The 288358-nt window shown below is 42.7% G+C and overlaps 2 protein-coding genes, 1 long non-coding RNA gene and 1 other non-coding gene across 9 annotated transcripts; 1 reads left to right on the top strand and 3 right to left on the bottom strand.

The window, feature by feature from the left end:
• The first annotated feature begins 37541 nt into the window (after nt 1–37541).
• LOC139275759 (uncharacterized) lies at nt 37542–41577 on the top strand. Its single transcript, XR_011595751.1, has 2 exons — nt 37542–37720; nt 41381–41577. It is a non-coding gene; the product is annotated as an uncharacterized lncRNA (long non-coding RNA).
• Nucleotides 41578–57270: 15693 nt separating this feature from the next.
• Nucleotides 57271–151464, bottom strand: tbx15 (T-box transcription factor 15). The gene is made up of 8 exons (XM_070892956.1): nt 151007–151464; nt 110457–110682; nt 106195–106296; nt 102644–102815; nt 97812–97979; nt 94643–94707; nt 65280–65377; nt 57271–59300 (listed from the first exon to the last, which is right to left on the bottom strand). The coding sequence occupies exons 1-8, from the start codon at nt 151206–151208 to the stop codon at nt 58522–58524; spliced, it is 1812 nt and encodes a 603-aa protein (XP_070749057.1). The 5' UTR covers nt 151209–151464; the 3' UTR covers nt 57271–58521.
• Nucleotides 151465–171337: 19873 nt separating this feature from the next.
• wars2 (tryptophanyl tRNA synthetase 2, mitochondrial) lies at nt 171338–245517 on the bottom strand. Of its 6 annotated transcripts, none has more exons than XM_070893519.1 (8): nt 245424–245439; nt 235908–235928; nt 207630–207679; nt 192917–193168; nt 190670–190750; nt 182200–182285; nt 179663–179781; nt 171338–175016 (listed from the first exon to the last, which is right to left on the bottom strand). In XM_070893519.1, exons 3-8 carry the CDS (start codon nt 207633–207635, stop codon nt 174568–174570), a joined length of 993 nt encoding a protein of 330 aa, XP_070749620.1. In that variant the 5' UTR covers nt 207636–207679; nt 235908–235928; nt 245424–245439; the 3' UTR covers nt 171338–174567. The 6 variants fall into 6 exon arrangements, with proteins under 6 accessions (XP_070749620.1, XP_070749619.1, XP_070749616.1 ...); XM_070893518.1 differs by lacking the exon at nt 245424–245439 and adding an exon at nt 239975–240349; XM_070893515.1 differs by lacking the exon at nt 207630–207679 and having other exon boundaries at nt 245424–245517.
• Nucleotides 224006–224197, bottom strand: LOC139276528 (U2 spliceosomal RNA). Its single transcript, XR_011595944.1, has one exon. It is a non-coding gene; the product is annotated as a U2 spliceosomal RNA (small nuclear RNA).
• Nucleotides 245518–288358: the final 42841 nt, after the last annotated feature.

Raw genomic sequence — 288358 nt, 5'->3', positions numbered from 1 at the left:
GTGAGCTTTTAAATAAGTAGAATGATTGAGGAAGAGATTCAGATGGATAGTTGATAACTATTGTAAATAATCACACAAGAAAAGAATCTCCAAAAAGAAGTTTTTCAAGAGGATCACATCCGGCATTGGCTGTTAAAGCTAGAGTATCATTGGTTTGAAACTGTTGGCAAAGCTTCTCTGAACAGAAGCATAGCTGAAATATCCATGGCCTGATTTTAACTTCAGTATGACAAAGGAGCAATCTGACCTCCAGTTATATCAAAATAATGACTTCACTCTAATCTATACCAGTGGTTTTCAAAATTAGTTGTGTGGGTATCCACTATAAATAATGACACACTCCTGGGTACCCATGTTCTAACTTTGGAAAGGCAGTGTCAGCTACCCAAAGGAAAACAGTTCAATCATTGCAAAGCATGTTTCTATTCGTACAGCAACAGAAATAAAGTGCTAGTATGTCATCACTACTGAAAAGTACAGAATGCATTATTCTACAGACATTGGGGTACATTTGCACCATCACTGCCTGGGCGGTAATCTGGGAAATCAGATCGCTATCCTTGGTAGAATCCTCCTGTTTTTCAACCCATTGTAATCAATGGAATGGAAATTGGGTGAGTTTTACAATGGGCAGGTGATCCATCCCAACAGAGTATCGCCCATGTGATGAAGGCTGCAGTGAAAAACGTTTTTTTTTTGTGGCTCGGTGTGAAATTTTTGTCTGATTGCGCTCCTATATTGATATGTATTTTCTATGTTAAAGGAGCTATATAAATGTAAGCTGTAGTTATAGAGCTCTGCTATCAATTACATTAGGCTTAGCTGCCCTTTGAAATATAAAACTCCCCTCTTGCTTTCTCAGCAACACCAGAAACAAACCAGTGTTCCTGATGCCTGAATTTGCTGTGTTGTTACTGATATGAAGTGTGAATACTTTTCCGTAACTGCTATATCATTTGAGTACATCTGACAAAATCCCTCCACCATTTTCCACTCCCAACAGCCCGGCTACAGCCCAGATTTAGGCAGTAGCAGCATGAAAAATCCTTCTCATAAGCTTAACATTTCTGCTCTGGGGAAATCCTGAGCAGAAGTTAGCTTCATTTAAATAATCAAGACAAGCTCCACTCTCAGGATTACCACTAATTGGAAGCTCGCCAGTTAAGGAGGGGAGTGGGAAGTGCTAACTGCTGAAGGATTTAGTGGCCTGCAGCAACTTAAAGGGACTATCACTCAACTAGGGAACACATCACCAAAATTACTGGCAAAATGATGTCTGATAGGTCTGCAAGAGAGCAGAGAGCCCCTGGGTTCTCAGATGGAGCTGTCAAAATTCTGCTGGATGAAATCAGGTAGAGGAGGGAGATCCTGTTTGGCATAGGGCGACACAGACTCTCAAGTAAAGCTGCTTAAGGGCAGTGGAAGATGGTAATGAAAATAGTCGCTGCCAAAGCCAACACCCCATGCATGGTAACTCAGTGCCAGAAAAAGTTTAACAACTTTATCAAGTCATTCAAGCAAAGAGAAGCCAGCCAAGAATACATTTTTTCTGAGCCGATCTTCCACTTCAAATGACTTCCCCTCACATTATTTTAAAGTGCCTGAATTGCTGAGATCTGCGTTTTATTGTATGTCATGGTAACCAAAGGTGATTCTCCTCTCTTGCATCCACAACACTAGTTACTTTCCTGCAAGGACGTTGATCCCCTCATTGTTCAGGTGAAACCCGTCCATTCTGTACAGGCCACCCTTGCCCCCAACTGGTTCCAATGTTCCAGAAATCCGAACTCTTTCCTCTAAAACCATCTCTGCAGCACTTACCCTTATATTTCTACAGCTATACTGACAAGCAAATCATACGATTACAAACCTTGAGTTCCTGCTTTTTAATCTATACCTTTATTTCTAAAACTCCCTTTTCAGGATCTCAGTTTTATGCCTTTCAATGCCATTGGATCAAATAAGAACCACAATGTTTAGCTATGCCCCTCTCTCTCCAACATCTTTTTCACTTATTAACCCTAAGTTAAAATCACCCCCAATTCGTCTACAAGTAGGAAAGCATTTGAGGAGGCAAGCTTTTGAGATGGATTGAAAATTGGTTAAACCAAAATTAGTCATGCTATAGTTGTGAAGGGAAATGCATTGGCATGGCAAGATGTCCCGAGCAGAGTGGCACAGGATCCAGAGATGGGAATATTGCTGTTTATAGTATAGATAATTTGGAGCTGAGGTCAGAAGCAAACTTATCAACATTTGGTGCAGATTGGGAAGAGGGTTTCAAACAATTGGGAACAGACAAACAAAATACAAAAAAAGTGAGATAGATTGGCAAACTGGGTTGCTGAGTGGCAAATGATATTATGGAAGGGAAATGAAAAATGGGAATATAAAGTAAATGGCTCTAGGCTACAAGATACAATGTAAAAAAGGTATATGGCTGATAACACACCAAAACCAATAGAACATATGTGACAGCAGAAAGAAAGATCGAACCAGATATTGGGACGTATAGCCAAAGGGATAGAGCATTAATCCCAGGAAGCAGCATTGCTTGACATTATCCACTGCAGGTGAATATTTTCTAACCTCCTCTTTAATTCTATTTGTAATTATCTTACCTTTTTGACCTCTTGTTGCCATTCTGCTGACCAGTGGAAGCCATCTATCGCAATCTACCTAATCATAACCCTTCATAATCTTGAAGACGTTTATCAGCCTACCCCTTCCTATTGAAATCAATGGAAATAACAATCGGGGGAGATATAAAACGGGCTGCCAATTAGCTATCATCGTTTTACACTATCGTTCAGTCAAGATGACATCCATAAGGTTATAAGAACATTACAAACAGGCTGTGCACTAACAGTTGCCCTAAATGTAATTATTTTTGCTCAAAACAAAACCACAATTGACATATATTGAAATAACAACAGTGGTATTGAATAAATATCTTGTTTAATGTTAGCTGCCAAATGTCTGACTCTTTGACTTGGGTGAATGTCAGCACACACTACCTAAAGACTCATGTACCAGATATTAATCCTCAGTTGAACTATAAATACACCATGCATCCATTGAATAAGGCATAAATATCTGCTGTCAGTTTCTACTTTAATATTTTCAAAGACAGCCTATCTGGCTTGTTGTGTTGAGGTGGTGTATTTTTGTTTCTGGTAGGACTGTGACCTTGGTGTTGTTGGAGAGAGCTGTAGAGTGTCAGCGGATGCCTGCGATGTTAAGTCCTTTCACCCTGTGTCGTTTATGTGAGTCCATGCATAAGAACAGCTGAGCACAGTTAGGGTACATTGCACAGCTGCTCAACAATTACTGGAATCACAATTTCTTGCTGGGATTTTAAAAAGTTAAGTCTCAAGACTTATCAGAGGTCGAAAAGGTTAAAGCACATTTCACAAATGTTAAGCTTCCTTGGAAAAAAAGCTTAGGCGTTTTTGTATATTTTGTCTTTTCCCACATCAAATTCTTATGCAGCATCTGTGTACATATGGTAGCAATATTAGATTTTGCAGCTTACATATAATGATATACTCATGTATATCTTTCATTCCTGCCTTGCTGTTTCCTTTCTTCCACCTGCTTCATAATTTACATCTCCAAAGCTTCACAGCCACACAAGAGTGGTGTAAAATGTAAGAACAGTACTTTAAGCTCTTACATTTATTGGAACCCTGATTTTGGTTATTTAACAGAAAATAATGTGTATGTAGAAACAGGTTAAGATTGGAATGAGGCATATGTAGGAAAGAGTTACATATAGAATAATGGGGAGGTAATAGAGGGCTTTATGTGAAATAATAGGTGGAAGAATGTTGCATCTAAGTAATAAATAGGCAGGAGTCAATTGCAGAATAATGAATACATAATCAGGAATTACACATATTCATAGATTAATACGTAGATTCATAGATTAATACTGAAGTCCATTCTCAGAGCAGGGTAAATGAAGCTTTATTTTGCATGATATATCTCACTTAAGGTGCTTAATGCCTAGTGAAAAAGTAATAAAAAGTGCCCAATTCCCCAGCAGCGATTTACAAAAAAATATGAACATTATGGCATCTTGCATGTGACTCCCTTTCCAGACATCACCTTATGAAGTAATATCAATTTAGCTTTTAAAACTTGAAATGTGAAGAATTAGTACTGTGCAACAATAGGAGTGCCTCACTGCAGTGAGATATTTAAAAATATTACATCTGTATGGAATTGTGTGAATAAAAGAACCCTGAAGCAGGTTCAGGCCAATAGATGGTTCAAATAAACCAATGTGAGCTTTAAATATCTGAGTGCATTTGCCGGAATCTGATACCACATTTTTACAATAATATGTCATTATACTTTGAGGGCTGAGGGGCACATGAAGCAATTGTTCCCCTTTCACCCTTAAAATTAGGGTTCACAATCAAAACAAAGAGCTAGAAATTGGCCCACTTACCACCACGAGTCACTGCAGCAAGAAAATGGCGGCCGCCACTCTAGCGCCCTTCTGTGGCATGGTACTCTGCAGCCACCATTTGGATGAAGGCCTTAATGCTGGCCCAGGAAATGTAAATTAACCGAGGGTGATGTCACGCCGACTTAACATCACCTCAGTGAACTTGGACTATTAGCGCTGAGCACTGAGGCCGAAGCTCACCACGAAAACCCAGCATTCAGCAGACTGACAGAGGCACTGTCACCACCTCTTAAAGGGATAAATACATCTTCCAGGTACATTTGAGTTTAAGCTTTTGGACTGGATTTTAAAAAAAAATTATTCAAGTAGTGACTTGGTGCAATATATTAAAAGTTTTTTAAGTATGCAGAGAGTGCTGTTGGACGTTTGTAATGCCTCGGATGGAAAAGGAAGGCCTCTGAGAAGACAGAAAATGCTCAAAATACTCAGCAGATTAGGCAGTATCCGTAGAGAGAGAAACAGAGTTCATGTCTCAGGTCAAGATGCTGCCCGACCTGCTGAGTATTTCCAGCATTTTATGATTTTATTTCAGATCTACAGCGTCCGCTCACAGAGGGAAGACGCAGAAGAGGAGGAAGCAGAAGGAAGTATAAGGTTGCAACCCAGACAGCCCTTTCTAGCCAGGATATCTGGGATGGAATTATCTGCTTGTGGACCCAGTGACCCACAACCCCAACTCCCTTTTCAACATTAGCCCAACGCCTTACCTTGCCTCTGTTACTGACCATCACAGTGTCCTCTTGTATGTGCCTTTACCTATCCTACTGATGTCACACAGTGCTTCCCCAGGCTGCAGCATGGCTGCTGGAAGACTGCTGACTTTCAGTGGGGGTCACTGAAAATGGCCTTGCTGGTCGAGTGACAGTTTCCCTCAGCCATGCCCCTGGCACGAATGGCCAACAGCATCTCCTCCAAGGGGCTGAGGTGAAGCGAGAATCATAGAATGGTTACAGCACAGAAGGAGGCCATTTGGCCTGTGCCAGCTCTCTGCAAGAGCACTTCAGCTAGTCCCACTCCTCCACCCTTTTCCCGTGGTCCTACAAATTGTTTTCCTTCGGGTACTTATCCAATTCCCTTTTGAAAGCCATAGTTGAATCTGCCTTCACCACCCTCTCAGGTAGTGAATTCCAGATGCTAACCCATCATCATCATCATAGGCACTCGGCGTTGAGACTCGAGGTGCTCAGCGCCCTCTCGGATGCACTTCCTCCACTTAGGGCGGTCTTGGGCCAGGGACTCCCAGGTGTCAGTGGGGATGTCGCACTTTATCAGGGAAGCTTTGAGGGTGTCCTTGTAGCGCTTCTGCTGCCCACCTTTGGCTCGTTTGCCATGAAGGAGCTCCAGGTAGAGCACTTGCTTTGGGTGCCTCATGTCTGGCATGCGAACTATGTGGCCTTCCCAGCGGAGCTGATTGAGTGTGGTCAGTGCTTCAATGTTAGGGATGTTAGCATGGCTGAGGACGCTGATGTTGGTGCACCTATCTTCCCAGGGAATTTGTAGGATCTTGCGGAGACATCGTTGGTGATATTTCTCCAGCAACTTGAGGTGACTGCTGTACATGGTCCATGTCTCTGAGCCATACGGGAGGGCAGGTATTACTACAGCCCTGTTCTCAATCTTTCTCGCCGCCATGCTGCACTTCACAGTCAACAAGCTCCCTGCTGGAGTGGAACTAAACTACAGATGCTAACCAGTCGCTGCATAAAAAAGGTTTTTCCTCATGCCACTTTTGTTTCTTCTGCCATTCACCTTAAATCTGTGTCCTCTGGTTCTGGACCCTTCTGCCAATAGGAACAGTTTCTCCATATCTACGCTGTTTACATCCCTCATAATTTTGAACACCTCTATCAAATCTCCTCTCAACCTTTTCTGCTCAAAGGAGAACAACACCAGCTTCTCTAGTCTCTCCACATAACTGAAGTCCCTCATCCCTGGAACCATTCTTGTAAATCTTTCCTGCACCCTCTGTAAAGACTTCACATCCTTCCTAAAGTGCAGTGCCCAGAATTGGACACAATACTCCAGTTGAGGCTGAACCAGTGTTTTATAAAGATTTATCATGAAGGTATGAGGGCAGAGTTGGCTAAAGTGGACTGGGAAGATAGATTAAAGTGTAGGATGGTTGATGAACAATGGTGTACATTTAAGGAGATGTTTCACAACTCTCAAGAAAAATATGTTCCAGTGAGGAGGAAAGGATGTAAGAGAAAAGATAGCCATCCGTGGCTAACTAAAGAAATAAAGAACGTTATCCAATTAAAAACAAGGGCATACAAAGTGGCCAAAACTAGTGGGAGGACAGAAGATTGGGAAGCTTTTAAAAGCCAGCAAAGAATGACTAAAAAAAATGATTAAGAAAGGAAAGATAGACTATGAAAGTAAACTAGCACGAAATATTAAAACAGGTAGCAAGAGTTTCTATAGGTATATAAAAAGGAAAAGAGTGGCTAAAGTAAATATTGGTCCCTTAAAGGACGAGACCAGGGAATTAGTAATAGGGAACATGGAGATGGCAGAAACTCTGAACAAATATTTTGTATCAGTCTTTACGGTAGAGAATACTAACAATATCCCAACAGTGGATATTCAAGGGGCTATGGTGGGGAGGAACTTAACACAATCACAATCACTAAGGAGGTGGTACTCAGTAAGATAATGCGATTAAAGGCAGATCAAACCCCTGGACCTGATGGCTTGCATCCTAGGGTCTTAAGAGAAGTAACAGCAGGCATTGTGGATGCACCAGTTGTAATTTACCAAAATTCCCTGGATTATGGGGAGGTCCCAGCAGATTTCAAAACTGCAAATGTAACGCCCTTTTTAAAAAAGGAGGCAGACAAAAAGCAGGAAACTATAGACCAGTTAGCCTAACATCTGTGGTTGGGAAAATGTTGGAGTCCATTATTAAAGAAGTAGTAGCAGGACATTTGGAAAAGCAAAATTCGGTCAGGCAGAGTCAGCATGGATTTATGAAGGGGAAGTCATGTTTGACAACTTTGCTGGAATTCTTTGAGAATGTCATGAACAGGGTGGATAAAGGGGAACCAGTGGATGTGGTGTATTTGGACTTCCAGAAGGCATTTGACAAGGTGCCACATAAAAGGTTACTGCACAAGATAAAGGTTCATGGGGTTGAGGGTAATATATTAGCATGGATAGAGGATTGGTTAATGAACAGAAAACAGAGAGTCGGGATAAATGGTTCATTCTCTGGTTGGCAATCAGTAACTAGTGTGGTGCCGCAGGGATCAGTGCTGGGACCCCAACTATTTACAATCTATATTAATGACTTGGAAGAAGGGACTGAGTGTGAAGTAGCCAAGTTTGCTGATGATACAAAGATGGAAGGTAAAGCAATGTGTGAGGAGGACACAAAAAAATTGCAGAAGAACATAGACAGGCTAAGTGAGTGGGCAAAAATTTGGCAGATGGAGTATAATGTTGGAAAGTGTGAGGTCATGCACTGAGAAAAAAATCAAAGAGCAGGTTATTATTTAAATGGAGAAAGATTGCAAAGTGCTGCAATACAGCGGGACCTGGGGGTACTTGTGTACGAAACACAAAAGGTTAGTATGCTGCTACAGCAAGTGATCAGGAAGGCCAATGGAATCTTGGCCTTTATTGCAAAGGGGATGGAGTATAAAAGCAGGTAAGTCTTGCTACAGTTATACAGGGTATTGGTGAGGCCACATCTGGAAAACTGCGTGCAGTTTTGGTTTCCATATTTACAAAAGGATATACTTGCTTTGGAGGCAGTTCAGAGAAGGTTCACTCGGTTCATTCCGGAGATGAGGGGGTTGACCTACGAGGAAAGGTTGAGTAGGTTGGGCCTCTACTCATTGGAATTCAGAAGATTGAGAGGTGATCTTATCGAAATGTATAAAATTATGAGGGAGCTTGAGAAGGTGGATGCAGACAGAATGTTTCCACTAATGGGGGAGACTAGAACTAGGGGGAATCTTAGAATAAGGGCCACCCATTTAAAACTGAGATGCGGAGAAATTTATTTTCTAAGAGGGTTGTAAATCTGTGGAATTCACTGCCTTAGGGAGCTGTGGAAGCTGGGACATTAAATAAATTTATGATAGAGATAGAGATTGTCATGTATTCTACTGTCATTGTAATCCATGTATAAACTGACCTAAGTTGTACACCGTGAGAACACTAACCACTAGGTGGTGAACTTGTGGGAGACACTCCTAACCTGGACTTTCAGGTATAAAAGGGGAAGCTCCACCCATCTTAGAAACATAGACATAGAAAATAGGTGCAGGAGTAGGTCATTCGGCCCTTCGAGCCTGCACCGCCATTCAATGAGTTCATGGCTGAACATGCAACTTCAGTACCCCATTTCTGCTTTCTCGGCATACCTCTTGAGCCCCCTAGTAGTAAGGACTACACCTAACTCCTTTTTGAATATATCTAATGAATTGGCCTCAACAACTTCCTGTGGTAGAGAATTCCACAGGTTCACCACTCTCTGGGTGAAGAAGTTTCTCCTCATCTCGGTCCTAAATGGCTTACCCCTTATCCTTAGACTGTGACCTTCTTCAGAATCTGAGAGATGGTCCAGAATGGCGGCAATGCCATCAGGTGAACCAGGAAGACTGGGACAAGGAACTTCTCTGACACAATCGGAGGGCTATTGCTGGCAGTACCTGAGCCAGTTGACCTGGGAGCAGGTCCTTGACAAGGACCCAGGGATTGGCAAGGTCAGAGGGCACTAGTAACTGCTGGGACAAGAGTTTCCCATCGAGTCCTTGTCCCACAGATTGTCCCAGTTGATCAGAACAACGAGCGAGTACGGATCTGGTTTCAGTTTCCAGGGTTTGAGTATTGATGTCTGTATAGTCACTGCAGTCGATTATACTGTTACACACTCTGACTTTCACATGGAATTGCACAAGCTGGAATAAACCATCTTCTCCACTTCAGTGCTGGCTAATAAAGGTTACTGGCCACAGAGTGACCTTCTCTCAAGTATGGGCCTCGTGTGCATTTATACTGTATAGTAGGGACATATTATTGGCGATGAGAAACTGGGACTTAAACAGCGCAAGCATGGCCACTAGCATCACAGATGAGAGGTACTGTGTTGGTGATGATTGGGACGATTTTATTGAGAGACTACAGCAAAGTTTTGTCACCAAGGAATGATTGGGACAGGATTCGGCCGACAAACGCAGGGCTCATCTCCTGACGGTTTGTGGATCCAGGACGTACTCCCTGATGAAGCACCAGAGAAGCCGGCGGACAAGACTTTTGAAGAGCTCAGTAAGTTGATCGGGGAACATTTTAAACCGGCGAGTAGCATGCACATGGCGAGACACCGGTTTTACACACACCGGCAGTGAGAAGGGCAAAGCGTTCCAGACTTCGTGGCAGACCTCCGGAGATTGGAGAGCCAATGTATGTTCTCAGCTGCATGCAGAGCGGAGTTGCTGTGAGACTTTTTTATTGAGGGCATCGGGCAAACTGGGGTTTTCAGGAAACTGATTGAGACCAAAGACGTGACCCTGGAAATGGCGGCTTTGATGGCCCAGACATTTATCTCAGTAAAGAAAGAGACCAGAATGATGTTTGATAAAAATCTTGGTTTAAATGCAGCAAATGGACAGGGAGTCAACATTGTTAACGCGGCACACAGTTCTCCAGGCAGACAGGGGCAACCTGACATGCCCGAGTATGTAGTCGAACCCAAAGGGAGAATTCAACAGAGACAATGGCTAGCTGAACGGTGATTCATGCCATCGCAAGGGACAATGCAGCCAGTAATGGGGCCATCAACACCTGTCAATGGTGCGTTTAAGGACAGTTACAGAGACAGTCAGAGACGATCGACTGGTAATGGACCTTTTGTTTCCAACAACGGCTCATGTTGGAGGTGTGGAGGCAAACACACAGCCAGAGCTTGCAGATATCAGCAATATACCTGCAGAAATTGCAACGTCAGCGGTCACTTGGTGCATATGTGCAGGAAGCCTGCAGCCAGGTTGATATACGAGGAGGACGGGCCCGATGTAAGCCCTATGAGGCCAAATGAGCACTGGGGGAAATTGTTGGAAGCTGAAGTTCAGCGAGTTCATGTGGAGCACATATACAGTTCATACACCAGGACGCCACTGATAATGATGAAAGTGCTCCTCAATGGCACCCCAGTATCAATGGAGCTAGACACAGGGGCCAGCCAATCCCTGATGAGTATCAAAGAGTTCGAAAGGTTGTGGGCGTCCAAGGCCAGGAGGCCAAAATTATTGCCGATTGACGCACAGCTACGGACATATACAAAGGAGATCATTCCGGTGCAAGGCAGCACTATGGTAGTCACGACCCACAAAGGTTCGGAGAACAGGTTGCCACTCTGGATTGTCCCGGGGAATGGTCCCGCACTGCTGGGGAGGTGTTGGCTTGCTGTCATGAACTGGAAATGGGGCGATGTCAATGCAATTTCTTCTGTGGATCAAATATCATGCTCACAGGTCCTGGACAAATTTGACTCACTATTTCACCCCGGCATTGGCACTTTCATGGGGACTGATTCCCGGGATGGGGGGACTGACATATCAAGAAAGACTGGACCAACTGGGCTTGTATTCACTGGAGTTCAGAAGAATGAGAGGGGATCTCATAGAAACGTTTAAAATTCTGACGGGTTTAGACAGGTTAGATGCAGGAAGAATGTTCCCAATGTTGGGGAAGTCCAGAACCAGGGGTCACAGTCTGATAAGGGGAAAGCCATTTAGGACCGAGATGAGGAGAAACTTCTTCACCCAGAGAGTGGTGAACCTATGGAATTCTCTACCACAGAAAATTGTTGAGGCCAATTCACTAAATATATTCAAAAAGGAGTTAGATGTAGTCCTTACTACTCGGGGGATAAAGGGGTATGGCGAGAAAGCAGGAATGGGGTACTGAAGTTGCATGTTCAGCCATGAACTCATTGAATGGCGGTGCAGGCGCGAAGGGCCGAATGGCCTACTCCTGCACCTATTTTCTATGTTTCTATGGGCCCAAGTTTCCACACGATAAAAAGCGGGCGCCCCTCCGAGCTGGGCGCCCGTTTTTCGCGCCTAAAACGGCGGCGGAAAAAAAACTCGCGATTCTGGAGAGCCCTGCAGCTCCTTGTCTGTTTGGCGCGGCGCCCAGGGGGGCGGAGCCTACACTCGCGCCAATTTTGTAAGTGGGAGGGGGCGGGTACTATTTAAATTAGTTTTTTTCCTGCCGGCAACGCTGCGCGTGCGCGTTGGAACGTTCCAACGCGCACGCGGCGTGTGAAGGAAACATTGGCACTCGGCCATTTTAGTAGTTCTTTGTAGCTGTTTAATTTTTGAACATTTTTTAATAAAACTACATTGCCATCAGCACTGAGGCTTCCTGCTTACTGCCCCTCCCTCCCTCCCGTTCGCACATCCTCTGCCACGGTAGAAAGTCTACGGGCAATGTTCGCCACCCATGGTCTACCGGACGTCTTGGTCAGCGACAATGGCCCGTGCTTTACAAGCATTGAATTCCAGGCCTTCATGGCAGGAAATGGTATCAACCATGTCAGAACGACACTGTTCAAGCCGGCCTCAAACGGCAAGGCGGAACGAGCAGTGCAGATAATCAAACAGGGGATGCTCAGAATCCAAGGGGGTTCCCTACAAAGCCGCTTATCACGCCTCCTGTTGGCCAATAGATCCCGACCACACTTGCTCACAGGGGTTCCACCCGCAGAGCTGCTAATGAAAAGGACGCTCAAAACCAGGTTATCCCTTATACACCCCACCATGAAAGAAATTGTTGAGAGCAGGCGCCAGTCACAATGTGACTACCATGACGGAAATGCAAGGGCGCGATGTATTGATGTCAATGATCTTGTCTTTGTCCTCAACTACGCTGCAGGGCCCAAATGGCTCACACGCACTGTGATTGCCAAAGAGGGGAATAGGATTCTGGTAGTTAAACTTACCAATGGACAAATCTGCCGCAAACACATGAATCAAACAAAAAGGAGGTTCAGCAACCCCATAGAAGAAGCAGAGGAAGAACACGATGTAGAGTTCACTCCACCACAGGTGACCGAACACCGGAACCAAGTGGAGGAGAGCCCAGTCACTGTGGGCAGTCCGGACAGGCCTAAGGCACTGCAAACAGCAGACACTCAGGCCAGCGCCCAACAACCGGAGCCCCAACTCAGGCACTCTACAAGGGAGCGTAAACCACCGGAGAGACTTAACCTGTGATCCCTATAAGACTCTGGAGGGGAGGTGATGTCATGTATTCTACTGTCATTGTAACCCATGTATAAACTGACCTAAATTGTACACAGTGAGAACACTGACCACTAGGTGGTGAACTTGTGGGAGAAACTCCTAACCTGGACTTTCAGGTATAAAAGGGGAAGCTCCACCCATCTTCTCCACTTCAGTGCTGGCTAATAAAGGTTACTGGTCACAGAGTGACCTTCTCTCAAGTATGGGCCTCGTGTGCATTTATACTGCATAGTAAGGACATATTAGACAGTTTTTTAACCAATAAGGGAATAAGGGGTTATGGGGAGCGGGCAGGGAAGTGGAGCTGAGTTCATGATCGGATCAGCCAAATTTGTGTTGGATGGCGGAGCAGGCCCGAGGGGTCGTATGGCGTACTCCTGCTCCTATTTCTTATGATCTTTATCATAAGTTCCTTGCTTTTGTACTCTCTGCCTCTATTTATGAAGCCCAGGATCCTGTATGCTTTTTAACAGCTTTCACAACCTGCCCTGCTACCTTCAACAATTTGTGCACATATACTCCCAGGTCTCTCTGTTCCTGCACCCTTTTTAGAATTGTACCAGTTAGTTCATATTGCCTCTCTTTCCGACCAAAATAAATCACTTTGCACATTTCTGCATTAAATATCATCTGCCCCATTTCACCAGCCTGTCTATGTTTTCTTGAAGTCTATCACTATCCTCCTCACTGTTCACTATACTTCCAAGTTTTATGTCATCTGCAAATTTTGAAATTGTGCCCTGTACACCCAGGTCGATGGGGCTAGATTTTCCACTTTTGTTGCATGCTTAACGGCCACTTAACGTCCATTTTACCGCTGAAATGGTATACCATATAACGCTCATATATCGCCCATTTAGCCACAAAATGGAAACTGACGGGCATTTTTCAGAAACTTATTGGCGAGCGTTACTTTCCCCATATATGTAATGGCGGGAAAAAATAATACCGCCCTCCCACTTTTTTGGGGCGGAATAATCAGAATGGGCAAAATCAACTCCCATAATATCGCCCAGCGTTAATTTCCGCACGGAATTAACGTCGAGATTCAATAATACCGACCGCCCACTTTTTTTGTCGTAAAGATCACATTTGCCGAAACTAACGGCCGGGAGATCGCCCAGCGTCACTTTCACCACCTCACGCACACATCGCCCACAATATCGCTCGCCCAAAAAAACGCCTGGAAAAAGTGGAATTAACCGGAACTAATCGCAGCGTTATGGACGCCATGTTCTACATCACATGTTGCATCATTTAAAAGGCTGCTCTGCTTCAACCTCGGGTGAGTTCAGATGTACTCTGGAGGTCTTTGGAGGTGATGTGAACATCTGTACAATCATCTTTATCATACTGTGAACGATTGGAATTTAATAGGTGTCTTTGTCGGGACATTCATTCTTTGTAACCAATCGGTGGAAAACAGAGAGCTACTGCAATGGGGCCTGTCCTTTCTCACCCTCTCTTGATGACCAATTACATGCTGCAGACTCAAGATGGACGAAGTTACGCTCCACAGCATTATGTGCCCAATGTAAGACGTGCGAGACTAATGAGGAGGACATTACATCCTCCGCAAGTATAGGGACAAGCGGTCCTACTTCGGAGACTGCGCTTCCACAAAGAGGTTATCACTGAGGTATGGCAGCTCATAAGGGGAGATCTGCAGCCTGCCAGCACCATCAGTACTGCACTGTCCATCGAGGTCAAAGTTACCGCGGCAATGTCGTTCTACACGCCGGGTTCTTTTCAGGCCTCAGCTGGTGACATTTGCAGTCTGTCTCAGCATGCCACACATTGTTGCATTAGGCAGGTCACTGAAGCCGTGTATGCACGCAGGATGGACTTGATCAGTTTCCCTATGACCAGGGAGGCACAGACTGAGAGGGCTCTAGGATTCTCCAGAATTGCAAACATCCCCAAGGTGCAGGGAATCAGACTGACTGTATGCACATCGCGATGCGGGCACCTTTTCAGGATGCAGAGGTTTTCAGGAACCGCAAGGGATTCCACTCCCTGAATGTCCAACTCGTTGTCGACCACCAGCAAATTATAATGGCAGTGAATGCTAAATTTCTAGATAACATCCATGTTGCTCACGTCCTGTGTGAGAACACTGTGTCTGACTTAGAAACATAGATAATTGGTGCAGGAGTAGGCCATTCAGGCCTTCGAGCCTGCACCGCCATTCAATGAGTTCATGGCTGAACATGCAACTTCAGTACCCATTCCTGCTTTCTCGCCATACCCCTTGATCCCCCTAGTAGTAAGGACTTCATCTAACTCCCTCTTGAATATATTTAGTGAATTGGCCTCAACAACTTTCTGTGGTAGAGAATTCCACAGGTTCACCACTCTCTGGGTGAAGAAGTTTCTCCTCATCTCGGTCCTAAATGGCTTATCCTTAGACTGTGACCCCTGGTTCTGGACTTCCCCAACATTGGGAACATTCTTCCTGCATCTAACCTGTCTAAACCCGTCAGAATTTTAAACGTTTCTATGAGGTCCCCTCTCATTCTTCTGAACTCCACTGAATACAAGCCCAGTTGATCCAGTCTTTCTTGATAGGTCAGTCCCACCATCCCGGGAATCAGTCTGGTGAACCTTCGCTGCACTCCCTCAATAGCAAGAATGTCCTTCCTCAAATTAGAAGACAAAAACTGTACACAATACTCCAGGTGTGGCCTCACCAAGGCCCTGTACAACTGTAGTAACACCTCCCTGCTCCTGTACTCAAATCCCCTCGCTATGAAGGCCAACATGCCATTTTCTTTCTTCACTGCCTGCTGTACCTGCATGCCAACCTTCAATGGCTGATGTAACATGACACCCAGGTCACGTTGCACCTCCCCTTTTCCTAATCTATCACCATTCAGATAATAGTCTGTCTCTCTGTTTTTACCACCAAAGTGGATAACCTCACATTTATCCACATTATACTTCATCTGCCATGCATTTGCCCACTCACCTAACCTATCCAAGTCACTCTGCAGCCTTATAGCATCCTCCTCGCAGCTCACACTGCCACCCAACTTAGTGTCATCCGCAAATTTGGAGATACTACATTTAATCCCCTCGTCTAAATCATTAATGTACAATGTAAACAGCTGGGGCCCCAGCACAGAACCTTGCGGTACCCCACTAGTCACTGCCTGCCATTCTGAAAAGTACCCATTTACTCCTACTCTTTGCTTCCTGTCTGCCAACCAGTTCTCAATCCACGTCAGCACACTACCCCCAATCCCATGTGCTTTAACTTTGCACATTAATCTCTTGTGTGGGACCTTGTCGAAAGCCTTCTGAAAGTCCAAATACACCACATCAACTGGTTCTCCCTTGTCCATTCTACTGGAAACATCCTCAAAGAATTCCAGAAGATTTGTCAAGCACGATTTCCCTTTCACAAATCCATGCTGACTTGGACCTATCATGTCACCTCTTTCTAAATGCTATGACATCCTTAATAATTGATTCCATCATTTTACCCACTACCAATGTCAGGCTGGCTGGTCTATAATTGCCTGTTTTCTCTCTCCCTCCTTTTTTAAAAAGTGGGGTTTAAATTGGCTACCCTCCACTCCATAGGAACTGATCCAGAGTCGATGGAATGTTGGAAAATGACTGTCAATGCATCCGCTATTTCCAAGGCCACCTCCTTAAGTACTCTGGGATGCAGACCATCAGGCCCTGGGGATTTATCTGCCTTCAATCCCATCAATTTCCCGAATACAATTTCCCGACTAATAAGAACATAAGAACATAAGAATTAGGAACAGGAGTAGGCCATCTAGCCACTCGAGCCTGCTCTGCCATTCAATAAGATCATGGCTGATCTGGCCGTGGACTCAGCTCCACTTACACGCCCTCTCCCCGTAACCCTTAATTCCCTTATTGGTAAAAAATCTATCCATCTGTGACTTGAATACATTCAATGAGCTAGCCTCAACTGCTTCCTTGGGCAGATAATTCCACAGATTCACAACCCTCTGGGAGAAGAAATTCCTTCTCAACTCGGTTTTAAATTGGCTCCCCCCGTATTTTGAGGCTGTGCCCCCTAGTTCTAGTCTCCCCGACCAGTGGAAACAACCTCTCTGCCTCTATCTTGTCAATCCCTTTCATGATTTTAAATGTTTCTATAAGATCATCCCTCATCCTTCTGAACTCCAACGAGTAAAGACCCAGTCTACTCAATCTATCATCAAAAGATAACCCCCTCATCTCCGGAATCAGCCTAGTGAATCGTCTCTGTACCCCCTCCAAAGCCAGTATATCCTTCCTTAAGTAAGGTGACCAAAACTGCACGCAGTACTCCAGGTGCAGCCTCACCAATACCCTATACAGTTGCAGAAGGACCTCCCTGCTTTTGTACTCCATCCCTCCCGCAATGAAGGCCAACATTCCATTTGCCTTCCTGATTACCTGCTGCACCTGCAAACTAACTTTTTGGGATTCATGCACAAGGACCCCCAGGTCCCTCTGCACCTCAGCATGTTGTAATTTCTCCCCATTCAAATAATATTCCCTTTAACTGTTTTTTTTCCAAGGTGGATGACCTCACACTTTCCGACATTGTATTCCATCTGCCAAACCTTAGCCAATTCGCTTAACCTATCTAAACCTCTTTGCAGCCTTTCTCTGTCCTCGACACAACCCGCTTTCCCACTAATCTTTGTGTCATCTGCAAATTTTGTGACACTACACTCTGTTCCCTCTTCCAGATCATCTATGTATATTGTAAACAGTTGTGGTCCCAGCACAGATCCCTGTGGCGCACCACTAACCACCGATTTCCAACCCGAAAAGGACCCATTTATCCTGACTCTCTGCTTTCTGTTCGCCAGCCAATTCTCTATGCATGCTAATACATTTCCTCTGACTCCGCGTACCCTTATCTTCTGCAGTAACCTTTTGTGTGGCACCTTATCGAATGCCTTTTGAAAATCTAGATACACCACATCCATCGGTACACCTCTATCCACCATGCTCGTTATATCCTCAAAGAATTCCAGTAAATTAGTTAAACATGATTTCCCCTTCATGAATCAATGTTGCGTCTGCTTAAATGCACTATTCCTATCTCGATGTCCCGCTATTTCTTCCTTAATGATAGCTTCAAGCATTTTCCCCACTACAGATCTTAAACTAACCGGCCTTTAGTTACCTGCCTTTTGTCTGCCCCTTTTTTTAAACACAGTCGTTACATTAGCTGTTTTCCAATCCGCTGGTACCTCCCCAGAGTCCAGAGAATTTTGGTAGATTATAACGAATGCATCTGCTATAACTTCCGCCATCTCTTTTAATACCCTGGGATGCATTTCATCAGGACTAGGGGACTTGTCTACCTTGAGTCCCATTAGCCTGTCCAGCACTACCCCCCTAGTGATAGTGATTGTCCCAAGGTCCTCCCTTCCCACATTCCTGTGACCAGCAATTTTTGGCATGGTTTTTGTGTCTTCCACTGTGAAGACCGAAGCAAAATAATTGTTTAAGGTCTCAGCCATTTCCACATTTCCCATTATTAAATCCCCCTTCTCATCTTCTAAGGGACCAACATTTACTTTAGTCACTCTTTTCCGTTTTATATATCTGTAAAAGCTTTTACTATCCGTTTTTATGTTTTGCACAAGTTTACCTTCGTAATCTATCTTTCCTTTCTTTATTGCTTTCTTAGTCATTCTTTGCTGTCGTTTAAAATTTTCCCAATCTTCTAGTTTACCACTAACCTTAGCCACCTTATACGCATTGGTTTTTAATTTGATACTCTCCTTTATTTCCTTGGTTATCCACGGCTGGTTATCCCTTCTCTTACCGCCCTTTTTTTTCACTGGAATATATTTTTGTTGAGCACTATGAACTAGCTCCTTAAAAGTCCTCCACTGTTCCTCAATTGTGCCACCATTTAGTCTGTGTTTCCAGTCTACTTTAGCCAACTCTGCCCTCATCCCACTGTAGTCCTCTTTGTTTAAGCATAGTACGCTCGATTGAGACACTACTTCCTCATCCTCAATCTGTATTACAAATTCAACCATACTGTGATCACTCATTCTGAGAGGATCTTTTACTCGGAGATTGTTTATTATTCCTGCCTCATTACACAGGACCAGATCTAAGATAGCTTGCTCCCTTGTAGGTTCTGTAACATACTGTTCTAAGAAACAATTCCGTATGCATTCTATGAATTCCTCCTCCAGGCTACCCCGTGCGACTTGATTTGACCAATCGATATGTAGGTTAAAATCCCCCATGATTACTGCCATTTCTTTTTCACGTGCCTCCATTATTCCTTTGATTATTGCCCTCCCAACCGTGAAGTTATTATTTGGGGGCCTATAAATTACATCCACCAGTGACTTTTTCCCCTTACTATCTCTAATCTCCATCCACAATGATTCAACATTTTGTTCATTAGAGCCAATATAGTCTCTCACAATTGCCCTGATATCATCCTTTATTAACAGAGCTACCCCACCTCCTTTCCCTTCTTGTCTATCTTTCCGAATTGTCAGATACCCCTGTATGTTTAATTCCCAGTCTTGGACACCCTGCAACCACGTTTCTGTAATGGCCACCAAATCATACCCATTTGTAATGATTTGTGCCGTCAACTCATTAACATAGAAACATAGAAAATAGGTGGAGGAGCAGGCCATTCAGCCTTTCTAGCCTGCACCGCCATTCAATGAGTTCATGGCTGAACATGAAACTTCAGTACCCCCTTCCTGCTTTCTCGCCATACCCTTTGATCCCCCGAGTAGTAAGGACTTCATCTAACTCCTTTTTGAATATATTTAGTGAATTGGCCTCAACAACTTTCTGTGGTAGAGAATTCCACAGGTTCACCAATCTCTGGGTGAAGAAGTTTCTCCTCATCTCGGTCCTAAATGGCTTACCCCTTATCCTTAGACTGTGACCCCTGGTTCTGGACTTCCCCAACATTGGGAACATTCTTCCTGCATCTAACCTGTCTAAACCCGTCAGAATTTTAAACGTTTCTACGAGGTTCCCTCTCATTCTTCTGAACTCCAGTGAATACAAGCCCAGTTGATCCAATCTTTCTTGATAGGTCAGTCCCACCATCCTGGGAATCAGTCTGGTGAATCTTTGCTGCACTCCCTCAATAGCAAGAATGTCCTTCCTCAAGTTAGGAGACCAAAACTGTACACAATACTCCAGGTGTGGCCTCACCAAGGCCCTGTACAACTGTAGCAACACCTCCCTGCCCCTGTACTCAAATCCCCTCGCTATGAAGGCCAACATGCCATTTGCTTTCTTAACCGCCTGCTGTACCTGCATGCCAACCTTCAATGACTGATGTACCATGGCACCCAGGTCTCGTTGCACCTTCCCTTTTCCTAATCTGTCACCATTCAGATAATAGTCTGTCTCTCTGTTTTTACCACCAAAGTGGATAACCTCACATTTATCCACATTATACTTCATCTGCCATTCATTTGCCCACTCACCTAACCTATCCAAGTCACTCTGCAGCCTCATAGCATCCTCCTCGCAGCTCACACTGCCACCCAACTTGGTGTCATCCACAAATTTGGAGATACTACATTTAATCCCCTCGTCTAAATCATTAATGTACAATGTAAACAGCTGGGGCCCCAGCACAGAACCTTGCGGTACCCCACTACTCACTGCCTGCCATTCTGAAAAGTACCCATTTACTCCTACTCTTTGCTTCCTGTCTGACAACCAGTTCTCAATCCACATCAGCACACTACCCCCAATCCCATGTGCTTTAACTTTGCACATTAATCTCTTGTGTGGGACCTTGTCGAAAGCCTTCTGAAAGTCCAAATATACCACATCAACTGGTTCTCCTTTGTCCACTTTACTGGAAACATCCTCAAAAAATTCCAGAAGATTTGTCAAGCATGATTTCCCTTTCACAAATCCATGCTGACTTGGACCTATCATGTCACCATTTTCCAAATGCGCTGCTATGACATCCTTAATAATTGATTCCATCATTTTACCCACTACTGAGGTCAGGCTGACCGGCCTACAATTCCCTGTTTTCTCTCTCCCTCCTTTTTTAAAAAGTGGGGTTACATTGGCTACCCTCCACTCGATAGGAACTGATCCAGAGTCGATGGGATGTTGGAAAATGACTGTCAATGCATCCGCTATTTTCAAGGCCACCTCCTTAAGTACTCTGGGATGCAGTCCATCAGGCCCTGGGGATTTATCGGCCTTCAATCCCATCAATTTCCCCAACACATTTTCCCGACGAATAAAGATTTCCCTCAGTTCCTCCTCCTTACTAGACCCTCCGACCCCTTTTATATCCGGAAGGTTGTTTGTGTCCTCCTTAGTGAATACCGAACCAAAGTACTTGTTCAATTGGTCTGCCATTTCTTTGTTCCCCGTTATGACTTCCCCTGATTCTGACTGCAGGGGACCTACGTTTGTCTTTATTAACCTTTTTCTCCTTACATACCTATAGAAACCTTTGCAATCCGCCTTAATGTTCCCTGCAAGCTTCTTCTCATACTCCATTTTCCCTGCCCTAATCAAACCCTTTGTCCTCCTCTGCTGAGTTCTAAATTTCTCCCAGTCCCCGGGTTCGCTGCTATTTCTGGCCAATTTGTATGCCACTTCCTTGGCTTTAATACTATCCCTGATTTCCCTAGATAGCCACGATTGAGCCACCTTCCCTTTTTTATTTTTACGCCAGACAGGAATGTACAATTGTTGTAATTCATCCATGCGGTCTCTAAATGTCTGCCATTGCCCATCCACAGTCAACCCCTTCAGTATCATTCGCCAATCTATCCTAGCCAATTCACGCCTCATACCTTCAAAGTTACCCTTCTTTAAGTTCTGGACCATGGGCTCTGAATTAACTGTTTCATTCTCCATCCTAATGCAGAATTCCACCATATTATGGTCACTCTTCCTCCAAGGGGCCTCGCACAATGAGATTGTTAATTAATCCTCTCTCATTACACAACACCCAGTCTAAGATGGCCTCCCCCCTAGTTGGTTCCTCGACATATTGGTCTAGAAAACCATCCCTTATGCACTCCAGGAAATCCTCCTCCACCGTATTGCTTCCAGTTTGGCTAGCCCAATCTATGTGCATATTAAAGCCACCCATTATAACTGCTGCACTTTTATTGCATGCACTCCTAATTTCCTGTTTGATGCCCTCCCCAACATCACTACTACTGTTTAGAGGTCTGTACACAACTCCCACGAACGTTTTTTGCCCTTTGGTGTTCTGCAGCTCTACCCAAAAAGATTCCACATCATCCAAGCTAATGTCTTTCCTAACTATTGCATTCATCTCCTCTTTAACCAGCAATGCTACCCCACCTCCTTTTCCTTTTATTCTATCCTTCCTGAATGTTGAATAATCCTGGATGTTAAGTTCCCAGCCCTGATCATCCTGGAGCCACGTCTCTGTAATCCCAATCACATCATATTTGTTAACATCTATTTGCACAGTTAATTCATCCACCTTATTGCGGATACTCCTTGCATTAAGACACAAAGCCTTCAGGCTTGTTTTTTTAACACCCTTTGTCCTTTTAGAATTTTGCTGTACAGTGGCCCTTTTTGTTCTTTGCCTTGGGTTTCTCTGCACTCCACTTTTCCTCATCTCCTTTCTGTCTTTTGCTTTTGCCTCCTTTTTGTCTCCCTCTCTCTACCTGCATTGGTTCCCATCCCCCTGCCATATTAGTTTAACTCCTCCCCAACAGCACTAGCAAACACTCCCCCTAGGACATTGGTTCCAGTCCTGCCCAGGTACAGACCGTCCGGTTTGTACTGGTCCCACCTCCCCCAGAACCGGTTCCAATGCCCCAGGAATTTGAATCCCTCCCTGTTGCACCACTGCTCAAGCCACGTATTCATCTGCGCTATCCTGCGATTCCTACTCTGACTAGCACGTGGCACTGGTAGCAATCCCGAGATTACTACTTTTGAGGTCCTACTTTTTAATTTAGTTCCTAGCTCCTTAAATTCGTTTCGTAGGACCTCATCCCTTTTTTTACCTATGCCGTTGGTACCGATGTGCACCACGACAACTGGCTGTTCTCCCTCCCATTTCAGAATGTCCTGCACCCGCTCCGAGACATCCTTGACCCTTGCACCAGGGAGGCAACATCCCATCCTGGAGTCTCGGTTGCGTCCGCAGAAACGCCTATCTATTCCCCTCACCATTGAATCCCCTATCACTATCTCTCTCCCACTCTTTTTCCTGCCCTTCTGTGCAGCAGAGCCAGCCACGGTGCCATGAACTTGGCTGCTGCTGCCCTCCCCTGATGAGTCATCCCCCCCAACAGTACTCAAAGCAGTGTATCTGTTTATTTCGAATGCTGCGTGCGTTTAGGTAGAGTATTTTAATACTAGTTTTAATACCATGATTTTTAGTTTTGACCCCTCCTGCAGGCCCTTTATATTCAGTGGCCCTTTTTGTTTTTTGCCTTGGGTTTCTCTGCCCTCCACTTTTACTCATCTCCTTTCTGTCTTTTGCTTTTGTCTCCTTTTTATTTCCCTCTGTCTCCCTGCATTGGTTCCCATCCCCCTGCCATATTAGTTTAACTCCTCCCCAACAGCACTCGCAAACTCTCCCCCTCGGACATTAGTTCCGGTCCTGCCCAGGTGCAGACCGTCTGGTTTGTACTGGTCCCACCTCCCCCAGAACCGGTTCCAATGCCCCAGGAATTTCAATCCCTCCCTGCTGCACCACTGCTCAAGCCACGTATTCATCTGAGCTATCCTGTGATTTCTACTCTGACTAGCATGTGGCATTGGTAGCAATCCTGAGATTACTACTTTTGAGGTCCTACGTTTTAATTTAGCTCCTTGCTCCTTAAATTCGTCTTGTAGTACCTCATCCCTTTTTTTACCTATATCGTTGGTACCAATGTGCACCACGACAACTGGCTGTTCACCCTCCCTTTTCAGAATGTCCTGCACCCGCTCCAAGACATTCTTGACCCTTGCACCAGGGAAGCAACATACCATCCTGGAGTCTTGGTTGCGGCCACAGAAACGCCTATCTATTCCCCTTACAATCGAATCCCCTATCACTATCGCTCTCCCACTCTTTTTCCTGCCCTTCTGTGCAGCAGAGCCAGCCATGGTGCCATGAACTTGGCTGCTGCTGCCCTCTCCTGATGACTCATCCCCCTTAACAGTACTCAAAACGGTGTATCTGTTTTGCAGGGGGATGACCGCAGGGGACCCCTGCACTACCTCCCTTGCACTGCTCTTCCTGCTGGTCTTCCATTCCCTAGCTGGCTGTGGACCCTTCACCTGTGGTAAGACCAGCTCGCTACACTTGCTACTCACGTCATTCTCAGCATCGTGGATGCTCCAGAGTGAATCCACCCTCAGCTCCAATTCCGCAACGCAGATTTCCCTCCTTCTTACTAGACCCTCTGACCCCTTTTATATCCAGAAGGTTGTTTGTGTCCTCCTTAGTGAATACCGAACCAAAGTACTTATTCAATTGGTCTGCCATTTCTTTGTTCCCCGTTGTGACTTCCCCTGATTCTTTTTACTAACCTTTTTCTCTTTACATAGCTATAGAAGCTTTTGCAGTCTGTCTTAATGTTCCCTGCAAGCTTCCTCTCGTACTCTATTTTCTCTGCCCTAATCAAACCCTTTGTCCTCCTCTGCTGAGTTCTAAATTTCTCCCAGTACCCGGTTCACTGCTATTTCTGGCCAATTTGTATGCCACTTCCTTGGCTTTAATACTATCCCTGATTTCCCTTGCTAGCCACAGTTGAGCCACCTTTATTTTTTTATTTTTATGCCAGACAGGGATATACAATTGTTGTAGTTCATCCATGAAGTCTCTAAATGTCTGCCATTGCCCATCCACTGTCAACCCCTTAAGTATCATTCGCCAATCTATCCTAGCCAATTCACAATCAACCACAAGGTCAATGCTGAATGCTTGGTGACAAAGTATATGGCCTCGCCACCTGGCTGATGAACCCCCTGCGTGACACCCATACCAAAACCAAGAGGCGATACAATGAGAGCCACAGAGCCACTCATAATATCGTGGAGAAAACCATTGAAGTGCTTAAGCAGCGCTTTAGATGCCTGGATGACTCCGGAGGCGAGCTCCAACACCACCCTGAGCAGGTAGCTCAATTTGTGGTGGTGTGTTCCATGCTGCACAACTTGGCTATCAGGAGGGGACACGAATTGCCTGAAGAGTCTGACAGTCCACCTCACCAGAGAGAAGAAGAGGAGGATGAGGAGGCAGACGCTGACATCGGCCCAGACAATCAGGCTGATGTTGAAGCCATGCCCCCACCCCCCTGTAGTCTGCATGAAAGGGCCCGTGGTGGCATGATAGCTGCAAAAGCCTTATGTCAGGAGCTCATCAATGAGCGCTTTGCCAGAAAGAACATTGGTATTATTTACAAAGCTGGCACACTGCTGGATGTGCAGGTTGTACATCAATGGTGGGCATCACCTTGTGATTGAAGTTAAGTGTAATTATACCCTTTGATGTTAAGGACTTTAAGTTGATTGGTTAAGTTTAATTATACCCTTTGATGTTAAGGAATCACCAGCGTGTAATGGTGCAGCTATCTGAGCCAATGCGCAACAAGGTTTTGTTAAATAAAAAACATTTAAACCGAATATTTGTGTGAAATCATCAGTATTTCTGTAAAAAACCAAGCCTTCCCCGTTCCCCCCCACCCCCGGCTTCTCCTCCCCACCTCTACCCCTTCCTCTTCCCCTCCTGACTCCCAACCACCTGGCCGAGGAGCTCCTCAGACAATGTTTCATTGTGGGGGGCGGCCATGGGGATGACGGCCGAACCGCTGCTTGGACGGATATGGGAGAGGACGGTCCCGAGGTGGGAACTTGCTCTGAGCCAGAAGCAAGATGTTGCTCCTGGCTCTCATGTGTCTTTGGCAATGGCAGTGTGGCACCTTGGGTTGCAGTGCCATGCTCCGGGACCACTGGGAGCCCTTTGCCACCAGTGTTCCTGGCTACCAGCTCCAGGGCCTCCAACATCCCTTCCATTTTGTATCTTATTTGTTGGACAAAAATTCAGTACCAACTATGTTCTTGGTGCATAGTAGACTTTTTGCTGCTGGTGAATCTCCCTCGTGCCTCCCACAACAGCCAAACAAGCACACACCACAGCAACATACGCTTTCAGTCCTTCTCAGCTCCCTCTCTCTCTGTCTCCTCTTCTGCGCATGTAATGATGAAGCTTGACCTCCTGAATCACGGGAATCGAGCATTGCCATGCCGTTGCCAAGGACGGCGACACTTAATGGCAGAAGGTCAGAGAGATTTAACGCTACTGCCCATTTCATATCGCTCGCGGTAACGCCCAATTTCAAAAATGGAGACTAGGTGCTTTGAGAATGGGCGAGAAGCCAGCAATCTGAAAACCCATTTTTACCGCCCACGCCGGAAATAACACCTATTTTTGGGCGATCTGCATAAAAGTGTAAAATCTAGCCCCAAGTCATTAATATATATCAAGAAAAGCAATGGTCTTCATACCGACCTCTGGGAAGCACCGCTGTATACCTTCCTCCAGTCCGAAAAATAACCGTTGACCACTACTCTCTCTTTCTTGTCACTTAGCCAATTTCTTATCCATGCTGCCACTGTCCCTTTTATTCCATGGGCTTCAACTTTGCTGGCAAGCCTATTATGGGGCACTTTATCAAACGCCTTTTGCAAATCCATGTACACCACATCAACCGCATTGCCCTCATCAACCCTCTCTGTTAGCTCATCAACAAACTTAATCAGGTTAGAAATGGGAAGTGTGACTCATGACTGGTACAGATTGTTGGTAGGTGAGTGATCAAGTGGGAGTCCTTCATTGAGAAATTGTGTGAGGCTAGTGATGTAGTTGGTCGGAGATGGCTTTTGAAGATGCATTAACTGACCATGACCAGTGGTCTGAGGTCATGAAGCTTTTTTGGGCACTGGAGCCAGCTGGTGGGGGTGACAGATCATTCTTTCTGGAGGCCTTCCTGGCCCCTATGGGTACAGGACCACTCTTGCATTGTTGACCCCCTGCACAAAGCTGGAGTGCAGTGTGTGAGATGCTGGGTGTGCCTTCCCTGGCTTGCTGAGCCATTTGTGTTTGTGCTGAAACACTTTTCCCATTTTTTTTAGATGTGGAATGCAATTCAGTTTTAAGAGCTGAAGACTCCCATTCTGGAATTCTTTTTAATGTTTTTTTTCAGAAGGCAGTTGAGCTGTGAGGGCTGAAAACTGCATATTTTTACTTCATTTTTATTTTTATCATTTCAGAAGGCATTGCCCTTTTAAGGAAACTACAATGCATTGCCCTTTTAAGATACAACAATGCTTTGCGAAATCACAGCCTCACTTTCAGAGTAAGATAGAATTCCTTAAAAAGCCATGAGAACGAGAAGCCTCAGGCCTAGAAATTCGTGGCCGCCACCAAAACTGCCGAAAGTGGTGGTGCTGGCAGGACTGAAAGATTGGGACTTGGGACTAATGATCATTAGCCCAGGGCTAAACTCACCACGTAACACCCTCCTGGTGGCTTCAGCAGCAGGCCCTAATGTGGCATGTCCAAACGGCATTGTTAAAACCAAGGAAGAGGCATATGAATTGGCTAGAAAAAGTAACAAACCTGAGGACTGGGAGAAATTTAGAATTCAACAGAGGAGGACTAAGGGTTTAATTAAGAGGGGACAATAGAGTACGAGAGGAAGCTTGCTGGGAATATAAAAACTGACTGCAAAAGCTTCTATAAATATGTGAAGAGAAAAAGATTAGTGAAGACAAATGTAGGTCGGATTCAGGGGAATTTATAATGGGGAACAAAGAAATGGCAGACCAATTGAACCAATACTTCGGTTCTGTCTTCACAAAGGAAGACACAAATAACCTTCCGAATGTACTAGGGGACAGTGGGTCTAGTGAGAAGGAGGAACTGAAAGATATCCTTAATAGGCGGGAAATTGTGTTCGGGAAATTGATGGGATTGAAGGCCGATAAATCCCCGGGGCCTGTGTATTGTATGGGGTTAATCACAAACTGCTAATTATGATATTTAGTCACTTACAGTGTGTCTCTGTCCCATGCCCCGTAGAATGTTGTTGCTATAGAGAGAGAGGGAAGCGACTTTGGGACGCACACCAGCTTGTTATGAGACGTCGGCGCCTCAAGATCTCATGCTTTGTGGACAAACAGCTGGGGCCTTACAGATTAAGAGTTGGCCATAAGCCACATGCACCCATGTTTTGTTTAATAGTATAAAGGAGCGGCACTGTCCCGTAGCTCTTCGAACTTCACCTTGGACTGTGATTCGCGAGCGGTGCCAGGATTCCCAAGGCTCCAGACTAGCCGCCGCTGCGGAGTTCACGACGGGCTGAAGGCCGTGAGCGTTGTTGCATCTTATCATACTTCTCTTTTCTTTGGAAACTGTATTAATATGTTTCTTTTCTCTCAGTAAACGGTATCTTATTCTTTACTTCATTTGTCTTGTCTCTTATTTAACATTCATCCAGATCCCGAACCTGGGTCTATTATTATCGATCCAAAACATTTTGGCATCACGAACAGAATTTGGTAAAATGTTTAAGAGAAAAGACAAGAAGCAGTCTCCTCCTGCAGGAGAGAAGTATAGAATACCAGGGTGGGGCACGAGGGATGTGGGTTTTGGCTCTCTTGCCAAGGTGCGAGCCCAGTTTGGATCCCCGCAACATGGGGATACGCCGTTATTGGAACAGAACAAAGATAGAAGCGTACCCCAGGTGGTACTGTCTCTCCTGGAGGAAGTGGGCTTCCCACAGGAGAAAAATAGTCCCCCACAAATGGGATGGATTTTGTTGACAGCATTAAGGGCGATGTGTAAACAACTTAAGGAAAGTGAGGCAGAAAACCTACAGCTGTTAAGGTTTTGGAAAGTCAAAACTCGACCCTGACTGAAGTGGTCCGGACTGCCCAAGAACGGGCGGATAAAGTCAATGAACAATCAGAAACTTTAATATGCCGTCTGGCGACAGTACAAAATAAAAAGAAAGCCAGACCACGGAAATTGCAGGTGGATTTGAAATATATCATTTGTACTGCACTGATTTGCTGCTGCATGTGGTATGGACTTGCTCAATCAGACCCCAGTGAGTGTTTAAAAGCCAATGCAGAATCATGTGGTGAATGTATACAAGCTGGGAAAAATTGTGGAGGATGCACCAAAAATATCTGGTACTCCTTTAACTTAGAATATGAGTGGACAGATGGAGAGGGGGGGGAACGGGAGGAAACTAAAGATCCTCCCCCATACGCTCTGAGCACGGAAGCTAGACCCCTTATGACAAATAAGACGAAACAGCAAGATGGGGAACAGCCGGTAACCACTGGAGGGGTGCGTGACTTCACCACTAGTGAGTTACAAGAAATAGGGTCTCAATTTCGTCAAAAACCCAGGGAATCATTGTCAGAACCCGCTAACCCAGATTTGGGACCAGGGAGCATCAGGCATAATACTTAACCCCAAAGATTTAACAAAAATGGGGAATATGACTACGGACCACCATATCACAGCAGTGCTACGGAATGTCCAGGGCACAGGTTCGCTATGGGACATGGTTACTATAGGGGACCGGCAAAAATATCCCTCTGCCGTTGATTGGGAAGGGGAGGTAAAACCTTGGAATACTATGGCGGAGGGTGCGATACAGTTGCGCAACATGGCAACACAATAATATGGGGAGCCAGATTAGGAGCTCTTTACGGCAGGAATGCGGAGCAGGCTGATGAAGAGTGGCCCTCCTATGATGAGGGGTGTGCTACTCGCATTATTGGGACCAGCCCAAGGGCAGCGGGTGGGGCACGCTTACCTATTGTTAGGACAGCTAGAGGATGTAGAAGATAGTGTGCGAGAGTCGAGAATGACTAATGTAGAGGGGGATCGGGACCAGCGACAAGGTTCGACCTCTGGGAAAGGGACAGGGTCAGGAAAGACAAAAAAAAGAATTACGCGGAGGGACATGTTCGTGGCTTTACTGAAGGCAGGGGTCCCCAAGGAAAAAATTGATGGAATCCCAACAGGAGCGATGTATTCTATGTGGAAGCAACACTGCGTCCCGGGAATAGGGAAGGATGAAAGGAGGGAGGTAAGGCAGACTAAGTCGGATAGCGATAAGTCTGCGGATGCGGAGAAACCACCTCCTGCTAGCCTATACCCCAACGTAGAAGAGCTGTGGGAGGCTAGTAATCCCCTCGACTAGGGGTGTGGCCAGGATCCGGGAGTACTCCTCGTTAAAACCACATCAACCCAAGCTCCCGGGACCTGAGGCCACGTATTCCGATTATGATACATTGGCGGGGGGGGGGGGGGGGGGGGAACATACAAAGAGATGTGGTTTTACTAGACACAAGGGCAGAAGTTACTATTATCCATGGAAATCCTAAGAAACACACAGGGACCCGTATGATGATTAATGGGTTCGGAGGGGCAGAAACGCCCACTGTCTGAACAACTATCAGAATGGCGTTGGGAAATGGGCCTCCGCACTGGGTAATGGTCTTAATATCGGCAGTAAAGGAACATATTATTGGGATGGACCTTTTAAAGGGAACCACACACAACACCTCGTTTGGGCGATTCTCATTCGGGATATGGGCGATTACTGTGATTGCAGGGGAAGCAAAGTGGGAACCAGTGGTAATACCACGGCCATCGCGTATAGTGACTATGAAACAGTACCGAATACCTGGGGGACACAAAGAAATAGGGGAAACCATACAAGGGCTCTTGGAGGCGGGTATCATTAGACATGCGGTGTCCCCCTACAATAGCCCTGTTTGGCCTGTGCAGAAACCCGACAAAAGTTGAAGGATGACTGTGGACTACCGACAACTGAACAAATTTGCCCCTCCCCTGGCAACCGCTGTCCCAGGTGTAGTAACTATAACAGAGCAGCTGTCTGAAGAAGGTGCAGAGTGGTATGCGGTAATCAACCTGGCCAATGCCTTTTTCCCCATTCCAATGACAGAAGAATCCCAGGACCAGTTTGCATTCACTTGGGAAGGGAGGCAATACACGTTTAAATGGCTACCTCAAGGTTACCTACATAGCCCTACCCTATACCACGGATTGGTGGCCCGGGACCTGGACATATGCACGTTGGCTCCTAATGTCTCACTGGCACACTACATCAGTGATGTACTAATAAGGGGTCCCACCGAGGTAGTGGTGTCAGAAGCCCTAGCTACTTTAGTCCAACACATGCGAGAAAGGGGCTGGGAGATAAATCCGAAGAAGGTGCAGGGCCCTAGCCAGACTGTCCAGTTTCTGGGGATCCAATGGTCTCGGGGTGAGCGCATCATACCCGAGCCTGTGAAGAATAGAATTCAAGAAATGGCCACCCCCACGAATGAAACTGAGACACAACGGTTTGTGGGACTACTGGGTTACTGGAGAAGACACATACCTCACCTCACGATGTTATTAAAACCGCTGTATGCCGTAACACGAAAAAAGGCCCACTTCGAGTGGCGAAAGGAACAGCAGGTGGCTTTTGATGCAGCCAAAGAAGCCGTAGCTCAAGCTTTACCCCTAGCCCCGCGAGTGCCTGGGCAGCTTTTGAGCTACAGGTATCCGTTACCAATGGTACTGCAGTATGGAGTTTGTGGCAGGTTCAACATGGCACCCGTATACAGTTAGGGTTCTGGTCTAGAAAATTTACAGATGCTGCTACTCATTACACTCCATTTGAGAAACAATTATTAGCATGTTATTGGGTCCTAACAGAAACAGAAGGACAGACAGGGGACGACAAAGTCAGTTTAAGACCAGACCTACACATATTTTCCTGGGTTCTCTCAGAAAATGAGACACACAAGGTCGGGCGAGCGCAGCAAAGCTCCATAGTGTGCTGGAAATGGTATATCGCAGACAGAGCAAGTAAAGGAAAAGAAGGAATCACCCGACTACATGAGCATGTGGCTGAATAGCCACAAACAGCTGAGAATGAACTAACGCAGTCGTCTGTCAGTTTAACCAAAGAGTCACCGATCTCCTGGGGCGTGTCTTTTGAACAGTTAACACCTGAAGAACGTAGCCATGCCTGGTTCACAGATGGCTCAGCGGTCTGGTGAAACGGCCTTCAGTGATGGCGAGCCACTGCCTTCAATCCAAAAACCCAGACAATTGTGCATGATGAGGGCATGGGAGGCTCCAGCCAGCTACCAGAACTAGCAGCTGTAGTCCTTGCGTTAGAAGAGGAACAGCAACAAGTACACATATATACTGACTCATGGGCAGCAACCAATGGCATGGCGAGCTGGATGCGAAACTGGCATGAACATAACTGGCAAATAACTGGGAAAGACTTGTGGGGAAAGCACCTATGGGAACAAATATGGTCCAAAGCCCAGAAGATGAAAATAACTATATCATGTGGACGCTCACATGAAAAACATTTCAAAGACCTCTGAATATAATAACACCGTTGATAATATAGCCCGGGTACGGGCTGTCAAAGAGGTGGAAGAGGAAGAATATGGCATAGGCAAGTGGGCCCACCACAAATCTGGACATTTGGGCATTCAGGGTACGATACAATGGGCATGAAATAGGGGGTTACATTTGACTACGGACAGTGTTAAACAGATCATAAACACCTGTGAAATTTGTCAAAAGGTGAAGCATTTTCCCCTACAACGACAACCCGGTGCCCATATTAAGAGAGGGACTCAACCAGCACAAATATGGCAAGTTGATTATGTAGGACCTTTACCATTGCAACAACGGTTCCAATATTTGCTCACTGCTGTTGATACCTATTCTGGACTTTTAATAGCTTCTCCAGTGACTAAAGCGAATCAACAAAGTATGATTAAAGGACTGGAGAATTTAATCACATACTACGGTGAGCCAGCAGAAGTACAGTCCGATAATGGGTCGCACTTCACAGGTCAAACAGTGCAACAGTGGGCGGTAGACAACGGGATCTATTGGATGTTCAACATACCTTACTATCTGCAAGCTGCAGGGTTAATAGACCGCATGAATGGACTACTTAAGCAACAGATTAAAATATTAACTCCCACTAACACATTGCAAGGGTGGTTAAAGGTCTTACCACAAGCAGTGCGCAATCTGAATCACCGACCATTGCGGGGGGAACTCCCATAAGCCACATGTTAGGCAAAGTTAGTGTCCCTTCTATTGAAAAGGAAAATCAGACTCAGGACACAGTTTGTGAAGGAGGAAAAGTATGGGTGCATACCCCCAGAAACCCTTACAAGCAGGGGAAATCTTAGCGAAAGGAGAAGCAAACACTTATTGGGTGCTCCTGACTGGTCAAGATATTCCTCTCTGTGTTGACAAGGATAAATTGACTAAACGGGGCTGAATTAATATACTTATGCTTCCTCCCACAGGAATTCTGTCAAAATGGCGACTTACCAACTCGTGCTGGCAAGTCTATGTGTCTCGTTATCTGTGACAGTGCTACTTCCATCCTCAAACATAGAATGGGATGGCCGTACAGGGTGGTGGTTAGCTAACACTGATCGTATGCAAGACAATCAACGGTGGATTGTATTGGTGGGACATCTTTTACGGATGGTCCCCAAAACATCCGCCGCTTTGAAGCTGTTAATACATCCTATCGTTGTTTTACTTGTCGCGTTATTACTGCTTGTATGTATTCTTAGGTGTAGATTGCGGGTGTTGCTTGTGCATACTCAACATGTAACTGATGCATTGTGCCTTCAACTTGATTATATTATTTAGAATGTCTAAATATCAAGGGTGGATTGTATTGTATGGGGTTAATCACATACTGTTGATTATGATATTTAGTCATTTACAGTGTGTCTCTGTCCCATGCCCCGTAGAATGTTAGAAACATAGAAACATAGAAACATAGAAAATAGGTGCAGGAGTAGGCCATTCGGCCCTTCTAGCCTGCACCGCCATTCAATGAGTTCATGGCTGAACATGCAACTTCAGTGCCCCACTCCTGCTTTCTCACCATACCCCTTGATTCCCCTAGTATTAAGGATTTCATCTAACTCCTTTTTGAATATATTTAGTGAATTGGCCTCAACAACTTTCTGTGGTAGAGAATTACACAGGTTCACCACTCTCTGGGTGAAGAAATTCCTCCTCATCTCGGTCCTAAATGGCTTCCCCCTTATCCTTAGATTGTGTCCCCTGGTTCTGGACTTCCCCAACATTGGGAACATTCTTCCTGCATCTACCCTGTCTAACCCCGTCAGAATTTTAAACGTTTCTATAAGGTCATAGAAACATAGAAACATAGAAAATAGGTGCAGGAGCAGGCCATTCAGCCCTTCTAGCCTGCACCGCCATTCAATGAGTTCATGGCTGAACATGAAACTTCAGTACCCCCTTCCTGCTTTCTCGCCATAACCCTTGATCCCCCGAGTAGTAAGGACTTCATCTAACTCCCTTTTGAATATATTTAGTGAATTGGCCTCAACTACTTTCTGTGGTAGAGAATTCCACAGGTTCACCACTCTCTGGGTGAAGAAGTTTCTCCTCATCTCGGTCCTAAATGGCTTACCCCTTATCCTCAGACTGTGACCCCTGGTTCTGGACTTCCCCAACATTGGGAACATTCTTCCTGCATTTAACCTGTCTAAACCCATCAGAATTTTAAACGTTTCTATGAGGTCCCCTCTCATTCTTCTGAACTCCAGTGAATACAAGCCCAGTTGATCCAGTCTTTCTTGATAGGTCAGTCCCGCCATCCCGGGAATCAGTCTGGTGAACCTTCGCTGCACTCCCTCAATAGCAAGAATGTCCTTCCTCAGGTTAGGAGACCAAAACTGTACACAATACTCCAGGTGTGGCCTCACCAAGGCCCTGTACAATTGTAGCAACACTTCCCTGCCCCTGTACTCAAATCCCCTCGCTATGAAGGCCAACATGCCATTTGCTTTCTTAACTGCCTGCTGTACCTGCATGCCAACCTTCAATGACTGATGTACCATGTCACCCTGGTCTCTTTGCACCTCCCCTTTTCCTAATCTGTCACCATTCAGATAATAGTCTGTCTCTCTGTTTTTACCACCAAAGTGGATAACCTCACATTTATCCACATTATACTTCATCTGCCATGCATTTGCCCACTCACCTAACCTATCCAAGTCGCTCTGCAGCCTCATAGCATCCTCCTCGCAGCTCACACTGCCACCCAACTTAGTGTCATCCGCAAATCTGGAGATACTACATTTAATCCCCTCGTCTAAATCATTAATGTACAGTGTAAACAGCTGGGGCCCCAGCACAGAACCTTGCGGTACCCCACTAGTCACTGCCTGCCATTCTGAAAAGTCCCCATTTACTCCTACTCTTTGCTTCCTGTCTGACAACCAGTTCTCAATCCATGCCAGCACACTACCCCCAATCCCATGTGCTTTAACTTTGCACATTAATCTCTTGTGTGGGACCTTGTCGAAAGCCTTCTGAAAGTCCAAATATACCACATCAACTGGTTCTCCCTTGTCCACTCTACTGGAAACATTCTCAAAAAATTCCAGAAGATTTGTCAAGCATGATTTCCCTTTCACAAATCCATGCTGACTTGGACCTATCATATTTCCTCTTTCGAAATGCACTGCTATGACATCCTTAATAATTGATTCCATCATTTTACCCACTACCGATGTCAGGCTGACCAGTCTATAATTGCCTGTTTTCTCTCTCCCTCCTTTTTTAAAAAGTGGGTTTACATTGGCTACCCTCCACTCCATAGGAACTGATCCAGAGTCAATGGAATGTTGGAAAATGACTGTTGATGCATCCACTATTTCCAAGGCCACCTCCTTAAGTACTCTGGGATGCAGTCCATCAGGCCCTGGGGATTTATCGGCCTTCAATCCCATCAATTTCCCCAACACAGTTTCCTGACTAATAAGGATTTCCCTCAGTTCCTCCTCCTTACTAGACCCTCCGACCCCTTTTATATCCGGAAAGTTGTTTGTGTCCTCCTCAGTGAATACCGAACCAAAGTACTTGTTCAATTGTTGCTATAGAGAGGGAAGCGACTTTGGGACGCACACCAGCTTGTCATGAGACGTCGTCGCCTCAAGATCTCATGCTTTGTGGACAAACAACTGGGGCCTTACAGATTAAGAGTTGGCCATAAGCCACATGCACCCATGTTTTGTTTAATAGTATAAAGGAGCGGCACTGTCCTGTAGCTCTTCGAACTTCACCTTGAACCGTGATTCGCGAGCGGTGCCAGGACCCCCCAAGCTCCAGACTAGCCGCCGCTGCGGAGTTCCCGACGGGCTGAAGGCCGTGTGCGTTGTTGCATCTTATCATACTTCTCTTTTCTTCGGAAACTGTATTAATATGTGTCTTATTGAATGGTGGTGCAGGCTTGAAGGGCCAAATAGCCTACTCCTGCACCTATTTTCTATGTTTCTATGTTTCTATGTAACTAGTGGGGTGCTGCAGGGATCGGTGCTGGTGTCTCAACTATTTACAATCTATATTAATGACTTGAATGAAGGGACCGAGTGTAATGTAGCCAAGTTTGCTGATGATACAAAGATGGGTGGGAAAGCAAATTGTGAGGAGGACACAGAAAATCTGCAAAGGGGTATAGACAGGCTAAATGAGCGGGCAAAAATTTGGCAGATGGAGTATAATGTGGGAAATTGTGAGGTTATTCACTTTGGCAGAAATAATAGAAAAGCAAATAATAATTTAAATGGAGAAAAATTGCAAAGTGCTGCAGTACAGAGGGACCTGCGGGTCCTTGTGCATAAAGAACAAATAGTGAGTATGCAGGTACAGCAAGTAATCAGGAAGGCAAATGGAATGTGTGGTGTATGTAGCACACAAATCACTGACTCCACTCGGTCTGGTGTTGTAATAACTACAGTGACCTTGGTCCTTTATTATTCAGCTCCAGAGGGCACCCTTTTATACTGCCTCTTGCAGGTACTTTCGGGTCTCCCACCACAGCGCCCTCTGTGGTGCACCATTGTACTTATATTATACATTTAATGTACCTGGACAATACACAACATCTCACTCCCCACCCCACTCCCCCACAGTTCCAAAAGCCATTGCCAGTAGCCTTGGCCTTGTTCGTCCTGGTGGGTTAGTGAGTGTGAGTCCATGACCATCCCATGCAGAGATTATTAGGTGCAAGCATGTGGTGTTTGCAGTCCTCGTATGGGTGGTGAAGTATTGTGTATAACCTCCAACAGAAAACAGGTATACATAGACGGTACATTAGTATGGTACATACAATATGTGGTACAGCTGGTATGTCAAAAGATTGTAGGTGCACTGAACAGTTGTTTAATCTCAGCTCAGCTGGGTAAGGTACGGTGGCGGTCTACTGCCCCCTTTTTACTGGGCTGCGCTGTGACAGGGTATCGCAACTGGTGCGTTGCCTCTGTGCTCAGTAGTCGCCTTAGCGGTTCATATGCAGCCGCTGAACTCTTGCATTATTAGTCACGGGTCTGTTAACCCTTTTACTTGTTTTACTGTACCCCGTGATGTGACTCTTTTCGTAAATCATTCGTGTCCATCATATTTAAGCACAGTACCCATTTAGCATTGTAAATCCTTCATATCCCTCATTTCACCTTTTTAAACACAGTAACCAACCAGAATCAACACAAAAAAATTTAACTCTTATCCACACACGTCACCATACCAGTCTCATTACTCCTCTAGACTGGCTCTTGCCTTACAAAAGTCTCTTTGTGGGGACCACCAATGGTGTGGGGCCCTTTTAAGGCTCCTGGGTGCATTGCCCTTTTAAGACGCCATCTTGTGGTTCCCACGAGGCTTTCTTTGGGCTCCGCCATTTTAGTCGCTTTGCTGACGAGCACTGCTGCCACGAGGCCGCCGCCATCTTGAGCTCGCTGACAAAGAAAGAAAGTATAAAATCACGCTTGAAGGGGGGGGAAATTCTGGCCTCGGCTCCAGCATTGCAGGTAGCACCAATAATCCGCACGTTGGTGATGATCCAGCCCTCGCATTACAACAACCACGGTAGGAGGGACTGCGGTGGAATGATTGCGTCCTTCGGGTAGTTGTTGTAGATGTAGGGGAAGTAACACATAGCAAAGCAGTGGAAGCTTTTAAGGAGGCTGGATCGATTGTGTGATTATACGTGCGGAGAGAGAAGCCCGTCTGGAAAGATCTTAGAATTGGAACTTGTCGTGTTCTCCCGGGTCATATCTGCCGCCGCTGTAGCCTCCTCTCCTGCAGTTCCAGCCGCTGCTGTAATCTCTACCGCCACCCGACTTTTTCTCTGCATGGGCCCCCCCGGTTTGTCGGCCATCGCCCGCTCATCGCCTGCAGCGCCCCGCTGGCTTGCACCTCAGCAATCGGCCTGCTCTTTGGGAACCCGGGGAGCAACAGTCTGTGGAAGAATGAAGTCTTCCCAGCTCCCACGGACTTTCCCCATCCATCTCCTGCCGAGTAGTGTCGGCCCATCGCCTGCAATAACCCACAAGGGTAAACCGTGCGTCTCGCCCCCATGGGATACCTGCACATCCACTCTGCCGAGAACAGGTATCAGTTCCTTGGTGTAAGTACACAGCTTCGCCAGTTTGTCTGTGTCCTCGTTGCCAATGTGGTGTATGTAGCACACAAATCACTGACTCCATACGGTCTGGTGTTGTAATAACTGCAATGACCTTGGCCCTTTATTGTTCAGCTCTAGAGTGCCTCTCAGGTGTGGTGGGCAGCCTTTTATACTGCCTCTTGAGGTACTTTCAGGTCTCCCACCACAGCGCCCTCTGTGGTGCACCATTTACTTATATTATACATTTAATGTACCTGGACAATACACAACAGAATGTTGGCCTTTATTGCAAGGGGGATCGAGTATAAAAGCAGGGAAGTCCCGCTACAATTGTACAGGATATTGGTGAGGCTACACCTGGAGTACTGTGTACAGTTTTGGTCTCTGTATTTCAGGAAGGATATACTTGCATTCAGAGAAGGTTCTCTAAGTTGATTCCGGAGATGAGGGGATTGACTTATGAAGATAGTTTGAGTAGGTTGGGCCTATACTCATTGGATTTCAGAAGAATGAGACGTGATCTTATCGAAACATATAAGTTAATAAGAGGGCTAGACACGGTGGATGAGAGAGGATATTTCCACTCACAGGGGAAACTAAAAGTAGGGGACGTCGTCTCAGAAAAGGGGCCGCCCTTTTAAAACTGAGATGAGGAGGAATTTCTTCTCTCAGAGGGTTGTAAATCAATGGAATTCTCGGCCCCAGAGAGCTGTAGAGGCTGGGTTATTAAGGCGGAGATAGACAGATTTTTGAGCGATATGGAAATAAAGGATTATGGGGAGCGGGCAGATAATGGAGCTGAATCCATGATCAGATCAGCCATGATCTTATTGAATGGTGGAGCAGGCTCGAGGAGCCAGGTAGCCTAATCCTGCTTCTATTTCTTGTGGCCTCATGTTCTTATTTTACATAGAAAACATAGAAAATAGGTGCAGGAGTAGGCCATTCGGCCCTTCGAGCCTGCACCACCATTCAATAAGATCATGGCTGATCGTTCCTTCAGTACCCCTTTCGTGCTTTCTCTCCATACCCCTTGATCCCTTTAGCCGTAAGGGCCACATCTAACTTCCTCTTGAATATATCCAATAAACTGGCATCAACAACTCTCTGCAGCAGGGAATTCAGGTTAGCAACTCTCTGAGTGAAGAAGTTTCTCCTCATCTCAGTCCTAAATGGCCTGCCCCTTATCCTAAGAATGTGTCCCCTGGTTCTGGACTTCCCCAACATCGGGAACATTCTTCCCACATCTAACCTGTCCAGTCCCGTCAGAATCTTATACGTTTCTATGAGATCCCCTCTCATCCTTCTAAACTCCAGTGTATAAAGGCCCAGTTGATCCAGTCTCTCCTCATATGTCAGTCCTGCCATCCCTGGAATCAGTTTGGTGAACCTTCGCTGCATTCCCTCAATAGCAAGAATGTCCTTCCTCAGATTAGGAGACCAAAACTGAACACAATATTCCAGATGGGGCCTCACCAAGGCCCTGTACAACTGCAGTAAGACTTCTCTGTTCCTATACTCAAATCCCCTAGCTATAAAGGCCAACATACCATTTGCCTTCTTCACCGCCTGCCGTATCTGCATGCCAACTTTCAATGACTGATGAACCATGACACCCGGGTCTCGCTGCACCTCCCCTTTTCCTAATCTGCCGCCATTCAGATAATATTCTGCCTTTGTGTTTTTGCCACCAAAGTGGATAACCTCACTTTTATCCACATTTATACTGCATCTGCCATGTATTTGCCCACTCGCCTAATCTGTCCAAGTCACCCTACAGCCTCTTAGCGTCCTCCTCACAGTTCACACCACCACCTAATTTAGTGTCACCTGCAAACTTGGAGATATTACACTCAATTCCATCATCTAAATCATTAATATATATTGTAAAGAGCTGGGGTCCCAGCACTGAGCCCTGTGGCACTCCACTAGTCATTGTCTGCCTTTCTGAAAAGGACCCGTTTATCCTGACTCTCTGCTTCCTGTCTGCCAACCAGTTCTCTATCCACTCAGTACATTATCCCCAATACCATATGCTTTGATTTTACACAGCAATCTGTTGTGTGGGACCTTGTCAAAAACCTTTTGAAAGTCCAAATACACCACATCCACTGGTTCTCCCTTGTCCACTCTGCTAGTTACATCCTCAAAAAATTCCAGAAGATTTGTCAAGCATGATTTCCCTTTCATAAATCCATGCTGACTTGGACCAATCCTATCACAACTTTCCAAATGCGCTGCTATTTCATCCTTAATGATTGATTCCAACATTTTCCCCACTACTGATGTCAGGCTAACCGGTCTATAATTACCCGTTTTCTCTCTCCCTCCTTTTTAAAAAAGTGGTGTTACATTAGCAACCCTCCAGTCCATAGGAACTGATCCAGAGTCGATAGACTGTTGGAAAATTATCACCAATGCATCCATTATTTCTAGGGCCACTTCCTTAAGTATTCTGGGATGTAGACTATCAGGCCCTGGGGATTTATCGTCCTTCAATACCGTCAATTTCCCTAACACAATTTCCCACCTAATAAGGATATCCTTCAGTTCCTCCTTCTCACTAGACCCTCGGTCCCCTGGTACATCCAGATGGTTATTTGTGTCTTCCTTCGTGAAGGCAGAACCAAAGTACTTGTTCACCAAAGTACATGAAGACAAGAGTTACATCATATTAGTCTGGTCTGGATTTGACATCTGGCACCAGAGGTAAAAGAGCATTTTACTAAACCACTATATCACATATTTTAATGAATCACTATGTCACACATGCCCCCATACTGTAAGTAATAATTCAACATGGTATGACAAAGATCGGACACAAGTTCTCGTTGATATTTAATAATTATTTGGGACAAAGTGCATTAAACATAAGTTGACATTATGGGAAAATGCTGAAAAAATCCAACTACTGAGATGTTAAATCATTTTAACATTTTGGCCTTTTGAGTTCATAACCAGTAGTTCAAGGGTTTACAGCAATTCCTTTTTAAAACTTTGATTTTTTTTATCAACAAAACATGTATTCAATTATAAATTTTTAATTAAAATACTTTCTGTGTTGTTTCATTGGTTGATACAGGGCTGTCGTAAATTTAACTCAACATTCCTTTCTTTAACAGGTGGAAAGCATTTCTCATATCTACCATCCCAAGATTGAAGTGGGCCATGGTTACAGACTTGGTTCAGTGTGTGATTCTTTTAAGCTCTTTTTTTAAGACATATCAACAAGTGAAGGGTAAAAGGAGCGTGTATCTGGGGAAAAAATACTCCTCAAGTCAACTGAAAAATTACTCAAAGAAATAAATTGAATAATTTACGGTGTTGCCATTTCTAATGTAGATGTTTCTGTGCTTTAACTGATTCCTGCATGAAGTGGGAGGTGAAGTTTCTGTGGTGACAAGTGATGATAAAATGAAGACATTTTTCACCTGATTTGTTCCTTTAACGCTGTTGTTACTGTACAGATTTGGTTCTGAGTTCAGCACCAGACTATTGGTACAACAACAACATAAATTTGTAATTTATAAATTGGCAACCCTACAGTACGTCCAATCAGACCCTTCCAAAGTCGGGGCCTAATGTGCGAACTTCTTGCTTTAGTTCCACTATAACTGTCTTGACAAAATAGGCGGTCCCTCAAATCGAGCATGACTTGCTTCCATGCCAAAAAGAGATGAGTTCAATGAGTTCACAGGTGTTTCAATGAAGGACCTAATATTCCAGGTCCCGAACTGCATATTGAAGGGTGGAAGATGTATATAGTGATGTTGTCGCATCAGAACACACGTAGAAATCAGTCAATCTACTCATGAATGTGATCCTCCCCGACCCTATGTTGGAGAGTAGATTTCAGTGTGTTTATGGCTGAGTAAAATGGTTCTTTCTGCATGCAGATGTGCGTGCTGGAGAAAACTGGAGCATCATCAAAAACAGGCCAGTACAATCCAGCAGATTGCACCTCACAGACATGGGCGCTGAAATTGCTCTCCGCACCGTTTGGGGCGGATAATTGGAATTATCTGGTGAATTCCTGTACGAATTGATGGGGCGGGCAATAGAGGGAAATTGCCCTCTTTTCTTTTCAAAAATCATCGAGCGGTGTTTGGGGCGGCAGAGGGACGGAAGAGAATCGGGAGCGAGTCGGGAGCGAAGCGGAAGGCGGATGGTGTCATCAGTGCTGCGCTCAGCAGGTCAGCATGATGCTGATGACGTTGGCACGATGCGGATGTACCACGTCGCGCTGACATTTAGCAATGACCCTCCCCTTCGCTTAAACTGGAGGGACACCGTGAGACCTACTTGGTGACCACTGGGCCACCAAGGAGGGCTTCGGCCGGGCCAGCAGCCTGGCACCCAAGAGGGGGTGCCGGGCTGCCTGTCAGCTGATAATTAAAATAAAATGGCGACCGCTGCGGTGCACCTTCCCCTTTAACATAAGAACATAAATAGCATACAGCCCCTCGAGTCTGCTCCGCCATTTAATACGAGCATGGCTGATCCGATCATGGACAGGTCCACTTCCCCGCCTGCTCCCCATAACCCCTTATCGTTTAAGAAACTGTCTATTTCTGTCTTAATTTTATTCAATATCCCAGCTTCCTCAGCTCTCTGAGGCAGCAAATTCCACAGATCCACAACCCTCTGAGAGAAGAAATTTCTCCTCATCTCAGTTTTAAACGGGCGGCCCCTTATTCTAAGATTATGCCCACTAGTTCTAGTCTCCCCTATCAGTGGAAACATCCTCTCTGCATCCACCTTGTCAAGCCTCCTCATAATCTTATACGTTTTGATAAGATCACCTCTCATTCTTCTGAATTCCAATGAGTAGAGGCTCAACCTATTCAACCTTTCCTCATAAGTCAACCCCCTCATCTCCAGAATCAACCTCACGAAACTTCTCTGAGCTGCCTCCAAAGCAAGTATATCCTTTCCTAAGTATGGAAACCAAAACTGCACGCAGTATTCCAGGTGTTGCCTCACCAATACCCTGTACAACTGTAGCAAGACTTCCCTGCTTTTATACTCCATCCCCTTTGCAATAAAGGCCAAGATTCCATTGGCCTTCCTGATCATTTGCTGTACCTGCATACTATCCTTTTGCGTTTCATGCACAAGTATCCCCAGGTCCCGCTGTACTGCAGCACTTTGCAATCTTTCTCCATTTAAATAATAACTTGCTCTTTGATTTTTTTTTTGCCAAAGTGCATGACCTCACACTTTCCAACATTATATTCCATCTGCCAAATTTAAGGGCGGACTCCCCGCCCAGCCACTGGCAGCTTCCCGCCACGCGAAGCTGTCGGAGGCACCGACAAGCGGTCGATTGACTGTTTGAGGGCAATATCGCTTCCGGGGCGGGGCCAGGCAGTGCACACTCTAATGATGTCATTAGCGCCATTCGCACAAGAGCAGGGCAGATACCTTCTCTGTCTCAAAACATCATGAAGGCAATGACCTGATCATCGGGGAGTCCGTCACGACTGGACGGAAACTCAGTTCCACCCCATTACCTCCTCTTTGCGGCAGTAACTGCTCATTAAAAAAAGGGCAATTTCGGCCCCAAAGAGTTGGGCCCTATTGTAACAGGTACACAAATGTTATTTTTTGAATGTTGTTTTATGATGAATTCATAGGTTTTCAATTGATTTGGCCAAAACTATCTCAATTTTGTCGCCACTAATTTTCACAATTCAGGCTTTTCCCAACACTTCTCTCATGGTCACTACTGTACTACAGTTTCCATAAGCAGATCAAGTCTGCTATGAATAAAAATATGCATCTTTTTTATTTTCAGATATGGGTTAGCGTAGACCAGAGCTAACAATCAACTCCTAATCACAGCAAATTGTTTATTGAAGAATATATGAAATACCTACCATCTTCTCTTATAATCTTAGAATATCCAAAAATAATACTACAAGATCACTGCATACAGACTAAACTTTTTCTTCAGATTTATTTACATAAAGTAGTATATTGAAACAAAAGACTTAGTAAGATACTAACACAAACTTACACATTATATAAACTGTTCTGAGTAATTTAAACAAAAATCCTCCCCATTTCAGCAAGCCCTTGGGAATAGTTTACAGTGGTGATACACAAACAATAGTTTTGCCTTGTCTGTCTGAGATGGATTTAAATCAAATCATTTTTAAGAATATCACACTAGCATTTCAGAAAAATAGGGCTCAATTTTCCCCAACCCCTTTTTTTGGCATACTTTCCCTAAATACACCGACTTTGCACGCTGGAAACAGCGGCGAAAAAAAGTGGCCCTATCCTGCCCGCTCTGCCGAGTCTTCGGTGTCCTGGTGTGGCGTACATAGTGCAGTGGGGGGCAGAGCAACAGCCCAGCGCAGAAAACACTGCTGGCAGCTGTCCGTTTGCGCAGTGGAGTCTGTGCGCATGCTCCTTGCCCTCCCAGCGTGTCCTGCAGGCTGTGAGCAGGACCCGATGCTCGCAGCCCCTATCCCTGGCCGAAGGAACGCCCCGATGTTCACCTAGTGAGTGGGGAATATCTTGCAGTATTTATTTAGGATCACTCAGAGTTGTCAGAAATGGAGCGCAAGAGTTGGGAATTTGGTAAGTGGGAACTTGGTGCAGAGAGGGGAAGGAGGTTCTGTTTTTTGGCTTCAATACTTGTAGTGGTTCATGTTATATATTTAACTATTTCATATATTCTACCTATAACTTAAACTAGATCAAATAATGAGTTAAAAAAACTATAAGCTAAGTTGTTTAAATGTTGAAAGGTTGTTTCCCCTGGCTGAGATTATCCACTTTGGACCCAAGAAAGATAGATCAGAATAAGTGGTGTGAAGTTCGGAACTGTGGTGCTTTAAATGTATTAACCTCCGCCGAATTCTAAACTGCCCGCAATGTTTTTCAGAACTGGTCACATACGCTGACCTGAGTCGATTTGGAGTAAGTTTTAGCTGGCCAAAGTGGCATAAATGGCCAAAACTGGCGTAAGTGGCTGGGAATGCCCCCTTTTGAAAAAAAAACTCAACTAAAAAAAATCGTACCTAACTGAGTTACTCTGGAGCAGGTTTATTGGGGAAAATGGCGTTTTTTAACTTACTCCAGAAAAACTAACTTACTCCAAAAAAATTGGAGCAAGTCATGGCCAAAATTGGGCCCATAGTTCTACCAAACAGTCTTTTTAGCTATGGGAGCAAGGATTCCAAAATAATCCATGCTGTAATCCGTATTGTAACTAGTTTTCCTTATTTAGCCAGTGGAAAATATTCTTGTGGTGCCCTGAGGAAATTCATCCATCCCTCCTTCATATAAAATATCATAAGTCACTGCCTGGGGACAATTTTGTGGCATTATCTGTTCTGCCAACTCAGTAGGTTCAAGATGGGCAGTAACCAAAAAAATCAAGTAAAGCAAATGTGTAACCGATGTGCATGGATCATTAAGAGAGACAGAGATAGATATTTAACTAAAAATACATTTTAGATTGCTTATTCATGTTCAGTTAATGTTTAATTTTGAGTAAAACAAGCTCACTTCCTTTCATGTTCAGCTGGGAGTAAACTGCATCAAATGATCACAGCACAGCTACTGCTAGGTGTCCGATTTGGTAGGAAGATCTGAACTAAATACCAGACTGCAAATACCAAAATAACACAGCCAAATTAGAAACCCAACATGTTTAAATAATGATGTAACTATGCCAACAAATTATAACTTCTATACCAATATTTGTGACTCAGTCCAGTTTCTGAAAATAGATGTGGCTTATAATGTTGATCTTCTAATAACATTTTCATTATGAAAGTCTTTGAAATCACCTGCACATAATGACCAAACAAAGGAAAACACAAAGGTTTGTTTAGAAGTTCCTAATGTGATGAATGACTCTTTTCAATAACAAATTTTCTCTGCAATGTGTGTGCTCCACATTTATAATGGCTCAAAGCGGCAGACCTGCTGACCTGAACCACAGTGGGTAATTTAAATACACACACAAACATATGCACACATCTTCATGTTAAATTATATACAGGTGCAACATCCCGAATCCGGAACTCCGAAAACCGGAATTGTCCGAAAACCAGACATTTTGAGCATAGCTGATGGAGTCGTCCAGAATTATTGTCCGAAAACTGGACATTATTGAGGCATAACCCGAAATCCGGCAAGGATTCTGTCGAGGATTCCGGATTTCAGACAAGAAAATTAAGTCTGAAATCTGGAATCCTCAACCGAATCCATGCCAGATTTCGGGTTTTGCCGGATTTCGGACCTCACCGCTCAAAACCTGGCACAGATTTGGTCGAGGATTCTGGATTTCAGACGTTGTACCTGTACTATACATGTATACACATATATACACATACACAAAACAGCATGACACATAAACATACGGATATATGTACTGCATATACACAAGCAAACTAGCACATGTGCAAATCAACAAGCAATTACACATCAACTGATGCACATGTGATCTGGAGTCTTATGAATGTAGATTCACTCAATTAACTGCATACTCCATACAAGACTCACATGCTTGCTCTTTTGAATATATTCCACGGACCCACCAGAAGGCACTGCCAGGGAGGCAGTCAGCCCAAGTTCAACTACGTAGAACCAGGGAGCCACCTATGGATGCCCGATTGGCATCCAAAGCAACTTGCCGATGATGCCTGAGGCCCAAATTTGGGTGAGCCACAGGTCTCCAGCTTCAGGCATGTGCTCCTAGCGGGCGACCTATTTCAGGCCCAAAAACGGGCCAAAATGAATTTCCACCCCATACCTTTACTCCAGGATGTTTTTCTATATCAATTACAATCATCAATGTACAAGGTGGAGAGATAACTTGGAGCATATGAAGACATTCAAGGTCTTCATTGGTAGCAGATGGGCTACCGGTTCTTTACACTTGGTAGCCTAACAGAAAATGTCTGTTGCCCAAATCATATAAATCCATTCAGCCTTCTGGCTAATTGTTATTCCAAATTTCAGCTCTTCATTCTTGAAAGAGCTGACCCATGCTTGGAAATGGCTCCACTAGCATTTTAAGTCCTCAGAGATCTTCTTATATTCCCATTATTTATGTTGGCAGATTGTCCAACCATTAGGGCATCATAGGCAAGCTGAATTCCATCTTCTTTAAATGTCCACAAACCTGCACATTTTCAAACAAGGATTACTGAATGGTCACCTACAGCAGTGATCTTGGCTGATTTTGCCATTCCCTAGCAGAAGGACACTGAGGTCAATTGTAGTGCTCTAAGCATTGCCTTAGCCCAATTAGATCATCACATCTTAAGCTGATCAAACCTGGCACCTTCTTGGTCTGCATGACTTAGTTCTAATGGAAGTACCTATTTTCATACGGTTAATGTTTTATTATTTAAGCCTTTTATTATTTCCACAGGAATTATTTTACTATTTGAGGTGACACAACAGAAGTGTGTAGCTGAAGGGAACTAAAACAGGGACAAATGGCTTACAAAAATAATCCCGATGGTTACTAAAAGCATAAATTAGCCATGGCAATTTGTGTTGGGTACCAAATCCCCAATGGATGATCTAATAAACTGATACTTACTTCTGATTTGCAGCTTCATCACATAAAGAGAAAGAGCTGCAGACTAATAAGCACATATATTACGAGTGTGTTTTTAATCATGGTATAATGAGAGCAGACATTCACTATCATAACAATGATTTCCATGTGCTTAAATCACTAAAGTGGGCAATCTAGCCAGTCTGCAAATATTTGAAATGTCTTATATTTTTATACCCTTGTAAATTTGGATTACTGTGACACTGGGTTTTTTCTCCATTTCTTCTCTGGTTATCCAGTTTTCTCCCCTCCTCCTAAAGATGAAAATTAGCGTGAGTGTTTGGTATGCCTTTTGACCATGAGGGACATCAGAATCAAGCTTGATCTTGTCCTCACCTGACATGTACACACACAGTCAGGTTAGGGCTGCTGAATAGCAATCAGGATACAATATTGGCATTTTCACATCCAAAGAACACTAAAACCATTTGTAACACCTAATTGCTGTGCTAGCTGAGATGGGACAACCAAGGACAGAATATGGATTGAAGCTAACTGTTCCTCCCTTGTATGGTTGATTAATACATGGTGCATTTTATACACCTTACTGAGAATTTCATTCTCTGCAATAATTACATCAGTAGCCAGTGATAATGTTATCACCTCTCACTCATTATTGTCCATCACAAAACTAGATTGATGCTTGGTCTTAGTTTTGAATTCATTGATTAATTAATTAACATAACTGTACAACATTATAACTTCAGTTTTAATAGAGACTATGGAACATTCCCCAGCACACATTCACCTGACTCTATTAAAGGGGTGGGTGGGAGGGTAGGAGGCAACTAATTCTGTGATTGACAAGAATTACTCACAATACTAATGTCATTTTCCAACTTGTATGAAAACAAGAAAATAAATTGCACAAGTAGTTTTAAAATAATTTTAATCTTTCATGCAATTAAGCCATGGATTTGTTACTCTACGCAATAGTCCAAAACTTGTTGGAATTTTAAAGTTTAGGAAATCTGTTAAATACTATTGGATAAAGATTTTGGGGGTGAAATGGCCCCTTTTTTAGAGGCCCATTAGCGCCTCCAGGAGGCACTAATGGGGCGGAAGAGATTTTTTGCCTAGGGGGGTGGGCGTTACCGGCTCCCGGGAAATTGCCCAGGAGTTTGCAGAGGCACGGCCATAGCAGCCCTGCGTCCCGCGGGTAGTGCCCTGGGCCACTGCGCAACTGGCAATGATGTCATCCGCCATGCGCGGTGAGTCCCTCAGCGCCGCGCACCGAACCCTTACCGCCCCGCGGCCTGCAAAGCTGGCATGAGTGGATGCTGACATCCGTTCGAGGGGCAGAACTTAAAGGGGAGGGCGCCTGTACCCGAAGCCGCCATCTTTACTGATTTGTCGACTCTAGGTCGGCTCCAGCATATGATCTCTAGTGTGGTCCAGGCTGCCATTGTGCAGCCCAGCACTCTGGTTTGTGAGCCGGGCTGCAGCTCTGCTCCCACACTACCCTGGTGGTCTAATCTAGGCCATCAGAGGCCCTGCAGAGTGCACAGCGGCCCTCCCCTTTAAGCGAAAGGGAGGGGCATTGAAGCGCATCCCATCTCGACCCATTAGTGCACTGGGACCTGCCTCTAAAAGAAGTGGAGCATGTGAAATTGCACTCCACTTCCTTTAAGGGGCGGTAAGCCCAATTCAGAGGCAAGGGCGGGACTTCTGTGCCAATCGGTTACCGCCCCCAATCGGGCCCCAGGGCAATTTTTCCCTTAGTTTAATTAAAAGTTGTAATTTATCTATTTTTGATTTTAAATGTATGGATCTGTGTGACATTTGACTGTGTAACCAATATGATTACAAATTCAAATTAAAGGCATTTAAAAAAATAAATAAAGACCATTGTTTGCTTTTAAACCAGGTTTACTTGTTCAAAGTAAATATTTTTGCTTCACTTTTAGTTGATGGTTAATTAAAAATTCAATCAGTATTATTTATTGGAGTAGTGAGCGAAAGTAGCAAATCTTGAATAGGAAAATGATTATTTGTGCCTGTTGGAAATAGATAAATATTATACATCTTATCTGAACACTGATAGAAGACATTGATGTGCATGCCATCTACACTATATTATAAAATGAGCCCATATCTGGGCCAGAGATCCAACAGAATCTGAAATTGGGAAGTCTCATTGATTTGAACCAGATACAAACTCACAAATCCAAGCCAGAAATTGGAATAGTCTGAGCCAAGCTCTCCCTTGTGGTATAGTATGGCCAGCAGTTGGACTGATTCAGATCTAACTTCCAATGCAACAGGTTTTGCTTCACATAAAGATCAAACCAAATCACACGAGGGATCCTAGGACAGTGTGCTCATCCTTACCACATCTGGAGCAGTTATCATAGAAATGTGACATTTTTGGTGTTGCATCTGCAACAAATTTAAACTCTTTTTGTGTTTGATTTATTGCAATATATAAAATGTGCACAACTTTAGGAGACTCCAAATGCTGAAATGAAGATTGTTTTTGTGATTTACTGCACCCAACAAGGAAATTGAAAATTTTGTCTATGAGAAAAGTAGTATGGGCACCCAAAAATGTGGTTTATTCACAGAGAATGATGTATGTATGTTAAAAAAAAGAAAAGCATTCACATAACAGATTCACAACCAATGTAAGCAATTCAGAATTATTTATTGAAACATTTCTCTGCTCTGTCACTATATACACCATTTCATGTATAGGCTTCTTCCCTACACTTTTTACATATTACATATACCTGACTGGTCTGTTTCATTATCTATATTACTGATTTACCATTAAGCATATAAATATGAGTCTTTATAAACAACACATCACAAAACAGATTTATCTAATGCTATCATCCATCAAATCTGATTTGTTATTTAATGGAGTTGATGTTAGCTTACTTAACTTTTGTAAAACTATACAATTGATATGACTTCCAAAACTTGATAATAAACTTGATTTAATACATATTGGGATATCTACTATAGAGTTTCATGTCCAATGGTGTGAGCCACTAGAAGAAGCTCACCTAGAATTTTGCGCACACAGAAGATTCCACTTCTTTTTTCTTCTTCAACCTTGTTGCTTTATATCACATCCTGTTTCAAGAATAGCCAACCCAATATAAAAGCTGTAGTTTGACTTTTTACATTCTGGTTTTTGTTCCAGGATGCTTTCCCAAAAGATACTTCATAAAAGAATAGTGGGGGAGTTGCTTGCAACCACATTTTCTTTCTATGGCAGCAATGCATAGTGACTTTCTAGATACAACACTGAAGGGACACAAAACAGTGTTTCCCTCGTATCCAAAATGGAGGTGTCCTACATTCAGGTTCTGACACCAATAATGAGATTCTAAATCGTGTCTATCATCTCTTTTGTGGTGATCAACAATGATTATTACTGTTACCTTCTCATGTAAACTGCTCCCTGGCCAATGGATCCCAGTAGATTTATAAATTGTTCAAATTTGAAGGACAAATTGCTGCAATAAGGTTCAAGTTGCAACAGATACAGAACTTGCTGCAGCTAAAGTGTTTATCACTGGTTATCATGATGCAAATATTTCCATAGACTCCAGCAACTGAACCTGTGTCCTAACAACATGATAATGACCCTTTAACTATTTGGTTCAAATATCTTATTTTCCTTCTGCTGTTCAGTACCATGATGGTTGGCAGCAAAAATACTAATACTGTCAAAAAAAGTCTTTATAGTTATTTTTGAAAGTTTCAGAAGTGAGCAGTTTACGCAATAGAGATATAATTGTTAAACAATTATAAGATGTATTGCAGGGCTTATTTTTCAGAATCTTACCCCAGCAGCATTAGTGGGAAGATAGTACAGACAGTACTCATATGTAACCTGGTGTTCAGTATTTAGAAAGACAAGTCTTTGAATTGCTCATTATTTAAAAAGTTGTCTTTAAATCTGTTTCTGTTAAATTCAACTGAATATTCTTAACCAGCAGAAATTCAATTCTGGGCAGATATAGTTTAAAATGTTGGTTTCTGTGGCTCGATTTGCTCAGAAGTAGAATGTAGTTTACCTAATGAAGCATGTTATCTCACATAGACGCAGAAGCAAGACTAATATTTATAGTAAAATGATATGAACAAAGCAAAATATCAGCCTGAATTAAGCTTCTAATATTGCTTGGTTTGAACCGATTTGGTACTAATTGACTAAGAAGCTGAGGCTGCACCAATACAACGTGTTCCTGAGTTTGTGCAAGAGTGAGACTGGGACATGGTGCTGAATGAACCTGAGCAAGATATGAGCAGTCCAGTGCTGGGACAGTTGTCTTTTTTGTAGAAAATTCTGAAACTCAGGGCATGCCATGATTATCGGTTGGTTTCTTTCAGGGCAGTAATGATATCCTCACATCAGATAAGTAATCCACTAAACATGGATGTACAACGGTATTGAATGTACAGAAGCTGATCTTTGGACCACCATTCATCACCATATTAAAATGGCTACTTATAGGCAAGAAGTCTTTAGAGGGCAAATGGGAAAAAGTGATTGGAGGGGTGGGGGGAAGAATAAAAATAAATTAACAAAACATCAAAGTTCTTATAAGCACCAATAAAAAGTATTGAATTATTTACTAATATTTTAAACTCATAATTATGCACCTTGAAACTCTGTGAGCTTACGAGGCCAATTAAAGTATCCCTCAATTAAATAATTTGATTAAAATTATTTCTTTTTACCCACAGATGTCGATTTAGATTCTTCGTGCAATACACTGTTTATTTTGTACAATCCCTATGTTTAAGATACTATTCAGCTCATATTTTCCAGCAAAATATATTACCCAGTCCATAGTGCTCTCCTGTGTAATGTACCATTCGGTCAATAGGACTTCCCTATAATTGCACTGTTGGACCCACAGATCTCCTTAATGTAACACACTATTTAATCTAAAGAGCTCACTGGCATACTGTTTAATCCACAGAGTTCTCCAGTATAATAAGAACATAAGAACATAAAAATTAGGAACAGGAGTAGGCCATCTAGCCCCTCCAGCCTGCTCCGCCATTCAACAAGATCATGGCTGATCTGGCCGTGGACTCAGCTCCACTTACCCGCCCGCTCCCCGTAACCCTTAATTCCCTTATTGGTTAAAAATCTATCTATCTGTGATTTGAATACATTCAATGAGCTAGCCTCAACTGCTTCCTTGGGCAGAGAATTCCACAGATTCACAACCCTCTGGGAAAAGAAATTCCTTCTCAACTCGGTTTTAAATTGGCTCCCCCGTATTTTGAGGCTGTGCCCCCTAGTTCTAGTCTCCCTGACCAGTGGAAACAACCTCTCTGCCTCTATCTTGTCTATCCCTTTCATTATTTTAAATGTTTCTATAAGATCACCCCTCATCCTTCTGAACTCCAATGAGTAAAGACCCAGTCTACTCAATCTATCATCATAAGGTAACCCCCTCATCTCCGGAATCAGCCTAGTGAATCATCTCTGTACCCCCTCCAAAGCTAGTATAACCTTCCTTAAGAAAGGTGACCAAAACTGCACGCAGTACTCCAGGTGCGGCCTCACCAATACTCTATACAGTTGCAACAGGACCTCCCTGCTTTTGTACTCCATCCCTCTCGCAATGAAGGCCAACATTCCATTCACCTTCCTGATTACCTGCTGCACCTGCAAACTAACTTTTTGGGATTCATGCACAAGGACCCCCAGGTCCCTCTGCACCACAGCATGTTGTAATTTCTCCCCATTCAAATAATATTCCCTTTTACTGTTTTTTTTTCCAAGGTGGATGACCTCACATTTTCCGACATTGTATTCCATCTGCCAAACCTTAGCCCATTCGCTTAAGCTATCTAAATTTCTTTGCAGCCTCTCTGTGTCCTCTACACAACCCACATTCCCACTAATCTTTGTGTCATCTGCAAATTTTGTTACACTACACTCTGTCCCCTCTTCCAGGTCATCTATGTATATATGATGGTGGTCCCAGCACTGATCCCTGTAGCACACCACTAACCACCGATTTCCAACCCGAAAAGGACCCATTTATCCCGACTCTCTGCTTTCTGTTAGCTAGCCAATTCTCGATCCATACTAATACATTTCCTCTGACTCCGCGTACCTTTATCTTCTGCAGTAACCTTTTGTGTGGCACCTTATCGAATGCCTTTTGGAAATCTAAATACACCACATCCATCGGTACACCTCTATCCACCATGCTCGTTATATCCTCAAAAAATTCCAGTAAATTAGTTAAACATGATTTCCCCTTCATGAATCCATGTTGCGTCTGCTTGATTGCACTATTCCTATCTAGATGTCCCACTATTTCTTCCTTAATGATAGCTTCAAGCATTTTCCCCACTACAGATCTTAAATTAACCGGCCTATAGTTACCTGCCTTTTGTCTGCCCCCTTTTTTAAACAGAGGCGTTACATTAGCTGCTTTCCAATCCGCTGGTACCTCCCCAGAGTCCAGAGAATTTTGGTAGATTATAACGAATGCATCTGCTATAACTTCCGCCATCTCTTTTAATACCCTAGGATGCATTTCATCAGGACCAGGGGACTTGTCTACCTTGAGTCCCATTAGCCTGTCCAGCACTACTCCCCTCGTGATAGTGTTTATCTCAAGGTCCTCCCTTCCCACATTCCCGTGACCAGCAATTTTTGGCATGGTTTTTGTGTCTTCCACTGTGAAGACCGAAGCAAAATAATTGTTTAAGGTCTCAGCCATTTCCACATTTCCCATTATTAAATCCCCCTTCTCATCTTCCAAGGGAACAACATTTACTTTAGTCACTCTTTTCCGTTTTATATATCGGTAAAAGCTTTGACTATCTGTTTTTATATTTTGCGCAAGTTTACTTTCGTAATCTATCTTTCCTTTCTTTATTGCTTTCTTAGTCATTCTTTGCTGTCGTTTAAAATTTTCCCAATATGCTAGTTTCCCACTAACCTTGGCCACCTTATACGCATTGGTTTTTAATTTGATACTCTCCTTTATTTCCTTGGTTATCCACGGCTGGTTATCCCTTCTCTTACCGCCCTTCCTTTTCACTGGAATATATTTTTGTTGAGCACTATGAAAGAGCTTCTTAAAAGTCCTCCACTGTTCCTCAATTGTGCCACCGTTTAGTCTGTGTTTCCAGTCTACTTTAGCCAACTCTGCCCTCATCCCACTGTAGTCCCCTTTGTTTAAGCATAGTACGCTCATTTGAGACACTACTTCCTCACCCTCAATCTGTATTACAAATTCAACCATACTGTGATCACTCATTCCTACACGATGTTTTACTAGGAGATCGTTTATTATTCCTGTCTCATTACACAGGACCAGATCTAAGATAGCTTGCTCCCTGGTAGGTTCTGTAACATACTGTTCTAAGAATCAATCCCGGGTGCATTCTATGAATTCCTCCTCAAGGTTTCACCAATCGATATGTAGGTTAAAATCCCCCATGATTACTGCCGTTCCTTTTTCACATGCCTCCATTATTCCCTTGATTATTGCCCGCCCCACCGTGAAGTTATTATTTGGGGGCCTATAAACTACACCCACCAGTGACTTTTTCCCCTTACTATCTCTAATCTCCACCCACAATGATTCAACATTTTGTTCATTAGAGCCAATATCGTCTCTCACAACTGCCCTGATATCATCCTTTATTAACAGAGCTACCCCACCTCCTTTCCCTTCTTGTCTATCTTTCCGAATTGTCAGATACCCCTGTATGTTTAATTCCCAGTCTTGGCCACCCTGCAACCACGTTTCTGTAATGGCCACCAAATCATATCTATTTGTAATGATTTGTGCTGTCAACTCATTTACTTTATTTCGAATGCTGCGTGCGTTTAGGTAGAGTGTTTTAATACTAGTTTTTAAACCATAATTTTTAGTTTTGACCCCTTCTGCAGCCCCTTTATATTCATACATATTGTCCCTTCCTATCACCTTATATACTATTTAATTCTGCAAGTTCTATAATACACTGTTTTATCCTCAGTATAACCTCTAGTACATCCATCGAGCTCCCCATTGTGATGCACATTTCAGTTCATGGAGTTCCTCTCAATGAATATTGCTCAGTTCATTCATCTCCCTTATGTAATGCAATAAGCAGATCACGTTTATCTGAAGATAGCGTTGAGATGCAGACACGAGCACACATAGAAATTAAAATGGCAATCCTGATCTTATTTATAGTTGCACGCCTAATCTGGACTAGAAAAATCTAGACCTGTAAAATAAGTGACTATCTTAAGTATTTTAAACTAGAATAAAGTTATCTTGCAAAAAAGTAACTTCAAATGTAGAAAGTTAATTATCAGTGGGCATTGGTTATGACCAGGAAGATGAGGGCTTTTTTGACGAGGCTTTTTGGTTGTTCATTTAGGAAACTATATGGCTTCTCGTCAAGTTTGTTGGGTTTTTTTCTTGGAAAATCAGGAACCTGCCCATGAGGTTGCTTATCGAGACAAAGCTTTTCCCGTGAATTTGTCCATCTGGGGGATTTTTTACAGGGTTTTGTTTCATGTCTACAACAGTGGGAGTTCTTATGGGGTAGAAAGGAGTTATTCCTTTCCAAGAATGTGTAAGATTTAATCAGTAATGCCATTGAGTTTGTTCGGGTACATATAGGTAGCTCCCCAAAACAGTTTGGCTTCTCCCAGAATTTCCAAAAAGTGCGAAGGAATTGTCTGTAAAGCAGTTCTATATCCGATCCGCTTATCCTTCTTGTGGAAAGAGACAGCTTCACATAATGCCTGGGGATGGGAGTTGAAAGGACAATATTTGCAGTCAGGGAACAATTGAGTGCAGCATACAGGAAGCCATTGCTGGTGTGGCTATTGTTGTAGAGCTGTGGTGAAAAAGTGGCTGTGTAGGGAAAGGTTTATTCTCTTCAGTATAACTATTGTTTTGAAGAAAAGTTCATAGGAAAGTTGGAAGCACTTGTTCGATGAAATTAAAATTGGGAACTTTCTAGAATGCTTCAACATAAATCTGCACCTGAGGTCTCTAATTCATCCAAAGACATAAAGAAAGGCTTTTTAAAAAAGGCCCACGTTCATTAGCAATCATTTAGAAATGCTCTATGAATCTATTTTTTGAATATAAATATTCAATCTAAATAGGGAAAGGTGATGCAGTTGCATGGAATCAGCCTGAAGACATTTATCTGGGCTTCTTTCCTCAAGTGTGCAGTTAGCTACTGCAGCGGTGTATTTTATTGCTTCAACCTCTTTTGTTCCAATTAACAAGCATTATGCTACTTGAATACTGCAGATCTTAATTGTGTCTGTTATCTGGCGGTGAGTGAAGCCGTGCTGAAGGGTTTGCCTATTTCCAATACAAATTAACCCTTCATTTTTTACAATGCAATACAATCCACTTCATAAGCACAATTTGTAATGGGAGCATTTGTTTAAAAGGAACATTATCACAAGCACGGTTTCATTCCCCACACATTTTTAATTTGATTTACAGGAGCAGTTTACAAGGGGTTGCTTCTTTACAGGCACAATTATTTGAGCCAGGGAAAGTTTCCATTGTTAGATTGGCAGATCCAAACACTCAGCACAATAGAGTCAAGAGTTTCCTTACGTGTAGTTCACCAAGTTCTGTGACCAATTTGATAAGTGCTGATTCTTCTTTTGGTGAAGTTATGTTGTCCTAACATCCAGAGACTGAGTAGATTTTGTGTGCCTTTCTGCTATTTCATATGATACACCTAAACTAATGGGACAGCCTAATACATGTATCACCTAATAGGGTTAGTTAATGACTTTTGTTCTTTGCCACTTGCACAACATTGTGCCCAGCTGGATCAGTGCACATACTTTTAATAGTGTTTATTTAAAAAGAACAGTGGGTTGAAAGGAGCATTTTAGAAATAACAAAGTTTCACAATTAATAGGTTCCTTCAGCGTTGATTAGAAATGTTTGCATTTTCTTCATAGTGAGTTCAAAGAGATACTGTCTGTACTTTCTATACTTTGTTCAAGTTAGGTATTGTAATCGTCAACACTAGATTTTTGCAAAATTGCAAAAGAAAAAAAACAAACGAGCTTGTTTCTCAGAAACTTAAAACAAAGTTCTTATGTTAACACAAAGAGATGTTGGAATGGGCCATTCTTGAAATACTACAGTATGTGTACAGTACAACTGCATGATGAGACAATTCTGAACTATATGGAACTCGGCACAGTAAGGGTCCAAAAACGGGACATAATACTTTCAAGTATTGAGAAAGGCAAGCAACTTTTGCTCAAAACTAGACAATATAAATTGTCCACAATCAATGCAAATCACATGTGTCGCTACAAAGGACAGGCATTATCCAGTTTCTGGAAATCAAGCTGCTTGTAGAAACAGAATTATGTATATATGCTGTAACCTGTGTAAAAGGGTAAATATCAGCAAATACTAGACAATGATAGAGACCCAATTACATTTACATCTTCTGTGCTCAGTATAGTTTAGCTAAGGGTTTGCTTATCCCAATAGCACTGCAGCTTCAGAGATCATTGTGTTATGGGTCTTTGTAGGACAGTTAACTTAGGAAGATTAGTATTAATGTGCTTTGTAGACACTATTTTACTGTTGCTGATACTGACATGAATCCACTGTGGAGGCCCTAGTGCATAGTGTTGTACGTGTATGAACAACTCAGGTAAAGAATATTGTTTTTTAAATATTGCTTTTATACCATATGCACCGACATTTGTGAAGAACTCCCTGGGACAGTCCCATACTGTCTGGTGTCGCACGCATTCTGAGGCTGCTGGGAAGGAGTGGAGCCAATCACATGCATCCCATCCATTCCCGTGGACAGGAACTGTCTCTCGCTGAAGGCTCCATTGGGTGAAGAGGAGCAGAGTAAAGTGCTTTGGGAGGCATTGAGTTTCTCAGGGCTGGCTGCCAGTCTGGGAGAGGCAGAGAAGTTGTAACCATAAAGGTTATATGGGTTGTGTAATGAGAAGGCATTGTAGGAGCTCTGTTGGACATGACTACCACTAAACATGTGAGATGAAGCAGTGTTAGAGGTAGGACTTCCTGTTTGCATGACGTATTGAAACTGGGAAGCAGTAAATGGTGGCAGTTGACTGCTGTAAGCATCCATCTTGTTGTTGCCTTGTAATGAAGACGGGGTGGATACTGCAGAGATTAATGAAGAAGTCCTCTGTGGAACGAATGTTTCCGATGGTGGTTGAGAAGAGGCACTGGGTCCTTGTAATCGGTTGTATCCACCCTCAGCTAGAGCAGGATAACTCTGCAGGGTAGCCATGTTGCCTCGGGCACAGGCTGGATATTCAGAGAGGTTGAGATTGCAGAGTTGACTCTCCCTGCAGCCAACATTAAAGGTGTTGGGGGCCAGATGGAAAGTTGGCGGGGAGCAGGATGGAGACAGTAGGTGGGAAGATGCTGAAGGGGATGGAGTTCCTGGGCTAGAAGTTGTTGGAGATGTTCCTGTACTACCTCCTGAAAACAAAACAGAAATCAGCAGATAAATAGAGAACATACAAATCTAAACAGTTTTCAGTGTATTCCACAAGTGAGGACAATTTCATAACCCCATAGGGAGGGTCACAGCTCTGAACGGGTAATTAAAATCTTATTCACTAGTAAAATAAACTTTTTTCATTGTTGAGGTAATGTAAGAACATAAGACAGCAAGGAACTAGGAAAGGCCATTTGATACATCAATGCTCTTGACTGTAAACTCATGGACGTGTTCTCTAGCCATCTAATCTCCAAGAGACAGTTCTTCTTAACTGCTTCCTGATTTTCAAACATTATCAAGTAAAACTCCAGGGGTTAGAAATTACCCACCGCCAGAAACAGGGCGCTCCCACCCCATTTCCATGGTTTTTACTGCAGCTGCGGTTCAGGTCGCCACTTGAGCGACATTCGGCTCTTTGTTGTTTTTTTTTCATTGGCTCCGGAAGTCGCTCTTAATGGGGGCAGTGGCAACACCTGAGGGGCGGAAGTTGGCGGCAGTGCGGAGTGACCACCGCAATGACGTCTCCATGGCACCGCGTCACCACGGCTCTTCCCTTCACTTAAAGGGGAGAGCCTTCGCAATTTTAAACTTCAGCCCACTGGGCCACCAGGCAGGGTTTCGGCCGAGCCAGCAGTCTGGCACCCAAGAGGGGATGCTAGGCTGCCTGTTGGCGGCCCGGCCGAACCCAGGGGCATAATTGTCGGGCCGACATGGCAGTCGGCAAAATAAAACATGCGACAGTGGCAGTGCATCGTCCCCTTTAAGGGAAGCCACAATGTCATTGCAGAAGGCCACAGCCTCACTGGACCACCGGGAAAAAACAGGTTTTAGCACCGCCGAGCAGCCGAAGATTTTCAGTGGGGAATGTCGCCGTCGGCGGGTGGGGGGGCGTGGATCGGCGGTGCCCACGGTGATGATGCGCTTACCACGGATCGACAGCAGTGGAGTGGTGGGGGGGAAACGGGGCACCGTTGGGAAAACTTGGGAGGGCAATTTGGCTATGAGCGGCCATTCCATGAAAAGCCGGCGGCCACTCCACTCCGCAGCATGGCTGCCGATTTGCGGTGGTAACAAGCCTTAAGGAGAGGGGCAATTTTGGCCCCCAGCACTTTCCTCTATCCAAATATGGAATGCTGCCTTCAATATAGACAACACCCTGCATACCTCTTACCCACCCCAAAAATGAAAATAGTCTCTTCAGCATAAGAACCATTGTATCTCGTGGGTTATTTATCATCACATTCCACACCTATAAATCCTCAACCTCCTTTGCAATCAGATGCTTCTGTTTTTTTTGCAGAAATTAATCAACACACCATTAACTGCTTTTTGCTGAGATTGTTTTATATGTTCATTCCATGGTGACAAAGTTTTTTCCGATTTCTCATCTCACTTGAATTGAATAGTTTTTAATCCATTCTCCTCGAGTTCTACACTCAGAGCCCAAGTCCAATAGCTGAATTACATCTACATTAGCCATATTTTTGCACCTCTCAACTTATTGAAAATCGGGGGCATGATTTTGATCTCCTTGCTTGAAAACAGGGAGTCACAAACAGAAAATAAAGGAGTAGAAATTGGGCTCCATTGTGCCCATTTTACTGGCATAAAACAAATACAACAATGCCCAATTTTGGGGACCAATGCACTACAGCTATCTAAAATAGGCATTGGGTCCCTTCCATAAGTAAATGAGGGGCCTAATGCCTGGTTTCGGTCCCCTCGCTGAAATTGGTCGACAATGAACAGAGTTGGAGTGAGGCCTGTACTGTTCAGGATTCATCAGAGCTCTCCAACAAAAGCTGAGCTTTTTAAAAATAAAAAAATGTAAATGTTCTTTTGGAGCCAGGAGGATCAGGCTGGGCCCACATGAAGTGAGTCGTGGACTCCACCATACTATCAATCATGTTGTGGAAGCTTCCTGGCAGACAATCCAACCCATTCAGCAATTGCTGGTGCACATAAATCATCTTTCTTTTAAGTGCTATGCCCTTGATCTTGGCACCTCGGTCCTCTTCAGCAGAGCTAGAATGTGAGCTGGCAATAGGCTGAGCTCATTCTTTTGCTTTCCTAGCCACCTCCACCTGCTCCTGCTACAAGCGGTGCTGTGCCGGCTGCAGCAGTTGGCTGTAGGTCTTCTTGCAAGATGGAATACAAGTCACGCTGTTTCTCTAGAGAATCAACGCCTTCTGATGTACCATTCCTCTGGGAACAGCAGGTATGTTGTTCTAGAATGGTAAAGATTCCTCCAAGCATACCTCCTTCTATTTGATCTCCCTCTAGCTGTTGGCTCCCTCTTCCTGCTGCTCCTTCTCCTCCTCTCAGAGTGGGATTTCTACAAGGACCCACACGAAGAAACAACTACAGTGCTAGAAACCCCTTAGCAATAGAAGTAGCAACTACAAGGCCTTTCAAATCTTTTGTCAACAAAACACAAAATACTGTATAAAATGTCTTCAAAAGCTCCATATAGTTGAACCTGAGAGTAGCTGTGGATTCCTTGAAACAGTATTTTGAAATGGTTGCCTGAGGCCCTGTACCACCCATAGTTGATGGGCGGGAGCAGGAGATGGTGTTAGTTAAGCGGTGAAGTCAATCAATGGCATTGGCGAGTAATTACGTCACTTGATGCTGATTTGAATTTATTGGTAAACGGAAAGGAAAAGCGGGCAAGATGATTCGCTACCATCCGCTTTGTGCCACTGCTGAAGTCGAATCCCACCTCCCATGTGAAGTTCAATGTTCACCCCCAAAATACTAGGGCCATATCTGGCTAACAGATATTGTTTCATTTGCTGTTTCCTGTTACAATACACATGGCTTTATATTTATCTATATGAAATTCTAACACTATTCTGTAACCCTTCTGTTCAAATTGGCCCTCAATACTTCGAATGCTATTTATTTCATATATATGTTCAACTTGATAGTATCATTAAATGTTACAATATTACACAAAGCATTTTTGTTTATGAATAATGTGAACAATAGGGACTAAGAACACAACCTGCAGAATTCTATTAGCCTCCACTATGTGACCTACCCAAACCATCATGGTGGTGGTGTAGCCACTAAATCACATTTTGGTCCCTCCCCCAAATCCTCTGATACCTACTCCTCATTCGAGCACCTCCTCTTGTTCCAACACTCTTGTCACTCTTTTAAAATCCACATTCTCAACCATCCCCACCAATCCCCACCTTGAGTTTCTCAATGAGATAGCCATCCTTCTTTCCTCCTTCAGTCTTTGCACTGAATGACTCCTCATCTTTAGTGATTGCAATGTACATCTCAACTCATTTTATCTCTCTCCTCTGATTTCACTGCTCTCCTGTCCTCCATATGAACTCTGATTTTCAAGGCCACCCCCCACCCTCCCCCCAACCCCCAACCCTTCACTTTGCCTTCTCACATGGCCTCTCTACTCCCATGGTCTTGATCACAGACAAGGCCATCTCCGACCACTTCCTCATATTCCTCATCACCCACATCCCCCTACTCTCTTCCAATCCTACATCCTGTTGAGTCTAACCCTGGAATAAACTCCCGCCCCCCCGCCCCAGTTACTTTCAACTGCACAAACTCCCAAAGTCTAGGCTTAGACATGGATTTTATCTAAAAATTATGTAAAAACAGACTGGCTAAAGCCAGTCAGATATATTTAAAGTTTGAGTCAGAGTTATTATTATGACAAATACTGGTACATCTAGAAAAAGATTTTATTTTAATATCTTAAAATTTAACTATAAAAACATGATCCATCAGGCTGAATGGTTTCCCAATAATTTGGGGATGGACAGGGGGTAGTGTACATATATGTGCTGTAACTGAAGGAAGAATCAAATCAGTGATATTATCAAATATTCTCGCAGGACACAGGTTAAATTTAAAATGAAGTCCCACTATCCTCTGCTGTAAAAGAAGAGTACTTGGTCGTCTGCCACACACAATTTTCAGGCTGAGAGAGATGGCATTGTTTTCTTTATATCATCTCTCAGAAATAAAATACTATAATATAGTGCCAGTGATAGCTTTAGAATGCAGCTTTGTGCAATGGGCCTGAGCCCCTGCCCTAGGAGACCAGATTAAAAAAAGACAGAACATTGTTGGCCAGACCAAATATTATGGAGTGTTACTAAAATGCAGTATCTAACAGAATAAAGGAACTAAGTGAGATGAATCAAAGTATGAAAATAAATCAATCTGCTAAAGTTGGATCAATTCCAATCCATAGTTGAGGAGAAAACGGCATTTTATTCAACTTTTGGCACTTGTACAACAATTTCCAAATTATTTTTACTGTTTTTTCTATGACATCATAAAAGGCTGTCTTAAGCAACGAGGATTTATTACACATAACAATGGGAGAGTGTGAGAGAAGTAAAACCATGCGTTGCTCTGGGCAGTATGAAATTGGCGCACACAAGAACAATCAATTGATTTTTAATGGGAGGAAAATACAAGTCGTATTCATTGCCAATTAGGCCAAAGGACAAAATAGTCCATTATTATTAGAATATAATTTGCTTATTCCTTTACATTAATACAATGTTTTCATATTGAATCAATTAAAAATATATAATTGCCTTTAACATTACTTTGGGGAATTTGGAGATATCATAGGAAGACATGTTGCTTGGTCCTACATTCCAAAATGTTATATGGGACAAAACTCTATTGTTCTACCCTGTCAGCAGATAAATATCAATAAGTAAATATTAACGATGCACTACATTACAGAAGAGTAAGTTGGAAGTTATTCCACCTTTATTCTCCATATAGTTAGTTCAAAATATCAAAATTAGTTGTGTTATCTGGGAGATGCACCTTTCCAGAGAAAGGGGGAACAGTTGAAGAATATAATCCTTATGCAGATCTAGAAGCAGGTTTAATGCCTTCTCTCAGCCTGGGAATTATGTATGGCCCAGAGGGGGAAATAATTTCTAAGTAGAAAGTGGAAATAAAAATCAACATTTAAAATGAAAGAAATGTTAAAATAAATGTTCTAAATATGAGAATAGGTCAGTGCTGAACTACACTGCCCAATATAATCTGGTACATATTCGGTGCCTGCCAGTCGAATTCTATACAATACCATTAAATTCCATCAGAAATCTGAAATTTCTGGGATAAGTGTCAGCTTATTGCCTTGAGATCACTCCAGCTGATCTGTACCATGATGACTGGGTCTTATTACATGCTTATGTGTTTGCTATCATTACTACAACTGTAGCAGCCTAGCCTAGCAGTTGCAATATTGACTTTTCTGTCAGAAAGACAAGAGGTTGAGTCATTCAATCTGCCTCTCAAATTTGCTGGCTACAATAAGATTAAGCACTTAATTCTGAGACTGGCTGCATGGTATCTTCCTAAAATTTTGCCACTGCACCTCAAAATAGGGAAAATATAACATTGTCCATCTCTTCAGTACTACAATTTCACCTTAAATCTGTTTCAGATGAAAGTGGGTTAGTTCTTGAAGTACGTTATCTTACCTCAAGAGGCCTCAGAATGAGAGGGGCACTTGCTAATTAAATACACATACAGACTGAAATAATTTGTTAAATGAGGCAGATTAATAAAACTGAGAGCTCTTTGTTATCACTTTGTACACCTGGAAGAATCTATTTTCTTACAATTTGTTACAAACCACTTATTCCAGCATTCAGTTGTGTTTCACAATGTTATAATGCTCATTTGACAAGTTTGCATTTCAGTGATTCTAAATTCAAGTCCCAGGGCTGTCCAATACCTGAAACTTCCTGTCTTTCAGTTGGGATACCAGTAAAGAGTATCGCATGACAAGAGGACTTCTCTCGAGAAGGGATTGGAGACACAACCTGACAGGAAACTTCTTAAGAGCTAATCAAAGAGTGACAGTGACAATGGCCATTACAAATTCTATAGCCTGTACATGAAAAAAACTAAAAATACAGGTAAACATTCTGCCCCATTACCTTGTTGCTTCTGCATGTTGGTAAAATCCTCAAATGTGAGGGTCCGAACAGGAGGTCTCCAGAAGGCATAGGTCTCCATGATGGCCTCTAGGCCAGTCCTGATTAAAAGAAAGCAAAGAGGAAATATAACTGTGTACAACTTCAACACACACATCAATCTCCACATAGTCCTGTTTCCAGCTGGTTCATTTTTTTCTCACACTGTTCCAATCAGATTTATGTTCCAACATTTCCCACAAAATCTATTCTTAACCCGTAACCAGTCCATTTTTTAGGTTGGAAATCCCTTATTCTGAGTCTTGGCTCTTTTAAATTTTCAGGTTGAGAAGGTAATTTTGTTTAAATTTGTCATTTTTGCTTTATAAAGCCCTTTTTATTAAAGTAAGTCTCTGAAGTGAATAATTGGTAATTTCACAATTCTTACATACTTGTTCTAAGTATTACACCCTGCTTTCTTTGCATAAACATGACTTACAGGCAAGTTTTATCAAGTTATTTTACTTGGTGTATAATCCAAAGAGGCAGCACTGTAAAATAGACAGGACATTGGTTTAACATTTCCACGGTCATTAAGTACTCAAACATAACTGGTGTTAATGTTACTTTTTGCACTTTTCTGTTGCTGTCTATGAATTCTTCTGCCTTCCTACTTCTTTTGTACACATCTGGTCTTACAACAAAATAAAATAATAAATGCAGGAGGAACGTTTTTACTAAAAGGGTGTTCAGTATGTGGAATAGATTACAGGCAATGGCAGAAGAAACCTTAATGAGTTTCAAGGAGGAACTAGGCAGGTTCTTGTCAGGATTTAGTGTTATTAGAAATGCACCAAGAGAATACAGTTAGATAGATCCTCTCCTGCCTGAAACTGTAACTATTTCACTATGTAACGTACCTAATTGAGTGGTTATTATTTATAGAGCACTGTGACCCAATCAGAGGGGCATGACTTTGAATTCCATTTCTTCTGACAGGAAAAGGTGACTGGGTAAACGGGCTGCAGAAACAGGGAGAGAGATGAAAAGAGAGAGGTTGGGAAGAAGGATTGGGCGAAAGGTATAAGAATGCATAGAGAGTATTCTGCAGAGAGTTGTAAATGATGATAAGGGGGTAAACTAAAGGATGGGGAGAGATGTGAAAAGGCAGGGGAACAAGCTTAAGAATGGAGAGAGGTGCAAAACAGGATAGGAGAAAAGACAAGACTGTTCAGTATAAAATAAATCAGGTGGTGAGGCTATACGATTTGGCTGTAGAGGCTTAAATGAGGTTGAAAGAAAAGTCTAGAGAAGTAAGAAAGATATTTGAAAGACAATATTTAGTTTGTGATGCTTAATTTGATTTATTTTGTGTTGAGGGAGCAGGCTGATGACCAATGGAATTCTATGTGGATATATCTAATCACTAGTGCATGGCTAGGTGGTTCACGCAATAACGAAACTTGGTGCTGGCAGAAAAATAAACTGCCAACGGTAACCCACACCTGTGTTTATTCAGTTGCATCTCTTTCATGTGCACCTCAACCATACAATTGAAGCCAGCCGGGACATGTTATGGCTGTAATTCATTCTGAGACGATATATCTAACAGTAACCACATACCGGAAATACACTTCCATGGAGACATTGTAGCAAAACAAATTCCAAACAACCAAGCAAAACAAGAAAGAAAACAGGCAAATTTTAAAGCCTGGAGTGTATGACTTCCACCTGAAACGGTGAGGTAATTATAGATGCATAATTATGTGTGTTAATGAAAGACATATCATAGCTTCCCTAAATGTAGATCATATTTTTTCTTGTGTATCATTGAAAATGTCAACTGCTATACCACTGTTGTTTATAACCTTGAATTTCTACATTAAATTATTTCAAGCCCAAAAGCCCATCCATATAGAAAACTGTTGCATTGATGATCTCTTTTACTATGCACCTTTAACCAAATCTGCCTTTAATCAAACACAGTTCAATTCTTGCATCTCACCAGACAAGTCTCAGAGGATTTCTGTATTCCCTCTGCTGTCTCATGCATTTGCTAGTCCTCATTCAGCAGGTAATTTTACTCCCATCACCATCTATTCTACTGAAGCTCTGTCCAATTAGCGAAGCCATCTATCACTGCTTTCCTGCAGTATGTGCGTGTTGCTAATGCAAACACCACAGGCTATATGGAATTGTAGCTGGGTTGGACAGTAGTTTTATAAGACGGTTCTACACTCTAGATATACTGGTGATGTTCTCAGAACTCCAAGTTTCTGCTGCAGACTTCATCTCAACAATTGATTTATATAATATATGCAACATTATGAACAATCACAATTTATTTCCATGGACTATAAACCTTTTAAAGAAACACCACATGATGGAAATAAAAAATTGAACACAATCAGAATGAATCAACTAAAGCACACTATGTGAAAGGGAAAGCTAAATTTACATGTAACTCTTTTATAGTGTGCTGGAACATGCTGAGGTGTGTACACAATACAAGAGAAATTACAAGAGTTGTAGTGGAATGAAATTATGAAAAATAACCATCATTGCACAATATAGTAGAAGTGGGAGTCACTAACATTGTAAAACATTGTGAAACATGGCAAGTTTTTCATAGGTTTGGATTTTAGCAACCTTTACACCCCACTATGTAAAGTATTTCAACAGGAACTACAATTTCTTCACAGTCAAAGATGCGGAAAAACAACGGCCTCGTGTTTCCGCTAGTTTTGCCGGAAACTGGCCTAACCAGTGTAAAAGATTGACGAATTTTAAACACAAATTATGTTGATCGGTAAATTGAGTTTCCGCGATCTTTAACATTGGCTAAAAAAATTGGGCTGGAAGCTGGCCCCATTCACAAAACTGGCCACGCTCCCAGATCAAAATAATAAGGATGGTGAGTTTCCACTGATTGCATCCATTTGCAACCATTTGAGAAGGCTCTTAAAATTAAGCTGTATTTTTAGGTGCAAAGCAGACATGCTTTTGAAGTTTTTAAATATTAAAAAATATTTAATTTACTAAAAAACTGACTAGTGTACATCAATGACACTAGTAAATGGTTCAGTACAGTTTTTTTTTAAAGTCATTTTCAGTGATTTAAAATCAGGTTACTTACAGGTGTTGGACTAGACATTCTTATTAAAAATACTTCGATTTTGTGACAAACCCATTTCAGCTGTATTAATAAAACTGCACCAGGTTACCACTCTGAAATACATCACGGAATGTTTTTAATGCAAGGGCAAAAAAACAATTACGTTCTATTACATTGTCCATTTGCATCTGAAATTAAATAATTTACTTCCACTGTTTCACTAAATATTTACTGGAAAATTAACTAATAGTTTTGCTAATGTTGTATTTTAACAATAAACAAACCCAAGCTAGTTCATGCAAGATTTGTGATTATGCAAATGAGTTTGAGTGGATACTTGAACTATAACTTCACTTCGTAAAACCAGCGCAATGTCAGGTGTATTTTGCGTCCAGATTGCTGATAATGCCCACAACGGAAATTTACCCCAATATTTCTAAATGTTATTGAAATCGCACAGCCCTCAGATTTGTAACAGTTCTCTTTGCCAGCTTCATATTTCCTTATGGAATTTTGCTTGGCTGAATTAAACTTTGCAACAAATTCCAAACACAAATTTACTAAATTAGACTAAGTTAAGGTGACTTTCTAATAAACTGCCATTTTATATGTCCCATTCTAGGCCTCTGTGATATCATAACATTTATCAGTATGCTTCATCTATCATTACGCCTTTATTTACAACTAGCATAAGGGGCACTTATATAACAGATATATTCTGTTGCTATCGTGTAGAGTAATGGCAGAATTGCTTTTATTTTGCCACAGTGTTTAAAGACCAGGACCTCAAATTTGACACCAAGCTTATGGTCTACAGGGCAGTAGTGATACCCGCCCTCCTACATAGCTCAGAGATGTGGACCATATAAGCAGACATCTCAAAGCGCTGGAGAAGTACCACCAATGCTGCCTCTGCAAGATCCTGCAAATCCACTGGGAAGATAGAAGCACTGACATCAGTGTTCTCGATTAGGCCAACATCCCCAGCATCGAAGCACTGACCACACTTGACCAACTCCATTGGATGGGCCATATCATCCGCATGCCCGACTCGAGACTCCCTAAGCAAGCACTCTACTCGGAACTCCTACATGGCAAGCGAGCCCCAGGTGTGCAGAGGAAATGTTTCAAGGATGTTCTCAAAGCCTCCTTGATAAAGTGCAGCATCCCCACCAGCACCTGGGAATCCCTGGCCCAAGACCGCCCAAAATGGAGGAAGAGCATCCGGGAGGCTGCTGAGCACCTCGGGTCTCATTGCCGAGAGCATGCAGAAATCAAGCGCAGGCAGCGTAAGGAGCGTGCGGCAAACCAGGCTCCCCACCCACCCTTTCCTTCAACCACTGTCTGCCCCACCTGTGACAGAGACTGTAATTCCCATATTAGACTGTACAGCCACCTGAGAACTCACATTTAGAGTGGAAGCAAGTCTTCCTCAATTCCAAGGGACTGCCTATGATGATGATGATGATAGTGTAAGCACTTGCAAATCCTTGCATTGCAATCATTTGACTGTTTTTTAAATTATTTTTGTGTATTTTCTGCCTTCTGAAAGTAGATGATTTAAATGGAATGAAATGTTTTGTTTTCTCCCATTATTGGGTTCATTAGTTTATTAGCTTCCATATTGGTCAAAGGTCTTAGTCTGAGAGGCAATGGGATTCTTCCGTACAGTAAAAATCCTCAAAGTTCAAGGGGCAATTGATGTGTTTGCATGGACTCGCTTTATTCATTGTGTAACAGAAAAGGGTTCTACTCCATATATGTACAGCCAGTTTATGACTATTGTCATGCATTCATGCATGGTGAATGCTCCTTATGGGAAGCTGTCATAACTTTCATCTTGAGGCAGTGCACAGTGTTTCCACTCTTCAAAGGCAAAAGTCCTCTGGGGCCTTGAGGGATAAATGCATCCTCCTCCTTCTTGGTTAATGACACGGTTGAAGATCCTCAGGAGCCCAGAAGATCACAAGTTCAATGAGGACTAGTCTGCCATTGTGATGTTAATCGAACACATTATCGAAATGCTTCATGTTCATTAATCAGTCTGTTGGAGCACTCCAATAGAGTCCTGAGTGAGTCTCCATAACAGTGTCCATCTGCTGCATGGTGCACAATTTTGCACTGAAAATCTACCAGGAGGGACTCACAGAGACAATAGAGGTGGAGGCAGTCCAGCAGCAACAAGAGGAAGAGGATGCCAAGGAGAATCCTATGGCAGCAGCCAAAAATATCCGCAGCACTCTCCCAGTTGTCTCCTCTTGAAAAGTTGTACTCCCCACTCCATGCAGCATTGCTCGCCCTGCCCATCCTTGACCATCCCTATGCCCACAGTCATCAGATGAAACAGTAATACGAGGTTGTTTGCAGGGAGCCTGCTGAAACAAGAGGGTTTCCACCACCCCAAGTACAAACTGGCAATCATTGGTGGGACAGGACTGTGAGTTTACCCCAGTATCCAAATCCAACATGCACACGGAGAGATACAAGTCTCCATCTACCACACATCTAACGGCAGAAGATCCAACTCATTACAAGTTGATTGCATTACAATGTTTGGAAACAGGAATCTTACAATGGAAAGTGACAAACTTTCTAGAATGTGCCATCACTAAGCTCTTGATAACTAGAGTTTCAAATTTGATGCGATTGATTACATTTACTAAGCTACTCGGAAGCTCTAGTTAAATGGAGAATATTTATTTAAGATTTGCATTAAACATTTACAACAAAAATTCCTAAAGAACAAAATCTACAACGTCAACTGAAGGGTGACCGTGCCAGCCTTGGATTGGGCTTTTAATACAGTTCAGTTCAAAATAGCAGAAGTTCTGACACATTTTGATCCAGGAAAGAACTCTTAAAGTTGCAATTTCTTCCTATAAATCAATGCCAGAGAAATAGGCGAGTTCCAGATTTCAGGGCCAGACTAACATGTACCATTAATGCAAAAACAAAATACTGCGGATGCTGGAATCTGAAATAAAAACAGAAAATGCTGGAAATCTCAGCGGGTCAGGCAGCATCTGTGGAGAGAAACAGAGTTCACGTTTCAGGTCGATGACCCTTCGTCAGAAAATGTACCATTCTTCCATTTAGAAAAATGGCAGGTATATCAGATCTAAACGGAGGAGTAGGGGGAGATCGGGTTATGGAATGAGACGATCAATATATTAACGAGTGTGTGTGCCGTGCCTGATTTCTGGGTGCAACATCAGGATTAAGAGGACTATTTATGGGTGGCAGTTTCCTGCGCTCATTCCCTCCCGTTATGTACGGACCACCAAATAGGCAATCGGGACTTCAGAATGCCCAGGGCGCCCAGAACAGGCGCTGGGCTCATTGATTATGCTAATCGTGAGTTTAAAGCCTCCTTCGGGATGGAGGTCACCAATTTGAGGCGCGTGCGACGCCGGCGATGGTACATATTGGGGAATAACTAAGCGGGCCACGCATGCTTTGCTGAGTTGTTTTCCCAGTGGTTATAATCGGAGCGCTGAGGCCGCCGTTTTTAAACTTAACTCAGTGTGGAGGCAAGGGGAGCGGGCGCGCTCCTCGGCGCCAGTGTGATCCGCTGACTGCCGGCGCTCCCCTCCCCGGGACCTGGCAGCGGACCACAGCCCGCGTCGCAACCAGACCTCCAAACTGCCGAACTGCAGCCGAATACCCGATCGGCGGCCGCGGCTCGGTCCTCTGTGTTTGAGAGCCCGTGTCGGTACAGCTGAATGCGCGGAGCGGTCGATCAGTTCAGTTTCTCGTCCGAAGAGTTAGTATAACTTCAATTTGTATTCATAACCACTATAGTAGCATTTTCAGCTCCGCAAAGTGTCAACTGAAGCTCAGCATAAAGCAGTTAGCTCGAAAAATAACATTCAATAAAGTCCATCTTCACTTTTGTGACAGTTTTGCTTCCTCTGTTCTTTTCCTTCTGCAATAAAATAATCTACGTGGTGTAAATCATTTAGTGTGTTGTATAAGAACAACAAAAGATTTCTGCAATATTGGCAGTTTAATTGGTTCCACATGCATCCTGCATATGTATTGGGGCAATGTTTCTTTCATTTTCCATCCTCAAATATTTTGGGCTTGAGAAGAGCTACAAACTTTTTATTAAGTGTTTTTTAATGTCATTCATTTTGAATCTAGCATTTTCATTTTGTGTTTGCTTTCTCCATGTGGTATGTTATTTCTGTCTGTGCTCAAGGAGCCGAGCTAGGATTGATACAAACGAGCTGGACACTTGGGAGACACCCAGTATAAATCTGCATCCATGTGGGTTGGAAGATTCTGACTAATTTTCCAGGGTTTTATGATTCAACCATTTCAACCCAGTTTTTCCTGTTCTGATGATTCAATTTTTTTTTAATCCTAGCGCTTCTTTTCACACATCTCTTCCTATTTACTCTTATTTGGGCTGCTCTGCAGCAGATCCAAGACTCACAAAGTTTGCCGGGCTCCAGTAAATTATCATTTCTTCAGTGCTTATTTCCCCTGCAGCCAACCAAATAAATCATGGCCGAACATTTTATTTGAGAAATAGATCATTTGAAGACGGAATAAATTCCTTAATGTTTTGAGAAAGTTGATGTCCTCTACATGTCCTTTAACATAAGTTTTCTCGACTTCCCCTCTGCTAAGTTCACTGCCTTTAACATACTTCTTCCTTCAAGGGAACAGTTTGAACTGAGGATTTCTTCAGTGATCCTGTCGAGGTTTGATAGAGAGCAGCTAATCCTTCTAAAATTGGCTCTGTTTAGAGCTGAAATCCTTGATAGTCTTGGTGTGGTTCATCTAGTTGCTCAACCACGAAATGGCAAAACTCTTTCAGTCAGGGAAGGTAAGTCTGAGTGTAAGTTGAAGCTGCAATTCAAAGTCCTGGAGGTAAAAATTCGGTTGTCTAGCACCTCAGTTAGCAGCCAGAAGGGAGGTTAATGCAAGTGTAATAGCTTAGCAACCAGGCGACAGCTTTTAGCACCCCGCCGGAAAATTCAGTTGAGGGTTAACTGGGGCGCAAAACGCCTGTCTGCTGACAATCAATCCGATCATGACATCAGTCAGGTGCAACGACTGCGCTAGCGCCCCAGTCGCAAGATTTGGTGCATCCGCCTCATTTAGCGACCGCCACTAATCCCGTCTGAAAAAAAACAGTCAGTACAGCCTTTCACAGTCGTTAACTGTGGCTACTTAAAGGGATGAGGAAGCGCTTCCCTCGGAGGTCACAATCAGTGCAACGTTTACACAGAGCACGGTGCATGAGCCTCTGAGTTTGCAACGGCAGACAGACATACCATTACAGCTTGCTAACAATTGATTTGAAAACTTTAATAGGTGTATTACTAGTCTGACAGCGGGATTTCAAATCGGACTTCGGAGCATGCACAATGGATTCCAGAATTTAAAGCGAGGATTTTCGTTAGCGCCCCCCAGGTCAGGCGTGTAATGGCTGATTTAGCGCCCCTGTCAGCTCTTGGCTCAATTCAACCATATTTATTGGCAAGAGGCGCAAACTTTTTCAAGGCGCTAAACTTACCACTCCGCCTGGATTAACACCTCAAAATGGCCGGTAACAAATTTCCACCCCATGATGTTCTTGTCTAAAGTCTTACATTCACCAATTCAACCACTATAAATATATTTTGTAAATAAACCCAATGGTATACAGTGAGCCAAAAGGACAGACACTTAGACCACCTTAGCATGTTCTATGACATTGCTGACTAGGCCACATATATTGTCCATCCCCAGTTGCCCTGAAAAGGTGGTGGTGTGCCTTCTTGAAATATTGCCATTCTTCTCATGATGCTGCACTCACAATGGTGCTAGGTAAGGAATTCTAGGATTTTGACCTAGCATCAGTGTAGGGGAGGTGATATTTGATCAAGTCACGATGATGACTTGGGAAATTTGGAGGTGATGATGTTCCTGTGATGTTGTTATTCTTTTCTTGGTCTTAAAGGTTGTGTGGCTGGGATGTGCAGTTGAAGCAAGCTTAATTAGTTACAGCAGTACATCTATAGAGAGTGCATACTGCAGCCACAATGCACCAGTGATGTGGGGGGTGGGGGGTGGTGGTTATATATTAAGTCCAGTACCAGGATGCTAATCAAGTGAACTACTCTGTTCCGAATGGGGGTCAAGCTTTTTATATGTTGTTGTAGCTACACACAGCTAGACGACTAGTGAATACACTCTTGACTAGTGCCTTGCAGATGGTGAAGATGTTTGGAGTATCAAGAGGTGAGTCACAAGCCTTTGCCCTGCTCTTGTAACCACAGCTGGATTGATTACATTTCTGGTCAGTGGCATCCCCAGGATGTTGATGGTTGAGGTCTCAGCAATAATGGTGTAGTAGCTGGTCAGGGAGAGGTATTTGGGCTTTCTCTTATTGGAGATGGTCATTATCTGACACCTACATGGTGCAAATATTAATTTCCACTTGTTAACACAAACCTAGGTGCTGTAGGCTGGCATGGGCTTCATCATTATTGAAGAAGATGTGAATGGGACTGAATACTATAGAATTGTTAGCAAACAGCCACATCCCTGACTTTATGATGAAGGGAAGCAGCTGAAGATAGCTGGGTAGAAGACAGTGCCCCGAGGAGCTCCTGCAGTGACAATCTGGGGCCACAATAGCTGTCGTTCAACAACCATAGTCACCTCTCGATATTAGGTATGGTTCCAACCACTTAAGGATTTTCCCCTTGACCCCATTAACCTTTGTTTTGCGAGAGCTTTTTAATGCAAAACTTGGTCAAAATTTGCATTAATGTTGTGGGTGGCTATTGTCACCTCTCCTCTGTCATTCAGCTCTTATGGGTCCGGGTCAAGGCTGTGATGAGATCTGAAGCTGAGTATTTCTGATGGAATCAGAATTGAGCTTCGGCGAGCAGGTTATTGGTGAGTAGGTGCCATTTGATGGCACTATTGACAATTCATTCCATTGCTTTACTGTTGATGAGGAAGAGACTGATAGGACAGTAATTGGCTGGGTCACAGTATAGCTATCAAACCATTTTGATCAAAAACAAAAACAGACATTTCAAAAGAGAAAGGACTGGAAAGGACCTCAATTTTCTTATCATGAAAGTTGAAGAATGGTGAGAAGATTAAGGAAAAATAAACCAGAATAAACAAAGGATGATACTGCTGAAAACATTTAACAACATCATTAGAGAACCAAATAAAAGGAAAATAATATGTAGATTTACATAAACAGTAATTATGAATGGATTTTATCAATGCAATTCTATTTAGACATTTATTCTGGCTTTTCCCACTAGAGCCGTTCATCACAATGCAACTTATCTCAGCAATGATTTTCATTCAATTGAGAGTAAGTATGCATGTAGTGACTGAGCCAACTCTCTTCCACTGAGCTGGAAGGTCCCCATGTATCAAAAGCACCCCATCAAAGAGATCAACCGACAGCTAGTGGAATTAATTCCTAACAATGGGAAACAGCCCACAGTCTCCACACTTCAGCCATCTGAATGGAAAGTATATGTCCTGTTGCCTCTGTTACAAGACTGCACAACAGCACAATTAAATCAGACTAAAGAGATTACAAATGATGCTCAGTTAAGAAGCAAGATTCAATGTTTTTTAAATGACTTGACTAAATTTAGCAAACAACACATTTTCAAAGGATCATTAAGTCAGTTGATGTCAGAGCAGCGTAACATATTTTTCAACATTAATTGCATTTTACTTTTGAAGAAAATCATTTATTTAAAATATTCCATAAATTATGGCTTTCCCCAGTTTTGTCCTTCGATGGCACAGGAGTGGTGGAGTCGAGGAGTGACGGGGTCATGGTCCAGGAGCAGGGGGTCGTGGCCCAGGAGTGGCGAGGTCGGAGTCAAGGAGTGGCGGGGTCGTGGTCCAGGAGCGACGGGGTCGGAGTCAAGGAGTGGCAGGGTCATGGCCCAGGAGCGATGAGGTCGTGGCTCAGGAGCGGTGGGGTCGTGGCCCAGGAGCAACAGGGTCGGAGTCAAGGAGTGGCAGGGTCATGGCCCAGGAGCGATGAGGTCGTGGCCCAGGAGCGATGAGGTCGTGACCCAGGAGCGGCAGAGTAGAGGAGCGGTGGGGTCATGGCCCAGGAGCAGCAGAGTCAGAGTCAAGGAGTGGCAGGGTCATGGCTTAGGAGCGACGGGGTCGGAATCAAGGAGTAGCGGGGTCGTGGCCCTGGAGCGACGGGGTCATGGCCCTGGAACGACAGAGTCAAGGAGCGGTGGGGTCGTGGCCGAGGAGCAGCGGGGTTGTGGCCCAGGAGCGGCTTGGTCGTGGCCCAGGAGCGGCGGGGTCAAGGAGCAGTGAGGTCATCACCCAGGAGCGACGGGGTCATGGCCCAGAAGTGGCAGGGTTGAGGAGCCGTGGGATCGTGGCCCAGGAGCGACAGAGTCAGAGTCAAGGAGCGGCGGGGTTGTGGCCCAGGAGCGGCAGGGTTGGAGCCCAGGAGTGGCGGAGTGGAGGAGCGGCATGGTCGGAGCCCAGCAGCGAGGCAGAGGCCCAGGAGCAGTGCAGTGTTTAATAACAGCGGGATTGGGTCCCAGGGAAGGTGCAGCATGGGCCAGCCCACACTGCGATCAATGGACAGTAGAAGTATGTGTGTGTACTAGGTCCGTGCAGCAGAGCTTGGTCTCCAGTCGCCTTGGTTAACCCTTGCCATTGGACCAAGACCTTGCTCGGTCAAGCACCTGTGGTGGCTGGTGTGCAACGGTCACTCCACGTTAAAAGAATTCATGCACAGGCATCTTCCACCCTTCAGGATGTAGTTCGTGAAACACCAGTGAACTCATCCCTTTTTGGTGTGGAAGTGGGTCATCCTTGACATGAGGGATTGCCCAATATTGTACTATACTACACTACTTTGATTTATGCATAAAGCTTTCTGATTTAATTGAGTATATTGAGTATACTCAGTGAAATTTGTAATTAGCAAATGTTTTTCAAGGACTGAAGAAACTGAACAAATTAGTAGTGAGAACGGCTGTGGTGTCACCACTCAGAAATTCTAAATGAACACAAAGTGCTGGCTGACAGCAGTAACCCTGAATAAGTTGAGTTCTGAATAAAAGAAAACACAGGTCCCCCAAATACAAAAGTTTGATTTATGCATCAAGTTAAAATTTGTTCTTTTCTGAGAAGGAAATTAAAAAAAGATTCTCATGGATTTTTCCATATTAATACAATAGATATTGGACATTACTTAAATACTTCAACCATTGACTTAGCTGGTGAAACATTTCTATTAATGATATTTGTTATACTCTTCATAATTGGGAGCATTTTCTCCCACAATTTCATCCTATTGAATATGCACCTATTAATTTAATTCACTATAATTGCTGGTCGAGGTGGAGGCTGGGGCAGTTATGCTCATAACATCAACCTGAATCCATAAATGTTGAGTGTAGAGCCATGTGTGTTTGTGAGGAGAGAACAGCACTCACAACTTCCCCTCTCACCCTACCCAATAAGATGGAGTAGTGTTGACCAACTATGTGCATCCAGCAGTCTAGCCAACAACTCTTGAAACTCACCCAATGACAGCAAAATAATTCTAAGATTTCATTTCAGTACTGACTGTGTCAAGAGAAATCAAACCTTTTAATAATGTTAAAATATGATTTGCAACATAGCACACTATCATATATAGGGCATCGTCTGATTGGTACTAGATTAATACCAGCTTGTGCATTGCAGAAATATACTGTACACATCAATTACTAAATATTTAAAGATATGAAACAGTTAAATCATTCCTTCAGATGTCTCTATATCACTAGAAACACACTTCAGTACAGTTGGTGCTGGTTATTTTAAATAGCTTTCAGCATTTTAGAATCCATCTCTGAACAGTAGATTAGAAACAGGTTTCTATCACAATCTATCTATTATGACAGCACTGTATGAGCAGAAAGTTTCCAAATTCATAAAATCATTAAAAACTGCTGCACAATTTTCTTTCAACCGTTGCGCTGTTTGTACAGTCTTCAAATGCATGTTTAATTCTGCAGGACATCTGGACCTATATTCCATAACGTAACTCAGTTGTTAGCAACTAACTATGGACAAACACAAATATAATAGTGTTTTCAATGTGCCATTACTGCGAAAAAGATGGGGGCTACTTTTAGCTAGTCATAAAAATCTAATTTTCTGGAACTGTAAATTAACTTTTCATGTTTGGTCATTGTGGCTCTTGGATGTAAAAACTCATACATAAAGAAGCAGTAAGATTCCTTTTAAAGATGAACTAGTTAAGATCAACTAGGATCAACTTTGACATTTCATTAATTTTTTCTGTCATTCCACTTAAGGTGTTTGTTTAAACATGGAATGGTAATAATATCAGCAAGGAAAGGTCTTCGAGGAGTTAATGAACCCAATGGTGTAAGGAAACAGAATGAATACATAAAACACACACATGGTCCTGAAGTTACTGTTAATGCAACTCTTTAGCACAATTGCTTGCAAAAAACTGCCATGTAACTAGAGAGTAAAGTTGATAATCTGATGACACATCAAATTCTGGAAGAATTGTGCAATCACCTCAAGGAACTAATCTCACACCACCTGGTTTCATACTGGCTGCAGTATAAATGCAATCAATGCACAGGCATCTATTTAAAAACATTATATATTATAATTAAGGAGATTCCAGGTGATCTATTGTTCTTCACTTTAAAAGTCTGCAAGTTTAACATTTTCAAACCAATTTCAGCTTCATGCCAACATAAAACTGACAGAATAAATCTGGAGTCAGGATCCAATCTGACTCGGAGCGAAGGGAAGCGAAACTCCCTGGGAGGTGGAGGGGTTTGTCTGACATCACTTTGGTTTGACACCACATGAAATGTAAATCCAGTGCGGTGTCAAACTTGATTTACAAAGTGCTCAGATGATCCCACGGGGGAATTTGTAAACCCACCTAACCTCAATTTAAAGGTTTAGAGATAGGAGATTCTCCCCTTCCTGCTTTCTAAATATTTGCATTGTTAGCTTTTGGGAGAGAGTGTTGCATACATCTGTATTACTTGCACACAGCTCTCTCCTGGGCAAGACTGCTACAGTTCTGGTGAGGCAATATAAACATGGTTCTGCCTGTCTATAACCCGAACTGCAGCTACCAGAAGCGGAACAGTAGCTGCAGTGTAAGTGCATCCTAAGTTTTTAATGTTTGTGAAAAGCTGAGCGATCGTCAGTAACTTTGAAAATTTATGTGGCATTTAAATGTCAGTGAGTTAAGTTTAGCCCAAAAACAAAAGAGTGGAGAGTTGGCAGTATAATTCAGCCTCTGGACATCTAACTGTTCTAAATAGATAGCAGTCTCAAACTAGTATCTGCATTATAAATATCATCATCATAGGCAGTCCCTCGAAATCGAGGAAGACTTGCTTCCACTCTAAAAGCGAGTTCTTAGGTGACTGAACAGTCCAATACAGGAATTATAGTCTCTGTCACAGGTGGTACAGACAGTCATTGAAGGAATGGGTGCGTGAGGAGCCTGGTTTGCCGCATGCTCTTTCCGCTGCCTGCGCTTGTTTTCTGCATGCTATCGGCGACGAGACTCGAGGTGCTCAGCGCCTCCACTTAGGGCGGTCTTTGGCCAGGGACTCCCAGGTGTCGGAGAGGATGTTGCATTTTATCAAGGAGGCTTTGAGGGTGTCCTTGAAACTGTTATGTATTAATGCTTGGGGGTCACCAGATACCAGAGGGCGCCACGGTCGGAGGTCATCGGGCTGTACGCATGTGGCATGTGTACTTGGTCACCTGTATATAACCTGGGTGTCTTTGTCACGCAGGCACTCTCGGGCTGAAATAAAGATGGATCATGTTGCACCTGAGTGAGTTTACAGTAACCAGACTCTTGAGTCATTATAATTGGCGACGAGGACCTTCGCATGCACAATAGGCACGGTTGGAGTCCTGGAGAGATTCGTGGAGGGCAAGGATTGGGCAGATTTTGTCGACCACCTGGATCAGTATTTTGTGGCCAACGGCGTGGAGGCAGAGGCAGTTAAGCGCAGGGCAGTTCTCCTCACCGTTTGTGGTCCGAAAATTTACTGCCTCATGAAGAATCTTCTCTCGCCTGTACATCCATCGGAAAAAGGATACAAGGAATTGTGTGCGTTGGTGGGTAACCATCTGAAGCTACAAGAGTGGATCATCATATCATGCTACCATTTCTACACACATGTTCGTGCTGAGGGCCAGGTCGTGTCAGGATTTGTCGCCGACCTGAGATGGCTTGCTGAGCCGTGTAAGTTCAGGAACATGCTGGAAGACATGTTGCATGATGTCTTCGTGATAGGCGTCAGCCATGATGCGATCCTCAGGAAGCTGTTGGCTGCAGAGATGCTGGATTTGAAAAAGGCCATCGCGACTGCCCAGGCATGCATGACAACGGATGATAATTTGAGGCAGATATCATCGATGAGTTGGAGTTCCACGGCAAGTACTGTAAACAAGATGGCGTCGTTTTCGGGCAGAGCTGCTTATGCGAAACCTGCTGCTACTCAGAGCCCACCAATTGGTTCGAACCAGATTTCACCCTGTTGGCATTGTGGGGGCAATCATCGGCCTCATCAGTGTTGGTTTAGACAATACTCATGCAATGGATGTTTGAAAGTGGGGCATCTTCACAGGATGTGTCCACAACGGAGCAAGCGTGGTGCGGCTCACCACGTGGTTGATGAGGACCAGTTCAGTAATGGCCCGGATACTCAACCCGAGGAGGAAGTGAATGAACTGTATTTGTTTCTGAGCAAGAGCCAGCCGATTGTCATTAATGTGAAGCTGAATGGTGTGCCTGTATCAATGGAGCTGGACACGGGTGTGAGCCAGTCAATAATGAGCGAAAGGAAATTCGACAAGCTGTGGGACACTAAGGCTGTGAAACCAAAGCTGAGTCCAGTCAATGCCAGGTTTTTTCCTTATACTAAGGAACTCATACCGGTGGTCGGCAGTGCAGCAATCGAGGTGTCATATGACGGTGTGGTTCACGCACTACCATTATGGATCATCCCAGGTAATGGTCCAACGCTGTTTGGCAGGAATTAGCTCGAGAAAAGTAAGCTGAACTGGAATGATGTCAAGATGTTGTCCTCGGTGGATCATACTTCGTGTGCGCAAGTATTGAAAAAGTTTCCTTTTTTGTTTGAACCGGGCATTGGTAATTTTACGGGAGCCAAGGTGCAGATTCACCTGGACTCCAATGCAAGGCCTGTTTATCACAAAGCTCGATTTGTTCCATACATGATGAGGGAGAAGGTTGAAATTGAGCTTGACAGACGCCAGCGTGAAGGGATCATATCACCGGTTGAGTTTAACGAGTGGGCTAGTCCCATTGTTCCTGTGTTGAAGAGTGATGGCACTGTCAGGATTTGTGGAGACTACAAGGTTATAATTAACCGATTTTCAAAACAGGATCAGTATCCGTTACTGAGGGCTGATGACCTGTTCGCCATGTTAGCTGGTGGAAAGTCATTCACGAAACTGGATCTGACGTCGGCCTATATGACCCAGGAGCTTGTCGATATATTGAAGAAACTCACCTGCCTCAACGCCCATAAAGTACTATTCATCTACAACAGATGCCCGTTTGGGATTCGTTCGGCTGCAGCCATATTTCAGAGGAATATGGAGAGTTTACTGAAGTCCATTCCTAGAACTGAACTGTCGTGTTTCAAGATGACATTCTGGTCACGGGTCGCGACACTGCTGAACATCTGAACAATCTTGAAGAAGTCCTACAGCGTCTGGACAAAGTGGGACTCAGGCTGAAACGCTCGAAGTGTGTACTCATGGCACCTGAAGTCGAAGTCCTCGGGAGGAAGATTGCTGCTGATGGCATCAGTCCCACTGATTCGAAAACCGAGGCCATCAAAAATGCACCCAGGCCTCAGAATGTGATGGAGCTGCATTCATTTCTTGGGCTACTTAACTACCTTAGTAATTTCTTACCCAGATTGAGCACTTTACTAGAGCCACTGCATGTGTTACTAAGAAAAGGCGACAACTGGGTCTGGGGTGCATCCCAAGATAGAGCCTTTGAGAAAGCCAAGAATCTGCTATGTTCAAACAAGTTGCTTGTTCATTATGATCCATGTAAGCGTCTTATATTGGCCTGTGATGCTTCATCATATGGGGTTGGCTGCGTACTCCAACAAGCAAATGAATCGGGCAAGCTACAACCAGTTGCGTATGCTTCAAGAAGTCTGTCTAAAGTGGAAAGAACTTACAGTATGGTAAAGAAAGAAGCTTTGGCCTGTGTGTATGGGGTAAAAAAAATGCACCAGTACCTGTTTGGTCTTCATTTTGAACTAGACACAGATCACAAGCCACTCATGTCATTGTTTGCGGAAAACAAAGGTATTAATACCAATGCATCATCCCGCATTCAAAGGTGGGCGCTGGCATTGTCTGCCTATGATTACATCATCCGTCATAGACCTGGTACTGAGAATTGTGCCGATGCACTGAGTCGCCTGCCCTTACCCACAACTGAGATGGAGACGCCTCAACCTGCAGATCTACTCTTAGTAATGGATGATTTTGAGAGTGAAGGAATCCCTGTCACTGCTCAACAAGTTAGGATCTGGACCAGCCATGACCTTATTTTATCGGTTGTAAAACAGTGTGTACTCAGTGATGATTGGTCTGCCACACCAATGGGGATGCATGATGAGACCAAACCTTACAACCATCGCAAGGATGAGCTGTTCATTCAGTCAGACTGTTTACTGTGGGGTAATCATGTAATCATGCCGAAGAAAGGTCGAGAAAAATGTGTACATGAACTTCATACCACTCATGATGCATATTCTAAGTGGATAGAGTGTGTCATTATGTCATCCAGCACGTCTACAGCTACCATTGAGAGCCTTCGTATCATGTTTGCTATTAATGGTTTGCCTGACATTGGTGTGAGCGACAACGGATCTTGCTTCACAAGTCCTGAGTTCCAGGAGTTCATGAAACTCAATGGCTTCAAACATGAGAGATCAGCTCCATTCAAGCCTGCTTCTAATGGTCAAGCAGAGCGTGCCATTCAAACGATCAAGCAAAGTGTGAAACATGTAACTCAGGGCTCACTGCAAAGGTGGTTGTCATGTATATTGCTCAGATACAGGTCAAGACCTCATACGCTTACTGGGGTTCCTCCTGCTGAACTACTGATGAAGAGAAATCTCAAGACCAGGCTTTCTCTTGTTCATCCTGATTTGAATGATCGTGTTGAAAACAGACGTCAAAGTCAGTAATGGTGTCATGATCGTGTTGCCATGTCACGTGACATCTCAGTCAATGATTCAGTTTATGTACTGAACTATGGTCAAGGTCCAAAGTGGATCGTCGGCACTGTTACAGTCAAGGAGGGTAACAGAGTGTTTATTGTCGTGCTCAAGAATGGGCAAACATGCAGGAAACACCTTGACCAGGTTAAACTGCGGCACATGGATGAACTGGAACCGAGTGAGGAAGATGCAGTCAGCGACCAACCAACCATTGTTCACTCATCAGAGGACTCTGCTGCCATTACTGACTGTGAACCTTCAGTCTCTGATGTGGTCATGACTACTCCCATCAGATCGGCTACTCGGCCCTCAGTCTCAACAGACTCAGAACGCTCGCCCAGAGCCAAAGTTGAACTGCAACGATCAACTCGTGAGAGGAAAGCCCCAGACTGTCTTAATTTGTAAAAAGACTGTTGTTATGTATTAATGCTTGGGGGTCACCAGATACCAGAGGGCGCCGCGGTCGGAGTTCATCGGGCTGTACGCATGTGGCATGTGTGCTTGGTCACCTGTATATAAGCTGGGTGTCTTTGTCACGTAGGCACTCTTGGGCTGGAATAAAGATGGATCACGTTGCACCTGAGTGAGTTTACAGTAACCAGACTCTTGAGTCATTACAGAAATGGTTCTTCTTCCCAACTGGGGCTCGCTTGCCTTGTAGGAGTTCCGAGTAGAGCGCTTTCTTTTTGAGTCATGTGTCAGATATGCGAACAATGTGGCTCGCCCAACGGAGCTGGTCAAGTATAAATAAGCCACAAGATAGGTGGGGGGGGGGGGTTGTAAGGGGTGGTCCCGGGGGTCAGGTTTACCTCTGACCTACTTGAGCGGTTCGAATCGCTCCCACTCCCTTGGGTTCTAGACTCTGGATTTATTTGGGGGATGTGATAAAGTGCAAAAGACCACTGGTTTGGTGCAAAAAAACTTTGATTTTATTAAGGATAAGAAAATATAATGTCACACTTATAATTACACTAATAAAGAACAGTACATCACACATTCAAAGGGGTTGCAGTGAAAATTACACCTCCACCTCCCAAATACCTAATACTGCCTAGGTTAGACTCCAGGGCAGACAGGGACTATGCTTACCAATCCTTTCTGGTCAGTTAGCGGTAGTTCGTGGTTTCAGGGTTCGTTGGATTCTGTCGGTTCTGCTTGCCATATCTCGAGCATCGGAGAGGACTTCTTACTGCGCAATCTTCAGTTGGGTTGAGTCCGCTGATGCGGTAGGGCGTGTTTTGGATTTGTGGGGTAAGTACCCATTTTCTTTCATTAGAAATAGGTTTCAAAGTTCTTTTAGGTAACGTTTTCACCTGTTGGTAGTCAGGCCTAGATTGTAGAGTGGAAACTTTCGATTCTTCGGTTTCTTCCTTGTGAAGTTTTGTTTCAAGGTTGGTCGATCACGGTGGTTTTAGTGGGACCACGTTGGCTGTGGTCGGTTGCTGCCACGATGGTGATGTTCTTCCTTCCTTTTCAATTTCAGGGCGTCGAGGCTGGAGAAGTTAGTTTACAACTGTCGCGTTGGTTTCTCTCCCTTCTTGATGGCATAGGCGTAGTATGGCACTAGCACTAGCACAAGCAGTGTCTCTCAAGGCAGTAGCATAAGCAGCAAAGCAAAAGCAAAGCAAACCCTTTGTTAAAGCAGGGCCCAGTTATACGTTTGAGCTGTCCTAATCTTCATGCCAAATCAGTACAGAATTCATTGTTTAATTTTGGCGGGCCCGGGAAATTTTTGTCATATTTTGGCAGGTTCATTAAAAGTTAACATGTGTCGGGTGGGCTGATCTTCTAAATCTGTTTCTTGATGGAAATATTAGCTTGGTAATCGCAATGTTCTTTTGTGTTTGGTTTTTGCATGTAGGCTAGAGTGGGCCTTTTTTTTTTATGCATAGCTGAAAATGGCTTTCCAGGTTCAGGTTGATGGCTGGCCATCTCGGAGTTAATTGTTGCAATGTTAATATCTCTTGTGGGGAAGGGTTTTCGAATATCCATTTTCCAGACAATTTACTTTAGTCTCAATGCTTCAGGCAGTTTCAATAATCAAAATGGCTTCTTTGAGGGATAGTTCCTTAGCCCTGCCCACACAGGTTCAATCTGCTTTGTAAAATCCCAAATTCGATTAAAGTTCATAGTTTCTTCCATGTGCACTTTAGAATTTCAAACTTTCTGGTAGATAGTTCCAAATTAAATTTCCTTTCCAATGAGTCCAAACACTGGGGGGGTTTCCCACGAATTTTGCCCTTCTACAGAGTGCACAATATGTAACATGAGTCTCTGTAAATAAAGGCTTGTGAGCAACTAAAGACTAGATTCTAGTGTTCTATCCTTCACCAGCTGGCTATCTGACATTACATCTTCAACCATGCAGCACTCCCTCAATACTGCACTGAAGTGTCAGCACACATTATGTGCTCAAGTCCTAGAATGGGGCTTAAAGCCACAACCTTTTGATTCAAAGGCAAGAGCACTTCCACTGATCCAAGCTGACACTTTGAAATATGAGAGTCCATTTTGTATTATACAGGATTGGCGACAATGTCGGGACAATAGTATTATGCACAACAAAAGACACTATTAGAACATTTATATTATAAACTGAAATACTGTGAGTGCACTTCTGTTTCACAGGTTTATAGAAACAGTCTGGATGCTAAGTTACAAACTCAACACAGTTCTTAGTGGGCTCCTGCCAACAGCACAAAATTGCCATCACTTAGAACAAAATAACAGTTTATTGTTAATCTCACTCAGAGCTGCCACAAAAGATTATTGGTGTGAAAAGCAGAAATAATTGCACTGGTGAAATGAGGATGCCCTTCTAAGGTTAAGGCATAAATTAGGGAGAGTAGACAGAGTTTTATTCTGCACCAGGCCAGTCCACACCTGGGCCATTAGTGCCTAATGCTGATCGTGAGTGATAAAAATGGAAATGTCACGCACGTTCCAGTGCTGACAGCACTCACTTTGATGAGTACAAAAATCAACATGCAAAAAATGTACAAAAAGCACTGTGAAGAAACTTGCATTGTCCTGGATTACATAATCCTCAAATTAATTTCCCCCATCCACACACATGGTCACCTCTCATCACACCTCCTAAATCTCCAGCAATGAGAGAAGTCACGCGAACTTTTTCCTTACCTTCATTTCCATCCTGCCTGTCCCCAAACTCTTCACTGTCATTTTTGTCCCATGGGAAAAAGAAACAACTCCACAATTTACACTCAAGCTTCCTCTCTAATCCTAACATTACCTAATCCCTCCTCTGTCCTGCCACCCACGATAACATTGATGTGGGTTCAAATCCCACTCCAGAGACTTGAGCACAAAAAAAAAATCTAGGCTGACATTCCAATGCAGTGCTGAGGGAACACTGCTCTGTCAGAGGTGCCGTCTTTCGGATGACATGTTAAAACCAAGGGCTCGTCTGCTTGCTTAAGTAGCATAAAAGATCCCATGGCACTATTTCGAAGAGCAGGGGAGTTATCCCTGGTATCTCGGCCAATACTTATAGAACATCAGAAATTGGAACAGGTGTAGGCCATACGGCCCCTTGAGCCTGCTCCGCCATTCAATAAGATCATGGCTGATCTGATCATGGACTCAGCTCCACTTCCCCGCCTACTCCCCATAACCCCTTATCCCCTTATCGTTTAAGAAACTGTCTATTTCTGTCTTAAATTTATTCAGTGTCCCAGCTTCCACAGCTCTCCGAGGCAGCGAATTCCACAGATTTACAACCCCCTGAGAGAAGAAATTTCTCCTCATCTCTGTTTTAAATGGGCAGCCCCTTATTCTAAGATCATGCCCTCTAGTTCTAGTCTTACCCATCAATGGAAACATCCTCTCTGCATCCACCTTGTCAAGCCCCCTCATAATCTTATACGTTGCGATAAGATCACCTCTCATTCTTCTGATTTCCAATGAGTAGAGGCCCAATCTACTCAACCTTTCCTCATAAGTCAACCCCCTCATCCCCAGAATCAACCTAGTGAACCTTCTCTGAACTGCCTCCAAAGCAAGTATATCCTTTAGTAAATATGGAAACCAAAACTGCACGCAGTATTCCAGGTGTGGCCTCATCAATATCTTATATAGCTGTAGCAAGACTTCCCTGCTTTTATACTCCATCCTCTTTGCAATAAAGGTCAAGATACCATTGGCCTTCCTGATTACTTCCTGTACCTGCATACTATCCTTTTGTGTTTCATGCACAAGTACCCCCAGGTCCCGCTGTACTGTGGCACTTTGCAATCTTTCTCCATTCAAATAATAATTTGCTCTTTGATTTTTTTCTGCCAAAGTGCATGACCTCACACTTTCCAACATTATATTCCATCTGCCAAAATTTTGCCCACTCACTTAGCCTGTCTATGTCCTTTTGCAAATTTTTGATGTCCTCCTCACACATTGCATTTCCTCCCATCTTTTTATCATCAGCAAACTTGGCTACATTACACTCAGTCTCTTCTTCCAAGTCATTAATATAGATTGTAAATAGTTGGGGTCCCAACACTGATCCCTGCGGCATCTCACTTGTTACTGGTTGCCAACCAAAGAATGAGCCATTTATCCCGACTCTCTGTTCTCTGTTAGTTAGCCAATCCTCTATCCATGCTAATATATTACCCCCAACCCCGTGAACTTTTATCTTGTGCAGTAACCTTTTATGTGGCATCTTGTCAAATGTCTTCTGGAAGTCCAAATACACCACATCCACTGGTTCCCCTTTATCCACCCTGTTCGTTACATCCTCAAAGAATTCCAGAAAATTTGTCAAACATGACTTCCCTTTCATAAATCCATGCTGACTCTGACTCACCGAATTTTGCTTTTCCAAATATCCTGCTACTGCTTTTTAAAAATGGACTCCAACATTTTCCCAACCACAGATGTTAGGCTAACTGGTCTATAGTTCCCTGCTTTTTGTCTGCCTCCTTTTTTAAATAGGGGCATTACATTTGCAGTTTTCCAATCTGCTGGGACCTCCCCAGAATCCAGGGAATTTTTGGTAAATTATAACCAATGAATCCACAATCCCTGCTGCTACTTCTCTTAAGACCCTAGGATGCAAGCCATCAGGTCCAGGGGATTTATCTGTCTTTAGCTCTATTATCTTACTGAGTACCACCTCCTTAGTGATTGTTAAGTTCCTCCCCCCCTATAGCCCCTTGACTATCCACTGTCGGAATATTGTTAGTGTCCTCTACCGTAAAGACTGATACAAAATATTTGTCCAGAGTCTCTGCCATCTCCATGTTCCCCATTACTAATTTCCCGGTCTCGTCCTTTAAGGGACTAACATTTACTTTAGCCACTCTTTTCCTTTTTATATACCTATAGAAACTCTTGCTATCTGTTTTTATATTTAGTGCTAGTTTACTTTCGAGGTCTATCTTCCCTTTCTTAATCATTGTTTTAGTCGTTCTTTGCTGGCTTTCAAAAGCTTCCCAGTCTTCTGTCCTCCCACTTGTTTTGGCCACTTTGTATGCCCTTGTTTTAATTGGATAGTGTCCGTTATTTCTTTAGTTAGCCATTGATGGCTATCTTTTCTCTTACACCATTTCCTCTTCACTGGAATATATTTTTCTTGAGAGTTGTGAGATAGCTCCTTAAATGTACACCACTGTTCATCAATTGTCCTACACTTTAATCTATTTTCCCAGTCCACTTTACCCAACTCTGCCCTCATACCTTCATAGTCTCCTTTATTTAAGTTTAGTACGCTGGTTAGAGATCCAACTTTCTCAACCTCCATCTGAATTTGAAATCCAATCGTGCTATGATCACTCATTCTGAGGGGATCCTTTACTAGGAGATTGTTTATTAATCCTGTCTCATTACACAGGACTAGATCTAAGATAACCTGCCCCCTGATTGGTTCCGTTACATACTGCTCAAGGAACCCATCCCTTACGCACTCTATGAACTCACCCATGATTATTGTTGTTCTCTTTTTACAAGCCCCCACTATTTTCTGGTTTATTGCTCCGACCAACAGAGTTGCTGCTGTTAGGGGGTCTATAAGACTATGCCCACTAGTGACTTTTTCCCCTTATTGTTCCTTATCTCCACCCAAACTGTTTCAACACCCTTATCATTTGAGCCAATATAATTTCTTACTATTGCAGTGATTCCATCCTTTTTCAATAGAGCTACCCCACCTCCTTTTCCTTTCTGTCTGTCCTTCTGGATTGTCAAGTACCCCTGAATATTTAATTCCCAGTCCTAGTCACCTTGCAACCACGTCTCTATAATGGCTCTCAGATCATACCCATTTGTCTCAATTTGTGCCGTCAATTCATCTATTTTGTTACAAATGCTATGTGTATTTAGACAAAGTGCCTTTAAGTTTGTTTTTTACCCTTTTTTCCTGCTTGTTTCCTCTGTCCTTCAAACTCACTTTCTTTATTTATCTCTCAATCAATATCACTAATACAGAATATCTGGTCAATATCACATTGCTGTTTGTGGGAGTTTGCTTGTGTGCAAATTGGCTGCTGCATTTCTTACATTGCAACAGTAACTACGCTCCAAAAGTATTTCATTGGCTGTAAAGCACTTTGAATCGTCCAGTGGTCATGAAAGATGCTGGATAAAACTGCTCAGTATTTAAAAATCATCTTGGACAGCAAAAAAAAACACATTTTTCATCCCGAGCTGTAGTAATCTAATCAGTCCTCCCTTTTCTTACCCCATCCTCAATCATGTTCCAAATTTAAGAAATTCATGAACTTTTATGTGCCCATAATTGAGACCATCAGCAAATTGCATTGGGTAGTGTAGTGGTTATGGTATTAGACTAGCAACAGAAAGGTTGTGAGAGTAAATCCAACCACAGTAAATTGTGAAATTGAATTAAGTAATCTGATTACTTGTGGGCTATCATAAAAGTTACTAGATTCCTGTAAAAACCCAACTGATCCATTAATATCCTTCAGTACAGGGCATCTGCCACTCCTACCTGGTCTGACCTTAACATGACTGCAGTTCAAAGTACACTATGCCACAGGCTGTACCTTCCATTTGCCCTGCTGTTATTACTCCCATCCTCAAGACACCCATGGGCAAACTCTCCACTCTATCCAGGTGTCATCCTATCTCCAATCTTTCTTTTCTTTCCATGGTCCTAAAATAAGTCGTTGCCTCATAGCTATGTTGCCATACCACTTCTTGTTCGAAACACTTCACTATGGCTTCTGCCCGGCCCAAAGCACTGAGACAGCACTGGCCAAATTCACAAACGACATCTTCTGTCATGCCTCCTGTCTCTCTTCACACCACCAAATGCCTCTTGTCCCTCTTCATCCTCCCTGGCCTCTGCCTTCAACACCACACCATCCTCTTCCAATATCTGTCCACTGAAGTCCACCTCTGTGGCACTGTTCTCTGCTGGTTCTACTCGCGCCTTTTGCAAGGCGGGCACTACACTGTCTGAAATAGCTTTTCCTCCTCTAACCACATGGGCTCCCCTTATGTGTTCCAGAGGACTATCCTCAGTGCTCCCCTTCTTACTGTTTACATGCCATCCTTTGCAACATCATAGGGTCAGCTGTATGCAGCATGTATGCAACATGTATGCAGCTCTACTTTTATGCATTATCCATCAATCCAACATCTGTTGCTACACCCTCCAACCACTTGTCCAACATCACAACCTAAATGAGCCAAAATATTCTCCAGCTTCATGTCAGCAAAACCAAAACCATCCCCTTTGGTTTCAGCTAGCAGCTGTATTTCTGTTTTTGACTTCACCAGCTATCCCAGATGCCCAGATACTTACTTGATCCTGAGCTCTGCTTCATGACATCCATATCATTACCATTTTATATCACTTCTGCAATGTTGCCCACCTCTGTTCCTCTTCTTCATCCACCTCCACAGAAACCCTAATCCATACCGTCAACACCTCAAAGCTAAACTTCTCAAATGCCCACCTAACTGTGCCTCAATCCTCCAAAGAAACTCAACCTGAATCCTCAGCTACACAAAGTGCCACACTCCCACTACCCTGTCCTCTCCATGTTGCCCATGTGATCATGAATTAACTTCAAAATTATCATCCTTATTTACGATTCCTCTATAGATTTTTTCCGCCCTATGTCAGTGATTTCCTCCAACCTTCAGTGCTTGTTCTTCTAACATTGAGATTTTTCTTGTCCCACTCACTCTGCTCCACCAATGATAACCACACATTCAGCCTATGCATTGGAACTCTCCGAGCCAAGCAGTTTATCAGGTTTCTAAATGTCATGACTGCACCTTGTTTTCAAAAAATCTTCTTCAATCCTTTCCTTTCAACTCTCCCCTAACTATTTCCCCCTTTTCCTCCTACTTAGGATCCACTGTTAAATTTGTTCTCCTTTAATGTCAGACTATTTACATTATTCCTCTACTGTAAGACTTTACTGCAAATTGTTCCTAAAAATGAGTGCTGTAGAAATACAATTTTTTGTTATTGCTGATTAGAGATTGAATCAAGACACATTAGATTTGATTAACCAAAGGATTCAACACTTACCCAATATCACATATTATAACAGAATTGCAGATTCACTCTTTGTTTTTCAAATTTGTCAGTCTTTTAAAGGGCCAGCTTTGCTTATTCAAATTCTTTTGTTAGTGAGGGAAGCTTGAATTATTTTGCTACTCTGAATCAACACCTCCTCGTCCATACTCAACATCACATAAAAATAATTCAATCAACCTAACATCTGCTAAGTCTGTCCACTGGAACCAAAACATAATGGCTCAGATTTTGTGGTAATAATAACAGTGAAGCTATTAGCACTCACCTTTATTACAGGCTAAATTGGACAGCAACTTCTGGCATTCACACATGAAATCGAGAAGTTGCTGTCAGAGATACTATGCTCCTTCACAGGATGCATTGTTGTAGTCTTCGCCAATAGCCTTGGCATCATCATCATAGGCAATCCCACGTAATCGAGGAAGACTTGCTAACACTCTAAAAATGAGTCCTTAGGTGGCTGAACAGTCCAAAATGAGAACCACAGTCCCTGTCACAAGTGGGACAGATAGTCGTTGAGGGAAAGGGTGGGTGGGACAGGTTTGCCACATGCTCTTTCCACTGCCTGCGCTTGATTTCTGCACGCTCTTGGCGATGTCTGTCTCTGTTACCTCTTTCCCTTAATCCCATCTGTATTTCTGAATCTTTATTTCACATTCTGAACATCATATCAATTTAATTTATATTTCCTGCTTTATATTTCCTGATTTGGAATCTGTCTGGCTCAGTGAGGATTTGTTGAAGAGCCTCGCTATTTCTTGTTCTGCACACAGATGCCACAAATGCCCTGCAGAGGGCGACGCGCTGGAACAGACACTAATTTCGAGGAAGCCTGCACGACAATGCCGGTCAAAACTTTGTGGGCAGTTGTCAGCGAGGTGAACAGCAAGCACTGTTCCTTCCCCGCTGACCGCACAATCTAGGTCAATGTAAAATAAATGGTGTGCAGCAAAATGTCAGTAAGATTACAATATCAAAAAGACAACCAATTCAAATTTACAAACTGGGAGCTAACTGTTCCAAAAATGTATGGTGCCACTTTCATACCAATGCAAAGTAGTCCTGGGTGACATTCATGCAAAGAAAGAGCATCACAATAACAACAACTACGTGCATTTATATAGCGCCTTTAACATAACGTGTTTTCAGATTATGTCGCTGAGGGCCAACATGTAGTTGAGAAATAGGAGGAATCAGGTACTGATGGAAGTCGTGAATGGATTAAAGCTAAGTACCATGAAATTCTCCAGAAGTCTCATTTTGGTTTGAAATTGCACTGGCTAATGGCGCAACGCTGCATTTTGATTGGTCACTTTATTCTTTTCGAAAATGTTTAATTTTCGAAGAAAGTAAATGCTCCCACCTGTACTTTTGCTAACATTAGCCGCCCAAGGAGGGAGCTCGGAGTATGTGTTCGCTTCGTGGCTGGCCTCACGGCGACTCACGGGATGCAGCAGTTAACAAGTGAAAGGCCTCTCTGCTGGCTGAGCTTATTCCACAGCTACTCGTGACTGGTTAAGCTGCCAGTTGCTGTCGAATGCACCGACAAAAGGAGCTCTGTGCATATGTTCTTGAATACAAGCGATGTTATTCCCGGCTCCAGCTAGTTTGAAATGTTTGCAGCGGGAATGGGAACGTCAACTTTCTAACATTAGAAAACCATACATTTGTTTAAACCCTCACGATATCCTGGACTGTTGATTAAATGTGACTTTCCATTAGTGTAGATACTATACCTAATGCCAGAATAACCACTGTATTTAATGATGTTTGAGTTAATCGAGGTGAGTGTTGTAAAACTGAGGTTTTGATTCCCGATTTATTCTGCCACTTCCACCTTGATGTGCACCTGAAAGCGCTGTGTACGGATGTGGAAGTGGCACTGTAACTGCAGCCTGAAATAAGGGCTGGGTTAAAATAATTAGTTTCGTGTAACTAATATCCCTGCTGCATTACAGCTAAATCGGTAAAGATCCTGCAATTTTGTTTTAAAAATAGCTATTTTGTTTTTAACAACATAGTTTGCACGCATCGTATTCTTCATAGTGACTGGGCATTTCCTCCGAGAGTCAATGAAAATTCCAGTTTTAGGAGAGTTGCTGTGACCGCGATTACAGCCACGTCGGAGATATGAGGAATCGTCAGTCACCGGCACCGCCGCTTCCACTTGGGAGGAGGCGACCACTGGGAAGGACGGAGTCCTGGGCCCATACAGTAAATGGAAAAAAGCTGTGGCTCCGGTCATTACAATATAGCAGAAACTAAACAAGCTGCTGGCGCACTCCCCAAAACATCTTAAAGACGTTTGACCGCCGCCTGTTGTCTACGGACATCTCTCATCGGCACAACATGTCTATTTTTCGGATTGAAAGTACAACGCGCTTGTCTCGGTTATGTTCTGAATGATTTATTTCTGCAGCAGTTTGAAGCAGTGACTCCTCACCTGTTTCTGCCCGAGTCCCGGAATCCTTTGGCGAACGGATTTCTGTCGATCTTCAGCCTTGTGATCTGGGGAATAAAGCAAATCATTCATTTTTAAAGCGGCGGCGAGATGATAACGGTTTGCTAGCAGGTGGAAAGAAACATGGTCCTGGTTTCTGTGTGAGATCTTATCGCACGGAACTGTTCGCTTGTGCAAATATTTATACGCGCTTTATAATGGAATTTAGGTTGAAAATAAAATAAACCCCAAAGTCAAAAGCCCATTAAATAATAAGCGAAGCAAAGGAAATGAGAATCGTTCCAGATCATATTGTTATTAAAATAATCTCCAATACAACAGATTGATCGGCGTCGAGAAGGAAAATCAGTAAAGGTGGATTAGATAAAGAGATTGTTTTCGGGATGTTGTTTGCAGTTAAAATATTTTAGTTTATTGGCACGCACCAAACTATTCTTCTCAATGCCATTAATAACAATATTTTAAAATCATACATTTCATTTATGCCGTTTAAACGCTTCACATAAAGGTTTCAGATTTCCAGCTTTCCTGCCGTTGATCTATCGCGTTCAGAGAAAGGATGTGTAGTCTGGAAGAATGTGCCCCTTAAGAATATCCATAATGGGGAGGGTTTTAAATATTTAAATTGATTCTTTTGGTGGACTTTGTTTTATATTAAATTTAAAAAACTGGACAGAAAATCCCTCCGTCAGCTTTAAGAGTTTGCCAAAGCTGTGACGGTAACTGGAGATGAGCCCTGTTCGTTTTCTTCCATTGCACCACCTCACATTCAGCGTCTTCTGTTACTGAGCGCCCGGATGCTCCTGTCATATACAGCCTCGGTGCCGGGCCAATGTCAGTACTATGAAGAGTAAGACAGGCCCATATTCCAGCCCCGAAATGCACAGGAAGTTATGTTGTAGAATCGCCATGTTGGCATTGCTGGGAGAAAACCTTTTCATATAAACGATAGTGTAACTCCCCAACTCTGGTCCAGAGTCCGGCGGTGTACAGGAAGCAGCTCACACCATTAGGTTAACCTGGTGTAGGGGATAATTGAAATGTGGTGTCAAACTTGCTTTGAATAGTGGTCACGGCCCCCTTCGATCTCCCGAACACCGCATCAACATGTGTAGATGTTTAAATGTTATGAGAATCTAGACGCTCCAGTGGCTGCCCCTATAACATAAATCATTAACAGGGAGGATTGGAGCTCTAGGCACTGGTAACAATGTACAGATCTTGCTCCTGGTTCTGAAACCCGGATTTGTAGCCGGGCTGTAGCCAGGCTGAAATAAATGCGGTCTAAAAGTGAAGTGTAACAAAACAGGCTGTATTAAAGGAAACATGCCCCGCAATCACTCCGTAAGTGTAACTGTTGACGGATCCAGAGAGAACACGGTTTTTCATAGTCCTCGTTGATGTTCGAAATGAATTATCGTTTAAAAGAAAAAAATCCTTTCGGGGGGCGGAGGGCTATTAGAGACTTTAGAGTTTAAATAGAAAGGGGTGAAATCTGTGGAGTTTCTCTCTGTAGCCCATACAATTCCAGGAGATTTAAATAACCATACACCACTCAAAATTCTTGCTATTAAATCAATTTTAAATTAGAATAAATTTCAGTTTAAATATTTCATCAACAATTTTTCTCCGGAAGAAATGAATGTTTCGTTTAAATGTCTTAATTAATTAAAGTCGTGTGATGATTTCAAAGCTCTAATATTAGCAGTGACCGCCTCGAAATAAAACCACATCCATCTACTGCGGAACGGGCTATATATAAACAGTTTGTATCTGACCAGTACTACTCCCTGACTTCCACAATAACCCGTCTTATGCTGATTTTATTCAAGTTGCGGGAAAAATAATGAAATAAATCTGCTTCTCATTTTCAGACTTTAGAAATAAGTCTTCAAATAGAAAGGTAGTCTCGGCGGTTCCTGTCCGTTCCATAGACTCAGTGCGATTTCCCTGCTGAATTAATTAGTTATGAACAACATTTGAAATGAATATTCCCGGTATTGATGGGATTATATTAGTATGCGAGTCTCGCATACACGTTACGCTTGTTTAAACCTGGATGCGATCATAACAGTGACGGCTAACACTGTGATAATACAGGTGCGATACTTCGAAAGTTGGTCAGCCATATTCAAATGTCCTTACCCATTTTATACAAGTAAACCAAGAATAATGAGAAAAATCTCGCCTATAACAAGGAGTTGGAAAGGATTGGAGCGGGAATCCAGTTGCGGAGTTCAGGAGAGTGGAGAGAAAGAATTGCTCCTCTGCACAGCTGCCAGGGAAATGCTTCCTCTCATATTGCAATGGGTTTAAAAAAAGTTGTGCAGAATATAATTTTTTTTGTTTTTAAATTCTGCAATAACAATTTGTACTTTGATAAATAACGGCGTCCAGAAACGCCGTTTGAGAAAATGAAATGAAAAACGAGTCATGGAAATATTTATATATATTTGCGTGTGTGTGTTTGCTCGTTCATTTATTTAAAGAGCCAGGAGTTCCAGTAAAGTCTGTGACGGGATAGTTTGAAGATTTCTAGACAATATTTTCCAGCTCCATTTACAACATTCCTGTTGGTCTGGATTATCAGCTTGTACAGTCAAGGCCCTCTCTGGAGAGGAGGGGGTGTCGATTATAAAATGTGTTTGTGTTTATGCTTCTCATTATTTCAGTGTTTAACTAATTCAATATCTATTAGTTACACTAAAATAGCCCGTGTTTATAGTCTAAAATACCGATATGGTCTTAACAAGATTTGCTTTAAAAAAAAGTTAAAAGTAAGCAGTAATATATGGGGAGGCCAAGGATTCCACAGAACTAATCATTTACTTCTTTGTATGATTAGAGTAATTCTGCGCAGTTTCCAGGGGAAAATTCAGGAAAAAGAGCTTAAAATAAACACGGACTATAAATAGATTTCATTATTGATTTAAACACGAAATGTGCCCATTGTTTCGCTTTGATTAATTGCAGTCAGTTTCTTTAAGGACAAATAGATGTTAAAAATTGATCCCGCGCATTCTCTTTTGCATGTCGGCTTCGATTGGCTCTCACTGCAGTTTAAAGAACAGATTCTGTAAATTATTTTTGGCAACTAACGTTAAAAATGCACCCTTCCTTTCTGTATAATATTCGATCGCAGGGAGCCTACCTGCTGGTTTTGATATGCCGTTACTGTGGTGAAGACGGTCTCCGGGAAGTTGAAGGTTTTCACCCCCTCTCCCCCAGGCACTGGTTTGGTTGGGCACAGCTCGCTGCTGAAGTCCTTACGGATCACATGCACCCGGGGCTGGTACTTGTGCATGGAATGGAGAATTATCTGTTGGAATGGGTGGTGGGGGGAGGAGACGAAGAATAAAGACAATTATTTTGTTTCACGTGAGCCAAATAAAACTAAAGGCAAATATGGTTTAAGTTGTACTGTAATCGGACCGAAATGGAGTCAAATATTTAACATGAACGCTGGTTAAATCATCACAAAATGTTTCAAATTAAAGCGCTTTTCAGACATATCCAGAAACACATAACACACCCGCCATTTGGTTGCAATTCAAAGCATTATTTTCTTCCAGTTAATCCATTAAATGAGTGGGATAATCCAATAAACTAGATCGAAGTATGTTATATAATAAGCATGGTAGCTTTTGAAAAAAGGAAGGTGGAAGAACATGTATAGTTTTAAACAGAACTCTCACGATCTGGGTAGCAATATGATCAAATTGGGAGAACACGAATATTTAAATCTTTTATTATATTAAAGTTGACTAAAATGTGCACAAATATTAACTGTGTAGAAAGATGAAACGCGCTTTCTTGGCAGATTTGGCGGGCTCTTAAAACCGATCTACGCTGGGCGATATTTTGAGATCAAATGAGTTGTTAAACTTTAACTGATGCAACTGGTAGTAATCAATTTAACCCGGGTTTAGATCTGTTGTTAATATAGTGATCAGAAATGTAGCCACGAATCGTTGAGCAAGTGATACCTGAATTATACGGATATTTGCTCAACACTGCATTCAAGCAGGCTCCATTCAATGAAAACCTATGTACCAGATTATTAACGATCCTTTTATTACATTGAGATGACTAACAGAGTCTGTTCATTATGTCGGACCGCAGCTAGAACTCTTGAACGTGGAGGCTCTGAAAGTTAGTGATTTGCTTAGGTCATATTAGAACTTTATCCCCAGCCAGACTACAATTCAATGGAACTGATTTGTATGTGAAAAGAACATAACTCTGCCATAACATCTATTTGCCATTAATAGCTTTGCATTAACAGGACCTGGAATACTAACTAGTTGAATAGGTGGGATTTGGGGGACATGATTTAGGCCATGGCGGGATGAGCAGACGCCAGCTGCCCTTTCCCTATTCACCATCTTTCTAATGTCCCGATGCATGTTCGTATGAATTTCAAATGAAACCTGCTTGTAAATAAATGTCTTTTGCGTTCATTATTTTAATTGTATGCAACTGTGGTTTCACTGATAAGTAGTGGCTAAAAATACTTGCCGTTCCAAATTCACTTTGTATTTTTTATTATAACAATGAGTAGATTCGTTTGCTTGACAAATCATGGCACATTACCAAACGATTTTGCAGCACGGTCCAACTATTAGATGAGAATCAACATAATTCAAAAAATTGGCGCAGTCCCTTTTTAGGTCCTTCTTGTTGCCTCTTACGGTTATAGTTCTTTTTTTTTAAACAGTGAAGGGTGAAAATCTGTCATCTCTTTCACCCTAGCTGTCAGTGCCACTCGACTAACAATCAAGAGGCGGTGCATTACGAGCTGCCCTGCCAGTTTCCCCACCACGTGAAGATGCAGCAAACTGCCTGCACATATTGGGGAAACGTTTCTAATGAGCTAGAACTGGAACTCAACCTTGAGGCCCACCAATTCAGCAACAAGCCAGGCTGGGATAGGTTGTACCAGTTGTTGGTATGTCACTGTTTTCAGGCCAATGTTTTGGGAGTGGCGATGGTAACAGCTATTATTAAATACAAATAAATAACTCTCAATCATCTGTTGAAAGTGGACTTTGAATCAGGAAGAATGTTTTAATTGCACAACATCATTATGAGAACATTATGGCCATCTGTAGCTTGTTATACATAAACAAAGAACATTAAGCATGCTTTACAAATACACAACACTAAGGATAAGGGGTAAGCCATTTAGGACTGAGATGAGGAGAAACTTCTTCACTCAGAGAGTTGTTAACCTGTGGAATGCCCTACCACAGAGAGTCGTTGATGCCAGTTCATTGGATATATTCAAGAGGGAGTTAGATATGGCCCTTATGGCTAAAGGGATCAAGGGGTATGGACAGAAAGCAGGAAAGGGGTACTCAGGTGAAAGATCAGCCATGATCTTATTGAATGGTGGTGCAGGCTCGAAGGGCCGAATGGCCTACTCCTGCACCTATTTTCTATGTTTCTATGTTTCTATATGCAATCAATTATTAAAATAATTTGTAGAGTGTCTAAATAATGGCCTGATGTCTGGCTAAAATTATTGTCCTGACAGTCTTAGCTACCATGGCGTTTCATTAAATTTATAAACTGACTCTGAAACTGTTTATTGTTATGACTTGGGGACAAAGTGCATTAAAACCTTACTGTTTCACCTCTGTGATTTGGCTTGCAATCCATCCCAGACACAGAGGAATTAGGTGTGTTCTCTTTTTTTGAGGAAGTTAGTGTATAGTTCACTTTAGGAGCCTAAGTTTAGTACAGCCCAAAAGTGAGGAACTCTCCTCCCTCTCTGTGTGTATGGGACTCGACAGTACAATTTGTTGGAACACTGTCCTCTGGGCTTGCTTTCAGATCTAACCCTGGCAGATGAAGAAATATTCTGTTTCCATGATGAAGGGTGTGATGGTACCATTTTTTTTAAATACAGCCTACTTGTCTCCAGTAGCTGGGATGGAGTCCAAAGAGAGAGAATTAAAGTTTCCTTTCTTTGAAGGAAATTAGAGAATAATTTCTCTAAAGAATTTAATGAAACTCCTGTGAAATGAGTTTGCTAAGGTCTTGTATCCAGAGTAATCCTCACATTTAGAACTAGTAAGCACTTAAGAAAATAAATACACAATTTGTATGTGCTGCTTATTTATATACATATATATCTGCTTTAAATAATTTGCTTATTATATCTGCTTTACATTTTGTGTTGTTGCAGACTGGTTTTGGTTTTGAGTCAATGTGAAATATCTAGCACAACTGTGGTACAAGTTGGATTTTAGCAACTAAAGTAAGTCCACCATGTCATACCACTTCAACTTCACATTGCTGTTAGTATAACTGTGGCTGAAACCAAATGAATTTTATAGTTTCAGGCACTCTCGGGTATAGTATAATTCTATCCTGGTACAAAGCCACGTTTTAAAATTGCCACGGCTGTCCTAGGAACTTTATAAATGTATGTTTATTCTTTTTAATGTAATGAGAGACATCTTGAAAGTGCTATCATAACATTATGCTAAACAAGACCCAGGAGTGGAATCTATGCAGGTGCTCAAACACTCAAACATAGACCGCTGCTGTCAAGGAGCTCAGTGCATGCCTCAGCAAGGCTTAGCCAGGAGTGTAACTTGAATCTGCCCACTGTGCTTTATGCTATACAAATAAGATATGGCGACCAATTATATATTGGATTATAACTGGCTATTTAAAAATTGAACAGGAAGGACCACAATTTAATTCATATTTCATACAATATCTTTCCTTAACATAGTCGAACAGATGCCTGGATCAATATATCACCACACATGGTTTCATACACAAACATGTTAATCTGTAGCTTGAAGGAAAATGCTAAATGAAAGCATCATGTGAGGATTGGGCAGTGCAGAAGGTTGGACTTTAACTTCTGGAAGCTGGTTTGGAATCTACCTGGCACACATGGTTTGGAGTTTCTGTTTTATAATAGCTGCTATAGGAATGAGATTTGACTGTCAATCCTGTTCCCAATGGACATAAATCCACAGCGTAAACGTGCCCACAGAGCTGGCAGCAAGTGGCATCAATTGGAAAATGATGCCTTTGGTGAACACGAGAAGAGAAAATATGGAGAATAGAAAACACCACTGATGTGGCACAGAGTGTTCTTTAGAAGCTGGAGCTGAGGCACATTTTGGGAGTAGAAGATTTGGATCACATCTGGTCTGTGCTATTTTGACCTTAGAGGGCTTGGTGCCATTACAGTGTGCAAAGCAGTTTAAGATTACAATCATTAATTGGCCATTGTTTTAAATTTTAAAAATAGTTTTTATGTTGAAAATAGTAACAGTAGGTCTGTTTTAAAATGAATATATCCTTTATCACTATTGATTTATAAACCTGTTGCATGCGTCATGTAAACTATTCCTACAATTTGTATCACATATCAAACATAACATTTGTATAATTTGGTGGAATTTGGTTATATGCAATAGTTGCTTATAAGTAGACTTGCATATAGTAAGATTGACTGTGTATATTTTTATTAAGTTAGGAACAAATAGGACTTGGTCAAAATTTAAGCCAATTAGCAGGATTTTTAATATATTGTGCATCAGATTTGTAGTGATTCAGGCTTTACTCAATTTATTAGTTTCTTAGTTAAGGTAAGATTTTTCACAATCCGTATTTGAAAGCTTTGATCTGGAATCAGACAAGAACAGAATATGCCAGAAAATAAATCAGTCAAATGATATTTTCACCAGAATTACTTGATGATGAGAACTATGGAATTGAAATGCCAAAAATGTCTACATATAACTAAACTTTCAATTCAGTGGTGAATGACTATAAAAATAATCCACCAATGAGTTTAGTGCTGTGCATATTAGTATGCTGTGCACCTGCACATGTAACTAACTATTGCCAGTGGCCATCGGTCTAAGTAATTTTGCTCATTAGTCTGAGTAATTTTGAAATGAGCTACTTCTGCATCAGCAATAGTCATTAAAATATAAATTATTATCTACTTACATGTCCTTGATCATCCAACTCATTGTTTGTAAGTTTGAGTTTATCAAAGCTGATAACTTGTCGCATCCATGTGTCCCCAGAAGCTAGAGAATCTGGATGGATATATACCCGAGGAGGCACTGGTGAATCTGCATTCCCCGCCACCATCCACTTTGAACTGTGATAAACATATCTGTAGACAGAAAGGAAACAAATCACAAAATCAGGAAACCTCAGTGTAACCTAGAACAATTCGCTTCCATTTACTTTTGTATGACTGGATCAATAACTGAGATAAAAAACTACAATAAAGTCTCACTTATGACCATTGGTGACTTGATAGTGAGCACAAGCTACAAACTAGATTTGAATGTGAACAAATTAATGATTGTTGAACATTCAAACTAAGATGTTTAAATTTATGTTATTTATAACAGTTATGCCATGTAGTAGCCACAGAAAATTCTGATAGTGAGTTTTTACTAGTCGTGAAAACTCACTATCAGAATCTTCTGTGGCCAGTACAGTAGATGGCAACAAGAAACAAGCTTATTATAACATTATTACATTAGTTACATGTCCTATTACTTACATTTGTCCTTTTTTTTATCTCAGGTCCTCCTTCCCTTCAAACAGGCACAATCATTGAGAAATTTTAATTGAATTATTTAATTTTAAAAGAATCATGCTACTAACATCATAATTTACTATGATTCTATGATTCTATCTACTTTTCATTTATTTCAATGTGCAGGAAGGCAGGCCTGCATTTTTCTTGGTCAGGAGTTTCAAAATGTAGCAAGCCTCCAGCTTGGAAAGAGCTGTTGCTTGTCATTAATGGGGAGCTTGCTTTATTTATTTCCCTTACACTGAAAGGAGGTGTAAAAGTATAGAGTTGGAGTGATGTGTGCAATGAGAGCTATTTTTAAGACGAGCTCATTGACGACCTTGCTATAGGAGGAATAGTGAATCAAGGTGACATTTTTTGGTATCAAAGGCCTCCCATCTATTACATTTAAGGTGCAAGATTGTTGAGTGAGGGAATGCAATTTTCGAGTCTGGCATGTCAGGGAGAAAATATGCCAAGGTAGGTGTAATCACCTTTACATATACATTTATTCTTCATCTATAGAAAAGTGGATCCAATATGAATGTTCATCTCCTGTACCTTTATGGAGAAAGCATGCAGAAAACATTAACTCCTTTTTGCAACACTTCTTTATACATCATAAGGTGTAAGTGCAGTAAGACACAATAATATGTTGCACTTAGTAGTTCACAGTTCAGCCTGCATAGCATACTGCCAACAGAAACACCATCAAGGCTAAGCTGGCAAGCCTAGCACAAGTAAGCAGGTGGTTTAGGCACAGGAGTGCTGTTTGGGATGATCAGGCAGTTACTAATATCTTCCTAAATGTGTTCTGCTTACAGGCAAAGGTGGCAGACAACCACCAAGAGAGAAACAGGACAGGCAATGAACAAACCATGCTGAAACAGCTCACCCATTATAAGGAGATGGTGATGGCCCTTTTCAGCCATGAATCTGTGGAGAGGATCGGCAAGGGCGAGTTTGGAGATGTGGTGCCACCACCCAGCAAATATCCTCCATTTATTTTTTCACACTGACTCACTTTCATAATCCTCACAGTGACAATAACTTGCATTTATATAGTGCCTTTAATGTAGGAAAATATCCCAAGGTGTTTCACAGGAGGGCAATCAAACATAATTTGACACTGAGCCAAAGAAAGAGATATGAGGAGGGGTGACTAAAAGCTTGGTCAAAGAGATAGGTTTCAAGGAGGGTGTTAATGGAGGAGAGCGAGGTGGAGGGGTTTATGAAGGGAATTCCAGAGGTTAAGGCCTAGAGGGCTGAAGGCATGGCCACCAATGGTGGGGCAAAGAGAGTGGAGCATGCGCAATGGGCCCAAGTTCGAGGAATGCAGAGTTCTCGATGGGTTAGACGGCTGGAGAAGATTACATGGATTGGGAGAGACTTGAAGACGAAGATGAGGAATTTTAAATTTGATGATTGTTGCTTGAAATCCATACCATATGCTTGACAGTAACTTGTATGGATCTCACTTTATGTATGCTCTTCTGCAGGATAGGGGTTTCTAATTAGGGTCATGAGTCATAGATGCAAAGGGTAGCCCTGGTTTTCCAAAAGTCAACTATTCATTCTTGCAGACCTTCAAATAAGATAGACAATGTGGAATGTTGCATAATAGAAGTGTCATGACTCTATTTTTCAGAGACCTGGAGGTGGTGAAAACAGGTCTCTTCTGATATACCCAGATGTCAATGTCTGTAACATTGGGTATTAACAGCAGTCTGAGGTGTTGACCCTGAAGATTTTTTCCTCATGATTTTATTATCTTCATCCAATCATTTAGCAATATGGGAATAGTCAAAGCTATTCCAATCCTTTCAGATTGTCTAACTGCAATTTGTACTGCAACTGTCAATGCCGCAGGAAAATTTTACTTAACAAATTGACAACTTTAGCATAAAGGCACCAATGCACAAGAGGGATAAAGTCTACAAGATCTTCAAATGTAAAAGTAAATAAATATTCACTACAAAACTCCAAAACTAACTGAAACACCAGAAGCCTTGTTCTAAGAATTAGCTCAAAGACCCTTTTTATATGGGCAAGATCCATGCTGAAGGCAGTGCCTTGTCCTCTGTTGTGAAATTCAGAGTGGGTCTTAATTTGACTACTTTTAATATATAAATGTAGCCTGCACTTGCTTGTAGGGCTGCCCCCTTTCTGCCCTAAAACTTGTGAGTGCACTATAAGTCAGGTGTATAATGGAATGTCCATTGTTAGAACCCATACATGCCACAAACAAGGCTCCGTGCTACCAGTGGATGCTTGTAAAATTGAGGCTGAAGTGTTGGTTCCACATGGTGTTGAAACTTATGTAAGATGTGTTCCAGAGTCCTTGAGTTAGCTTTGTTGTTTACACAATTCTGATGCTGCTACCCACACACTATAAACATATTGCTCTGGCCATATATGCAGGCCCTCATGGGCAGAACAAAATTGAAGTTTCAGCTGGACAATGTTAATAGGAGCTGCCTGGCCTAAACCCAGAGATGCTAAGTGATATCCTTGGCAAATTATGTTACCCTTTGGTATAGGAAACTTCAAGTGCATCATAGTTCAACAAAACATGTTAAACTAACAGCAAAATCAATTAACAAATGACATCAGATATAAGTTTGAAGTGATGTTTCATTTTGACGATTACACTGAATTATTCAATGACTGTTCACATATTAGACATGTTTTAGTTTGACAATTGTTTGGAACATCTTAGAGGAGCAAACAATGAAGCCAAACCTATAAAACAGAAATGCTTCATTAAGATATGTGGGAATTAACTTAACATAGACAACATTCCTGTTGCAATTCACCTTCGAAAGTACATCTTTCTCGTGTAAACAATGGGTATCTACATTATTAAATGATCATGGAATAACTAGATAGAAACCCAAATTTTTGTACTGAAATTAAAGATATCCATACAATTAAACAGAAATAACCCAAATACTGTGGAACATACCTGTATCTCTTGTTATCGACAGGGATGATATCCATTGCTATGTAATATTGCTGATGAGGATCTAGCCCTGTGACCTTCACTCTCATTGCTGGGAACATTCGCCTGTGAATAAAATTAACCATGTTTTCTAATTATAATGAATTAATTCATAGGTTATATATTCCCCCTTTCCCTTTTAAGCCCCTCAAGTCATTACCATTCCATGACAAGGATCACAAGCAGGTTGCTAATTGCCAGAGCAGTGGGTGCATAAGAACAGCCTGGGAGTTGACTTCTCCATTTCCCCTTTTCTTTAGGCCTGCGCACACCACCGAGAGGGAAAGAGGGGGAGATGTTCCTCCACCAAACTTTTTTGGTATAAGTTCTGTCCCCCTCTCCCCCCGCCTCCATCCCCCACTCAAATCGTAGAATTACTCAATGTCCCCACCAACTCTTGGTTGTCCCTCTGGCAGTGGGGAAACATCTAGTTTCACTCATCATATTCTTACACCTTAGTGTATGAGAAATTTATGGATGTTAGCTCATCCTCTAATCTATAACTAGGTTATAGAGTTTGGCTATTATATACAACCCAAGGATAGCATCCAGTAAAAATCAAAATTACATGTTTTTACCATACAATGCTTTGGTTGTTAATTGTTATTCAAAGCTCCGAACTCCATAACGGTAATAGTTTTTAAAATCAATTCTTGACTAGTTCCGAATAGTACAGCTCCATTTGAAGCTACATGATGCTGAATCAAAATAGCAGGCGGTCAGCTTTGCTAATTATTTCTAAGGATAACCAATAATTCTGCTTCAACGAGTAAACTTGTCTTAGTTCTGACTGTTCTGTTTTGATTTATCCCAAGCTGACAACAGGTATATTGAACAATTGGACAAGTGAAAATGGGTCTAGTGTTTTGGCATGACTTAATGCATACCATTTATTAACCCAGTTGACCTTTATAAATTACAACATATTCAACAACATAAACACGGTGTATTCAGGATAAAGGAAACTATATGTAACAAGAAAATCCTGGGAGAGAAAAGAAATAGGGCATAAATCAGATAAAACAATAGGAAAAGTAAAGAGCAATTGTTTTCATTTACTCTGGAGCATATAATAGAAAAAGTGAATTTATATGGTGTTTCCTTGTATTTGGTAATAGCCAACATTATATTTCTGCACCTGAGAAAAATATACAAAGTGAAACTTGTTTCTATGTAATTGAAAGTTGGTGAGTCCAAGAAGGGTTAATTTGGTTTGAACCTGATTTGCAAGCTGTCCATTCTTGTATAGTTTCAAATTCACTTTCAAAGGGTTTTTGAGTTCCAGTCATTTTACATATGGCCTGTCGAGCACAGAATAAGTGGTGACATGTATGCATAATGCAGGAGAGTTGTGTGCTTAGAATTCATTGCAATGAAATTTAATGCCACTTTGCATTTTCGCCTTTGCCCTCAGTCCAAAAAAAATTCAACAAGGGAATAAGTGAAAGTGAAATTATATGGCAGAAACAGTTTAGAGAGGGGAATTAAAGGCCTATTTTTATTAACTTTGACTGCTCCAGGGATTTCCTTCCACTTTAAACTTTTCAATGTTATACACTTATATTTAGTTCTGAATGAAATCAGTACAGGGTAAGATTCTGAAAATGATTCCTTGAAATGGTCAGCAACATCTGTGCGGCTATTTCGCAATCCTTTTCCAGTTATATTTCAATAACTCGTTTGGAGCATTTGCAGAGTAATGCCATGGTCAAATTGTTTACTTCCAAGATGAAAGTTGTTCCATCAGGTTCATGAAGATTTCTTTTGGCGAGGGCCTGGATGATGCCTGGTGGGGGTGGTGCAGCATGTTGGAGCACTAACAGGTTATTACACAGAATGGTAGATCTGTCTTGTCAGTGATTCCTTATTTATTCCTAATATCAGCTGAGCCATCTGGACAGGGCAGCAAAATCAGGGGCCAAGTCAACTCAAAGTTCCCTGATACTTTTCCAAGCAGCTGATGAGCTCCATAGACAGTGGTCTGGGAGCAGGTCACCTGCCAAATCTTTCGGTCTTGGAATGCTGCATCATGGAGATCAATAGAGGAGAATGAAATAAGTGTGTATTGGGAGAAAGAGTTCAAATTATGAAAAAGATTGTTTCAGAATAAATCAATAAAACAATTAAAATTAATCAATGGAATCAGTGAATAGGGTTATATTGATGACAGATTTATTGCAGAATCCAGATGCATGTGCTACAGTGCACACTTCCTGACTCAGGAGAGTGCCTTGGTTGGAATGGTTTTAATCCTTTTAAGTTTTGTTGAGGAAAATACTGTAGAGAACCAATACTTTGTGAAATGAGTCTTTCTTGGGAGATCCTCAGGGCTTCCACCAGTGTCACTCTGGCCGAACATACCAGAAAATGGAAGGCACCCAGTTGTGCTTTGGTCACCGCCAATTCTACGGTTTTCCAGTCAGCCTTGTAAGTGTGAGATACTTTCACCTGCCTTTTACAGGGGCACTGATGTCAGGGAGGAACCCCCGGAGGTGGAGCTGAGGTGGAAACTTAATCTAGCCTGGGAGTTCCCACTTCTCCAGCTCAGTAGCTGTCCAATGTATTACTGGACTCCAGAATATCAAGTAAAATGAGACATACTTGGCATGAGCGTAAGTGGGCCCCACCTGGGTGGGTAGGGGGCGTGTCAGTTCAGACAAGGGAAACAGCCTGCACTACTGAAGAAAAGCACAAATTTATTCTTTGCCCAAAACTTGTGTCAACACAAGGACTGTAGGGAGGATGGCTAGTGCATCAAAGAGGAAGAAGGCTTTGGTTGTCATGCAATGGCAGGCAGGTGAGGTATTTTCCAGTGGCATGGGGCACACAGGCACCAAAACTTCACCCATTGTGGTGTGGGCACTCACTGATTCCAAGCAAATGAGGGGTCCTACTGCAGACCCTGCAAACTGCGGTGCGATCAATGATGGAGGGCACAGGCGGATGCCATCCCAGTGTAACTGCCAGGATCGCAGTCTGTGAACTATTAAAACATGGCCTGCAAAAGGCTTAGCCAAAAAAAGCCATAAAACTCAGATCAACATTTTTATTAATAAATCATCTCCAAAAATGTAAATATTGGGGGGAAAGGTTAAATAAATTGTTTCAACTTTTTAATTCCTAGGAACCGTGATTTTAATAGTTTCCTTTTCAATCTCTGTATTCCTAGCCAGATGTTGGCAGCTTCAAATCTCATGAATCCAAGTTTTGTTAATCCTTGGCTAGGCTGCTAAATTCACATGAAGTCTGGGTGGTGGGGGGAACCAAGGGTGTTTCTTGAAAAATATGTAATGTACTATTATTTTAAGTATACAATAAATGTAACAAAAGATGAACATTTTCAACTGTTTGTATTTGAACTTTTTTCTCATCATTTTTCTCTTCTCTCCGTTCCTGATGAGATTGATTCTTTGCCGGGGCGCAGCTCAACAAGCACTGTGGCCTTCTGTCACTGTGCCCAATGGCCATCATTTGCAGTGGGTGTAAGCAGGTGATTCGATTGTGGAGTGGATCATAACCCAGCCTAATCCTATCCTCACTCGCTATCTCCAGACACGTGCACTTACAACAGTGTTTACCAGATGGTAATCAAGAGTGAGAACCATAGCTCCCTAACATGGGATGCTCAAGCTATTTGTAGCAACAACAATAACGCACATTTGTGCAGCACCTTTAACAACATTCCAAACCACTTTACACAAATTGGAGCTCAGCAAGCAGAAAGTGAGAGCAATTACAGAAAGTAACCAAAAGAACAGGCAAAACGGTCAGTTTTCCTGAGGCGTTTGAAAGTGGGGGAAACAGGTTACTAGGGAGAGCTTAGAGGGTGAATTTCAGAGTGTAGGGATGTGATGACTAAAGGCTCTGCTACCAACAATGGAACAGAATGAGGGGATCACAAAGAGCAGCCCAGAGTCTGAAGAGCAAAGGCTGCATGTTGAACATAAGGCTGGAGAAGATTGATGAGGAAGGGTCGAGAGAGGCCATGGACCAATTTGAAAACAAACATTTCAAAATCAATGCTCTGTGGGTTGGGGAGCCAATGGTAGTCGGCAAATGTCGAGTGGTAGGAGACAAGAGGTACAGTTCTGAAAAAACTGGAAATTATGTAAGGAGAAGCTTGGTAGTTTAGCATTGGAAAAATTAAGCCTTGAAATAGGGCTTCATGCTGAGGTTTACTAAAATGGCACAGATTTAAATGATCAAAAGGAAATCTTGTCTGGTACCTTCCAGCTTTGGTAATAATCATTTCAGTGCCAATGTCATGAAATCTTTTCCAAAGGTCGGCACATTGCAATTCCATCTGAATCTCATCCATGGAGGAGGTTGGGCGAGATGAAGTGGAGTTGGAAGTGAGTTCTGCGGGAGAGCTGTAGGAACAGGCTGTATGTTGGGTTGGGCTCTCAGCCGCTGCTCCTGGGCTCTGCTCCTGATCTGAGCTCAGCTGGGATTCTGCAAAAACAACAAAAAAAGTCTCATTAGACAATATTCGGAGATAAAGGAAACTAAGAACATGAGAAATATAAGGAAAAATATAACATTTTGGAAAACAGCATTGGTCAATCAGCACCAGAAACAAAAAGCTAGGTTAGCAATTCATGTGCAACCCTTCATCATCACCCATATTGGCAGAAAGGAAATATTAATACAAGATATTGGAGTCCCAAAGCCTAGAAATTGGGTGCATTTGTGTCTCCCGTTGACGGCCCTGGGGGGCACTAATGGGGTGCAAATACATTTGCGACTGGGCGCGGTGGTGACACCGACTCCCGCCATATTGGATGAGAGTTTAGCGGTGGCGCAATGTGTTGTGTCCCGATCTCTTGCGCCTGGAGATCATGATGTCATCACTATGCGCATCAACCCGGACATAAAATTGACTTTTGACCCCTGCAGCAGCGCCGGGCGAAAACACTGGCAGCTGCAGGAGGCGTGGATTGGGCGGCCGGCCACTACCGGAGCGGTAATTAAAGGCGAGGTGGCCGAGGTATGTAAAAAAAAACTTACATTTACTTCTGACGTTTCCTTACATTTTCTTCGCGGGGTCCTGCCCACAATCGTTCAGCTCGGTACTCTGCTTGAGTGCTGGGCTGATCGTGTGGGTCTGCCGCTCCCTTGGGGGTCCTGGTAGGTGTTTTTTTAACTTGCAGAGCCTGCAGACCTTTTAAGGGAGGGAAGAGCCCTTTGTGCACGGCAGCGGTGCACGGCCCAGTGTGCAGCGCTGCTGAAGTGTGCGCCCCATTAGCACTCCAAGAAGGAAGTGGAGTGCTTGATTTAGTGCTCCACTTCCTTACAGGAGCGCTAAAGCCAATGTTTTGAGAGCGGAGGAACATTAGTGCCTGGTGCTAAGTTTCCTCCCTCTCAAAAGATATCACCCCCAAATGGGGCAATCATCAATTTCAGCCTCTCTAGTGTCAGCAATTATCCCTCTAAAAAGGAGGAAAGGCCTAGTTATCATTCTTTCCTTTATTATCTTAAATCCTACTTGGCAATGATCGCCTCTTTTTAAGGGTCATGTCCTTCGCTCTACCATCAGTGGCACAGCCCTCAGTCATCTTATCCCTGAAGTCTAGAAATCTCTTTCTAAGCTCCATTGTCCGCCCCTACCTTGAAATGCTTTTTAAAAACTCTCTCTTTGATTGCACCATCAGCCACCTCCCATAACTTCCCTCCTACTCTTGCTCACTTCTAACTCCTAAATGTAAAAGCTTTAGTGTTAAAGGTGCTAATAAATGTAGGTTGTTGTTGTAAAAAGCCCCTTTTTGTCCTTTGAGGCTTTTATTATTGATCTTCTTATGCAGCTTATGTATTGTCAGCTACTACTTGTTATATTTTAGCACATACACCGGCACATTAGACAAATAAGTTTGACTGTGGTGAATTCTTGGGCATTGTCACACAGTATTGATAGTTTAGAGATTTTTTTTTTAGATCTATGAATCACAATGATATTTTCTGTATTAATTTTCAGTTTCAGCTATTCAAAGTTTTGGTGTTCAGCCTAATCTAGTCCATTCTTCTCACAGTGCTGTGAAGGTTTTCAGAGAGATGCTCCTTTCAAACTGCTAATATTGCCAAATTATTTACAAAGTTGTCAGAATAGGAACTGCAAAGAAGTGAATTGATGATGGCATTGGGATATTATAATTGCAACCCTTTATACAAGAGACTTGTACAGATCTCTTACCAGTGATCAAGGCTCTAGTGTAACACTTCTTATGCTAATTCCAATGTAAGGTATGAAAAGCTGATTCAGCTGGAACTTGCACTGGTATATAGCTCAAAACAATAAGCAAATTAACAGTAGTATAAACACCTCTCCCCAATTTGCATGCTATTCTTGATATGAATCACTTTTCCCCACTGCCTCTGCACACATAACAGGTGCAATTTTGTTGGTGGTTTACCTCTGCTGAGTACATAAGGTGATTTAAGATGAATTTAGCTGATACCTCGAGATAAATACAAATATATGGATTTTTACTCTAGTGATTAAACATCAGATTCAAGCAGTTAATAAATCAACACAATAAAAAGTATAGCAATATAGGATCATAGACACTTACCACATTTAAAAAAGTTAAAGCCAATGTTTACCCAGCATTCAACAGCAGAATGCTTTTATAACTGAGGTAATGAAAATATGTAAGTATGAGATGTTTAACAGTTCCCAAGCCAGGCTAATGAATTTCTTATTGTTTGTACACTTTGGGGAAGAAAATTAACTTGTATTAGCATATTACCTACCTACATCTCAGTACCTTTTTAACTTATACAAATAGATTATGCTTTGAAATATAGCATTTGAAAAGTAACTCTTTTTGCTAAAAAAGGTGTTTGTGGAAAAATAGTCTAAAAATCCCAAAACGTGACACAAATAGTTACTTTTAGTCTTGTGTTTATTTAGATAGAAAAAACACTTGTGCAACATCAGAAATAAAGTGCTTCAGGATTATTTGGAAAGATACAAAATCCAAAATCCACCATATCTATTAATCACTCTGAGAGGAGACTTGATACCACTCACAGTTGTACTCAGGATTCTTGAAGGGCAGAATTGACCAATCAGTTACCTCAGTTATATTAGTGACTCCATTATGGTTAACAGTAGATCAGTGTTTACAAGCTCCATTTAGCTTGTGTTAATCACATTTTTAGCTGAAATATATTCACATCCACGCAAAATGAAAATCTAATTCAGAGGAAAGAGGGAATGTACAGCTGAATCCTGATGAATATATCGCTAAACTGCCAAGAATGTTTACGCTTGGATGAAAATTATGCTTGGATGAGGATTTTTGTAAATTGCAGGTTAAAATTGCCAGTTGGCAGAGTATTTGCAACACAGTCTAATAAATGATTCAATCAGTCTAAACAACATTAATAGAAAACACTTAACAAAAACACACATTTTGCATTGAGGTGATTGCATTTCTGAAACATGGTGATGCCTCTCAGTAAAATGTCTATGCATTATCTATAACTAATGAATTTGAGTTTAAAATCCAGAAAATGGGCAAGACTCGAAATTGAAGGAGAATTCTGTATCTAAGTTTTATGAAAGACTTACATTTATATAGCACCTTTTGCAATCATATGATGTCCCAAAGTGCTTTGCAGCCAATGAAATGTAGTCACTGTTTTAATGTAGGAAATGTGGCAGCCAATTTGCACACAAACAGCAATGTGATAATGACCAGATAATCTGTTATTAGTGATGTTGATTTCGGGATAAAAATTGGCCAGGACACTGGGGATAACTCCCCTGTTCTTTTTCAAAAAAGTGCCATGAGATATTTTACATATACCTGAGAGCAGACGGGGCCTTTGGTTTAACATCTCATCCGAAAGATGGCATATCTGACAGTGCAGCATTTCATTAGCTGTGTTGTAGCCTAGGCTTTTGTGCTCAAGCCTCTGGAGTGGAACTTGAACCCACAACTTTCTGATTCAGAGGTGCGAGTGCTACCAACTGAGCCATGGCTTGCTTCAATGAGGAATCTTATATAATGGGAATGACCCTAAATGAGTTGGCAGATTTGAATTCTCTGCATGGAATAGCAATTCAAATATCTGGAGTAGATTGTATTTTACAAGAACTGTAAATCAAATTCCTCAATTTCAAATGCTGGACCATGGCAGCTTGCAAAGTATTATGGAACTATGGTGATTAGGAGTATTATAAATGGAGCGTAGAGTATAAGAGTAAAGTTACATTTGTACAAAACATTGGGTAGACAACAGTTAGAGTCTTGTGTGCCATTTTGGACACTGCATCATAGAAAGGACATTGAAGGCATAGAATAGAGTGTGTATATTTGGGAGATTTGTGTGTCCTTGTGCAAGAAACACAGAAAGCTAGCATGCAATAAGGAAGGCAAATGGTATGCTGTCCTTTATTGCAAAGGGGTTGGAGTATAAGAGTAATGAAGCCTTGCTACAATTGTACAGGGCCTTGGTAAGACCACACCTGGAGTACTGTGTACAGTTTTGGTCTCCTTATCTAAGGAAGGCTATACTTGCCTTGCAGCCGGTGCAATGAAGGTTCACTAGATTGATTCCTGGGATGAGAGAGTCATCTTATGATGAGAGATTGTGTAAAATGGGCCTATACTCTCTGGAATTTAGAAGAATGAGAGGTGATCTCATTGAATCATATAAGATTCTGAAGAGGATTGACAGGATAGATGCTGAGAGGTTGTTCCCCTGGCTGGAGTGTCTAGAACTAGGGGACACAGTCTCAGGATACTGGGTAGGCCATTTAAGATAGAGATGAGGAGGAATTTCTTCACTCAGTGGGTTGTGAATCTTTGAAATGCTCTGCCTAGAGGACTGTGGATGCTGAGTCTCTGAATATATTCAACGCTGAGATAGATCATTTTTGGAGTCTAGGGGAATCAAGGGATCAGGAGATCCGCCATGATCTTATTGAATGGTGGAGCAGGCTTGAGGGGCTATATGGCCTACTCCTGCTTCTATTTCTTATGTTCTTATGTTTTTATAACATAGATTCACTCTAGGTTGATGCTGCATTCAGTTGAGTCAAAGTGAAACTGTAGCAAGAAGGTTGTCTAGTACTGAGGTGTATCTCAAAAACATTTGATTATAAATTGAACACATTACAATAATTCACTGGTAAGGCTACAATGAGAACATTGTATGTAATTTGGACACGCTGGGAGAGAAATGGCAGAAAAAGCTATTCCACTGATCTTCCACTAAAGTTAAGGTGAGTGATCTGGAAAACTGTGTAGAAATTCTCCCCAGGCTGTCCACATTGCGTACAATATCAGGTTCTCTTGAATCTACTGCCATAACATTAGCGGAAGATGAGAGGAAACTTGGGAGCAATGGCAGAATTGGCCATTCCACTGATCTTCCACCAAAGTTATGGCAGTAGATTCAGAAGAACCCTCAGGGAAATTCCAGGTTCCTATCTTCAAAGGAACATTGATGCATTGGTGAGAGTATTGAGAAGAGCAGTAAGAATAATTCACAGAATTGTGGCTTCAGGTTATGACAAGAGCCATACAGAAGTCAATTCATTTTCACGTAAAAAAAATTGAATGGGAACACAATCCAAGCTTTAAAATACTAAGAGGAATGGATAATTCAGATGTAGCTAGCAAATTAACTTAGATTATGATTGCAGAAATAGAGAATGTGAGCAAAGAATTCACAAGACTGAAACAAGATGCGAGATTCAAAGAATTTTCTACCACAGGATAATGGATATGTGGAACAGGTACAGTAATTCGATATGATGGGTGTGAAGGGGATGTGAAATGGTACATTGGAGTTGTATAGATTGCAACTAAAAACAAGATGTGGATAGGCACAATTGGATTTTCTGATGTATCAGAATTATATTTGACGTTGCTTTGTATAGATCCAGAGTTGTATTAAAGGATGTAGGATGGGAAGGATTTTACAGATTATTGTTGTTTAAAAAATGAAAAATGAATAAATTGTTAATGCAAGAACAGGTTAGTATATACTACAGTATCACAGCGATTTCAAAATTCTCATCCTTATTTCCAAATCGCTCCATAGCCTCGCCCCTCCCTATCTCTGTAATCTCCTCCAGCCCCACAACCCCCCGAGATGTCTGTGCTCTTTTAATTCTGCCATCTTGAGCATCCCTGATTATAATTGCTCAACCATTGGTGGCTGTGAATCTGTTGCCTAGGCCCCAAGCTCTGGAACTTCCTGCCTAAACCTCTCCATCTCTCTACGTCTCGTTCCTCCTTCAAGACGCTCCTTAAAACCTACCTCTTTGACCAAGCTTTTGATCACCTGCGCTCATTTCTTCTTATGCAGCTCGGTGTCAAATGTTTTATCATAATACTTCTGTTAAACGCCTTGGGACATTTCATTATGTTAAAGGCGCTATTTAAATACAAGTGTTGTTGTTGTAGCTCTAGACCTAAAACATTATATAATACAAGTCATCAGGCATGCCAACCCTATAGAAAAATGATTTAAAACAATTTGCAGAACAATGAAACATTGATGTTGCAGAACACCAATGTTCAACATTTCCTGCTCAGAAAGTTACATTGGTTTACATGCAATCGCGGTTCCTACCTAAATTAATAACTTAAGCAACAGCTCTTCAAACGTCAGTCTAAATTTAACAGTTCATAAAGCAAGCTAGACTGGCACACAGTATATAGTTGACAGAACAGAAGGCGGGTGTTTCACATTCCTGAGTAATGCAATATTTAGAAATAGTTTATTTAAAGTATTACAACATGTCAATGTACAAATGCAGCAGTTTTAAGGAAGTATGTTATGTTATGTTAAATGATTCCCTTATATTATATAGTGTGCAGTATATTTCCCATTAAACCACTGCTGATCTCCCTTCCTTGTTGTTCGATGTTGTGATGTAGGAGCTGAAGCCACATGACTTATGCATTCAGGTTCAGTGCCATTATCACTTTTGTTACCAGTTTACTTTAATAAGTTGCTTTAATTACAGTCAATGCACCAGCCAATTAATGGTGGGGTAATCTAACCGTAAAAAAATTATATTATACAGACTACATAATATATAGAATATCAAGCATCTGGCAGATCGAAAAGTAGTAATTGAGCATTACAATTCTACTGGGATTTAAAAAATGCCTGAGGCTCTCTGTTTATGACATTCTCAGAAATACTCAATTGAATTACAATCTTGTAACTCATTGTCATTCATCTATTGCTCTACATGCATCTGATCCCTCGGTGTATATCATTAATACATGTAAACTTCCACTTTAAAAGTACATATCTTGAAAGATACTAAATGTAAATTCAAGATAAGGAACAGTGGAATGGCACATTTATGGTACCATGAAATGGTGAGATGTGAATTAATTCAAAAGATCTCCTAGACTATGGAGTTGAAATGTTTACCCACACCACTGTGTGGTGTAGAATAGAGGCCAGGGAGGGAGACGGGGAAAATTAAAGTGGAAGAGATTACCAAGCCAGCCACTCTTTCCTACCTCTAGGTTGATGCAGCATTGGTGAAGGTTTGTTAGCAGGATGCCTTCTTGGTTGTGAATTGCTCATGGGGTTGGAATGTCCAATTAAGTACAGGGAAAAAATAACAAAGAGGGCTGCTATCTACACAAAAAAAAGTAGATTATAAGTACTAGTGCCAACATTTCAGTTTTTCACTTTACATCAGTGATTCCTCTTGGTATTAGGTAAATTAATAAAACTTTACAAATAAAAAAAGTCAAAAGCTATATAAAATCACTTGACTGCACTAGCTTTCTTAAACCACGTAACATTTTGCATAGCTTTAAAAAGCATGTAAAGTTGAATGGGGCAATTGGTTTGAGTCATAGATTCCTACACTAGCCCAAATGCCTCCGACACTGAAAAATACTTTTACAATTTCATCAGTTCTCATTCCAGCTGCCAGGTGGAAAGCGAAGAAGCTTGCCTTAAGGGCAAAAAAAACTGATGGAAGTCCTGTTCACATTACATTTATTTAACCATCATCTTTGGGTTGAACAACAGTGTGACCCCAGGATGTCATGGAAACAATTTCCAATGTGAACAATACTTTGCCTAAGGATATTGAACAAAAGTCGACTAAATTAACCAAGATCTAGACTTAGCAAGCCACATCTAACTCGTGAGGTTAGTTGGTTGTATTTGCCACCATTTCAATATGCATTCTCTATATTCTGTGCCCGTTATAGAATTTAGAGGCATCTGTTAATCAATTTTGTACTGCACACAAGGAAACTAAGAAATTAAAATGAAGATAAGTACATCCAAGTGTCTTGATAAAAAAATTTATGTCAGAAATTTACTTGGGTGGAGAAGGGCAAACAAGCTAAATGTTTCTATTATAGATTTTTCCCCTCAATCCTTTTCTACCCTTTTCTTTCATTCTTTCCTGAATGTAACAAGTCAGACTCGGAGTAGTTCCACAGGTATCTACCGCTCTCTAGCACCTTGTTCAAGTGGACATTTTTTAATGAGTGAACCTAATTAGTGAATTTCATCAGGCTATTTCATCATGGAGAGCATTGCATCTAAGCCGTGTGTATCCTTGACATCCACACGCATGCTCCTTTCAGTGGGCTTCACTGGATAATGATTAGGAGTAGGAACCATTACTGATTTTTCTCTTATCAGCCCAGGTCTACGAATATTATTAATTTCTAAGCTATCTGCTCCGTGGTGTTTACTCTCCTCTTAATGGATTATTCTAGCTTCAAGTTATTTGTTCAATATACAGCATATATTTAATTGTACAGAGAGAATTGCTTGTGCTGTACATGCCCATAATAATATCTCATCATAGTTGGTACATCCACATCCTGATATATAATCAGGTTGTGAGAATTTAAGGTCAAACACAGAACACTTCTAATTTCGACTCCTGAAATTAAAATTTAATTTATGAAATAAATTCAGTAACATCTGAAAATCGGGTATGTTATGAAGCTGGGAGAAAAAAAAGAAAATGTGTTTATTGTTCATTTATTTTACTTCCGAACTCAGTGGGTGCAGTAAATGTTAACGGAACTGCTCCCATTTTTATTCCTGTCTGTCAATCAAAACTACATGTGTGAGCACTTACACTGGAAATTCCATCTGGCAGGAGTAACATTTGAATGGGGAAAGTACAAAAAAATCAGAAATGTGTCTTTAATAAGAATTCCTGTTTTGTTATTCCTCATATTCACCATAGAGGGTAAGGATGTTTTGTAATTGCACCAAGTGCCTGAATTATGTCTTATTTCCAGCTCTTTCATTTTTATTCCAATTTTACTGGATCTTGTGCTTAAAAAAAATCCAATTGCCTTGTTCAAAATTCTAACAAAACAGATCATCTAAAACCCGTTACTTGTTTAATTTTTTGCAAATAAAAATCAGACAAATCTTGTCTGTGTTGTGAACTTGTGTGCTATATTAGCATCAGAATTTGAAATGTCAAGAAAGTTAATTGTAAAAGGTACTATTATATATATGTATTTACAATTACAATGTATTATAAATATATTATGTATCCTTAAAGTAAATGATTAGACTCCATACATCAGACGCTGCAGCATAGTGTCACAAACATATTGAAAGTATATCTTCAAAAAATATGCAATTAATATATTTTTTAAATCAACGTACTTGCACTCGATGGAACAGTGGATAAGAACACCACCCTCTGCAGGACTGAGCCCAATAGACCAGGATGGTCTCAGGTCTAATTCCTACTCTACACTGAATTAGTTGTTGTTGGTTAAGCTGGCGGTGGGAGCATCACAGTCAGTTCTGGGCTAGAGAGGTGAAAAGATCCAGTTAAAGATCTCACCCCTGATTGCTATCAAGTCAACTGTGCTGAAAAATCAGGCTAGGACAGAAATGGGCCCAAATGCTCTTATGTTCACCTGTTGTGGCTCAGACATGGTTAGCTGGGCAAGTCCTAGAGCTATACCAGCACCTGGAGGACCATACCTCAACTTCTAGGGGAGAAAAAAAAAGAAAGTAACGAATTGAATGATATTTTGAAGACTTCAGAAGGTGGATTGTTCATTGAGAACTAGCAGCCCAGTGCAATCATATATTACTATTTAAGTTCATTTTGTTTTTATAAATGAACAGGCTAGATTGTTCAAAAGTATAGATGTCACTTTAGATAAATCCACTGAGGGCAATCTGCCGACTCAAAATGGAGTTGCATCAATGTTCAGTGCAGCAGTTGATGCAGACATGTGATTTCTGAATATTTGCTCAGCAATTTCCCACAGGAAAGGAAGGAAAGTCAGCCAGTGTGGGCGGTTCGCAAGTATCTGTCAGCGGCCAATCACAGAGAAACTTTGGATCAGCCTGGGATAAAAGTCACTGCCACCCTGTTGTCTGGGGGCTGGTGACTAGACAAAGCAGCCAGTGTAGATGACAGTTGAGATACAGCATTTTGGTTATAAGGAGAGTGAATACTTTCATTCAGGCCCATTGTTTTCTGATAGTTTGACTTACTCAACCACCGGAAGAGCAATAAAGCTGATTCCAGGTTTTAGATCACTGATCTTTGAAAGGAGGATTTAAAAAAATCATTCTCAGGATATGGCATTGCTGGCGAGACTGGCATTTATTACTGATCCCTAGTTGCCCTGATAAGATAATGGTGGGCCGTCTTCTTGAACCGCTGTTGGTCGATTGTTACAACTGAATGACTTGCTAGGCCACATCAGAGGACATTAAGAGTCAACCACATTGGTGCGGGACTGGAGTCACATACAGGTCAGACTGGGTAAGAACAGCAGCTTTCCTTCGCTAAAGGGCATTAGTGAATCAGTTGGATTTTTACAACAATCTGACAGCTTCATGGTCAGATTTTTAAAAACTGAATTTAAATTCTCAAACTGCGCTGGTGGGATTTGCACGCATGGGCCGCAATTTCGCCTGCCTTGGTGGGAGATGGTGGTGGCGGGTGATGACCCGGCCCCTGCTGCGATCCCGGCCAAAAATGAAATTTTAGCATTAAGGGCCTTGTTAGGCCCACTCTGCATGTTTCCCACTCCAATTAATGGGAGCGGGTCTGCTGACGTCACTGGATGACACGATTCTTGCTGGTTTATTTAAAGGGCCAATTCATTTCCCACTGGTTAGCCTGCTGTGAGTTAGTGCAGGTGTGAGTAATGTCAGCAGCAAGATAAAAATCAACTCCTCGCTTCAGTGGTTACTGGCTCCACCATCTTGTGGAGGGAGTGAGAGGATGTAGGGAGATCTGTTCCCTGCGGATGACAGCAAGAGGCTGCCTCAACAGACAAAGGCAGCGTGGCTACAGGTAGCCCAGGAGATATCAGCTACATCAGTAGTGCCTTGCACCTGGGTACAGTTCCGTACAAGGTTCAATGATCTTCTGGTATCTCGAAAAGTGAGTATAAAGCGACACTTACCTTGATGCTGCTGTATCTGTCATCACATACCAACCACTGTGCATTGCTAACCACAATGTTACTCACCCCAATATTCCTTGGACTTTAATCCATCCCTTCCTCTCTATTGACATTATCAGGTCCCCCATCTTACTATCCATCCCTCATCATAATGCAAAGATAGCAAGTAACAGGACAAAAGGAGGCAACTTGGTATCACCAAGCCACTTCATCAAAGTCCCCCCTGCAAAGCTGTATACCATTCCATAAATGATGTTCATTCCATCAGTCGCATTCAAACTTCTCTTCTTTCCCTCCTTGCAAGAGTGACTTTGACTGCCACTGGCAATAGGTGTCCATCCCTTCCTCTGGGCTGCAAGTCTTCCTCCAGCACTGCGCAAAGGTCGGTGACCACCTGGTGCGATAGCCTGAGTCTCCAGGCTATCGCTGCTCCGTCATGACCAGGTAGCTCATCTTCTGCCTATAGACCCTGTGCTAGGGGTAATGCCTCCGGCGCAGCACATCCCTGCAATGATGCCCTCTGCCTTGTGCAGCATGGGATGGATCAGGGGAAGGTTGGCGCTCTTGTTGTTGTTGCTCCTGCTGCAGCTGTTCCTCATCAGACTCCAAAGACCAAGATGAGAGAGCATAAATCATCCCCATCTTGATTGTTCTTCTGCCAGATCCAGTTGAGTTGGCAGAACCAATCTGGTACTGGTCAGAAAATTTCTTAAAAGCTTACAACAGAGTTCACAACAAACAATTCCAACCTGTATGAGGCTCAAAATACTCTTTCTAATACTCAAGTCTGCAGCTTTTGACATTGGGAAGTGAACAGCTGTGAAATGGTACCTTCTATACCCCTTTTGCTGCTGTCACATTGAAAATTATGGAGTCATGGAGAACCCGACTCCACATACCCAGGGGATAGCAAAACCCTCAAAAGGTTGATAAAATTATAAGTGCCTGCTTTTAAACCTCTTAACTAGCATTAAATACCTTTTAATTATGTTAATTACCTGTTTCGCTGCTTGCCATTGGGTCTTCTATCCAAATGCAGATCTGACAGGTCAGAAAATGACACGGAGATGGGTTCAGAGCAGGATTCCGAACTGCTGTCAATCAGGGCCATTTTGAAAGCGGACCCGCCTCCAAACCTGCACTGACAGGGCTGGGAAGATTCTGGCCATGTACTCTGGATTATTAGTCCAGGCCTCTGGATTACTTGTCCAGCAACATAACCATGACACTACCGTATCCTAGTTGCGATGTGTGCACTGAAGAAAAAAAACTACAGAAGTATAATCTTACTTTTAAGATCATGAAGGGAATTGATAAGGTGGATGCAGAGAGGCGCATTGTGAAAACTGTTTTGAAGGATCAAAATAGAACTTTTAAGACTAGAGAAGTCGCAAATGAAAGGTAATTTAAGGAATAGATTCTTCATGTTTACAGTTATCGAAAAAGCTGGCAGCTAGTGATGTGATTAGGGTGCAGTGGTACAGGAACCGCTGCTCTCCATGCACTGAGCCCACCAGTCTTCCACTCAGCTGTTGTTGTATTGTAATGCAAGCTCAGTTCATTTAAATACATTTTCGGACTTAGCACATGAAGTGTTGGGAGTTTTCTGACTGAGAGGCTGGGTCATTTGGCAATACTAGCTCTTAAAAGGGAATTAGTTGCAAAAGTAAGAAAATGCCAAAACAAGGCGCGGAGATAGAATAGCACCATTCCAAGATGTAGCTTTGGAGGTGTGCCTGTAGGAAGTGCTACAGAGAAGGGTGAATCTATTTGAAATGGAACAGCACCTTGTAGTCAAGGATACTGCCAAGAAACCTAGCTAGACATAATAGGTAGAGTGAATTCTGTCTCACCTGTGTTTCAGATCTAGGAACAGGCGAAAGATAAATGTGTTGGTCTATTCAAGACTGCCAAGGTAATTTAGCAGTGTTGTCTTACAATGCATCATAACAGCACTCTAACGTAACTGTGTTGAAGTATCATGGATAATAAAAAGAAAGACTTGAATTTATATAGTGCCTTTCACAGCCCCAGGACATCCCAAACTGCTTTATAGCCAATTTTTGAAGTGTATTTTTGAAGTCACTGTTGTAATGTACAATGTACAACTTGTTTATCTGCTTTCTGAATACACAAGCATACTCGTGTTAAAATAAGTCACTTTGCATTGCTGCCCGCACGATGTAGCCCAAGAAATGTTGCAAGCAACAAACACCAGGCACGCTGCCCACAAGGTTGCTGCAGCTGCATGTTGACACCCTTACAAAAGGAGGCTACTGGTCTGGGCACTTGGGTCAAACATATCTCTCATATTACTTTTTCCAACATATGTTCCTGTTTGGCATCAGTAAAGGCAGATAGGAAGGAGGTCACTGATGCTGCGGCCATTGACTCCTTATAGGAGAGGGCATTGCATATGCTGGATATTTTGGCAATAGGTAGAGTATGGAAGGGTGTGTTTGAAGACCATCCCCAAACTCATGGCTAGTATCATACTTTGTTTTTCATGCTTTCTCTCATTTATTCACTCCCTCCCACACAGACACAGAACAAAGTCTTACCACATAAAACTCTGTTTCAGGGGCTGGCTTACTTCCAGCCTTCTTCTTCTGTTCCTCGAGGTGCCCAAAAGAAAGTGTCAGAATCCAATGTGTAGCTTCCACTAAGCATTTCATAAAATCACTCCTCCAATGGCAATATATTCACACTATGGTGGTTCCAGCAGGGAGCACTGGGAGAAGCATATAGTACAAGTAAAGTGCTGCAATGGCAATATATTCACACTATTGTGTTCCTTCAGGGAGCACTTGGAGAAGCACATAGTACAAATAAAGTGCGACAATGGCAATATATCCAGGTTTGGGAACAGATGCAAGAAGTCATTGATGTTATGTATGTAAACATTACCAATATGTAAGACTTGCCACCAGGGGGCGCACCTGTGGGAGACCTAAGGGTCACATGCACACCCTGGGCAAGCAGGTATAAAAGGCAGTCTACCATGCTGCCTCCTCACTCTGGAGTTACAATAAAGAGACCAAGGTCACAACAGTTTGAACTTAAGATACACAGTCTTGTGGAGTTATTCTAAACATAACAATTACAGTTTGATGTATCTGTTGAGGAGTCCACAACTTGAATCCATGCAGTGTTATATCACCTTGTAACAAAATTGTACAACGCCCATGGAAAATGTGACTATTCTGCAACAGAGTCCCTTTGCCTGATCTTCTTAGTGCCGCCACAACTTCCTTAATGTAGACTCTGGGTGAGGCTCTGCACACCTTGGATTCCAATTTCACCATGTTTGGGAATCATGTTGAGACAGCCATAATATGCATCTTCAATTACCTTTACTGGCATACAGTAAACAATTACCCCACTTCCTCTTGCCACTAGGAAAACATTTAGAAAGAGCACGCAGTTAGGAAGTAGAAGCCATACACCATATACTTTCACTAAAGGGAAGCTATGGGCAAGTCATCCTGAATATACCAATATTAGTTAGCTATTCAATGATGAAGGGCATTAAGCCATTCCCAGTTCTGTCTTTACTTCACATACACATAGTGCGGTAATTGTTTACTGTATGCCAGTGTTTGTCTGTAGGGATGAAGTTGGTCAATTACTTTCTGGGCTGTGTCAGTAGATGGTCCTGCATCTACAGGCATTGTGGGTATTGATGCAATTGCTGCCTGTGCCTATGTTATTTGATACTTTTATAGTTATTTAAGTTAAGAGCTGGATGCCTGGTTGATCCTTAAAAAAATCCGATTTCTCTGTTTGCTACTGACATTGAAAAGACGTAGATGATTTTTGCTGAAGGTACACTATGCCAGATATCAACACAGTAGTTATGTAATGGAAGCCACCCGTTTGTGAATTAAAAACTTCACACAGAAGCTGTATGCTTCTGAGGTACTGGACTGCTTTCTCTGATCCTTTTCCATTATTTTATCCATTGACTCTTCTTCCATTCATTCATAAGTTCTCCAGGGCTCTGCCCTCTATGTCAGTCTGTTCCTTCTTCATGTCTGCCTATATTTTACATAAACATTTTGAGTGTCAGTCCTTATTCTAAATTCGTAGTCCAGAATTCACACTCTGGGCATCAAATATGGGCAAATTAACAATCTTTAAAAAAGTATACAAAATGGAAAAGAAATCTAGTTATTTTCTGCTGTTTTTCTGATCTTGAGATAACCTGTAGTGGTTGTTGGGATAATAAGGAGAGGGGCCAAGCAGCTGCTGTTTTACAAAAAGTTCGAACAACAACAGTAATTAGCCTCTAGCTGACCTTCGGGATTACTTAGGCCAGTTCCCCAGAGAAAGTACATGTGGTCTTACAGGGGCAGACTGGGCGAGCAGCTAAGCAATATGGGCTCCATTTTAACCACAGTACATCAGCTAAGCCAAGGGTAATTTTTTTAAATGAGTGGTCCCCAACACCACGCTGAAATACTCAGACACTTCCCATGACAGAAAGAATTCCTAACAATCTAACAAAGATGCTACAAATCTATACTATAAGAATTTATATACACATGCACTGTAATAAATTCATTACATTAGAGAATTATTTCAAATCTGGAATCTAATCTCAGGCTTTAGCTGACAATTAAAAACTACTCAAGAACAACTTGTGAATTTTGATTTTCACTCGCTTCCTGATATCATTACCATTCCATACAGTAAAATGCATTGCAGGTTATATGCTCCACTGCCAGAATCAAACCCAAGTTGTTTTATAGTGCCTATCATGCTCTGTCACATACATCCTGGTCCTATGGGAAAATTATTGGAAAAAATGCTGAAAGACAGGATAAATCTACATTTGGAAAGGCAAGGATTAATTAGGGACAGTCAGCATGGATTTGTTAAGGGAAGATCGTGTTTGACTAACCTGATTGAATTTTTTGAGGAAGTAACCAAGAAGGTCAGTGAGGGTAGTGCGTAAGATGTAGTATAAATGGACTTTAGCAAGGCTTTTGATAAGGTCCCACACGGTAGACTGGTCATGAAAGTTAAAGCCCATGAGATACAGAGCAAAGTTTCAAGTTGGATCCAAAATTGGCTTGGAGGTAGGAAGCAAAGGGTAATGATTGATGGATGTTTTTGTGACTGGAAGGATGTTTCCAGTGGGTTTCCGCAGGGCTCAGTACTGGGTCCCTTGCTTTTTGTGGTATATATCAACGATTTAGAATTGAATATAGGGAGTATGATTAAGTAGTTTGCAGACAGCACTAAAATTGGCTGTGTGGTTGATAATGAAGAGGAAAGTCATGGGCTGCAGGAAGATATCAATCTACTGGTCAGGTGGGCAGAGCAGTGGCAAATGGAATTTAATTCAGAGAAGTGTGAGGTGATGCATTTTGGGAGGACTAACAAGGAAAGGGTATACACATTAAGTGGTAGGTGGCTTAATAGTGTAGATGAACAAAGGGACCTTGGAGTGCTTGTCCACAGATCCCTGAAAGTAGCAGGCCAGGTGGATAATGTGGTTAAGAAGGCATATGGAATGCTTGCCTTTATTGGCTGAGGCATAGAATATAAGAGCAGGGAGGTTATGCTTAAATTGTATAATACTTTGGTTAGGCCACAGCTGGAGTACTGCATGCAATTCTGGTCACCGTATTATAGGAAGGATGTGATTACACTAGAGAGGGTGCAGAGGAGATTTACTAGGATGCTGCCTGGAATGGAGAATCTTAGTTATGAGGACAGATTGGATAGGCTGGGTTCGTTCTCATTGGAACAGAGGAGGTTGAGAGGAGACCTTATTGAGGTGTAAAAAATATTGAAGGGCCTGGACACAGAGGATTGTAATGGCCTATTTTCATTGGTGGAGGGGTCTATTACGGGGGGGACATAGTTTTAAGGTGGTTGGTGGAAGGTTTAGAGGGGATTTGAGGGGGGACTTCTTTATGCAGAGGGTTGTGGGGATCTGGAACTCGCTGCCTGGAAGAGTGGTCGATGCAGAAACCCTCACCACTTTTAAGAGATGGTTGGATGGGCACTTAAAGTGCAGCAACCTGCAGGGTTACAGACCTAGAGTGGTAATTGGGATTAGACTGGATGACCTTTTGTTGGACGGCGCAGATATAATGGTAAGTACTGCAGGGAATAGAATATGGCCAGGATGATGCAAAGCACTAAACACCTTCACAACAACATTAAAGAAGCATAAAAACCATCATCAATAATAAATGAAAAATAAATCAATTAGTAAAAAATAAAAAGTCCTATCTCGCCGACTGCAACACGCACCGGCAAGCCCTTCGGCCAGGGCTAGGGGCGGGAGGCTCGCAACAAGCAGCAGGAGAGCCCTCCGGGGCGCAACACGCCTCAGCGGCAAGCCCTTCGGCCAGGGCTAGGGGTGGGAGGCTCGCAACAAGCAGCAGGAGAGCCCTCCGGGGCGCAACACGCCTCAGCGGCAAGCCCTTCAGTCAGGGCTAGGGGTGGGAGGCTCGCAACAAGCAGCAGGAGAGCCCTCCGGGGCGCGACATGCCTCAGCGGCAAGCCCTTCAGTCAGGGCTAGGGGTGGGAGGCTCGCAACAAGCAGCAGGAGAGCCCTCCGGGGCGCGACACGCCTCAGCGGCAAGCCCTTCAGTCAGGGCTAGGGGTGGGAGGCTCGCAACAAGCAGCAGGAGAGCCCTCCGGGGCGCGACATGCCTCAGCGGCAAGCACTTCAGTCAGGGCTAGGGGCGGGAGGGAGGCTCGCAACAAGCAGCAGGAGAGGCCATTACTCATGTAGGAGACCAGACAGTGTCAGCCGCTGTTCAAAGACACGAGGCTCCACAGCAGAACCCAATCCAGTCCTCAATCGACACCTGTATTTTTCCAACAAGGATCAGTCCGTAATAATCAGGAGTAGGAGCTCTGATTTTTCTCCTATTCTAGCCCAAGGATGCGGAAGACTTGCGTGGTGCCCTTAGTAACTGAGATCAATTAACACAGCACAGATTGACGATTTAAGCTGAGAGCTTTTTAATCTGTACGACGCAGTGGAAGTACCAACAGTACTGTCCACTGACCTACTGAGCCCATCATACACCTCTGAACTAAAAAAAATATTTAGAGGGAATATTGCAAACCTGTCTACTTTACCTCACAGAGCAGAGCAGGTTGTAGCTTGGCAGCAGAGGATGCAGGCAATGGGGGTGCGAGCGCGGGAAGGCAGCGGCTGGCCTGTGCGGCAGGCCACTCGGCCCGGGATAGGGGAAGCGAACAACGGGTCATCCCTTCGGCCAGGGATTGGGGCGGCGAGTATCGGGATGCGCTGACAGGGTGAGGAGCTACTGCACATGCACGTAGACTCCACAGCACACACGCACAGCTGCCGGCAATGTTTTCGGTGCAGGACTATAGCACCCCACTCAAACAGAAACCTTGCGCCAGGACCCGGGACACACAGAAGAGCTGCCAGAATATGCAGTAAGTTTTTTGGCTCCATTTTGAGCACACAAAGTCAGCGCACGAAGTCGGCGCATCTCGTGTTAGTGCGCCGGAAAAAGGGGTTGGGAACTTGGGCCCTATGTCAATACTGTGACACTCTTAAACTGCAGTGAACAACAACAACAACAACAACTTGTATTTATAGAGTATTTATTGTAGCTCTGATATCAGATTGATAAATACAATGTCGATTTGCAGCCAGCAGCTCTCTGTTTATACCATGTGACTGCAAATTTGATTCTGCCAGCAGGATAGTTTTGAGATAGCCAGGATACATCTCTGTGCACACATGCATACAGACACGTGCAGACTTCTGCTCTTGGCCAGAAAATGTTAAATATATTGAGAAGACAGGTTCTCTCACTCAAATAAGTTGACAATGGATATGATATGGTAGAGAACAGGTAACTCAAAGCTTGTGAGTTCCAATCGTACCATGATAAAAATGTAATATTGAATTCAATATATCTGGTCATTTATAGCCAATAGTTGATCATGCAAGCTTCTGGATTGTTCCAGAAATCTAATAGCTTCACTAATGTCTTCATTCCTACCTGGTCTGGGCTACATATGACTCCAATCTACACTACATAGTTGACTCTTAATGCCCTCAAGGCAACCAGGGATGAGCAATAAATTCTGCCTTGCCAGTATCACCAATATTCAAAGAGCAAAGACAAAAGTTTCCAGCAGATCCAACGGAACCCTGAGCACTTGTTTAACTAGGCTTGGCAGTACACTTGACTTTGGTTTGTAGTACAAGCAGTATGAGGTGGTGTCCTCCAGAGGATCTCAGACTGCTATCCACCATAGGTAGGTTTAAGCTACACTGTCACTTTGTGGCACTTTGAAGCAGAAACGGCTTCATGGTGATGCAAAGCAGCAATATAACTGAGACGCTTTAGCCTTTCACCACTGCACATTCATTTTATAACAATTAAAAAAAAGAAAAACTAAGCATTCTTTTAATCAAAACTCAGCACTCCATCAATAGTAATAGATAGCTGTCAATCTGTTTGAGACACTTTTGAGCTCTGTTGAGATTCATAAATTTCTCATGGCACGTTTGCACATTGGATCCCATGATCGAACTTGTAACACTGCCATCTGTACACTATCCTTTATATTACCTATGTCAGGCCCTTAGTGGAACAAGGTAGGCATGACCAATGATAAGAGATTACTTAGATTCTCAGATTTAAATGTCTAATTTACAAGGCTCTTTAATGAGGTCCTAGATACAACTTTTTACGTGAGTGCGCCTGTTAGAATAATGCAGCAAGTCTGCAAAGGATACTTACCACCATTGTATTGCCTTAAATTGTTTTATATGCAGTTCACTGAGGAGTTGTGTAAATAGGAATATTAAAAAATTAAACAATAAATTTTATTTAAAAAAAATTAAAACCAGTGAGGTGCATTGTGAATATCATTGATAGTAATTATCTGAAGACGTTATCCTCTGTTTAATTCATTCTAATTCTGCTTTAGAACTGCAAAATCATCTATTTATTATACCCTCCTTGAATGGTATGGCTATATTATCCAACTCTCTTTTTTTGTCTCTAAGCAAATTCAGCTCTAGTTTAACCTGTTTAAATCTTTCTGAGAATGCAGTCTAGAGAATAGAGAAATTCCATATAGTAGGTTCCAATACAATATAGGAATTCATAACATTTCTTAAGAAAAAACTGCTCTCATTATGGCTTATGTGTCAGCCATGGCTCAGTTGATAGCACTCTCGTCTGAGTCAGAAGGTGGTGGGTTCAGGCCACATTCCAGAGACTTGTGCACAAAAACCTAGGCTGACACACCAGTGCAATACTGAGGGAGCATTGCACTGTTGGAGATGCCGTCTTTCGGATGAGACATTAAACCACAGCCATTCTGCTCTCTCAGGTGGACGTAAAAGATCCCATGGCACTATTTGGAAGAAGAGCAGGGGAGTTATCCCCAGTGTCCTGGCACATATTTCTCCCTTAATCAACATCACTAAAACAGATTAGCTGATCATTATCACATTGTTGTTTGCGGGAGCTGGTTGTGTGCAAATTGGCTGTCGCGTTTCCTACATTACAACAGGGAGTACACGCCGGACGTGGAATGGGTCTGTGGTGGATCCATTGGTCAGGATCACGGCCTGCAGATTGTTGTGGAGCAGACAGAGGATGGCGACAAACTTTTGGGGGCAGCCGAAACGGAGGAGGACACTCCATAGTCCCTCGCGGTTAACAGTATCAAAAGCCTTTGTGAAGTCAAAGAAGGTCATGTATAAGGGTTGGTGCTGTTCCCTGCATTTCTCTTGCAGTTGTCGCGCTATGAAGTTCATGTCCGTTGTACCCCGTAGTGGATGGAATCCACACTGTGACTCTGGGAGAAGCTCCTTAGCCACAGGGAGAAGACGGTTGAGGAGGATTCTAGCGATGACTTTCCCAGTGGCTGACAACACGGAGATTCCTCGGTAGTTGCCGCAGTCAGACTTGGCCCCATTTTTAAAGATGGTCATGATTACTGCATCTCTGAGATCTCCAGGTATGCTCTCCTCCCTCCAGATGAGAGAGATGAGGTCATGCATTTGCGCCAATGTGCCTCTCCGCCATACTTTAGTGCCTCAGCAGGGATGCCATCTGTTCCTAATGCCTTGTTCTTAAGCTGACGGATGGCCTTTTCTACCTCGTGCAGGGCTGGGATTTTGCTGAGATGGGTTGCGGGTAGCATGCTGAGGGATGGAGTCAAGGACACTCGCGTCAAAGGCAGAGTCTCGATTAAGGAGATCTTCGGTTCTCCTTCCAGCAGGCCCTGACTGCCTCGGTGTCCTTGATGAGTGCCTCCCCACTCAAGGTGGGCCTTGGGTGCTTGGGCTGTAGGTGGACTTGACTGTGGTGAAGAATCCACGCATGTCATGGCTGTCGACCAGCTGCTGAATGTCTTGTGCTTTCTCCATTCACCATCTATTCTTTAGGTTGCGGGTTTCTTGTTGGACCTCGACCTTCAGCTGTCTGTAGAATTGCTTTGCTGCTCCCAAGTTGGGTTGTTGTTTTAGGTTCAGAAATACCCTGCACTTGTGGTTTATTAGCTCTTGGGTCTCCTGGTCATTCTCATCAAACCAGTCCTGCTGTTTCCTGGTTGAGTGACTGAGCGTCTCTTCGCAGCCACTGGTTATGGTGGTGGCCTGGAGAGCAGACCAAGTGCTGTGGGCACTCTGCGCCTCGGGGTCATCGAGGGTTGCCAGGTTAGCAGTGAGGTGCTGGCTGTATAGGGCTCTCGTAGCTGGGTCTTTGAGTGCCCCAGCATTGATTTTTCTGCGGCATTGCTTCTGTTGCCATCATCGCTTTAAGACTATATTAATGTTGATGACAAAACGGATTAGATGGTGGTCTGTCCAGCAGTCATCGGCTCCTGTCATGGCATTGGTGATGCGCACGTCCTTGCGATCCCTGGCTCAAACAATGACGTAATCGAGCAGGTGCCAGTGCTTGGAGTGAGGGTATTGCCACAATGCCTTGTACTTGTCCCTCTGGCAGAATAAGGTGTTGGTGATGACAGAGTCGTGTTCTAGGCATTTTGTCAGGAGCAGGGTACCGCTGGAGTTGGTTTTCCCTACCCCCTCTCTGCCGATCATGCCGGCCCAGAGGTCTGTGTCCTTACTGACTCTGGCGTTGAAGTCACCAAGGAGGATCAGCTTGTCATCCATAGGGTTGTGGGACAGGGATTGTTCGAGGTTGGAGTCGAATACCTCTTTGGCCTCATCTGTTGTGTCGAGTGTTGGGTTGTATGCACTGATAACTGTGGTGCACTGATTCCAGGATAGGGTGAGCTGGAGAGTCATGAGACGTTCGCTAATCCCGCAGCAGGAGTCTCTGAGGCAGTCGACCAACTCGTTCTTGATCATGAAGCCAACTCAATGGAGGCAGCGTTCCTCCTCTGGTTTGCCTTTCCAGAAGATGGTGTAACCTCCAACTTGTCCTTTCAGCTGGCCTTCCCCTGCCCGCCGGGTCTCACTTAGGGCGGCAATGTCAACATCTAAGTGTCTAGGTTCCCAGGCAATGATGGTGGTGCGGCGTTCCGGTCTGTCGCTGTTGGAGTTGTCCATGAGGGTCCTGAATTTCCAGGTTCCGAACTTCATTTTGAAGGTTGGAAGATGCCTGTGCGTGAGTTCTTTTAACGTGAGGTGGCCAATGCACACCGGCTACCACAAGGGCTTAGCAGAGCAAGGTGTTGATCCAGTGGCAAGAGGGTCCAAGATGACTGGATGCGAGCCATAAGCTCAGCGCTGAGCAGCACCCTTCAGTGTGGTGGTGAGAAAACCGAAGCCTGGCTGAGGGTAGACATTGGGATGGTCAGAGGTCCACTTTGTGGAAGGAGGAGAGGTCAGAGAGATCAGAGTAGCCACAGCCATTGTGCAGACCACATGCTTGACAGAGACTCTGCCGTTGAGTGGGGCCCGCGGTCAGGGGTAGGCCAGAACGTCACCGTTGGAAGAAAGGCCCGAACGTCGCTGGAGGAATGAAGGCCAGGACATCGCTAGTGGAATGAAGGCCAGGACATCGCTAGTAGAATGAAGGCCTGAACGTCACCGATGGAAGGAAGGCCCGAACGTCACTGGTGGAGTGAAGGTCCGAAGTGGGGAAGGCTTGTGTTTAAGGGCAAGAAGTGAAGGTAGGGCCCAAACCTGTGGTTGGAGCTGGTTAGAGGCTCACTGCCATTGAAATCGCCGGGGATCAGTTGGAGCAGCTGTGTCGGCCAGTGGGGAGCGAGAGGCGAGGGTCCAGTTGGAGGGACTTGGCAGTAGGGAGGTCGACCTGGAAGGTAAGTCGAGATTGGGGGGATGGGCAGTGGGCCCTTGCAGCAAAGTTTTTAGGGGTAGGAAAAGTCTTTAGGGGGACGAAGTGCACCCACTGTTGGGGCCGGGGGGGGGGGGGGGGCGGGGGGGGATATTGAAGGAGAGAGAAGTGAAGGATGGCAGCAGATGGCCAGAGGAAGGTTTGTTCGGGGAGAGCTCCCTGGGAAGCTGCCATCCCATCTACCATCTTGGAGGTACCCACGACGACATGCAAGCTCTGGTCCTGACCAATGGATCCACCACATGTCTGGACCAGGGTCAAGCAGGCCTGCGTCATCACACCAACCCTCTTCTCGATCTTCCTCTCTGTAATGCTCCATCTCACGTTCAACAAGCTCCCCACTGGAGTGGAACTAAACTATAGAACCAGTGGGAACCTGTTCAACCTTCGTCACCTCCAGGCTAGATCTAAGACTGTCCCATCCTCTGTCGTCGAGCTACAGTACGCGGATGATGCTTGCGTCTGTGCACATTCAGAGGCTGAATTACAAGCTATCAGCAACATCTTTACTGAAGCGTACGAAAGCATGGGCCTTACACTAAACATCCGTAAGACAAAGCTCCTCCAACAACCTGACCCCACCACACAGCACTGTCCCCCCTCCCCCCCGCCCCCAGTCATCAAAATCCATGGTGTGGCCTTGGACAATGTGGACCATTTTCCATACCACGGGAGACTACTATCAGCAAGGGCAGACATCGATGACAAGGTCCAACACTGCCTCCTGTGTGCCAGTGCAGCCTTCAGTCGCCTGAGGAAGGGAGTGTTTGAATCTGGCACCAAAGTTATGGTCTACAGGGCTGAAGTGATATCCACCCTCCTGTATGGCTCAGAGACGTGGACCATATACAGTAGACACCTCAAATCATGGAGAAATACCACCAACAATGTCTCCACAAGATCCTGCAAATCCCCTGAGAGGGTAGACTCTCCAACGTCAGTGTTCTCGATCAGGCCAAGATCCCCAGCATCAAAGCACTGACCACACTTGACCAGCTCCATTGGGTGGGCCACATTGTCCGCATGCCCAACACAAGCTTCCCAAAGCAAGCGCTCTACTCGGAACTCCTACACGGCAAGCGAGCCCCAGGTGGGCAGAGAAAATGTTTCAAGGACATCCTCAAAGCCTCCTTGATAAAGTGCAACATTCCCACTGACACTTGGGAATTTCTGGTCAAAGTCCGCCCTAAGTGGAGGAAGCGCATCTGGGAGGGCGCTGAGCATCTCCAGTCTCGTCGCCGAGAGCATGCAGAAAACAAACACAGGCAGCGAAAGGAGCGTGCGGCAAACCAGGCTCCCCACCCACCCTTTCCTTCAACGACTGTTTGTCCCACCTGTGACAGATACTGTAAATCCTGTATTGGACTGTACAGCCACCTGTGAACTCATTTTTAGAGTGGAAGCAAGTCTTCCTCGATTTCGAGGGATTGCCTATCATGATGATGAAGATGACACTCCAAATGTACTTAATTGGCTGTAAAACGCTTTGGGATGTCCTGAGGTTATGAAAGGCGCAACATATATACATGTCTTTCTTTCTTTCCTTCTGATTGATAGAGAAAATTAGAGTAAATTGCAACCTTATTCGTGTCCAGGCAGGTAGAATTGTATATATGGTTTCATCTATCTATCAAACATGAGACTAATCAGTGTTCGGCGTGGAATTACAGGTCAAGCCAAGCCTCTCGAATGCCAGCTAAACCAATGATGACATAACAGGTCGTTGAATAGAACTGATTACGTCATAAAGCCTCCTTCTAAAACTTACTGGCTTGTTGTACATATGATGCAGGAAATCAGTGAGCACCTTCCGAGTACCGTAGTGAAAAGTGTGTGAAATGAAAAGTTGAGTGTGATTGTGTGTGTTGTGTGCTTGTTATCGTGCACTGCTGGTCGGATCTGCGGAGTTTGAGCTGCAGCTGCCAGCACCAGAGTTATGCTACAGACTGTCAAACAGCCTCTAACAGCCAGCAAGGTGCTCCAGTCTTATGCCCGTTTTCTGTAAATATTTAAAAAGACCTCTGTTAAGTTTATAAAGAGTCCAGGGGCACTTTGTAAACTTGTCCTGACTATATGCTGGAGTTATACTCCAAATGACGGCAAATTCAAATGATGTCAGCCAGTGCGGGGAAAGGTTCCACACTCGGTATTCCAGAGTCAGATCAGTATGTAATTCCACATTTATACTATCGCGTTTAGGTCATCTTTTACACTTTACAGTGAAGCAAAGGTGTCAGTATAACTGTCCCCTTAACCTAAAAGTCTTCAATGTAACTCTAATCCATCTTAATCGGACACAGGCACATAGATACTGTATGGTGAATCTATTCAGGATTCAATGAATCAGAATAAATCGACATGAGCAAACTCGGATTTTTTTAGAATCCTTCCATATTTGGTAGCCTTCCCCCATATCCGCCTCGGCTCTCGATGATAAATACAAGTCACCTGCATCTTCTAATATCTGAACATTGCTCTGTAAAATGTATTTAATGTCAATTTTAAAATGATTCTGAATATCCATTGCAATCTGAAATTCGATGTAGTAACAGGCAATAACACAGAGGATAGACACGACGCGAGCGACCAAACCCGTGACTCCAAGCGGACACACTGCGATCGCAAGGCTTGCCCGACACACAAGGTGGGGTCTCCTATACATGTACACGTACAGTCGTAGCTACCCTTTAATACTGTTCGAGTTCGCTCAATGTACCGGGCTCGTGCGAGGACAAAGGCCTCCGAACAGTGTTGGATCTTTGCCCTGATTATGCTCTACAGTTTACTATGATTTTTAAGAATCTTAATAATTTTCTTGTTTTGTTTATACCAAACAGGGTGTAGGAATGAAGCCTTCTGTTTTATGAACTATTATTGGATCTAGAATACAGAAATGGTGTAAGGTTTTAGATGGCTACTAGATGACTAGATATTTCTGTTGAATCCGATCCGTTTGTGTTGTTTAATTTTTCAAATTGAATGTTATAATAAATGTATATTTATTATAACATTCAATTTTGAAGGATCCATATTTTTCATTTCAGTTTAGTCATTTCCTGGTGTGTAAGAATCTAACCATTTCCCTTATCTATCTGGCAGGGCGATGGGGTGTACGGTTGTTTTATTTTGCTAGTTCGTTCTAATAGTCGATATAACAAGCAAGGCCTTTGAAATTAACTATGAAACAAATGGTTTAAAATGACCCAGGACCTGAGTATATTTATACCAATGTTTTATAACTATACCCAATACTGCTGTAATTTTTTGAGATCTACAAATGTCTCTAAATTGCATTAAAACAGTGACGACAATTCAAAAGTGCACTGGCTGTAATGCGCTTTGGGGCATCCCGAGGTCGTGAAAGTGGCTATATAAGAATTAGGAACAGGAGTAGGCCATCTAGCCCCTCGAGCCTGCTTTATATAAATGCAAGTGTTTCTTTCAAACTGTGCAAATAGTCCATACAACGAGTACATTATCTCCGTCTGCTGGGTTACTCTGCAGAATAATAAAACTTAAACTTTTCTTCGATTTATTATACAATAGACGAATGTTATTATCTTTCTTTAACATATTATGTATCTTTAACTTTGTGCCGAGAATATCTCCTGTTTAGCTAATACGTTTCTTGAAATAAATATTCGATTTTAGAAGAAAAATGACAGAATCAAGCAGGCTTAGGTATGAATAAAATCCGCCCATGTCCTAAATATCATCTCGCTTTGTATCATTATCTTTCTTTCCAATAAATAACACACTCCTCCAAATAGTTTAGTAGTACGTTTAGTGTTGGGATCCTTATTGTTGATAGTATCCTGAGATTGAAGGGTTTCTGGTAGGACCCACAGGATTCGATGAAAACACACTTTTGATGGAGAAACAATCGGACTGATTATTTAATTTAATTACTTTGGGATATTACAGGAATCTCGCCGCCTCTACATTTCACCGAGCAATGTTTGAGCCGGTAATCGAAACCAACGCTATAATTATTTTCCCCCAGTTTTTAGGCGGCCCTAAGATGTTCCAATACTCAGGCCATCTGGGTCTAACTCCTGGAGCCTTGCAGCATCTATCAGTTCTCGAGACCGTTTACATTTCAATCGTTTTCCAGCCAAACGTTTCATTTGTTATTTTTAAGACAGTGGGTTTCACTGCGTCTGAAATGAAGAGAGACGGGGAATTATTGGGGTAAACTGAGTCTCCGGATCGGGAAAGTCTACCTTATTCTTACTGCAAAGACTACGTGAAAACTACTCGAGCAGGCAGAGGTATCCAGTACACCTTTCAGACGTTTGAATAGAGACGAGAAATGTTCTATTCTTTCTGCCTGGCACATTTTGCAGTTTTGCGCTAAGTTTCAAAATGTTTAATATTGCATTAGCGTTATTGTTTGCTTGTTGCCGGGAACGGTCAAAACTTAGTATAGATATTGGAAAGGGTTTGTCGGAAATATTAACCTCAATCAATACATTAAATAATAATAAAAATACTAAATTTAGTCCACCCCACCCCCTCACACAGTGCTCCTAATAACCACTCGCCCTTAACACGTTTTACATCGTTTCTGCTGACCTACGGCTCCGTTAGCAAGCTGGAAAATTGAATTCAAAACTTCTGCTAAATATGTCTGATATCCCCCCAAAATGAAAATGGAAGCTGCTGGATGCTGTAAAATCCCAAGATTCACTAATGTCTTTAAGTGAAGGGAACCTGCTACCCCTACTTGGTCTGACCAACATCTGACTCCAGTCCTATACTACATGATTGACTCTTAATGACCTCAGAGGAACCAGGAATCGGCAATAAATACTGCCTACAAAAGTTGCAAACATCCCGAGAATAAATACATTTTAAGAATTGCCATAGAATTGCCAACGTAAATGTTCGCGGATATAAATGACTTCACAGAGATACAGAAGCCAAACCGGGAGGGAGGAGAACTATGCTGACAACAATAACAACTTGCATTTATATAGCACCTTTAATGTAATAAAATGTCCCAAGGTGTTTCACAGGAGCGATTATCAAATAAACTTTGACACGGGCCACATAAAACGATATTAGTACAGGTGATGAGGTAGATTTTAAGGAGCATATTAAAGGAGGAGAGGTAGAGAGGTGGTGAATTCCAGAGCTTAGGGCATTGGCAGCTGAAAGCATGGCTGCCAATGGTGGTGAGATTAAAGTTAGGGATGTGCAAGAGGCCAGAATTGGAGGAGTACAGAGATCTCGGAGGGTTGTGGCGATGGAGGAGGTTACAGGGATAGGGAGGGAAATGGCCATGGAAGGTCTTGAAAACAAAATGAGAATTTTGAAATTGAGGTATTGCTGGACTGGGAGCCAATGTAGGTCATCCAGCACAAGGGTGATGTGTGAACAGGACTCGGTGCAAGTTAGGATACGGGCAGCAGAGTTTTAGATGAGCTCAAGTTTACGGAGGGTGCAAGGTAGAAGACCAGCCAGGAGAGTATTGGAATAGTCAAGTTTAGAGTTAAGAAAGGCATAGATGAGGGTTTCAGCAGCAGATAAGCTGAGGCAGGGGCAGAGATGGTTGAAGCTATGGAGGAGGGAATAAGCAGTCTTGGTAATGGAGAGCATATGTGGTTGGAAGTTACGCTCAGCTCAGCTTAGCTTCAAATAGAACATTAACTTTGTAAACTGGTTCAGCCTCAGAGAGTGGCCAGGGAGAAAGATGAAGTCTGTGGCTGGGCACAGAGTTTGTGGCAGGATCTGAAGACAATGGGTTCAGTCTTCCCTATATTTAATTGGAGAACATTTCTGCTCATCCAATACTGGATATTCGACAAGTAGCATAACAAATCAGAGGCAGTGGTGGATCCGAGAGAGGAGGTGGTGAGATAGTGCTGGGTATCATCAGTGTACATGTGGAACCTAATGTTGTGGTTTTGTATTATGTTGGTGAGGAGCTGCATTTGGATCAGAAATAGGAGGGGAACAAGGATAGATCCTTGGGAGACTCCATAAGTAATGTTTGAACCAGACGAGTGCTGTCCTACCCAGCTGGACAACAGGAGGATGGTGTGGTCAACCTTGTCAATGGCCACAGACAGGTCAAGAAGGATGTGAAGGGATAATTTATAATGGACATGGTCACATAGGGATGTCATTTGTCATTAGGTGAAAGAGAACTTGATTATAATGTAGTCAGAGCTTTCTAGTCGGGATGTGGATAATATGCAAAACCTATGGATAAGATGAGCGATACAAAGGGGACAGAAATTAACGATGGGCATCTGATATAGACCACTAGGGGAAAGGACTGGATCATGAACTTTATATCCAAATAAGAGAGATATACATGAACAGATGCAATTGTTACAAGTGACTTAAATTACCAGTGGTAGATTGTGACATCTACAAAAGGTACAATAGGAGTTAAAACATAATCCTAGATACAATATTGGATGGTTACATGTCACAGTTGGTCAAGGAAATCACACAAGAAAGGATTGCTATTGGACCTAACTTTGAGTTAAAACCCGGAGCTGGAAACAAAGGTCAAGTCAGCAAACACTTGGAGAACATTCACTACAGCATAATGAAGCTTATGGTTAAGAAAAGAAAATGGATACAATAGAAATACTCTTCTGTTGGATTTGATGACTGGAGTTAGCTCTTAACAATTTGAATGTTAGTAAATTAGACAGATTTGAGGGGTTGAGAGGTGAGTTAAGGAAACTGGACTGGAAAGCGCTATTAGAATGAAAGAAAAGTAGATCATCTTTAGAAATATACAGACAGTAACATACAGACAGGATCATTCGTTAACCAAGGAAAAAGCTCAATTTGGGCAACAACGGAAGTTATAAGTAGAATGCTGGACTGAGACAATTATTAAAAAAACAAGTAAAGAAGGTTAAGAAACTGGACAGAGAACTAAAGTGTAAAATAAGATGGAAGAGAAATGCCAAACATTTGTAAAAACTGAACGGGTTCACTAATGCCTGCCCAGCCTTTATCCTTCAAATAAGATCACAACATCACCAAAACAAATGATTTTGTTATTTATCTCATTGTTTATGGGACCTTGCTATGCACAAATTGTCTGCCTTGTTTCCCTACATGATAGCATGGACTACACTTCAAAAGTACTTCATTGACTGTGAAGCACATTGGGACATGCTGAGATTCCAAAAGGCTACAGGATAAACCTCCAGGTGTGGAGGAGGGAAGAGGAAGTCCTAAAAGAAATCCAAAATTCAGATAAGACAGTTGTTGATAGGCTGAGAAAGTTAAAAGAAATCAAAGCACAAAAGCTGGATGTGCTAATACAAGGGTACTTAAATAACTGACTTGGGAAATTGGTCAAATGCTTGCTACTTTCTTTAGGGGGTTATTAGAAACAGGATTAATGCCTGAAGATTGGAAATTAGCTAATGTAAAACACATTTTAAGAAGATGCATTGGGACTGTAACATTTTTGGGTTTCTTGTAACCTTTTTACTCTAGGTATTTTTAATTTCATATTTCAGACTACTCATGTACGTGAGGTGTAGTTAGAAACATAGAAACATAGAAAATAGGTGCAGGAGTAGGCCATTCGGCCGTTCGGCCATTCAATGAGTTCATGGCTGAACATGCAACTTCAGTACCCCATTCCTGCTTTCTCGCCATACCCCTTGATCCCCCTAGTAGTAAGGACTACATCTAACTCCTTTTTGAATATATTTAGTGAATTGGCCTCAACAACTTTCTGTGGGAGAGAATTCCACAGGTTCACCACTCTCTGGGTGAAGAAGTTTCTCCTCATCTCGGTCCTAAATGGCTTACCTCTTATCCTTAGACTGTGACCCCTGCTTCTGGACTTCCCCAACAGTGGGAACATTCTTCCTGCATCTAACCTGTCTAAACCCATCAGAATTTTAAACGTTTCTATGAGATCCCCTCTCATTCTTCTGAACTCCAGTGAATACAAGCCCAGTTGATCCAGTCTTTCTTGATATGTCAGTCCCGCCATCCCGTGAATCAGTCTGGTGAACCTTCGCTGCACTCCCTCAATAGCAAGAATGTCCTTCCTCAAGTTAGGAGACCAAAACTGTACACAATACTCCAGGTGTGGCTTCACCAAGGCCCTGTACAACTGTAGTAACACCTCCCTGCCCCTGTACTCAAATCCCCTTGCTATGAAGGCCAACATGCCATTTGCTTTCTTAGCCACCTGCTGTACCTGCATGCCAATCTTCAATGACTGATGTACCATGACACCCAGGTCTCGTTGCACCTCCCCTTTTCCTAATCTGTCACCATTCAGATAATAGTCTGTCTCTCTGTTTTTACCACCAAAGTGGATAACCTCACATTTATCCACATTATACTTCATCTGCCATGCATTTGCCCACTCACCTAACCTATCCAATCACTCTGCAGCCTCATAGCATCCTCCTCGCAGCTCACACTGCCACCCAACTTAGTGTCATCCGCTGTTCGAGTTGCCTATGTTCGAGAGAGTGTTTTCATTTACCTTGATATCTCGGTAAAATTTGAAGGAAGTCTGGTTAACAAACAAGAAAAGCTTTTAAAAATACTTAAGCTATTGGTTCCATCCTGTGCTAACTGACTAACTCTCCTTGCCTCAGGAAGGGGCAGGGCAACACTATACTATCAACCTGTTTTCAGGCTTTAACTGACAAATACACTTAGTAAATAGTAATTGAACAGCAAATAGTAGCATTAGCACTAAATATATGTATATATATTACAGTAGTTGTTAAGCTTAGATAGTTTCTTTTTGTAATAGGAAATAATATATAGTTTACAGTTACTATGCTAAACTAATATATGCATTTTATTTTTACATAGCAGTTCTTTTTCTTTTTTTCTCATCAAATGTAGAAGCTATCTGTCCTCATTAACTCTCTTTGAATGCTCCCAGCCAAACTCTCTTCAGGGACTCCAGGCAGACCAATCCATTTCAAAAAACAAGCTGATAAATACCTTCAGATTGCAACCTAACAGAATTGAACAAACTGTTCAAAAATATATTTGAACAAGTCATTTGAATTAAATGACTTGGCCCCTCTTCTGGACACCAGTCGTGAGATAAACTACTGACTAAATGTTACAACAAATGTATCAAAAATCAGCTAGAACACTTTTCTCTGAGTGAAGCTGGTTTTTATGCGCTGACAGAATGAAATAAGCTCATGCCAAGCTAAGTCATAGAAAAAAAGACTTAATTTTTGTCACAAGGATGACTCGGGACACGACAGGCTCCTGAGACAAACATCGGTCGTGGGTAAAGTGTTAGATGGCATCCTGAGAGAGAAGATAATAAAACGTGTAGATAGGGATGACATGGTAAGTGATTTGTCCACATGGTTGGGAGGCATGGAATAGGAGAAAAACTACAGAGGTGATTGTAATGTGGCAAATTCAGAAAAAGCAAAGTGGGGGAGGGGGTTGTTCTGAATAGAGTTGTGCCAACATGGCAAAGGTAACTAGTAGGATGCCACAGGGATAAGTGCTGAAGCTAATGATGTTTCCAGTGTATATATATGATGTGAATTTGGGAACAGAAGTAAAGCTGTTTGAATTTTCAGATGACACCATAAAGGGGTTGGTGGAGAGGGGTGATGGTGGGCATTCAAACAATAAGCAGATCAAATACAAAAAGATCTGGGTAGTTTTGAAAGATGGCATGATTAGTGGATAATGCCATCATGGACAAATGTACAGTAATGATTCTAGGGAAGGGAATTATACAATAAACTAAATTAAATCTAGGCTACAGGACACAACACATGAATTGATTTAAGAGTACTGGTGGAAATGAACTGAAAACAACAGCACAATGCATGGAAGCAATCGGGAGAATTAACCGGGTCTTGAGATATATATGAGAGGGATAGAGCACAAATCCCAGAAGGTGACAATATGTCTGCAAAAGGCACTGTAAGTGAGCCATGGCTCATTTGGTAGCACCTTGAGTCAGATGGTTGTTGGTTTATGTCCCACTTCAGAGACTTGAGCACATAATCAAAGTTGATACTCCAGTACTGAGGGAGTGCTGTGCCATTGGAGGTGCTGTCTTTCAGATGTAATATGAAACTGAGGCCCTGTCTGCCCGCTCAGGTATCCCAATGATATTATTTGAAGTCTGACTAACATTTATTCCTCAGACAACACCTAAAAACAGATTATCTGGTCATTAGCTCATTGCTGTTTGTGGGATCTTTGTGTGCAGAACTTGGCTGTTGCATTTGCTACATTGCAACAGTGACTAAACTTCAAAAGTGCTTCATTGGCTGTAAGTGTTTTGGGACAACCTAAGATCATGAAAGATACTATATAAATGCAAGTTATTTATTTATTTGTATATTTCTGATCACACTACTACAGCAAGCATTGGAGGTAGTGGAGAAAGGGGATACCAACCTAGTACCTAACTTAAGGAACCTGAGGAACAAAAAGTCTGGATTGTATACTATTGAAAAGAGAAGGCTCAGAGGAGATATTATTCAAGTATTCAAAATTCTAAAGGTTGTAGATAAATTGGACCTGATATTCAAGATTTCCACTCTAGAACCAAGAACAGGCGTTCCTGCTTAGAAAAAGGATGATGCACAATTTTAAAGTAACCACACACAGAGGGTGGTGAACATGTCAAACAAATTGCTCAGAGAGGCAGTGAGACTTTTGTGGAAAAATCTATGGAAGAATCAGGTAGATAATAGAAGAAATGGGAAATTGACAGGTATTAGTTTTTTGGATTGGTTGGATGGCTTTGTACTTTCCTATGTTCCTAAAGTATAGCACTGAAATTGCAACACTCTTTTGTAAAATATTGCAACAAAATTATAACAATGCATATCCCAAAATATTACACTAAAATTATAGCAAAGCCTTTACTTAGGTATTTTACCAAATAATAACACACCTTTTGCCAAAATATTGTAATGCAATTACAAGGCTTCCATCACTAAAGCATCACACTGAATTTACAACGCTTCTAAAAATATTACACCAAAACTGTGATACTGTCACCTCTAGTATATATGTGCTCAAAAATACAAAAATGCCAGTTCAAAAATATTATATTAATAATTCATTTAATTACAACACTGCCTCTTAAATGTTATTCTAAAATTGCAACACTATCTCTTTCTGAATGTTAGAATGAAATTTCAATACCGCAATGTCTAATATCTATTATATATTAAATTCAGTATGGGATGCACATTTCATTGAAAACTATAGGTGGTCCTGTGTTGGGCCCTTTGCTTCTTAAAATAGCTTCTATTTTATAGTAAGAATAGATACCACCATCTGATTGCACAATTAGATACACGCAAATTGATCAAAATGCTTTCTGATTTTTTGTCATCTCTCTTTTTTGCCTCAGTAACTGAAATTTCTAATGTCCAAAGTAAGGATTAAATTAAAATGTATACATTTAAATTATAAAATCATTAAAATTATCCACTGACTTTTATTTTGTGTCTTTTAATGCCCACATCAAAGTTCTTTACTTGAAGAAAATAGTCTCCTAATAGACTGGGTTTTGACTCAATATTTTTGCCCATGGCTGTGACTCCATGAGCTGAATTTGGATTTTGCAGTCTGAGCATGTGTGGCTAATCCCCCTGGAAGCATCACCAGCAGTCAGCTGTACTTTTTGAACATTTTTCTTCATATTCTAGTGCTAACTACTCAGTAGGTTTTCTGCAAATAATTTTGAAAACCAAGAAGACATTTTTGAAAAGCCTTATTGAGGTAACATTTATATTGAGTATATTGTTTTCCAAAAGAAAATCTGTGTATGTGAAAGAAAGAGATAGTGAGCAAGAGATAGTGAAAGAGAGAGGGGAAATAACATCATTCTGATTAGACACCTGTTGTAGTTTCATTTTGTGTTTTCCATTAACTTTGGAAAATGTATTAAACTGAGGCGAGAAAGGGGAGAGAAAGGACGTCTATGGCTACAAAAATCAACGGGTTTCAATCCCAGCAGTTGCGCCCACTGGTGTCCTCCACATTTCTGGAACCCACCTGCCTTATACAGCCTTTTCTAAAATGTTGCACTAAAATTACAACACTGTCATTGGTTAATTATCACATTGACATTACAACACACAGCCATTGGTTAATTATTACACTGACATTGCAACACTGACTCTTCAAAAGTATGTCACCCCAATTAAAATACTACCTGTTCTAAAATATTACAATAAAATTCCAACACTTTTACCAAATTACATTGAAACTTAGCCTCTTGTTAATTTTTACATATCTTTTACAGAATCACAACAGATCCATTTCTAAATTAACTGAAATTACAATAATGTCTCTTCTAGATTATTACACTAGAAGTACAACACAGTCTCTTCTAAAATATTGCAGTGAAATTAAAACATTGCCTACTCCAACAAATTACACTGAAATTACAACTGTTCCTATTCTAACATATTACATTACATTTACAATACGGCCCCATTCAAAACATTTAACTCAAATTACAACGCAGCCATTTTTTATATATTACACTGAGATTACAAAACTGTTCTTCGAAACTATTGAACCCAAATTACAGTGCTGCATCTTCCAAAATATTGTAATTACAACACTGCCTTTTCAAATAAATTACATTAGAATTGCATCACTTTCTCCTAATTTCGCATTGAATTTACAACACTTTTACTTACCTGATATTACAGTGAAACGACAAAACTTCTAAGGTATTGCATCCAAAATACAATGCTGCTCCAAAATATTAAATCGATATTAGAGCACTGCATTTTCTAATATATTATGCAGAAATTACAACTCTGCATCTTGTAAAGAACTTCACCAAAATGACACCACCACCTCATCTAACGTAGCACACTGAAATTACAGCACTCCCGTTCCTAAATTATTACACTGAAATTACATATCTTCTTCTAACGTACTACAGTCAAATTACAGCGCTGCATTCTCTAAAATATTACACTGAAAGACATCATCGCTGCTAAAATACCACGCTAAGAGTATAATAATGTCAATTTTAAATATTACACTGAAATTGCATCACTGCCACATCTGAAGTACTTCAGACAAATTATAGCAATGCCTTCTCTACAAATCTACACAGAAAGTGCAACATCGTCTCTTCCAAAATATTACAGTCAAATAACAACGTCTCGTCTTCTGAAGTACTTCATTCAAATTGCAACACTAGTTCTAAATGAATATCTGCCACTTCTAAGTTATTACACGGAAAATACAACCTACCCCTTGATCGTATTATACTGAAATTCCAACATTGCCTCTTCTAAAATATTGTGTTCAATTCACAGCCTTGTTTCTTGTAATATATTGCACTAAAATTATAACACTGCCTCCTCTAAAATAATTCACTGTGATTACAGCAATATAGCTGCCAAAGTACCTCACGGAAATGATAACAAAATAGTGCACAAGAATTACACCAACGTTTCTACTAAAGTACTTTCCTGAAATGGCAAGCTTGTTTTTCTAAAAATAGTACATTGAAATTACAGGATTACCGTCTTCTCAACTATCATGCCGAAGCTTATAACGTTATCTCTTCTAAAGATTCTCATCCAAAGTTCAAGACTGCCTGTTCCCAAATATTAAAAACGAAGGTACCACACTGAAATTACACACCGGCTCTTCTAAGGTATTAAACAAAGGTATAATCCAAATATTAGCAGATTAAGTCCACATTGCTTCTACTAAAGAATGACACAGAAATTCAAAGACGGTGTCTGCTAAAGTATTATTAAGAAATTGTGTCGTTGAATCATTAAATCTAAATTCCAATAGTACTGAAGTATAAAACGAAACTGTCCTTATAATTAAAGCATTAAACAGAAATTCCGGAACTGTCTCAACTAAAGTGTTGAACCGAAATTCCAAATCTTTGTCTACTAAAATATTGAACGCCGTCCAACGCCGCCCCTTCTAGAATACTAAGCAGAATGCAGAATGCATCTTCGAAAGTATTAAAAGCCGCCCAACGCCGCCTAGACTCCGAGATAGAACTGCCTGTTCTAAAGTGCTTTTAAAAATGCCCCAAGATTTGTTGAAGGTTCTTACCCCTCTGTCCTTTTATCCTTTTTAGTTATTAGCCAACCCTGAAGAAGCCGCGAGATGTCAGCTTCCCTTGCACAGCCCTGAAGTTACTCATAAATCACTCTTCCAGCTCAGGATCAGCTGTTGGCTTCTTGAAAGAGAAAGGTATTCCAGCAAAGGGCTCAGAGACTGTGAAAAGGGGACAAAGCCAGTCATTTTCAGAATCCAGTAAATGTTACGCCAGAATCATTGGAAATAAACAAGTGAGCAACGGCGCCAGTTTAAAAAAAAAGAATCCTGTGTTAAAAACTTATATTAAAAAACATATCCAAAAAAGTATCTGGAGTGAACAAATCAAACGGTCCACACGGAGAAAATGAACGAATGGGAGAGTTCAAATACAAGAAGCAGTTTTGCGTAAAATGGCAGAGGTTAACCTGCGGCCCGCTCCTGTGCACATCTGCATTTCTTCCGGACCGTCTGTTTCCAGTCCGCTTCCCCTCGGATCACATTTCGAAAATTGACCGAAGTGGTTTGATGAACCACAATTCCCTCCTTGTGATTACTGGAGGGGTAGTCTCGTTCATGTAGATAAACATCGGAATAATTCATCTAAAGTTTAAAAGTAGGCCCTTTCCGATCCCATTTGCAGGCTGTCACAGAAAGGTTTTGCGGTTTTTCCGACAGTCAATGCTGGAAATGTGAAATATAAACTATCAGAAGGGCCTCAAGCTGAAAGGCGAACTTTCTCTTAATTTCAGATGACGGGCCCGCTCTCTATTCCCAGTATTGCCCACTTTCTGGGATACTCTGAAGTGGCAACTTTTAGTATCGGCTCCAGATGTTTTTTGGGGAATTAATTTTAAAAATTGGGACAGAAAAACAAGCGATTGTCAAAACCACGGATTGTATTCCCCTAAATAAAGGATTGATCACGGGGTAACACAGTCGATGGAAATTTCAACATTTCTTTGAAAAGGAAACCCGTTCGTACCAAGGTTCAAACGAAGTGCTGACCAAATGCGAGCGTGTTGAAGATTTCTGAAACAGGATGAAAAGCGCTGCAAACCCAATCTGTTGGTGCTGGGCAGCGGGACTCTGATCTATTTGTCTTTTGAAGCTATCGCTTCCATGTAAAAGTGAGGAGAGTTGTGCCAGTGTTTGGTTTGTTTGCATGTTATATCTCGAATAAATCAAAATAGTCACGCTCGATTCCTTTCCTCTTTAAAGAGCAGCCCGAGGAAAGCTCCAAGTGTCCACGGCCATCGCAACCTAGAAAGGGCTGGAGCAGACACCTGTCATTTACCTAGTCAATTGCGATTCTGGTTGTCCTGCATGCTACAAACTATCTGTGAATACGCATTCCCTCTTCAGCAGAGCTTTCCATATTCTCCCTACAAGAGGATGGCCGAGCGTTACACAAAAGCTGAGAGAAACGTCGTTATTTTGTAACGAGTTCGTTGCCTGTAAATCACCAAATGCAATTGTAAAAAGAATCCGACCCGTTTCTGCAGATGGAATTACAATGCAATAGGACTATCACTGGGAAATAGAAGGGATTGAAGGAGCGATATTGTCATGTTAATGTGCATGGCCGGCACGCTAATTATTCCTTGCATCAATATGATTGGAACCGTCTGCCTTATTGTAAAACATGTTTATTTGCATGCACTTCCTACATTTTTCTAATATCGGTCCGTTTCTAACTCTCGTATTGTAGGCGAGACAAACATTTTTTTCTGGATAATTCTGAAACGTTCCTGGCAGTGGAACCGATGCGCTGAAACCGAGCCGGTGTTTGACAGCGAATGAAAGGTGTGTAGTGAGAGCCCTTACACCAGACTCCTGGGCACAAACACATCTTTAACAGTCTTACAATTCAAAAAATAGAGCAGCAAGGTTTTTGTCAACTATAATTCTCCAAAATATAAAGTAGTTGCACAGAGAGCATTTTAGAATCCTTTTCAGCGATTGAAGAACTACAGAGATCCTTAATAATGAAATAATAAAAAATAAAATAAAATAATACATTTTGCAGGATGTAAGCAAAACACAGCAAATAGAATCAAATAGAATTGCTAACTGTTTCTGTCATTCTCTACAATGTTTTAATCTTGTTGGGGTGCACGAATATCACCTTGGATTCCGATAGGGGATTGAAATTGAACCTTTTTGGCAGAGTCTGGCTCCTGATTAGGGACTATCACATAACAGAGCAAGGTCTGCACCCAGGACTGTGACTGAATTGTGCGGTGATTGTGGTGCAGAAACAGCGGCGCTCTACGTTTAGGTATCATTCGGGCTGTTACACTGTTTATGTTAATGATCCAGACTAGGCAGGAATGGAATAGTTGGACTCGTCCACACCAAGTAACAGCAACAGAGGACATACCCGCCAGTTCAGACTCCTGGCTCGTTAAACAATCTGTCCAACAGCGGGTATGTGTCCACAGTGCAGAGCATAAATGCGCGACTTAACTCATGGTCACACTAATTCAGACATCGGGGAAAGGGAGCTAGCAGCTACCTGTTATTGCGAGCTTAAGATCTCAGCGTTCTGATTAAAAACTTAGCCACACAATGTCCGACCCAATAAAGCGGCAAAGACTATCCAGCAAACCTTACAGACCAAATAGTGGCCGGGTGTTATCCCTCCAGAAACAATCTGCACAACGGCAGCCTGGCCGCTTATTGAAAACAGTGACAGCGGGCAACACGTGCACAACGCCAGACACCACAGTTTTAAACCCTACTGTTTTTAAAAATAATTGGATATTTCCTTTTTTTCAAATGGAGAACAAACGGGATTTGGTCCTTCCACCAAGAATAGCATGCGTCCCTGAAAATGGGAGGGGGAAGTTTGCAAAACTAGTTTGGGAAAATAAAAGGGAAGTTTCTTTTTAAAGAAAAGAAAACTTCAGACGGATGATTGTGTCAGAGAAATGATGTAGTGCCGCACTTGTAGAGTGTAGCTGCAGTCAGAAAGATGTGTTGGAGGAAACCGAGTGCTATTCTTTTTTTAACACTAACCGGAATTGATCTCCATACACTGGCTTGAATCCACGTTGTCTGCAAGCTCCGAGTCCGGGCTCATACTGTCCACACTCAGTTCCATGGTCTTCTCGCCCCATTCCTGGATTTTCCTCTTTTTATTTGTCCCGATCAGTGCTTCCACGGAGAAGGCGTGAGCCCTTGAACTGAGGGCAGCTGCAGATCTCCTCCTCTCACTCATCGCCCGAACAAGGAAAGTCCAAGAATAAGCAAACACCAAATTTTCCTTCAAAGACACCAATTTGAGAAGTTGAGAGCCGGCAGTATGTACAGGAACAGTTTCCAAATTAAAAAAAAATCAAAATAATGGCTGCAAGTTCAGTACTTCATACACACAAGGACTAAAGAAGCCCAGAGCTGGTTACATCGCTCACAGTCGCAGTTAGCATGTTGCTGGCTGAGTGAGAGCAGTAATTGAATTTAGTCCACTTTCTGCCTCCACTCTGTCATCTCCCCCCTGGCTGATTGATGCAAACTTCTGCAGTATTTTACTGCAGGGGAGAGGTCTGAGTGTCTGTCAAACTCTCCCGCCCAATAGACACACAGCCAGCAACCAATATCCAATGACACGCCAGCAGAATTCCAAGACAAACAACCGCAAATTTGGACATTCTGTCCCCACCAGACACCTTGCTGCTCAGCGACCGAAAAGCGCTCGGATTTAACCGTTTGCGAACCGAAGGCGCCTGTGCACAAAGTTTGTGGCCAACTGTATTAGACGCGCTGCTATTTCCCTCCCACATATACCGTGTGCTGTTTTAAAATGGAACACAAGTGTTTCGGATTAACCGTTTGGCGACTGCTGACACACTTATGTTAATGCTGGAAATGCTATTAGTAATAAACTTAGACATAATTTTGTTGCATTTTCGAGCGCATTTCTGACCCCGATGGCGGTTGATAGAATGAATCCCCCAGGAACTACATAGATGTTGGCGCAACTTTTGAAGAGACACGAATTTTCTGCATATTATATCATTCTTACCCTGCTGTTAAGTGGTTAACTCCCATATGCGGTTCTCTTTACCCTTGCCACATTGAGCTGGAACACGAGAGCGAAATAGAGACCTCAGCTGCGAAATACAGTGCTTTGAGAAATAAAGCAAAAACGATTTTGTGTTCCAGAAATATTGAACCGTTACTTTATCCCCAGTGCCCCTGTATTGTGCACATCAAAGTGCATTTGGCATGATTCTCAGGACTGGAGCAGCGTTCTGCACTTTCTCGGTGGGATTTATTTTTAATCTAGATGAATCAAGATAAGCTATATACTGCTTATAGAAATTATTAAAACAAATAAAAGGCAGAAATAAAACACGTACAAAATAAACAAATATTTACCACTCTTTCATGTCTCCCTTGAGTATTCCGCATTGTTGAAAAGATACCATTTAGATTGTTTTTTTCAGGTAAACTAATTTTCGTTGGCTGCGGATGTTGTGTGCCACCGATGTTTCAATATTCAGTATTTTTAATGCATACATCCAGTAATGAAATGCACTTTGCCTTTGCGACAGAGTCATTTTGTGGGACCAATGGATTTTTTTAAATCAATGTGAGTCTAGTCACTTAAACCCTGCTGCGGGCTACGTGTACCAACGGGAATTAATATGAAACAGCTACTCTGGTTTAAAACAAATAATTTGCAAAATAAATTTCAAGCTAATCCTCTCTGGGAATCTCTTGCAAGGTGTACAGTTCAGCTGGCTCAGTGCTGACTGTTCTTGACGCCAAGAATTATATATTTTTTTAAGTGGTAGAAATACACACCATCTCCATCTGAATCTGTGCCGAGACAGGTTAACGGTTGGGGTTTTCTCCTGCATTTGCAGGTTTTTCTGCGTGATTTCACATTTCCATTGTTTTTCAAGAGCTGCTGCTGAAAGTGGAGCACGCGGAAACAGTCTGCCTCCCAGCCTGGATTGTTCACAATGCTACAAACGTCTTCATAAATTAATCAGTGCATCTTATTAGTTGTTTTTTTTTCCTGCTACTTAATTAAAACATTTTAGTTCGGAAGTAATCTAGAGTAAGCCCACAAATCAAGGTTCTAATGATTCAAATCAGCAATTAAAATCACTCCTAGAAAAACAAATTTGCAGGTAACCAATTAATTGCCGATAGTGACTATGGTATGTATATAAAAGCAAGTGTATATACTTGTGTGTATAATAGACGTGTGCATATGTTGTTTCGAAGGTGCAATGCGTCGTGTGCGCATATACCATGCAATAATAAACCATCAAATAAAGCCGAGCAGAAAATATTAGTGTGCAACAGGGGATCATTTCAGTATTGCCATCTCTCCGTTACCCAATTACAACTAATACTCAGCACCTTTTAAATTACTGCAAATGAAATCCACTGAACAAATAATTGTCCATTAAATAATTTTCCTTTACTCTTCCCTAGCAGACTGGACTGCTCCACTAAAGTTTTGCTCTTCCCGCTCCAAGGAACTTCCCCCCCACTCCTCCCGCCGAAAAACCTTGGTGTTACTCTGCAACAATGTGACCGGGAAGCAAGAATGAAGGAAATAGAAAGATACTGAGACAATTAAAGGAAATTAAGAACTTAAGGAAAGGAAGAATTTAAGAAAGGAAAGTGTCTCCCTCCAATACTGGTAACTTTCCTTCTTCAATATATTGCATTTCACCCAACGTTATTTTTGAAATAGAATTATCTGCAAAGAACACGGAATAGCTTAGATTTGATTTTTCCATTTGGCTTTTATTTTAATATTGAGTTCAAGGTCTAAGAGAGACACCATGCTTGTACTCTACTGTGTTTCTTGTATTTGAAGAGCAGGTTATATCGCTAGGCAGAGGAGTTAATGGCCCGGAACTCTCCGCAAATTGACGGCCCTTGAAAATGCGGAGTTGCCTCTCTTACTTTGGATGTATTTTCAGAAATATTATAAGGACCAGGAGGATAAATCTTCCCAAAATGTCCCGCTCTCTGTCTCTCTCTCTCTCACACACACACACACACACACAGACACGTCTAAAAAATTACTTGGGAATTAAATCTCAAATCTAATTTAGGAATTAGAGTTCTGCTAAATCTTTCAAGCTCTGTGAAATGTCATACAAAATAAGAAGCGTTCATATCTGACAGTATTAACATGGACAGGTGATGCAAACAGAAATTGCGGCAGAGCCCAAACAAAGACTTGAAGATGTGGGCTTAGTTATTAATGTAAAAATACAGAAATAGTGATTACAGTAGTCTGCGCTGATATAATAATCTGCGTTAATGATTGCAATATGATCGCGTTAGTAACTTGGATCTGAAAAATCTGTGCATCAATCATTGGAGGTGCTTCGGACAGTTTTACAATTCATTACATCATATTCCAGAGCTAATAGAGTGCATAACTGTTTCTAATACATAGACATATAGGCTGTATAACACTGCATTATATATGTGTTTCTATACTATATGCGTGTATACTATATGCAGTGTTACATGCATTTGTAATATTTATTAATACATACATATATATTTAACTATGCCTTTATTTTTGTATTGTTGTAATACGAATTGACTATTTTATTTGTGTTTTTTTAGCCATTATCAGAGACCAAACCACCCCATAAACAAAATGAATGAATTCTGGAATCTCTTCATGACCAACAGAATCGGGCTTGGACACAGTTTGGTGGCGGGCGCTGCCCAACATCTGTTTGACCCGATGACCCTCCCTAATATTGGATTATATTCTACAGATTGATGGTTACCTTTCGGCGCCATGAAATTAGGAATTTTTTGATACAAAAAATTAAACCAGTTTTACAGGACCTTTTTTCTCAACTGCGTTCTTTTCCTTCACGTTAAGCCCGAAGCTGTCATTTCCGTGCCCGGGGCCCTTATAAACTCTATACAGTGGACTTGGCCCGGAAACTATGGGATATTGAAAATAGTGAATAGCAACATGGCCACTGAATACACGAGTAATGGAATTGTCGGCAAGATATATAATGATTTGATAATTATTGGATAATTTCCGTATTCATGTAAATTTATTTTATGTCACAGAAGTATTGCGAAACCAAAAGACTGTCGTTACTTTAAAATCTATATTTAAAATAAAGTTGGAGACTTTTTCTGTGATGGCCGCGTCACATCTGACGGTGTCGGTTATTTGTGATTGTATGCCATGGAGCTAGGCCCGTCACACTCTCCATTGCTACTCAGCCCGAAGGAATACATATTCACAAATATGCCATTGATAAGGTGCGACACTGGGCACCAAACAGTAGTGAATCACACAAGGGCGATTACTGAGCGAGGTGCTGGGTTCCAGGCAAATCAAAGTGCCATTGCTGAGGTACGGTACAGGGCTGGAGTAGTGCATTATTGCTAGTGGAGTATTGCTCCAGCACGATCTTAGAGTGCAAGCAGCCCTGCGTGCGGCTCAATGGTTTGGCGGGATATTTTCGCAACATCGCATTCTATTTGTATCTAAAGAAAGAAAGCTAAAGAAAGAAGCTACATTTATACAGTGCCCTAATGGATCCCAAAGACGTCCCAAAGAGCTTCACAAGCAATGGCTACTTTGGGAAATATACATCAATGAGCGCGGCCAATTTGGGCACAACATGGCTGACACAAACAGTAAACGAGCGAAGAACCAGTTCATTCGATTCTGTTGGTCTTGGTTGAAGGACGAATGATGGCGTGGACACCAGAAAGCCCCGTGCTTTTCTAACTACGCCAGTTCTTGGGTTATCTCTGGTTATACAATCTAAAAAAGTTGAGTTCTGAAATGGATAGTGTTGGTGAGGCCTAACCCCAAGGATCGGGTCTAAAGATTCTGTAGAAGCCCAGGATTGGTCTCCAACCTTACAACTTATTCTCAGACACCTTTTATTCTCGGTGCTGTGTATTTCTAATGTTAGGGAGGGGATTGCCGAATCAGAATATAAAAATTCCAGAGCAAAATTACAGCCCATCTCACCCACTTTAATCACTGAAAGAAGTATTAGCAGAACAAATGTCAACCGCATTTCTACTTGCTGGAGAACAATTATAAAATGCCAGCTTCCCGAGGCCCTTGAAGGCGTCAATCAAAATATATCCCAAATAAAAGTCACCTCTTCCCGGCGGTCTGTAATGATCGCTGCCTGGTCGCGCGTGTTCCTGTTGAAAGTTATTATGGTTTACTGCAGCCGTCGGTCTGGCGAAACCTCACAATGCCCTGGTGTGTTGTTCTTGATCGCCTTTAACACGGAGCAGTGCAGAGCGAAGCTGCCCGCCTCGGTGAAGTGCAAAGTTCGTGAAGACCCGACAGCTGAAAGACTGCGCATGCAATTTGGGGTTTTAAAAAAAGTGGATTCGATGAAACCAAGGGTTTTTATTTTAGATTATATGGTCCAGCCTGCCCTATCAGATCAAAGGGAATTAAAGTCTCCCGGCTCAGGTCAGGATAGCCAGGCTTTCAGCAGCTTTACCTGGAACTAAATGAAACGAACTGCAGTGTTCCCTCCCTGTTTGGATAGTAGGTGGGTCAGGAAAACTTCGCTTTCCTAAAACCTAAGTCACATTGAACATTACCATTTATATATTTCTGTCCTCGTCTTAAAATTAATGACATGCACTCGGCTCGAAGGAAGTCAGGGTACATTCATTCAGAAAGTGTTTAGCTTTCTTTGTTTGGAACAACTTCATCTCGGGTTGAATAGCAACCGCGATCGTGATCGCGAGATATCAGATATATCAGATAAATGCTCAGGCCGAGAATCCTTCGATTCTGCGGTATAACTGATGAGGATTTGTATCGCTGTATAGTTGTTGGAGTAATCATACCTTACAGAACCTCACTGCATCCTAGGCTCCGCGATCTTGATTCGGCAACTGCCTGTTGGAATAACAATATGAAGGAATCTAATGGGTGTGTGTTTTTGCAGGTATACATGCGTTCCGTACAAACATTATTATATAAATCGTACAAACTGATCCTTTCTTCATTAACATTACCAGGGTAATGTCCCACGTGTTTTCAAATCCAAACCATACATTTTTTCCTTTTAACCAACCTATGGCTGAATCAAAGCGATGATTTACAAAATAAAAATACTGCAAATATATTTGTTTTTAAATCTTCGTAAATGTAATGGCTTTTCTTTGCAAATCCCAGGTTAGTTTTAACAGCGATGAGTTCTAGATTTTATTCATGACTAGTTTGGTTCTGCAAATGTAACAAACCCAGCTTACTGAATAGCTTTGCACGCCCAATCGTGCTAATATTTGCCTGCGCATATCTAATTATCGGCGGGGCTGTCGATTTATTTATTTTGATCATCGCAGTTTGCATTTACAGTGATCGTCAATTTATTGTGTAGTGAAATAGAAAACTTGTATTTTCACCTCTATCGGTTCATGAGGACAGTCTGGCCGACAGGAGGACCGTTACACCTTTGAACTGCGACGAACGCAGTTGATTAAAAACTTTCCTGTAAGAAGACAACACGCCTCATATCTCGGTGTAAGCGGAGTCTCTCAACCAGTGAGAACGAATAAATGAGAAACCAGAGAGAACGCAGGGTTAGAGACCGCGTCGGCTATTGAATTTCCATTGGCAATTAGTGGACTTTATTTACAACATTAATTAGATGCTTATCTAGGCTTTACCAATAACGTTGTACTCATTTAATACTCACGTTCTTTGAAATATTAAATATTAATTCTTAAAAATTTTTAACGGTGATATTTCATCAGATTTGTCGCGTTTTGTTACACTTTGACAGTTCAGGCGCGCATGGTCGCAGCGAAACTTTTAAAAAGACTCAGTGCCGCCCGAAACTGTATTTTTACCAACTCTTTATCGTACAGAATTTGCAAAGTGAACATTTACCAACGATACAATGTTACGCGGGTAATTATTGTTTAAGCAGATATTTAATGAACTCTTTAACATCATGTAATTGTTCAGCACAGTTAGCAGTGTCATTACTCCTAACGGAAATTACTCAATACTGAGGTAGATTGGACTGTAACTTTGACCGACATTAAAAGAATGCAAATTGGCAAGCTCCTGTTTTGTCTGGGTTTACACTCTCGAGTGAACTTTTATATATCGACTAAAATATACAGATAAATCGGAACCGATGGTTTTCACCGCCAGTTTCTTTCAGATAATCAGAGACTCCAGTGTTACGGGTGTACTCAATCAGGTTCCAGTGTTACAGGTATACCCAGATTGTTCCCAGTGTTACAGGTATACTCAGGCAGTCTCCAATATTATAAGAACATAAGGATTAGGAACAGGAGTAGACCATACGGCCCCTCGAGCCTGTCATTCAATAAGATCATGGCTGATCTTCAACCTCAATCCCACTTTCCCGCTGGATCCTCATATCCCTTGATTTCCCTGGAGTCCAAAAATCTATCTATCTCAGCCTTGAATAAACTCAATGATTCAGCATCCACAGCCCTTTGGGGTAGAGAATTCCAAAGATTCACAATCCTTTGAGAGAAGAAATTCCTCCTCAATCTTAAATGGCTGATCCCTTATCCTAAGACTATGACCTCCTAGTACTGGACTCTCCACCCATGGGAAACAACCCCTCAGAATTTTATATGTTTCAATGAGATCACCTTTCATTCTTCTAGACTCCAGAGAGCACAGGCTCAATCTACTCAATCTCTCCTCGTAGGACAACCCTCTGATCCCAGGAATCAAGCAAGTGAACCTTAGTTGCACCACCTATATGGCATCCATGTCCTTTCTTCGATAAGGAAACCAAAACCATGCAGTACTCCAGGTGTGGTGTCACCAAAGCCTTGTGCGATTGTAGCAAGACTTCCTTACTATTGTACTCCAACCCCCTTGTATTAAAGCCATGTTATTTGCCTTCCTAATTGCTTGCTGTACAGCAAACTCATAGGATTACATAGGATATACAGCACAGAAACAGGCCATTCAACCCAACTAGTGCATGCCAGCATAACCCTCTATTCCCTTCTCTTGCATATGCTTGTCCAGTCTTCCCTTAAATGCATCTATACTATTTATTTCAACCATTCCCTGTGGTAGAGAGTTCCACATTCTCACAACTCCCCAGGTAAAGAAATTTATCCTGAATTCCCCATTTGATTTCTTGGTGACTATCTTTTATTGATGTCCTCTAGTTTTGCTCTTCCTAACAAGTGGAAACACTCTCTGTCTCTATCAAAACATTTCATAATTTTAAGGACCTCTATTAGCTCACCCCTCAGCCATCTCTTTTCAAGAGAACAGAGACCCAGCCTGTTCATCTTTTCCTAATAGGTATACCCTTGCATTTCTGGTATCATCCTTGTAAATCATGCTTGCACACTCTCCAGTGCCTCTATATTCTTTGTACAATATGACAACCAGAATTGTATGCAATACTCCAAGTGTGGTCTAACCAGGGTTTGATACAAGTTTAGCATAACTTCCCTACTTTTTAATTCTATCCCTGTAGAAATAAACCCTAGTGCTTGGTTTGCTTTCTTTTATGTCTTTTAGTGATTTGTGTATTTGTACTCTGAGATTTATTTGCTCTTTTACCCTATTTAGATTCCTATTTTCTAAGTAATATGTGAACTCCCTATTTTTCTTACCAAAATGTAATACCGCACATTTATCTGTGTTGAAATTAATTTGCCATTTATAAGCCTATTCTGCAAGTTTATTAATGACATCTTGTAATTTGGTGCCATATTCCTCAGTATTGTCTATCCCACCACAATTTGATGTCATCCACAATTTTAGAAATTGTGTTTTTGATTCCAAAACCTAATCATTAATATCAATTGTGAACAACATTGGTCCCAGCACTGATCCTTATGGAACACCACTACCCAACTTCTGCTACTCTGAATAGCTACCCATCACCCCTACTCTCTGCTTTCTGTCTTGAAACTTTTGCCACTTGTCTCCTGACTCCGCATTTTCTAGCCTTATTCATAAGTCTATTATGTGGTACCTTATAGAAAACCTTTTGAAAATCTAGATAAATTACATTTACTGCATTACCCTTGTCCACTCTCTGTTACCTCTTCAAAAAATTCAATGAGGTTTGTCATGCAATACTTTCCCCTTTGAAATACATTATAATATTTTTGGTTTCCAGATGTTCTTCTATTTCATCCTTTAGTAGGGATTCCATTATTTTTCCTACCACCATTGTTAAGCTGACTAGTCTATAGGTCTCTGGACATGTTCGATCACCCTTCTTAAATAGCTATCCGCCAGTCCTCTGGCACTACACCTTTTTCTAACAAATGATTACATATGTGTAATAGTGCCTCGGCTATCTGTTCCCCAGATTCTTTTAAAACGCATGGATGTAATCCATCCAGACCAGGGGTTTATCCTCTTTCAGGTTGATTAGTTTATTTCTCTAGAGTTTAGAAGAATGAGAGGTGATCTCATTGAAACCTACAACATTCTTACAGGGCTTGACAGGGTAGATGCAGGGAGGTGTTTCCCCTGGCTGGGGAGTCTAGAACCAGGGTGTACAGTCTCAGAATAAGCAGATGGCCATTTAGGACAGAGCTGATGAGAAATGTTTTCACTCAGAGGGTTGTGAATCTTTGGAATACTCTACCCCACAGGGCTGTGGAAGCTCAATCATTGAGTATATTCAAGACAGAGATCGATAGACTTTTGGATATTAAGGAAATCAAGAGATATGGGGATAGTGCAGGCAAGTGGAGTTAAGGTAGATCTGCCATGATCTTATTGAATGGCGGAGCAGGCTCGAGGGGCCAGGTAGCCTACTCCTGCTCCTATTTCTTATGTTCTTCTGTAATATTTCTCCTCTTTTTATTTTAAACGTGGTTATCTCATTTCTAACCTCATCTTCTGATTGCATGTTCACCTGATCTGTCTCCCTGGAAAAGACTGAAGCAAAGTAATGATTTAATATTTCTGCCATTTCTCTGTTGCTGCCTATGATTTTATCCTGCCCATCCCTTGGTGACCCTATTCCCATCCTAACTTTCTTTTTTTATTTATGTGCCTGTAGAATATTTTACTATTTTGCTTTATGTTCTTTGATAATTTAATTTCATATTTCCTCTTTGCCTTCCTAATTGGTTTTGACTTCTCTCCTAATCTCTTTGTATTTTCCCTTGTCATGCACTCCCCTGCTGTCCATGTACTTAGTGCATGCCTCTTTCCTTACCCTTAATTTTCCCATTTTATTTAGTTGTCCATGGTGTCTCATTAGTTGTTTTTGTTTTATTGCACAATACATTTTCCTGGACTCTGTTGAACACCATTTTAAATGTTTCCCATTGCTGTTCTACATTATTGTTTGCAATATTGTTGTCCATTTTATTTTCCCAAGGTTCTATTCTAAGCCACTTAAAATTTGCCTTTCTCCAATCTATTATCCTGGTTTTTGTCATGCTTATCTCCTTCTCAATTATTATCTTAAAACATATTATATTATGGTCACTATTGCCTAGATGTTCTCCTACTTTTACTTCTCTTATTTGCTCTGGTCCATTCCCCATTACCCTATCCAGTAGCAAACCTCCCTTGTCAGGCTTCTTACATATTGGGTTAGAAAGGAGTCCTGTATACATTATACACACTCTGCATGTTTCTTGTACAAGGGCACCTAAATCTCTCTGAACACCAAAATTTAATAGTATCTCACCATTTAAAAAAAATAGTTTTTCTATTCTTCCTACCAAACTTAATAACCTTACATTTCCCCAGGTTATACTCCATCGGCAACCTTATTGGACATAATCAGGAATGGGCCTTTGCAGGTTCTTTGTGTCCTCTTCCCACCCAGCTTTGTATCATCACCAAACTTGGGGAGTCGAGGGTTATGGGGAATGGGCAGGAAAGTGGAGTTGAGACCAAGACCAAATCAGCCATGATCTTATTGAATGGCGGAGCAGGCTCGAGTGGCTAAATGGCTTACTCCTGCTCCTATTTCTTATGTTGTTATTACACTCGATCCCTTCATTATAAGTTTTGAATACAAATTGTAAATCGCTGAAGACCAAGCACTGATCCTTGTGGCACCCAACTAGTTATAGCCTGACAATTGTTCTATCCCTACTCTGTTTTCTGTCTGTCAATCAATCCTTATCTATGCTAATATATTACCCCAATCCCATGAGCTCTTATCTTGCATAGCAACCATTTATGTGGCACCTTATCAAATGCCTTTTTGAAATCCAAATATACTACATCCACTGATTCTCCTTTATCTACTCTGCTAGTTACATCCTCAAAAAACTCTACAGTTGCAGGTATACTCAGGAGGAGGACACAAAAAATCTGCAAAGGGACATAGACAGGCTAAGTGAGAGGGCAACAATTTGGCAGATGGAGTATAATGTTGGAAAGTGTGTGGTCATGCACTTTGGCAAAAAAAAAATCAAAGAGCAAGTTATTATTTAAATGGAGAAAGATTGCAAAATGACGCAGTACAGCGGGACCTGGGGGTACTTGTGCATGAAACACAAAAGGATAGTATGCAAGTACAGCAAGTTATCAGGAAGGCCAATGGTATCTTCGCCTTTATTGCAAAGGGGATGGAGTATAAAAGCAGGGAAGTCTTGCTGCAGTTAAACAGGGTATTGGTGAGGTCACACCTGGAATACTGGCTGCAGTTTTGGTTTCCGTATTTATGAAAGGATATACTTGCTTTGGAGGCAGTTCAGAGAAGGTTCAATAGGTTGATTCCGGGGATGAGCGGGTTGATTTATGAGGAAAGGTTGAGTAGGTTGGGCCTCTACTCATTGGAATTCAGAAAAATGAGAGGTGATCTTATCGAAACTTATAAGATTATGAGGGGGCTTAACAAGGTGGATGCAGAGAGGATGTTTGCACATGGGGGAGACTAGAACTCGAGGGCATGATCTTAGAATAAATGGCCGCTCATTTAAAACAGAGATGAGGAGAAATTTGTTCTGAGGGTTGTAAATCTGTGGAATTCGCTGCCTTAGAGAGCTGTGGAAGCTGGGACATTGAATAAATTTAAGACAGAAATAGACAGTTTCTTAAATGATAATGGGATAAGGGGTTATGGGGAGTAGGTGGGGAGTGGAGCTGAGTCCATGATCAAATCAGCTATGATCTTATTGAATGGCGGAGCAGGCCTACTCCTGTTCCTATTTCTTATGTTCTTATGTCTCTAGGTTACAGGTATACTCAGGCAGTCCCCAGTGTTACAGATATACTCAGGCAGTCTCCAGGGTTACAGGTATACTCAGGCTGTCTCCAAGATTACAGATATACTCAGGCAGTCTCCATTGTTACAGGTATACTAAGGCAGTCTCCAGGGTTACAGGTATACTCAGGCAGTCTCCAAGGTTACAGGTACACTCAGGCAGTCTCCAAGATTACAGATATACTCAGGCAGTCTCCAGGGTTACAGGTATACTCAGGCAGTCTCCAGTGCTACAAATATACTCAGGCAGACTCCAGGGTTACGGGTATACTCAGGCAGTCTCCTATTAAACCAGCAGTCATTATTGTAAATACAATCGGTAATGTTACTGGAACCGATCGATGGACATTAAGTCATTCACATTCATCTTCGACAGTTTTCACAATTATTCTTGAATTCCATGAAGGGCGTCTCAGAAAAATGTTAAATTCGTAACAGAATCACAGCGTTCACAACCTGTAAACATTTCGATTACGCGAAGGAAAGGAAATTTAGGGAAATAAATAATTGCTTCAGCAATATAAACGTTAGTGTCGTTATATAATGTAATCGAATGAACTGGCTTTACGACAGATACGGGTACTCTTTCCAGAAATATACCTTACAAATGAGATATTTTTTGCAGTAAAATATTTATTTAACTTTGTTTGGCTACATTTCCATAGTCTAGGCATTCGAGTTGTTAATTATAGCTCAGGGGATTCGTGGGTCCCAATTGCTCCGAACGGCCCCTTTCGGTTGGATTTTTGTGTATTGTTCTTCGTTTTGTACACATTTTACACATTAAACACGCTGTAGTGTCCTCTACTGGTAGAGCGGAGTCACACAACAGTGCACCTGGTCAGCAGAGAACCATCTCCTCACTGTACCTTACTGCACGCACTGAACTCCATCAACCTCGCGAAAATGGGTTGTAAAGAAAAGTGAACAAGCTCGAACACTGACTTCGTTATCGGAAACTATAATATATGTAAACGAATATTACACGTTATTGTATATGGGTCCAGTAGCCTCAGAGGTTGTGAGCTCAAATCCCATATTGTGAAATTGAATTTAGTAAATCTGGTAATTTGTGTGCTGAAATGACTCTAAAAGCGGCTGGATTGTTGTAAAAACTCAACTGGTTCATTAATGTGCACTAATATCTTCAGGGAAGGGAGTCTGCTGCTTGTACCCAGTGCCACATTATGGGCTGCCTTTTAATGCCTTCTCTTAAGCAGCTCTGTTATAAATCAACTGCTACAAAACAGAACAAGAGGAAAAATATCATCCAACCCATTGGCAATGACCCAGACATCAGATCAGGCAAAGTATTAGGCAATTCAATTTAATTCGACCGTATAAAGTCCACCTCGGTAATATCTGGGGACTGGTGCCCAAACCAAATTGAGCGATTTTTCCCACAGACTAGTCAAGCAACAGCCTGCCATAGTTCTATCCACCGAGTTTGAGCCCACACCACATTTTTCCATCGCCATCCTTTGGTAGATCTTGTTCCACTGGCAGATAGGCCTACCAGAAATGAGCACATTTATTCTTGTGTTATACAATCAGGGAATCCTCAAAGTGATTCAGAATCCTATGTTATCGCATGGCTTCAGGTCAAACAAGGCCAAGGAAACGTCTTGTTGATCACCATCTCTCATCTCCCTCATTGATGATTGAATACTCCTTTGAACACCACTTGGAAGGAGGCACAATATATATTCTGGGTGATGGTTTCAATATCCACCATCAAGAATGGCTCAGTAGCAGTGATTGAGCTGGTTGAGTCTTTAAGAATATAACTGCCAGAATGGGTCTGCAACACGTGACGAGGATACTAATACAGAGCAATCTGCTTGACCTCTTCCTCACCAACCTACCTGTTGCACTGCATGATAGGAATAATGACCACATAATCTTTGTGAAGTTTTGTATTCATGTGACGACATCACCCATTGTATAGTGTGGCATTACCATCATGGGATGGATTGAAAACAGATGTAGCAGCCTAAACTGGACATCTATGAATGCCTACAGACTGTATATTAAAATATGTAATCTCATGGCTCCATCTCCCTCAAGCCAGGAGACTAACACAAATTTAATGAGAAGTGTACAAAGGCACAGCCCAGTGTAGCAGCAAGCATACTTGTAAATGAGGCACCAACCCAGTGAAGCTACAACACAGGGCTACCTGGGTTCTAAGTGTTTGCAAGCATCTTCAGCCAAAACCACCATGTGTATGGTTTCAGTTACCTTCTTCCCAAGGTTCCCATCAATTAGGTTCACTTTTTATGATATTAATGTTGTTGAGTACACTGGACACAGCAAAGGCTATGGTTCCTTGAGATTCCAGCTGCAGTGCTGAAAACATGCACACAAGTACAAGCTAGTCTCTAGCAAAGCTATTCCAGTACAGCTATGACACTGAATGTGGAAAATTGCCCAGGAATATCCCGTCCACAAAAAGCATAACAAATCTACTCCAGCTAATGACCATCCTTTCAGCCTTCTCTCAATCATTGGCAAAGTGATGGAAGAAGTAATCAATAGTGCAAACAAGCAATACCTACTTACCAATATCTATCCTGCCTATGCTTAATTCAGCTTTCATCCAGAAGAGACCACATTGCAGACATGGACACAAGTGGAATGCAATGAGAATATCTGCTTTCAATTTCAAAGCAGTGTTTGCCCAAGGGATATGCATATAAGTTACGTAAGCATAGAACCAGGGTAGATGTCAGGAAGCTTTTCTTTTCACAGAGGGTAGTTCAACTCTGGGAGAGTGTGAAATCATCGTATGTGTTCAAAAGGAGCTGGATTAGTTCCTAACTTTTGTCAATACTGCAGTTTATAAAAGGTAGCTGGGGCATTGGATTGTGGAATAGTCTCCTGGAACATTTTTTGATCACCTTTGGGGATGAGAAGAATTTCTCATACTTCGTTTCTCTCATTAGGTGTTTTTTTGTGGGCATCTTGCAGGAGATTATGTGGTTACTGGTGGGTTAGGGGCAATGGGAATCATGATGCTCAATTGCACTCTGATGACGTACAAGCTAGTCTTTACTCATCTGCCATTTTCAAATGTTTGTATAGCATCAAGGAGCTCTAGCAAAACTGAGGTCAGTGGGGGTTCAATGGGAAAATTCTCCAGTGATGGAGTTAGACCTGATAGACAGGAAAATAGTCATGGTTGTCATAGGTCAATCCCTACAGTACCACGGCATCACTGCAGCAGTTCCTTAGGAAAACACCCTTGGCCAAACTATCTTCTTGGAGGAGATTTTACACTTACTGCATGTAAAATGTGTAACTATTCGGTGAAACATTATCAATAATCAAATTTGGCTATTCTCCAAGATATGATAATTTTAAGCAACATGGAAATAAGAATATACTACAGAACACAAAGTTAGTCAGGATCTGTAAAGTAAAAGACAAGCTATGACACCTTGGATGCCTTCCCTTCATCATAACTAACCCAGCTGCTGTGTATTTCCAATATTTTCTGTTTGAGATTTCCACTATTAGTTTTCTTTCCAATCTTATCAGAATGTTCTATTAATTGTATTTTTTTTTAATTACATACTCAGCATAAGCATCACTTGTCACGTGCAAATTTCAGAAAAAAGTCTAAGGAAATACACTCTTAACAGAGAGCTCTAGGGTGCAGATCTTTAAAGGAATGAGTGCAGATAGAAAAGACCTTAAAAAGACATGATATTTTGGACTATTTACATAAGGGTATTGAATACAAAAGCAAGGAAGTGATGGTTACTGTCTTTGGACATTAGTTAGGCCACAGTTGGAATGATGCATGCAGCAGTATCCTGGGGACCCCATTATATAGGAAGTATATTAGAGCCTTTGGCCGCCTGAGGAAAAGAGTGTTCGAAGAACAGGCCCTCAAATCTACCACCAAGCTCATGGTCTACAGGGCTGTAGTAATACCCGCTCTCCTGTATGGCTGAGATATATGTACATTAGACACCTCAAGTCACTGGAGAAATACCACCAACGTTGCCTCCGCAAGATCCTACAAATCCCCTGGGAGGACAGATGCACCAAAATCAGTGTCCTCGTCCAGGCCAACATCCCCAGCATTGAAGCACTGACCACACTTGATCAGCTCCGCTGGGCAGGCCACATTGTCCGCATGCCAGACACGAGATTCCCAAAGCAAGCACTCTACTCGGAACTCCTTCATGGCAAACGAGTCAAAGGCGGACAGAGGAAACGTTACAAGGACACCCTCAAAGCTTCCCTGATAAAGTGCAACATCTCCACCGACACCTGGGAGTCTCTGGCCAAAGACCGCCCTAAGTGAAGGAAGTGCATCCGGGAGGGCGCTGAGCGCCTCGAGTCTCATCGCTGACTGCATGCAGAAATCAAGCGCAAGTAGCGGAAAAAACATGCGGCAAACCTGTCCCATAGAAACATAGAAAATAGGTGCAGGAGTAGGCCATTTGGCCCTTCGAGCCTTCACCACCATTCAATAAGATCATGGCTGATCATTCCCTCAGTACCCCTTTCCTGCTTTCTCTCCATACCCCTTGATCCCTTTAGTCATAAGGGCCATATCTAACTCCCTCTTGAATATATCCAATGAACTGGCATCAACAACTCTCTATGGTAGGGAATTCCACAGGTTAACAACTCTGAGTGAAGAAGTTTCTCCTCATCTCAGTCCTAAATGGCCTACCCCTTATCCTAAGACTATGTCCCCTGGTTCTGGACTTCCCCATCATCGGGAACATTCTTCCCGCATCTAACCTGTCCAGTCCCGTCAGAATCTTATACATTTCTGAGATCCCCTCTAATCCTTTTAAACTCCAGTGTATAAAGGCCCAGTTGACCCAGTCTCTCCTCATTGTCAGTCCCGCCATCCCAGGAATCAGTCTGGTGAACCTTCGCTGCACTCCCTCTATAGCAAGAACGTCCTTCCTCAGATTAGGAGACCAAAACTGAACACAATATCCCAGGTGAGGCCTCACCAAGGCCCTGTACAACTGCAGTAAAACCTCCCTGCTCCTATACTCAAATCCCCTAGCTATGAAGGCTAACATATGATTTGCCTTCTTCACCGCCTGCTGCACCTGCATGCCAACTTTCAATGACTAATGAACCATGAGACCCAGGTCTTGTTGCACCTGCCCGTTTCCTAATCTGCCGCCCTCGCTTCCCCTCAACGGCTGTCTGTCCCACCTGTGGCAGGGACTGTGGTTCTCGTATTGGACTGTTCAGCCACCTAAGGACTCATTCTAAGAGTGGAAGCCAGTCTTCTTCGATTCCGAGGGACTGCCTATGATGATGATTAGAGCCCTAGGAGCATTGAGAAGATTCATTAGAATACCAGGAATGAGAGGTTATTACTACAAAGAAATGTTTGAACAAATTGCATTTTTTTCATTGGAACAGAGGTGGTTAATGAGGGGATCGCAGAAAGCTTTACATTATAAAAGATTTTGAGAGGGCAAATAATGAATGATTGTTTCCACTAGGTGACAACTTATTAGCAAGGCAGTATAGACTCAGTCAAGATTATCATTAGAAGAACAAAAGTGGAAGTTAGAAGAATATTTTTCTACACAGAAAATTGCTAGAATATGGAATGCTTTACCGCAAGTAGCCCTTGAGGCAGAAACTATAACATAATTTAAAAGGAAATTGGATAAATACTTGCAAAGGAAGAATATAAAAGGATATGAAGAAATGGGTGGGAAATTGGATTAGACAGCTCCAGATGCGTAGCTTGGATCAGCCTGTGCACAATGGGCCGAATAACCCCCTGCTGTGCTATACTTTCTGCATTGAGAGCACTTTTCACAAGTTCAAGAACACTAATAGTATCATAACTTATTGAAATATTACTATGACAAAATTAATATATTCTGGTCTAACTTTTGTTTAGGTGCTGCCTCTTTAAACTCCAGTCAATGTGCAGATAGAATTTAATAGCCAGCCAGTTAAAGCCAAAGTCGTACACTGGGCTGTCCTGATAGAATGTTGTGCTTGCTCTGGTAATCGGGTTGAGAGGCAGTCCAAGACACAGTTTTCAAATACATAGAATTTGTAAGTGGGCCAGATTGTTTTTCACTTATAATTTACTTTTGAATTTTAATGATTAGTTTTAAAGTTCATTGAGTAGTTTTTAATCTTGGGCTCAAATGGAATTCAATGGAAAGGATAATCAGGTGGGGTGTATAATGGGTGGCTGATCCCCAACCACCAGGTTTCCACTTGCGCCCAAGTGAAAATGAATCAGAGTAACTATCAGGATATTAAAAACAAATTCTGGTCAACCATGTGCTTTTGCAAAAATCCAATGAGAAAGATCATCTTTAAAATCTCAGAGAAACAACTGATGGCAATTTGAAAAGGATGGCTAGTTTGAAATTCCTGGAAGAGAATCATCATGTTTATTTTTAAAGTTTACAATAAATGGCTTGGAATTGTATGTCTGGAATTTCTGCAGGGTCTCTCCTGATCCCCCACCATAACTTCAGCAAAAGATTTTGGAAACCCTGGAGAACTGGCAGAAATATTTTCCACATTGTTGAATAGATGCCATTTTCATAGCTATTCCGGAACAGCATGGCTAGGGAAGTGAGCAGCCCTGCTGCACAGGTGTTTTAACACCACAGCCGGATGTTATCAAGGCCTATAATTTTTGCTGGGTCTAGTGCACTTAAGTGTCACATAAAATGAACTATATTGGTTGCACACTTACATCTATGAAGGTAGGGACTTTGGAAGCAAAATAGGATCATCCATTTGGCTCTTTTGGCTAAAGATGTTTGCAAACACTTCAGCCTGGTCTCTTGTTCTCAAGTTTTGGACTCGACCATGGTAGAGGGTGGGAATGTCCATGGAGTTTCTTCCACCTGTTAGTTTCTTGGTTGTCCATTACCGTTCTCAGCAAGATTTGGTAAGATTAAAGTGGTTTGCTCTAATTTATCATACACAGAATCAAACAAATTACACTCCAGTGCATCAGACAGGATAAATGCAGACTGAAGTAAACAAAGATCAGATGAATTGTTGAGCACGCAGAAAAAAAAAACTATTCTCAAAGTGGCTATGTTTTATAGGAAAGAACAGAACAGCTGGGTGGCTATATTAAAGTCCAGTAACAATACGTCACTAATAGGAGGAGGAAGCTCGAAGAATACCCCCACCCTCTACCATGGTGGAGTGCAACATGTGCAAGAGACAAGACTGACATGTTTGCAAGCATCTTCAGTCAAAAGGGACTAGTGGACAGTCTTACTTGGCCTCCTCTCAAGGTCCCTAATCATTCTTATACATAAATTTGTGGCAGCCGCTATACAACTGAAAATTGAATCAGCCCGAGGAGAAGTCAAACATCTAACATGTAATAAAAGTTGTGGTTAGGTTTCTCCAAGATGGAACATTGTGCTTTTATGCTATGTGTGTGGTCCGTAAAGAAATTGCTATTAAACTTAACGTTGATGGCACAAGGCAATGGTTGAAGCACTCCATGATCCATAGAACAATTTAACCTTTAAATGCTTAAAAAAGTGAATTATTTTTAAATGATACACACAAAATGAAAATAGGCATGTGGTATAAAGAGTGCACACCACTGGATGCCTGCGGTACAAATACATTTCTCACACATGGGTCCGACCTTCACATGAGGAAGAGATGATTCATGGAAAAGATTTCACATATCATAAGCAGCCCATATGTGTCCTCACATGTGGTTTCTGGATCAGAAGATGTATTTGAACTTACTCCAAAATCAGATGTGATTTCTATCACGACAATTTAACTTGTACCACTTGAAGTGATAAGTATATACATTTTTAATACTTTTTTTCTCTGAAGCCATTTAAACCAATGGAACAAGCCAAACAACGGAATGAGTGATTTATGATAATAAACTCTCACTTTACTGGAGGTGGAGAATTATCGGCTTCCTCATGTAATTTTGCTAGTTTACTTTTTATTATTTCTACGTGCAACGTACCTCAAATATTTACTATCCACCATCCTGCTTTTCAACATTTTGCAGTGACTCTTTTGCTGATCCATAGTCAGTGGAACACAAAACAGTTGGAATTTAATGATATAAAACATTGTAATGACTTTGGCAGCAATTCTTCGTGTGTAGTTTTTTTCCATAGTTTCATTTTATTAATATATAGTAAAAAAGTTGTTTATTTTGCAAGCTGTGCAGTCACATGGTGCTATTAAAAATAAGTTACAGGTTATAATATTCACCATACCACAGATCTTCTTGTATAGTGGAGCCAATTTGGCGAATGCTGAAAAATTAAAGTACAAAATTAACCATCTGTCTCCTGCTGGCTTTCGTGACTTGAATCCACTAGCCAACTTAGCTAAATAGTCAAGGAAAATATTAGAAGCAAAGAATTCTGCAGAAATACAAAGTCAATAGCTACTCCATTCTCCTCCAAAATGCAACACACTATCAGTAACAGATACAAATACCATGAATCTTTTAAATGGGGTCATGATATTTCCAAACAAAACTCTCATCCCTTGTGCAATTTTAAGAGGGGGCAAAGTGATTGGGAGAAATAAATATTTAATACACAGGAAAATACAACAATGACTACTCTCCTGTGGAATCACACAGCAGTTATGCCAAGATTGTCAGATTCAGGAGTGTCCAGGCTTTTTGTCTTCATGGGTTACTTAGGTGTACATCAAAGCGCACACTGGAACAAATATAAACTTTATATCAATGTTCCCATTAATTTACATATATCTCAAGCTCCAAGTGCTAATAAAACTTATTTGAAGTTTATCGACCAATGATACATAAGCACAAAAAAGTCCTACAGCACAACATAATGCAAGGGATCGATCTTTTTAACAATATTTTTAAATGATACGTACTTATCAATATTCCATTGCCTAAAAAATCAATTGAATTCAATGCCTCAGTTATTAAATGTACTGCATAACAGAAGTAATGCGAGACCAGGAAAAGCATAGCATCAGCCGCTGGTCCAAGTTGAATTAGCTGTCAGGATACAAGGATAGTACAGTTGGCCTCAACACCCACCAATGACGAGAAGGGTGGAGAAGGTGAGTGAGTGCGAGGGAAATAATCAGTCAGGGTTCGCAAGACTTGATCACTATCCAGAAAAATACATGTGTGTGGACATTGGGTGAGGGGTCTCGACAAGGTGGATGCAGAGAGGATATTTCCAGAGAGGTGAAGCTAGAACTAGGGGGCATAGTCTCAGAATAAGGGACTGCCCATTTAAAACTGAGCCAAGGAGGAATTTCTTCTCTGAGGGTTGTAAATCTATGGAATTCTCTGTCCCAGAGAGCTCTGGCGGCTGGATCATTGAATATATTTAAGGCAGAGATCGACAGATTTTTGAGCGATAAGGCAGTAAAGGGTTATGGGGAGCAGGCATGGAAGTGGAGCTGAGTCCATGATAAGATCAGTCATGATCTTATTAAATGGCGGAGCAGACTCGAGGGGCCAGGTGGTCTACTCCTGCTCCAATTTCTTATGTTCTTCAGCTGGGGAGATCACTGAAGAATAAAACATATTTTACATCAGATTTTGTTTTTTCTAAACCAAAGTGGGCGATTTATAACTAATTCGCAGCTTTTCTATTTATCATCTCTTGTTTGATGAGACTGTTCCACTTGTATTTATATAGCACCTTTAACATAAAGGTCCCAAGGCGCTTTAAAGGAGTATTAGGAGATAAAAATTTGGCACCGAGCCACATAAGTAAAAATTAGCACAGGTGACCAAAAGCTTGGTCAAAGAGTTATGTTTTAAGGAGCATCATGAAGGAGGAAAGAGGTAGAGGTGGAGAGATTTAGGCAGGGAGTTCCAGAGCTTGGGGCCTAGGCAACAGAAGGCACAGCCATCAATGGTTGAGTGATTATAATCTAGAGGGAAGAATTAAAGGAGCGCAGACATCTTGGGGGGTTTGTGGGGCTGGAGGAGATTAGAGAGATAGGAAGGGGTGAGGTCATGGAGGGATTTGAAAACAAGGATGAGAATTTTGAAATCGAGGCACGCTTAACCAGAAGCCAATGTAGGTCAGCGAGCACGGGGTGATGGTGAGCGGGACTTGTTGAGTTAGGCCATAGGCAGCTGAGTTTTGAATCACCTCTAGTTTACGTAGGGTAGAATGTGGGAGGCCAGCCAGGAGTGCGTTGGAGTAGTCAAGTCTAGAGGTAACAAAGGCATGGGATGAGGGCTTTAGCAATGGATGAGCTGAGGCAAGGGCAGAGACGAGTGATGTTACGAAGGTGGAAATAGGCGGTCTTAGTTATGCTGCGGATACATGGTCGAAAGCTCATTTCAGGTCAAATATGACTCCAAGGTTGCGAACAGTCTGGTTCAGCCTCACACGCACTATATCTGTGAACACGGCCACAAGCCATGCTGAACCCCTCGTGCTTTCAATCCAATCAATAGAGAAATTAGGCCAGTATTGAACTTACAATCCAAGTATTTTAATGTGCATTTAAGTATTTGGATTTCATTGGCTTTCATTCCATATACCATTTATATTTTTCAATGAACACTTGCACGTTTAGCAGCAATAATTTTCCATTTTGATGACACAGTGGAATTGGTCTTCAAAGTAGGTTATTTTCCACTTATTTTAGGTTCATCTTCATTTCCAACTGAGGGCAGGCAATTTGCTCCTCACCCTTTGTTGGTCTTCAGCTAGTAAGTAGGAAGTCCAAAGTTGTCCTCCTCTCTGCACCTCGGCTCCCTCCACATCACCTCCCAATGTTATGGTAAAACCACAAAAGGACAGAAGTCAATCAGATACTCTTACGCAAGACGTCCAGAGATACTAATCAGGAAACTAGGTAGTGAATGAAGCCTTTTCCTCTTAGAGCCTAGGATCATATCCAACCAAGATAAAAACCTTTTTTCTCTGACACAGGAAATAGCTGGCACAGTATATTTGAATATGTTTTCTCACTGGAACATTAGTGCAAATCCAATTTAGAGGGGAAGACTACATAATGAAGTGTGGTTGTACACATTTCATTTGCTCTGGGACCTGGTTCGAATCCAGTTTGGCTTTGATGGGCATGATAAAAATCTGATTTTTATTCCCAAGCGATATGATCTTGGACACGGCCATTTCCCCCCCAGCCAAGGTATGTTTCTCTGGATCCAGTTTAAAAAGAGTACATATCGTTTAAGATCTTATAATCATACCAATTATGATTAACATACATTATATTCAGTAAATGATAACCAGTGCATATCCTGAAACACATGTACCTTAAGTAATCACTGACCACCTATTTAAGTACACCATGATCACCTCTTCTGCAAGGCTTCCACTTGAAACAGATTTAGTGAACCAGTAGCTGCGGTTTAGAATTAATAGATGGTTAGCTAAAGCCAACCAATTTTCGGATTTCATGGTATATGGGGCCTGCCAATTCTTTTGCCTTTTCAGCTCCATGGTTTAAGACTTGCTCGAGGAAACCTCTCTCAGCTTTAAGTCTTTCAATTTCATCCTTAACCGGTGCAAATTTCTTAATGACTGCCTCAGCCACCACATATTTGTAGCGTGCAGTGTCCAATCCTTTGCTTTGGTGCACAACCTCCTCGACAGTCAATCCAGTCACTGCTGTGTGCACTGCTACCAGATTTGATACTCCTGGCCGTGTCTCTGGGTCATACGTCACTTCAGAGGTGAAATCTGTTACTGCTTTGCGAAACTTCAGTAATATCTCCTCGGGTGAATCCGTGATATTCACAGTCGCTAACTTTTGAGGGTCTGACTTTGACATCTTTGCGGCAGGATTCCTCAGTGATTTAATTTTTTTAGTTTCACCTGCAATGAGGTGTGGGGATAATGGAAAAATGCTTATTTGTAAAGTAATATTCAAACATTAAGTTAATATTCAATATTGCAATCTATATCTTGTGCAAAGCCAATCCAACTGAGGAGGGATCTGAATTTGCTCCACCCCAACATTGACCGAACACAACAAATTCTGTTTATTTCCCATCAGAAACTTCCTGCCCCAGGCTCAGAAGCCATCCCCATTCCTGAATGCTTGTTCAGACTGAATCAAGGGTGTACAATCTCAGTATCCTGTACCATCCTGTGCTAAGCTATAAACTTCACATCTGGTTTGTCTTCAAGACAGCCAACTTCCGTGTTTTAACATTGTCTTGCCTATGTCCCTATTTCAGCTCCTGAAACCTTCATTCACTGCTTCACCACTTCAAAGTTTGCTTTCTCCAGTGGTCTCCTTGCTGATCTCATCCTATTTCCCACACTACAACAGTGACTACACTCCAAAAGTACTTCATTGGCTGTAAAGCGCTTTGAGACATCCAGTGGTCATGAAAGGTGCTATATAAACGCAAGCGGATTGGAAAACCGCAAATGTTACGCCCCTATTTAAAAAAGGAGGCAGACAAAAAGCAAGAAATTATAGACCAGTTAGCCTAACATCTGTCGTTGGGCAAATGCTGGTGTCCATTATTAAAGAAGCAGTAGCAGGACATTTGGAAAAGCATAATTCAATCAAGCAGAGTCAGCATGGTTTTCTGAAAGGGAAATCATAGAAACATAGAAAATAGGTGCAGGAGTAGGCCATTAGGCCCTTCTAGCCTGCACTGCCATTCAATGAGTTCATGGCTGAACATGCAACTTCAGTATCCCATTCCTGCTTTCTCGCCATACCCCTTGATCCCCCTAGTAGTTTATCTAACTCCTTTTTTAATATATTTAGTGAATTGGCCTCAACAACTTTCTGGGGTAGAGAATTCCACAGGTTCACCACTCTCTGGGTGAAGAAGTTTCTCCTCATCTCGGTCCTAAATGGCTTACCCCTTATCCTTAGACTGTGACCCCTGGTTCTGGACTTCCCCAACATTGGGAACATTCTTCCTGCATCTAACCTGTCTAAACCCGTCAGAATTTTAAACGTTTCTATGAGGTCCCCTCTCATTCTTCTGAACTCCACTGAATACAAGCCCAGTTGATCCAGTCTTTCTTGATAGGTCAGTCCCGCCATCCCGGGAATCAGTCTGGTGAACCTTCGCTGCACTCCCTCAATAACAAGAATGTCCTTCCTCAGGTTAGGAGACCAAAACTGTACACAATACTCCAGGTGTGGCCTCACCAAGGCCCTGTACAACTGTAGCAACACCTCCCTGCCCCTGTACTCAAATCCCCTCGCTATGAAGGCCAACATGCCATTTGCTTTCTTAACTGCCTGCTGTACCTGCATGCCAACCTTCAATGACTGATGTACTGGACACCCAGGACTCGTTGCACCTCCCCTTTTCCTAATCTGTCACTATTCAGATAATAGTCTGTCTCTCTGTTTTTACCACCAAAGTGGATAACCTCACATTTATCCACATTATACTTCATCTGCCATGCATTTGCCCACTCACCTAACCTATCCAAGTCGCTCTGCAGCCTCATAGCATCCTCCTCGCAGCTCACACTGCCACCCAACTTAGTGTCATCCGCAAATTTGGAGATACTACATTTAATCCCCTCGTCTAAATCATTAATGTACAGTGTAAACAGATGGGGTCCCAGCACAGAACCTTGCGGTACCCCACTAGTCACTGCCTGCCATTCTGAAAAGTACCCATTTACTCCTACTCTTTACTTCCTGTCTGACAACCAGTTCTCAATCCATGTCAGCACTCTACCCCCAATCCCATGTGCTTTAACTTTGCACATTAATCTCTTGTGTGGGACTTTGTCGAAAGCCTTCTGAAAGTCCAAATATACCACATCAACTGGTTCTCCCTTGTCCACTCTACTGGAAACATCCTCAAAAAATTCCAGAAGATTTGTCAAGCACGATTTCCCTTTCACAAATCCATGCTGACTTGGACCTATCATGTCACCTCTTTCCAAATGCGCTGCTATGACATCCTTAATAATTGATTCCATCACTTTACCCACCACCGATGTCAGGCTGACCGGTCTATAATTCCCTGTTTTCTCTCTCCCTCCTTTTTTAAAAAGTGGGGTTATATTGGCTACCCTCCACTCGATAGGAACTGATCCAGAGTCAATGGAATGTTGGAAAATGACTGTCAATGCACCCGCTATTTCCAAGGCCACCTCCTTAAGTACTCTGGGATGCAGTCCATCAGGCCCTGGGAATTTATCGGCCTTCAATCCCATCAATTTCCCCAACACAATTTCCCGACTAATAAGGATTTCCCTCAGTTCCTCCTCCTTACTAGACCCTCTGACCCCTTTTATATCCGGAAGGTTGTTTGTGTCCTCCTTAGTGAATACCGAACCAAAGTACTTGTTCAATTGGTCCGCCATTTCTTTGTTCCCCGTTATGACTTCCCCTGATTCTGACTGCAGGGGACCTAAGTTTGTCTTTACTAACCTTTTCCTCTTTACATATCTATAGAAACTTTTGCAATCCGTCTTAATGTTCCCTGCAAGCTTCTTCTCATACTCCATTTTCCCTGCCCTAATCAAACACTTTGTCCTCCTCTGCTGAGTCATGTTTGACAAATTTGCTGGAGTTCTTTGAGGATGTAGTGAGCAGGGTGGATAAGGGGGAAACCAGTGGATGTGGTATATTTGGATTTCCAGAAGGCATTCAATAAGGTGCCACATAAAAGGTTACTGCACAAGATAAAAGTTCACGGGGTTGGGGTAACATATTAGCATGGATAGAGGATTGGCTAACTAACAGAAAACAGAGAGTCGGGATAAATGGGTAATTTTCCAGTCGTCAAACAGTGACTAGTGGGGTGCCACAGGGATCGGTGCTGGGGCCTCAACTATTTACAATCTATTTTAATGACTTGGATGAAGGGACCGAGTGTAATGTAGCCAAGTTTGCTGATGATACAAAGATGGGTGGGAAAGCAAATTGTGAGCAGGACACAAAAAATCTGCAAAGGGATATAGATAGACTAAGTGAGTGGGCAAAAATTTGGCAGATGGAGTGTAATGTGAGAAAATGTGAGGTTATCCACTTTGGCAGAAAAAAATAGAAAAGCAAATTTAAATGGAGAAAAATTGCAAAATGCTACAGTGGAGGGGGTCCTTGTGCATGAAACACAAAAAGTTAGTATGCAGGGACAGCAAGTAATCAGGAAGGCAAATGGAATGTTGGCTTTTATTGCTAGGGGGATAGAGTATAAAAGTAGAGCAGTCCTGCTACAACTGTACAGGGTATTGGTGAGGCCACACCTAGAAGTACTATGTACAGTTTTGGTCTCCGTATTTATTTAAAGGAAGGATACACTTGCATTGGAGGCTGTTCAGAGAAGGTTGATTCCGGAGTTGAGGGGGTTGACTTAAGATAGGTTGAGTAGGTTGGGCCTATACACATTGGAGCTCAGAAGAATGAGAGGTGATCTTATCAAAACATAAGATAATGAGGGGGCTCGACAAGGTGGATGCAGAGAGGATATTTCCACTCAAGGGAAAACTAAAACTAGGGGACATAGTCTCAGAATAAGGGGTCGCCCATTTAAAACTGAGAAGAGGAGGAATTTCTTCTGAGGGTTATAAATCTATGGAATTCTCAACCCCAGAGAGCTGTGGAGGCTGGGTCATTGAATATATTTAAGGCGGAGATAGACAGATTTTTGAGCGATAAGGGAATAAAGGGTTTTGGGGAGCGGGCAGGGAAGTGGAACTGAGTCCATGATCACATCAGCAATGATCTTATTAAATGGTGAAGCAGGCTCGAGGGGCCAGGTGGCCTATTCCTGCTTCTATTTCTTATGTTTTTAAGCCTTTCTTTCTTTCTTCTATTCTACATGAAGTCTGGTATTACCTGCCACCTCGTTCACGCTCACGTCCAACGGCTTCCCATCTTCTAGCTCATCGACTTTAGGAACATAGGAACAGGAATGGGCCATTCAGCCCTTGGAGCTTGCTCCTCCATTCAATGACATAATCCCTGATCTGTGACCTATCTCCATTTACCCACCTTTGACCATATCCGTTAATACCTTTGGTTATCAGAGCTATCAAGCGCAGATTTAAAATTAACAATTGATCTAGCATCAATTGCTGTTTGCAGAAGAGAGTTCCACATTTCTACCCTCCAGTGTGTGTAGAAGTGTTTTCTAATTTCACTCCTGAAAGGACTGGCTCTAAATTTTAAGACTATGGCTCCTAATCCTAGAATCCACAACCAGTGGAAATAGTTTCTCTCCACCTACCCTATCCGTTCCCCTTAATAAATGCTTTGTTCTGATTTTGAAATGCCATCACTGCAATCTTCAATGTCCACCTCCCTCTATTCCAGTTAGCCTCCAGCTGTCACATTCCTGTACTCAAATTCTCTTCCTGAACCCCTCTGCCTTGCAACCTTTCACCTTACCGTCTCAAAATCTACTCCTTTGACCACCTAATTTTACCACTTCCTGCTCGATTTTCTTCAATCTCCCGTGAAACACTTGGGACACGTGTTACATGAAAGGCACTATAAAAGTGTTAGTAGTTGTTATCGCACTCACTTAGAATAGCTTTTGGTACAGGAAATGAGCTGCCATATTGGTTGTTGAAGATCCGGGCTATATCCTGCGCTAGCTCCAGGTGCTGTATCTGATCCTCGCCAACGGGTACATGGGTTGACCTAACAGGACATAAGGAAAATCAATTACTTAGAAATCCTATCAAAAGGGTAAAATAGGTAACAGTTTATAGAGAGGGTTGATAGCAAGCCACAATATCAGTTATCAATATATGGAATGCACTTAAAAAAAATATACAGTGCCTCTCGCAATCTTAGGTTGCCCAAAGCACTTTTTGCTATTCAAATGAGGCCTGAACCCCAAAATGGTTTGAACATCCCTACGCCAACTTTCGGCTGGTGGTGGAGAAGCTCTGCTGACGTTATGACTATTTTCGGTGGAAGTCTAAAATCACCCATGATGAGCCAGGGACTAAATGAACACTCATGCCATGGTGATGCAAAAGATTTTGAGGCTGCGAAGCACTTAGGCTAAAGTTGCAGTATATAGAGGGGATTGGAGAGGACATTTTTTCCACCCAGAGGGTGGTGGGGGTCTGGAACTCACTGCCTGAAAGGGTGGTAGAGGCAGAAATGCTCACCACATTTAAAAAGTACCTGGATATGCACTTGAGTGCCGTAGTCTACAGGGCTTCGGTTAAAGCTGGAAAGTGGGATTAGGTTGGATAGCTCTTTGTCGGCCAGCATGGACACGATGGGCCAAATGGCCCCCTTCTGTGCTGTAAATAAATTTCTATTGCTATGAAATCCAGATTATGGGTCCGCCCTTACTCTGTGTGTTATTACCTGGAATGGGTAGTCTCACACCACTTCAATTTGACACCAAATGAATTGCAATGCCAGCATGGAGGAAAACCTGGTTTACAAAGTGCCCAGGGGATCTCTTGGGTCTTGTAGAGTATTTTTAAACCTATCTGGAATTAATTTAAATATATACAGGGTGCAGACACCACTGCCTGGACTCTTTTTGAACATTTAAATATCTGTCAGAGCAATCCTCTTACTAGGCAGATGCAGAGAGCTCTTTCCTGGGCAGGATAATTGGAGTTTCAGCTACGCAGTATTATTGAGGTACTGTCTGGTTGGAACCAACTCTGCAAATACTAGTTAGAGATTGGCAGCTGCGGTATAATGCAACATGATGCTTATCCTTGGGAAATTGACGGAGACAATACTGTTTAAGGCAGCCACACAGATAGCTATGGCTAATGAGCAGATACGAATTAGATGTTTAAAAGGAAAAGGCAGAACCAAATGCCTCTCCAATGCTGGGAAACAGGCAATCCCAGTCTAGAACAGTAGGCAAATCAGTTCTGGTAAAAGGTCCATCTACCGTGGGCACCCAAGGGTGGTAGAATATAAAGAAATGCGGCAGCTAATTTGCGCACAGCAAGCTCCCACAAACAGCAATGTGATAATGACAGAATATCTGATATTTGTGATGCTGATAGTGTCAGCCATGGCTCAGTTGGTAGCACCTTCGCCTGAGTCAGAAGGTTGTGGGTTCAAGTCCCACTCTAGACATTTGAGCACAAAAATCTAGACTGACATTCCAGTGCAGCACTGAGGGAGTGCTGCACTGTTGGAGGTATCGTCTTTCAGATAAGATGTTAAACTGAGGCCCCTTCTGCCTTCTCAGGTGGATGTAAAAGATCCTATGGCACTATTTAGAAGAGCAGGGGAGTTATCCCTGATGTCCTAGCCAATATTTATCCCTCAATCAACTAAAAAAGACTACCCGGTCATTATTACATTGCTGTTTGTGGGAGCTTGCTGTGCGCAAATTGGCTGTCGCGTTTCCTACATTGCAAAAGTGACTACACTTCAAAAAGTACTTCATTGGCTGTAAAGCACTTTGGGAAATTCAGTGGTTATGAAAGGCGTTATATAAATGCAAGTCTTTCTTTTTTTGATTGAGGGAGAAATATTAGCAAGAACACTGGGGATAACTCCCCTACTGTTCTTCGAAATAGTGCCATGGGATCTTTTACGTCCACCACTTAACGTCTCATCAGAAAGACGGCACCTCCGAAAGTGCAGCACTTCCTCAGTACTGCACTGGAGTGTCAGCCTAGATTTTTGTGCCTTGAACTCTCAACAATCTGACTCAGAGGAGAGAGTGCTACCAACTGAGCCACGACTGACTTGCCTCACCAGGTCTGAAAGCCCACATGGGAATGATACAAGGAAGGTACTGGATGGAAGGCAGAATGCCTCTATGAATTACAGTAGGGCAAGTCAAGGGTAGGGGAGAAAGTCCAAGAATATGCAGATGCTGAACAGGTTAATAAAGCTTATTGAATATTGATTTATATACATGCTTGCTTCATAGATTTTAAAAAGAGGCTAGTATACAAATACCCATATACACAAAGCAAAATACTGCAGATGCTGGAAATCTGAAATAAAAAAAGTGTGTGTGTGTGTGTGTAGACATATACACATGTAGCAATCAAGAGATTGAGTAGAAAATCCACAGATCTGATTAGAACTATTGGTGTGCTGCTTAACATCTCTTACTTGTATAACAGAATGTCTGCGGACTGCAGGACTGGATAAGTAAACAGACCCAAACTGCCTTCCTCCTTCTGACTAGAGCTTTTCATCTGCAAAAATATAGTTAAAATACTAATTATTACAAGGATTCGGAAATTTGTTTTTAAATTTAAATCGGTTTGCTACTGGCAATTATTTTACTATGATTGGACTCCTAAAGCAGACTTTGTTTAGAAAACAAGCATCTTGCAGACAGGGATGTTCTGAAGCTATCCTTTGCTTTTCCCTCAAAAAAACAAACAAGTAAATTACTTACATGTATCAAAAAGCGAAAGGACATATGATGGTTCACCCTTTCAGTGAGAGGAAAGAAAGAACACATTTGCATTTATATAGCACCTTTCACATCCTCAGGATATCCTAAAATGCTTCACAGCCAATGAATTACTTTTGAAGATTAGTTCCAATTGTTGTGTAGGGAAATACAGCAGCCAAGTTATACTCAGTAGGATTCCATAAATGGCAAAATCTGCTTTTGCTGGCTTTGGTTGAGGGTAAATTATTGGGCAGGACACTTGGAGAACTCCCCTGCTCTTTTTCAAACAGTGCCATGGGATTATTTTACATCCACCTGAACAGGCAGACGGGAACTCTGTTTAATATTTTATCTGAAAGGACGTACCTCCGACAACACAGCACTCTCAGCACTGCATAAGAATATAAGAAATAGGAGCAGGAGTAGGCCATTCAGCCCCTCGAGCCTGCTCTACCATTCAATAAGATCATGGCTGATCTTCGACCTGAACTCCACTTTCCAGCACTGTCCTCATATCCCTTGTTTCCCTTAATATCCCAAAATGTATCGACCACTGTCTTGAATATACTCAATGACACAGCCTCCACAGCCCTCAGGGGTAGAGAACTACAAAGATTCACCACCCTCTGAGTGAAGAAATGTTTCCTCATCTCAGTCTTAAATGGTCAATCCCTGGTTCTAGACTCCCCAGCCAGGGGAAACATCCTCCCCACATCTATCCTGTCAAGGTATGCAAGAATTTTGTATGTTTCAATGAGATCCCTCTCATTCTTCCAAACTCTAGAGAATATAGGCCTAGTCTACTCAATCTCTCCTCATAGGACAATCCCAGGAATCAGTCTGGTGAACTTTCCTTGTGCTCTCTTTATGGCAAGTCCATCCTTCCTTAGGTAAGGAGTCCAAACCTGTGCACAATATTCCAGGTGTGGTCTCACCAGGGCTCTATATATTTGCAGTAAGACGTCTTTAATCTTATACTATAATAAAGGCAAACATAGCATTTGTTTTCCTAATTGCTTGCTGTACTTGCATGACAACTTTCAGTGATTCGTGCACAAGGACACCCAGGTCTCTCTGAACATCAGCATTTCCCAATCTCACCATTTAAAAAATACTGTTTTTCTATTTTTCCTACCAAAGAGGATAACTTCACATTTCTCCACATTATATTCTATTTGCCAAGTTCTTGTCTGTCTATATCTCCTTGAAGCCTCTTTGCATCCTCCTCACAACTTACATTCCCACCTAAGCTTTGCATCATCAGCAAACTTGGATATATTGCATTTGGTCCCCTCATCCAAATCATTGATAGATATTGTGAATAGCTGAGGCCCAAGCATTGATCCTTGCGTCACTCCACTAATTACAACCCGACAACCCGAAAATGACCCGTTTATTCCTAATCTCCGTTTTCTGTCCATTAACCAATCCTCAATCCATGCTAGTATATTATTCCCAAACCCGTGAGCCCCAATTTTGTTTAATAACCTCTTGTGTGGTGCCTTGTCGAATGCCTTCTGAAAATCCAAATACACCACATTCAACGGTTCCACCTTATCTATTCTGCTAGTTACAACCTCAAAAAACTCCAACAGATTTCCCTTTCATAAATTTGTGTTACAAGAACATAAGAAATAGGAGCAGGCCATTTGGCTCATCGAGCCTGCTCCGCCATTCAATAAGATCATGGCTGATCTGATCATCAGCTCAACTTCACTTCCCTGCCCGCTCCCCATAAGAACATAAGAACATAAGAACATAAGAATTAGGAACAGGAGTAGGCCATCGAGCCCCTCGAGCCTGCTCCGCCATTCAACAAGATCATGGTTGATCTGGCCGTGGACTCAGCTCCACTTACCCGCCCGCTCCCCATAACCCTTAATTCCCTCATTGGTTAAAAATCTATCTATCTGTGACTTGAATACATTCAATGAGCTAGCCTCAACTGCTTCCTTGGGCAGAGAATTCCACAGATTCACAACCCTCTGGGAGAAGAAATTCCTTCTCAACTCGGTTTTAAATTGGCTCCCCCGTATTTTGAGGCTGTGCCCCCTAGTTCTAGTCTCCCTGACCAGTGGAAACAATCTCTCTGCCTCTATCTTGTCTATCCCTTTCATTATTTTAAATGTTTCTATAAGATCACCCCTCATCCTTCTGAACTCCAATGAGTAAAGACCCAGTCTACTCAATCTATCATCATAAGGTAACCCCCTCATCTCCAGAATCAGCCTAGTGAATCGTCTCTGTACCCCTTCCAAAGCTAGTATATCCTTCCTTAAGTAAGGTGACCAAAACTGCACGCAGTACTCCAGGTGTGGCCTCACCAATACCCTATACAGTTGCAGCAGGACCTCCCTGCTTTTGTACTCCATCCCTCTCGCAATGAAGGCCAACATTCCATTCGCCTTCCTGATTACCTGCTGCACCTGCAAACTAACTTTTTGGAATTCATGCACAAGGACCCCCAGGTCCCTCTGCACCGCAGAATGTTGTAATTTCTCCCCATTCAAATAATATTCCTTTTTACTGTTTTTTCCCCCCCAAGGTGGATGACCTCACACTTTCCGACATTGTATTCCATCTGCCAAACCTTAGCCCATTCGCTTAACCTATCTAAATCTCTTTGCAGCCTTTTGGTGTCCTCTACACAACCCGCTTTCCCACTAATCTTTGTGTCATCTGCAAATTTTGTTACACTACACTCTGTCCCCTCTTCCAGGTCATCTATGTATATTGTAAACAGTTATGGTCCCAGCACCGATCCCTGTGGCACACCACTAACCACCGATTTCCAACCCGAAAAGGACCCATTTATCCCGACTCTCTGCTTTCTGTTAGCCAGCCAATTCTCGATCCATGCTAATACATTTCCTCTGACTCCACATACCTTTATCTTCTGCAGTAACCTTTTGTGTGGCACCTTATCGAATGGCTTTTCGATATCTAAATACACCACATCCATCGGTACACCTCTATCCACCATGCTCGTTATATCCTCAAAGAATTCCAGTAAATTAGTTAAACATGATTTCCCCTTCATGAATCCATGTTGTGTCTGCTCGATTGCACTATTCCTATCCAGATGTCCCGCTATTTCTTCCTTAATGATAGTTTCAAGCATTTTCCCCACTACAGATGTTAAACTAACCGGCCTATAGTTACCTGCCTTTAGTCTGCCCCCTTTTTTAAACAGAGGCGTTACATTAGCTGCTTTCCAATCCGCTGGTACCGCCCCAGAGTCCAGAGAATTTTGGTAGATTATAACGAATGCATCTGCTATAACTTTCACCATCTCTTAATACCCTGGGATGCATTTCATCAGGAGCAGGGGACTTGTCTACCTTGAGTCCCATTAGCCTGTCCAGCACTACCCCCCCTAGTGATAGTGATTATCTCAAGGTCCTCCCTTCCCACATTCCTGTGACCAGCAATTTTTGGCATGGTTTTTGTGTCTTCCACTGTGAAGACCAAAGCAAAATAATTGTTTAAGGTCTCAGCCATTTCCACATTTCCCATTATTAAATCCCCCTTCTCATCTTCTAAGGGGCCAACATTTACTTTAGTCACTCTTTACCGTTTTATATATCTGTAAAAGCTTTTACTGTCTGTTTTTATGTTTTGCGCAAGTTTACCTTCGAAATCTATCTTTCCTTTCTTTATTGCTTTCTTAGTCATTCTTTGCTGTTGTTTAAAATTTTCCCAATCTTCTAGTTTCCCACTAACCTTGGACACCTTATACGCATTGGTTTTTAATTTGATACTCTCCTTTATTTCCTTGGTTATCCACGGCTGGTTATCCCTTCTCTTACCGCCTTTCTTTTTCACTGGAATATATTTTTGTTGAGCACTATGAAAGAGCTCCTTAAAAGTCCTCCACTGTTCCTCAATTGTGCCACCGTTTGGTCTGTGTTTCCAGTCTACTTTAGCCAACTCTGCCCTCATCCCACTGTAGTCCCCTTTGTTTAAGCATAGTACGCTCGTTTGAGACACTACTTCCTCACCCTCAATCTGTATTACAAATTCAACCATACTGTGATCACTCATTCCGAGAGGATCTTTTACTAGGAGATCGTTTATTATTCCTGTCTCATTACACAGGACCAGATCTAAGATAGCTTGCTCCCTTGTAGGTTCTGTAACATACTGTTCGAAGAAACAATCCCGCATGCATTCTATGAATTCCTCCTCCAGGCTACCCCGTGCGATTTGATTTGACCAATCGATATGTAGGTTAAAATCCCCCATGATTACTGCCGTTCCTTTTTCACATGCCTCCATTATTTCCGTGATTATTGCCCGCCCCACCGTGAAGTTATTATTTGGGGGCCTGCAAACTACGCCCACCAGTGACTTTTTCCCCTTACTATCCCTTTACACCCTTATCATTCAAAAATCTGTCTATCTCCACCTTAAATATATTCAATGACCCAGTCTCCATTGCTCTCTGGGGCAGAGAATTTCACAGATTTACAACCCTCAGAAGAAATTCCTCCTCATCTCAGTTTTAAATGGGTGATCCCTTATTCTAAAACTATGCTTCCTAGTTCTAGATTCCCCCATGAGTGGAAACATCCTCGCTGCATCTACCTTGTCGAGCCCCATCATTATCTTATATGTCTCAATAAGATCACCTCTCATTCTTCTGATGAGTACAGGCCCAATCTGCTCAACCTTTCTTCACAAGTCAACCCCTTCATCTCAGGAATTAACCGAGTGAACCTTCTCTGAACTGCCTCCAATGCAAGTATATCCCTCCTTAAATAAGGAGGCCAAAACTGTGCACAATACTCTAGGTGTGGCCTCACCAATACCGTGTAGCAGGACCTCTCTGCTTTTATACTCTATCCCCCTTGCAATAAAGGCTAACATTCCATTTGCCTTCCTGATTACTTGCTGTACCTGCATACTAACTTTTTGTGTTTCATGCACAAGGACTCCCAGGTCCCTCTGTACTGCCGCACTTTGCAATTTTTCTCCATTTAAATTATAATTTGCTTTTTTACTTTATCTGCCAAAGTGGATAACATCACACTTTCTCACATTATACCCATCTGCCAAATTTTTGCCCACTTCCTTAGCCTGTCTATATACATTTGCAGATTTTTTGTGTCCTCCTCACAACTTGTTTTCCCGCTCATCTTTGTATCATTAGCAAACTTGGCTAAATTACACTCGGTCCCTTCACCCAAATCATTAATATAGATTGTAAATAATTGATGCCTCAACACCAATCCCTACGGCATCCCACTAGTTACTGTTTGCCAACTGGAAAATGACACATTTATTCTGACTCTCTGTTTTCTGTTAGTTAACCAATCCTCTATCCATGCTAATATATTACCCCCAACCCAGTGAACCTTCATCTTGTGCAGTAACCTTTTATGTGGCACCTTGTCAAATGCCTTCCCGAAATCCAAATACACCACCATCCACTGGTTCCCCCTTATCCATCCTGCTCGTTACATCTTCAAAGAACTCCAGCAAATTTGTCAAATATGATTTCCCTTTCATAAAACCATGCTGACTCAGCTTGATTGAATTATGCTTTTCCAAATGTCCTGCAACTGCTTCCTTAATGATGGACTCCAGTATTTTCCCAAGGACTGATGTAAGGCTAACTGGTTTATAGTTTCCTGCTTTCTGTTTGCCTCCTTTTTTAAAAAAAAATAGGGGCATTACATTTGTGGTTTTCCATTCTGCTGGGACCTCCCCAGAATCCAGGGAATTTTGGTAGATTACAACCAATGCATCCACTATCTCTGCAGCCACTTCTTTCAAGAGCCTAGGATGTAAGCCATCAAGTCCAGGGGACTTGTCCATCTTTAGTCCCATTATTTTACTGGGTACTTCATCTTTAGTGACAGTGATTGTTTTAAGTTCCTCCCTCCCAATAGTCCCTTGATTATCCACTATTTGGATGTTTTTAGTGTCTTCTACCGTGAAGACTGATACAAAATATTTGTTCAAAGTCTCTGCCATTTCCCTGTTCCCCATTATCAATTCCCCAGTCTCATCCTTTAAGGGACCAACATTTACTTTAGCTACTCTCTTCCTTTTTACACACAGGTTGAACCTCTCTTATCCGGCACCCTCGTGACCAGGCCTGTGCCAGGTAAATGAATTTGCCAGACAATGAGAAGTCAGCATTTTTGGTCCAGCTTCGGTCGGCCCGGAGAGGAGGAGGAGCTGCGGCAAGAGGCTGAGCAACTTCTACGGCTCCTTCATGTCACCCGTCTACTTCTGCCCACAGCGCGCCGCGGCATAGCTGGACTGCACCTGGGTGGTGGTCACGCAGGACAGCCGTCGCATCGTGCTGCAGCTCAGCTTGCAGCGACAGGGTGTGTGTACACGCTGGGGCGGCCCAGGAGCACGGCAGGCTGCTATAGACCCTCTCCTTCCGCAACAACCGGCGCCCCGTCACCCTCCGATGAGAGGAATTGCTTCTCCTGCCAGCCGGGGAACTTCCACTGTGGCCCCAAGATCCGCATCTTCGAGCAGTGGTGGTGCGAAGGACAGGAGGATTGTCAGGATGAAGCTGGGCTCGAAATGCAGCCGGCCTCAGGACGCAGCATACTGACCCTGCCTCAGAGGGAGCACCAGAGGCGGCAGGGAAAGGAGCGGCCAGCCCCAGGAAACAGGTCAGTGCGGGTCACAACATCCCGCCGGGACTGATGCCGGACAAGGGAGGTAGTGGGATAAAAGAGAGATTCAACCTGTAGCTGTAGAAACTCTTACTATCTGTTTTTATATTTCTTGCTAGTTTACTTTCATAATCTGTCTTCCCTCTCTTATTTTTTAGTCGTTCTTTGCTGGTTTTTAAAAGTTTCCCAATCCTCTGGCCTCCTATTAATCTTGGCCACTTTGTATGCCATTATTTTCAATTTGACTCTTCCCAATCCTAATATTTTCTGTGCCGTTACCATCTCCTTAACAGATTCTAGCATTTTCCAGACTACTGATGTCAGGCTAATTGGGCTGTAGTTCCCCATTTTCTCTTTCCCTTCTTTCTTAAATAATGTGGTTACTGAAGTGTCAACTTAGATGCTCAAGTCTTAGAATAGAGCTTGAACTCGTGATTTCTGACTCAGAGGTGAGAGTTCTTCCACGTAACCAAGCTGACACACTAAGGGTTAAATGCACACTTCACACCTCCATGCTCAAGTTTAGTCTTTGTAGAGCTACATTCAGTGAAATGAGTTTCACCAACTCTCAGTTTGCTCACTGTGCAAGGTTTTTGTACTCCAGCAAGAAAACAAATTTGAAACATGGTCAACATTTTCTTAAAGTAATATAAATGCTATTACATTAATAAGCCCCCTCTTTAAACATTCTATGTTTGTTGGGCTCCTGATGACTATTCATTGGACTAGAATTTCCAAACAATCCGCCAGCACTGGATTTCCGCCTAAAATATCGTTAAGATTCCCAAATTATCGCTGGTGAAAAATTCCATATAAAAAAAAACATTCGCCCAGCGAAAAAAAATGGTCTTTACACCCAGATTCTCAGCGAAAAAATGGAATCCTGGGCCGAATGGGTGGTTCTTAAAAAAAAAAATGGGCGATATTTACTAAAATTTACAGAGAGGCTATGGGTTGGGCCTAGGAGGAGAAAAAACACAATATTTTTTCAAAAAACGTAAAATGAAAAACAAAAATATTCTCAGGACCCCTTTCACTTAAATCACTTCAAGAGAATTTTAAAATAATTAGTAAAAAAACATTTACGTACCTTTTTTTGCAGGGCTACTTACCTACTGCCCAGCACCACTGCTTCTCGTGGGCATTTTTTTTTCCAACTTACCTATGGGTCATCGCTGAGCCAAAAATCGGGCGATGGAGGTCTATGGACAGTGCACGCTGGCGGTCTGCTCCCCAGCGGTACTTCGAAACCGCTGCCGGAACTCAGCTGGGGAATTTTGCGCCAACCCAGTTCTCGCCCAAAATGAACAATACCGCCGAGAAACCGGGCGATGAAGCACTGGAAATTCTAGCCCATTAAATTTGAAATACCAGCATTTAACTTGAAGAAAAATGTTAATTTAATACATGCAGGTGAGATATTTACAACTGCAATCTGTATTTCCAGATATCCTCACCTGTGTCACCATAGACAGAAAGCAGCTGTTGTAGTAATGAGTTCCTACAGATTTTACTATAAATTCAACAAGAAAGGTACCTTCCACTGAGGTAAATGACGTAATCGTGGCATACTCGTCAGACATCCCAGAATCCAAGCTAATTCTGTGTGTTCAGAGATCTTAAAAACAAATAATACATGTAAACAGCTCGATGGATTAGGAAATATTTGGGATGCTGCCAGACACTAGAACATCTGAAACTTCTATTAATAGCCATTTTTACTATGCAGTAGTTACTGAGACAGTGAAAGTCTGCCAATGAGCATTTCACTTACAAAATGCATCTCTACAATGCCAAAACACCACTCCACAAACTCCACCAGGGAAGGTTTTCCATCCTATCAAATATTTTATTTGTCAGAGTTGTTGGTGGTTTTAGGAAGAAAATATTATCCTGAATTTGACAAATGACAGTAGAAGCACCTGCTTTCTCGCTGTTACTCTTTGCTTTGATAATTCAGCATCAGCAATGTCAAAGCCGGTCAAGTTTCTCTTTCTTTATGAGATCCATTTATATTAACATGACTCAGACCAATATGTGATATTTTCATTCGACAATATGGTTTGCTATAGGAACATAGCAACAATAAACACCCATTCAGCTCCTCAAGCCTGTTCTGCCATTGAATAAGATCATCGCTGATCTGTATCCTAACTCCATCCACCCATCTTGGCTCCATATCTCTGATTATACTTAGCTAGCAAGAATCTATTGATCTCAGATTTAAAATTATTAATTGAGCTTGCATCTGCTGATTGTGGGAGCGAGTTCCACACTTCTATCACCCTTTGCTTGAAGAAGTGTTTCCTAACTTCTCCCCTGAATGGCCTGGCTCTGATTTTAAGGTTATGCCCCTTTGTCCTAAACTCCCTCACCAGGCACTCTTCAAAGGAATTAACTGGGAGAAGGAGTTACAAAAGAAGTAACAATGTTTCAATCAAGACTTGTCATAATATCAGAGAGGAAAGCTAATTGAAAAATAAAATGCTAAGAAATTAGGAAAATAATTTTGCATTATTGATTTAAAGGAATTAAGCGATGGCCTGCTATTAAGTGTCTATGGATATTGCAACCTTGGTTGCACTGCCTTTTCATGCAGTATTCACCTTACTTTGGTAGAAAGGCTATATTTTTATAGGGATTGATTAATCTGAATGTTTTTAAACTGAATGTGTCTTTCATGTAACCTACAGATCAATCGGTGGTCTTTGTAACCAGAGATGTAACAGGTGAAGACCACCATTACTTCTAATTATTCTGAATAGTTGCTCAACTTAAATTTATTTATTGAGTAACAACCAGGCTCATGACTTAAGCTTTTTATATGGAATGGTTAGACAATTCTGCACACTCTCTCCTCAAAGCCTACCTGGAAAATTTCTCCCCGTCTATCGTTCAGGTTCTTGCCACCACCTAAATCTGTGAACGAAATCCTTGGGTCCTGCTCACTCTGGTTGATGACACTAACTAAGCTTGGTAATGTGTAGGGTGTCTGGCCCTCATGCTAAGCAAACATGTATTGAGTGGGAGGAGGCAATAGGTAGGGTTGTTCCAGCGGGAAGCAGGGTTAGCAGAACCTTTAGAGGCATAACATAAAAACTAAACTTGGCTGGGGAAAACCTGTATCTTGTGATATACATTTTAGAGGATCTTGAATCCAATATTTTTAGAATAAGGGAACTATGGTTCTTTATTAAAACAACATATGCACTGTTAGACTTTTCAGAATAATGACAATGAATAGAAACTCGTAACATGAACCACATTGAAAAAAGTACAGTTTACCATTAAAATAATGCTCCCAAGCTTCGTAATTAATAAATACTGCTTCACTGCTTTGAAACGATTGCATACTAGAAAGTTGAGGCTTCAAGTACCACAGCATGCCTCAATCAAGACCAGAGTGAGCATGATCAGGAGCCGGAGAAAGCAGATTTAAGTAATAAAATGTACTGAAGTAGAAAGAGGAAAAAAACTAGAAAAATCAGCCACAAAAGTTTGTGGCAATCCCTATAAAAACATCCAATTAATGGCATGAAGTTATTTTCACAATTCAAGACACATTGTAACAACCACCTGTGTGTCCAACTGCAAAAAGCTGGTTCAGTGCTGCTGAGTCTGCTTGGATCTTACAGCCCAGTTAAGTCAAGTATTTTCTTTGGATGAATGTGCTATTTGTACATGTGGAATGCAATATGTTCAATAATCTTCAGGAGGTCTACAGCTCTGCCAAAAGTAAGGGGAGCGGGAAATAAAAAGATTTAGAAAGTTAGCTGGAACTGACCTTGGATTGTTGAAACAGGACAGATTGCTCAGGGTTAATACCACATGCCAAGAGACTGGCTGTCATGTCGAGAATGTTTTGCCTGAGTGTGCCAGCGTCCTGAGGAACAGTGATGGAGTGCAGGTCCACAATACTGTACAGAATGGAGCTGTATTCATCCTGCAGCCTCACCCAGCTCTCAATAGCTCCAAGATAGTTTCCCAGGTGAGGGACTCCAGTTGGCTGGATTCCAGAGAAGACTCGGCTAGCAATCTGCATTTAAAAGTAAATATTTTTTTCCTTTATAATGTACAGCTTAAAATCAGTTTTAAGAGCATACAGCAGACTAGTCCCAGGCCGGATGGATTATATCAGCATATTCAATGTACCTGTGTAGTCTGATAATCCAGATATAGATTATTTTTCGATCATACATATTTTGCTCAATTTACTCTCTTTCCCCTTCCAAAAGCACCGACTCACATTGGTATATGATTCCACAGATACTGGCTGCCCATCAGAAACTCACCCAAGTGACCATTTTCATAACTGAGTCTAGACATGGAGTATTTTCAAGCTAGTTAACTCCAGGGTACATCCATCACAGCCAAGCCTACTCTGGTCCTTACTCAACATCTATTTTCCAGGCGGAGTTACTGAGTAGCAATAAAGAACTGGAACCCTGGCTCAGGGACCCAAGGATACCATCACTCCAGTGGAGGTCAGCTAATTGGGATCTTCCTGGTCTGTATACCCCAGTACCGTACTGTGCAGTGCACACATCAACTGAACAATCTGTGGGCTCTTAATTTTAGTTTTAAACCCAGCACATTTCATTATAATAGAATAGTTTCATGCATTGCACCGTTGTAAAAATTAGATCTATTGAATAGCAGAGTGCCAATAGTTGCTCATTCCCCAAGGTCTGTAGCTGATGATAATAACTTGCCTGAAGGTGCAACTTATTTATGGTATTACATGGTTTAATATAAATAAAAAATTGAACATTCATATTTCAGTCAAAACTACATGCCTTAAATGCGGAGACGCTGGATTGACCCTCACAAGAGCCTTTAGAAAAATCACTGGTATGGTGGAGGGAGAAATTTGTGATTAGCTCAGCCTACTAATGGGGAAATATTTGCTGCAGGGAGGAAACCAAGGCTTTAATTTGAAACTTGGCTGTTGGTGTTGGGATTTCTCGGAGCACTGCTAGTTGTGAATACTTGGAAATTGGAGGTGTAGGAGGGGGCAATGAGAAGATGATTTCTATGGTACTTTAACTGTACCATTTAAAATCTTAAGACTTTTCCTCACCTCATCAAAATAAGACTGTTTATAAATATGATTCAGTTCAGCCCTGACAAACAAATACTGGAGTGAGTGTGGCCGGCATTCCAGTTATCCTCAGGGATTGAATTTTAAAAAATTTCAGGCTGGTCTCGTTGGTGAAATCCTAGTGTCAGACCAATCAAAACAGTGAAATACTAAATCGTGCGTTCCAAACAGAATTCGGGCTTCCCTTTCTATATTTTAAACATTAACACCTAGGTCAGTAAGTCACAAGACTGAAGAGGTAGAAAATCAGTTTGCATTCCTTTGGATTGAATGCTCCCAGAGAGCATTACTGTATGTGGCAGCACGGGCTAACTGCTAAACGATAGGCTGATGTCTCAGGCAAATGAAATAGGTCCAGAAACATTAAGATATACACCGGCCGCAGCAATTTTTCTCTTTTTGTTTGGTGCATTTTTAAATTTTAATCAAAATATGCATTCTAGTGTGCCAAGCAATAAAGTTCTTATTGGGCCTGAAATTAAGGTGCTTCCGACATCATCCGCACAGTGTACACTGAATAACCCAGCGAGTACTGCGTGAAAGCCCGGAACTTGTGATCTGTTAAGTTTCGCTTGGACAGATCTTTTGCATCTGCTACAAATCACTTTCGCTATTTGCCCAACTACTGCCCAGCGAATTCCCACAAAATCCTTGCACCTGGTAAAAGCAGGCATAACGCCTTCTTTTACTAGCATATGGGTTAAAATAAACGTTAAAAGAATTTAAAAAAAATGATTCAAACATACACATACATTTAAAATTAGATTAGGTAAATGTTGGCCCATTTTAAAATGTTTACATTTATATTTCAAGAAATAATTTTATTTTAAATGCTTAATTAAAAGGTCTTTTAATTAATTTTGATCATTTATTTTTATTTAAATAAGTGGTGTGAATTCTTACTTATTTGGCGATTTCTATTATGCTTATAGGAATTCGTACGAAAATGGAATTCATGTAAGCATCTTGGAATCCCCCTTTTTGATTGGTTGACCGGGCTCACATGATCCCAAGGATGCTTGCAAATGTGAGGTCATCCACCTTGGGGAAAAAAAACAGTAAAAGGGAATATTATTTGAATGGGGAGAAATTACAACATGCTGTGGTGCAGAGGGACCTGGGGGTCCTTGTGCATGAATCCCAAAAAGTTAGTTTGCAGGTGCAGCAGGTAATCAGGAAGGCGAATGGAATGTTGGCCTTCATTGCGAGAGGGATGGAGTACAAAAGCAGGGAGGTCCTGCTACAACTGTACAGGGTATTGGTGAGGCCGGACCTGGAGTACTGCATGCAGTTTTGGTCACCTTACTTAAGGAAGGATATACTAGCTTTGGAGGGGGTACAGAGACGATTCACTAGGCTGATTCCGGAGATGAGGGGGTTACCTTATGATGATAGATTGAGTAGACTGGGTCTTTACTCGTTGGAGTTCAGAAGGATGAGGGGTGATCTTATAGAAACATTTAAAATAATGAAAGGGATAGACAGGATAGAGACAGAGAGGTTGTTTCCACTGGTCGGGGAGACTAGAACTAGGGGGCACAGCCTCAAAATACGGGGGAACCAATTTAAAACCGAGTTGAGAAGGAATTTCTTCTCCCAGAGGGTTGTGAATCTGTGGAATTCTCTACCCAAGGAAGCAGTTGAGGCTAGCTCATTGAATATATTCAAATCACAGATAGATGGAATTTTAACCAATGAGGGAATTAAAGGTTATGGGGATCGGGCGGGTAAGTGGAGCTGAGTCCACGGCCAGATCAGCCATGATCTTGTTGAATGGCGGAGCAGGCTCGAGGGGCTAGATGGCCTACTCCTGTTCCTAATTCTTATGTTCTTATGTTCTATAAAACACGTGTGCCCCTGGGCTCCGTGGGCCTTTAGACTGACGCACACCTGCAGATCCAGAACCCGAAGAGTACGAAGCTCTGGAAACACCAGGTATGTTCGGATTTTTTTCCGGTTCAGAGGTGTAGTCTTCTTTCCGACTGCAAATTCAGGGCCATTATTTTAAATATAGTAACATTGTACAGTCTTTCCATTTCACACAATCAAATAACTACTAATGGGGTACAAATGGGTTTCTGGAGTGCCAGAATTTCATCAGGATAAAAATGGGCTGACATAGCTCTTTCCAGTCAGCATGGAGAAGAAGCAGTGAGGCTTTTTTCTCTCCCAAGAGTACAAGCACAAATAAATAAAAAAGTTAGTTTAAAAAATGAAGTACCAGCAGTTTTACAGCTATATGCCATTTGTAAGCCACTCAAAGCTGGAGAATTTTACTATGCTGGCTGTGCCACCTAAAAAGAGTCAAGAATTTCAGTGACACTATTTTGAAGCATGACATTTGGATCATCTCCTTAGCAGCATACCTCAGTTTATGATGGTCTGATATGATAGATTATGTTTATGCTGCAGACACATTCATACCAAATTCAGGAATATATGTGAACTAGAATTCAGCTCTGTGACACCTTCAAATTGCAGTAATCCCCTCCACTGTAAGTGTTCAAGTACTAAAGTCATTTACCCATCTCCAAGAGAATGTTTGCAACAGAGGATTATTTAGCTTCTTAAGGTCTACTGTACGACAACAGCAGCAAATAATCTACTCAATCATGCAAGCTATACTTCATTGATGTATTTGGCTGTTTTTGCTGTACTAATAACGGTGAGGCTGTCAGGGCAAAACTAACTGCAACTTCTGGCATCTGCACATGCGCAGTTAAAACACAGAAATCCAGAGTTGCTGTCAGTGATACTCTGCTCTTCCACAGGGTGCGCTGTTGCAGTCTTCACCGATGGAATCTGTACAGAGATCACTTTAATGGTGTGAAATTAGAGTAATTACTCACTAGTCTCGCACTAAAAACAGATAAAAAAGTTAGGGCTTGTACAATCAAGAGTAACCTGAGTTTTTAATGGTGTGGTAATTACTGTTGAACAATCTCTCTGGCCCTGAAAAATTAATTTTCCAATTACAATTAATTACAATGTGGACTCTCTCTCCCCAAGAAAATTAATTTTTTACTTTGTATTTTTCTCTTGTCTCTCTCCCTTCTCAGGTGTTTGTCCCAATCTTTATTTCACTTTCCGTACAATTATTTAAATGCAATTTATATTTCTTGTTTTTTTAGTTCCTGTTTTGCAGGCTGCGTGTCTCAGTGAAGATTCTTCAATCTGATTAGTTGCAGAGCCTCTTTGCTGCTTGGCCTGCTCAGATGCCACAGAACCCCTGTAGAGGGCGCCACACTGTATCAGATGCCCGAACACTAGAAATCTCCACCGACAGGTCAGTGAAAAGTCTCTGGGCAACTGTATGCGAGGTGAATAGCAAAAGCCGTTCCTTTGTCACTCACAGTAAAATCCGGGCCATTAAAATATCAAAATCACCACTTACAGAAAAGACAAGAGTATTTTACAACAACTTGCAGTTACACATCTTTATTGCAACAAAATGTACGTACACAAAATCTTCGAAGGTGCAGGACAAGTTGAGAAGGCTGTTAAAAAAGCATACGGGATACTTGGCTTTATTAATAGAGGCAGAGAGGTCAAAAGCAAGGAAGTTATGCTCAACCTTTATAAACCACTGGTTAGGCCTCAGCTGGAATATTGTGTTTAACTCTGGGCATCACATTTTAGGAAGGATGTCAAGACTATAGGTAGGTTGCAGAAGAGATTTACTAGAATGGTACCAGGAATGAGGGACTTCAGCTATGTGGAGAGACTGGAGAAGCTGGGCTTGTTCTCCTTAGAGTAGGGAAGGTTAGGAGGAGATTTGATAGAGGTGTTATAAATCATGAAATGGTTTTGATAGAGTAAATAAAGAGAAACCGTTTCCAGTGGCAGGAGTCAGTAACCGGAGGATACATATTTAAGATGATTGGCAAAAGAACCAGAGGCGCTAGGAGGACAAAAACAATTACACAGCAAGTCAGAGATCTGGAATGCATTGCTTGAAAGGGTGGTGGAAGCAGGTTCAATAGTAACATTCAAAAGGGAATTAGATAAATATTTGAAGGGAAAAAAATTAGAGCTATAGGAAATGAGCAGGGGAGTTGGACTAATTGAATAGCTCTACCAAAGAGCTGGCACAGGCATGATGGGCTGAACAGCTTCCTTCTGTGATGTACCATTCTATGATAATGTCCTGAAGTGGTTCACTGAGGCAAAAATAACCAGACATTGAGCAGTATGGGAGAAGATTAGGGATGGTGGGAAAGCAAAATGAAACAGGTAGGTTTTGAGGAGGGAAGATGGATATTAGGATGGAAAATTTTAGGGAGAGTGTTTCATAGAAAGAGATTAGTGAAGACAAACGTAGGTCACTTGCAGTCAGGTTCAGGTGAATTTATAATGGGGAACAAAGAAATGGCAGACCAATTCAACAAATACTTTGGATCTGTCTTCACGAAGGAAGACACAAATAACCTTCCGGAAGTACTAGGGGACCGAGGGTCTAGTGAGGAGGAGGAACTGAAGGATATCCTTATAAAGCGGGAAATTGTGTTAAGGAAATTGATGGGATTGAAGGCAGATAAATCCCCGGGGCCTGATAGTCTGCATCCCAGAGTACTTAAGAAAGTAACCCTAGAAATAGTGGATGCATTGGTGATCATTTTCCAACAGTCTATCAACTCTGGATCAGTTCCTATGGACTGGAGGGTAGCTAATGTAACACCACTTTTTAAAAAGGGAGGGAGAGAAAGAGCAGGTAATTATAGACTGGTTAGCCTGACATCAGTAGTGGGGAAAATGTTGGAATCAATTATTAAGGATGAAATAGCAGCGCACTTGGAAAGCAGTGACAGGATCGGTCCAAGTCAGCATGGATTTACGAAGGGGAAATCATTCTTGACAAATCTTCTGGAATTTTTTTGAGGATGTAACTAGTAGAGTGGACAAGGGAGAACCAGTGAATGTGGTGTATTTGGACTTTCAAATGGCTTTTGACAAGGTCCCACACAAGAGATTGGTGTGCAAAATCAAAGCACATGGTATTGGGGGTAATGCACTGACGTGGATAGAGAACTGGTTGGCAGACAGGAAGCAGAGAGTCGGGATAAATGGGTCCTTTTCAGAATGACTAGTGGAGTGCCGCAGGGCTCAGTGCTGGGACCCCAGCTCTTTACAATGTACATCAATGATTTGGATGAAGGAATTGAGTGTAATATCTCCAAGTTTGTAGATGACACTATACTGGGTGGCAGTGTGAGCTGGATGCTAGGAGGCTGCAGGGTGACATGGACAGGTTGGGTGAGTGGGCAAATGCATGGCAGATGCAGTATAATGTGGATAAATGTGAGGTTATCTACTTTGGGGGCAAAAACACGAAGACAGAATATTATCTGAATGGCGGCAGATTAGGAAAAGGGGAGGTGCAACGAGACCTGGGTGTTATGGTACATCAGTCATTGAAAGTTGGCATACAGGTACAGCAGGTGGTGAAGAAGACAAATGGTATGTTGGCCTTCATAGCTAGGGGATTTGAGTATAGGAGCAGGGAGGTCTTACTGCAGTTGTACAGGGCCTTGGTGAGGCTTCACCTGGAATATCGTGTTCAGTTTTGGTCTCCTAATGTGAGGAAGGACGTTCTTGCTATTGAGGGAGTGCAGCGAAGGTTCACCAGATTGATTCCCGGGATGGCAGGACTGACATATGAGGAGAGACTGGGTCAACTGGGCCTTTATACACTGGAGTTTAGAAGGATGAGAGGGGATCTCATAGAAACATATAAGATTCTGACGGGATGGGACAGGTTAGATGCGGGTAGAATGTTCCCGGTGTTGGAGAACTCCAGAACCAGGGGACACAGTCTTAGGATAAGGGGTAGCCCATTTAGGACTGAGATGAGGAGAAACTTCTTCACTCAGAGAGTTGTTAACCTGTGGAATTCCCTGCCGCTGAGAGTTGTTGATGCCGGTTCATTGGATATATTCAAGAGGGAGTTAGATATGGCCCTTACGGCTAAGAGGATCAAGAGGTATGGTGAGAAAGCAGGAAAGGGGTACTGAATGATCAGCCATGAACTCATTGAATGGTGGTGCAGGCTCAAAGGGCCGAATGGCCTACTCCTGCACCTATTTTCTATGTTTCTATAGCATGGGGCTAAGATGGCTGAAGCTTCTACCACTGAACATGAAGCAGAGGGAAGAGGCATGCAAAAAGGCCAGAGTTGGAAGAGTGAAGGGCAAATGCAGAAACAGGGCTGAAGGAAGTTTAATGGCATATAACTGAAACACAGTTTTTTTTGTTTCAGATACAGTCAAATGTAATTATAACAAATATTACAATCCTCTTCTTACAACAAGCCATTTTGCTGGTCCCTGAGGTGGTTTCCTGTAGTCAGTAAAGTTCAAACTTTCATAAATACACCCCCACAAAAGCCATTTTGCCAACTCGCTGAATTAATTATGAAATTTGACTGTACACCACAGTTTCAATGCCAACCATCAATAAAAAATTTCCAGCATTCCAACTACTTCCCTAATATAACAGAGTGTGTCCACCACTGGATTTATAAAAACATTTAAACTCACTGTGACAAATGCACTGACTCTTATGTAATATTTGAATGTGCCTTTTAGCAGTAATTTTGCTGTAAGAAAATGTAAACCACATTGCAGTTTAAAAAAAACCTTGCTGTTATGTCTGGCGCAATACAATACAGATCATCTAAATGCCCTGAGCTTTGCAGTAGTGAGATAAATGTTGTGGTCCCAGTTCCCTGCATGAGGAGACTCTGGTCTTCAATGGGTTATTGGGGAGATGCCAAGTTGAGACAAGGTGCTTCTTTACATTTAGGGACCAAAAGGAAAAACAACCAAATGGCAAATTAACACAAGTTGCTCTCATGCAGACTACCATCAGTTATACAATGGCATTAGCAGAGGTTGCTTGCTCATTTTCATAGGAAGGAGTATTTCCCCATGGATTAAGGCGGGCGGGGGGAATCTAATGGAGATAAATTATTTTTTCATTGATAAAGGTTGTGGAATGCAAGTGGGTGATGAAAGTTAAGATTACATTTTTACTAAATGACAAAGACAAGGGAAAGTACAATGTACTAAATTATCAGGTCTTTTGCTCCCGAGAATAAAGCTTAAACATTTTTCATCCCAAAAGTCATGACTGCAACTCACCCATGCTAAACAAGCATTTATATAAAGTTTTTAATGTAGTAAAATATATCAAGGCACTTCAGAGGAATGTTATCAAACAAAATGTGACACAGCCACACAAGGGGATATTAGGGCAGATAACCAAAAGCTTGGTTAAAGATGTGAGTTTTAAGGAGTGATTTAAAGGAGGAGGGAGAGGTAGAGATGAGAAGAGGCTTAGAGAAGGAATTCAAAAGCTTAGGTCCTGGCAGCTGAAGTCATGGTTGCTAATGGTGGAGCGATTAAAATGGGAAATGCGCAAGAGGGCAGAATTGGAGGAGCGCAGATAGTTCGGAGGGATATAGGGCTGTAGAAGGTTACAAAGATAATGGGAGGGGTGGGGGGGGCAGGAGATGATGGGATTTGAAAACAAGAATGAGAATGTTTAAATTGAGGTGTTGCCGGACTGGGAGCCAATGTAGTTCAGCAGCACAGGGTTGATGGGTATACAGGACTTGGTGTGAGTGACGATATGGTGTGAATTAGGATATGGGCAGCAGAGTTCTGGATGAGCTCAAGTTTACAAAGGGTGCAAGGTGGGAGGCTGGCCAGGAGAGCATTGGAATAGTTGAGACTAGAGGTAACAAAGGGATGGTTGAGGTTTCAGTAGATGAACTGAGGCAGGGGCAGAAACAAACTATGTTACGGAGGTGGAGAGGCTTTGGGGTGGGAAACATAGCTTAGGGTCAAATAGGATGCCAAGGTTGCAAACGGTCTGGTTCCGCCTCAGACAGTGTCCAAGGAGAGAGAGATGCAGCTGGTGGCTAGTGAACAGTTTGTGGCAGGGACATGCTGTGGCCTCATCACCTTTGGTCAGGTTTTACCATCCCCTAATTTCACAAGAACCTGTTCCATATGAAGCATAGGATATACATTAGCTATCGTCAGGTCATTATGTCTAATAATCCATCCAAAAATAGGTTTATTATCCTTCTTAGGAATGAGGACTAGATGCAAAGCTCGTTGTGAAGCTCGCTGAAAGATAAAGAGGTCCTAATCTGCCGCACTCGCTTCTTTATGCACTCTTGTACGCAGTATAGGATTGGATATGCACGTTGGCAAATTGGTATCCATCTCTTGCCTGGGCTGAAAACTAACAACTTCTCAGTCTGCTGTCTCTAGTATCTAGGCAGGTAATAATTGGACAGCTATAACGATCTTCCCCACTGAGGAATCATTTTTGTTCTTGGTTACCAAAATCGATTATCCTCAGTTGCCTCTTGGCAAAAAGGCTACATAAGCCCAGCTCATCATGATCAACGTAAGGTTTCAACTTATTCACATGGTACATCTGCTGCTTATATTGTCAGGATGATAACTTGACCACCTAATTTGCTTCACTGCACTTTTCCACTATGGTGTCTGGAACTTATTTTACCTCACTGACAGCAACACTAGAACTCTCGAGCCTACTCATATGATTAGGTTCTTGCACTGCAGTTGTGCCAGACGTTCTGGTAGTTCTGCTCTAGATTTTTTTTTTTTTTTAAGTATGTTCTGTGAAAGTAATCAAGTTCTCCATCAACTTGAGCACATACTCAACTACATATACCTCCATGGACTTGAGCCTTATGGCATGTGGATAGTTGGATGCATAGTTCACCACTATCAAGGCGCACTTATTCAATCAATCAGTTATTCATGATTGGTAGGGGACCCATCATATCTGCACCCAACTTCTTAAATGGTTCATAAATTAGATTCGGATTGCAATGTACTTAGGTGTGATTCCCTATTCTCCGTGAAATGGGGCTTTCGAGCTCTACTATAATTAAAGGGTTAAGAATGAGTCTCGGGACTCAATATGAGCTAAAAGGCTTTTCCCGTGGTCAGCTTCTAGATCGCTTAAAAGGCAGTTGAGCTAATGCTGAGAATAACATGTTGACTTTGCAATAACTAACCGAGTTAAGCTGCATGACTTAGAAATGGAACCACAAGGGGCCGAGGAGGGTAGGAAAACAGAACAATGGGGCAGAAGTGAATTGTAACAGGATACCACCTGGCCTGAGCAAAGGTCAGGCTAACTGACAATAGATTGTGGCCACATTAGTCATTGCTTCTTCCAGTTATGGAGACGGTACCTTAATGTTACGCGAGTTAGGCAGAAAACAGAGGCGAGTGATTATGTGACGTGGAAGGAAATTAACCAGTCACTGTGCACATGGCTTTAAACTAATCAAATTGTGCCAAAGGATCATGCACGAGGTTGAGCATGTACGTTTAAGTGTATAAAAGGTTGTTTGAAAATACGTATCGTTGGACAGTGACCTGGCTAGACCCAAAGCAGGTCACTTCCCCACCGGTGCGAATAAAGACTGCTTGAATCTTCGAACACAGACCTGGTGTTGAGTGTTTATTTTAAATACTCCACTTCACTCTGGTACAGGTCACATGTCCTACCACCTAGACGGAGATCTGCAGACACAGGACAGTTAGGGATCAAACTTGGGACCTCACTGGTTAAATTTGCTAGGGGAAGGATTTTCTCTGTACACTTTATGTAGTTTGTAAAGTTAGAACGGTCTCCAACACAAAATCATGCAGATGTGTTGAATCCCTTCATTTATTTCTTAAATTCTTCAAGGCTTATTTTATTTAGTAATTCCAAAAAATGTTAAATCCCTACATTGGGAGATCAAAATGAACAAAGTTTTTTCTTGGCTCTTCATCCCTTCCCTTTTTCTTTCATAGAACAGATACCTCCATTCAGGAGATCAGCAGGCTCGTTGGAGTCAATCCAAGCTTGACATCGGTGTGGTACGTTGTTCTTAAGGCTGGAATGTGACTGTTTCAGGAGGTTTACAGTGCTAGAGCAGGAAAACAACCAACACTAGTCAGTCAATCATGGGCACGGTTAAGCCCCTCAACATGAGTGATTAGTATACATACTGGGGCTACCGGAGGATATCGAAGTTTAATCCATCACTGAGCAACTGTTAATAATTCATAGGCAACAAAGTAACAGTGAACATTGATAAAGGATTTATTTAACATATAAATAAAAATTATAAGCCTTCAAGGAGACAGCTTTGTTGGATTCTAGACATGTTGCAAGGACCAAGTAATCGTGGAAATTGTGTTCCACTAGGCTCCCCCTCTCAGGAGCAATGTCATCATTTAAAAGCCAAGATTTGGACTTCCAACCACATGAGACAATTCTGCCCTTTTGGAATTCTAATGACCAATCATCACAGATGTTAAGACATCCAAGAACCAGGCGTTCCTTGGCCGCTAAGTGGTTATGTGAATGATTATTGTCTCTTCTATCTAAACTTTGTCAAGCAAAAGACTCCGAGGTTTCAACACCAATATCAGATCTGTATGGCATCAAAGCAGAGCAAGCGGGACCAAATTTCCCTCTGTAATGAAAGCAGAAATTGTTGGAAATACAACAACTGCATTGTCTGCTTATTTGTGTAGCTGACTGCTGCTATTTGGTTGATTCACGCCGTCACTGAATTGTTGTGACTGCTGTGTTACCCACTTGCCTGAACGTTTAAAATGTCAGAAATTAACACTGATTACTGATATTTTTTCCTCACCACTGCACTGGAGTGTCAGCCTAGATTTTGTGCTCAAATCTCTGGACTCAAGAGTGTGTGCTCCCCACTGAGCCACAGCAAACAATGTGAAGCAATGTAGTACAGGTACTACATCTGGTGTATTGGTATGCCACTGCTACATAAATCAGGACCAATCCTATTCCATAAGTCACAATAAGTCATCATTTAGGACCGAGATGAGGAGAAACTTCCTTCACTCAAGAGTTGTTAACCTGTGGAATTCTCTTCTGCAGAGAGTTGTTGATGCCAGTTTGTTCGATATATTCAAGAGGGAGTTGGATATGGCCCTTATGGCTTAAGGGATCAAGGAATATGGAGAGAAAGCAGGAAAGGAGTACTGAGGTGAATGATCAGCCATGATCTTATTGAATGGTGGTGCAGGCTCGAAGGGCCGAATGGCCTACTCCTGCACCTATTTTCTATGTTTCTATGTAATATTTGGTCAGTCAATCATGGATCTATCATCATCACTGGCTGCCATAGAAAAGCCTATAATCTACATCAGGGTGCATAATGAAATTACAGTGGGTTTATCTGACTATAGCAGCAGCATAGCACAGAATCACCCCTCATTTGAGAAGGGTTTAGATGGGCAAACTAAAACAGCATGATCCTAACCACTTGCTGTGTAAAAAAGTTTTCTTATATCTTGGTTCTTTTGCCAATCACCTCAAATCTGAATCCTCTGGTTTTACCAATGGGAACAGTTTCTCTCTATCTACTCTGTCCAGACCGCTCATGATTTTTAACACCTCTATCAAAACTCCTCTCAATCGTCTCTGCTCGAGGGAGAACAATGCCAGCTTCTCCAGTCTAGCCACATAACTGAAGTCCTTCATCCCTGGAATCATTCTCGTAAATCTTTTCTGCACCTTCTCCAAGGTCTTCACATCCTTCCTAAAGTGCGGTGCACAGAATTGGACACAATACTCTAGTTGAGGCCGAACCAGTATTTTATACAGGTACAGGTGCAGTGCCTAAAATCCGGAACCCTCGGGACTGAGGCCGTTCTGGATTCCGGACTTTCAATTTGCTTTCTGATGTCACAAATCCAGAAACACCGGAGCCCAGGTTCGGGTATTTCCAGATTTCGGAATGTCAGAAAGGGTGTGTGGGGGCGCTGCACCTGTATGAGGAGCTTGGTTTAGTTTTTGTTCTTTTGGTTTCCCATGACGCTGCTTCTTTACTATATTTCTGTACAGCCGCATCCAAGCCTTGCAGATGGAGCTGACAGCCGTTCAGTTGCTACGACAACAGCTTGAGGAAAGCATTCAAACCAATCGAGATCTGCAGAAGAAATTTGAACAACTCCATAATGCGCTACAATCTACCATTTGTATCCCATCTTCTTTTCGCCTCCTCGATTTACCCCGCTCGCCTCGCCGCCGCTGCCTTTACCTCAGGGCCTCCTTGCCGGCCGGCCCGACCACTTAATTGGCGGGGCCCTGCTCGATACGAACAGCTTCTCGGCAGGGCCCCGTAAGTAGGTTGTCAGGCGGGCGGCAAGGAGGCCCTGAGGCAAGGGCAGCGGCGGCGAGGTGAGAGGCAGCGAGGCCCCGCGGTCGGCAGGTCCGGAGTCTGGAACATTTTACGGATTCCGGAACACTTTACGGATTCCGGACGACCCTGCCACCGATCGAACCAGAGTCCGGATTCTCCACGCTGCCCCTGTACATCGTAATTTCCACGTTTTTGTACTCTATAACCTCTATTCATGAAGCCCAGGATCCCGTAAGCTTTTTTAACTGCTTTCTCAATCTGCCATCACAGGGCAGAATATTGGGTGGGAACCCATTACACTGGACAATAATCCATTTTTGTGTGCCTTACATTTTCTACCAAGTGATAGAAACACCAGTAGTGCCCACCCAAATTAAGCGATAAGAGTAAAGTCTAACATCATTTATCCCATCATTACCACTATAGCTGGGCATAAAGAGCACCTGTATTCAACAGGTGTCCAGCACTGCTATGGGATGGAAAACAGCTCCAAAAGGTTAAATACAAGGAGCCAGGATGACAGATGGATTGTAGCACAATGAAATGGCAAATCTATATTGCACCAGGACAATTTTTACTTTCTTTTAATTAAGGCTGCCTGCACCTTAAAGCTGCTGCAGGTGACAGACACCTGCAGGAGCAAACACTTCCTGTCTCTCTTCTCCCCGACCATCCCCCACCCCCAATAGTGATAAGCACAAAAGAGCAGAAGAAATCCTGTTGGAAGCTTGCCCAAAATTAGACTGATCCTGGAAAATTCGCTGGGGTCAGCTGCAGGTCAAACAGGTCCCACTACCTTAATGTCAGTGATCACAGCTAAAGGAAAATATAGGCTTGTGTGTCTTTTGATACTCCCAACATTCATTTCACACTTTTGTCCCCTTTAGGAAATGACAGGTCATGCGCGTTTGACAAAAAAATAATATGCATTAGAAATCTAATTAAGGAGCAGAACAATATGGCATATGGTCCAAAAATATAGTGATGCAGGGTTGAAGTTGAGGATTACCCATCAGTGCAATGTTCAAACAACCAGCCTGCTGCACTCCTAAGATAACAGATAATACTGAAATCGGCCCAGGAGGGGGATAAAGAGAAGAGGAATCCCAGCTCTCGCAAAAGAAGGACTGATAAGTCCAATTCTAGACTGAGGTCTGCCATTTGTGCACTACTCGCCTGCATTGTTCCATCTTCTTAGCTGAAAGAGAAGTGCGATGGCAAGGGATCTAAAAGCAGAAAACAGAAAATTTATCAAGAGCAAACCTTCCTTGGCACTGTTCACAAATAAAGTTTTAAAAAAAATAAATATAAAATGAGTACAATTCAGCAGTTGACACTTGAGCTATTTAGGAGGTTGGGTCTCAAGCAGCTCAAAGATCAGACATGACCCTATACCGCGAACACTAATTTTACTTTAAAATATCACGGACTTCAGAAGACTTCCACAACCTGCACCTATAGCATCTTTATCATAGAGAAACATTCAAAGGTACATTACTGTGTGAGGGCAGGAGGAATAGTGATGGAACAAGAGGGACTGAGCAGGAGTCGGGGGTGACAAAAGTCACAATTAAAAAGAGATGAGTGTTGAGGAAGAGAATGGTACCTGTACTGTTAAAAAGGAAGGTGGGGCACACAATAGGTTAGAATTGTTGGAACAGAGGGCATGAAATGCAAAATTGGACAGGAGAAGGTTGCACTGGTAGGCTGAAGCAAGGCCGTGGAGGTATTTGTAAATAATGATAAGAACTTTGGAATCTATTTGCTAGGAGACAGAGAACAAGTGGAGGTTGGTGAAAAAAGGTACGCATGATCTAGTATGGGAAAACATACAGGCGCTAAAGTGGAACTCAGGAGGCTGGTGATGTGAGCATCGGAAAAGTAGAGCTGGAGGCGAGATGTGTTGATAAGAGCCACAATGGTGATGGCAATGAGACAAGAGTGGAGGCAGGCATAATTATGCAAGAAGAAATAGGTGGTATTGGTGATGGATGGTATTATGGGGTTTAAAACTCAGCATCAAGCAGAACACTGAGGCCGTGCACCATTGGGCTCAGGCTCAACAAGCAGCTGAGAACGGGATGGAATTGGCAAGTTTATAGTAGGAACAGAAACAGTTGCCTTTGGTCTTGCCTGTGTCCAGCTGGAATAATTTTACTATAAAAATATAACTGACATCAACAAGGAAATTTGAGTCTTCCAAGGTTAAGAAAGAAATGTAATGTCATCTGAATTGTTTTTGGTACCAGTCCCATCCAGATCCATTTGTTGGGTTTCATCGTCCACCTGACTGATCCGACAACTCAGAGATTGGGTTAACTTTTGTCACATCTGAAACCCTGGTTGCCAGTATTGTAAATGAAACACGTCAGACCAATCGGGAACTATCACGACAGACGCAAAGAATGTTTGTGTATAAAAGATAGATATATGATTTCGCAATTCCACATTATTGCAGTATAGGGTACTGTTACACTTACCACTTATTATTTTAAGAAATATTTCTGCTTGGCTAAAAACCTGGACTACAAATAATACTCATATTTCACGAGCAAAGCTCTAAAATCATCAGTATGAATTGCTAAATTTTTAAGCTAACTTCTAGTAAAGTTTTTGTGCAGCAGGGCACATTAATTTCTTATCGGGAGCAATGTTTGGGCAAATCAGCAGATCTTGTATTAATGTGGCAGTTGCATTTTCAACCCATGGTGCTGAAATGGTTAAAAACCACAAGAGGAGGACTACTTGAAGAAGGTTTTGCAGCACATACATACACACACACACACTTTTTAAAGTTGTGCATCTGCTTGTACTTAGGAATTTATCATGGAAAAATTGACATGTCCACACTTACAATGGAAACTGCCTATACCAACTTGTCATGCTCCTCCAAGTGGAGATGTTGTACTGCCAACATTAGAAAATGTGTGACAAGTTTACATAAACTGTTTCTATTATAAATGTAAGCATAGAAATGTATAATCTATTATATATTAAAAACAGCAAGTGGTCTCAAGTTTCCAAAAGGTACTACACCTGTAGGTGCCACTATGACTGTAACAGAGACCATCGAAGCTACTGTTATCTAGTTATGAAATCTTGTAGGGGGAAAAAGTGCCATTTGTAAAATTAAACTGTTGGAAAAAGATCTTGTTCCTGTCAAACAAATCAGAGTCTCCAAAAGAATGATGGAAAAGGAAATCACGGCCTGAAGAATTGTTCCTGAAAGCCACTGATACCAATGCCACTCGAGAGCTAAGAAAATGAAGTGCAAATAGGAACATTTGGATAGGAAAGCTCAATCACCATTCATGGTTTTGTGCTTCTGAAAATATAACAGCCACCTGAAAAACTGCAAATGTAGTAAAATCTCCCAAAGCACTTCCCAGTAGCATTATCAAATAGAACTGGACATAGAACAGGTGACCAAAAGCTTGGTCAAAGAGGTAGGTTTTAAGGAGCATCTTAAAGGAGGAGAAAGAGGTAGCAAGGCAGAGAGGTTTAGGGAGGGAATTCCAGAGTTTAGGGCCAAGGCATTAAGCTGAAAGCACGGCGGCCAATGGTGAAGTTATTAAAATAGAGGATGCGCAAGAGATCAGAGTTGGAGGAGCGCAGAGATCTTGGATGATGGCAAACTGGTCACAAAAGTAAAAGCCCATGGGATCCAGGGCAAAATGGCAAGTTGGATACAAAATTGGTTCAGAGGCAAGAAGCAAAGGGTAATGGTTGATGGGTGTTTTTGTGACTGGAAGGCTGTTTCCAGTGGGGTTCCACAGGGCTCAGTACTAGGTCCCTTGCTTTTCGTGGTAAATATCAATGACTTGGACGAATGTTGCAGGTATGATTAACAAGTTTGCAGATGACACTAAAATAGGTTGCACGGTTGATAAAGAAGAAGAAAGCTGCGGACTGTAGAAGATATCAATGTACTGGTCAGATGGGCAGAACAGTGGCAAATGGATTTCAATCCTGATAAGTGTGAGGTAATGCATTTGGGGAGGTAATGCATTTGGGGAGGTATAACAAGGCAAGGGAATACACATTAAATGGTACGACACTGAAAAATGTAGAAGAAGAAAGGGACCTTGCAGATCTCTGAAGGTAGCAGGCCACGTAGATAAGGTGCTTAAGGCGGCATATGGAATACTTGCCTTTACTAGTCGAGGCATGGACGTTGAACTGTATAAAACACTGGTTAGGCCGCAGCTGGAGTACTGTGTGCAATTCTGGTCACCACATTACAGGAAATATGTGATTGCACTGGAAAGGGTGCAGTGGAGATTTACAAGAATGTTGCCGGGACTGGAGAATTTTGGCTATGAGGAAAGATTGCAGATGCTGGGTCTCCTGGGTCAGAGGAGACCTGATTGAACTGTATAAAATTATGGAGGGGCCTGGATAGCGTGGGTAGGAATGACCAGTTTCCCTTGGCAGACGGGTCAACATCACGAGGGCATAGATTTAAAGTAATTGGGGGAGGTATAGAGGAGATACAAGGGGAAATTTCTTTACCAGATGGTGGTGGGGGCTTGGAACTCATTGCGTGAAAGGGTGGTCATTAGGGGAGGGCAGCAGCAGCCAAGTTCATGGCACCATGGCTGGCTCTGTTGCACAGGAGGGCAGGAAAAAGAGTGGGTGAGTGATGGTGATAGGAGATTCAATTGTAAGGGGAATAGATAGCCGTTTCTGCGGCCGCAACCGAGACTCCAGGATGGTATGTTGCCTCCCTGGTGCAAGGGTCAAGGATGTCTCGGAGCGGGTGCAGGACATTCTAAAAAGGAAGGGAGAACAGCCAGTTGTCGTGGTGCACATTGGTACCAACGACATAGGTTTAAAAAGGGATGAGGTCCTATGAGACGAATTTAAGGAGCTAGGATCTCAAAAGTAGTAATCTCGGGATTGCTACCAGTGCCACGTGCTAGTCAGAGTAGGAATTGCAGGATAGCGCAGATGAATACGTGGCTTGAGCAGTGGTGCAGCAGGGAGGGATTCAAATTCCTGGGGCATTGGAACAGGTTCTGAGGGAGGTGGGACCAGCATAAACCGGACGGTCTGCACCTGGGCAGGACCGGAACCAATGTCCTAGGGGGAGTGTTTGCTAGTGCTGTTGGGGAGGAGTTAAACTAGTATGGCAGGGGGATGGGAACCAATGCAGGGAGACAGAGGGAAACAAAAAGGAGACAAAAGCAAAAGACAGAAAGGAGATGAATAAAAGTGGAGGGCAGAGAAACCCAAGGCAAAAAACAAAAAGGGCCACTGAATATAAAGGGGCTGCTGGAGGGGTCAAAACTAGAAATCATGGTTTAAAAACGAGGATTAAAACACTCTACCTAAACGCACGCAGCATTCGAAATAAAGTAAATGAGTTGACGGCACAAATCATTACAAATGGGTATGATTTGGTGGCCATTACAGAAACATGGTTGCAGGATGGCCAAGACTGGGAATTAAATATACAGGGGTATCTGATGATTCGGAAAGGTAGACAAGAAGGGAAAGGAGGTGGGGTAGCTCTGTTAATAAAGGATGATATCAGGGCAGTTGTGAGAGACGATATTGGCTCTAATGAACAAAATGTTGAATCATTGTGGGTGGAGATTAGAGATAGTAAGGGGAAAAAGTCACTGGCGGGCGTAGTTTAAAGGCCCCCAAATAATAACTTCACGGTGGGGCGGGCAATAATCAAGGGAATAGTGGAGACATGTGAAAAAGGAACGGCAGTAGTCATGGGGGATTTTAACCTACATAATCGATTGGTCAACTCAAATCGCACGGGGTAGCCTGGAGGAGGAATTCATAGAATGCATACGGGATTGTTTCTTAGAACAGTATGTTACAGAACCTACAACGGAGCAAGCTATCTTAGATCTGGTCCTGTGTAATGAGACAGGAAAAATAAATGATCTCCTAGTAAAAGATCCTCTCAGAATGAGTGATCACAGTATGGTTGAATTTGTAATACAGATTGAGGGTGAGGAAGTTGTGTCAGAAATGAGCGTACTGTGCTTAAACAAAGGGGACTACAGTGGGATGAGGGCAGAGTTGGCTAAGGTAGACTGGAAACACAGACTAAACGGTGGCATAATTGAGGAACAGTGGAGGACTTTTAAGGAGCTCTTTCACAGTGCGCAACAAAAATATATTCCAGTGAAAAAGAAGCGTGGTAAGAGAAGGGATAACCAGCCGTGGATAACCAAGGAAATAAAGGAGAGTATCAAATCAAAGACCAATGCGTATAGCCAAGGTTAGTGGGAAACTAGAAGATTGGGAAAATTTTAAACAACAGCAAAGAATGACTAAAAAAGCAATAAAGAAAGGAAAGATAGATTACGAAGGTAAACTTGCGCAAAATATAAAAACAGATAGTAAAAGCTTTTACAGATATATAAAACGGAAAAGTGTGACTAAAGTAAATGTTGGTCCCTTGGAAGATGAGAAGGGGGATTTAATAATGGGAAATGTGGAAATGGCTGAGACCTTAAACAATTATTTTGCTTCGGTCTTCACAGTGGAAGACACAAAAACCATGCCAAAAATTGCTGGTCACAGGAATGTGGGAAGGGAGGACCTTGAGACAATCACTATCACTAGGGGGGTAGTGCTGGACAGGCTAATGGGACTCAAGGTAGACAAGTCCCCTGGTCCTGATGAAATGCATCCCAGGGTATTAAAAGAGATGGCGGAAGTTATAGCAGATGCATTCGTTATAATCTACCAAAATTCTCTGGACTCTGGGGAGGTACCAGCGGATTGGAAAGCAGCTAATGTAACGCCACTGTTCAAAAAAGGGGGCAGACAAAAGGCAGGTAACTATAGGCCGGCTAGTTTAACATCTGTAGTGGGGAAAATGCTTGAAACTATCATTAAGGAAGAAATAGTGGGACATCTAGATAGGAATAGTGCAATCAAGCAGCATGGATTCATAAAGGGGAAATCATGTTTAACTAATTTACTGGAATTCTTTGAGGATATAACGAGCATGGTGGATAGAGGTGTACCGATGGATGTGGTGTATTTAGATTTCCAAAAGGCATTCGATAAGATGCCACACAAAAGGTTACTGCAGAAGATAGAGGTACGCGGAGTCAGAGGAAATGTATTAGCATGGACAGAGAATTGGCTGGCGAACAGAAAGCAGAGAGTCAGGGTAAATGGGTCCTTTTCGGGTTGGAAATCGGTGGTTAGTGGTGTACCACAGGGATCGGTGCTGGGACCACAACTGTTTACAATATATGCAGATGACCTGGAAGAGGGAACAGAGTGTAGTGTAACAAAATTTGCAGATGACACAAAGATTAGTGGGAAAGCGGGTTGTGTCGAGGACACAGAGAGGCTGCAAAGAGATTTGGATAGGTTAAGCGAATGGGCTAAGGTTTGGCAGATGGAATACAATGTCGGAAAGTGTGAGGTCATCCACCTTGGGGAAACAAAACGGTAAAAGGGAATATTAGTTGAATGGGGAGAAATTACAACATGCTGAGGTGCAGAGGGACCTGGGGGTCCTTGTGCATGAATCCCAAAACGTTAGTTTGCAGGTGCAGCAGGTAATCAGGAAGGCGAATGGAATGTTGGCCTTCATTGCGAGAGGGATGGAGTACAAAAGCAGGGAGGTCCTGCTGCAACTGTATAGGGTATTGGTAAGGCTGCATCTGGAGTACTGCGTGCAGTTTTGGTCACCTTACTTAAGGAAGGATATATTGGCTTTGGAGGGGGTACTGAGACGATTCACTAGGCTGATTCCGGAGATGAGGGGGTTACCTTATGATGATAGATTGAGTAGACTGGATCTTTACTCGTTGGAGTTCAGAAGGATGAGGGGTGATCTTTTAGAAACATTTAAAATAATGAAAGGGATAGACAAGATAGAGGCGGAGAGGTTGTTTCCATGGGTCGGGGAGACTAGAACTAGGGGGCACAGCCTCAAAATACGGGGGAGCCAATTTAAAACCGATTAGAGAAGGAATTTCTTCTCCCAGAGGGTTGTGAATCTGTGGAATTCTCTGCCCAAGGAAGCAGTTGAGGCTAGCTTATTGAATGTATTCAAATCACAGATAGATAGATTTTTAACCAATAAGAGAATTATGGGTTATGGGGAGCGGGCGGGTAAGTGGAGCTGAGTCCACGGCCAGATCAGCCATGATCTTATTGAATGGCGGAGCAGGCTCAAGGGGCTAGATGGCCTACTCCTGTTCATAATTCTTATGTTCTTATGTTCTTATGGTAGAGGCAGAAAGCCTCATCACATTTAAAAAATACTTGGATGTGCACTTGAAGTGCCGTAACCTACAGGGTTACAGACCAAGAGCTGGAAAGTGGGATTAGGCGGGATAGCTCTTGGTCAGCCGGCACGGACACAATAGGCCAAAATGGCCTCCTTCCGTGCTGTAAATTTCTATGATTCCATGGCTGTCAGAGGTCACAGAAATAAGAAAGAGCGAGGCTATGGATGGATTTGAGTTGGTAAATGTTGCAGAGGTGGAAGTAGGCAGCCTAGGTAACGGCACGGATGTCTGATCGGAAGCCCATCTGGAGGTCAAATAAAACACCCAAGGTAGCGAATGGTTTGGTTCAGCCTCAGACAGTTATCAGGGAGAGATCATGCAACTTCACTATCCCATTCCTGCTTTCTCTCCATACCCCTTGATCCCTTTAGCCGTAAGAGCCACATCCAACTCCCTTTTGAATATATCTAATGAACTGGCATCAACAACTTTGTATTGGAGAATTCCACAGGTTCACAATTCTCTGGGTGAAGAAGTTTCTCCTCATCTCGGTCCTAAATGGCTTACCCCTTATCCTTAGACTGTGACCCCTGGTTCTGGACTTCCAACATCGGGAACATTCTTCCTGCATCTATCCTGTCCAATCCATTCAGAATTTTATATGTTTCTATGAGATCCCCTCTCATTCTTCTAAATTCCAGTGAATATAAACCTAGTCAATCCAATCTTTCTTCATATGTCAGTCCTGCTAGCCCTGGGAATCAGTCTGGTGAACCTTCGCTGCACTCCCTCAATAGCAAGAATGTCCTTCCTCAGGAGACCAAAACTGTACACAATATTCAAGGTGTGGCCTCACCAAGGCCCTGTACAACTGCAGCAAGACTTCCCTGCTCCTATACTCAAATCCTCTCGCTTTGAAGGCCAACATGCCATTTGCCTTCTTCACCACCTGCTGTACCTGCATGCCAAATTTCAATGACAGATGTACCATGACATCCAGGTCTCGTTGTACCTCCCCTTTTCCTAATCGGTCACCATTCAGATAATATTCCGCCTTCCTGTTTTTGCCACCAAAGCGGATAACCTTACATTTATCTACAATATACTGCATCTACCATGCATTTGCCCACTCACTTGACCAAGTCATCCTGCAGCCTCTTAGCATCCTCCTCACAGCTCACACTGCCACCCAGCTTAGTGTCATCTGCAAACTTGAAGATACTACATTTAATCCCCTCGTCTAAATCATTAATGTACAATGTAAACAACTGGGGCCCCAGCACAGAACCTTGCGGTACCCCACTAGTCACTGCCTGCCATTCTGAAAAGGACCAGTTTATTCCTACTCTTTGCTTCCTGTCTGCCAACCAGATCTCTATCCACGTCAATACATTACCCCTAATACCATTTGCTTTAATTTTGCACCCCAATCTCTTGTGTGGGACCTTGTCTAAAGCCTTTTGAAAGTCCAAATACACCACATCCACTGGTTCTCCCTTGTCCACTCTTATAGTTACATACTCAAAAGAATTCTGGAAGATTTGTCAAGCATGATTTCCCTTTCATAAATCCATGCTGACTTGGACTGATCCTGTCACTGCTTTCCAAATGCGCTGCTATTAGTGGCTAGGGAACGGAGTTTGTGGCATGGACTTCAGTTTTCCCAATATTCCGTTGGAGGAAACCTATGCTCATCTAGTACCGGATATCAGACAAGAGATCTGGCAATTTAGAGACAGCGGAGGGGTGAGGTGGTGCTGGTGAGATATAGCTGGGTGTCATCAGCTTATAGGCGGAACCCGGCGTGTTTTCGGACGATGTTGCCGAGGCACAGCATACCTATCCCCCATCCCCCATCCCAGATCCAGTCATCCCTTCCTAACTTTCTTGGTCTGAATACTAGACTGGCTCTTAATTTCGCGTTTGAAACACCAGGGTAGATTAACTAGTGGGGAAATATAAAAATAAGGGCAGAAAGTATGACTTGAAATGGCGACTGAATGAAATCTGCATGCCCTGGTCCAATTATTCCCTACCTTTGAGTACCACTTTATCTGAAGACTACACATGATCTTCACCTCGTGTGTAATGTTGCAAGAGATCAACTGGTATGTTTTTAATAAACAAAACAAATTCAAATGGGATAAACGATAGCTGCTTCATTCTATAATATTCTATATATTGTGGCGCGGCCCGCCATGTATTCCATTTATGCCCTTACAACCTACTGACAGCAGAACAATTGGGACATTTGTTAATTTTTCTACCCCTCAGACAGGTACTCACTTGTCTGAAAGCTAGGCAGACCCCGACAGAGCTGGATGTTGGAAACATGCACATGCTATTGTAACTCACACATGCGCCATTTCTGGGCTTCAGGAAACTCCTCACATTCAATAAATGTTATTCAACACATTGCAAGGAGGCACTTACATGACTTTTAAAAATGTACTACATGGCAGAACCACATTTTAGTAAATTTATGAGAGGAAAATCCTAGTAAATTAATGATTTTCAAACAGGCTTGGTGAGCAGTGGCATTGTCACGAACCATATTAAGTTACACGCTATAATTATTTTGTCCTTTACAAACAAGCTGTTGGTTTGAGTAATGCATATGTGGCAAAAGAAAGGATCTGTTCATTAAATTTGCGGTTCGTGGTCAAGACAGGTAAGATTGATGCTTTCCTCCAAAGTTCCCACTGTGAGGGGCGGAACAAGCACAGAGACCTCTTGTAAGAACTGGAGTGTTTGGGGGAGCTACACACCATGGGGTTCTAACACAACGAGCATTAACACTTACACTGCCTGCTTGGACTTGACCCGAGGACCACTGGATGATCTTTTTAGATTTCAACCGATATAAAATGTCCTTCATATAACACCTGTACAGTGCAATGCTCTCTAAATTATGAGGTATACTGAAGAAATATACAAATCAAGAAATGCTCCAATCCAAATGGCAATTATGGATTAACTGAGATAAACCGATTTTGCATAAAAGCATTTGTGCAGTCAAAGCTAAAACCAAACTATATATTGCATCATACAAGTGATAATAAGATAATTTAACTCTTAAATACATGTTTTCTCATCTATTTCTCCATATTCAGTACAGTAAAGCATAAAGTGTGTACAAATTAAAAAGGGCAGAAAACGCTATTGGGCAAAAATAAACCATTAACTACTTAACAGTTCCATTAAAAATAATGGGAATCAATAGGAGTGTTTTTATGAACATAAGATAAGAAATAGGAGCAGGAGGAGTAGGCCATTTGGCCCCTCGAGCCTGCTCTGCCATTCAATAAGATTATGGCTGATCTGATCATGGATTCAGCTCCACTTCCCCACCTATAACCCTTTGCTCCTTTATTGCTCAAAAATGTGTCTATCTCCACCTTAAATATATTAAATGACCTAGCCTCCACAGCTCTCTGGGCAGAGAATTCCATAAATTTACAACCCTCAGAAGAAATTTCTCCTCATTTCTGTTTTAAATGGGTGGCCCCTTATTCTGAGGCACTGGGCTCAATTTTCCCCAGTATTTGCGCCTTTTTTTGGGGAGCAGGCTGCTTTTTCTGGCCTAACTTAAAAATCCCCAGTTTCTCCAATCAATTTGCACCAGCAAATTTAGTTACTTTTTTTTTTAGGTAAGTTTTTTTTTCCTCAAAAGGGAGCGTAACCAGCCACCTACGCCAATTCTGGCTACTTAGGGAACTTTGGCCAGCTGATAGTTACTCCATTTATATTTAGGCCAGAATGTGGCCTCTCGAGAAAACTCTTGCAGAGAGTTAAAGAAATCAGCGCTGGTAAGTAAATTGGAGGCCATTTGGCCTGGGCTAGGGGCGGGAAGTGGAGTGGACCTGGACCGGCACTCACTCGGGACCGGAGAGGCTCGGCGGGGGAGAGAGTGCACTGACCGGCACACACTCGGGGGCCACAGCGGACCAGGAAGACACCTCACTCGGGATTGGTGAGGCTCGGCAGGGGAGGGAGCAAACTGGCCGGCACTCACTCGTGAGCCACAGCGGACCAAGAAAGTATTCACCACAGCGGATCAGGAAGATACCTCACTCGGGGACTGGAGAGAGTCACAGACAGCCGATCAGAAGGCTTGGTGCCCGGGGAGGGGGAAGAGAGGTCACTACTGTAAGATTTCTAAATCTCTGCCATTAAATCAACAGCAAGACTGATTTTTTTTTTGAACAATTCGGAATAGTTTATTAAACACACACACATGCACATTTATCAGCTATCCTACGGATCTACTTAGTTACAACAAAGATACAATGATGCTACAATAATGATTTATAAAAATGTATAAAAAGGTATACGGCACTTCCCTCTGGCAAAGCACACGGCCTGCTCCTGTGTTTGTAGAGAGGTGTCCTATCCTTGCTGTGTTCTTAAGAAAAGAGAAAAGAGCAAACTGTGGCTTGAGTTTTTATACCTCTCAACGCCATTGTTTCTCCGTAAGCCTCAGGATTGGATCTTGGTTCCAGGGCAGTTCCTTATTGGCTCTCCTTACACATGTGTTTGTCTGGAGGGCTGGTGGCATTCCTTGATTAGGTCAACGGCTTTCCAATACACATCTTTAAGCTCTGCCCAGCCAGAAGACAATATACACACAGAACATGCTGGAAGTCTGAGAACGTCCATTTTGTCCCTTTCAAAACTGTCTTTTCGTATAATCCCATTTTGTAACATTTATACATACACAGAATCAATTTTATCAGCATTACTGAACACTTTTATTCTTACACTACTGTGCATGCGCGGCCATTCCAGCGATGTCAAGAACGTCGTTTTTTTTTCCCCTCATGCATGCGCAGAAGGCCCATCTCCTTTTTCCAGCGCAGACCGCAGGTTCCACCCCCCTAGACGACTGGCCATGCTGCGCAGTTCCAGATTACAGCATAAACATCGGAGAAACTTCGGACAAGTTTTTCTCGTGCATTTCTTGACCTAAATAAGCGGCGCATCTTTGGCAATATGCCAGAAAACGGGCTTGGGGAAAATTGAGCCCTACGTCCCCTAGTTTTAGTTTCCCCAATTAGTGGAAATATCCTGTCTGCATCCACCTCGTCGAACTCCCTCATTATCTTGTGTGTTTCAATATGATCACCTCTCATTCTTCTGAACTCCAATGTGTATAGGCCCAACCTACTCAACCTATCCTCATAAGCCAACCCCCTCATCTCCAGAATCAACCTAGTGAACCTTCTCTGAACAGCCTCCAATGCAAGTATATCCTTCCTTAAATATGGAGACCAAAACTGTACACAGGTGCGGCCTTACCAATACCCTGTACAGTTGTAGCAGGACTTCTCTCTGCTTTTATACTCCATCCCCCTTGCAATAAAGACCAACATTCCATTTGTCTTCCTGATTACTTGCTGTACCTGCATACTAACTTTTTGTGTTTCATGCACAAGGACCCCAGGTCCCTCTGTAGTTATCCATTCTATGGCGTAAAGATTAAAATTACTCAATTAGTTAAGATGTGCAGTTGTGCCCATTCAGACTGAACGAAATGCACTTAAAATTCAATAAATCTGGAATTTAAAAGCTAGCATCAGTAATGGTGACATGAAAATACCGGATTGTCATAAAAACCCATCTGGTTCACTAATGTCTTTTAGGAAAGGAAATCTGCCGTCCTTACTTGGTCTGGCCTGTATGTGACTCCAGACCCACAGCAATGTGGTTGACTCTTAACTGCCCTCTGAAATGGCCTGGTATGCCATTCAATAGTATAAGGTGGCTCACCTTCTCAAGGGCAATTAGGGATGACCAATAAATGCTGGCCTTGCCAGCGATGCCCACATCCCTTGAACGAATAAAACAACATTTTATTTACCAAGGCTGAAACTGAATCCAGGTTTCAGAGGGGGAAAAAGAACAGTGATCAATAGCCCCTAATTAACAGAAGACTTTTGCTGAACATAATGTGCACTTAAAATTCCCGGTTTTGCATATCGGGGGAACTGCACCCCCAAAAAAAAAACCAGTGTAATCGAGCGGAAACTCCAAGTCTAAATATTTAACATAGAAAGTATCTCAAACGCTTAGCAGAAAGAAGGGGGGAACACACGCCAAGAAAGTTAGAATGGGTTTTGAAAAGGCTTTGAAAGGTGGAGAGAGAAGTCGCACGACAGGGGGATTTAGAAGGGGAGCTCTATAGAAGGCTGTGGGGCCAGTGAAGAGTCAAATGAAGTGAGGCAATGCACAGAAGGCGGAAGTTGAAGGATAGAAGGAAGCAGATCGTGGAAATAAAAGTGGACGAAATTGCGGAGATAGGTTGGTACGAGGCCGAGAAGGGATTTGAAGATGGGGACATGGGGGTAGAAATTCGGTCGCTTAATGTCCCTGGAAAGGGGTGGAACATCGACATTAAAGGGGTCGGAGCCGCGAGTGCTTACATTCAGGGTGCCGGTGCAGCGGTGCTGACTAGTACCGCCCGGGAGCGTTGAGCAGGTGTGCCCCCCCACCCCCCAGTTTCGACAGCATTTTTCGATATTAGATTGTAGCGGCACCCGTAGCAACCGTGGTGACAGCGCCTTTGAAAGCTGAAGTGCCGAGCTGTCCCAGGGTGTTATGGGAAGGATTGATTGGAAAAGGTAAGTTAATTTAATATTTTGCGGATTTATTTTTGTGATTCACCTGTATTTGGGAGAGTTATTGCGAATGTTGTGGGTTTTTTGTCCTGATTTTTTTTTTCCAGGGGACTGCGAGGCTAGCTCTTCAGCTCGGGATTTTCAGTTGCTTACCTGGCCTAGCGCCCTAAGAGAGGTGTCTAACGCCTCCCTTAACGTCCCACTCCACTCTCAGGGCACAGCAACCAAATTTTGCTGTCGCAAACCAATTTCTGGTACAAAATTTACCGACCCACTGCCATTAGCGCCGCAAGTAACCTCCAACCTAATATCCACTCCAAGGAGTTTAAGTTCAATGCGTTGGGGGACAACATGGCAGCTAATCTGCATAAAGTCCCAGATTGCAATGAGATGAAAGACCAGTTAATCTCTTTGGGGCACACATTTCTAGCATATTATGTTCCTTTTTTATTTCAGATTTTCAACATTCAGAAGTTCTCTTTTGTATCTCTTTAAAGTCAGGACTACTCTGATTTGCTATTGTGAATTTTAGAACTGAACTTGACTCTTACAGTTCATTGAAACCGTTTGACCTGGCCATAAAAAGGAACAACACCTAGTGGTTATACACTAATCTTACATCAGCAGAGACTTGCATTAAAATAGAACACTGACATCAATAGGATGACTAGCAACCCAAACAAACCTTAGTGATCCAAATTGCACAGAAAGAGATTTTACTATGTGTAAAGTTTTCAATTAATCGGCACCCTGATCCAGAGATTTGATTCACGCTTCAGACTGGAAGGAGAGTCACAAATTGGAGGTTGTCATTCTTGTTGATAATGAAGTGCTGCTATGTGCATGCTTGGCAATAATCCAGGAACCCTGCTGCCAACAAGAACAACTTTCCCGAAAATCTTCACAAACCAGCTCTTAATGAGGGTTAAGAGTCCCATGGTTAAGTCTCTGTAATAAATCCTGAATAACACCATTACTTGCAATTTCTCTCATTTCTAATGGAATTTCTGACAATGGCTTAAAAGTCTGGATTGTGCACCGAAGAAACTCCCAATTACATCACGACAAGCAGACTGATTCACAATTAGCAATGTTGCTTTTTTAAATGAAATCATTCATTTTTACAAATACCTAGGGAACTGTGATTTGAGTTAGCACTCCATAAATTTCTGGAGTCATATGCCTCATCTGGCAGAGTCACTGGAATGCATTAACCTGCAGAGAAATACAGGACGACATTTGTAAACCTAAAACAAAAGCAAAACAAGCTTTGAAACATCCAATTTGTTGCAAGGAAGAATACGAAGACAAGGATGGCGGATCAATAACTTGTACACTACTCAAAAATGTTGGAATTGTACAGATTCATCAGCAGCTGAAAGCAAAAAAATAGATGGGCAGTTTGGGGAGATCCTTTATCTGATGAAGACTCCCACCCAAAATAGTCACCTACCTTTCAGATGCTGACACATTGCTAGCACTTTCTGCCAATTGGGATTTTTCTGTTTATCCCTATTCTTCATATATTCTTACTTTAGAATGACTGCTTAGAACAGCGCCTCTGTTTATCTGCATTTTCCAAGTGTGGAAAAATGCTACAGGAAAAATGTGGGGGGCCATACCACGAGACCACAGACCAAACGCTTCAGTGTCACAACAGCACAGGTCACTGTAATAGAGGGGAGCAAAGTAAAGCAGGAGTATTTTGCACATCTTACAAAAGTCAAAGGGTGATAAAAGGTGCACTGGAACATTGCATACAATATATCATAAAACATCTGCAGCTGTCTCATTTTTTCACCAAAGCTGCTTAGGAGCCGAGATCAACAGTTTAACTATTTTGTAAATAGTGCCAGGACTAAACTTCCTGCTTTAGTAGAAATAGTTACTTCCATCTGTTTACGGTACTTAAAAGATGAACTACTGTTGTCATTAGGTTTAAGAACATAACATAAGAAATAGGAGCAGGAGTAGGCCATTTGGCTCTTCGAGCCTGCTCCGCCATTCAATAAGATCATAGCTGATCTGATCATGGACTCAGCTCCACTTCCCTGCTCACTCCCCATAATACTTTATTCCCTTATCACTCAAAAATCTGTCTATCTCCTCCTTAAACATATTCAGTGACCCAGCCTCCACAGCTCTCTGGGGCAGAGAATTCCACAGATTTACAACCCTCAGAAGAAATTTCTCCCCATCTCAGTTTGAAATGGACGGTCCCCTTATTCTGAGACTATGTCCCCTAGTTTTAGTTTTCCCTATGAGTGGAAATATCCTCTCTCCATCCACCTTGTCGAGCCCCCTCATTATCTTATGTTTCAATATTATCTTATGTGTTTCATTCTTCTGAACTCCAATGTGTATAGGCCCAATCTACTCAATCTAGCCTCATAAGTCAACCTCCTCATCTCTGGAATCAACCTAGTGAATCTTCTCTGAACAGCCTCCAATGCAAGTATATCCTTCCTTAAATACGGAGACCAAAACTGTACACAGTACTCCAGGTGTGGCCTCACCAATACCCTGTACAGTTGTAGCTATCAAGACTTCTCTTTTTTTTTTTGAAATTCGTAGCCAATCGTTCCAATTCTTTGTCAAATCACAAACGCCAGAGGTCACCTTGCACATGCCAAGGATCACTCTGCACCAATGCTCTTAGCCAAAAGGCCTAGAGCCACTGCACCGTTCCTGGAAGTACTGCAATACCAGGTTCGTGCCATGGAGGTGGATGGGTCAAGCCACCCCACACACCTCCGTGGAGGTGGATGGGTCAAGCCACCCCACCCACCTCCTGTTTCCAAAAAAGCAAGCATATACCTTCCTGACCAGGGAGAAACCACCCGGAGGTCATGGTGGCTGGTCAGGTCAGTTACGCATGATCTTAGCCAAAAGGCCGAGAAGCGATATCAAGACTTCTCTGCTTTTATACTCTATCCCCCTTGCAATAAAGGCCAACATTTCATTTGCCTTCCTGATTACTTGCTGTACCTGCACACTAACTTTTTGTGTTTCATGCACAAGGACCCCCAGGTCCCTCTGTACTGCAGCACTTTGCAATTTTCCTCCATTTAAATTATAATTTGCTTTTCTATTATTTCTGCCAAAGTGGATAACCTCACATTTTCCCACATTATACATCCTCTGCCAAATTTTTGCCCACTCACTTAGCCTAGTTTATCCCTTTGCAGATTTTTTTACATTTATTTAGTGCATTGCTGCCAATATGTTATAGGGGAAAACAAAATCAAATGTGTGACTATATACTTCAATGACGTGCGATATAGTCTTATAACCATCAGTATTTGACCCCAAGGCACTTTTAACATATTCTCATCTTTTCCTGACACGCGGGTCTTGTGCATAGAATAGAATCATAGAAATTTACAACATGGAAGGCAGCCATTTCGGCCCATTGTGTCCATGACTGTGCAATCAACAGCTCCTCCAAATGTAAGCTCATCGGCCTCTGCACAATTGAGGATAGTATGGACCAACATTTTTATGAGGTGTCTACTATGCTGCCAGAATTATGACCTCTCCTTCGGCAGTTACATGTGTTGCACTGGTTCAAATAACCAGCATGCATATGTTGCAGTCTTAACTTGTATTACTATATAAACAATTTACCACATATTGGGATGGTTCTGCATACATTCACAAGCATGTTTTTGTTTCAAATAGAAGAATTATAGACCTGGAATTTGCAGTGTTCGCTGTTATTACCCCTTTGAAACTGACCACAACTTCACGCACATCCTAACACAGAAATCCTGAAGTTGCAGTGTCACTCGCTAACTGCTCCGACACTGGCTGCGCTGAGGATCCCCACCCCACCCGGCAATCAGTGTCAGGAGGGAAATCAGTGAAACTGACGAAAACTTCGGCTTTTCCGCAGTATTAAAAGGTAGACCTTTTTGGATTAGGTGTAATTAGAGGTTTTAGCAGCGTATGAACTGTTACAGCTCGGAAAATCTAATTTCAATTTTGTCAAGTGTAAAATTTCTCCATTATAATAAAAATTACAATTTAAAAGTTTGTTCATATTTATTTCAGGTTTATCGTTTCCCTATGCGAGAAACCCAATCTTTGTTTTGCTCTCTAATATTTTTAAAAAGTCAAAATAAAAGCAACTTGTTCACTTCCTGGTTTGCTGTCTAAGAATTCTGAATTGTGATTGGCTGCTTAGACAGCTTGTTGACATCACAGCAGCTCGTGCTGTGGAATTCCCCTTTCACTGATCTGATCTCAATTGCATGTCAAAAGAGCCAAACTTCGCCACAGAGATTGCAAGATCTTTGCAGGCAGTTTTTTTTCGGGCCCAGCGGTGAATGCCTTTGTTTCATCGTTGACCGCAAATTACGGGCCCCCATCTATATTATCTGCACATATACAGTAGACCAGCTCTCCATTTTCTGAACCTGCCTTCCAATGGGTCTACACTATTGAATGTACCATCCTTTGTATGAGACATTAGCATTCCTCTTCTTTCTGTTCTAGTGGTTTAGGCAGCACAGGGAATTTTCCTGGTTTTCTGGCCAACATTTCTCTCTTAGCGAATACCACTTAAAAAAAAATTAACTGGCGATTCATCAAATGGCAGCTTGTGGGATGTTGCTGGCACACTCAACTTCACAATAACTATCACTGCACTTTGCATGTCAAAAAAAAAAATCATTGCAAACGCACTTTCAAATATTCCAACATAAAAACCATTATAGAAATTGAAATAGTATTTGAAAGTTTTTAAAGAAAGACTTACATTTACCTAGCAACCTTTTCACCTCAGGACGTCCCAAGGTGCTTTGCAGCAAATTAAGTACTTTTAAAGTATAGTCACTGTTGTAATGTAGAAAATACGACAGCCATTTGCACACAGCAAGCTCCCACAAACATGATAATTATCAGATCATTTTTTTTGTGACATTGGATGAGGGATCAATATTGCCCAGGTTACTGAGGAGAACGCCCCTGCTCTTTTACTCTTTTACAGGATCTTTTACGCTTGCCTGAGGGGGCAGATGGGGCTTCGGTTTAACATCTCATCCGAAAGATGGCAACCCTCAAGTGTTTTTGTACAGTAACAGGCTTCACTAATGTACCACTTCAGTGTCTGAACCAGTCTATTTCATTGTTCTTGCATACTGGTTCAACATTAAATTATAGAAACATAGAAACATAGAAAATAGGTGCAGGAGCAGGCCATTCAGCCCTTCTAGCCTGCACCGCCATTCAATGAGTTCATGGCTGAACATGAAACTTCAGTACCCACTTCCTGCTTTCACGCCATACCCCTTGATCCCCCGAGTAGTAAGGACTTCATCTAACTTCCTTTTGAATATATTTAGTGAATTGGCCTCAACTACTTTCTGTGGTAGAGAATTCCACAGGTTCACCACTCTCTGGGTGAAGAAGTTTCTCCTTATCTCGGTCCTAAATGGCTTACCCCTTATCCTTAGACTGTGACCCCTGGTTCTGGACTTCCCCAACATTGGGAACATTCTTCCTGCATCCAACCTGTCCAAACCCGTCAGAATTTTAAACGTTTCTATGAGGTCCCCTCTCACTCTTCTGAACTCCAGTGAATACAAGCCCAGTTGATCCAGTCTTTCTTGATAGGTCAGTCCCACCATCCCGGGAATCAGTCTGGTGAATCTTCGCTGCACTCCCTCAATAGCAAGAATGTCCTTCCTCAAGTTAGGAGACCAAAACTGTACACAATACTCCAGGTGTGGCCTCACCAAGGCCCTGTACAACTGTAGCAACACCTCCCTGCCCCTGTACTCAAATCCCCTCGCTATGAAGGCCAACATGCCATTTGCTTTCTTAACTGCCTGCTGTACCTGCATGCCAACCTTCAATGACTGATGTACCATGACACCCAGGTCTCGTTGCACCTTCCCTTTTCCTAATCTGTCACCATTCAGATAATAGTCTGTCTCTCTGTTTTTACCACCAAAGTGGATAACCTCACATTTATCCACATTATACTTCATCTGCCATGCATTTGCCCACTCACCTAACCTATCCAAGTCACTCTGTAGCCTCATAGCATTCTCCTCGTAGCTCACACTGCCACCCAACTTAGTGTCATCCGCAAATTTGGAGATACTACATTTAATCCCCTCGTCTAAATCATTAATGTACAATGTAAACAGCTGGGGCCCCAGCACAGAACCCTGCGGTACCCCACTAGTCACTGCCTGCCATTCCGAAAAGTACCCATTTACTCCTACTCTTTGCTTCCTGTCTGACAACCAGTTCTCAATCCACGTCAGCACACTACCCCCAATCCCATGTGCTTTAACTTTGCACATTAATCTCCTGTGTGGGACCTTGTCGAAAGCCTTCTGAAAGTCCAAATATACCACATCAACTGGTACTCCTTTGTCCACTTTATTGGAAACATCCTCAAAAAATTCCAGAAGATTTGTCAAGCATGATCTCCCTTTCACAAATCCATGCTGACTTGGACCTATCATGTCACCATTTTCCAAATGCGCTGCTATGACATCCTTAATAATTGATTCCATCATTTTACCCACTACTGAGGTCAGGCTGACCGGTCTATAATTCCCTGCTTTCTCTCTCCCTCCTTTTTTAAAAAGTGGGGTTACATTGGCTACCCTCCACTCGATAGGAACTGATCCAGAGTCAATGGAATGTTGGAAAATGACTGTCAATGCATCCGCTATTTCCAAGGCCACCTCCTTAAGTACTCTGGGATGCAGTCCATCAGGCCCTGGGGATTTATCGGCCTTCAATCCCATCAATTTCCCCAACACAATTTCCCGACTAATAAGGATTTCCCTCAGTTCCTCCTCCTTAATAGACCCTCTGACCACTTTTATATCCGGAAGGTTGTTTGTGTCCTCCTTAGTGAATACTGAACCAAAGTACTTGTTCAATTGGTCTGCCATTTCTTTGTTCCCCGTTATGACTTCCCCTGATTCTGACTGCAGGGGACCTACGTTTGACTTTACTAACCTTTTTCTCTTTACATACCTATAGAAACTTTTGCAATCCGCCTTAATGTTCCCTGCAAGCTTCTTCTCGTACTCCATTTTCCCTGCCCTAATCAAACCCTTTGTCCTCCTCTGCTGAGTTCTAAATTTCTCCCAGTCCCCAGGTTCGCTGCTATTTCTGGCCAATTTGTATGCCATTTCCTTGGCTTTAATACTATCCCTGATTTCCCTAGATAGCCACGGTTGAGCCACCTTCCCTTTTTTATTTTTACGCCAGACAGGAATGTACAATTGTTGTAATTCATCCATGCGGTCTCTAAATGTCTGCCATTGCCCATCCACAGTCAACCCCTTAAGTATCATTAGCCAATCTATCTTAGCCAATTCATGCCTCATACCTTCAAAGTTACCCTTCTTTAAGTTCTGGACCATGGTCTCTGAATTAACTGTTTCATTCTCCATCCTAATGCAGAATTCCACCATATTATGGTCACTCTTCCCCAAGGGGCCTCACACAATGAGATTGCTAATTAATCCTCTCTCATTACACAACACCCAGTCTAAGATGGCTTTTATGATTTTACATCACTCCAACCCCTGTTGCTCCAATTATTGAACTATTTAAAAAAGGTCCTTGCAGATTTTTTAAGTGCTGCAGAATTAATCCCAATCAATCTGGATGTCGAAGTTGACTGGTCTCCTGAAGCTGCTGAAATGAGGCTAATTAAGGCAGCAAGAATCCAGGTTGTAATATGGACTGGTTGTAGAAGTACTGAAACCATTTACTGTACCATCCTGTCACAGCTCGACATTAATCTTGTCTCTGTACTTGACAGTTTAAATAATAAAAAGCCTGAGCATCGAGAAATAAAACAATTCGTTTATTTCCCCCCTCCCAATTCTGGCTAATGTTAATAATGGGGGGGGGGGGGGGGGAAAGAGAGATCACATGCGAAATAACCAACATCTCACTAGCAAGCAAGCTGCCATCAAACATACACAAGGCCAGAACTAACCAATTTAAAGCATCTTTGGTGTAAATCAGATACATTTGCCACCCAAGAAGCTGAATGTCTGTAGCTGGAGAGTGTGAAAGTCTGTTCAATTCTGGCAGTATCGGCTTTTCAGATGGGATGCTAACCACTTGAGAGGCTGGAGTCATCAGCAAATGGATACCATCACTCATATTTGCTGGGGCCCAGAGAGCAGCTTTTTAAAATGCTAGAGAAGGTGCACTCTGGCAATGTCAACCTACTATTCTAACTTCACAGTGGACATCAAGAGTGGGAATCTTTACTAAAGTCTGGATAAATGCAACTGAAAGTCATGCAGATAGGTGGATTTGAAGAAGATGGCCTATTTCAGTGTACTTCAGCAATGAGCCACATGTGGCTAATTTGGAGTAGAGATGTGACTAATTGCCTCACTGATTAGTAAATTAAAAAATGAATAATTGACACTGTTGTTGGACATGTGATCTCAATACTCATTCGTATGATGTATGCATGTGTTGTTTAACCTTCTTATGCATTTGTTGGAAAGTAGAGTTTGCAAGTGCTTTTTTGATCATTGAGTGCTTTAACTCCTTGGTTGGTAGATGTTTGTTAAGTAAATTGCAGGTTTCTAAAATGGTGTTGCTTGTGGCTAGTCAGCAAGTTATTTGAACAGCACTGGCCTATTTCATGCCAAGGTCTTCTCCCTCCAATATTAAAGAGATGTGACTGGGCTATCACTCCTCTAAAATGACTACGGTGAGAGCAACCTTTGTTACCAGTGTAAGATCTCCATGCTTTTGCCATGAGCTGTTCCTCAACATTTCCTATCAATCTAAATATTACACAGACATTAACAGACTGGAGAACCAATGTGCAGAACAGTGTCCAGGTACGTGCCTAAGAATACCATCCCTTATTTGCAGAATTTCAAACTAAACTCTTTCTCCATTATTTCTAGAAATGTTTTATAGGGGGCCATAATCTGCTGCAGCAGGGCAATGTCCGAGGTCCACAGTTAGCTAGACTTGCTCGTGCCTGTTTAATCGTGGTGATATTTTGCACCGCAAGTTGCTGAAAGTACGAGCTGATAATGAGGCTGAGGGGGAAACAGTAACAAGCAGACAATACTAACTTGTAATAAAAACAAGAAATGCACAGCAGGTCTGTCTGGAAAGGTAGGTTAACATTTTGGCCCAAAATTTGTGACAAAGGTTCACACCCAGAACGCTAACTTACCCTTTTCTTTCCAAGTGCTAACAGACCTGTTATGTATTTCCAGCATTTCCTGTTTTTATATTTCAGCACGGGCATCTCTGCAGATCAGATTTCTGACCTGTACCATTTCTGGATTCCTCTTTGGAGCCAATCCTGGATGCATCTATTGTATAATGTACATCAACAAAGAGAGCTCACTGGTGCAAGATGAGACTTGAAATGGCAGGTCAATCTAGAGGAAGGGAAATGAATAACACACAGCTTCTAAAAGGCAAGAGAACTTTACCTCATTTTTGGTATCATATTGATGGATTGGTGGTGGGAAAACTACTTTATATTGAAAGTCCTCCCCACACAAGACTTTTCTGCTTTGAAGAAACTAAGGTAGATACACAAGAGGTGTGACTGAAGTACTTCTGGTGCAGATTAGATACTGGGGTCGTATTAGGAGATTTGAAAACGGTAAATGTTGTTCCAATCTTTAAAATGAGGTTCCGGTGTAAAGTCGATCGGCCGAATCGCGTCCTTCTGTACTGTATTATTCTATTATTCTAAGTGTGACCCTGGGAATGACAGGCCTGCAAGTTTCATTTCTAGAGTAGAAATAAAAATGGAATATATTATAAGGGAAGCAATTTAACTAAATTTAGAAAGTGAAGAGGAAATAAGTTCAACCCAACATGAGTTTACAAATCCAAGGTCATGGCTAACAAATTTCTAATTGGACAGCTGCAGCCACATCAGCAAAAGAAAGAAAGACTTACATTTATATAGCACCTTTCACGATCGCCGGACATCTCAAAGCGCCTTACAGCCAATGAAGTACTTTTTGAAGTGTAGTCACTGTTGTAATGTGGGAAATGCGGCAGCCAATTTGCGCACAAGCAAGCTCCCACAAACAGCAATGTGATAATGACTAGATAATCTGTTTTTGTTATGTTGATTGAGGGAATTGGCCAGGACACCAGGAATAATTCCCCTGCTCTTCTCCAAAATAGTGCCATGGGATCCTTTAACCCCAGTTGAGAGAGCAGACGGAACCTTGGTTTAACATCTCATCCAAAAGACGGCACCTCTGACAGTGCAGCACTCCCTCAGCACTGCACTGGAGTGTCAGCATAGATTTTTGTACTCCCCCTGGAGTGGGACTTGAACCCACAACCTTCTGACATAGTACCACAGGGATTAGTCCCATTCACAATATGACAAGAGGTAGATATACATGGACATGTATTTATAAATAAGCCTACTGATTTTATGGTTAAACCTGATAATTAAGCTCTCAAAGTTGAATTAAGGTAAAACTGGTAAGAGTCGGCAATATCAACATTGGCTTAATGCAGTCCTGGTGTAAAGAGTACAGCCAGTTCCCAGCTTGTTGTAAGAACCACTCTGCCTTTCCCTCCATGCATGCTGTGGTGTGGCGGCATTGATGTAGAGCACCTCTTCAGTCAGCCGAGAGAAGTTGAGGATGCTGCTATTAATACAGGTAAATTTATGTTCCTGCAATGCCAATCAACCTGTCGAGCCCAGAAAAGGAACAATTGAAACTATGAAGTCTCATTCCTGCAGGTAGTAAATTGTTTTTATAGATTTTAAAAATTTTTAATGTTTAAATATTTTTTAATTTCTCCTTCCTGGCTTTTTTCTCTCTTAATCCAATCTTTCTTTCACTCTCTTTCTGCACCTAATTTGACACAAATTCACTGTATTTCCTTTTCCTTTGTTTATTTCTCTATCCTTACATTTAATTGGTTAAGGAGATAGACTGTTGGGGTAATCATTCACCAAAGTCCCAGATGCCCCACTCTGCTCCCTGCGCTCACACTTCCAGCAATTTGTGGCACAAACAATTTGAGCTGAAGGGTCAGGGAAAAAGCTGCAAGATACCCCACTCCAGCAAATTCTAGGCCATTATTTATTTACGATATTTTATTTGCCCCTTCCAAAATGAATTCGCTGATTAATTTTCTGATCAGTAGCACACCGTTTTATTTTTGACCTGATTTGTTTACCTGATTTCATGAAAAAAAGCGAGCCAAATTAAAAGTAATCTTTATTTTTATTAGTTCCAAAACCAGTTCAGCAAACTTCTGCAAGTGTAGTAAACAGTTTGCTACTGAAGCAACCTGTCCAATAAACCCTAGCCTCCATATAAATGCTTCCATCCACAAGCACTGCCACCTCCTCAACCTTGCATGAGGCGGACTCTCTTCCAGCTTTCTGTACTTGACAAAAGGCAATCTTTGACCACTTCACTCTTTCCACAATAACCTGCCTCCAAACGCTGCAACCATCTTATCCTGCCCTGGAACAAAAAACAATCCTCTCCAATTCCCTCTTATATAGGAACAAAAAAAAAGTAAATGGACATTAATAGGATTTGAGGCACTTCTCAAAATAAGGACCACTTATTTCGCCCGAAACGTGCGTCCAACTTCTAAGTGCAGCAAGAGACAATCATTTGGCCCACTGCAATTATAGAATGGAACAGAATTTCATCACTCCAGTGCCAGAGAATAGATTACATTTAATTGACGCAATTAACTCAGTAGTTTGCTAATCCCAAATTCAGGTTGTGAGCAGCCAAAAACATATTTTAAATGATCTATCAGGAGGCTTATAATAGGAATCAATAGCCAAAGTGTTAAAAAGCTAACTTTGAAACTGCATCAGTTCCATTCCCATTAATGAATAGGCATTCTTCAGCATCAGTTTCTCATTTATTGAAATAATTTTTTTCTAAATCTTAGTCGAGAGCACATTTTTCCCCTTTCAAACTGAATTTCATGCAATTTGTGAAGGATAAAGTGGTGCAATTATTGCACTTACAATCTTAAAGTATGCCTTAAATAATGCCATATTGTTCATTTTATACATAGTACAAGACTTTTCTCCCATTATTATGTCAGAACACTTGGGACTGCCCTCCTTGTGTTTCTAATATTACATGGAGCTACAGTTCATGGTTTGACCCTGCGTTGCTTCATGATTCAACCTTCTAAATTTTTTTTTTTTTAAAAAGGGGAGGGGGGAAATAAGTGCTTTGAAATAAAACATTGAGTACAGAAAAATGGACCCACAATTCCAGTCAGCAGAAAAAAATATAGGAGGGAAAACAGACGTGTTTGAGGTTATGAATTTTCACCATTTCCAAGCACTGTGGTAATGGCCTAATGTAAGGGATGGGGTTTTGTAAAATCTGTACTATGGCAGTAAAGCACTTCTGCGTGTCTTTTGGATGTGAAGAATACTTTAACAATGTTAGTTGTTGTTGTAGCAGTAGAGATTGTGTAGTATGAGCAAGGTCAAAATACAAAAAAGTACTTACCGTGGTGCATCATATCTCTTCACCCTATTGCATGTATAATACTTGTGTAACATGGTAATTCAAAGGCTATAGCGAACCTTCTATCAACAGGTGACTAACAGACCCCCTTCCATTGCCTGTTTCTCTCATCGTGGATGCTGCCTGGCCTACTGAGTGTTTCCAGCATTTTGTTTTTGTTCCCCTTCACCATTGTCTCATTGTCTGTATGTGTTCGGATATACTCAATATGGCACAAGAGCCCAGATATGATGAAACCCATATTTTAACTGAAGTCAGAATGATCTGAAAACATAATTTTGGTATCAAAAGATTTTACCTGATGTCATCCACATCAATGAGACCATCTCACCTCTCTTTTAAGAACCACTACAAAAACTTTTTGCACTTTCCTTACCAAAATCTCCTCCCTTCTAGCTTCCCTTACATTTTACATTGTCTTTTTATCGTTGGGACTTCACTTTCCACACAGTCATCCTGCTCTGTTAACCTGTTCTCCCTCGACCCTAGCCTCCACATACACACCTCCATCCACAAGCACTGCCACCTCCTCAACCTTGAGGCCTCACAGCTTTCAGTATTGACAAAACCCAATCTTCACTTCATTCCACAAAAACCTGGCTCCAAACTTCCCAACCATCCTGGAACAGAAAAAAAATAATCCTCTCCAATTCCCTCTTACATAGGAGCAACAAAAATAGACAAAACATTGAGAGCTATCTGGCCTGGCTTACCAGCACTATTGATACCTCCACTGATCTACTTCAGAATAGCCTTGAGTTTCCTTTAATGCCCTTCTTCCCACCAGGTCCCAGGCAGTTTCCAAACTATCTGTCCCCACGGTACACCACCAGATATGGCTCAAACATCAGTTTGCCGCTGCTCCTGAAAAATTACTACAATTTCTAGATCTTTCTGGAAGGCAAAAATGCTCTCGCTTCTTTTCTTCATCACAAGCATCTTCAAACCACACCTTGGACACCAAATCTGAGCAGTTTACAGACTTGTTTTGTCTCCAAAAAGACAGCTTTTATATCCCCCGCTCCGTTCCACCACCAAGCCATCTTCCCACTGTCCTTTCTCTATGCAGTTTCTCTCACATTTCTAACTCGGACTTTGGAAAATGCATCTCCTTTGTGTAACCCACTACTTGCTTCCTCCAATCCATTTTGTCTCAGTTACGATTATTCAGATTTCTCTTTCTAGGCCCAAGCTCAAAAGCTAAACTCTGTCTATCCACTGGTACTGACTGTACCGCTTTGAAGACGTCCATTACCTCTCCCCTCAAAAGCTCACTCTCAACTCCTTTACTTTTTCTGACCCAGTCTTTCTTGCCAAGGTAACCACCCAACTCTGCACTTAGTTCATCGATCACTCCATGTTCAAATCCCTCCAATCTGGTTTCCAACCCACCCTTAAATAGTCCTGGAAAACATTAACCAATAACATCTTGGGTGACTGGGGCTGTGGCGTACTGTCACTCTTTATCTTGCTTGATCTATCTGCCATTTTGGATATTTGGAAGTATTCAATCATGTCTTCTCCATGGTCTCTCCTCTGTGGTCTATTTAATGGCACAATACTATAGTGCCTTGTTTCCATTTCTCTCATTCCCAAAATAACCACATCACCTCCTTGAATCATTTCTTCTCCTGTGCCATTGCTCCATCTTCAGTACCCCTCCTATTCAACATCTGGGACACAAATTATTTCTGCTATCTCATGTTTTTATTGGGTCAGATTAATCCTGCAGGTCCTCACTCTACTTTTTCCACACACAATTTATGAAGTCCCAATTTGTTTTTTTAATACCTTCACATCTGCATTATTACTCCATATTAGCCACAAACCAAGCTCAGTGGTTTACCAAAATAAAGAGAGTCACCATTTGCTTGAGGCAAAAGTATTTTTAAATGATACCAATTACTTTCTCAAGACTTAAATAATTGTTAGGCTGTCCATTTATTACACTCTGAACTGCAAGAGGTCGTGGCTTTATAGGGATGACTGATACTAAAGCATTCTGAGTTTAGCACTTTACATGGACAAAATAATTTAACAGAAGGAAAACAAAATGTTGGATGGATGCAAGTACTTTGAATGTTACATACTTACTTTCACCTCTCTTTCGCGGGGCTGATGGGGGAAAAAAAAAATCACGTTAAGAACTTGGCTTCACTCTACAAGTACTCCATTGTTGTGTGAAATAATGCAGCAGAACTGCAATGACACCTCTATGTTATACCACTGGCACATATGCTCAGTCAGTCTACAGACAATCTTTTTTTTAAAAAAGATTGCCTGCTACAAATAAAAGGATAGCCTGCAAACTATATGAACAAAGTCCACACTCCTGGATGTACATTTTTTGCAATTCATGAGGAAAATCCCCACAAGCTTCATGGCTGGTGAGTTGTAAGGGATTCCTTGTTCGTGGGACGTACGATACAGTCAGTGGCTCCCCTATTGTGTGTCCTCAAAAAAAAAAAGAATCTGTTCCACATATGGTTTCCGAAAGCTAAAGTGAAGCAATTATCACCAGCCTAGCATATTACAAGTAAACACACACATTCTTTCAATCTTAAGTCAAATTTACCCATAAATTACTACAAGCTCTGGTAAAGTTGAAAAGCATGGTAATTTTATGGGTAGGTTTTATTCAGTGTGTTACGGTGTTGGGGAGACGCATCTAAATTTCTTATTTTATTTTAAGCTCTAGTTGTAATTAAAATGTTCACAAATATTTCTGGGAAAGTAGGGAGGGAGGGAAAAGGGCCTCTTTGGAATCATTTTGGCAACCAAAAGAGCAAAAAGACAAGAGAGCGATGAGAAAGAATAAAACACAAAAGGAAAGTGACAGAAAAAGAAAATAAAAAGTCATTACAGAGTCAAAAGGAGCAAAAGGCCCAGAGAGAAGACATACGTAGACTATGACTGGAAATACTATCGGCACAAAGTTTGAGCTGTTCTGATCTAATTACAGTGTTTAGTCAGAGTACAGTCCAATACTCAAAACGTGTATATATAGTGGAATAAGAAAATGATTGTCAATAGTGGCTAGTTAACAGCAGCATCCTGCTGTGAATGAAAACCTACACTGTGTACATTTTCCAATACTTAAAAAGTGTAAATGTTTAAAAATAACATGATTCCATATTCAAACCCAATTATTAGTATGAACAACTATATGTCCCATTAAGATGTCTAGTCAATTTTTGAAAGCAATAAATATTGGAATATTCTTTTACTATGGAAAGCAATTCATTCCAATCACGGGTTGTAGGAAACAGAAAGCTCTTTTTTCCTCTTAATACAAGACAGATGAGAAGGTTTATTCATTCTGGCTCTAGTATTTATTCAACCTGTTATTGCAGGGTTTTTAACCAGTCTTGAGCAAGACAAGAGCTGGGACCATATCTGTCTACTTAGTACAGATTTCTACAGTGGAGTTTAACTCTGTTCAAGGACAGGCAATTACATCATTTGGATTTAAGGAAAGATGACTAGAAACATTGCATTAAAAATGTTGGTAATGCTTCTGTAAAGTTTTCCGACCGAAGGTCAAGCTGACGGACGTCCTACGCAGAGACAAAATACATAAAATCTGGCTTTACATAAAACTTAAATGCATAGAACCAAGATGATGTGGCAAGTTCCATGTAGGGCTACAAGAGTGAAGCTCAAGTGTCTTGGGTCACAGACATCTTTTGAGCCTGAGATTATGGAATACGCCAGTATATGGCCATATAATGGCTTTGCCTCAATTTGTGGGGAAGTACAGGCATTGCATTTAGTAATTTTCACAATTACTTGTGCATTTCCCATAGTGTTGCTTACAGAATAATTTAAAAGAATATACAAGTTGAGGACATAAAGGGGGAAGATGATTGCACATATTCAAAATATGTGCAGAGTAGTGATTGTGGAGGGCCTAATCAATCAAAGATCAAAGGGTAAAGGCAGATCTTTTTTTAAAAAAAAGGTTGGCGAGATTCTCCCTTTTCTTCCTTGACCCTGCATCTTTCTCCCCTCCCCCAACTTTACTCAATTTTGCAGGTTTTTGTCTTTGGTTTCCTTTTTTCCCCCTCCCTCCTTTCACTTTTTTCTTAGTCCCCCTTTAATATTTGGCCTATCCAGAATGCACAGGGCTGGGAAAACATTGTAACTGCAAATTATGCTGACTGCAAATTACAGGTCACTGTGATCTAAAGTTGAGCTCAAGAATAGAACAGGAGACAATCGCGATTGTGAAAGAGTTGTTGGACATACTGGATGATGGGATAGGTTTATAGTCAAGGTGTGAGATTATTGCCCCCCACCCGCTAAAATTACAATTTTTGCACACGTTATAGGTTAACTTTTGCTGGTATACAATGTAATATGTGGAGATCCATCATGGCCTCTCAAAGGCCTTCCAGGGATACAATTGGTTCCTTTTTTTTTAAATGCAATTATTTTTGTTTGGTTGCTTTAATGCGAAAATTTAATTTGAGCCAATCAGCACTCTTTGCATTTTATGGATACTGTGGACTTGTGCCAAATGCAAATCTTTTAGTTATATTCTCCTTTGACTATTGTGCTGGTTGTCCTGCTGACTGGCACATTCATCCTTAAAAGTATTTTCTAATGAAGTAATTGAAATCTCCCTCTTTTGCTTATCCTTCAATCCCATTACATGTTGGTCTTCTCCACTGAGAAAGAGTAAGAAAACAACCAACATGTTTCAGCAATCCAGCCTCAGAAATACAACACAGCCAATGATTTCAATGGAGACCACAGCCAAATGTTGCATTACTTTAAGAATTTTCACATAAATTAGTCGTCATTAAGAAAATGCTGGATTTCAGGGGGTACTAGTATATTTGACAGTAAGATAATTATGTAGCTTTGCTTAACAGTAAAATTATAACCGTATACTCTATTTTAAAAGAACAAACTTACATTTATATAGCACCTTTCACACCTTCAAGACATTTCAAAATGATTCATGGCCGATTAATTACTTTTGAAGTATAATCATTGCTGTTATGTAGACAACTGTCAATAGACACACAAATTCCACAAACAGCAATTCGATAAATTAAATTGATCTTGTGTTGGTGGTGTTGGCTATCTCTGTAATTTCCTCTAACCCCACAACCCCCCCCCCCCCCTACAGATGTCTGCGCTCCTCTAATTCTGTCCTCATGAGCATCCCTGATTATAAATCGCTCAACCATCGGTGGCCATGCCTTTTGTTGCCTGGGCCTTAAGCTCTGGAATTCTCATCCTAAATCTCTACGCCTCTCTTTCCTCCTTCAAGACGCTCCTTAAAACCTACCTCTTTGACCAAGCTTTTGGTCATCTGCCCTAATTTCTCCTTATGTGACTCGGTGTCAATTTATTTATCTCATAATGCTCCTGTGAAACACCTTGGGATGTTTCACTATATTAAAGGCGCTATATAAATACAAGTTGTTGTTGGTTGAAGGGTAAATGTTGCTTTTCTTTGAATAGTGCCATGGGCATTTTTATGTCCACCTAAACAGGCATACATAGCCATGGTTTGGTATCTAATCGGAAAGACTGCACCTCCAACAATGCAGTACTGCTCTAGTGCCGGCCTAGCTTATAAACTGAAAACTTTACAGTGGAGCTTGAACCCAAGACCATCTGACTCAGATGAGAGTGTGCTGCCACTGAGCCAAGCTAATACATGGAACATTTTAACATTATACACACTGCTCTAAAAGAGAATGAGAACAGTGGTAATTGGAGTTAAATTAATATAGTTTTAGCAGTACTGTTAATGCTGAAAGACTATTGCATTATTACGGCAGAAAACTGTCAGAATAATGTAGAGAATAACCAATTCCCTAGTCTGACTGTAAGCCAGTGATCTTACTGAGGTGGTTCTGGTAATAGATACAACATAAACAGCAGCTTAGGTGGTTTGTAACAGTCAAACAGTAAATGCCTCAAATGATATTATCTGGTCACCATTTATAGTCTCCACGATCTCCAAATTATTTTTCCTTAAAAAAAAGAATCCACTTTGTGTGAAACACAGACATTACTACCTGCTAACGAGTGACACAAATGCACATTAAAATATAACAGTGTTTACCCTCCATAAATTTCAGTTCATCCAGAACTCTGTTGCCCATAAATTGTGTTCATCCATAACCCCTGTGCTCACTGACCATTGGCTTGCAGTCCAACACCTTGAATTTAAAATTCTGATCCTGGTGTTCAAATCGCTCCGTGGCCTCGCCCTAAATTATCTCTGCAACCTCCTCCAGCCCTACAACGCTCCAAGATCTCCGCACTCCAAATTATGGCCTCTTGCACATCTCTGATTTCCAGCACACCACGGCCCCGAGTTCTGGCATTCTCTCCCCAAATCTCTCTCCCAAGATGCTCCTTAAAAGCTACAGGCTGGATTTTCCAGTCTTTTGAGCTCCAGGTTTCGCCCCGGAGCGGCATGAAATGGGGCGGCAAGACCTTCTGCATCCTGTCGCGATCCTCGGGTCCAGTTTTGCAGCGGCGCTGGGAAGAGCTGTGCAGATGTGACGCCTCTGGTTGCGACACCGTCCGAGTTTTGACTTGAGCCGGACCCGTACGTGTGCAATTGCGCCTCGCAATGACCGCCCGGGAAACCAGAGCGGTCCAGCCATGCCGACGGTGGTGAGGAAGGTAATGTGCTGTAAAGGTAAGTGCAAGTGTTTGTCCCCCCCCACCCCAAGGCCTCGCTCGAAGCACACGCAGCCCCGCATTTCAGTTCACGAGCTTCCCATCCTTGCGCCACTAAAGTTGTACAACGCCTCCCTTAGCGCAAGGCCCAGATGCCCAAACTTCCTTACTAAAGCGCAAACTATTTCCGGCTGGTAACTTTCCTGCCCCGCCTCCATTTTCACCCCGAAAACAGAAAAGCCTAAAATCCAGCCCGACATCTATGGCCAAACTTTTGGTCACCTGTTCTAATATCTCCCCATGTGGCTGGAGTCAAATTTTGATTGATATTGCTCTTGTGAAGTGCCTTGGGACGTTTTACTACATTAAAAGGTGCTATATAAATGTAAGTTGTTAAGTTGTTGTTGTTAGGATGACCTGAGAGATATGAACGTGTGGCTCAAAGATTGGTGTGGGAGAAATGAGTTTCAATTCATAGGGCACTGGCACCAGTACTAGGATAGGAAGGAGCTGTTCCGTTGAGACGGGCTTCACTTGAACCAGGCTGGGGCCAGTATCTTGGCAAATCGAATAACTAAGGGTGTAGATAGGGCTTTAAACTAAATAGTCGGGGAGGGATCCGATGAGTGGAAATGTAAAAAGAGAAAAGGAGATAATATATTAGCATGGATAGAGGATTGGCTAACTAACAGAAAGCAGAGAGTTGGGATAAATGGGTCATTTTCAGGTTGGTAAATGGGATGCCACACAGGGATCAGTGCTGGAGCCTCAACTATTTACAATTTATATTAAATGACTTGGATGAAGGGACCGAATGTCATGTTGCCAAATATGCTGATGATACAAAGATAGGTGGGAAAGCAAGTTGTGAGGAGGATGCAAAGAATCTACAAAGGGATATAGATAGGCTAAGTGAGTGGGTAAAAATTTGGCAGATGGAGTATGATGTGGGAATAAAAAAGCAAATTATAATTTAAATGGGGAGAGATTACAAAATGTGATGGTACAAAGGAATCTGGGGGTCCTTGTACATGAAACACAAAAAGTTAGCACGCAGGTACAGCAAGTAATTAGGAAGGCAAATGGAATGTTGGCCTTTATTGCAAGGGGGATGAAGTATAAAAGGAAGGAAGTCCTGCTACAACTGTACAGGATGTTGATAAGATGACACCTGGAGTACTGCGTACAGTTTTGGTCTCCGTATGCAAGGAAGGATATACTTGCACTGGAGGCAATTCAAAGAAGGTTCACGAAGTTGATTCCTGAGATGAAGGGGTTATCTTATGAAGAAAGGTTGAGCCTATTTAGGAGACTTGGAGGTGATCTTATTGAAATGTATAAGATTCGGAGGGGGCTTGGCAGAGTGGATGCAGAGAGGATGTTTCCCCTCGTGGGGGAATTTAGAAATAAGGGGCATAGTTTCAGTATAAGGGGTCATCCATTTTAAATTGAAATGAGGAGGAATTTCTTCTCTCAGGGGGTCGTGAATCTTTGGAATTCTCTACCTCAGAGCTGAGGAGGCAGGGTCATTGAATATATTTAAGGTGGAAATAGAGAGATTTTTGAAAGATAAGGGAGTCAAGGGTTATGGGGAGCGGGCGGGGCAGTGGAGTTGAGGCCAGGATCAGATCAGCCATGATCTAACTGAATGGCGGAGCATGCTCTAGGGGCCAAATGGCCTACTCCTGCCCCTATTTCTTATGAGACACTAAACTGTTGAAATTTGCAGCTTCTCCCATCCCTAGAACCCAGGAGGCGAGGGGAAGGGATGCAAAGCTGAGTTTGGTATACAAGCCAAGACTCAGAAGATTTTATGAGGAAAGGAAGAGGGACTATGCACTACCTAGGCTGACCATGAGAGAAACTGCAAATGAATCACATGCATTAATGCTATGGTATTGGATGTCATATTAGGCTAAGATCTGCATCCAACCAAACTAGAACAAAATAGCTCCATTTGATAATCTGGCATGATGATGCAATTGTGGCCTTAGCAGTATTACCCACTACATCACATTGCAGCAAACAACTACAGTTACTTAATAACGCCTCCTCTTTCATCCTGTATTGTTGGCAAAACCACCAGCTGCTTCTTCCCTACTTTGTGCAACTCCCTGCCTAAACCTGTCCATTTCTCCATCTTTAAAAAAACTTCTCACAACCAGTCTTTTTATCCAACCTTTCCATCACCTCATCTAATGCTCATACCGCAGCTCAAAAACCAGCCCTCTATACCATTCATGTTTTTTTTCCCTTCTTGCCCATCCCCCTCCCTCTTCTATTACATTAGGTGCCTTGGGCACAATATATGTGGCTGTATAAATGCAATATAAATCTGGCCGAAGAGCTCCTCCCAGAGTCACAATGCAGATTCTGTCCACTGGGGGGTACATCAGACATGATCTTCACGATGCGACAACTGCAAGAGAAATGCAGGGAACAGCACCAACCCTTGCACATGGCCTTCTTTGACCTTACAAAGGCCTTTGATACTGTTAACCACGAGGGTCTATGGAGCATCCTTCTCCATTTCGGCTGCCTTAAAACTTTGTCACCATCCTCCATCTACTCCACGACGACATGCAAGCCGTGATCCAAACCAACGGATCCACCACAGACCCAATCCACGTCTGGACTGGGTCAAGCAGGGCTGCATCATTGCACCAACACTCTTGACAATCTTCCTTGCTACAATGCTCTCTCTCACTCTCAACAAGCTCCCCGCTGGAGTGGAACTAAACTATAGAACCAGTGGGAATCTGTTCCAACCTTCGTTGCCTCCAGGCTAGATCCAAGACTGTCCCATCCTCTGTCATCAAACTACAGTACGCTGACGACGCTTGCGTCTGCGCACATTCGGAGGCTAAACTCCAAGCCATCGTCATCATCTTCACCGAGGCGGATGAAAGCATGCGCTTTACACTAACATCCATAATACAAAAGTCCTCCACCAACCTGACCCTGCCACACAGCACTGCCCCCCCAGTCATCAAAGTCCACGGTGTGGCCTTGGACAACATAGACCACTTTCCATACCTCGGGAGCCTACTATCAGCAAGGGCAGACATCGACGACGAGGTCCCACTCCGCCTTCAGTGCGCCAGCGCAGCCTTCGGCCACCTGAGGAAGAGTTTGTTCGAAGACCAGGCTCTCAAATCTGGCATCAAGCTTATGGTCTACAGGGCTGTAGTGATACCCACCCTCCTGTATAGAAATATAGAAATTAGGTGCAGGAGTAGGCCATTCCGCCCTTCGAGCCTGCATCACCATTCAATAAGATCATGGCTCAGAGACGTGGACCATGTACAGTAGACACCTCAAATCGCTGGAGAAATACCACCAACGATGTCTCCGTAAGATCCTGCAAATCCCCTGGGAGGATAGACGGACCAATGTCAGTGTTCTCGATCAGGCCAACATCGAAGCACTGACCACACTCGACCAGCTCCGTTGGGCGGGCCACATTGTCCACATGCCCGACACAAGACTCCCAAAGCAAGCGCTCTACTCGGAACTCCTACACGACAAGCGATCCTCAGGTGGGCCGAGGAAACGTTTCAAGGACACCCTCAAAGCCTCCTTGATAAAGTGCAACATCCCCATCGACACCTGGGAATCCCTGGCCAAAGACTGCTTTAAGTGGAGAAGGAGCATCTGGGAGGGTACTGAGCACAGAGTCTTGTTGCCAAGAGCATGCAGAAAACAAGCGCAGGCAGCGGAAGGAGCGTGCGGCAAACCAGATTCACCACCCACCCCTTCCTTCAACCACTGTCTGTCCCACCTGTGACAGAGACTGTAAATTCTGTATTGGACTGTACAGTCACCTGAGAACTCACTTTTAGAGTGGAAGCATGTCTTCCTCGATTTCGAGGGACTGCCTATGATGATGATAAATGCAAGTTGCTGTTGTGGGATCTACAATTCAAGGCAATTGTTTATATCTGAGCACTCTGTGACACCTCTTGAGAGAAACAATAAAATGCTAAGTGAATGACAATTCTTTTTCTCCATGATTGACAAGAAAATTAGCCAGACATAATTGGTTGAAAGGGCTTGCCAAGCTTGATAGCATTAAGAAGTTGAATTAATAGATTCAATTAGAGTGAAACATCCTGAATTAACAACTGACATCAATTCAGCTGTCACACTGGTTGTAATACTCTCAAAAAAATGTTTAGTAACTATTTATACCGAATATTTTATAAAATAGTAGAAAAGACACAAAATTTAACTACAGTTCATTTTGAGGTACTGTTGGGGTGTTACCTTCTAAAAGTACTCATCGCCATTATCATTTAATGTGATAAAGGACGACACTCAATGCTTTTATCTATACACATCCAACAGACCATCAGTTTAATAGTGCAGGCCTCTTATGTTGTATCAGTTACATTTCGTAATATTGGATCCACCTGCAACGGCCTTAAAATGATACACTCACAACGCTAAATCACATCACATTGTTACAAAGGAAAAGAGATGCTGCATCTTCCGTGCACGGAGCAGAGCCAGGCCTGCATCCACTAAACTACCAGTGATAGATTCAGAACAGAAGAGATGTATTTAATCCTTTTATAAACAAACACTTATCTTGCGTCTGTGGTTGCAGACGTGGGTACCAGAGAGAAGAAACTATCTGCAGGGCACTGGCTTTACACACTCAACACAGGCAGGATCATCGTGCACCAGCAAATGGATCCAACCAACCGCGATTTTTAAATGAAAAAAAAAAGCAGTTGGTGAATCCATAGCAGCGCATCAACGACTGAAACAACCCATTAAACTCTTCCCGGGGTGAACGCAGGTCACTCGTCTGGAATCTGGCCGCAGTGACCTCGGGCCCGTGGGCCCGTGGCCCCGCCGGGGAGCAGCGGCCGCGGCTGGTCCGAGGACAGGAGCGCAGCGGCTGGTATTTGACAGCGAGAAGCTTGAACAAGCTGCGCAGCAGCGTCTTAGTACCTTTGGTTTAGGGCTCGCTTCACCGCTGAAGGATTTCATCCCGAGTTTAAACCCTGAAAGTCTTAAAATCCTCCTCGGGACGGGCGCTGCCATCTTGGAGTTAAAGGTGAAAGGTCGCAGCGGGGGCACGTGACGTCATTACGGCGGCTCAGCTGTGTTCCAAACTGTGGTGAACACAATTTTCCAAAGTTTAAAAATTCTCCCACAATATGTTCTCAGGTTCAAGTTACAATTGAAGCCGAGCCAGTGGTAAACTCAAACCAAAGGGCCAGTATCTGGATAAAACCCACAGGCTGAATAATTCCCAGATAATGTTACATCAGTCATTGAAGGTTGGCATGCAGGTACAGCAGGCGGTGAAGAAAGCAAATGGCATGTTGGCCTTCATAGCGAGGGGATTTGAGTACAGGGGCAGGGAGGTGTTACTACAGTTGTACAGGGCATTGGTGAGGCCACACCTGGAGTATTGTGTACAGTTTTGGTCTCCTAACTTGAGGAAGGACGTTCTTGCTATTGAGGGAGTGCAGCGAAGGTTCACCAGACTGATTCACGGGATGGCGGGACTGACATATCGAGAAAGACTGGATCAACTGGCCTTGTATTCACTGGAGTTCAGAAGAATGAGAGGGGATCTCATAGAAACGTTTAAAATTCTGACGGGTTTATACAGGTTAGATGCAGGAAGAATGTTCCCACTGTTGGGGAAGTCCAGAACCAGGGGTCACAGTCTAAGGATAAGGGGTAAGCCATTTAGGACCGAGATGAGGAGAAACTTCTTCACCCAGAGAGTGGTGAACCTGTGGAATTCTTTACCACAGAAAGTTGTTGAGGCCAATTCACTAAATATATTCAAAAAGGAGTTAGATGTAGTCCTTACTACTAGGGGGATCAAGGGGTATGGCGAGAAAGCAGGAATGGGGTACTGAAGTTGCATGTTCAGCCATGAACTCATTGAATGGCGGTGCAGGCTCAAAGGGTCGAATGGCCTACTCCTGCACCTATTTTCTATGTTTAAGGAGCTTAAAAACCTATTGGACGGTATAAGTCTACTGTGCTGTGTACTCCCAGGTGATTTCCCATCCAAATACTGACCAATCCTAAATTTGCTTAGCTTCCAGGTCCAAACCAAATTAAGTATTTTAGAGCACTATGGAAGTTGGCCCTATGTCCCCATGTGGCACAGGGTTGATTAAGCACTTTGATTTTCCAGTACAGATCCAAATGGTTCTAATCAATATTATATTGTGTTGCTTACCCTCTTTACCCTACCATTTTGTTCTCTCTGCCTATCTACCGATGCCTGTGTTCCGATCCCTTCTACTCATACCACTCCTCATTTAAAAGGTTGATGGCAACTGTAATAGAGATCCCCCTAGTGGACTGTTGCTCCACCTAGTGGACTACTGTGGTAATGCAACTAACGATGTAAATAATAAAAGGGTCATGTGGTAAAGTCACAAGATGACAATTTTCTGTGTAAAGAGCCATCATGTGTATGTGTTTGTTAGTGATGTCATAAGAATCTATCACATTGGTGAACGAGGATAGGATAATTGGATTCCCTAGCTGAAATTTTTGTTGGTAGATAATCCAGCCAACCGACAAAGAGACTTTGAGAAATTCTTTGTTTTGCAGAACAGCTAAAAATCCAAGGTAAATTACAAGCACACTTGGCTGAACTGAAGAGACCAGATGACCACACCTATGGGAACAATAGGGCGCTTGGGTGAGTTCCTTCACAACTGAGAGACTTTCGGAGCATATATGGAGCAGCTAGAAATGTTTTTTACCGTGAATGATATTGTCGAAGTCCCCGATGATGAAAACCGTAACCGGGTAGTTTTAGAAAGGAAACGGGCTATTTACTGAAGTAGGCCCTGAGGTGTATGAAACCTTGAAAAATTTGCTTGTTCCCATTAAGAGCACACCACTGACAGAGATTCTAACAGCACTACAGTCCTGAACCTCTTGAAATTGCTGAAAGTTAGCGTTTTGGTAAACAAAATCAATTAACTGACGAGAGTATCAGTGAGTACATTGTAGCTTTAAAAAAAACAAACCATTCACGGTCATTTCGGAAAATTTCAGGACCGAGCATTGAGTGACCGCTTTGTTTGTGGGATGAAAAATGAAGCAATCAGAAGAACATTTTTGACAATCCCTAACTTGACTTTTGATTTCGCTTGTCAGACAGCAATGTCGATGGATATGGCCGAACAATATTCCCAAGAATTTCGCACCATTTCCAGTCATTAGACAATCGAGGTGACTTGCCTGCAGGTTGAAAGTAAAAGGCAGTTGGGCCCCAAGGCCTCAGCAACTGACCAAGGTAACAGCGCATTGGTGTCGTGCTATCGATGTCTGGGACAACACATTGCTCAAAGCTGTCCTTATGTGAAGGCAGATTGCTTTTTCTGCAAAAAAACTGGGCATCTTGCGAAGGCAGGCCGACTGAAGAATAAACCGATGTTCAATGCTAGAAGTAGAAATTGCCAGACAGTACATAGCATTGAAGAGAAGCAATGGGACGAGGAGGTTCTGGAGATACACGTCATCAGGAGCATGAAGGTATCTAACAGCAATTCACGATGTGTCATCATCTAAGTAAACGTTGCAGGAACCAGGATGCCCATGGAAATCGACACTGGTGCATTCGTGAGCACAGTACCGGAATCGCTATATCTCAAAAAGCTGTGTGATTTTCCACTGAAGAAATCGAAGATAGAGCTGCAAGGCTACTCAGGAGAAGAAATCCCTGTTGTAGGATGTTTCACTGTACCAGTAAAATACAAGGATCAATTTCAGAGCTTGCCTTTCAGAGTACTGGCAGGACACAAACCTGCCTTGATGGGTAGAAATTGGTTGGGATCACTGAAGCTGGATTGGATTGAAATTTTTCGTGTTGAAACGAGATTTGCATTGAAAGATGATGTCATCAAGCAGTATCTGAAGGTGTTCTGCGAAACAGCCAGCCTGATCCAAGACTTCAAGGTGAGAGTCAGAGTGCAAAATGACACAAGGCCAGTTTACTGCAAGCCACGTCCCGTACCATATGCACTCGAGGAGAAAGTTGAGCAAGAACTCAAAAAACTAGAAACTGAGAACATTATCTCTAAGGTAGATCTAAGTAATTGGACCACACCCATTGTTGTTGTACCTAAGTCAGAAGGTAAGGTAAGGTTATGTGGTGATTATAAAGTAACCAGGTTCTAAAAGGTAATCTACCCAATACATTGCCAAATGTAGAAGATTTGTTCATAATGCTGACAGGTGGCCATATCTTCTCAAAGTTAGATGTGACAAATGCCTGCTTATAACTTGAGTTCGATGAGGAGTCCAAGTCATGCTTAACTATAAATACTCATCTAGGCCTAAATAAATGCAATAGGCTACCATTTGGAGTGTTTTCTGCCCCCGCCATATTCCAACGGATGATGAACCAGATTCTGCAAGGCATTGAAGGGGTAATATGTTATTTAGATTACACACTCATTTCAACACTAAACAGGCAAATCCATAACAGCGTTTTGAATGAAGTGTTTAAACGGTTAGAGAAGCACAGAGTACGAGTGTCTGCTTGCAACTGTGAGTTATTTCAAAACTCAGTGGAGTACTCAGGGCACAGAGTTGGCAAAGATGGTTTACATCCAACCAAGGGAAAGCTGGATGCAATCAGAAATGCACCCACGCCCGAGAATGTCACTGAACTTCGATCATTTTTGGGTCTTTTCAACGATTATGGGAAGTTCCTATCAAATTTGACTGCAGTATTATATCCACTGAATGAGCTGTTGATAAAACAGGTCCATTGGAAGTGGTCAGAAGAATGCGACACAGCATTCAAAGAGTGTAAAAGCCAGTTGGTAGAGAGTACTATGTTAGTTCACTATGACGTATCTAAGGAGATCAAGCTAACATGTGATGCCTCTCCGTATGGAGTTGGGGCAGTGATCTCTCATGTATTGCATAGTGGGGAGGAGAGACCAATTGCTTTTGCTTCACGCACTCTCAGTGCCAGTGAGCATAATTATGCGCAGATCAAAAGAGAAGATTTGGCATTGATTTTTGGGGTCAAGACGTTCCACAAATACTGGTATGGTCGTAAGTTTACCATCGTTACTGACCATAAGCCCCTGACAGCAATCCTCCATTCAAAGTCCCCAATTCCAACCTTAGCTGCAGCCCAAATGATGTTGTTTAAATTCCAAATGTAGATCAAGGGTTGTCCTTGGAGAAAAGCTCTCCTCAGGCTCAGCCGAGAATGAGTCTAAGTTTGAATGAGTCTAAGTTCGAAAAAGAAAACCAGTGGTTAAGTTTGATTTGTAAATGTGAAAAAATAAGTCCGTGGGCTAGACTCTCCACTTTTGTTGCATGCTTAACGCCCACTTAACGCTCATTTTGCCACTGAAATAACGGCCATATATCGCCCATTTTGGCACAAAATGGAAACTGGCGGGCATTTTTCGGAAACTTATCGGCGAGCGTTACTTTCCCCATGTTTTTAACGCTGAGAAAAAATATTACCGGCCGCCCACTTTTTTGGGGCGGAATCAGCAGAATGAGCGAATTCAACGCCCATAATATCGCCCAGCATTACTTTCCGCACGGAATTAACGCAGAGATATGGCTCGCCCAAAAAACTGCCCACAAAAAGTGGAACTAACCAGAATGAATCACAGCGTTATGGACGCCATGTTATAGATCACATGTCGCGTCCTTTAAAAGGCTGCTATGTTTCAACTTTGGCAGAGTTCGGTTGTACTCTGCAGATCATTGGAGTTGATGTGAACATCTGTAAAAACATCTTGACCATACCGTGACCAATTGGAATTGAAGGAGTGTCTTCGTTGGGACATTCCTTGTTTGTGAGCAATCGGTGGAAACAGAGAGCTACTGCAATGGGGCCTGTCCTTTCTCACCCTCTCTTGATGACCAAATACATGCAACAGACTCGACATCGCCGAAGGAACATTCCACTGCATTATGTGCCCAATGTAAGAAGTGACAGACAGATGAGGAGGACCAGATGTTACACCACCCCGCAAGTACATAGAAACATAGAAACATTGAAAATAGGTGCAGGAGTAGGCCAGTTGGCCCTTCGAGACTGCACCACCATTCAATAAGATCATGGTTGATCATTCCCTCAGTACCCCCTTCCTGCTTTCTCTCCATACCCCTTGAAAAGGAGGTGGGGTAGCATTGCTGGTTAAGGAGGAGATTAAGGCAATAGTTAGGAAGGACATTAGCTTGGATGATGTGGAATCTATATGGGTAGAGCTGCAGAACACCAAAGGGCAAAAAACGTTAGTGGGAGTTGTGTACAGACCTCCAAACAGTAGTAGTGATGTTGGGGAGGGCATCAAACAGGAAATTAGGGGTGCGTGCAATAAAGGTGCAGCAGTTATAATGGGTGACTTTAATATGCACATAGATTGGGCTAACCAAACTGGAAGCAATACGGTGGAGGAGGATTTTCTGGAGTGCATAAGGGATGGTTTTTTAGACCAATATGTCGAGGAACCAACTAGGGGGGAGGCCATCTTAGACTGGGTGTTATGTAATGAGAAAGGATTAATTAGCAATCTCGTTGTGCGAGGCCCCTTGGGGAAGAGTGACCATAATATGGTGGAATTCTGCATTAGGATGGAGAATGAAACAGTTAATTCAGAGACCATGGTCCAGAACTTAAAGAAGGCTAACTTTGAAGGTATGAGGCGTGAATTGGCTGAGATGGATTGGCGAATGATACTTAAGGGGTTGACTGTGGATGGGCAATGGCAGACATTTAGAGACCGCATGGATGAACTACAACAATTGTACATTCCTGTCTGGCATAGAAATAAAAAAGGGAAGGTGGCTCAACCGTGGCTATCAAGGGAAATCAGGGATAGTATTAAAGCCAAGGAAGTGGCATACAAATTGGCCAGAAATAGCAGCGAACCTGGGGACTGGGAGAAATTTAGAACTCAGCAGAGGAGGACAAAGGGTTTGATTAGGGCAGGGAAAATGGAGTATGAGAAGAAGCTTGCAGGGAACATTAAGACGGATTGCAAAAGTTTCTATAGATATGTAAAGAGAAAAAGGTTAGTAAAGACAAACGTAGGTCCCCTGCAGTCAGAATCAGGGGAAGTCATAACGGGGAACAAAGAAATGGCGGACCAATTGAACAAGTACTTTGGTTCGGTATTCACGAAGGAGGACACGAACAACCTTCCGGTTATAAAAGGGGTCGGGGGGTCTAGTAAGGAGGAGGAACTGAGGGAAATCCTTATTAGTCGGGAAATTGTGTTGGGGAAATTGATGGGATTGAAGGCCGATAAATCCCCAGGGCCTGATGGACTGCATCCCAGAGTACTTAAGGAGGTGGCCTTGGAAATAGTGGATGCGTTGACAGTCATTTTCCAACATTCCATTGACTCTGGATCAGTTCCTATGGAGTGGAGGGTAGCCAATGTAACCCCACTTTTTAAAAAAAGGAGGGAGAGAGAAAACAGGGAATTATAGACCGGTCAGCCTGACATCGGTAGTGGGTAAAATGATGGAATCAATTATTAAGGATGTCATAGCAGTGCATTTGGAAAGAGGTGACATGATAGGTCCAAGTCAGCATGGATTTGTGAAAGGGAAATCATGCTTGACAAATCTTCTGGAATTTTTTGAGGATGTTTCCAGTAGAGTGGATAAGGGAGAACCAGTTGATGTGGTATATTTGGACTTTCAGAAGGCGTTCGACAAGGTCCCACACAAGAGATTGATGTGCAAAGTTAGAGCACATGGGATTGGGGGTAGTGTACTGACATGGATTGAGAACTGGTTGTCAGACAGGAAGCAAAGAGTAGGAGTAAATGGGTACTTTTCAGAATGGCAGGCAGTGACTAGTGGGGTACCGCAGGGTTCTGTGCTGGGGCCCCAGCTGTTTACACTGTACATTAATGATTTAGATGAGGGGATTGAGTGTAGTATCTCCAAGTTTGCGGATGACACTAAGTTGGGTGGCAGTGTGAGCTGCGAGGAGGATGCTGTGAGGCTGCAGAGCGACTTGGATAGGTTAGGTGAGTGGGCAAATGCATGGCAGATGAAGTATAATGTGGATAAATGTGAGGTTATCCACTTTGGTGGTAAAAACAGAGAGACAGACTATTATCTGAATGGTGACAGATTAGGAAAAGGGGAGGTGCAAAGAGACCTGGGTGTCATGGTACATCAGTCATTGAAGGTTGGCATGCAGGTGCAGCAGGCGGTTAAGAAAGCAAATGGCATGTTGGCCTTCATAGCAAGGGGATTTGAGTACAGGGGCAGGGAGGTGTTGCTACAGTTGTACAGGGCATTGGTGAGGCCACACCTGGAGTATTGTGTACAGTTTTGGTCTCCTAACCTGAGGAAGGACATTCTTGCTATTGAGGGAGTGCAGCGAAGGTTCACCAGACTGATTCCCGGGATGGCGGGACTGACCTATCAAGAAAGACTGGATCAACTGGGCTTGTATTCACTGGAGTTCAGAAGAATGAGAGGGGACCTCATAGAAACATATAAAATTCTGACGGGGTTAGACAGGTTAGATGCAGGAAGAATGTTCCCAATGTTGGGGAAGTCCAGAACCAGGGGTCACAGTCTAAGGATAAGGGGTAAGCCATTTAGGACCGAGATGCGGAGGAACTTCTTCACCCAGAGAGTGGTGAACCTGTGGAATTCTCTACCACAGAAAGTTGTTGAGGCCAATTCACTAAATATATTCAAAAAGGAGTTAGATGAGGTCCTTACTGCTAGGGGGATCAAGGGGTATGGCGAGAAAGCAGGAATGGGGTACTGAAGTTGAATGTTCAGCCATGAACTCATTAAATGGCGGTGCAGGCTAGAAGGGCCGAATGGCCTACTCCTGCACCTATTTTCTATGTTTCTATGTTTCTATCCCTTTCGCGGTAAGGGCCATATTTAACCCCCTCTTGAATATATCCAATGAACTGACATCAACAACTCTCTGCGGCAGGGAATTCCACATGTTAACAACTCTCTGAGTGAAGAAGTTTCTCATCATCTCAGTCCTAAATGGCCTACCCCTTATCCTGAGACTGTGTCCCCTGGTTCTGGACTTCCCCAACATCAGGAACATTCTTCCTGCATCTAACCTGTCCAGTTCTGTCAGAATCTTATACGTTTCTATGAGATCCCCTCTCATCCTTCTAAACTACAATGTATAAAGGCCCAGTTAATCCAGTCTCTCCTCATATGTCAGTCCAGCCATCCAGGAATCAGTCTGGTGAACCTTCGCTGCACTCCCTCAATAGCAAGAACGTCCTTCCTCAGAATAGGAGACCAAAACTGAACACAATATTCCAGGTGTGACCTTACCAAGGCCCTGTACAACTGCAGTAAGACCTCCCTGCTCCTATACTCAAATCTCCTAGCTATGAAGGCCAACATACCATTTGCCTTCTTCACCGCCTGCTGTACCTGCATGCCAACTTTCAATGACTGATGAACCATGACACCCAGGTTTCGTTGCACCTCCCCTTTTCATAATCTGCCGCCATTCAGATAATATTCTGCCTTCGTGGTTTTACCTCCAAAGTAGATAACCTCACATTTATCCACATTATACTGCATCTGCCATGCATTTGCCCACTCACCTAACCTGTCCAAGTCACCCTGCAGTCTCTTAGCGTCCTCCTCACAACGCACACATGCCACCCAGCTTAGTGTCATCCGCAAACTTGGAGATATTATACTCAATTTCTTCATCTAAATCGTTAATGTATATTGTAAAGAGCTGTGGTCCCAGCACTGAGCCCTGCGGCACTCCACTAGTCACTGCCCGCCATTCTGAGAAGGACCCGTTTATCCCGACTCTCTGCTTCCTGTCTGCCACCCAGTTCTCTATCCACGTCAGTACATTACCCCAATACCATGTGCTTTGATTTTGCACAGCAATCTCTTGTGCGGGACCTTGTCAAAAGCCTTTTGAAAAGTCCAAATATACCACACACATCCACTGGTTCTCCCTTGTCCACTCTGTTAGTTACATCCTCAAAAAATTCCAGAAGATTCGTCAAGCATGATTTCCCTTTCATAAATCCATGCTGACTTGGACCGATCCTGTCACTGCTTTCCAAATGCACTTCTAGTTCATCCTTAATGATTGATTCCAACATTTTCCCCACTACTGATGTCAGGCTAACCGGTCTATAATTACCCGTTTTCTCTCTCCCTCCTTTTTTAAAAAAGTGGTGTTACATTAGCTACCCTCCAGTCCATAGGAACTGATCCAGAGTCGATAGACTGTTGGAAAATGATTACCAATGCATCCACTTTTTCTAGGGCCACTTTCTTAAGTACTCTGGGATGCAGACTATCAGGCCTCGGGGATTTATCAGCCTTCAATCCCATCAATTTCCCTAACACAATTTCCCGCCTAATAAGGATATTCTTTAGTTCCTCCTTCTTATTAGACCCTCGGTCCCCTAGTACATCCAGAAGGTTATTTGTGTCTTCCTTCGTGAAGACAGAACCAAAGTATTTGTTCAATTGGTCTGCCATTTCTTTGTTCCCCATTATTAATTCACCAGAATCCGACTGCAAGGGACCTATGTTTGTCTTCACTAATCTTTTTCTCTTCACTTATCTATAGAAGCTTTTGCAGTCAATTTTTATGTTTCCAGCAAGCTTCCTCTTGTACTCTATTTCCCCCCTCTTAATTAAACCCTTAGTCCTCCTCTGCTGAATTCTAAATTTCTCCCAGTCCTCAGGTTTGCTGCTTTTTCTGGCCAATTTATATGCCTCTTCCTTGGATTTAACACTATCCTTAATTTCCCTTGTTCGCCACGGTTGAGCCACCTTCCCCCTTTTAATTTTACTCCAGACAAGGATGTACAATTGTTGAAGTTCATCCATGTGATCTTTAAATGTTTGCCATTGCCTATCCACCGTCAACCCTTTAAGTATCATTTGCCAGTCTGTTCTAGCCAATTCACGCCTCATACCGTCGAAGTTACCTTTCCTTAAGTTCAGGACCCTAATTTCTGAATTAACTGTGTCACTCTCCATCTTAATAAAGAATTCTACCATATTATGGTTACTCTTCCCCAAGGGGCCTCGCACAACAAGATTGCTAATTAGTTCGTTCTCATTACACATCACCCAGTCTAGGATGGCCAGCTCTCTAGTCGGTTCCTCAACATATTGGTCAAGAAAACCATCCCTAATATACTCCAGGAAATCTTCCTCCATCGCATTGCTACCAATTTGGTTTGCGCAATCAATATGTAGATTAAAGTTGCCCATGATAACTGCTGTACCTTTATTGCACACATCCCTTATTTCTTGCTTGATGCTGTCCCCAACCTCACTACTACTGTTTGGTGGTCTGTACAGAACTCCTACTAGCGTTTTCTGCCCTTTGGTATTCCGCAGCTCCACCCATACCGATTCCACATCATCCAGGCTAATGCCCCTCCTTACTATTGCATTAATTTCCTCTTTAACCAGCAACACCACTCCGCCTGCTTTTCCTTTCTGTCTATCCTTCCTAAATGTTGAATACCCCTGGATGTTGAGTTCACAGCCTTGGTCACCCTGGAGCCAAATCTGCATGATGCCAATTACATCATATCCGTTAACTGCTATCTGCGCAGTTAATTCGTCCACCTTATTCCGAATACTTCTCGCATTGAGGCACAGAGCCTTCAGGCTTGTCTTTTTGACACACTTTGCCCCTTTAGAATTTTGCTGTAATGTGGCCCCTTTTGTTTTTTGTTTTGGGTTTCTCTGCCCTCCACTTTTACTATTCTCCTTTCTATCATTTGCTTCTGCCTCCATTTTATTTCTCTCTGTCTCCCTGCATAGGTTCCCATCACCTTGCCATATTAGTTTAACTCCTCCCCAACAGCACTAGCAAACACTCCCCCGAGGACATTTTCCGGTCCTGCCCAGGTGCAGACCGTCCGGTTTGTACTGATCCCACCTCCCCCAGAACCGGTTCCAATGTCCCAGGAATTTGAATCCCTCCCTTCTCAAGCCACATATTCATCTGAGCAATCCTGTGATTCCTACTCTGACTAGCACGTGGCACTGGTAGCACTTCTGAGATTACTACTTTTGAGGTCCTACTTTTTAATTTAGCTCCTAGCTCCCCAAATTCGTCTCGTAGGACCTCATCCCGTTTTTTTACCTATATCGTTGATACCTATATGCATCACGACAACTGGCTGTTCACCCTCCCTTTTCAGAATGTCCTGCACCCGCTCCAAGACATCCTTGACCCTTGCACCAGAGAGGCAACATACCATCCTGGAGTTTTGGTTGCGACCGCAGAAATGCCTATCTATTCCCCTTACAATTGAATCCCCTATCACTATTGCTCTCCCACTCTTTTTTCTGCCCTCCTGTGCAGCAGAGCCAGCTACAGTGCCATGAACCTGGCTGCTGCTGCTCTCCCCTGATGAGTCATCCCCCTCAACAGTACCCAAAGCAGTGTATCTGTTTTGCAGGGGGATGACCGCAGGGGACCCCTGCACTACCTTCCTTGCACTGCGCTTCCTGTTGGTCACCCATTCCCTATCTGGCTGTGTACCCTTTACCTGCGATAAGACCAGCTCGCTAAAAATGCTATTCATATCATCCTCAGCATCGTGGATGCTGCAGAATGAATCCAACCGCAGTTCCAGTGCCGCAATGCTGTCGGTCAGGTGCTGCAGGCATATGCACTTCCCGCAGATGTAGTCGTCAGGGACACTGGAAGTGTCCCTGACTTCCCACATATTACAGGAGGAGCATAACACATGTCCGAGCTTTCCTGCCATGACTTAACCCTTAGATACCCTTAAATTGGCAACAACAATGTTAAACGGTTACTTACTGATATAAAAAATAAAAAGAAAAACTACTTACCAATCACCAGCCAATCACTTACCCCCTTGGCTGTGACGTCACCTTTCGATTTCTTTCTACTTCATTTTTGCCTTCTCTCCCTGCTGCAGCTGCACCAGCTGGCCTTTATAGGCCGCTCCGACATCTCCGGACTCCCACTGCTCGCACTCCTGCCTCCTTGATGCTTCTGGGCCTTTATAGGCTGCTCCGACATCCCCGGACCCCCGCTGCTCGCACTCCCGCCTCCTTGACGCTCCTGGGCCTTTGTAGGCCGTTCCGACGTCCGCCGTGTTATGTATTCAACTGTCATTGTAACCCATGCATAAGCTGACTTAAGTTGTATACCTTGAGAACACTGACCACAGGGGGCGAACTTGTGGGAGACACTCCTAACCTGGACTTTCCGGTATAAAACAGGAAGCTCCACCCACCGTCTGCCTCTTGAGGTCTTGGTAATAAAGGTAACTGGTCACAGAGTGATCTTTTCTCAAGTATGGGCCTCGTGTGCATTTATACCGTATAGTAAGGACATATTATTGGCGACGAGAAACTGGGATTTAAACCACGCGAGCATGGCCACTAGCAGCACAGAAGAGAGGTACTGTGCTGGTGATGATTGGGACAACTTTATTGAGATACTACAGCATAGTTTTGACACTAAAGGAATGGTTGGGACAGGATTCAGCTGAAAAACGCAGGGCTCATCTCCTGACGGTTTGTGGATCCAGAATGTACTCCCTGATGAAGGACCTTCTAGCGCCAGATAAGCCGGTGGACAAGATGTTCAAAGAGCTCAGTAAGTTGATCGGAGAACACTTTAAACCGGCGAGCAGCATGCACATGGCAAGAGACCGGTTTTACACGCACCGGCGGCGAGAAGGGAAAAGCGTTCCTGACTTCGTGGCAGACCTCCGGCGACTGCCGAGCCTATGTAAGTTCCCAGATGCATGCAGAGCGGAGATGCTGCGAGACTTTTTTATTGAGGGCATCGGGCAAGCTGGGGTTTTCAGGAAACTGATTGAGACCATAGACTTGACCTTGGAAGCGGCGGCTATGATAGCCCAGACAATTATCTCAGGGGAGGAAGAGACCAGAATGATTTATGGCAAAAATCTTGGCTCAAATGCGACAAACGACCAGGGAGTCAACATTGATAATGCGGCACACAGTTCTCTAGGCAGACAAGGGCAATTGGACATGCCCCAGCATGCAGTCGAACCCAAAATGGGAATTCAACAGAGACAATGGCTAGCTGAACGGCGATTCATGCCATCACAATGGACAATGTGGCCAGTAATGGGGCCATCAACACCTATTAATGGTGCGCTTAAGGACAGTTATAGAGACAGTCAGAGACGATCGACTGGTAATGGGCCTTTTGTTTCCAACAACGGGGCCTCCAGCTCATGCTGGAGGTGTGGAGGCAAACACCCAGTCAGAGCTTGCAGATATCAGCAATATACCTGCAGAAACTGCAACGTCAGCGGTCACTTGGCGCGTATGTGCAGGAAGCCTGCAGCCAGGTTGATGTACGAGGAGGATGGGCCCGATGTAAGCCCTACGAGGCCAAATGGACACTGGGGGAAATCGCTGGAAGCTGAAGTTCAGCGAGTTCATGTGGAGCACATATACAGTTCATATACCAGGATGCCACCGATAATGATGAAAGTGCTCCTCAATGGTATCCCAGTATTAATGGAGCTAGACACGGGGGCCAGTCAGTCCCTGATGAGTATCAAACAGTTCGACAAGTTGTGGGTGTCCAAGCCAAGGAGGCCAAAATTATTGCCGATTGACGCACTGCAACAGACATATACAAAGGAGATCATTCCAGTGCTAGGCAGCGCCACGGTAGTCATGGCCCACAAAGATTCGGAGAACAGGTTGCCACTCTGGATTGTCCCGGGGGACAGTCCCGCACTACTGGGGAGGAGTTGGCTTGCTGTCATGTACTGGAAATGGGGCGATGTCAATGCAATTTCTTCTGTGGAGTGAATATCATGCTCACATGTCCTGGACAAATTTGACTCAATATTTCAACCCGGCATTGGCACTTTCATGGGGACCAAGTGATTCACATAAACCTGGACGCCAGGCCAGTACACCACAAGGCCAGAGCGGTGCTGTAAGTGATGCGGGAAAAGATAGAAGGCGAATTGGACCGCAAACTGAGGGAAGGCATCATCTCGCCAGTCGAATTCAGTGACTGGGTGAGCCCGATCGTGCCGGTGCTCAAGGCGGATGGGTCGGTCAGGATATGTGGTGATTACAAGGCCACCATCAATCGGATGTCACTCCAAGACCAGTACCCGCTACCGCGAGCAGAGGACCTCTTTGCGATGCTATCCGGTGGCAAACCTTTTTCAAAATTGGACCTGACCTCAGCTTACATGACCCAGGAGCTGGCGAGTGAGTCGAAAAAGCTGACCACCATCACGACACACAAGGGGTTGTTTGAGTACAACAGATGTCCGTTCGGGATTCGTTCGGCCACCGCGATCTTTCAATGAAATATGGAAAAGTCTCCTCAAGTCAATTCCAAGGACGGTGGTTTTTCAAGATGACATCCTCATCATGGGTCGCGATACTGAAGAACACCTCCACAACCTGGAGGAGGTGCTACGCAGACTGGACCGGGTAGGGCTGCGACTGAAAAAGGCGAAGTGCGTCTTCTTAGCTCCAGAGGTAGAATTCCTGGGGAGGAGGGTAGCAGCAGACGGGATCAGACTTCCTGCGTCCAAAACGGAAGTCATCCAGAGAGCACCCAGACCCCGTAACACGACGGAGCTGCGTTCGTTCCTGGGGCTCCTGAACTATTTTGGCAATTTTCTTCCAAAATTGAGCACGCTGTTAGAGCCGCTATACGTGCTCCTACGCAAAGGTTGCGATTGGGTCTGGGGGGACAGCCAGGAAAGGGCTTTTGATAGAGCATGCAATTTGTTATGCTCCAACAAACTGTTAATGTTATATGACCCGTGTAAGAAACTAGTTTCAACATGTGATGCATCGTCCTATGGGGTTGGGTGTGTGTTGCAGCATGTGAATGCCAATAGTCAGTTACAGCCGGTAACTTATGACTTGGGAAGTCTGTCCCGGGCAGAAAGGGGCTACGGGATGGTAGAAAAGGAAGCGCTAGCATGTGTATATGCAGTAAACAAAATGCACCAGTACCTGTTTGGCAGGAAATTTGAGCTGGAGACAGATCACAAACCCCTAACGTCCCTTTTGGCCGACAACAAGGCCATAAGTGCGAATGCATCGGCCTGCATACAGAGGTGGGCACTTATGTTAGCCACTTATGACTACACAATTCGGCACAGACCGGGCACTGAAAACTGTGTCGATGCACTCAGAAGGCTACCACTAGCCACCACTGAGGGGACAGCTGAGCATGATGCTGAGATGGTCATGACTGTTGAAGCTTTCGAAAGCAAAGGCTCACCTGTGACAGTCCGTCAGATTAAAGTCTGGACAAGTACAGACCCACTACTGTCTTTAGTTAAGAAATGTGCCCGGAATGGGGACTGGGCAGCCACGGACGGGCATGACCTGAGGAGTTTAAACCATTTCATAGGCGCAAGGATGAACTCTCGATTCAGGCCGATTGCCTACTGTGGGGAAACCGAGTAGTCATGCCCCAGAAGGGCAGAGAGGTATTTATCAGAGAACTTCACAATGAACACCCATGCATTGTCATGATGAAGGAAATTGCCAGGTCACACGTTTGGTGGCCAGGGATAGATGCAGATCTGGAACTTTGTGTTCGCAAGTGCAACACATGTGCTCAGCTGCGCAACACACCCAGGGAAGCCCCCCTTAGCCCCTGGTCCTGGCCCACCAAGCCATGGTCACGCATCCATGTGGACTACGCAGGTCCTTTCATGGGAAAAATGTTTTTGGTTCTTGTAGACGCCTACTGCAAATGGATTGAGTGTGCCATTTTAAATTCAAGCACATCCTCTGCCAAGGTAGAAAGCCTATGGGCAATGTTCACCGCCCATGGTCTACCGGATGTCTTGGTCAGCGACAATGGCCCCGTGCTTCACAAACACTGAATTCCAGGACTTCATGGCAGGCAATGGAATTAATCATGTCAAAACGGCACCGTTCAAGCCGGCCTCAAATGGCCAGACGGAACGAGCAGTGCAGATAATCAAAAAAGGGATGCTCAGAATTCAAGGGGGTCCCCTACAAAGCCTCTTATCATGCCTCCTGTTGGCCATTAGATCCCGACCACACTCACTCACAGGGGTTCCACCCGCAGAGCTGCTAATGAAAAGGACGCTCAAAACCAGGTTATCCTTTATACATCCGACTATGAAAGAAATTGTTGAGAGCAGGCGTCAGTCACAATATGACTACCATGACGGGAATGCGAGGGCGCGATGTATTGATGTCAATGACCCTGTTTTTGTCCTTAATTATGCTGCAGGGCCCAAATGGCTTGCAGGCACTGTGGTTGCCAAAGAGGGGAATAGGGTTTTGGTAGTTAAACTTACCAATGGACAAATCTGCTGCAAACACGTGGATCAAACTAAAAGGAGGTTCAGCAACCCCATAGAAGAAGCAGAGGAAGAACACGACATAGAGTTCACTCCACCACAGGTGACCGAACACCGGAACCAAGTGGAGGAGAGCCCAGTCACTGTGGGCAGTCCGGACAGGCCTGAGGCACCGCAAACAGCAGACACTCAGGCCAGCGCCCAACAACTGGTGCCCCAACTCAGGTGCTCTACAAGGGAGCATAAACCACCAGAGAGACATAACCTGTGATCCCAATAAGACTTTGGAGGGGAGGTGATGTCATGTATTCAACTATCATTGTAACCCATGTATAAGCTGACCTAAGTTTTACACCTTGAGAACACTGACCACAGGGGGCGAACTTGTGGGAGACACTCCTTTTCGGTATAAAAGAGGAAGCTCCACCCACCGTCTGCCTCTTGAGGTCTTGGTAATAAAGGTAACTGGTCACAGAGTGATCTTTTCTCAAGTATGGGCCTCGTGTGCATTTATACTGTATAGTAAGGACATATTACCCGGACTCCCGCTGTTCGCTACAAGAAAAAGCATTCTTACCTCGACTTGCCCGACACCACCTGTCTTCGGAGAATGCGCTTCCACAAAGAGGTTATCACTGAGGTATGTCAGCTGATACGGGCAGATCTGCAGCCTGCCACATATCGCCCACAACGTCGCTCACGCAAAAAACTGCCCTCAAAAAATGGAACAAACCGGAATGAATCACAGTGTTAAGGACGTCGAGGTCAAAGTCACCGCGGCACTGTCATTCCAAGCCTCGGCTTCTTTTCAGGCCACAACTGCCGACATTTGCGGACTTTCTCAGCATGCCACACATCGCTGCATTAGACAGGCCACTGAAGCCCTGTATGCACGCAGGAGGGACTTGATCAGCTTCCCTATGACCAGGGAGGCACAGAATGAGAGGGCTCTAGGATTCTCCAGAATTGCAAACTTACCCAAGGTGCAAGGAGCAATAGACTGTACGCACATCGCGATGTGGGCAGCCTTTTAGGATGCTGAGGTTTTCAGGAACCACAAGGGATTCCACTCCCTGAATGTACAACTGGTTGTCAACCACCAGCAAATTATACTGGCAGTGGATGCTAAATTTCCGGGTAGCATCCATGATGTTCACATCCTGCGTGAAAGCACTGTATCTGACTTGTTTAACAATGAACCACAAAGTCAATGCTAGATGCTTGGTGACAAAGGATATGGCCTCGCCACCTGGCTGATGACCCCACTATGTGACAGCCACACCGAGGCTAAGAGGCAATACAATGAGAGCCACAGAGCAACTTGCAATATTGTGGAGAAAACTATTGGGGTGCTGAAGCATTGCTTTAGATGCCTAGACCACTCAGGAGGCGAGCTCCAATACCACCCTGAGCAGGTAGCTCAATTCGTGGTGGTGTGCTCCATGCTGCACAACTTGGCTATCAGGAGGGGACAAGAATTGCCTGATGAGTCTGACAGTCCACCTCACCAGAGAGAGGAAGAGGAGGACGAGGAGGTGGACTGCATGAAAGGGCCCATGGTGACATGATAGCTGCAAGAGCCTTACGTCAGGAGCTCATCAATGATCGCTTTGCCTGAAAGAACGTTGGTGTTATTTATAAAGCTGACACACTGCTGGGTGTGCAGGTGATACATCAATGGTGGGCATCACCTTGGTGACAGTTAAAGTTTAAGTTGCTTGAAGTTAAGTTTTATTATACCCTTTGATGTTAAAGAATCACCAGTGTGTAATGGTGCAGCTATTTGAGCCAATGCGCTACAAGGTTTTGTTAAATCAAAAACATTTAAACTGAACATTAGTCTGAAATCACCAGTATTTCTGTATAAACCAACACTTTCCTCCCACCCCACCTGCTTCTCCTCCCCACCTCTACCCCTTCCCCTTCTGACTCTAAGCCGCCTGGCCGAGGAGGTCCTAAGGCAATGCTTCATTTCAGGGGGGGTGGCGGGGGTGGGATGACGGACGAGGCACTGCTTGGACGGATACGGGAGAGGACGGTCCCGAGGGGGGAACGTGCTCTGAGCCAGAAGCAAGATGTTGCTCCTGGCTCTCATGTGATTGGCAATGCGGGTGCGGCACCTTGGGATGCAGTGCGACGCTCCGGGACCACTGGGAGCCCTCTGCCACCAGTGTTCCTGGCTACCAGCTCCAGGGTCTTCACCATCTCTTCCATGTTATATCTTATTTGTTGGACAAAAACTCAGTGCCAACTATGTTCTTGGTGCTTAGTAGGTTTTTTGCTGCTGGTGAATCTCCGTCGTTCCTCCCACAATAGCCAGACAAGCACACACCACAGCCACACATGCTTTCAGTGCCCCTGAGCTCCCTCTCTGTCTCCTCTTCTGTGCATGTCATGATGACCCTTGACCTTCTAAATCACGGGAATCGAGCACTGCCATGCCGTTGCTAAGGATGGCCATACTTTACGGCAGAAGGTCAAAAATATTTAACACTACCGCCCCTTTGATATCGCGGTAACGCCAATTTTCAAAAATGTAAACTAGGTGTTTTGAGAATGGGTGAGAAGCCGGCGATCTGAAAAGCCTTTTTTAATGCCCACACAAGAAATAACGGCCATTTATGGGCAATAAGCACAAAAGTGGAGGTTCTAGCCCATATCTTTTGTTGTGTATAACCATACAAGTTATGTATAATGATTATTTTGTTATGATTACTTCTTCATTAAGGAGGAAGAAGTATAATAGCGCTCCCCCTAGTGGACTACTGCTCCACTTAGTGGACTACTGTGGCAATGCAACTACTGATGTAAATAATAAAAGGGTCATGTGGCAATGTCACATGATGCCAGTTTTCTGTGTTAAGAGTCATCTTGTGTAGTGTGTTAGTGATGTCGTAAGAATATATCAGAATAACCACTATAAGTTGCATAATCTATGGTTGCTATGTTTGCCACCAATATTAGTGCTAGCTCTGAGTTGTTAGAAATAGGCCAAAGATCTACAGGACTCTTAAATAAATGGAAACTGCATAACTTTGCTTTAACTGGATTTTCTCCCCAATTAATAAGATGAGGATTTTTGAAAGAGATTCCTTAACTTCTTTCCAACATTGGAAACTGCAATTACAAAATGGTCGCCCTAATTCCTAGTGCATGACTGTGTTGAACTGCACAGCAATAACACGTTTGATTGTCTTTAGGCTGTCAGCAAAATTCCAGACATCTGGAAACTTGCCTACAGAGTGGGACTGACAAAGGCCTGTGAATAGGTCACCTACCCACCCGATGTGGCAGCGAATGATATATGGTACTGGGGAATCTAAAGAGGAAGTGAATAAGTAACATTTCTCCTTTGCTGAGTGTAATTTATGTTGGCTCTGATATGGCCTTCTACACTACCTGGCTCTTTTTAAAATGCAGACTTTCTTAAAGCATTAACAACTATTAACTCATATTTACAAACTCACAACGCCTGCTCACATTTTATAATTTCAGCTATTTCCACATTCACAAGGAGTTGTCTGTTAACTGTGGAGATGTGGAACTAGCTAACTTTCCATTGAAAAAAGTAAAACAAAGTTTTATATATATACCTTGGTAACAACTCTTGGTAGTTCATTTTAACCCAACACAATCGATTGATTCAACTTACCCGCGCATTCCCGCTGTTATCATGCTGGCCGCCATTTTTACTGCTCACTTCATTTAGGTAGCTGAGGTGCACATGAGAAGCAGTCAGTTGCCTCGTGAGCCTAAGTTGGTATGAGGCCTCCATGTTGGAGAAAACCTGGGCAACAGTGACCACAATATTATAAGATTTCAATTGGCCGGTGGAACCAAAGGTACTAAAAATCTACAATTCATACCAGATTTCAGAAGAGTGAACTTTACTAAAATGGAAGAAGGTTTGGAACAGGTTAATTGGTTAAACCTACTGGCTGGTGATGAAACCAATGTAGAATATAAATGGAAAGTTTTTAAAAACAAAATTAAACATGTGGAAGACATCTATGTGCCCAAAGTCAAAAGAAGGGAGTGCGGTAAGGAAAAGGCAGCGAAGTTGTGCAGTATGGACCCTTGCAACAGACACACAAATATTTGTTCATACAATTAAATTAGTTGTGCAATTCTGCAGACATTTGAGAAGAGCCATGTTCACAGAGTGCCGGGGCAGTGGTATCTTGAAACAACAACACATTGTATTGCAATTTATAGGAAACCGGTTCAGGGCTTCTATTCCCCACATGGTGGCGTTCCTAATTTCAGCTGTGCCACAGGGAGGGATGGAACATAGAAAGGTGTGTCACCACAGGCCACTCTCAGATTTTTTATAAACCAGTTACAGAAATCTGGGAGCAGCTTACCTGACTAGGTTTTCAGAATTGTTGTACTAACTCAGCCATTAGGAATCAAGATTATCCAGATTCAATTATGGATTGTGCTGAGTCAGCTGATTTTAGTCACTATGGCTCAGAGACGTGGACCATATTGTAAGATTCGGCGAAAACATCCACAGCAAAACTTAAACTTTTTGACATTGCTTGGACACATTTTCTGTTACTCCAGAGAGGAGACAGCACTGACCTGGGCCAGGTCCAAACATGTTTAACTTGAATACACATCAGCTGGGCGGGAATGAGAATAGCTGAAAGCAGGAACATCATGGTTGATGGGTGCCTTTTGTCATGGAATGGAAACCTATCAGTAAGACATTAAGTAAAATGGCCAGGGTTTCAGGCCATCAAAAGACAAAGGGAAGCTATTTGACCACAGACTCGTCGGAGCCACACATCGAGGTACAGCCCAGTTGGCAAAGGAGCAGGCACAGACTTGAGTTTGCTTTTCAGTTGGACAGCCTCAGGGGAAGGACAGTTGGATTTTTGGCGTGAAAAGGAGCATTTTTGCAAGTATAAGAGAGGCAGTTTCGGCTGCCACCTCTCTCTCCCCTCTTCTACTCTTGCTTGCAATGCACAAGGGCTGAGCACTCCATCTGGGATGGAGAAAAGAAACACCAGAGAGCCTTACTATTTCGACTGGGAAGCTAACCTTGAGACTGGACTTGAAGACCCAGAAGATATTTAAAAAAAAAAATTTTTTTTATTCGTTGCCAATCTTTCCAATTCTTTGTCAAATCACAAACGCCAGAGGTCACCCTGCACCTGTCAAGGATCACTCTGCGCCAATGCTCTTAGCCAAAAGACCTAGAGCCACTGCACCGTTCCTGGAAGTACTGCAATACCAGGTTCGTGCCATGGAGGTGGGTGTGTGCCCCCCACCCACCTCCGTGGAGGTGGATGGGTCAAGCCACCCCACCCAGAAGATATGCCTCATCGGGAGAAGCAGCGAGTAAGCCAGAGGAGCAATTGCTGAGCATCTATCCCAGCCCATGCATCTTTAAGACCACCGCATAGTGTGAAAGGGTGGCGTGTGTGTCAACCATGCCTTAGGGGTTTAGTGGGGAGGTTTTTGCAAGGATCATAAGCGTACACACATCCTGTTGGTCAGATCCAGTGGTGCAATTTTGAATCTGAGCAGGGGTGTTTTAGACGTCGGTACTTCGCATTAGAGGCCTGTTTAGACATGTGTTGTACTGTGTTTGTTTGTATTACACGACCAGGGTATCGCACCTGGTGCAACAGATGAGGGTACGGGGCCCAGAAGAGCCGAGGGCCCAGGTTCAGCATGGGCCACCCCACACTGCGATATGTGTGCGTACTAGGTCCGTGCAGGTCTCCAGTTGTCTTGGTTTACCCTTGCCACTGGATAAAGGCTCTGTCAAGCCCGTGTGGTGGCTGGTGTGCAACGGTCACCACAGGTTAAAAAAATTCACGCATGGGCATCTTCCACCCCCTCAATTGGAGTTCAGGACTGAAACATCGGGTCCTTCATCGAAACACCTGTGAACTCATGGAAACAAGTCATCCTCGTTCGAGGGACTGCCTATGCTGATGATGATAACCAGGGTGCGTTTTTACTGGGTACGGGTGTGTTTTAACTTGAATAAAAGCATTGTGACGGTGGAGACCGAAAAGATCTGTCTATGACTGTACATTACTGTTCACGACTTTAATTCCGGTGTCTAGAACTATTGTAAGAGGGGTGATTCGAAACCACCAGGGAAAAAACCACTTACAATATACAGTAGACACCTCAAATCACTGGAGAAATACCATCAATGATGCCTTCGCAAGATCCTGCAAGTCTCCTGTGAGGACAGATGCACCAATGTCTGTTTTCTCGATCAGGCCAACATCTCCAGCATCGAAGCACTGACCACACTCGACCAGCTCCACTGGGTGGGCCACATTGTCTACATGCTGGACACAAGACTCCCAAAGCAAGGGGTCTACTCGGAACGCCTTCACAGCAAGCGAGCCCAAGGTAGGCAGAGGAAATGTTTCAAGGACACCTTCAAAGCCTCCTTGATAAAGTGCAACGTCCCCACCGACACCTGGGAATTCCTGGCAAAAGACCTCCCTAAGTGGAGGAAGAGCATCCGGGAGGGCGCTGAACACCTCGAGTCTCATCGCCTAGAGTATGCAGAAAACAAGCGCAAGGAGCGTGCGGCAAAACAGACTACCCACCCACCCTTTCCTCCAACGACTGTCTGTCCCACCTGTGACAGAGACTGTAATTCCCGAATTGGACTGTTCAGTCACCTGAGAACTCCCTTTTGGAGTGGAAGCAAGTCTTCCTCGATTTTGAGGGACTGCCTATGATGATGATGATGAGTCATTATGAAATTTGGAGTGCTGCACTAAACCTGGGGTTTAGTACAATGACCCTGGGCTAAAGCAGGGTAAAATCTGTCAATGTTCTTGGGGCTAGAAGCTTCACTTTTTTTGCATGCTTAATGCCCACTTAACGCCCATTTTACCGCTTAAATGATGTATAACGCCCATATATCACCCATTTTGGCACACAATGGAAACTGGCGGCATTTTTCAGAAACTTATCGGCGAGCGTTACTTATCCCATGCGCTTAACGCCGAGAAAAAAATCTTGCCTCCCGCCCACTTCTTTTGGGCGGAATCATCAGAATGGGTGAATTCAACGCCCATAATATCGGCCAGCATTACTTTCCGCACGGAATTATTGGCAAGGTTCAATATTAACGCCCGGCCACTTTTTTTTGTCGTAAAGAGCATATTTATCGAAACTAGTGGCCATGAGATCGGCTAGCGTCAATTTAACCACCTCGCACACATATCGCCCACAATATCGCTTGCCTAAAAAAACGCCCAGAAAAAGTGGAACGAATCGGAATTAATCACAGTGTCATGGGCGCCATGTTCTAGATCATATGTCGCGTCTTTTAAAAGGCTGCTGTGCTTCAACCTCGGTGGAGTTCGGATGTACTCTCCAGGTCATTGGAGTTGATGTGAACATCTGTAAAAATGTCTTGACCAAACTGTGACCGCTTGGAATAGGTATCTTCATTGGGACATTCCTTGTTTGTGACCAATCGCTGGAAAACAGAGGGCTACTGCAATGGGGCCTGTCCTTTCTCACCCTCTCTTGGTGACCAATTACATGCAGCAGACTCGAGATCGCCGAAGGAACGAACCACTGCATTATGTGCCCAATGTAAGACGTGCCAGACTGATGAGGAGGACAGACGTTACATCCCCCGCAAGTACAAGGAGAAGCATTCTTGCCTCGACTTGCCGGACACCACCTGCCTTCGGAGACTGCGCTTCCACAAAGAGGTTATCATTGAGGTATGCCAGCTGATACGGGCAGATCAGCAGCCTGCCAGCACCATCAGTACTGCACTGTCCGTCGAGGTCAAAGTCACCGTGGCACTGTCGTTCTATGCCTCGGGTTCTTTTCAGGCTACAGCTGGAGACATTTGCGAACTTTCTCAGCATGCCACACATCACTGCATTATTACGTATGCAGGAGGGACTTGATCAGCTTCCCTATGACCAAGGAGACACAGAGTGAGAGGGCTCTAGGATTCTCCAGAATTGCAAACTTCCCCAAGGTGCAGGGAGCAATAGACTGTACGCACATCGCGATGCGGGCACCTTTTCAGGATGCTGAGTTTTTCAGGAACTGCAAGAGATTCCACTCCCTGAATGTCCAACTCATTGTCGACCACCAGCAAATTATACTGGCAGTGAATGCTAAGTTTCTGGGCAGCATCCATGATGTTCACATCCTGCGTGAGAGCACTGTATCTGACTTGTTTAACAATGAGCCACAAGGTCAATGCTGGATGCTTGGTGACAAAGGATATGGCCTCGCCACCTGGCTGATGACGCCCTTGCATGACACCCACACCGAAGCCGAGAGGCGATACAACGAGAGCCACAGAGCAACTCGTAATATCGTGGAGAAAACCATTGGAGTGCTGAAGCAGCGCTTTAGAATCCTGGACCATTCAGGAGACGAGCTCCAATACCACCCTGAGCAAGTAGCTCAATTTGTGGTGGTGTACTCCATGCTGCACAACTTGGCTATCAGAAGGGGACAAGAATTGTCTGATGAGTCTGATAGTCCACCTCACCAAAGATAAGAAGAGGAGGATGAGGAGCCGGACACTGACGCTGAAGCCATGCCCCCGCCCCCCTGTAGACTGCATGAAAGGGTCCATGGTGGCATGATAGCTGCAAGAGCCTTATGTCAGGGGCTCTTCAATGATCCCTTTGCCTGAAAGAACGTTGGTGCTATGCAGGTCATACATCAATGGTGGTCATCACCTTGGTGACAGTTAAAGTTTAAGTTGATTGAAGTTAAGTGTCATTATACCCTTTGATAAGGAATCACCAGCGTGTAATGGTGTAGCTATCTGAGCCAATGTGCTACAAGGTTTTGTTAAATAAAAAACATTTAAACTGAACATTAGTCTGAAATCACCAGTATTTCTGTACAAACCAACCCTTCCCCCCAACCACTCCGCCCCCCCCGCCCCCCCGCTTCTCCTCGCCACCTCTACCCCTTCCCCTTCCCCTCCTGACTCCAAGCTGCCTGGCTGAGGAGGTCCTCAAACAATGTTTCATTGGGGGGGGGGGGGATGACAGCCAACCTGCTGCTTGGACGGATACGGCGGAGGACGGTCCCAAGGTGGGAACGTGATCCGAGCCAGAAGCAAGATGTTGCTGCTGGCTCTGATGTGTGGTTGGCAATGGGGGTGCGGCACCTTGGGGTGCAGTGCAGCGCTCCGGGACCAATGGGAGCCCTCTGCCACCAATGTTCCTGGCTACCAGCTCCAGGGCCTCCTCCATCCCTTCCATGTTATATCTTATCTGTTGGACAAAAACTCAGTGCCAACTATGTTCTTGGTGCTTAGTAGGCTTTTTGCTACTGATGAATCTCTGTCGTTCCTCCCACAACAGCCAGACAAGCACACACCACAGCCACACACGCTTTCAGTGCCTCTGAGCTCCCATTCTGTCTCCTCTTCTGCACATGTCATGATGATTCTTGACCTTCTGAATCGCGGGAATCGAGCGTTGCCATGCCGTTGCTAAGGACGGCCACACTTTACGGCAGAAGGTCAAAAAAATTTAACGCTACCGCCCATTTGATATTGCTCGCAGTAACGCCCATTTTCAAAAATGTAAACTAGGTGTCTTGAGAATGGGTGAGAAGCCGGCGATCTGAAAACGCTTTTTTAATGCCCACGCCGGAAATAATGCCCATTTTTGGGTGATAAGCACAAAAGTGGAGGTTCTAGCCCCTGATCACTATCATGTGATCTCTGCTGGAAAATGTATGTGTGTGGACATTGGATGAGGGCAGTATCAGATTCAATACTGATGACATCACAGTTAAATAGTCTACAGTGTTTATTATCTACACCATACGTGAAGAATGACTACTTGAATTACGTACTTGAAGTGGTAGCACCCATGGATCTTCACTCATTACAAATCGCTGTCTTCAGGAGAAGAAAGGAGAAAATTGGAAAAGGCAAAAAAGATAAATTGCAGAGATATTATTGTGTACAACAAAATTACAGCATAAATACAGGTTAGTGCTTGCCTTGTGTATCTTTACAAAGATTCTCCAACTGAATCCATTGTCATTGTTCCTCAACAAAAATACAACTTGTATTTGTATAGCACCTTTAACGTAGTAAATCATCACAAGTGCTTCACTGGAGTGTTATAAAACAAAATGTGACACCGAGCCATATAAGGAGATATTGGGGCAAATCATCAAAGAGGTAGGTTTTGAGGAGCATCTTAAAGGAGGAAAGAAAGGTAGCGAGGCAGAGAGGTTTATGGAGGGAATTTTAGAGCTTAGGGCCTTGGCAGCTGAAGGCACAGCCACCAATGGTGGAACAATTAAAATCGGAGATGCTCAAGAGGCCAGAATTAGAGGAGCACAGATATCTTGGAGGGTTGTGGGGCTGAATGAGATTGCAGAGATAGGAAGTGGTGAGGCAATGGAGGAATTAGAAAATAAGGATGAAAATTTTAAAATTGAGGCATTGCTTAACCGGGAGCCAATCTAGGTCAGCGAGTAAAGGAGTGATAGGTGAACTGGACTTGGTGTGAGTTAGGACACGCAGCAGAGTTTACGTCGGGTAGAAAGTGGGAGGCCAGCCGGGAGTGTGTTAGAATATTCAAGTCTAGAGGGAGCAAAGGCATGGTTAATGTTTTCAGCAGCAGATGAGCTGAGGCAGGGGCAGATGTTACAGAGGTGGAAATAGGTGGTCTTAGTGATGGTGTATATATGTGGTCGGAAGTTCATCTCAGGGTCACATATAACACCAAGGTTGTGAACAGTCTGGTTCAGCCTCAGACAGTTGCGAGGGAGAGGGATGGAGTCGGTGGCTGGGGAATGGAGTTTGTGATGGGGACCGAAGACAATGGTTCGGTCTTCCCAATATTTAGTTGGAGGAAACTTCTGCTTATCCCGTACTGGATGTCAGACAACCATTCTGACAATTTAGAGATAGTGGAGGGGTCGAGAGAGAAGTGGTAGTGAGGTAGTGTTGGGTGTCATCAGCGTACATGTGGAAACTGATGCTGTGTTTTCGGATGATGTCACCGAAGGGAAACATGTAGATGAGAAATAGGAGGGGGCCAAGGATAGATCCTTGGGGGACACCAGAGGTAATGATGTGGGAGTGGGAAGAAAAGCCATTGCAGGTGATTTTCTGGCTACAATTAGGTAGATAAGAATGGAACCAGGCGAGTGCAGTCCCACCCAGCTGGACAACAGTGGAGAGGCATTGGAGGAGGTTGGTGTGATCAACCGCGTCAAAGGAGGCAGACAGGTCGAGAAGGACATGGAGGGATAGTTTACCTTTGTCACAGTCACAAAGGATGTCATTTGTGACTTTGATGAGAGCGGTTTTGGTACTATGGGCAGGGGCGGAAACCTGAATGGTGGGATTCAAACATTGAGTTCCAGGAAAGATGGGCATGGATTTGGGAGGTGACAACACGTTCATGGATTTTGAAGAGGATAGGGAGGTTGACATGCCTCTTAAAATGTCTGAAGGGGGGGCATATAAAGGAGAAAAAGAAAAAACAAAATGTTTCCCTTTATTTGTACCTTTTATATATATCTCTCTGTTGGGAGGTGTACTGCCCTCCATCTGTGTCTCAGCTTGAGGCTGACATAAAAGCTATTACTAAGACAGATGATCTTGTATGGCACTGTACAATGCACATCTTGTTTGAATCAGCTAGTAATAAGACAAAAGATGTAATACCCACCTTGTTTGAATCAGCTGTGCAGACCTCAAACATACAAAGCCCACAAAATACAAAACTGATCATTTTATTCTACTCCCCCCACCCCACCCCATACATCATGGTGTATTACAGTAAATATATATATTTTAAAATCTCATGAACATGCATTTGTTCAATTTTATTTGTAAATATTCCTAATTCCATTTATTTCATATGTTTGGTCAAGGTTTTGACAGATAGTTTTGTGAAAGTTATTTTGTTCTCAAAGGGTTAATTCTGGAGAAGAGGATTAGTATCTAAACAAACATGTCACTCACCAATCTAACCTTTGGTGCACAGTTTTTGAACTTTGCTTTCTTCGCCATCTGAATTATTCAGAATCTGGTGGGGAGCGACCACCTGCACAAACATAACCATTCGACAGAGTCAGACACTCCAATAGAGGCATCTGATACCCTTGTGCATGTGCCTAATGCACAACAGACCTGACACCATCTTGTGCCAGACAATGTCAAAAGCCTGAGCTTCACTGTTGGGTTGACAGGGTGGGCCTGATTGACAGACATCTGGCTGGAACTGGGAGGCTGAAGCCACCCTGGGAGATCACCAGTGGTTTGAAATACTCTGTGAGAGACTTTGTTATAGACCTGATACAGTAGAAACCCAGTTAAACCCTTGAGGCAGTTCTGCATAAGGCTCAATGTTCAATAAACCTAAAATATACTGAAAGAAAAGTGTTGGAATACTAGTACTATACATTTAATTTTGTTATAAATAATAATATTACTGGCATTTATATAACATCTTATTCTATTGAAACATCTCAAAGTGTTTTATACAATGAATTATTTTTGGAATGCAGTGACTGTTCTTATGCAGCCACATTGATTCATGCAAGAAAGTACGAGTACCAGGAAAAGGTAAACGCAGGATTCTAGGTTAGTCAGGCACTAAGGGGCCAAAATTGATGGCCTTACCACCCACTGCCGCCGACTGCCGCCGAGATCCGTCAACATTCCTCTCCGGGTTGCGCCCAGTGCCAGTTTGTACTTGGGCTGGAGCGGGTGAGAGGGGAGAACCGCCGGGAACCGCCCGCTGACGTCAGCGGATGGCCAAGTGACGCAAATGACCTCCCGCCCACCAAGATGCCAGATTGGTGCCGGCGGGAGTCGGCGCCTGCAGGGGGAAGTACCGCCACGGAGGAGGTTTAAACTTACCTCAAAGATAAGTTTAAAAAACTGAAAAAAAGGTTAGTGAACTTTTTAATAATAAATTTTTTTTTAAAGCGACTTACCTTAATGGGTTCCTCAAGATTTTCTGGGTAAGTTTTCTTTTTCCAACCATTTTTATTTTCAGGTCTTGACCCTCCATGGGCCCAATTCCATCCTCGGTGGCACTTCGGTGACAAGAGTCTTTGCCGCCGAGATTGGGAGCTCCGGCCCACTGATGCCCAGTTTGACGACGTACATCGCTCGTTTGTTACCGGCCCAACTTTTAATTTATTTTTCATCAAGTTTCTGGCCAAAATGCTGCTCGCCCGGTCTTTCATCGGCCATCGGCGGCCTTTTGGGCGGGACTTGGCCTTCACCAAGTTTGGCCCCTTAGATTTTCAAACTGATTCAAATGTTGTGCCAAACATACTAAGTTCCAATTTAATTCACTCCATAATGTCTTCCCCACCCCTACACCATTATATCTGTCTCTAATATCCCATCTGTGGTGTCAGTAATTGTTATTTATATTAGTATTCTGAGTAGGTGGTTTAGAAGAAAGACTTACATTTATATCGTGCCTTTCATGCCAATTAAGTACTTTTGAAGTGTAGTCACTGTTATAATATAAGCAGCCAATTTACGCATAGTAAGGTCTCACAGATGGCAATGATAGTCTGTTTTAGTGATGTTGGTTGAGGGATAAATATTAGCCAGGACAACAGGAGACTGCCCCTACTTTTCTTTGAAATCGTGTCATGGAATCTTAAACATCTATTTGAGTGTGCAGACGAGGCCTCAGTTTAACGTCTCATCCGGAGGACATCACGTCTGACAATGCAGTGCTCCCTCAGTACTGCAGCTAAAGTGACAGCCTAGATTTTGCGCTCAAGTCTCTGGAGTTGGACTTGAACCCATTAGTTTTATCAATCCCAGGATTTTCAGTCATACAAACTCACCTATCACTGCTTAGGAGTACATTTTCCTCATACTTGGCCTAACCATTGAGCAGGAGGAGTAAAAACATTTTTAAAACTGGTTTCATCGACTCAACCTTTACAACATTGCCTAATTGTGGAGTGGTATCAATAAGGGAACACAAAAAAGAAAAAAAAACCTCTGTGTGTATTTTACTGCTATTGCATCCCATGTTATATTGCTCATAACAGCTCATAACAGTGAGATAGAAGCTATTGGGTAGATTTTTGTCTTTATTGCTTGGTACATTGGTGGATAAGTTGCACCATTGGGATGAAATTCAACTTTGACGAGGTGCAAAGTGGACCTGAAAGGCGCTATAGAGTACAAGTTCTTAATTTGAATGATTGGAAAATTATACACAGCGTGTGCCAAAATTTCCGATATGTTGTGCCAGCGGGCAATGCTTCCTGTCAGCAGAGCCAAGTCAGAAAATTATTAGTTCTGAAATTTACTCATTATGCAAATCACTGAGGTGCACTGGAGCTGCAGAAATTAAATTAAACAAAAGCAATAAATACTGAATCAAGAGGAATATATAGAACAAAGTTTAAACTAGTGGAAAAAATGCAGTGGAATCTCATTACAAATAGCAACAGGCCAGGAGTATGATGCAATACTTGAACACGATAAGTGATTTTCAGTTGTATCGCACAGCAACAGCAAAGATGAAATAGTTAATAGAAAGAAAGACTTGCATTTATATAGCACCTTTCATGACCTCAGGACATCCCAAAGTGCTTCACAGCCAATGAAGTACTTTTGAAGTGTAGTCACTGTTGGAAACACAGCAGCCAATTTGAGCACAGCAAGGTCCCACAAACAGCGATGTGATAATGACCAGATAATCTGTTTTAGTGATGTTGGTTGAGGGATAAATATTGGCCAGGACACCGTGGAAAATACTCAATTCTTCTCCGAATAGTGCCATGGGATCATTTACAGCCACCTGAGGGGGCAGACGACGCCTCGGTTTACCGTCTCCTCTGAAAGACGGCACTTCCGAAAGTGCAGCACTCTTTCATTATCACACTGAATTGTTAGCCTAGATTATGTGCTCAAGTCTCTGGTGTGGGACTTCAACAAGCAACTTTCTGACTCAGAATCACAAGTGCTACCACTGAGCCACAGCTGACACCTCAACGTGTTAAATAAATATATCGAACTTTGAAAACTGTATTTTATGGCTACGCATGGATTAAAAAAAGAGTTGTAGCGTTCATGTAATTTTAATACAGGTATTATTAAAAAATGCATTCTTGTATTTGAGCCAGCACACTAATTGCTATATGCATGTAAATATATATTACCTAATAAAGCAACTATATAAAATGAGTACTGTATTGCACAACATCTTTGCTACAGTAGGGTTATTATAAAAGTTAAATAACGGTTGCCATAGTTTCTGAAAGAGTTTCAGATGAAATCTCAGAAAGTATGTAATTTTCTCCATTGCTATGGTTTTCCATAATAAATTCAGCTGTGGTGACATTTCCAGAGGTTCTCTGCAGCAGTTTTTTTGTACAAAATGTAAAAATATCTCAAGGTTGCAATTAAAAAAAAAATCAAACATTATAGTGAATTGAGAAGTGGTTCCACATAGTTCTCAAATGTCCCATAATAATATAGAGCATACAGCAGTGTTTATATAAAGGGCTGCAATACCAAGCAGTGTCTTGCTCAAGGGTCTATCTCAGGAATGTTTCAACACACTACATGACAAAGTGATGGAGCGTGGGTCAGTGCCCGTGATTTCCCACAGAGTGAGCTCCTGAATTTAAATGTACCACCCCAAGCAATTGCTGGGTAGAGGCCAGTCGCTTCCCCTTAGGAAGTGGGAGAAAAACTATAGGACTGACACTTTTATTAAAATGACCTCTTGCATAGAGTTAATAGTCTCCTTGCTTATTTTATGATGCTAAAGTAGTCTGCCTCCTGTGAATATTCCCTTATTTCCTGTCACTGGCCAGCAAGGGGAGAAGACTCCCACTCATCTCCATGGTGTGTTTCTGTTCTCATTATTGCTGCCTGTTTGTTTCATTTTATGTCTTTAGTGCTCTTTATAAGGTAAATGTTATAAATTTGCACTCTTTGTGTTGCAAGTGAGCTTTATGTGTCACAAGTAAGTTTGGGGAATTCAGGTGTAGAGTTCAGAATATCCACAGGATTTTTCATCCATTCATTTTAATGGATGCCTGCAAAGCCTGCAGAATGCCATGGCTCAATTCGCAATGTAAATGTCATGTTAGGAGTGTGAGTTCATCAAATCTAAGGGCCTGACATTTCCTGAACACAACAGCACTGTGTGAAGTGAGGCATTGTGGGGTATCTGCCCACCATGAGGTTGCAGCATTTACCCCACTCTACATTGTGGGATCAGCTAATTTAAAAATAGGAAGATGTGCAGGCTGTCTAAATTCAGTTATGCTGAGGAGGAGGGGATTGGTGGGAAACCAGGGAAGAAGTGGGAGTTCAGCTCCAAATCGGCCTGAATGTTTGCTAGATGGGGGATGTGGGGTGGAGGACGGGGGAGGTGGCGGTCGGGGAAGATAATAGCTGAAGGAGAGGCATAAACCTGGTGGAGCAACAGGATGCAAGACCTACTGCTGTTTAAAGGAGTTCTAGCAGCACTGTGTTGTAAGGCTGTTTTGCTCTTTTCGCTTTGTTGTTTTAAATGTCGAATTACACACATACTCAGTTGTAGTAAATGCAGGATCGGGTCTTTTATTTAAACATTCATACTAAACAAACCCAGTATGAAAGTTACGGAGATACTTCACAAAGGCAGCTTGCTCCGATTTCCATGGCTGCTTGTGACACACCTTCCGAGATTCCAGTGTCTCTGGTGTCCAGTGTCTAAACTCTCATCTTTATACTAAAAAAGCCTTTGAACTCTTATAGTACATTTAGACCACTAACATGCAGACGATGTAGAATTGTCCTGAAATCACGGCTAACTGCTTTCTAAATTACTATACACAAACCAGATCATTTAACATATAGATGATGTCATCAAATAGTAACAAGGTACACTCAAATACAGACAATATCATGAATTACTATTATTATTCGCATAGTAACAAGGTACACTCAAATACAGATAATGACATGAATTACTATACACAACCCAGATGATCAGCAGAGGAGTTTCTTTGATTCCATGCATAGATTATTATTCGCATAGTGACAAGTTACACTCAAATACTCAACATACAGACAATGACCAGCTACTCATTATCCCAAAGCCAAGTCTTACTGCCATAAATCGACTCCCACCATGAAGTACTGTAAACATATACAGGTGATCAGAATGTCACATTTGAATGACTAAGTGGCTCCAATCGTCTAGCAGCCTCTTTCGATCCAAACATCCAATCTTTCTGTTTTTAATCCAAACTTCAATCTTCTAACATTTAACCCTTTCGATCTCCAGACTGCGCCGAAGCAAAGAATTCAGAAATGTAGGCTTGCATTCCCACACACTGGAGGAAGCAAGTAACCTGGGCAATGAGAAGGCAGCATGGTGCTAAAGAGCAGTCAATGCCAGGGACTCTGGATGTTTTTCAAAAATGATGTAGAGCAGGGGGGATAGGCTGATTGGGGTTGAAGGACCATAAACCCTCCATGAGTATGATATGCATTACATGGAGGGAGGTAGCTGTGGCACAGATTGCTACCTCCTTGAAGCTCATAACTCCTTTACAGTGCAGGAAGAAACTTTGCAAACTTATCAGAGCAGCCAAGGTAAGCTACTTTTCCCCTGCTCCTTCCTTGCAGTCTCTCCATGTGTGTGGCACACCTTCATTCATCACTCTCATGGTGCCAGAGGAGTCAAAGGTGTAAGTGGGCTCTAATCTTGGAGAGCAAAGCCTCCACAGGAGTCATTTCCTGGCTCCCGTGCCTGTGAGCTCGGGTCTCTGGGTTATTTCTCTAATAGATGAATGTTGTATGAGCATTTCACATACATGGAGATGGTGAGGACCACCTTAGAGGACCTTAGACAGATTATAGGGGTCATATAGAGTCCAATTCAACATTCAGTGCCAATAGCCTAGAGCTAGTGGTTACACCATGAATATCTGAATCAATCGTTCCAGCCAGAGAGGCTCCTTGACTAGTCAGTGCATCCAAAGTGTGTACTTTGACCACTGCCCTTTGGGCCTTGGGGGAACCATTTGAGGGAACAATGCTAACTGGCCCCAGAGAGCTTCTGGCTCCATCATTTTTTTTATTAGTTCCTGGGATGTGGGTGTCGCTGGCAAGGCTGGTATTTGTTGCCCTTCCCTAATTGCCCTTGAGTAGGTGGTGGTGAGTCACCTTCTTGAACCGCTGCAGTCCACATGGTGAAGATACTCCCATAGTGGTGCTAGGGAGCAGGTTCGAGGATTTGACTCAGTGACGTTGAAGGAACGCTGATATATTTCCAAATCAGGATGGTGTATGACTTGGAGGGGAACTTGGAGATGATGGTGTTCCAAATGCCTGCTGCCCTTGTGCTTCTAGGTGGTGGAGATCATGGGTTTGGGAGGTGGTGTCGATGAAGCCTTGGCGAGTTGCTGCAGTGCATCTTGTAGATGGTACACACTGCAGCCATGGGCTGCAGGCTGCAACTGATACCATCAGGTTTGCCCTCTGCTGACAAGTGAGCACTTAGATACAAAACACAGCACAAGCTGCGTGGCTAGAATCTGCATTCATGATGCTGTCCTCCCTCCTAATTATAGTTCATGTGACATTTCTAGTCAGCTCCTCCAGATACTTGTTCATATATGTAGCAGGATACAGGACCAGCTATCCACACAGCTGAAGTGGTAATGTGGCTATTAAAAGGTCTTCCTTGCATTGAGGACCACCTTGGTCCCAAGAGACTCTTGGGCCACAGCTCAACCAAGTATCACCGATATCCCTGACTCTCGAGTAGTACCCCGGCACAGCACCCAGATAGATTTAAGAAAAGCAGAGAGTTTCTTCTGGACCTCCTTAACGAACTGCTGGTTCCTTAAACAGACGTCATCTAAGACGTTATCAAGGGAGCAGTGTGGTTTGTAGAAACTGGTGAAAGGATAACTTCTAGCTGGTCCTTTCTCCTTTGGTGTAGCCTTATCCTACATACCTCTCTGATTTCCTCTTTCTCCTGCCCCTGTTCTGCCTCCATGAAAAATACATAAATGGGAATGGCCATAGGAGCCCCATGGTAAGGGTGGGAAGAGAAAGAGTTCCCTTCCTGAAGCTGCTGAAGGGCAGTTTGCAGAATCCTTTCTTAGCAGCACAAGTGATTTTTCTAATCAGTTCAGTCAAAGCTGATATTTCAGAAAAAGACTACAGACATTCAAAGCAGGTGAACTCAACCACTCCTGGTTTGAAGTCATGCAGGCACTTACTCCTCTTTTTGACAGGCTTGAGTTATAGTGGGTGTAATTCTGTGTAAACAGTAGAATTTCTGGGACAGCAGCTTATGCCGAAGTATCCGGGAAGATAATACATTTGTCTTTGAGGGTATTGTTGTCTGGTCTGTCCTTGAATAAGGAGAATACACAGGCATGGAAGACATGAAAATTCTGGTTCAATCGCATATGAAAAATTGCAGTAAAATGACAGAGAATATTAAGACATGCAATGGATTAGAGATGAGAAAATGATTAAAGAAATAGGTCTGTCAAAGATCATGCCTGTACAAAGAATAGAGCCCCAGGCCATGCACGCACAATTGGAATTGACTGTAGGGTAAAGAAACAAATAACAAATTCCAGGTGAAGAAATCAAGCTGTAGGTGAGGTTATAAAGTGAGTGCCAGGCCCTCTAGACCTATGTTGGCCTCTAGAAAGAACCAATAGTGTAGGAATAACCTGCTCGTCAATATTCAGTTCAGGTTCCGCCAGAACCACAGGGCTTCAGACCTTGTCACAGTCTTGATTTGGAATGGACACAAGAGCTGAATGCTGGAGGTGGGGTAAGATGAGTTGCCTTCAACATCAAGGTAGCATTTGACAGAATAAGCATCAAGGAGCTCCAGCAAAACTTAGGTCAAAGCAACTGCTTCATCAATCAGTTTGCCTCCATTGTAAGGTAAGAAGTGGAACTGTTCATTGGTGATTCGACTGTGTTCACTAATATTTGGGTTTACTTCATGTGGTGTTTTATTTCAAGATTTGACGTATTGGTTCAAGATTTGTAGAATAACACATTGTTGTAAAATGTTAGTGGCACAATAATGAAAATGGTAGCCAACCCATCCTGGATGCAACTTGTTTCCTTTCATATTTGTTTTGGGATGGAATGCAGTAAACGTGTAGCCCGTAATCTGTTCCAATGTAATATGTTTTCCTGCATGTGTAACATTTCGAAAAGATGTGTGATTTCATATAGAAGTAGATTCTATTTTTGCTGTCAGACACAAGATAATTCTTTGAATTAAACAAAGTTTGTAATCCACTTAAGGGAATGAATTAGCTATTGCCAGCAACCACTGACGGTTAGGTTCAGTCAGCATCCAGCTAGTCAATGGACTGTCAACATTTCAGTGAAACAAGGCCGTGCATTTCCCCGAGGGCACTTCTGCTCCTTTGCCATAACTTTACTGGAAGTCCATTTGAAACCCCATTTATAATAAAGGCAGAAAACGCTGGAAATCTCAGCAGGTCAGGCAGCATCTGTGGAGAGGAAGCAGAGTTAACGTTTCGGGTCGATGATATGATAAATGGGGTTTCTTCCACACTTCTGGGAAAGTTACAGCAGCAGAGTGAGAGCAGCTCCAAGGATATTTTAGACCTTAGAGGTTTGAAACTGTGTAGACTGAACAGCTGTCAGAATAATGAAACATGAGTGTGCCAAATTCATGTTCTGCCATTAGATGTCACTAGCACAATTAATAAAGGAGAACTAACAATGTTACAACGCGTCTCACACCTCAGGATGTCCCAAAGTAGTTCCAGACAATAAATAACTTTTGAACTGTAGCCAGGTTGTTTAGTAGGCACAGACAGCAATGAGATAAATGATCAAATAATTTTGTTTCTCTCATGCGGTTGAGGAATGAATGTTTACACAGCTTTCCATAACATAAGAAACAAGAAGTTGTGCATGCTGCATATAAAGAGGTACATTTTCCACGTCAGTGCTGGCAAAACGGTACCTCAACCCCACGAACATGCATCAAAAAATCATGGGTGCACTGCCCACAATTTTTCATCCATTAAATGGACAATCATGGCCAGTGGATCTGCGAACTACATTGCATTGGTGCCAACTCAGAAAATTCAGGCTACTACTATTTTCATATTTATATAAAAACTTTGAAACAAAGTACAGTATTCCATTGTGGGTTGTAAGCATATTGCAGTTTCTTGTTGAGTGTCCTTATAGTGCACCCACATTATAATCATCCTTGTATTATGTTTTATGTTGTTTTTAATATTAAGATAATAAAAAAATCATGGTAAAACTCATAACACAGTAGAAAGAATGAAATCTGATTTCATAAGTCTTTAACTTGGTTCTCATAAAGTTACCACTTCTGAGATCCTGTAATGAATTGTTAGTCTATAATGTGCTTTCCCTGAGTTTGACGTCACCAGAGCAGTGTAGCAGAGAGGGAGAATCAACCTGACATCTCTGTGATGATAACAAACTTGGGGGCTGAAATTGGCCTCTTGTGCGCCTTCGAGGCACTAACAGGGCGCAAAAGGTTTTTCGCCCGGGCACGGCGAGAACAGCACCCCTTGTGGAATTGGACAGGGGTTTTGCGGAGGTGCTATGAGGTAGTGTCTCGCTCCTGCCAGATGCGCACCGCTTGGCTGCGTCCAGCGATGATGACGTCATCGCTGTGAGCAGCGCCCAGTTACTGCCCCAGAAGTGAAATTTGGCCACGCCCCCTCACTTGCCACCTGGTGATGACAATGACAGCTTCAGCTGTCGAGTTGGAGTCAGCTGGAGGAGGCTATTTAAGGACGTCATCTGGAAAACTATTTTTGATGACCATTACCTTGTAGCTTGCGAACACATAGGCAGAGTGGCTGGTGGACAGATTGCAGCGAATTTGACTTCAAGGACTGATCTGCCTCTTGTGGGAGCACAAGCCTGCATTTCTGAATGCTTTGTTTCGGCTGCAGTTTGGAAATATCGAAAGGGTTAAAAGTTGGAAGATTCAAGATTGGATCGAAAGAGGCTGCTAGATGACATGGTGCCTTTTAGCCATTGAAATGAGTAGCTAGCTGGTCATTGTCTGTATGTTAAGTATTTGAGTACCTTGTTACTATTTGATGGCATCATCTGTATATTAAACACAGAAACATAGAAAATAGGTGCAGGAGTAGGGCATTCGGCCCTTCGAGCCTGCACCACCATTCAATAAGATCATGGCTGATCATTCACCTCAGTACCCCTTTCCTGCTTTCTCTCCATACCCCTTGATCCCTTTAGCCGTAAGGGCCGTATCTCACTCCCAATGTTAAGTATTTGAGTGTACCTTGTTACTATAATAGTAATTCATGACATTGTCTGTATTTGAGTAACTTGTTACTATTTGATGACATCTGTATGTTAAATAATCTGTTTTGTGTAAAGTAATTCAGAAAGCAGTTAGCCGTGATTGTCTAAATGCAAAGAAATAAGAGTTCAAAGGCTTTTTAGGTATAAAAGGGATGGAACTGGCTTTTGTCACACACACACACGGACACCAGTGACACTGGAATCTTTGAGAGCCACAGTTTAAAGCCCCTCCGCCACGGTAAACCCAGGGGATGGAATCAGTATAAAACTCTCCTCAGGCTGCAATGGTAAACCTTTTGTATACGTAGAGCACCGTGATCTGCAAACACCTATGTAGTGCCATGTATAATGCAAGTTCTGTTGCGTAATGCATGTTGGAAACAAATGTAACTGTACCCTCACTGTGTACTGTATGGTGACACATGTAATGTAACTTGATGAACGTACCACAATGTATCCTGGATTGTATGAATCATACCTTAAAATGTAAAGTAAAGAAATGTATTGAACAGAACTGCGGTCAGCATCCAAATGTAATGTATGGAATTGCTGACCGCATCCAAATGTACTGAACGGCTTTCGAATGTATTGTGCGAATTTTTATATGAATAAAGTATATTTTGAAATTTAAAAAAAGTCACTTCTTTGAGAGCTGCCTTTGCAAGCAGAGAGTTTGTTTAGTATGAATGTCTAAATAAAAGACCCGATCCTGCCTTTACTACAACTGAGTGTGTGTGTAATTCGACGTTTAAAGCAACAAAGTGAAAAGAGTGAGACAGCCGTTTACAACATTTTGGTGACCCCGACATGATTTTCAAAAGTTCGTTGGCTTATTCGAAGACCCCGACGTGAATCAGAAATTTGGCTGAGTTGTTCGAAGATCCCGACATGATTTTCAAAAGTTCGTTGGTTGAATTGTTCGAAGAAATGTTTCCCACACATCAGTTCGAGGGGGAACACTCTTAGTTGTCGTGACTTAAAGGGATCTCCAGTTAGTAATGGGAGAATTAGGGAATATTCCAGATGAGGTCTGGTCATTTCTTAATGAGTGGATTGAGTCAAAAGAGGCACCTTATGGGATAAGGCAGGAAACAATGACAGGAGGATGGAGAGAGACATGACAGTCCTTAGTGGAGAGTGTCCAGTTAAAAAAGATTAAAGTGTTTGGGTTAAAAAGTGATAAAGAGAAAAGCATTAGTGTTACAATGTCTAATGCTGGGGATTCAAAAGTTAGGAGAAGAGGCTGAGGCTAGAGATAGAGACGTTTCAGAACTCATAGAGCAGCTAACAGAAATAGAGAACTGGTGATTTCAGGCATTCGGGGCAGCCAGGACTGTTCTCACGCTGGATCAGCATCTTGCTGATGAACAGAACCGTAATCAAGATCTAGAGAAAGGAATATCTAAGCTGCAGCAGATGGTGGTATTAGGTTGCCCAGCGGAGACAGCAATTGATAAAGCCGGGTGGTATTCGGAGGATTCCCCGGGTCTGAGAGTTTCAAAGGGGATTAAGGGACAGGGAGAATGCCCACCATTCTCTTCCATAGCTCCTTTACATAGAAACATAGAAACATAGAAAATAGGTGCAGGAGTAGGCCATTCAGCCCTTCGAGCCTGCACCACCATTCAATAAGATCATGGCTGATCATTCAACTTCAGTCCCCCATTCCTGCTTTCTCTCCATACCCCTTGATCCCTTTAGCCGGAATGGCCACATCTAACTCCCTTTTCAATATATCTAACGAACTGGCCTCAACAACTTTCTGTGGTAGAGAATTCCACAGGTTCACAATTCCCTGAATGAAGAAGTTTCTTCTCATCTTGGTCCTAAATGGCATAAACCTTATCCTTAGACTGGGACCCCTGGTTCTGGACTTCCCCAACATCGGGAACATTCTTCCTGCATCTAACCTGTCCAATCCCATCAGAATTTTATATGTTTCTATAAGATCCCCTCTCATTCTTCTAAGTTCCAGTGAATATAAGCCTGGTCGATCCAGTCTTTCTTCATATGTCAGTCCTGCCATCCTGAGATCAGTCTGGTGAACCTTCGCTGCACTCCCTCAATAGCAAGAATGTCCTTCCTCAGATTAGGAGACCAAAACTGTACACAATATTCAAGGTGTGACCTCACCAAGGCCCTGTACAACTGCAGTAAGACCTCCCTGCTCCTATACTCAAATCTTCTCGCTATGAAGGCCAACATACCATTTGCCTTCTTCACCGCCTGCTGTACCTACATGCCAACTTTCAATGACTGATGTACCACGACACCCAGGTCACGTTGCACCTCCCCTTTCCCTAAATTGTCACCATTCAGATAATATTCTGCCTTCCTGTTTTTGCCACCAAAGTGGATAACCTCACATTTAACCACATTATACTGCATCTGCCATGCATTTGCCCACTCACCTAACTTGTCCAAGTCACCCTGCAGCCTCTTAGCATCCTCCTCACAGCTCACACTGCCACCCAGCTTCGTGTCATCTGCAAACCTGGAGATATTACTTTCAATTCCTTCATCTAATTCACTGATGTATATTGTAAATTCCAATACATTGTATATTGTATATTATATATTCCAATCCATTTACTGAATGGAGGTATTCCATCACCCGATCTTCAAAAATGTGAAAGATAAGTTATTTCTGACTAACCTAATAGAGTTCTTTGACCGCATCACTGAGTTGGGTAGATAGAGGAAGATCAATGGACATGTATGGATTTTCAAAAAGTATTTGATAAGATTTTATGAATCGGACAATTATAACAGAATGCCAACTAGAACATAGAAGTACAGGGGGAGAAATTCGCTAGCGCCCCATTTTGGGCATTAACTTTTTAAGTTTTGAAAATTTAGCGCCAGCCATAAAGGATTCTGATATTCTTCTAAATTGGGCTTTCGCGCCCCAGGAAGGAAGAAGGCAGTTAATCAAAGCGCTATTGACCTCAGTGGGGCGCTACAGGGGTGCTACTACCAGAGCGCTAAAGAATTTCAGGTGACTTGCATCCAGCAATCATCCTCCAATCCTTCACACAGGCTCATTCTAGCTCTTAAATGGGAGGTTCGATCAATCTGCTCATTTCCAGCATTGCTGCAACTGAAGTTGACCTGAGATCAACTGAAAGACTTCATGGCTATGGCTGCTCCCAATCTAAATCCAAGGGAGAGAGCTTGTCAGTTCAATGACGCCGCATTGGAGGCATTGGTGGGGCCAATGGAACAAAGGAGGGCATTGCTGTTCCCGGCAACTGGAAGGAGGCCATTGCCTCAGATGTTCAGGGCACTGTCGAGGGAACTGGCAGAGGAGGTCTCGGCCAGTAGTGTCATGGAACGCAGCCTGACACAGTGCCATAAATAGTTCAATGAGCTCAGTCGAGTGGTCAAGGTGAGTACATACTTCAACAGTCTAAGGGTGAGGGGTAAGCCATTTAGGACCGAGATGAGGAGAAACTTCTTCACTCAGAGAATTGTGAACCTGTGGAATTCTCTACCACAGAAAGTTGTTGACACCAGTTCATTAGATATATTCAAAAGGGAGTTAGATGTGGCCCTTATGACTAAAGGGATCAAGGGGTATGGAGAGAAAGGGGTACTGAGGTGAATGATTAGCCATGATCTTATTGAATGATAGTGCAGGCTTGAAGGACCGAATGGCCTATTCCTGCACCTATTTTCTATGTTTATGTTTCTAAATTCATGCCCTCTTGTTACCAACTAACTGATCTGTGGAGACAGTTTTTCTTCCATTTACTGTATCAAAGCCCTATATAATTTTTTTTTAACTCTGATTTACTATTTTTGAAACCTCTACAAATATATGAAAACTTGAAAATATGCTATTTTATTCCAGTTTGAAATTGCTTATTCTTTTATATATAACATTTCTATAATGGTGTACAATGACACATTCTCATTTGATTGTATCATTTGATACACCTGTCCTTATCAAACAGCATATGATTTGACATCTCACGTGCACACCATGGGAGAGTGATACAGAAAAAACAACTGTCCCCATCACATTTATCCACATTATGCTTCATCTGCCATACATTTGCCCACTCACCTAACCTATCCAAGTCGCTCTGCAGCCTCATAGCATCCTCCTCGCAGCTCACACTGCCACCCAACTTAGTGTCAAATTTGGAGATACTACATTTAATCCCCTCATCTAAATCATTAATGTACAGTGTAAACAGCTGGGGCCCCAGCACAGAACCTTGTGGTACCCC

The sequence above is a fragment of the Pristiophorus japonicus genome, chromosome 11, assembly GCF_044704955.1.
Source record: "Pristiophorus japonicus isolate sPriJap1 chromosome 11, sPriJap1.hap1, whole genome shotgun sequence".
Lineage (NCBI taxonomy): Eukaryota > Metazoa > Chordata > Chondrichthyes > Pristiophoridae > Pristiophorus > Pristiophorus japonicus.
This window is presented reverse-complemented; position numbering and strand designations above follow the sequence as displayed.

Bases quoted from the DNA above. Each gene is read 5' to 3' on its own strand.
- tbx15 (XM_070892956.1), bottom strand. From the start codon at position 151,208: ATGAGTGAGAGGAGGAGATCTGCAGCTGCCCTCAGTTCAAGGGCTCAC. The intron at 106,297-110,456 runs GTACCAGACAAG...TTTTATTCACAG, and splicing joins ATTATTACCAAAGCTGGAAG to GCGAATGTTCCCAGCAATGA. The intron at 94,708-97,811 runs GTAGGCTCCCTG...TTTATTCCCCAG, and splicing joins CGGCATATCAAAACCAGCAG to ATCACAAGGCTGAAGATCGA.
- wars2 (XM_070893515.1), bottom strand. From the start codon at position 245,516: ATGGCAGCGCCCGTCCCGAGGAGGATTTTAAGACTTTCAGGGTTTAAA. The intron at 235,929-245,423 runs GTACTAAGACGC...TTCCCCCATCAG, and splicing joins AAGCGAGCCCTAAACCAAAG to CCCCGCGAAAGAGAGGTGAA. The intron at 179,782-182,199 runs GTAAGAGATGTT...ATGTCCTGTTAG, and splicing joins GCAGACATTCTGTTATACAA to GTCAACCCATGTACCCGTTG.